Source organism: Lampris incognitus, chromosome 6 (assembly GCF_029633865.1).
Source record: "Lampris incognitus isolate fLamInc1 chromosome 6, fLamInc1.hap2, whole genome shotgun sequence".
Taxonomy (NCBI): domain Eukaryota; kingdom Metazoa; phylum Chordata; class Actinopteri; order Lampriformes; family Lampridae; genus Lampris; species Lampris incognitus.
Genome location: NC_079216.1, coordinates 21,328,298 through 21,616,655, shown reverse-complemented (window position 1 = coordinate 21,616,655; position 288,358 = coordinate 21,328,298). Strand labels below are relative to the sequence as shown.

Sequence of the window (288,358 nt, the reverse complement as noted above, 5' to 3'; positions counted from 1 at the left end):
AGAGACCGAGGAGTTCCCTGTCAAAAGTACTATACTTGCGCTCTCGGGGTGTAAGCTGGCGACTGAAAAAGGCCAAAGGCTGCCAAGCCCCCCCCACCCACTGTTCGTGAACCGCACCAACAGCATAGTCCGATGCATCCGTGGTTATGGAAATAGGCGCTGTAGGTGAAGGATGCGCTAGCAGGGTAGCCTGGGAGAGCGCAGCTTTAGTCTCGGTGAACGCACGGTCCCGCTCTGCTGTCCAGTCGACCGCCTGGTTGGGGGACATGCCTTTCAGCGCCTCGTACAGTGGCCGGATGATAAAGGCGGCTCGGGGAATGAAGCGGTGGTAGAATGTCACCATCCCAATGAACTCCCTGAGCGCACGAGCTGTTTGGGGGCGCGGAAAGGCCGCCACCGCTTCCACCTTTGAGGGCAGGGGGACTGCCCCGTCCCCAGTGATGCGATGCCCGAGGAAATCAATGGCTGTCAGCCCGAACCGGCACTTCGCTGGGTTGACGATCAGCCCATGCTGGCTGAGGCGTGTGAAGAGGGCATGAAGATGGGACAGGTGTTCTTCCTTGGAGGCGCTGGCGATGAGTATGTCGTCCAAATAGACGAAGAGGAAAGGAAGGCCACGGAGCACTGAATCCATCAGCCGCTGAAAGGACTGGGCCGCGTTTTTGAGTCCAAATGGCATTCGTAGGAATTCAAATAGGCCGAATGGGGTAGTCACCGCTGTCTTGGGGATGTCTGAGGGGTGCACGGGAACTTGATGATAACCACGGACCAGGTCGACTTTTGAGAAGACGCATTTGCCAGACAGGTTTGCAGAAAAGTCCTGGATATGCGGGACAGGATAGCGGTCGGGCGTGGTGGCGTCATTTAGTCGGCGGTAGTCCCCGCATGGGCGCCAACCTCCATCAGGCTTAGCGACGATGTGGAGTGGGGACGCCCACGGGCTGTCAGAGCGGCGGATGATCCCCATGCGTTCCAGGTGCTCGAACTCAGACTTGGCAATGGCGAGTTTGGCGGGGTCGAGACGCCTGGCTCTGGCGTAGACCGGGGGCCCCTTCGTAGCAATGTGATGCTCCACCCCATGCTTAGCGGTGGGTGCAGAGAAGGTAGGCTGGGTGAGGTCAGGGAACTCAGCGAGGAGGCGGGTGAACTTGTCTGCCTCTGAGAGAGAGTTGGCTAGACCTGCATAGGCCGCTTCCCTCCGCGTACATGCGAAGGAGGAGAAGGTTAAGGCATCGACCAGACGGCTGTTCTGAATGTCCACTAGCAAACCGTAAGCGCACAAAAAATCAGCTCCGAGGAGGGGAAGCGTTACATTGGCCATGACGAACTCCCACGTGAAACGTTGTCCACCAAAACACAGTTCTACAGACCGCACGCCGTAGGTGTGGATAGGGCTGCCGTCAGCCGTCGCCAACTGGGGGCCCCGCTCCCCGCCCATGATGTCGACGTCAGTAGCAGGGAGCACGCTTCTCTGTGCGCCCGTGTCACAAAGAAATCGCCGACCGGAGATGGTGTCGAGGATGAAGAGTAGCCTGCTCGTATCGCCAACACTCATGGCCACTACTGAGTGTTGGCCCTCTCGTTTCCCGTCGGCCTGTAGTTGCAGGGGGAACGGCACCGTTTAGCTTTCGCACCAAATCGAGCGTGGTACATACAGAGTCCAGAGGGCTTGTAGCGGTCTGATGCTGTGGCGCCACCGTCGGGCCACGCCCGCGATGTCGGCGGGGGGCCAGTGAAGGTAGGAGCCAGCACCCCGGCATGGGAGGAACGTTGTGTAGCGACGAAGAATCGGTCAGCCTCCTTTGCCAGCTCACGGGGATCAGTGATGGTGGAGTTAGCGAGCGCAGTCTGGACGTGGGGCGGCATGTTGCGCAGAAACAGCTCCATAAACAGGAAACATGGCTTTTCTTGACCCAGTAGGTTTAACATCCTGCTCATTAGCTCCGATGGTTTGCCATCTCCCAAGCCCTGAATTGCGAAGAGGCGACGTGCTCTCTCCGTTGTTGACAGTTCAAAAGTTTCAAGGAGGAGATGTTTAAGTGCGGCGTATTTACCATCGGCCGGTGGGTTGGTTATGAAACCGCTTATCCTGGAAGCCGTAGCGCACCCCAGCGCTGCCAATACGTAGTAGTACCTGGTCTCGTCTGCTGTTATGTCTCTGAGCGCGAACTGTGCCTCAGCCTGCGCGAACCATGTAGCCGCGGAAGACTCCCAAAACTCCGGCAGTTTAATTGCAACGGCGTTCGTAGCCATAATGTGTGTGGTTTCAGAAAACTTATCCGAAAACCGACGTCGGGGTCACCAGTGTAGAGCCGAAGGAACGGAGAAGACCGTAGGTTCACACTTTAGCCGTGTAGGCAACTTTCTTTAATCCACGGTAAATCAGAGAGCAACCAAACCACAGCTCGACTGAGCGGAGGTGGCAAGAATAATCAGAAAACTGGCTGGACAACCATAACTTAACCCTGCGTTAACCTGCCAGGGCAACCATGACTTAACCCTTAGTTCCTGGGTTGAATTCTGTCCCCAATACGTGTCCACCACAATGGCATTCGGTAGAGACTAGAATTCAATCGTTGATGTCAAATGCCAATTCTATTAACAGTTCCTTACACTTTAGCTTAAAGCATTAATTTTTCACTGGAAACGAATGGGTCAGTCATTTTTAGTTGTAGAATACTAAAAATTTATTTAAATTCAGTACCAGCTGCTACATAAACGTGGCTACCAAAAGGCACGCCCTGAAACTTTAATGGGACAGATTGCTACATTATCACAGGGATCTGCGGTGTTGAATGTGAGATAATGGTGGCAAACGAAAAAGTCTGACATTGATTTGAAGCGTCTCACTAAGAAAATGGCTGAATGAATCCTTCCACTTTTTTGGTATGTGGAAAGTTATGGGCATACGAGTTTATGTGCCAAGCAGCTTGAAAGCCGGTGCTAAACTGGCAGAGAATGAGACCGGGGAAATGGATTTTTAACATGGAAGGACTGATCAAAACATGTTGCGCATCCCTAATGGCTTTTAGTCACTGTAATCATTGTAGAAACCTTGGGGGTCGTCCCGGGTCGTCCTCTGTGTGGAGTTTGCATGTTCTCCCCATGTCTCCGTGGGTTTCCTTCGGGTGCTTCGGTTTCCTCCCGCAGTCCTAAGACATGTATCACTCGTACTAAATTGTCCCTAGGGGGTGGGTGGGTGTGTGTGTGTTGTGTAGTGGGGGCGAGGCGGACCCCCTAGTCGAGATATGGGTTCGCGTCCTGGCTGCGGCAGTTCCTGTGGTTGCCCCCCGAGTTCGCTACATTGGTGTCAGAAGTGGGATGGGCGCAGACGCGCTTCCCGAAGGAGGGGGGTAGTGTAACGTGCATGGAGAAGTGTCGCACCTTTTAGTCGAGTGGTTAGCGATGTCTCCTGGGGTGTGGGAGATACGGGTTCGAAGGTGTATTTCTGAACACCCCGGCTGCGGCGGTTCCTGTTGCCTCCCCCCCCTCCCCCGAATTCGCTACAATATTGCGTTGATGGAAGTATGCAGACCGAGTAACATTGTTGATGTGAACTTCAAAAGATATTTTGCTGTCAAGGATGACACCCAGACTCTTAACCTAAGGCGATGGGGGAACTATAGAATGTCAATAGTCAGAGAAAAACTATCAGGTTTGGCCACATAAGTCAACATACAAAATACATATTTCAAAACGTGAACTTTTCAGTTGAAACGGCACTGTTTATGTAAGGAGTCGTCCATGTGAACAGTTAATGCAACAGTGCATAAAACCTGCTGTCAAACATGGTGGGGGCAACAGGTTTGGGGCTGTTTGGTCCACCCAGGAGACACTGATTTGCACAGGATCAACAACACACTGACCAAAGAGAATTCCTACTCTATTCTACAGAGACATGACATGTCTTCTGGGTTTAAGATGTATGGAAGAAGATTTATTTTCTAGTAAATTACTGAACTGAAGCACACATAAAAGCTTTGCCAAGACTATCTGAAGTCAAAACAGGAGCTGGAAGTATTAACTTGTATGGCTTTCCCTCCACAGTAACCAAACCTTAACCCCATGCAACCCCTACAGGAACATATATGAAACACACTCTGACGTCACAGCACCGCGACCTCTGAAATGCTGCGAGAGAATGTTGAAATAATGTGGATTACAGATCACAGTCAATGCCAGAAAGACTGCGAGCTTCAATTAAGGCAGTTTGGGACATACCAACTATTAGGAGATTTCGACTTTCTCTTATAAGTAAGTGCTTTTAATTTGCGCTATCAAAAATGTAATCTTGCTTCAGATATATCTACTACATCTATATATCTATATCTATATCTACTATATCTATAAAGTTTGTTTTTGAAGAATTTTAAAAACAAACAGATCATGTATATGAGGATACGTTTTCGTCAGTGGTTAATAAATTAATATCTACAGAAGAGGGTAGAAGTTACCATTATGTAATACATTCTCTCTCTCTCTCGCTCTCTCTCTGTCTCTGTCTCTCTCTCTCGCGCGCTCCTTCTTTCTTTCTCCCACCCACTTTCACCTCTCCTCTTACGGTGATGTGATTGCGCGACGCTTCTCTCTACTGCATATGAAGCAATGTGTGTCATGATGAACTCTCTCATTACTGGTTTCCTGTACCTTCCGTTACCTTTCCCCCAGCTGCAAGCCCCTCCCCGAGCTGCAAGCCCCGCCCCCATTACGTCCTTTTTGCGTGTGTGTTTGTGTGCGTGCGTGCGTGTTTGTGTGTGTCCACACAAATGAGTGTATGTGAGAGAGCCCAAAGTTCAATGAAACTTGAACTGTGCTTGGTCTTTTTACCAGTGGCGGGGAAAGAGAGACACTAAACTACTAAAGCTATGGATCAGAATTCGGTAGGAATTATTTTTTGCTGTCACCTTTCAATCTATTTGAACTTATTTATAGATTTAAAGGTTCTTCCATCCCTAAAGATGTAAACCTTTAAAACCTACTTTGAAGGCCATAAAATGTTCTCCTGCAGGGGACTCTGTTTAACTGTGCATGACTTTTCTGATATCTTGAATATATTCAATTATACTATTCTACTGACAACCCAGCCACTGAGGATGCACAAGCCAGTGCATTCTTAGTGCCGGTCCCAAGCCCGGACAAATGGGGAGGGTTGCGTCAGGAAGGGCATCCGGCGTAAAACCTTTGCCAAATCAAATATGCGGATCATAAATAAAATTTCCATACCGGATTGGTCGAGGCCCAGGTTACCAACAACTGCCACCAGTACTGTTAACGAGCAGGGTGCCAGTGGAAACTATGCTACTGTTGAGCAAAGGAGAAGGAGAGGGGGAAGGCATATCCAGAGGCAGCTAGAGAGGAGGAAAGGTAGGCGTGTGGAGGCGAGAGTCGGAACTTTGAATGTTGGAACTATGACTGGTAAAGGGAGCGAGCTGGCTGATATGATGGAAAGAAGAAAGGTAGGCTTACTGTGTGTGCAAGAGACCAGGTGGAAGGGGAGTAAGGCCAGGAGTATCGGAGGTGGGCTCAAACTCTTCTACCATGGTGCGAATGGGAGGAGAAATGTCAAGAGCGTGCTGGAGGTGAAGAGAGTGTCAGACAGAGTGATGAGTATGAAGCTGGAAATCGAAGGTGTATTTCTGAATGTTATCAGCGCATATGTCCCGCAAGTTGGGTGTGAGATGGATGAGAAAGAAGAATTCTGTAGTGAGTTGGACGACGTGGTGGAGAGGGTACCCAAGGAGGAGAGAGTGGTGATTAGAGCGGACTTCAATGGACATGTTGGTGAAGGGAACAGAGGAGATGAGGAGGTGATGGGAAGGTATGGAGTCAAGGAGAGAAATGTGGAAGGACAGATGGTGGTCGATTTTGTGAAAAGGATGGAAATGGCTGTGGTGAATACATATTTCAAGAATAGGGTGGAACGCAGGGTGACGTATAAGAGTGGAGGAAAGTGCACACAGGTGGACTATATCTAATGTAGAAGGCGCAATCTAAAAGGGATTGGAGACTGCAAGGTGGTGACAGAAGCAACATTGCTAGCTAGGCAACATTGGATGGTGGTCTGTAGGATGATTTTGGAGACCAAGAAGAGGAAGCGAGTGAAGACACAGCCGAAGATCAAATGGTGGAAGTTGAAGAAGGAAGACTGTTGTGTGGAGTTCAGGCAGGAGTTAAGACAGGCACTGGGTGGTAGTGAAAAGTTGCCAGATGGCTGGAAAACCACTGCAGAAATAGTGAGGGAGACAGCTAGGAAGCTACTTGGTGTGTCATCAGGGCAGAGGAAGGAAGACAAGGAGACTTGGTGGTGGAATGAGGAAGTACAGCAGAGTATACAGAGGAAGAGGCTGGCAAAAAAGAAGTGGGATCGTCAGAGAGATGAAGAAAGTAGACTGGAGTACAAGGAGATGCAGCGTAAAGTGAAGAGAGAGGTGACAAAGGAAAAGGAAAAGGCGTATGGTGAGTTGTATGACAGGTTAGACAGGGAAGGAGAAAAGGACTTGTACCAATTGGCTAGACAGAGGGACCGAGCTGCGAAGGATGTGCAGCAGGTTAGGGTGATCAAGGATAGAGATGGAAATGTGCTGACAAGCGAGGAGAGTGTACTGAGAAGGTGGAAGGAGTACTTTGAGGGGCTGATGAATGAAGAAGATGAGAGAGAGAGAGAGAGAGAGAGAGAGAGAGAGAGAGAGAGAGAGAGAGAGAGAGAGAGAGAGAGAGAGAGAGAGAGAGAGAGAGAGAGAGAAGGTTGGATGATGTGGGGATAGTGAATCAGGAAGTTCAGTGGATTAGCAAGGAGGAAGTGAGGGCAGCTATGAAGAGGATGAAGAGTGGAAAGGCAGTTGGTCCTGATGACATACATGTGGAGGCATGGACATGTTTAGGAGAAATGGCAGTGGAATTTTTAACTAGATTGTTTAACACAATCTTGGAAAGTGAGAGGATGCCTGAGGAGTGAGGAAGAAACATACTGGTACCGATTTTCAAGAACAAGGGCGATATGCAGAACTGTAACAACTACAGAGGTATAAAGTTGATCAGCCACAGCATGAAGATATGGGAAAGAGTAATAGAAGCTAGGTACAGAGGAGAAGTGACGATTAGCGAGCAGTAGTATGGTTTCATGCCATGAAAGAGCACTACAGATGTGATGTTTGCTTTGAGAATGTTGATTGAGAAGTATAGAGAAGGCCAGAAAGAGTTGCATTGTGTCTTTGTAGATTTAGAGAAAGCATATGACAGGGTGCCGAAAGAGAAGGTGTGGTATTGTATGAGGAAGTCGGGAGTTGCAGAGAAGTATGTAGGAGTGGTGCAGGATATGTATGAGGGAAGTGTGACAATGGTGAGGTGTGCGGTTGGGATGACAAATGGGTTCAAGGTGGAGGTGGGATTACATCAAGGATCGGCTCTTAGCCCTTTCTTGTTTGCAATGGTGATGGACAGGTTGACGGACAAGATCAGGCAGGAGTCTCCATGGACGATGATGTTCGCGGATGACATTGTGATCTGTAGTGAGAGTAGGGTGCAGGTTGAGGAGAGCCTGGAGAGGTGGAGGTATGCACTAGAGAGAAGAGGAATGAAAGTCAGTAGGAGCAAGACGGAATACCTATGCGTGAATGAGAGAGAGGACAGTGGAATGGTCAGGATGCAAGGAGTGGAGGTGACAAAGGCATTGGAGTTTAAATACTTGGGGTCAACTGTCCAAAGTAACGGGGAGTGCAGTAGAGAGGTGAAAAAGAGAGTGCAGGCAGGTTGGAGTGGGTGGAGAAGTGTGTCAGGAGTGATTTGTGACAGAAGGGTACCAGCAAGAGTTAAAGGGAAGGTTTACAGGATGGTTGTGAGACCAGCTATGTTATATGGTTTGGAGACAATGGCACTGACGAAAAGACAGGAGGTGGAGCTGGAGGTGGCAGAGTTGAAGATGCTAAGATTTTCCCTGGGAGTAACGAAGAAGGACAGGATTAGGTATGATTATATTAGAGGGACAGCTCAGGTTGGACGGTTTGGAGACAAAACAGGCAAGATTGAGATGGCTTGGACATGTGTGGAGGAGAGATGCTGGGTATATTGGGAGAAGGATGGTGAATATGGAGCTGTCAGGAAAGAGGAAAAGAAGAAGGCCGAAGAGGAGGTTTATGGATGTGGTGAGGGAAGACAGTGGTGTGACAGAGGAAGACGCAGAAGACAGGAAGAAATGGAAACGGATGATCCACTGTGGCGACCCCTAACAGGAGCCGCTGAAAGTAGTAGTAGATAATATCCTACTGACCTGCTCACTGACTTAATGTATATGTGCATACTGGTCATACTGTAACATGTTGTCCTGAATAAACTCACAATCACAAGTTTTGCATTTTTAGATTTTGCAATTTAATTTAAAATGGATATAGACTTTAATGTCTACGAAATGTTTCATGACTCTGGTAACAAATCAGACCATTGTTAAAAACTGCAAAAAATGGCAAAATCATATGACAAAAAGGTTCTGTGCTACCTCCTGAGCCGTAGAGTGGGTCGTCTATTAATCAGAAGGTTGCTGGTTCGATATCCGGCTTCTCCAGGGAGCGCGTCGAAGTGTTCTTGAGCAAGACACTGAACCCCCAGTTGCTGCTGATGTGCAAGTTGCCGCCTTGCATGGCAGCCTCCTCCATCAGTGTGTGAATGTGTATGTGAATGGTGGTATGTGAGGCATACAGTGTAAAGCGCTCTCAGTGGTCGGTTGTCTAGAAAAGCTTTCCACGGGTTCACGTCCCGTCTGTGGCGGTTCCCGGGCTGCTCCTCGAATTCGCTACACCATTTGTCAACGAGCTGGCTTTCTCACATTAGATGTTTTTACAACACTCTTGTGCTTTGCTGTAAGTGCTCATACAGTGTGTGTTGTGGTCATGCAGATCGCCCCTCTGGCAGTTGCTTTTTCTTTGGTGGTGGCGTCACTGCTGTACTTCCTCCTCCTCCGAGGAGAGAAGAAGAAGAAACTGCCTTACACTCTGCAGGATCCTACAATCAAATATCCTCTTCGCCTGATAAAAAAACAGGTAGGCAATCACACACACACACACACACACACACACACACACACACACACACACACACACACACACACACACACACACACACACACACACACACTTAAGGGTCATAAAGTTGAAAAAAAAAATCTCTCGCTTCAATCAAAATATTTTTCTAGTCAAGGAAATCATCATCAATCCTTGGACAAATCTTAGGCGTTAAGTATTTCAACTTCTGTGGACACAGACATTTAAACATCAGGAACATTATCGTTTCCCCCAGCCCAAAGCAGTGCAACACAAAGACAAAAACACACCCAAGCTACAAGAACACATATATCCAAACTACAAAAATGAAAAAACTACAAAGACTACAAAAACACACATATCCAACATATCAAAAGAAAAAGAATATTCACTGTCCAAGAGAGTGAACGCCAGGATGACTGTCTGCATGGGCTAGCAGTTAGCTTAGCCTGTCCCGCTTCCGCGTTCTGTCAGCCCGCCTCGGTGTTTCCTCTTTGCGCGCAGCTCCAAGCAGGGCCGTAGTCCCTGTGCCCACAGGATGCAGGAGACCAAGCTCTCCAAGCCGATCCAGCGCCAGCTCTCCCAGCCATCAAATGAAGACACAAACCTAGACGCAGACGTGGACACAGACACTGTATGGACGGTACTGGGCGAGGCCGCCGCAAACGCAAGTTCGCGCTGCCATCTTCCCACACCGGCACTGGGCGAGGCCGTCGCAAACGCGAATTCACGCCGCCATCCTCCCACGCCGGAAGTGGACAAACCTAGCAATAAACTAATCAAATGGACAAACCTTTGATTTGCTCCTTCGGATAATGCAATCTGACAAAAGTAAGAATTGATGGTTTAAAAAACACTGCACGCCATATGACTATTTTAGGCTCAATTATTTTTGAGAAGTATGCTACTGTTAAGTTGTGCAAACCTTGAAAATTCCCTGAAATACACCAAAGCTCTCCTTGTTTCTGTCTGTGTCCCTGTGCAGGAAATCAGCCATGATACCAAGAGGTTTCGGTTTGGCCTTCCGTCTCAAGCTCACATCCTCGGACTGCCCATTGGTACTGAGTCACTGCTCTACTCTTCTTATCTGAAATGACAGAAATAGAAACAACATCAACTAACGATTGGTTGCAAGAGAAATTACACACTGAGTCAAGAAATTCTTTATCAGAGAACTGCCCTTACTTAAAGTATAGAAGATGCATTATTATGAAACTAGTTACATCCCTCTAGACGGGTACTAAAATAATCTAACACAAACATAGTAGTACTGGGCGTCCGGGTAGTGTAGCGGTCTATTCTGTTGTCTACCAACACGGGATCGTCGGTTCGAATCCCAGTGTTACCTCTGACTTGATCGAGCGTCCCTACAGACACAGTTAACCGTTTCTGCGGATGGGAAGACGGATGTGGGTATGTGTCCTGGTCGCTGCATTGGCGCCCCCTCTGGTCGGTGGGGGCACCTGTTCGGGGGGGGGGGCAATAGCGTGATCCTCCCATGCGCTATGTCCCCCTGGCGAAATCAGAATACTTTATTCATCCCCGAGGGAAAATTAGGAAACTCCTCACTATCAGGTGAAAAGAAGCGGCTGGCGACGCCACATGTATCGGAGGAGGCATGTGGTAGTCTGCAGTCCTCCCCGGATCGGCAGAGGGTGGAGTAGCGACCGGGATTGCTCGGAAGAGTGTTGTAATTGGCCGGATACAATTTGGGAGAAAAGGAGGGGGGGTAATCCCCCCCCCAAAAAAACGTAATAGTAGTTACTTCATCGCCTATTCTTTTGCAGTAATACTCCAGTTACTAAAATCATATATAAGATGACCAAGGCTCAGCGTTTTCGGTTTTTACTGATTTTCACCGAAAAATATCCGGATTTTTTTAAAAGGAGCAGATCGGTTTAAACTGATTTTCACCCGGATTTTAAGTTTCCACGGATCCAAAAGTTGTTCCTATTCGTGTGAGGCTATGTAATAGTGTCCTCTTGTGGCGAATTCGGCATGCTGGATGACTTTGAAAAATAAAAACCGAAAACGCTGAGCCTTGAAGATGACCCAAGGTGATGTTTGGTCGAAGTAAGTAAATAACGTGGAGCTCTGTACCCACTGAATGGAGTGATAACTAAGCCTTTCTAATAGTTCAAATGTAATTCCAGTAATAGTTTAATGCCTAGTGTGATGGAGTGTGGCGAGGACCAGCCGTCCTGAGTTAGTCTAATTAAATCAGGACAGTTTGGTAAAGTCCACAGCCCAAATGAAGACACATCCGAGGCTGGGAGAGAGCAAGACATGACAAGCTGTCTCCCTCAGCTAAAGATCATAGACATCTCTGTTTGTAACAATTTCCATCTCTGATTGTTTTTAATCTCTGTGTACTTAAATAAATGGGTTGTTGTGCCCTCGTTTACATCATTGCCTGTGGTCTCGGACTTGCCACAAGCTGTATAACACATAAGGCTTCAGAATCAAAGTGAAATTAGATGAGGAACTGGCAAGTAAAATTGTAAGGGTAAATACTACAACCTGCTGCCCACCAGTTGCTTGTCACTGTCTGTATTATTTCTATCATGATGAGTCAGGTATTTTATGATCGATCTGATGGTATGATGGACCTATAAACATCTAGTGCGATCCTTTTTGCCTCCCTCAATCTCACAACAGAACAATTAGCCCTCCCTCCCACCTTATATCCTCATTCCAACTCAATCAGTCCTCTGAATCTCCACCCTCACTCATACCCTCTACCTAATCCAACATTTTACCATTTCCCCCCGCTCTATCATCTCCCTTTCACTTACCCCCTTTCTACTGCCCCGCAAATCAACCCACCCCCAATCTCTGTCCTCGCTCCACCCCGTCTCTCTGGTCTCTGCTGTAGGGCAGCACGTATATGTGTCAGCCAAGGTGAAGGGCAGTCTGGTGGTGAGAGCCTACACTCCAGTCTCCAGTGACCAGGACCAGGGATATGTTGACCTGGTAGTTAAGGTATGTAGCATCACTGAAATAAGCAGAAACAAACATGCAAAATACTTACGCAAACGCTTTAACTAGGGACCCCAAGTTAAATCCTCCGTATGAGCATACTTTAAATAATATTCGAGCAAGATCCCTAACTCTCAACTTTCCAAACAACATGGAACAAGCTGGCTGATGCTGCACCCAAGCCATATGGCAGGGGGGGGGGAAAAAAGAATTGGGGTATTTTTAATGTAAACAAAATGTGAAAAGTCAAATGAACAAGTATGGATAAATGTAGTTAGGGAATACTGAGATGTCGTCACTATGGCTCCACAGATTTAACGTCATATCATCAATTCAGAGTTTATTATAAATCAATCGATGTGTGTCATCAAATGCTTTTGGCATGGCACTCACACTTTCAGTTCCGGTCTCACGCTCTCACACTAACCACTCAAATCTGATGCCAAGATGCTCATTTGAAAAAAAACAAACACATACTGCATGCTATAAACTGCTTGTTTTTTTTTTGTTTTTTGTTTTTTTGTTTTTTGTTTTTAAAATGTTCCCCTTTTTTCTGCAAATTGTACTTGACCAATTACCCCACTCTTCTGAGCTGTCCTGGTCGCTGCTGCACCCCTCTGCTGATCCAGGGAGGGCTGCAGACTACCACATGCCTCCTCTGATACATGTGGAGTCGCGAGCCGCTTCTTTTCACCTGACAGTGAGGAGTTTCACCAGGGGGATGTAGTATGTGGGAGGATCACGCTATTCCCTCCAGTTCTCCCTCCCCCCAACAGGCACCCCGACCGACCAGAGGAGGCGCTAGTGCAGCGACCAGGACACATGCCCACATCCGGCTTCCCACCTGCAGACACAGCCAATTGTGTCTGTAGGGACACCCGACCAAGCTGGATGTAACACGGGGATCCGAACCAGAGATCCCTGTGTTGTAGGCAACAGAATAGACCGCTACGCTACCCGGACGACCTAATTGCTTGTTTTTTTATGTAAACTTCTGGATGGTGAGATGATGTGGAGGTATCATAGTACAGAAAGATGGTGGATTGGCATTATATGGCACAGCACCACCTGCTCGGTGTTGCTCAGGTCACGCATGATGCTTTCTGCTTTCAGAAGTTCCTAAGAGGTTATAAGAGGCGTCACAAGATGTTGAAGTAAATGTTGAAGATAATTGTTGGGATATCTATTTGATTATTTTGTGACAATAGCTCGCTATGCTGAAGTACTGACTGAAGAGGAAGGAGGGCAGAGCAGAGAGAAAGAGTAGAACATGAGAAGAGAAGAGGCCTAAAGAAGCAAAGTTAAATAGGGAGATGAGGTCGGAGGAAAGGATACTAACATTAACACAAAGAGATGAAACAAAAAGAGAGAGATGGAGAGAGGAGGGAGCAGAGAAGAACAAGCATGTGATGCATCACATCGTATATATTAACACCTGTGAGCTGTGGTTCACAGTATTGTTGAGGCTGTTTAAGCAGCCCAGCAGCTGATGTGAACATGTCTCCTTCCACCTATAAAAAATTGAGAAGCTTACTCCAGCTTGCTGACTAAAGCTGGCTACCCTGTATTTTCCAAGACGGGGCAAGTTTTTCTTAGAATTCGGTGTTTTCTGATATAGGCCCCAGACCAAAAAGAGCCATCTGAATATCATGGCAAGACCACGACCATGCTACTTCGTTCAGTTTGACGGGACGTTTTCCTGAAGGTGATGCGTTGACATTTTATTTGTTGGGTTGCATATCTTTCTTTACCCTACCACAGGTTTTCCTCAAAAGAGAGAGGACATCCACTTCCAGTTCTCCTACGAGCAGTTAGTTCGTGTTACACTCCTGCATGAAGCAGACATTTCTAGTAAATATTCTCGTGCACATGATGATGTGCCATAGAGATATGAATTGTATTTTGAACGAAAACAGCAGGCATGAATTGAAAATGCTAGAAAAACCATTGTAAATTGTTCTGTAGGTGTACTACAAGAACTGCCACCCTGCCTTCCCAGATGGAGGGAAAATGTCTCAGTACCTGGACACCATGGCTATCGGGGACTCCATTGACTTCAGAGGACCCAATGGATTGCTGGTATACAATGGCAATGGTAGGGCTATGTGTCTATAATACAGAGTGACAGGAGAGAGAGCACTAGATGTGTTTGTTTGCATGCCTCTATTATTACCTCAGGTGAGGTACTGAGCTGTAGCTAAACCGTAGTACAGTAGATGTCATACCATATTATGGCCACAAGATGGCAAAGTTGTTTAAGATTGCGTAAAATCACCCCTACACACTGTAACGCTAATTGTTATTGATATTGAGACGACTCCTTTTCAGGTAAATTTTCAATCCGACTCGACAAGAAGTCTGAAGCAAAGGTTAAGAAGTTTAGACACATTGGAATGATTGCTGGTGGAACAGGTTAGTTTACGTTACTCTGAGTCAATAGATAATCCTAATCCATATTTTGGCCCTGTTTACATCTGGCATTAACATGCGCTTTGGGTGATCCGATCACAAGCGGACAACTCTAAATACGTCAGTTCGCACCTGGTATAAAGCTTTTCAACAGCTGCTGTAACCATGACAACCATGGACACACTCGGCTGAAAGTCACCTGAACACAGTCAAATGTTACACGCTTTATTTCACATGTTATGACAGATCCGTTAGTGCCAAAGGGTCAGCGCAGGCCAGACATTTGGCTCTCGCTGGCCGGACCTGGCCTGCAGGCCGCTTATTGGGGTTCAGGGCCCTAGACCTAGAGTGTACTCCATCCACAACAACTCATTTTGCCTGTTTTGGCTTCGTCTCCTTGTTTACCGCTTTAATATGACGCCGTTGGCGTGCAAACAAGTACGTAGATCCGCTTACACAGAGGACGTCAGTTGAGTAGGCAGCCCTTCAGTGTGACCGAGGACACATTCGCGTGCACATTGCTAAAAGAGTGTGGCCCAGACCACCTCTAAATGTGGTCAGAGCGGTCGGATCTCAATGCATCCTCATTGCATCTTGGGTTCATTCACAGCTGTCCACTTGTGATCAGATCACAGAAGACCTATGTTAATGCCAGGTGTAAACAGGGCCTGTTATTCACTTGAATATCAATGATGCTATACAGACCAAGTCACTATGTTAATGTAATAAATAATAGGCTCCTCTTCATCAAACACCTGCTGTATAGCTAACTGCATAGTACCGTACCGTGATTCTGTGAAGATCAAGATAGCTTGCTGTGTGTGCGAAACTTAAGAAAAAGGAGAATTTTTTGCAAGTATTGGGATTTCCCTCTCTCCAATAATAGTCCTGGGGTACAGGTATTGCATTTCTTGACATTTTCTCCTTATACTGTGAATGAAATTTGATGATATTCGGCTTTGTTTGTGCAAATAAATGCATCTCTATCAGTTCACAACATTATTTTGAAATGATCAAACCCACCATCCCTTTGGCTCGGTAAATAAAAAAAAGACAAAAGTAACTATATGTTTTTGTTTTTACAGGTATTACTCCAATGTTGCAGCTTGTTCGTAGCATCACAGCAGACCCTACTGACAACACCAAGTGCTCGCTCATATTTGCAAATCAGGTCAGTTCTTCAAATCAAGTGATGAGAACATTTCTAGTTGCTGTTGTCTTTAAAACATGTTAAACACTTGACAATACACAGGAAATTATTTACTGTAACATCTAGAGTTCCAAGTTCATCTGGGCCTTTATAAGACATTCACAGTTACATGTTCCTAAAGAACAGTTTGAAATAGAAGAAGTATTGTCTATTTTGTTTGGGGGGGGGGGCGTTGGACACCTTGCTATGTGTGATTTTTAAGGTTGTTTTTTTTAAAACTAAAATGGTGATAGAAAATGCTTTGGAGAGACAACCTTTCTCTTTCCCTCAGACTGAGAAGGACATCCTGCTGAGGGAGGAACTGGAGGAGCTGAAGAAAAGTCACCCTGATAAATTTAAGCTTTGCTTAACATTAGACAAACCGCCACAGGGTAAGGAAGTGTTTCGTTACTCATGAAGTAAGACCCAACATGGGTGTCTGCCGGGTCCTTACACATACTACACACACTTTCTGATTCTGATCGCCATATATATATATATAAACACTGAAGAGGACAGAGTAGGAACATTACTTTGAACATTACTGTTTGTTCTGCACAACTACACAACAGAAAATACTACAAAATACAAAGCATAATTAAAAACAGAAATACAGAGCTGTTGTCCAGGTATTTGCTTTCAATTTACTTTTATATTTTGGGGCCCAGGCTATGCAGACACAGGAATGCTGTTATTAGTATCATCATTATCGTTATCATTATTTTGTTTTTTCATTAATATACACTAGAAAGTATCTGGAACACCAGAAACTATACATTTGAGAGCTGTATAAATGGAGGGTTGTTTCACACAGGCCCTCGCTACTCAGGCAATGACAGTCAGTCATATTTGCCACATGATGGCGCTGTAATTTACAAATTTAGGATTGTTCTAATTGGCATGCATGTTGCACTTTCTTTCTCTTATGAAAAAAGTAGAAAGAGTAGAATTCAGACTTTCTAATATCCTTTTTTTTTTTTTGGAAAGAGCTCCCCCTAGTCCGGCTTCTCTTCCCCAATTTTTTTTCCTACTGATACTCGTGGTTTCTTCAGATACTCTTTTACATACAGCCTATTGTGCTTGTCAATCAATGGTCAGTTCACGAATGTCAGTGAGGAACAGTCCACTCCTTCATGTTGCAGTCACACCAAACGCCACGTCGTTGGTTCATCAGAGCTATGAAGCTAGTACTACCAAGTAACTTGCCAGTTTCATACCAACAAGTTCGTTTGTCACAAAAAAAAAACTTCCATAAAAAAATAATTTACTGGAACATTTTTACTCTGCCTTTACTGTTAAAAGATACATATATTACATGCTGGCCATTCAAATAAATAACAAGTCACCCCGGAGAGGGACAGGCCTCTCCCTAAACTCCCACCAACAATTGGCCCCGGCAACAGTGCACCACTCTTTAGAACCATAAAACATCTCCTAACTAAACGGTGCACATCTGATACACCATGGTGAACTGGAACATGCTACACTACTCCCCCTTATTAAAGTATCATCCACAATTATGAGGATGAGTATCCTCATCCTCATAATTGTGGACGTAACTTGATATGTACAACTTGAAACTTTCCACCCGTTTGCTGGTAGGTGCAGGTGAAAGTTTGTCGACAGTTCTGTGCAGGTCGTTGGCATTTATCAAGCGTCGCGAAAAATATGCCGTTGTCAATAGCGCGCGCCAACAAACAGGAAACTGGTATGACCGCTGCAGCAGAAATCGGAAGTCAGTGGGCTACAGCTATGCACAGAGTCGATTGGCCGAACAGGGAGGAGGAAAAAAAGATTTCTCCTTCTGCTTCTACCCATTTAACTTCTTCCCTATTGCCTACTCAGCAGGATGAATATGGAGGCAGCGTGTAAGCTCCGCTGTCCTCGATAAAAACTCGCGTGCAAAGGACACACAGAGAGATAACAAACACTGGCTTCCGTTCCAAAATCACTTACTTGTTGGTCTCAAACACTATTAGATCTTTTCATTACTCTGTCTGAATAAAGGGAAACTTGCAACCGATTGTTTCACATCACGGTATAAAAAATTATCTGTTGAGATTGTAGAGAAAAATGATTCCAGCTGGTACAGCATGAAAGAAGGCACAGATGCTTCTTGAGCTCTTGCTTTAATGTGAAGATAGTCATCTCTTCCTCCAGGGAAAACAAACGATCACTATGCTAACAATTAGCATTTGCACTTCTGATGAATAACAATGAAGCTATCATGTATTCCCCTTTTGTGAGGAAATAATGGATGTGCATCTGCTGTGTTCAAAGCCTTGATAACAAGAGTTATATAACAGCATTATGATCATCAAGTTAAGTCTGCTTCATGGTTGATGTAAAAAGAGCCAAGAGTCTTACAAAACTACTGTATGACTGTTAATGATTTTTTTTAGATACTTTATTGATCCCTGTAGGGAAATTAATCCTAACTGTGAAGCTAGGATGACTTACACCCACAATTATGACTCGATATGTACAACTTGAAACTTTCACCCATTTGCTGGTAGGTGCAGGTGAAAGTTTGTCGACAATTCTGTGCATGTCGTTGACATTTATCCATGGTAAATCTTGCAGGCATCGCGAAAAATATGCCGTTGTCAATAGCACACGCCAACAAACAGGAAACTGGTATGACCACTGCAGTTGAAACCGGAAGAGTGGGGTCTTACAGTTATGCGCAGAGCCGAGTACCCCACTCTTCCGAGCGGTCCCGATCGCTGCCCCACCCCCTCTGCCGATCCCGGGAGGGCTGCACACCACCACATGCCTCCTCCGATACATGTGGTGTCGCGAGCCGCTTCTTTTCACCTGACAGTGAGGAGTTTCACCAGGGGATTTAGCGCGTGGGCGGATCACGCTATTCCCCCCCCTCCCCAGTTCCCCTTCCCCTTCCCCACGAACAGGCGCCCCCTACCGACCAGAGGAGGAGTTAGTGCAGCGACCAGGACACATACCCACTTCCGGCTTCCCACCCGCAAACTCGGAGGTAACGCGGGGATTCGAACCGCCGATCCCCGTGTTGGTAGGCAACAGAATAGACCGCCACGCCATCCGGACGCCCAGAAGAGTTTTTTGATGTTGTTGTTTTGTTTGTTTTTTTAGATGAAGGAAATGTATTAAAAGGTGACAAAATTAAAGGGGGCTGGGCCATACTTTACTGTTGTAACCATGTGTTAGTCCTACTTCTTCAGCGTTCATAGCATAGGTACTGCGCTATTGCACCACCCTCAGGAGGAAGTGTTTATGGAACCCAGCACTAGGCAAGGTTACAGAACACACGCCAAGGAGGGCTGCTATGGCACATTTACTTTTGGGAGAGCCATCTTTAAAAAAAATCCACACACACACACACACATATGTATATATATATATGTATGTAAAGAGAATTCGAAATCTGATTTTGCAGCATCAGGGTTATCCATCCCTTGTCTATCTCAGTAAGAAGAAATACCATTGTACTTTGTGTTTTCCATTCTGTTTTATTTGGCATAAAAGGATCAGAGCCATTAATGGCTAAAGATCAGGCTCTCTGACATGAAAGTTGACGATGGCTCTCTCTCTCTCTCTCTCTCTCTCTCTCTCTCTCTCTCTCTCTCTCTCTCTCTCTCTCTCTCTCTCTCTCTCTCTCTCTCTCTCCCTCGCTCTCTCTCTCCCTCCCTCCATTTATTCTTTCTTTCTCTAATCTTGTCTTCCTCCAGGATGGAGCTATAGTTCGGGGTTTGTGACTCATGACATGATCAGGGACTACCTTCCTCCTCCCTCCAATGATGTCCTCATTGTTCTGTGTGGTCCACCGCCCATGATCCAGAATGCCTGTCTGCCGAATCTGGACAAGCTGGGACACAGAGCAGAAAACATCTTTGCATACTAACATACCAATATACCGCTCCTCACACAAAAATTCTAGAAGAAAAAACGAGTGGCACGTTAATGTACCTACACACATGCATCAACAAAGAACTCCAGCCTTACCTCGATTCACCTTTATGATAAATGATATTAGATTTTGTTAAGTGCTGTTTAAAAGTGATTTGTTTGAAAAACATTTTAATTTGCATTCACTTTACAGATATGAGTGGAATATTAATGGGCTTTAGGGCGACATGGTGGCCCAGTGGTTAGCACTGTTGCCTCACAGCAAGAAGGTCCTGGGTTCAAACCCTAGGCCATCCCAGGTCCTTTACGTGTGAAGTTTGCATGTTCTCCCCGTGTCTGTGTGTGTTTCCTCCGGGTGCTCTGGTTTCCTCCCACCATCAAAAAGACGTTCATGTTAGGGTTAATACTCCTGCCTGTGCCCCTGAGCAAGGCAATGGAAAGAAGAAATGGAGTTGGTCCCTGGGCGCTGCAGCTGCCCACTGCTCCTATACAGTAGAATGGGTTGATGGGTTAAATACAGAGAAGAAATTCGTCGTGAGAATAAAATTCTTTGTAAGAATACAATGCCAAAATAAAGTGGCTTTCTTTCTTTAATTTAGAGTGTTTGTGTAATCTTAATCCAATATTTAAGAATGAATTATGAAGGTCCTTAAATATACATCGATATTGATCTTTTTAACCATCATGGCCCATCTGTGGCTGTGTCTTATTTGTGAGAATTTTATCAAGTCAATAGAATTTTGATAAACCCACACCTGCAGCTAACGTCTATAAAGTATCTCCCAAGCGAGTGTTGGGACACTTACCATTTTCGTGAATTTGCTGACATCTACAGGTAAAAACTATGTAAAGAAACATGACAGGCTGATCTTGGTACTCTGTGATGTTAGCGTATCCCATGTGAATAGTACACATTGCCATTGAAACTCTAGTTAATGCTCATGGCAACTCGGTCGTTATGCCACTATTGTTTATAAGGGTGGGGATACCACCTGCAGTCAGTTGAGAGTGAAGAGGTCACTTAGATGAGTGATGAAACATTTCTCTCTCAATAAATGTTGTGTCCAGATGAACTGATTCAACTTTCTGTGATTTCCTAAGCATGCATAAAGACATAGTATCTATATGCACCTTTTCAATCGGCTTTCAGGGACTGTCACTCCACTGAGACTGCTCAGACTAGAGTGGTGAATAATCTACTAGCTATGGGCTCTGATTCCACCTCTGTGCTTCTACTACTGGACCTCAGTGCAGCCTTTGACACCACTGGTTACTGTATACCATTAGAATAAATTGTAATTTTGGTGTTTCTGGCTTAGCTCTCTCTTAAGTCCTATGTATATGGAAGAACTTCTTGTGAGAGATCCTTCCTCCTCCTCTAAGGTTTTTTCCTATTTTTCCTCCCTGTTAATGTTTTTTTTTTGAGTTGTTCCTTATCCAATGAGAGGGTCTAAGGGCCGGATGTTGTATTGCTGTAAAGTGTACTGAGGCAAATTTATAATTTCTGTTAATGGGCTTTACAAATAAAATTGACTTGACGTGCTTTCTCTTGATGGATACGGTTAGCAGTAGGAGCAAGCAGCTGTTGTTCAAGCTGAGCTCGAGGAGGCCAGTGTTGCTGGTTGTGGCACCAGCGATATTTTAGTGTCAAGAGAGGTGGAGAGCTCACAGGCTGGTAGCAGCTCTGATGGCACGGCGAGCTAGGATGCAGATGTGTTGGTTGAGATGGGTTTTTTTTCAATATAATTTTTGTCGTCCATTTTGTTGGCCCGATTGTGATCATGTCAGTGAAGTGGTGTTCTGGCCTTCTTCCATTCCTACACTGTTAGCTAATTCCACCTGCCAAATTAATTCAAAACTCCAGTCAAGTGATGAGATGCTGTGACAGGTCAGAAATGACATCAATCACAAATTGCTTCATCTTCCATATAACTTTCAATCTCTTTAGATTTACCAGCAAGCCGGTGTCAGCACCATACGGGTAGACCTATTACATATGACCAGGTGACTTGCCACAAGGCAGGCCGGATGGTCAATAACAAGGGAAAGGGAGTATTTAGGACCAAGCCCTTCTCCTACCTGTTGAAAATGTGGCATTTATAGTTGTTCCTCTAGAGCAACCTTGCTAGAGTCATTTAGTCATGCCTGGGAAAATCTGGGTATTAGAATAGGTAAGAGTGGACTGGTAATGTGAAATTACATTGAGAGCTAGTTCAAATCCCCCCCCCCCCCCAAGAGCTGGAGCTGAATTCAGAACTCCTTGGAGAGGCTACCATTAATTGTAATAACTATAAACAACAGTAACTAAAGAAACAACAGCACGGTAATCCGGGAGGGGGCTGGTGTAGTGCTGCTAGTGATAACCACAGACTCTCATTTGAAGTCGCTAAGGCTTCTGCTACAACAAAATGTAAATGTAAAAAGACAGACAGACGGACAGACAGTCAGAGACAGACAGACAGACAGACAGACAGACACACAGACAGACAGATAGACAGACGGACAGTTCGAGACAGACAGACTGACAGACAGACAGGGAGACAGACAGACAGACAGACAGAGACAGACAGACAGAGAGACAGACAGACAGTTGGAGACAGAGACAGCGAGACAGACATACAGCTAGAGACAGACAGACAGACAGACAGACAGACAGACAGACAGACAGACAGACAGCTAGAGAAAGACAGACAGATAGACAGACAGTTAGAGACAGACAGACAGACAGACAGACAGACAGTTATAGACAGACAGGCAGTTAGAGACAGTCAGAGACAGACAGACAGACAGGCAGAGAGACAGACAGGTGTGTATGAAATATATGCAGTTTATGTCTGAATGGTGTGGCCCGTGCGTGACTTGAATGAAAACAACAGACAGCAGAATACATCACTAAAGTCATTGTCATATTGGAAGTTGGAAGACACGGAGATTTCAGATGACTTTTGAACAGTTTAGGGTTAACATGTCAAACCAAAGCCATATGCCTCAGTATGACCCCACAATCACGCCACGGAGCTCATGTTTGTGTAACTGACACGTCTTATCATAAGGTGTATTATCATAAGCCTATTTTCAGATCTATATAATGTTTGAACAGCATGGGGGGAGGACGTTAAGCCAGAGACATGAGATCCAGTCTGTGGCCAGTGCTTATGTCACAGAGCTTGTTATGTGAACTAGTTATGTCTGCAGGCTTAACATATAAAGGGTTTAGATCCTATCCCATCTATGGCATTTGGGACATGACTGTAGCATGATATTGAATCACATGGGTCAGATTTGACATCACTACCTCGTGCATTCAGTAGTCGTACAGATATGAATGTATAGAGAAAATAAGCCTATGATACGAAACATTGTGACACGAACAAGTGATACGACAGTTGAGCAGAATAAGCTCCGTGACATGAATGTGGGGGCAGACTAAATCACATGGCTTTGGTTTCATATCATTAGGTTCAAAAGTTGTAAGACTTGAAATCAGAATACGACGCCAGTTCCAGTGTGAGCGGGGCTCCGCGGCGTGCGCGTGATGGACAGCCCACTAACCAGCGTCCGCTGCTTCACTTCCGCACTCGCCCGGATCACGCTAACATGTCCGGAAACAGGTCCCTAAACTTGTCGTAGGAAGTTTCTTTTAAAGTTGACCCCAGATTTCTACTAGTAAACTATCGCTGGAATATGATTTGCAAACGTGGTGGCAACTTATTCAGACCGATCACGAGTGTTTCGCTGTACAGGCTGATAGTTTTGTTTGCATTCACATGGCCAGACGACGTTTGTGAGTCTGCAGGAATCAGTCCGGAGAGATGTCACGTCTGGGGTCCAGGACTCCTGTCCGATGCTACTCTGCCGGTCCGATTCTTCTTCATTCAAGCAGTTGACTCTAAAGGAGGAAACTTGACCATCTCGCCAGGTAAACCGCCAACAAACAAAAGCATACAAACCACCTTATTGTCCGAGGCAAGTTTGACCACCGTCGTAGCAGTTCTTAAAATGCACGTCTTGGAGCATGCTCAGTGATCCATCCAGGTGAGGAAATCACAGAAAGTTACATCAGTTCAGCCTGTGAATCTTCTCATTCATCCAGGTCATGATTATCCAAAGGAGTTGAATCAAGTGCAGCTGGACTTGGTATATATCCGTGAAGACGTTTCGCCTCTCATGATGAAGCCTATTGGATGAGAGGCGAAACGTCTTCAGGGATATATAACCAAGTCCAGTTGCACTTGATTCAGCGCCTTTGGATCAGTTCAGCCATTCAACGTCAACAAACCTTGTGACCAGATGAGCTGATTCAACTTTCTCTGATCTTAAAATCTACATTTCTGGGATCTGCATCATCAAGTACTGTAATCAAAACGAATAATGTGGTAGATCAACTAATATTTAATGTTTTTAAGGCTATTTCATCAAACCAAATTTCATTCAGTCATGCACTGGCATTTAAAACGGAACAAGGTTCCAGTTTATACCACACACCTTCTTGCCCAACGTGTTTGTCCTTATCAGATGTTGTGCTGACAGCCATAATAGCCCCACCACACACTCTTTAACATCAACCACGACGTCGTGGAGAAGTAATTAAAACGATATTTCTAGTTTTTCATTGTATTTATTCCTATATATTAGGTAACCATGACTTTAAAGTGAAGATAACCTCACTGACTCAGGAGTATGTCCGTATCCACGTCCCACCACCCCTTGACCGAGGAGATGGCTCCTTCCTGGTGAGGTATCGACTCTACGGCACTTCACTGGCTGGGCTGAAGGTTGAAGTATTCCACCAAGGTGCAGCTGTTGCCAAGTCACCGTATATCCTCCAAGGTATACTGGAATTCTTTTGGCACGCCTTGCTCTGAAAACATAGTTTAGCAAAACTTTCCAAGAACTGTTAAAACTTGCACCACTGATACACAGAATAACCGAATATGCGTAAAAAGAAAAGATCAACTTGGAATTTCTCGTTTTGTAAAAAGATGGACAGTAGGAAGTAAGTACAAATGGGAAAGTAAGTACAAATGTCCTTTTTCACAAAAGGTATGATGAACAGTTGGCGGTGCCATTAGTTGTAGAATCTGCCCTGATGTGAGAAAGCCTTGGAACAAGTCCCTTGCTGAGTCATACCAAAGAAACTTACTCCCCCTCAATTTCACTCACTGTGTTAAAAGACTGATTTGGGGTGTCTAGGTAGCATAGTGGTCTGTTCTGTTGCCTACCAACACGGGGATCGCTGGTTCGAATCCCCATGTTACCTCCGGCTTGGTCGAGCATCCCTACAGACACAATTGGCTGTCTGCGGCTTGGAAGCCAGGTGTGGGTATGTGTCCTGGTCGCTGCAGTAGTGCCTCTTCTGGTCGGTCGGGGCGCCTGTTCAGCGGGAGGGAGAACTGGGGGGAATAGCGCGATCCTCCCACACGCTAGATCCCCTTGGTGAAACTCCTCACTGTCAGGTGAAAAGAAGCAGCCGGTGACTCCACATGTATCGGAGGAGATATGTGGTAGTCTGCAGCCCTCCCTGGATTGGCAGAGGGGCTGGAGCAGCGACCGGGACGGCTCAGAAGAGTGGGGTGATTGGACGGGTACAATTGGGGAGAAAAAGGGGAGAATTTAAAAAAAAAAGTATTAAAAGAAGACTGATTTGTGCTGAGCATGTGCAATAGAGAGATATTTGTACATCAGAGAGACTCTCCTCCATAGAGGCAGGCTAGCCAGTGTTTCTTAGGCAGAGTAATTAAGTAAATAAGGCACACTAATTGTTATTTTCGATCCTCAGGTCCAGTCTATCATGAATACTGTGACTGCCCACAACCTGATGCTTCAATCTGGGAAAGTGTCATGCGTTGCCCCACTGAAGAGCCTCAAATTCTAGAGGACTTCAGTGTTTTTACCACAATTGACTTGCAGCGCCTCCGACAGGAGGTTCCTCATAGATTTTCCAACAGAGGAGGTCTCATTCACTATGCTGTCATAAACAACCAAGTGTATCGACGCTCACTGGGAAAATACACAGACTTCAAGATGTTCTCAGATGAAATGCTGCTCTCTCTAACCAGAAAGGTAAAGAGGTGTGCGTGTACACAGTGTGTATGTAGTATCTAGTACTATGTTTGTCTAGTTATGTTATTGCTGCATTGGGTTAAAGTGGGACAAAATAGTTTCTGAACTGTCAGCATCAATTTATTCAGTCAACAATTTATTCAGTCATTGTCATTAAACATCTGGCATTTAGGTTAGTGCAGTACCTAGCACACACACACACACACACACTGCACCTAATAGATCTCTTACACATATTCCTTTCTTATTTCTGCCACTTTCCATGAATGGATCTGGGATCACCATGGCACGGTAATGCAGTTTAATCCTCTCATATGATCTTGAAGGTGAAGTTGCCTGATTTGGAATTTTACATTAACGTGGGAGACTGGCCGGTGGAGACGAGAAAGGCAGATGCCAATCCCGGACCTGTTCCAATCTTGTCCTGGTGTGGCTCAACAGACACGAGAGATATTGTTCTACCCACCTACGACATCACTCACTCCACCATGGAGACCATGAGAGGTGTGACGAATGACCTGCTGTCTGTCCAAGGCAATACAGGTAATGCTCAATACATTAATTAATTAATTAATTAATTCATTCATTCATTCATCATCAACTGCTTCTCTGGGGTCGGGTCGCGGTGGCAGCAAGCCAAGTAGGTCACTCCAGACGTCCCTCTCCCCAGCAACGCCCTCCAGCTCCTCGTGGGGGATCCCAAGGCGTTTCCAGGCCAGATTGGACATGTAGTCCCTCCAGCAAGTTCTGGGTCTACCCCGGGGTCTCCTCCCAGTTGGCCATGCCCGGTAAACCTCCAAAGGAAGGTGCCCAGGAGGCATCCTAATCAGATGCCTGAACCACCTCAACTGGCTGCTTTCGATGCGAAGGAGCAGTGGCTCTACTCCAAGCTCCCTCTGGGTGTCTGAGCTCCTCTTATCTCTAAGGCTGAGCCCAGACACCCTTCGGAGGAAACTCATTTCAGCCGCTTTTATCCACGATCTCACCCTTTCGGTCACTACCCAAAACTCATGACCATAGGTGAGGGTTGGAACGAAGATTGACTGGTACATTGAGAGCTTTGCCTTCCAGCTCAGCTCCCTCTTCACCACAACAGTCCAGTACAACGTCTACATTACTACTGATGCTGCACCAATCCGGCTGTCAATCTCCCGCTCCATCCTACCCTCACTCGTGAACAAGACCCCGAGATACTTGAACTCCTTCACTTCGGCAACAACTCATCCCCAACCTGGAGGGAGCAATCCCCCTTTTCTGTTAGAGAACCATGGCCTCAATACAGGTAATGCTCAATACAGGTAATGCTCAGGGGGCAGTAGTGGAGTGGCATGTTGGAGCACTGTAGGCACGCCTTTACACTTTGAACTGAAGTTGAGTCTGCCTCCTCCAGACACAGGCCACACAATGGAAAATAAGCTTCTACATTTACTAACAGATGGCCATTCTGACGTTTCAATTGGAAAAATCAAATGTTTTCAAATATTTGATGCAAGTTTGTGGAGCACTTTGTGTAACTGCTGAGAGGTATTTGTGAGGAAGTGCTATATTAGATAGATAGATAGACAGACAAGAAGACATACCTATAGATGCATGGTATCTGTTTTTTTTATTGTGGTGTTTTTATTGGGCGGGGGGGGCAGTGGGGATGTGGTTCTTATTTGAAGAAAATGTGACTCATGAAACATTTGAAATAGACACCCATTCATATAAGCTGAGAAAGGGTGACACATTCTGAGAATGTGCACATATTCATTCTCAACAATTATAGAACATAAACAGCATAAAAACAATAAGCAGTGTACACCAATCAGCCAAAACATTAAAACCACTGACATTGATTATCTCGTTACAATGGCATCTGTCAAGGGGTGGATATGTTAGGCAGCAAGTGAACAGTCAGTTCTTGAAGTTGATGTGTTGGAAGCAGGAAAAATGGGCCAGCTTTAAGGACCTGAGAGACTTTGACAAGGGTCAAATTGTGATGGCTGAAGGACTGGGTCAGAGCATCTCCAAAACGGCAAGTCTTGTGGGGTGTTTCTGGTATGCAGTGGTCAGCACCTACCAAAAGTGGTCCAGGGAAGGACAGCCAGTGTACTGGCGATAGGGTCATGGGTGCCCAAGGTTCACTGATGGGTGTGGGGAGTGAAGGCTTGCCCGTCTGGTTCGATTCCACATTAGAGCTACTGCAGCTCAAATTGCTGAAAAAGTTAATGCTGGCTATGACAGACAGGTGTCAGAACACACAGTGCATCACAGCTTGCTGCGTATGGGGCTGTGTAGCTTCAGACTGGTCAGAGTGTCCATGATGACCCCTGTCCACTGCCAAAAGTGTCTATAATGTGCACCTGAGTGTCAGAACTGGACCATGGAGCAATAGAAGAAGGAGGGCTGGTCTGATGAATCATGTTTATTTTAAATTATGTGGACGGTCGGGTGCGTGTGCATCATTTACCTGGGTAAGAGATGGCACCAGGATGCACTATGGGAAGAAGGCAAGCCGGCAGAGGCAGTGTGATGCTCTGGGCAATGTTCCGCTGGGAAACTTTGGGTCCTGGTATTCATGTGGATGTTACCTTGACATGTGCCACCTACCTAAACACTGTTGCAGACCAGGTTCACCCCTTCATGGTAAGGGTATTCCCTGATGGCAGTGGCCTCTTCCAGCAGGATAATGCACCCTGCCACACTGCACACATTGTTCAAGAATGGTTTAAGGAACATGACAAAGAGTTCAAGGTGTTGCGTTGGCCTCCAGTTTCCCCAGATCGCAGTCTGATCAGGTATCTGTGGGATGTGCTGGAAAAGCAATTCTGATCCATGGAGGCCCCACCTCGCAACTTACAAGACTTAAAGGATCTGCTGCTAATGTGTTGTTGCCAGATACTGGTGGCACGAGGAGGACCTACACAATATTAGGCAGGTGGTTTTAATGTTTTGGCTGATCGGTGTACACACTATGTTCATTCTTATTGAATGAATCAGTGGAAGCCATCTCTTTATTTACCCCTCAGACAATGTGGACACAGTTTAGGCATTTGAACCCTCACTAAACGTACATTACAATGGGGAATATTTTTTATTTTATCTACCTAAGAGGTTGCAATAAGGCTCTCAAGACATTATCAAACATTTTTAAATGCTCCCTGATCCTTTTCTCACACATCTTTATTATCTCTCCAGGTCTTAGTTGCACACACTGACAGACTAAAGCCTCCAACTGGGCTAGCCTTTCCTAGTCAGACCAGCCCGACGTACTGTAAAACAGGCAGTTAAATTGAAGCAAAGATTCATTTATAAACTAATAAGTGTAACTCCCTTATCCCAGGCTGGAACTCCTTGCAGTTGTATAGAGATGGGAAGCCTACCAAACATGGCTACAACCTTTCATATCTATTTTGATCATGTTAGCGACAACACTTATAAAAAGGAGATGGTGATGGACTTGAGGTGGCCTAGGACCACAGCATCTCCTGTCTTCATCCATGGGGTGGAGGTGGTATGTCCTACGAACACCAGGGGGTGTACCCAAGGTTATTATAGTTAAGTAAAACTAAACTGAAAACTAAAACTAGGTGTAAAAAAACATTTTAGTTAACTGAAATAAAAATAAGAACTTGACTTAAGAAAAACAAAACAAAAACTATCTAAAATGATATTACTTACAAAACTAACCAAGATAAAATAAAAAATATACAGAAAATGTCTTTAGTTTTAGTCTTTGTCAGTTTGGTCAAACAAGCACCTGGTAGAGTGGTACCACATAAGGCTGAGAGTCCTTACCGCAGAGGCCTGGGTTCGAATCCGGCCCGGTCCCTTTGCTGCATGTCATCCCCTCTCCCCTGCCTTTCCTGTCTCTCTACTATCACTATCTAATCTACTATTACTTTCGGCTGCTCCCATTAGGGGTCGCCAAAACGGATCATCCGTTTACATCTCTTCCTGTCCTCTGCATCTTCCTCTGTCACACCAGCCACCTGCATGTCCTCCCTCACCACATCCATAAACCTCCTCTTTGGCCTTCCTCTTTTCCTCTTCCCTGGCAGCTCCATATTCAGCATCCTTCTCCCAATATACCCAGCATCTCTCCTCCACACATGTCCAAACCATCTCAACCTCGCCTCTCTTGCTTTGTCTCCAAACCAGCCAACCTGAGCTGTCCCTCTCATATACTCGTTCCTAATCCTGTCCTTCTTCGTCACTCCCAGGGGAAATCATAGCATCTTCAACTCTGCCACCTCCAGCTCCACCTCCTGTCTTTTCATCAGTACCACTGTCTCCAAACCGTACAACATAGCTGGTCTCACAACCATTGTGTAAACCTTCCCTTTAACTCTTGCTGGTACCCTTCTGTCGCAAGTCACTCCTGACACTCTCCTCCACCCCCTCCAACCTGCCTGCACTCTCTTCTCCACCTCTCTTCCCCACTCCCTGTTACTTTGGACAGTCGACCCCAAGTATTTAAACTTCATCACCTCTACTCCTTGCACCCTCACCATTCCGCTGTCCTCCCTCTCATTCATGCATATGTATTCCATCTTGCTCCTACTGACTTTAATTCCTCTTCTCTCCAGTGCATACCTCCACCTCTCCAGCCTCTTCTCAACCTGCACCCTACTCTCACTACAGATCACAATGTCATCCACAGACATCATAGTCAAGGCTCTGCGTTTTCGGTTTTTACCGATTTTCACCAAAAAATACCCAAATTTTTAAACTGATTTTTCACCTGGATTTTATGTTTCCACGGATCCAAAATTTGTTCCTGTTCATATGAGGTTATGTAACAGTGTCTTCTTGTGGTGAAATTCGGCATGCTGGATGGTCACACACTCATCAGCTGTCAATGTGTTTAAAAAAATTATATATATATATATATATATATATATATTATTATTATTATTATTATATATATTTGTTTTTTTCATCATGTGTACATCTTTTGTATTTCTCATATCAGTGCACTGTATACTATAGTGACTATTGTGTTTGTCCTGTGCTTGCATACTGTATATACTTGTATTTACTATATGCTGCATATATTGCCCAAGTGTTTTTGCTGTTGTTTTTTTAACATTTTCATAATTGCTTGATCTTTTATTCATCATCTGTGTGCATGATGTAACAATGTGGCAGTTAAGAAAACAATAGTTTCCTTTATGATTTTAGAATATAACTAGCCAGTTTCAAGGAAGATTTGTTTGCCAGTTAGGCAGCCTAAATTGACCTTCTTATCCCTTCCTTTAGGAGAAATTAAGTAGCAGTCTTGGGCAAAGACCTTTCCATACATCAATTTGTTATTAACCAAACATACCATTATGTTGAGTCAAATATCTTATTCAGAAGGGGGAAAAGTACTTCCCTTTTAAAAGACTCTTCCCAACAAGTCATTATTATGAACATTGAAATCTGTTTGTTTTTATATGTATATCATCATCTTCTAGGACCTCCATGGGTAAATAAAACAGAAAAGGCATTTTTCCGTGGCCGTGACAGTCAGGAGAGAAGACTCTACCTGGTCGCTCTGTCCAAGAAACATCCGGAGTTGTTGGATGCAGGGATCACAGGATGGTTCTTTTTCAGGGACAGGGAAAAAGATGTGGGAAAAGCTCCGCTTGTTGGATTCTTTGATTTCTTCAAGGTGAGGAAACATCTGATTTTTTTTTCTTCCTTTTTCACCCCCCCCCCATAACTCTGTGTATACCTGCTCCACTGTGTGAATGTTCAAAGTTGAAATTGACAGATGCAGTTTATAGCACTGATGCTTTTATGTCAACTTTTCTTCCACTTCTTTTTAGTACAAGTACCAAGTGAACATGGATGGAACAGTGGCAGCATATAGGTTTCCTTACTTAATGCTGGGAAACAGTCTGGTCCTGAAGCAGAACTCTCAATATTATGAGCATTTCTACAACCATCTAAAACCAGGAACACATTACATTACTGTGGGGAGAAACCTGTCTGACCTCATAACCAAAATCGAGTGGGCTAAAAAGAACGATGCTGAGGCACAGGAGACAGCAAAAGCAGGCCAGGCGATAGCCAGAGAACTGCTGCAACCAAACAGACTGTACTGTTACTTCTACAAGGTGTTGGAGATGTACTCGGAGAGGCAGTCAGACCAGCCCACACGGCATGCAGACATGGAGCTCGTACCTCAGCCGGATGACCAAACTTCAGCTTGCACATGCCATCATGGAAAGGAGAAAAATGAACCCACTTTGACGAAGGAGGAACTATGATTGACGCCGTTTTCTTGAGTTATGCTACCCAAATAGTGGTCAAGTCAAGTCAATTTTATTTGTATAGCCCAATATCACAAATTATAAATTTGCCTCAAGGGGCATTACAGCAACACAACGTCCTAAACATGTCAAAACAATATATATTGCTTACAAGAAAATGTGACTATCGCACCTAAAATCAGTAGCCCCCCTGATCAGGTTATAACGTTAATGTTGAATGATGGGAGTTTTTCTATTTTTCCATTTAGTCTTGAGTGGGAAGATGGCAGCGCAAATTCACGTTTACAGCGGCCTAACCCAGTACCGTCCATGCAGTTTCTTTATCCACGTCTGCGTCTAAGTTTGTCTTCGTTTGATGGCTGAGAGAGCTGGCGCCGGATCAGCTGGGAGAGCTTGGTCTGCTGCATCCTGTGGGCCCAAGGGACCACGGCCCTGCCTGGAGCTGTGCCCGAAGAGGTAACACCGAGGGCGGTCTGGCGGTGGCCTCACCTAGCCTTGACTGTGATTTTAGTGTCGTCGTGTGGAGTGCAGGGAGGTGTGTCGAAGGTGTCTAGCTGGGAGAGCTGGCGTTGGATCAGCTGAGGGAGCTTGGTCTGCCACGTCTTGTGGGCCCAAGGACCACAGCCCTGACCAGAGCTGTACCTGAAGAGGAAACACCGTGGGCGGTCTGACAGGACGTGGAAGCGGAGCAGGCTAAGCTAAGCTAACTGCTAGCCCATGCAGACCGGCAGTTCCAACAGTCATCCTGGCTGGTGTTTGTTCTCCTGGACAGTGATTTTTTTGTGTTGTTTAGTTTAGATATTAGTTTGGATATATGTGTTCTTGTAGTTTTTGGATCTGTGTTTTTGTCTTTGTGTTGCATTGCTGTGGGCTGGGGGGAAATGTTATGTTTCGTTTCATTTCATGTGGGCTGGCGCATGAAATGAAATGACAAAGTCTTTCTGGTTTCTGATTCCATGCCGGGAAAAGATCGAGATTCTTCTGGGCTGCATCAAGGACTTCATCCCCTGTATTACAACTTGAAATTGACCAGTAGATTGAAACCTACATGGGATCATGCCATAAATATAGATTCACTGTTTTTATGCCGTTTCTTTTTCTTGCGTTCTTTATACTGTGGTAGTAAGGTGGGGAAAAAACTGCCAACATGAAGAAATGGCTCACAACTATTTGTTTTGTCATTGTGTATGTGAGTTTGTCTGGTCAATGTTAAGTTTGTATTTTTTATACTGAAGTTGACTTTACTGTGAGACAACTGTAAAATGTACAAAAGCTGTCTGTGGTTACATTAGTATAATTTTTTTTTAAAGTTTGTAGGGTAAATATAACTTAACACACCAATCTTCTTCATTGACATTGTGGTTCTTGGCAACTTAACACAAAAGATAAGATAATGCCCCCCCCCCACACACACACACATATACACATATTCAATGACTTCCAAAAAGTATTCAGACCCCTTCACTTTTTGCACACCTTGTGGTGATTTAATTTTAAAATGGATGAAATTACCGTCTTTGCCCATCATTCTACACTCTAGCCCAGAATGACAAAATTGAAAATATGGCTTTAGACATTTTTGCAAATTTACTACTCCAGCATCCCCGCGACCCTGAGAGCAGGATAAGCAGTTTGGATAATGGATGGATGGATGGATGAAATCTGTCATTTACATAAGTATTCAGACCCTTAATTCAGTAATTTGTCGAAGCCCCTTTGGCAGCAATTACAGCGTCGAGTCTTCTCGGGTAAGTCTACAAGCTTTACACATCTGGGTTTGCGCAATTTATCCAGTTTTTACCGGCAGATCTTTTCAAGCTCCTGTCAGATTGGATGGGAAGCATGGGTGAACTGCCATCTTCAGGTCTCTCCACAGATGTGAGGGGTCTGGGATTTGGCCACTTAAGGACAGTCAGAGACGTGTCCCCGAAGCCACTGCAGCGTTGTCTTGGCTGTATGCTTCGCGTCATCGTCGTGCTGAAAGGTGAACAGTCGTCCCAGTCGGAGGTCGCGTGCACTCTTGTTTTCTTCAAGGGCCTCTCTGTATTTGGCTGCATTCATCCTCCCCTCATTTCTGACCAGTCTCCCTGTCCCTACCACTGAGAGGCACTCCCATTGCATGACGCTGCCACCACCATGCTTCACTGTAGGGGTGGTGTTAGCCAGGTGATGAGCGGTGCCCGGTGCTCCGCCCAGAGAGTTAAATGTTTTCTCAGCAGACCAGGGAATCTTTTTCCTCACGCCCCGAGTCCTTTAAATACAATTTGGCAAGCTAAGTGGGCTGTTGTATGTCTTTCACTCAAGAGTGGCTTCCGTCTCGCCACTCTACCATAAAGGCCTGAGTGATGGACTCCTGCTGTGATGGTCGTGTAACCGAGCATATTTCCGCCCCCTGCGGGATTCGCTCTGGATTCTACTGCACCACGACGCGTCATCGCTAACCGCTCTACTAAAGGGGGCCGAGTCAGACCCCCTGGTGATCGGCCAGTGAGTATTTTGGGTTTTTTTGTAGGTTACAGTAGTCACTCTCCCGCGCTCTGAAGACACTTCTCGGGATCTGCACGCTTCCGGATCCAACCGCTGCCACCAGTGTAACGGAGCATATTCCGCCCGCCGTGGGATTCGATCCTGAATTGTATTGCACCACGAGGCAACATCGCTAACCGCTCGACTAAATGGGGCCGATCCCCTGGTGAGTGGCCAGTAGTGTTTTTTTGTAGGTGACAGTCGTCCTCCCGGCAGGTCCTTCCATCTCTGCAGAGGACTTCCGACGCTCTGAATGAGTGTTGGGTTCTTGGTCACCTCCCTGACCAAGGACCCTCTTGCTGAGTTACTCAGTTTGGAAGGACGGCAAACTCTTCCGAACTTATCCATCCAGTGCCACAGTTATTGGGGCCACTGTGCTCCTGATCCTGGGAACACTCAACGCTTTAGAAATGGTTTTATACCCTTGCCCTAATCTATGACTTGCCACAATTTTATCGCCGAGGTCTACGGCGAGTTCCTTGGAATTCATAGCTCGGTTTTTGGCCCGACATGCAGTGTGTATCGTGGGACCTTATATACACAGGTGGGTGCCTTGCTAAATTATGTCCAATCGATTAAATTTGCCATAGGTGGACTCCAATCAAGTTGTAGACATGTCTCTAGGATATACAGGAAGCCCCTGGCCACCATTTGAAGTGCCACAGCAAAGGGTCTGAATATGGAGGCGCTACGAGAAGTCGTGGACGTCAGAGACCAGAATCTATTGGGACTAATCCCGTGCACTCACAGTTGGACACGTCACATACACATAGACAAACACATATCTAGCATGTGCCTCGCACACTCCCTGGAACACTGTCTGGATTACATCCTTCTTCTTAGTCCTATCCCCCCCTCTTTTTTCCTTCTCTTTGCCTTTATTGCTGCTATCCTAAACAGATATTGATAAGATTGATTAAATTATGGTTTGTCAAATATATCAGCATCTGTTTCTATGTCTCTGGTCTTATCAGATACGTGTTGTCATGTTGTTTCACTGGTGATTGTCTCCCTCTTGGAGAAGTGATGACTGGTGTTTAGCTGATCAAACATGCTGAAGAGGGGGACCGGTGGGGCAGTAAATATCGAACAAAAACCCTGAGCCGTTGTCCTCCTACAGATCATCCATCGGATGGAGTTGTGGCAAGCGGTTCTGGATCATTTATAAAGATTCTTCTGCAAACATTTATTCTGGGACAGAAAACTTTTAATACCCATATTTGATCCCTGCATAAATCAATAATCATTCAGTAAACAAATGATCAGTGATTGTAAAAAAACAAAAAACAAAACAAAAAAAACGGCAGAGGGTCAAAATCTGACTTTTCTTTATGACAAATGTCATTCACAACAGTCATCCCAACAACAGAGCTGATCTGATCATTTGTCTCAAGGTTTTTCAAACATTTCAAGGTGAACGATTTATTATAGTTAATATAATCATACATTTATAATTAATTTGCACACCACCCTACCACTTTATGTGATCAAGCTTCATGAAAATAAAAATTTTAATGATCACATATTCAATAAGGGTTATATAAATACGTGTTTGACCTTAAAGCCAGTGCCCATGGGAATGTTCTTGCATTTACAAAAACCTTAAAGCAACAAACCTGAAGATGGTTGTTTTTGTTTTTCTTACTGGCACCTGTGGTGATACTAATGAACGCCTTGGTGTTCGACCACTCCGCATCCATGGGAACCATTTGAAATGAACCAGTTGTCAGAGCTATAGAGTCCAAACCTCAACACACTGGTGAACTCGGGGTTTAGCTATTGATGTACTAGTATCTCTTGAGAGCATCTGTTTGTTAACCACAACAATGATGTTGTTTTTTAAAACTTGCCATTACTCGCCTTATTCTTTCACGGTTTGCTGAGGCTATGAAGACTAAAGCAAATTGCAGTGTATAATTTTTCTCAGGTTCAAGTTCAACCCAATATTAACCTTTCAAATTATAAAAGAATAAAGCATTTATGATTTGGAGCGTCATAGATTTGCTACTGTCTTTAATAGGCTAGCAATAAAAAAGTAAAATAAAAGCCATTTTCTTTGTATGTCAGTCTTTAGGATTGTGGTTTTAAAAAAAGGCTTACTGGTAATTGTCCTTAGAAATGTCCTCAAGGCAAAAAATTAGTTTAATTTATTTTACTAACATTTTACATAACAAGACTTTGGAGACATCCCTTTAAATTCTGGGAAAATAAATATAATTGTAGATCATAAATATTCTAGGTGGTGGTTATAACGTTGCCAATCAAATGCTATGGGTGTCTACAACATGTGATAAATGACCTCAAACATTAGTTACAATGGTGAGGTTGTGTAGTCGTGACAGTCGTGTTGTGTTGTGTTGTGTTGTGTTAGCTTTTCAATGCATTCACTTCATTATTATGTTCCAAAAGACAACAGCAATAGCTATACAATGCTGTATGCTAAATCATATTTGTTAAGGAAAATCATTTTCACAAGTAAGGGTCCAAAGGACATATATTACAGCTGAGGGTCCCTTGAGACGGACAAACTTGAGGACACCTTACTTAATAAGATTGAACCTCTCAGATGGAAGTTTCCTTTCAAAAGAGTGATAACTAACTCTTCTCTGTCACATAAAATCATTAATTCTTGTTTGTCTGAATTACATATATTATGTTTCCAGTTAAAATTGTTCAGCTGAACTTAATCAGTAATGTAAGAGGATCTCCTTCCTTCTTGGTGACGATTGCCTGCAGCATCCCTGTTGGAGTATAGAGATACCTTGTTCCTTTAAAGAAATTCTCGATTAAACCCCTGTCAATCTTGTCGCATTTCCCAATGGCGGCATGGAAGTTGTTGCTCAGGACACCATAGATATTACCCTTGTCGTTTTTCTTTCCAAAGAACAAGAAAAGAGCATAACAGTCTTTGCCAATGGAAGCACAGAAGTCCACCATCCTCTCACACATAGTCTTGTTGCTGGACTCCAGCTGTGCAATCTGCATTGCTTCCGTGCAAGCTTCTGGGGGATAACAGTCCTCCACAGCGTCCCCTCTCTCTGGGTGGTGTATTACCTGAACTGCAATCTGTATACGGGGGTTTTTGGTTGGTTTCTCCAGCACTGCCCAAACCCAGTCACTCCCCAGAAGAATACGTTGCTCTGGCGTCATGGCTGTGCAGTTGAAGCTGTCTGTTATGTTGAGGTTGATGCTCTGGGAGATATAGGTCATGAGGAAGATCTGCAGAATGTCAAAAACAAATACAGCTAAGAAAACCCACAGGGCATTCTAGATAATGTCAAAGAAAATGCAATGTGCACGCTATTTTACTTTTAGGAAAGATCCCAAAACAGGAATGTTTTCAAAACTGCCCCAAGATAATCAGGTTTTCTACCTGAGTTAGCACTTCAGGGCTAGGGTGGAACTTTTCTTCTGGGTCTTTGAAGACCAGGTACTCCTGGGCTCTGGAGGATGCAGTTGAGATGCAGTCACTAAAGAGAGGGATGAAGTCATTTGGGTTGGTGACATTTGGCTGCCAGAGTGTGGCGAAGATGCTTGGTCGGAAGGCTGAGCCATTATCATAGGAAGTAGAATTGGGGCGATTACGGGATTTAAAAGTGGAGAAGAAGTTAGTTCCTAAGGCTGGGGTAGGAGAGGGTTTGCTGTTGCTCTGGCCCATGATGACGGAGAATCAGAGAGTGGTCTCCCTTATACACTGGAAAGGATATGAACATCATTATGTTATTGAAACTGTGTAATCTCATTTGAATAAATAGCTGCATTTAAACTAGTCATTAAATATATTCCAATATTGTAGCACAAATGATACAGAAAAGTACAATGTCATGAGTTTAAATTGTTGCATTTTCAAGTTATGAAGAAAATAAGAATCTATAAAAGTATTGTTCCACATATGGAACCCTCAAACAAAGCTCTTAAATCGGGACATTAATTTTTGACAATGAAATAACTTACCAGAATAGGTCTGAGTTTGGGAGTTTCTGGAGTTCTGGGTAGACTTCCAACAGCTCTACTCGTCTCTTCTTTCCCCTAGTAAGATACACAGTGTGTGTACTGATGTGCCGGATAATGGCTGGTCCACTGAGTTACGCAGAAGAATTACTGCAACCAAGCCAATTGAGATAGCATGTAGCTTTTGAAGTTAGGCTCCTATTCTGGTGACAGCGTTAGCAATGGCGTGGTGTTAGAAACTTGTAGACATTTAAGTAAGTCAACAAATGAGTCATCTTACCAGTTATATGGGAGAAACAACTTCTAGAAAAGGATTAGCCTGGAGGCTTTAATGGGTAAACAAACCACATAGCCATCTCTTCTCAAAAGAAAGTTCAGGAGGTCAAGCCCTGACCTTAAGTTCAGCTCACTATCATAACATCACATTTGGTGATGATGAGAGGCGATGTTTAACTCCAGTTTAAGCAAGAGGAGAAATTTAACAAGAGTATAAACACTGAAATATAGACCTGAAGATTTTGTCTTTTGTGTCTCATTACAGCATGACAGATTAACATGTCAGTTTTTAACTTTAAACGTGTTGATTCTGTCTTGTTGTAGGAGACAAGTCTTTTCATACTACTCTGCTACAGCTGACTGGAGCTTCTGAGTGTTGAGCAATTACTGTTTTAAATCTTGATCTAAATAGGGAAGGTGACCATTTTTGTATGTATTAGGTAGATAATACAAATTATAGTCTTTTCTCTTATACGTGGAGCATCTGCATGTGAGAGGATAGCTAATTAAAAACAAAAAAAATCCATGTCACAAACTGAGCAGAGTAAAGGCTCAAATATACCCCCGAGCGGACACTACGGACGCGTGGTAGTTTTGTATATATGTAGCCGGGTGGTAAAGAACCGATCTTTCTTCCTGCAGTGAAATGTAATTCTGTACTGCCCCTTTAAGAGATTAAGCTCGACTCAGGCTTATAACGTCACACGCGCGACGCCTAGTGTCAGTCAGAGCAAGGACGGGGGGAAGTATGGTGGACAAAGATGCATAGCAGTCTGCATCGGGACAGTTTTGTTGTAGCTGTTCTTGGCCAGCCACGCTGAGGAGGCCATCTTGAAACGTGGCTGCAAAAGCCCACTACTATATTTCATTTGTATATTTTTCATTTGGGTACATTTTTGTATTTTATTTTCATGCGATCGGGATTTTATTTTGAACTTAGCTGATATTTCAGTTAATGTTGAACAGTGTTGTAACTCAGCGAAAGAGCCATTACTAATGCAATTCATTGTGAATATCTGTATGGCTTGGAATGTTATAAACAGCATAAGTGAATCCTTCTATTCTCCTATCGACCGCTGTCCTCCTATTGAAGTGAGGCAGCATTCTGAATCAAAACCCCAAAATAGAATTTTGTGTTGTCCGGTGAGTTCATTAACCTAAGGACCCATTGTGGAGTTAGAAAACAACGAGACAGGAGACGTGAGAGTAGACGTAGACGAGGTAGTTTACTAGCTCCAACTTAGCATGTCATACATTCGACAACGACACTGAACTCAACTCTCAACCGGAAGCGGAAGTGCATTATCTGACCTCTCGCCTCTTCCCTTAAAGGTACACCGTCCTCTTAGGTGAATGTCTCTCGTTATATAGATGTGGGTCACCACACAGGCCCCCCCAGAATTCACCTACACAAAACAATGCAAAACAGCAAAAGTGCAAGTCATGAACATAAAAATAGACTCTACAACAGAACAGTCAATGAAATAGTGCAAAGTCACGGGGAAAACAGGTGACGAGTCGGGGGGCGGACCCTGCGGCCATAACGGCTGCGCTTCACAGGAGGGGAAACAGATGGGGCCGAAACCCGGGCCATAGGCGGGGCCGAAGCAGGAACAGAGGCAGGTGCCTGGGCCGACCTAGGAGGGCGCCCCCGCCGCGGGGGTAGGGCCAATTGCATTGGCTCCCCAATGTCCAAGTGAGCGGGCTTGAGACGGTCTATAGCGACCCGCTCCGGCCTGCCCCCCATGTCCACCACAAAGTTCTTATCCCCCGCCTCCAGGACGCGGAAGGGCCCGTCGTATGGGGGTTGCAGCGGGGACCGATGGCTGTCGTGCCTAATGAAGACGTACCTCGTCGATGGCAGATCCTTGGGGACGTAGGACTGGGGGAGGCAGTGTTGAGACATCGGAACGGGAACGAAGGCACCGGCAGCGCTCCGGGACGCACTGAGGTGAGAGGCGGCCGACCAGGGAGCCGTAGCATCTGGAAGAAACTCCCCCGGAACCCGCAGGGGCTGGCCATACACCAGCTCAGCGGAGGAGGTCTGGAGGTCTTCCTTCGGGGCCGAACGCAGGCCGAGCATGACCCACGGGAGCCGGTCCATCCAGTCGCAGCCAGTGAGGCTTGCCCGCAGAGTGGCTTTCATGTCCCGATGGAACAGCTCACAAAGTCCGTTGCTCTGCGGGTTGTACGCCGTAGTGCGGTGGATCTTCACCCCCAGGTGCTCAGCGACCGCCGTCCAGAGCTCTGAGGTAAACTGGGAGCCCCGGTCGCTCGTGATGTCACCAGGCGTGCCGAAACGGGCCACCCAGCAGCCGATGAACGCCCGTGCTACCTCTGCTGCCGTCGTGGAGGACAAGGGAATAGCCTCTGGCCACCTGGTGGCCCTGTCCACAATAGTGAGGAGGAACGTATAATCACGGGAGGGGGGCAGGGGACCCACCAGGTCAACATTGACGTGGTCAAACCGCCTCTCTGGAACCACAAACGGCGCCAAAGGGGCCTTGGTATGGCGGTGCACCTTGGCGCGTTGGCACTCCACACACGAGCCGGCCCAGGCTCTAACATCCTTACGGAGCCCAGGCCAAACGAACTTGACGCTCACCAGCTTGGTCGAGGCCTTCACTCCCGGGTGGGAAAGGCCGTGGACGGTGTCGAAAACTCGGCGCCGCCAGGAAGTAGGCACCAGGGGGCGCGGTTGACCGGTGGAGATGTCACAGAGGAGGGTGGTATTGGCCACGTCGAATGTCACGTCCTCCAGCCGTAGCGCCGTAGGGGTCGACCGGTAGTCTTGAACGGTCGCGTCCTTGGCTTGGTCCGCTGCCATAGCGGCGTAGTCGAGTCCCAAGTGAACGGCGTTAACAACTGCCCGTGAAAGGCAGTCGGCGACGAAGTTATCCTTGCCCGACACGTGTTGTATGTCCGTGGTAAACTCGGAAACCGCCGCGAGATGGCGCTGCTGACGCCCAGACCACGGTTCTGAGGTTTTGGCCATACAGAACGTCAGCGGTTTGTGGTCCACGAAAGCGGTGAACTGTCGGCCCTCCAATAGGAACCTAAAGTGTCTGGTTGCGAGGAAGAGACCCAGTAGTTCCCTATCAAAGGTGCTGTATTTGCGCTCGCTCTCACGGAGTTGTTTATTGAAGAACGCCAACGGCTGCCAACTCCCCCCCCCACTGCGCACACACGGCCCCCACGGCGTAGTCGGAGGCATCCGTTGTAAGGGCTATGGGGGCGGCAGGCGACGGGTGAGCTAGCAGCGCAGCGTTGGCCAGCGCGGTCTTGGCGGCCACAAAAGACTCGTCCATCCCCGAAGACCAGTCCAGCTCGTCCTTAGACTTCTTACCCCGCAGGGCCTCATACATGGGACGCATGATGTGGGTGGCACGGGGCAGGAAATGGTTATAAAAGTTCACCATGCCCAGGAATTCCTGCAGCGACTGTACAGTGCGGGGGCGGGGGAACATGGTGACAGCCTCAACCCTGGCAGGGAGGGGAACGGCCCCCTGTGGAGTGATGTGGTGCCCGAGGAAGGTGATGGACGACTCCCCGAACTGACACTTAGCTGGGTTGATGATGAGGCTGTGTTCGCTGAGCCTGTCGAACAGCTGTCTGAGGTGCGTCATGTGTTCCTCCGCCGACGCGCTGGCCACGAGGATGTCGTCTAAGTACACAAACAAAAATGGCATGTCGCGGAGCACAGAATCCATAAGGCGCTGAAACGTCTGCGCCGCCCCTTTAAGGCCGAAAGGCATACGTAAGAACTCAAAGAGCCCAAAGGGTGTGATGACAGCCGTTTTTGGGACATCCAGTGGGTGGACCGGCCCTTGGTGATACCCCCGCACTAAGTCGATTTTGGAATAGATGGCAGCGCCCGCCATATGGGTAGAGAAATCTTGTATGTGCGGTATGGGGTACCGGTCGGGGGTCGTGGCATTGTTTAGGCGACGGTAGTCCCCGCACGGGCGCCAACCCCCGTCGGCCTTAGTAACCATGTGAAGAGGGGAAGCCCACGGGCTGTCAGAACGGCGGACAATGCCGAGGCGCTCCATAGTCGAAAACTCCTCCCTGGCTATTGCGAGCTTGGCCGAGTCGAGGCGTCGGGCCCGGGCGTAAACTGGGGGGCCCATTGTGGTGATATGATGTTCCACGCCGTGCTTGGCCACCGCCGAGGAGAAGGTGGGTGTGGTGAGCTCGGGGAAATTGGCGAGCAGGCGTTGGTATGGATCCCCGGTGGAGAGTGTGTTAGCGAGGCACAGCGCTCCAGCCCCCCCAAGCGTGCAGGGGTATGAGACGGCATCAATCACGCGACAGTTTTTAACATCCACCAGCAGGTTGAAAGCACAGAGGAAATCCGCACCTAGGAGCGGGGTGGATACAGCAGCCATCACAAAGTCCCAGCCGAAACGTCGGCCGCCAAAACACACGTCCACATGTCTGATACCGTACGTCCGAATGGACGTGCCGTTGGCGGCGTCCATCTGGGGGCCGTGACTGTCGGTCATCGTGTCCACAGCTTGTGCTGATAGTATGCTGCGTTGAGCGCCAGAGTCAACCAGCAGCCGCCGGCCCGACAAGGAGTCTCTGATGAACAACAGCTTGCAGTCACGGCCGGCGCCCATAGCCGTTAACGAGCGCCGGCCTTGGCGTTTCCCTGAACCCTGTAACTGCAGGGTTTGCGACACTGTTTTGCTTTTGCCCCAAACCTGGCACGGTAATAACAGAGCCCGTCGTCAGGTTGGCGGCGTTCTGTCACCGCAGCCGCGGTGTCCATATAGTCGTACAAAGGTGGTGGTGGGGCGGTCTGGTGGGGTAGCAGGGCATGCACAAACTGTTGCCGGTTGGCCAGGAAAACCCTGTCTGCTTCAGCAGCCAGAGAACGGTAGTCCTTGGAGGCGGCGAGAGGAGAACTGGCCAGTGCTGTGCGTACAGGTGCGGGGAGCTGCCTCAGAAAAATGTGTGTGAAAAGAAAGGCCGGATCAGCCGATCCCAGCACAGACAGCATTTTTTCCATTAACTCAGACGGTTTGCCGTCGCCGAGGCCATTCGGGGACAGTAAACGGTCTGCCTTCTCCGGCTCCGACAGTTCAAATAGTTTCAGGAGGAATGTCTTTATAGCATCGTACTTGCCAGCAGCTGGCGGAGCTTCCAACAGTGTCATTGCTCGCGCCGTTGTCGATGCGTCTAACGCTGCCACTACGTGGAAGTACTGCGTTGCATCCTGCGTTATCCCTCTCAGCTGGAACTGGGCTTCTACATGTTGAAACCACGGTCGTGGATTATGCTGCCAAAAGTCGGGTAGCTTCACAGTAGCGGCGTAAATGCTAGCGTTAGCAATAGCCATGTTGTTAGCACCGGCGTCGGGAGCGGGTACCGCGGCAGCATTATTCCCGGCGTCTTCGTTGTCAGACATACTCGTATTAGTAGTTCGATCACGTCGGAGTCACCAATGTGGAGTTAGAAAACAACGAGACAGGAAACGTGAGAGTAGACGTAGTCGAGGTAGTTTACTAGCTCCAACTTAGCATGTCATACATTCGACAACGACACTGAACTCAACTCTCAACCGGAAGCGGAAGTGCATTATCTGACCCCTCGCCTCTTCCCTTAAAGGTACACCGTCCTCTTAGGTGAATGTCTCTCGTTATATAGATGTGGGTCACCACACCATCACATTTATTACTTTCTGGGGTCCACTTGGAGGACACGTTCCACACGTGCGCAGTAGATTGGGATCTGACTGCAGCGTCTGACGTGTTTCCGTGCGCACATTACGAATCAATTAAAAGTGGCCACATACATGGAAGAAGAGCTGCCTTTTCTGTTGTACTTAGCGCAGGTACATACAAAAAGCAAGCATGGAAAGTACAGTACACATTTGATTGTCTTTGTGTTGTTTTAAAGACGACTTGTAGAGGTGCAGGTAGCGATGGACCTCTTCACACAGCCTCTCTTCAAATCTAGCGGCCATTTTGGTTTCAAGCGCATGCACAGTTGGTGCCCTGACCTGCACACAGACAGCTGGGTGCAGACATCCGCGGACTTGGGTAGTGACGAAATTTGTGTCATGTGGACTCTAGCGGACCTTCGCGTACTCGCAGACGCGGAAAGTTTTTTTTTAAAACCTTTTTTTTATTGTCAATATTATACAATCAACAAGGCACATCATGTTCAAGAGAATATCTTTTACAACAAACAAAAGAAACTGAGTGAGCATAATCGTAACAAAAAATAAATTACAAAAAAAATACAAATAAAACACAAGTGGTCAATCAGGAATTAAGGTACATAGATACCGATAAAGACGGTTTTTTGAGTTTTACAACATTTTACATATTTTATATAGTATTATCTCATTTTGATATGCAGCAAACATTGGAATAATTTTTAAAAAGCGACATTTGTTATGAAAAATCTAGCCAAAATAATTAAATGATTATTCCCAAATTCTGTTTTCTTGTCCTCCAATTGTAAACCAAATTTTATATTTTCATATGTTAAAATCTGAGTAATTTGATCATTGTAGGTTATCCAATTTTGAAAAGCATCCCAAAAGGCCCTAATTAAGCTACACGAAAAAAAAGATGTTCTATTGTTTCAATGTCTGCGTTACAGAAAGGGCAATTATTTAAATCTAAATTAAACCTTTGGTATAAGAAGTCATTGCACGGGTAGATCTCGTTCAACATTTTAAAGTGAGCTTCTTTAGCCTTGGGTGGGATTGGAAAGGAAAGGTAACTGGTTCTTATCTTAATTATACAATTTCTGGTGTATTCCTTGAACAAAAATTTCCTCTTCAAGGGTGAAGAGAAACAAATTGAGGTGAGATAAGTCCTTAATAATTTATTATTGCATTTTTTATCTAAAAAACTACATCCATCTATGACTAAAGTAGGCATTGGTGGAATAACCACAGAATAAGTCAGCATGCCTTTGATTAAAATAATCATTGCTTGTGGAATTGCCTTGATTTCTACGTTGTATTGTTTATTAGTACAAACCAGATTGTATTTTCCCATGAAAGCATCATATTGTAGCGAATTCGGGGGGGGGGGCAGCCCGGGAACCGCCACAGCCGGGACGCGAACCCGTGTTTTTCACTCCACAAGCGACAACGTTAACCAGTCGACTAAAGGGTCCGACCCGTTAGTTAAGGATCAACGTGTCTACATGCACGTTACACTACCCCGCTCCTTCGGGAAGCGCCTCTCCGCGCTTCAGCATTTCAGCTCCCTCACGCCTCTGGGCGCACGCGCTTCCGATGGCCTTACCGTCCCACCATTCCACTTCTGACACCAATGTAGCGAATTCGGGGGGCAGCCTGGGAACCGCCACAACCGGGACGCGAACCCGTGTTTCCCACTCTGCAAGCGACAACGTTAACCAGTCGACTAAAGGGTCTTTAGTCAAGGACCAACGTGTCTACTTATCCATGCACGTTACAATATGTTGAAACATTTCCACGACTATCCAATAGATGCAAAATGGACCAGATACCTTTCCCCATCCAGTCTTTGTAATAGAAAGATTTTCTCTTGATTAATATGCATCTATTATTCCATACTGGGACTGTGTGTAGGGTAAAGTTATCAATTTCCAATAACGGAGGACTTGTTGATGAAAAGCAGATAGCTTATCAGGTAGTTTATCGCAGACGCGGAAAGTATAACGCTGTAGTGGTTATAGGGATACATAATTACCCTTATTGAGCTAGTAGGAACGTTTGTTTACATCTGCTGTTTTCTCAGTTCGTGTTTACTGTGACACACTTCCACTGCGCGGGTTTTTGTGGTTGTTGATATGGTGAAGGAATAAATGGTGCACGTTGTGTAGCCGAAAGAGAAAGTTGTCAGGACTCCTGATTGAGCTCCTCTACAACGCCGGTTTAAGGGAGATGGTATCCCTTAGGGTGACTATATTTTGGTGCTCAAAAAAATAGGACACTGGGAACAGGTGCGGCAGGAGGCAGGTAGACACCCGAAGTTGGTGGAAGGCTGGTCCTAAAACCCGGAAATGAATTAGGATTTTTGCACTTCCGGCTCCCTCGTCTTGAACTCGGTGGGTTTTTTGAATGGGTTTTTTTGTTGGATGCTTCAAATAAGGTCTGTGGTTAAGACAAGTTTAAGATATTTTCATGTTTTCTTTTTCTACGAAATAAAATACGTCAGCAAATAACCCACTCGTGAATTTTGAAGCTTTGAGGTGTCTTAAAAAAGGCGGGGTTGCTAACAAGTGGCTAAATGAGACTACAGAGGTTGTCGGGGACATTATACATCACGGTGAACACAGAGAGACTCTGGGTTTGCGCCATAAGGTCAGCTCACATGGCAATGATGTCCATGTCAACACCACACTTATAGACCGGCAGCCAAGAGCATTTTGGTCAAACGAACGAGGTACCAACATCTGAACACAGGAATATTTATGGTGTGTAGTGATATAACGCCATGTATATCCACTGGAACTACACTAGGTGTTATGTACTACCCGGACTGTTATTATGGTTACACCACTACCATGTATGGTTATTACGTCTGCCTACTGAGCCACGATTAAACCTGAGTTCTATAACCTGGTGTGGTCATTGATCCTCGACCAATACTACCCCAAGTATTACTTCATGGTGGCAGCGGTAAAGTACTCTCTATGAAGAATGAAGATAGACTGCTAAAATTGTCCGTGGATAATTTCTGTCATTATTCAAGCAAGAGTGCGCCGGAGCTGAGCTAGCCGCAAAGCTAACTAGCTAGCTAGTAACAGGAGACGTCATGGCATCGCATCTACCGACGATGAATTGGTCCGACCCGGACCTGGGTGAGGCAATTTCACTGTATAAACAGAAAATGACTCTGTATTTAGAAGATGAAGAAATAAATGGCGCAGCTAAACAAGCTAGGAAAATATGTCGTGGAATCGGAGATGAAGGATTAAAAAGACTGAACGCCAGTGGTCTCACTGATGATGAAAAGAAAAGGCCTGCCAAACTATGGGACTTCTTTGAAAAACAGCTAAAGTTGAACGTAAATTTCAGAATCCGTAGACTGCAACTGATGCAACACAGACAGAAACCAGATGAGAATATTGATGATTTTGTGACCAGAGCCAGAACACTAGCACAGAAATGTCAGTTTTCAGACGAAGAGCTTAACGAGCGTATGATTGAGCTTATTATTGCGAGCACTCCCCATGATGCCCTGAGGAATGATCTATACAGCAAACCAAAAGGATATTCCTTAGCAGAGGTTCTGGCCGAGGGACGAAAATATGAAGCCCTGACAGCAGGCAATGAACAGTTAGACAAACTTAGCCTGTCACACAATGAGAGAATCCACGCTGTGGACAGGGACCGCATATGTCGTAACTGTGGGAGAAGCCACAAACCACGTCGATGTCCTGCATATGATGATGAATGCAATGCGTGTGGTGCAAAAGGTCACTGGGAGCGGTGCTGCAGGAAGGCCAAACGAGAGTGCCAGGAACACTCCAGCCAGAGCAGGAGCGGGGGAAGTCCCACACACCACAAGACAAACAGCACAAGCGCAAAACCTATATAGACAAAAAGCAACAGAGCAGGACTCGCATACATGCTGTAGAGAGTAGCAGTGAAACAGACAGTGAGAACGAAAGTACTTACCAGAAACAGTTCCACTCCATAACTATCAGTGAAAAGTGCATGCATAGCATAGACAGCAAGCCGGCCAGAGAGGAGGCGTACACAGTCCTGAAGGTGACACCACCTGACCTACCTGGTCGTGGATACACACTACGTCTGAAGATAGACACAGGTGCGTCAGGCAACACACTCCCATTGTGTACCTTCAAGCAGATGTACGGTGAAAATGCATGCACCCAGAAACGACTGAAAAAAACCAACAGGAGGCTATCTGCATACAGTGCTCACGCCATCCCCTGCCTAGGCACCATTGACATTCCATGCCAGTACAAAGAATCCAAATGGATCAATGCAAAGTTCTATGTTGTAGACGTACCAGGGCCAGCCATAGTTGGGCTGCCAACATGTGAACTGTTAAACCTAGTGACTGTCAATATAGATGCAGTGACCGAGAAAGGACATGCAAACCAGAAAAAAGTCAACACAAGACAGACAAAACCCAAAATGACCATATCTAACAGTGCAGACCTAAAGAGAGCATACCCAGACCAGTTTGACAAAATTGGCAACTTCAGTGGAAAGGCCAAGCTCTTCCTGAAAAAGGATGCTGAACCATTCATAGACCCACCACGTAAGTGCAGCATTCACATCAAAGACAAACTGAAAGATGAACTGAATAACCTAGTCGAACAAGATGTGTTAAGAAAAGTAGAACAGCACACAGACTGGTGCTCGAGTCTGGCATACAGCACAAAGAAAGACGGTTCCCTTCGCATATGCTTAGACCCCCAAAAGCTTAATGCCAGCCTTAGGAGATGCCCACACAAGATTCCTACTGTGGAGGAACTGAACCCGAAGTTTGCAAATGCAAAAATATTCAGCAAACTTGACGCAAAAGCTGGATATTGGTCAATACACCTAGAGGAAGAGTCACAACTGCTAACCACATTCCGAACTCCATTTGGTAGATACTGCTGGAAACGTTTGCCATTTGGTCTCAGTGTCTCTCAAGATCTCTTCCAGGCAAAGATGGACCAAATCCTGGAGGGGCTCGACGGTGTCGTCAGCATAGCCGATGATATCGCAGTCTACGGAGCAAGCGAAGAGGAGCATGACAGGAACCTGACCAACCTGATGGAGAGAGCAGCCAAGACAGGTATTGTGTTCAACAGTGACAAGTGCACAATCAAACAGACAAGCATCTCATTCTTTGGCAACCTGTACACAGACAAAGGTATCAAACCTGACCCAGCCAAAATCAGGGACATCCAGAAAATGCCGACACCCCAGAACAAAGATGAACTGAGCAGATTCTTGGGGATGCTGACCTACCTGTCACCCTACATCCCAAAGTTTGCAGACAAAGCACACACACTGAGGGTGCTGCTGAAAAGTGACGTGCCTTGGACATGGGACACTGACCACCAAAAGAGCTTTGAGGACCTGAATCAGTTATCAACGAACATGACTGCCTGAAGTACTATGATCCAAGCACACCTCTGACACTTGAGGTCGATGCATCACAGAAAGGACTGGGCATGGCATTAGTGCAGAACAAAAGACCCATAGCTTTTGGCTCAAAGACACTGGACGACTGCCAATCCAGGTACAGCAACATAGAGCGAGAAATGCTGGCCATAGTCTATGGAATGCAGCGATACCATACCTACCTGTATGGGAAGTCATTCATTGTAGTTACAGACCACAAACCCCTCGTTACCATATGCACAAAGCCACTGCATGCCGCCCTGCCACGGCTTCAGCGAATGCTGATAAAAACACAAGGATACAACTACGAGGTCACGTATCGACGAGGAAACCAGATGGTCCTGGCAGACACACTCAGCCGACTACCCAACCCTGAGAACAACAGCAACATCGAGCTGGACGAGCGCATTGACGGAATAGAGGCAGAAGTCGAGGATCCAGAGATGCTCACTGTTGCAATGATAAACTTCTCTCCCGAGAAACAGGGCGCACTCCGCACGGAAACCACCAGCGACCCCAGACTCAATGCACTGAAAGAGCTGATCCACCAGGGATGGCCAGACAACATCAAAGCTCTACCAAGACAACTACGTGAGTACTGGTCATTCAGAGATGAGCTCGCAGTTGAAGCAGGAGTCATATTTCTCTACCGGAAAATGGTGGATTGCTCCCTCCGGGTCAGGGATGAGTTGTTGCCTCAAGTGAAGGAGTTCAAGTATCTCAGGGTGTTGTTCACGAGTGAGGGTAGGATGGAGCGGAAGATTGACAGGCGGATTGGTGTAGCATCAGCAGTAATGTGACGTACCGGACCGTTGTGGTGAAGAAGGAGCTGAGCCGGAGGGTAAAGCTCTCAAATTACCAGTTAATCTTCGTTCCAACCCTCACCTATGGTCATGAGCTTTGGGTAGTGACCGAAAGGGTGAGATTGCGGATACAAGCGGCTGGAATGAGTTTCCTCCATAGGGTGTCTGGGCTCAGTCTTAGAGATAGGGTGAGGACCTCGGACATCCGGAGGGAGCTTGGAGTAGAGCCGCTGCTCCTTCGCATCGAAAGGAGCCAGTTGAGATGGTCCGGGCATCTGATTAGGATGCCTCCTGGGCGCCTTCCTTTGGAGGTTTACCGGGCACGGCCAACTGGGGGAAGACCCCGGGGTAGACCTAGAACTCGCTGGAGGGACTACATGTCCAATCTGGCCTAGGAATGTCTTGGGATCTCCCAGGAGGAGCTGGAGGGCGTTGCTAGGGGAGGGGGACGTCTGGAGTGCCCTACCTAGCTTGCTGCCATTGCAACCCGACCCCGGAAAAGCGTCTGAAGATGAGATGAGATGAGGTAGGTCCCACAGAGTACAGAATGGCCCCTGCCAGACAAATATTCTGCTGCAAAGGGCCCAGCAGACGCCTCTAATGTCATCCCTATGTCCATTACTTTAATGCTTGCATATTGTTCTTCCTAGATTTCTAGCTCGAACCAGAACCGCTCCACGTAGGAACTTCGTTCAAACTTTGTCATGTAGGTCTTGTAAATGACACTTCAGCTATGATATTTTCATTTTTGTGCACTTTTTACTTTTTTCTGAAATAGTTAAGATAATGGCGTAAAAAATTCCTATTTAAATACATGGTGGAATCTTGGTGACTTTAACATTCTATAGCTGTCAATTGTCTACATTCACTGCTGCAGTCTCTGCAGCTCTCTCTCTCTCTCTCTCTCTCTCTCTCTCTCTCTCTCTCTCTCTCTCTCTCTCTCTCTCTCTCTCTCTCTCTCTCTCTCTCTCTCTCTCTATCTGTTTGTCTGGCTGTCTATCTATCTGTTTGTCTGTTTGTCTGTCTGTCTGTCTGTCTACATAATTTCTTTCAGGACAAATGTGGTCCCTATGTCTTAGAATCTTAGAGGGAACCTAGAGTAAATATTGAAAGCACCGTTTGAAACAGATTTTGAATAATCAATCAACATTTTTTAATTAACTTTGGCTTTTTTAGATGGATGCTCATATTTCTAGTTCACTTTCTGAGTCATCGCTGCAGGGTAGTTCAGAACTTGAATCATCAGCATCCATACGGTCATCCTCTAGTTCCCCTTCCTGGAAAAGATTGTCTGGGACAGCAGATCCCAAGAACCAGTCAGGAGCATAGTATCCATTCTTGTGCTTCCACCCAACTTGTATATGGAGGAAGTGAAAATGAGGGCTCTGATGTCCTATCCAGGGACACTACCTAGCCATTGGTTCAGATTTGTGGACGACGCCTGGGTTAAAATTAAATCTCAGGACATAATACTAACCACATTAATTCTGTGGACAACTACATCAAGTTCACCAGGGAGGGTGTGAAAAATAACAGATTAGCCTTCTTGGACAGTGAAATTGCAATTAGTGATGGGGGTACATTTGATTGTTGATGTTTACAGTAAACCAGCACATGCTGATCAGTACTTAAGGTTTGATCATCCACTGGAGCACAAACTAGGAGTCATCAGGATGATGTACCACTGAGCTGACAACGTCCACACTGACACAGCAGCTGGGGAAGGGGAGAAATCCCACATTAAACAGGCCCTGGTCAAGTGTGGTTTTCCTAACTGGGCGTTTTTCAAAGCCAGGAAGATGCTCAAACAGTGTACCAGTCGATCGAAGAGAGAGGGAGGACAACAATGGCCTAAGTGTAAACCAGTGGTGATTTCATATGTGATGGGAGTGTTGAAATAGTTGAGATGCATATTTTCTAAACACTGCATCTCGTTTGCTTTCAAACCCCAAAACACGCTGCACCAAATATTTGTCCATCACAAGGATCGGGTCCCCTAGCACAAATGGCAATATAGTGTACATTGTTACGGAGATCCCATCTCCCATCTACAGGAGAGTACACTCTTTCAAGGATGAGGACGTGCACATACATCCTTGGTGGGGAGAAACGCTGGTTTGAATGGGGAGTCAAAGAGGCCATCTATGTGAAGAGGGAACGACCATCCCTGAACCGAAGGGAGGGGGCCTAAGAGTACATGTCACCATCTTACAATGCTGTGATTTCAACTATTCCCTAATCCTCTGTGAATAGTACACATGGCCATTGTAACTGTAGTTAAAGGTCACAGCAATTTGCATATGAAACCGATCCCTGTTTTTGGTCGTTATGCCACTGTGTTGTTTATAAGGGTGGGATACCTGCAGTCAGTTGAGACTGAAGAGGTCACTTAGATGAATGATGAAACATTTCTCTCAATAAACGTTGTGTCCAGATGAACTGATTCAGCTTTCTGTGACTAGACACTAGTGTTTGACCAATGTTTGCGTGAATGTAAGTAGTTTGAACAATGTTTGCATGAAGGGTGTGTATATGACAGACCAATGGTGGTATGCAATAATGTGTGACCTAAAGAGAAAGGTCAAAGCAATGCAAAAATACACACAACAAATGACAACTGTAGAAAGCAAAAGCCAAATCTCGGACATTTTTGGCGATTTAGAAATATCGGCTTGATGCATATTTTAGGTCCCCAAAAGAGGACATATCCAGGAAAAAGAGGAGGTATGGTCACCCTAGTATCCCTTCCTCTAATGGAATTATATGCACCCAGGTAACCCCTCATGCTTAGTGCAGCTCTTTGGAGAGAGGATTCAGTTATACATAGAGGGGGAAGCACACAAGGATGTTTTGGCATAGCTCACCCCAAGAGCGGTGAAGAGTGACCAGCCATATTTTTCAAATACAGTCAATACAGGAGACACTGCAAGGGCTTGTGACGGACACTCTGTGCCCCCCCCCCCCCGCTCCTAGACCCTTGTGAACCAGTGGTTAAGTAACCTCTTTGTCATTCTGAGGAACTGGCTTTGACAGCATCAGACAATTTGGAGTGATTATCGGATCCACAAGAGTCTGACCTGATGGTTAGGTCCACTGAGTATGCTGATCTGCCCTCTCCAGCCTCTGTGCCTATGCCCTTTGTCTATGACTGAGGCTCCCATAATTGAGTTGCCATTGCTATGTGACTTAATGGCTCAATTGTAGTCATTGTAAAAAGTAACTTCTCTTCTGCTCTACGCAGGGACTCAAATGGCCAGTCTGCCTGATGCTTTCTCTCACTTTTTCAGCTTGTCATAATTGTGCTTCATCTGGCTAAACCACTAAGCCTTAAATGATTATGTAAATGTTTTTAACTGCTCCCTTTTATTGTTGTAAACTGTGTTTAAACATTTTATGTTATACACTTTAAATACATGGTGACTTAAATTTGGGGGATAGATTCCCATAGAACACCAGTAGCCTCAAAGCCTGCAATATGCCGCCCCTCCTTTTTCCTCTCTTGTCCACTGTTTTAGTGAGGGTAAGAGTGCTGAAAGTGGAGTCCTACTGGTTGTTCTGGACTGGTCCCACAAGGCTTTGATGGCAGACCTGATGGAGTTGCTGGTGCGTGCCCTGTGGTTTCTCCCAGTCAGAGCAGATATGCTGTTGCATGTGGGCTCAGGGGCAGCACTGGCACTCAAACCCAGGGTTTTTAATCACCAGAGTTTCTTTCACCTTCCACCAGTAGCTCATGTGCTTGAAATTCATATGAGCTCTGAACTCTGAGATGCACATTGAGCTCTGACAGCATTCAGAACTCTGTTCGGAGTGCTCTTAATGAGCCTCCGTTTGAGACATTGGCCAGTCTGAATTTTAAGCTTCTCTCATTCAAGGCAGCCTTCTTACTTTCTTAGCCTCTGCAAAGTATGTAGAACTGTGCACACTGTTCATTAGACTCCTCATGCATGAGGTCGGAAGGAGGGGATTCTGAGGTCTATCTTCTTCATAAGCCTGCTTAGGTCTTCTCTCCATCTCTCACCTGTTCGTTTTACAAACTTTTCATCCTCTCCCTCATTAACTTTCTGGAAGATGCCAGGCTGCAACAACCTATGCTGTATCAGCTATGCTGCATCACCCATACTAGCACCAGTCGATGATTTTTATATCTGTTATCGAAACATGGTTGCAGGGCCAGGCTTTAACCAGCTAGTATCTTTCTCATTGGCAGACTCTGTGGTCTGGCTTACAGCAATGCAGACATGGCTACTCTTAACAGGGTGGTTGTCCTGTCCACTAGAAATGTAACTACCTCTTAGGCTTTATATTTGCAGGGCTTCACTGAAGGACATCTGCAGCTCGCTAGACTTTACCTCTGACTTTGGCCAGGTTTTATTGGTTGAATGAGGAATCTTCTTCAGTGGCACCCTCTGTCCATGGGGCAGAAGAGCAACCATGATGCCCTTGGTAAGTTTTCTATCTATAAAGACGTGTGTTGACCAAGATGAAACAAAGTTAGGCTATGGTGGCAAGTTGGTTCTATGACTGAAGGTCAGCACGTCACTCAGATTCTGTGGTCACCCTTTTTACCAGTCTTTTGAGAGATGCATTATGCAGTCTCGAAACACAGAAATACATTGATGTGCTTTGCATCTAATCGTGTCTTAGCACTTAAAGGGAGCAAAATGCAAACGCTACGCAGATGTCCTTTAGAAGTCTGGATTAGACTGCATGTTTGTAGTTCAACATTGAAATTCAAATTAAACCATCACATCTGTGATTTAGCATCATAACTGTGCATATATGCTGGGAAACAATCATATTTTTGATGGTGTCAGTTTCATTTTGTATATGCACAAATTTTTGCTGACGTAAATATTGTAACGTGCATGGATAAGTAGACACGTTGGCCCTTGGCTAATGGGTCGGACCCTTTATTCGACTGATAAACGTTATCGCTTGCGGAGTGGGAGACACGGGTTCGCGTCCCGGCTGTAGCGACGGTCTCCCAGACTACACCCCGAATTCGCTACATTGGTATCAGAAGTGGGATGGGGAGACCGTGAGACCATCGGAAGCGCGTGCTCTCAGAGGCGTGAGATAGCTGGTATGCTGACGCGCTTCCCGAAGGAGGGGGGTAGTGGAACGACTAGACTTGCTAGCCCTTGGTTAACGGGTCGGACGCTTTAGTCTACTGGTCACCGTAGTCGCCTGTGGTGCAGCAGACCTGGGTTCGCGTCCCGGCTGCGGCGGTTCCCGGCTGCCCACCCGAATTCGCTACAAAATGTTGTCATGTAGTGCAACCACAAGCTTCACTTACCCAAAGGAATTGAATCAAGTGCAACTAGACTTGGTATATATCCGTGAAGACGTTTTTGCCTCTCATCCAAGAGGCTTCATCAGTTCGTGCCTTTCTGACTAGACCAAGCTAGTCTCAAGCTAGTCATAGCTTCCCGAAGGAGGGGGGAAGCATATCAGCTCCTTCACGCCTCTGGGCGCATACGCTTCCGATGACCTCACGATCTGACCATCCCACTTCTGACACCAATGTAGCGAATTCAGGGGGCAGCTCGGGACGCCGCATCCGGGACGCGAACCCATGGCTCCCTCACCACAAGCGACTACGTTAACCAGTCGACTAAAGGGTCCGACCCGTTAGTCAAGGGCCAACGTGTCTACTCATTCGGGCACGTTACAATATAAACTGTCACTTTTTGTCAAAGCAAGTAAGAGTCAGAGGAGAAAGACTTCATTGTTATAAACAAGTTGACCCTTTACCATTATCATCAACAATCAGTGTTGTCCTTTATGGATGTCATTTCTAAGATCATTTATATCTTCAGTATGAATGCAATGCAGTAATTTGATGTAGGGATGCACCGGTATCATTTTTTTTTCACTGTAGATACTGATTCGGACAACACATTTCGAGCCATTTTGCCTTTATTTGTTAAATGTTAATTCATGGCCTTTGGTATTGGATTTTATTCTTAGGTAAAACCAGCAATAACGATGTTCCATAGTAGCCTGGTATCAGCTGATAACCAGTGCCGGTATCTGTGTCGGTGCATCCCTAGTTTGATGTATTATATGAGTTAGCAGAAGCAGACGTAGCTGAAACCAAAGTGCAGGGTTAGGTTGTGGCCTTTAGGGTCCAGTGTGAGATTGGTTATCATTGGCCTCTGAGTTGATTGACATCAATAGTGAGCCAACGTCGTGTCAGTCCCGTCAAACAAATGCCGTCTGATTTCGCCTCATCTCCTTCACGAGCTCGTCTTGACTCATCAGGTACTGGAAGTAAAGCGTTGTGAGTGGCAATGCGTTAGAAAGCACGTCAGCAGTAAGTTAAAGTTGTCTTTCATCACCTGGGGTCGGGTTTTGGAATTTTCCTATTCCTTGTTAAGGATTGTTACGAGGTTAAAATGGCTATCAGTGATTTTAATTAATTTAAAACACTTTTTATAATATTTGGCCAAACTCTTTCTACATCTCAACAACTGTCAAGTAGATGCACGGAGAATTATATCCGATCTCTGGCCGCCTTAGACGTTGTAAACAGAGACCGACCGTTTTCTCTGCCCCCCCCCCCAACTCTGCATCAGCCAATCAGGAGGGTTCTTTGCAAGCCGGCATCTCCATTGGTCTCAACAGTCAATCAGTGTGTGCGTTCACAAGGGGGTGGATTCTTTGACAGTTTGCTTTTAGGCTACAGCTCAATCGTTCAAACGTAGTTCAAGTATTCAGATTTTCTCAAAAGGACGTTATTTTAGACACAGAAATCCTTATTTGAAAAGGTACTGTTATAAAATAGTAAATACTCACTTTGAAATCATTGTATATATATATTTGAGAACAACGCAGCGAATGACAAGCATGAGTCGCCTCTGCGGCACATGCAGCTCATGGCTCTGCTGCCATGAGCACGAGCAGGTTTTACAGGTTTGGTATCAAAAGCTTGTTGCGACTTCAGCAAACATAAGAGGAACAGAATTGTAAAATAATTAAGTGACAAAAGTAACATGCTTGTTTTTGTGTCATTTTTTTTGTCATTCCCATCAAATTTTACTGTTTTGCGTGTTGGATGAACGCCAGGATTTTCCAACTTTGTCTCCCAAAAAACTTGCAAATAGCTCAACTTCAGAAAACGGCGCGCGCATGTGTGTGTGTGTCTGTAGATGTGTGTGTGTAAGGGTACTTACTGTGAAGTTGTTGATGCCCTCAGCCAGAGGCTCTGTTTCCAGGATGTAAGCCTCTGTGATCACCATCTAACAGCACACACACAGACAGGCACAGTTCTCATCAAGCCACTACATCTGATGATGCGAAAATATGAATGAAACAAACCCAATTACACACGTTGGGAACTGAGGGTTGTTACCACCCAGATAGCAAAATTGCTGTGGCTCGGACCCGTCCCACACTGACACTTTCATCTGGCCCACATACCGCTTGGAATGATGGCACTTGGGTGGTCCGCTCGTTTGCCAGATCTGGGCCAGAACAAAGCTGCATGTACCACATATTTGCCAAAGGTGGCCCACATTTTTGTGATATTTGGGCCATATTCACCATTTACCACATGAGCCACATCCAGATAACATGTTACCGAGAGCACCGCATCTTTGCCAGAAAAGGCCCACATTTGATTTGGCATATTTGGGCCATATTTGTTTTTTTCATGTGGGCTCACATCCATTTTGTCAGGGCCATCAGTGCCGCATCATTGCCTGAAGTGGCCCACATCCGGATGCTATCTGGGCAGCCATTATCGGGGTTATGTGCCTAATGTTAATAAGCAATACATGAAATTTCTGTCATTTGAATATGCAGAAATGCATGCCTCCTCATCACAGGCTTTTAGAGGACATTTCAGAATGTACCTGAGTGAGAAGCCCAGGAAGGTGCACGCTTGCACAGGCATATTCAAACAAGCACACATGGACGACATAATGCTGCTATGACGAGAAGCCGTCTTGGTTTAAATGGATCAGTACACGGAGGCCGGGTCAGCTGCTGTAGTGAGTGGCCATGACCACCACCACGATGGTAAGGATGATGATGAAAGGAGATTAGTGGGTTGATGCAGGTTACAAAGACAATGGACTTGGGTCGGGGTCTGGAATGTAGCACATTGCATTTATTTAAACTAGTCCCTTATTTTTATTGTTCTTTAAAACTAAACGAACTCTTAAGCAGAAATTTCAGGCCAAATGGTTCGCTCAGTCAGATCTAAAATGAATCCTGCATCACGAGACCAGTCATCTGAGAAAAATGGCCAGCTTTCACTTTTACTGTTTGTCTATCTCTAGTTCTTTTTAACTGTAAGACCACAAAACAAAACAAAGAAAACAGCATTGCACACTTTTTTTTTATTAAATGATTTGAATCTGTTTACTTTTACATGGCCACAAAGAGGCTTTCATTAATGAAGCAGTGTTTCTTCACTATAAAAATACAGTCAAATATGAAAATATTACAAAATGATGATCTCAGCTTCAAACATGACATGTAATTTCATTGGCCATGTTATTTCATTGACTTGACATAAATATTAAATAAAATCCCTCTGCAAGATTTTGCAAATATTGCACAAGATCACCTCATCAAATCATCTGACTGAACAGTATCTTCATGAATGGTTAAGTTTAAATGACAGACACAGCGGACTCAAACACATTAATCATGGCGTAATGTTGGTGTGCAAATGGTTACAACAGTGGTTCAGTCCACATAGGTAATACAAGAGTGTGGTACACAAAATGATGTAAATCCAGAGAGAGGCTCTTTTCTGTCATTTTCAGTCAGATCATGGCACAGACCGGAGAGGTAAGGGGCCGTGGGATTGAGGCCGGGTCAGATAAGCACTTAACTAGAAGTCATAAAATGTGTGTGTGTGTGTGTGTGTGTTTTTTTTTTTAATTTAATTTTCCAATACTTGAGGTTTGCTAGTTTAACGATGACACCATAAAATCCTTTGTGACGAGCAGCTATTTCTTCAAAATAGCCCTGAAAGCTTAAGTCTCGCCCCTGATAGATCCCAAATGATAAGGCGCAGGACGAGGTCAGGCGCCGCGTTCAACGGACCATGACAGGGTTAGCAGAGGTATTATGGGCTGCAAGCAAAGAAAGCAGAGTAGTAGTAGTAGTAGTACTAGTAGTACAAGTAGTAGTAGTGGTAACAGCTAACGGGAAGCGTGACAACACAGTTGCCATGGTGTTGTCACAGTGTCATCTTGGCTGTCATCATGGTGTTGCCATGGAGACTGATCAGCTGACGTCAAGCCCCACCTGCTCCCTGGCATAGTCGGCCTCTCTGTCCAGGATGGGGCTCAGACCCCTGAAGCCGGCGTAGGGCCGCGTTTGCAGCCCGTTCAGCACAGACTGGCACGGGGACAACTGCGGTGGGGACAGAGACGACTCCATGGGGCAAATGTAGTCTGTTGAGTCATCTGAGCGCTTCCTCCTGAGGTGGGTTAAGTTAGAAAAGCCCAGCTTCTTCGGCTGCAGTAAAATAAATAAAAGGAAGTAATGGGGTAAGTGTCAGATAACCACAGCAATCTAACTACAGTAATATTTGACAGAGTAATGGCAGCGATGGCTCGAATATAAGTGTCACTCTCTTTTTGGCAGCAGGATCTGTTATTATTTACACTTCCATCAATACCTCCTCATAGTTAACATGCCTAGCTTCTGCAGTATGTTTCCTTTTGTTCTTGCTGACAAATTTTGACATTACACATATGCTACTTCAATGCAAGCCTAAACAGACGTGTAAAACAGGAAACCAGTACCATATATGCTTTTTCGTGATATCTGAGGCCACAAAGACTACCTTCTAATCTGTCCACCAGGGGCTCCCCATTTAAAAACTTGATCGTGAGCGTGTGTATTTACTGCCAATGGACTCGCTGAAGAGAGAGAGCCTCTTAAACTCTTATTATCAAATCAAGAAATAAATATTTAAGGTCATGGACGGCAGTTTTCTTCGAGGGGGTCTTCTGATTTTAAGAGCAGGGCATCTCATCAGGCGAGGCTGTTCCACTGGTTGTTGAGTTAAGCTGCGGGGTGGCGGAGCACCGCTCTCGCTCTCCGCTTTACTCAGGTCTCAACGGCTTAAACTGACATCAGAGCTCAGTGTTTGCCGAGCTGACACGCAGACATTTCGCCACAGATTAAATTAAGGTGCTTTCCCTGGGAGACGCAGGGAGAGAACGAGGTCTGAGTGTACATTTGTCTGTGTGCAAGTGTGTATCTGCATATACGTATGTGTTGTCTCATGTTGATTGGTATGTATCTCGTCACATCTCTGACCATGCTGAGTATTAAAGCCTAACCCACGTGATACTGCAGCGCTGCAACCCCATTACAAAGCTCGACTCACCCGGACTTTAGCTGTGATGCTGAGTGGAGTGTAGCCAGCGGCCTCCGTGTACTCCCGCTTCTCCTGCTTTGCCTGTGCTCCCACCAGGCAGCTGAAGTTGGTGGCCAGGTGGCGTCTTAGCAGGGTCTTCTGAGGGGGGATGTTCAGCAGCATGGCTAGTGTGTCTGAGTTAAACCGAGGCTCCAGAATCTGCGGGAGAAAAAATACATCAACTGTATGTGTGTGTGTGTGTGTGTGTGTGTGTGTGTGTGTGTGTGTGTGTGTGTGTGTGTACACACACAGATAGTGTCTGTGTGTCTCAGCGCCACAGCATTTTTTTAAAAGTGTACCCTGTGTCTTTTCTTTCATTTTATGGGGAAAAAGCCAGGACAAAAGCAATTTTGTCTTCTTGTCTTGTCAACTTCCGCTTCCGGTGTGGGGAGATGGTCACATGAATTCACGTGTGTAGCGGCCTCACCCAGTACCTGTGTGGGAAGATGGCGGTGTGAATCCACATTTGCGGCGGCCTCACCCAGTACCATCCATACAGTGTCTTTGTCCACATCTAAGTTTGTCTTCGTTTGATGGCTGGGAGAGCTTGGTCTGTTGCGCCCTGGGCCCACGGCCCTGCCTGGAGCTGTTCCCAAAGAGGAAACACAGAGGGTGGTCTGACAGGACGCAGGCTAAGCTAACTGCTAGCCCATGCAGACCGGCAGTTCCGATAACACTGAGGGCGGTCTGGCAGCAGTCTCACCTGGCGGTGACTGTGGTGTTTTAGTGTCATCGTGAGGAGTGTGGGGAGGTGTGTCAAGGGTGTCTGGCTGGAAGAGCTCGGTCTGCTTCATCCGGTGGGCCCAGGGACCATAGCCCTGCCTGGAGTTTTGCCAGAGGAGGAAACACTGAGGGCGGTCTGACAAGATGCGGAAGCGGGGCAGGCTAAACTAACCGCTAGCCCATGCAGACCAGCAGTTCTGACAGTCATCCTGGCTGGCATTCATTCCCTTGGACAGTGATTTTTTTTGTTTAGTTTGGATATGTGTGTTCTTGTGGTTCTTGTAGTTTTTGGATGAGTTTTTGTGTTTGTGTTGCACTGTTGTGGGCTGGGGGAAACGATGTTTCATTTCATTTCATGTGCACAAGTGCATGAAATGAAATGACAAATTAAGTGTTCCTGATTACCGAATGCCCCCATTTGCACCCTAATGCTCTCTTTTCGGTTACCTCGCTCTCATCACTCCCCAACATCCCTTTAATGTCCACTGTGGAGTGGTACTACCACATCCACCCAACCATTATCTAAACCGCTTATCCTGCTCTCAGGGTCGTGGGGATGCTGGACCCTATCACAGCAGTCATTGGGCGGCAGGCGGGGAGACATCCTGGACAGGCCGCCAGGCCACCACACAGGGCGGAGGTAAATTTAACTAGTTAAATTTACTTAAATGTTGCAATGTGACACATTTGGTTTACACATTTCTTCATTCTAGTAGAGACTGAGGAACTACTCCACATGCACGTGTACTTACTATCAGCCCCCCGTGCACGCCACTGCCCCTCAGGTTAGGAGCATACTCTGCCAGGTCCACAGACCTCAGCCACTCCATGACGCGATGGTTAGACCACTGAACCACCTCACTGGGAGTACATTGGTTCTGTAAAACACACACACACACACACACACACACATACAGAACAGAGTATTCAAAGCTCAAATTTAAAGATTTTACACATTAGCATCATATACACACACAAGCATGCAGACAGACACACAGACACAGCTACGCCTCACCTCATTGCTTGGCCTGCGTTTCAGGCAGTTGGGGTTGAACTTGTTGACGTGCAGCACGTGGATGGCACACTTCAGACTGAGGTGGTGCAGCTGGCTGGTCACCTTCAGGAACAGCAACTCGTTCTGCAGGTGAGAGGGTGGAGGACAGAGAAAAGTCAGACGGGCCTACAGCATATGAGAACCATGTCATCGCTTTCCATTAGAAAGTCAGTCTTGATGACATCAACAATCAGTCAGTCCTTGTAACGAGAGTGGACACAGTCTGCCCTGTTAGACATGTATGTGGATTAGACTCGTAGTTGCCCCTGCCGGGCCACTCACCACGGTGAGGTACTGCAGCATGTGACCATCCACTCTGGCTTCATTAAACTGGTCTTTATACTGGGGCAGACCGATGTCATCCAGCCATCCTGAGCACATCAAGCACAGCAGTATCAACTTAATGTCACATTAACACTTCAGCTTGTTGTTTTATTTGTCAAATGCACAACAACACAACATGAAATGCATCAGTCCAACCTCAAACAAGCTCAAGAATATGGCATAACAGATTAAGTTGAAACTAAATAAAATGTAACTTTTAGCAAAAAATATATATAATATTATAGAATAAAATGACAGTATTTACAGTCCAGCCTGTGAAATTAAAAGGAACTAAAAACAGACTACAAGCAAGCTGTAACTCACAGTCACACAAAGTTGAATCAGTTCATCTGGATGCAGCGTTTACTGAGAGAAAAGTTCCATCACTCATCTACTGCCCCTTTTCCATTGCATGGTACCAGCTCAACTCAACTCAACTCAACGCAACTCAACTCTACTTGCTTTTTTTTTGGTTTTCCATAGGGCAAAAGTCAGGGATAGTACCCGGTACCAGGTACTTTTTTTGGTACCACCTCTGTCGAGGTTCCAAGTGAGCTGAGCCGATACTAAAAGGTGACATGAAAATACCACTATAAATAAATACATTAAATAAAATAAATAAAATATAAATAAAATCTCAAGAAAAAAAAACCTAGTCAGCATCCCATAAATGACCAGCGGGGCTTCGCCATGAGGGGATACTATCTGCAGTGGAAAACAAAATCCCAAAAAGTAAAGTGAGTAGAGTCGAATAGAGTTGAGTGGAGCCAGTACCATGTAGTATGTAGTGGAAAAGGGGCATAAGTGACCTCTTCAGGCCAACTGACTGCAGGTATCCCCACCCTTATACCCAATACAGTGGCATAATCACCCAAACCAACGATCACTTTCATATACAGATTACCGTGACCATTAACTAGAGTTACAATGGCCATGTGTACTATTCACAGAGGGTTGGGGAACAGTTGCAACCACATCATTGTAAGATGGTGACAGATGTACTCTTAGCCCCCCCTGGTTCAGGTATGTTCCCTCTTCACACAGATGGCGGACAACCACCATGATCATGAGGGAATGACCATACCTGAACCGAGGGTTTCAATCGTTACGCCACTGTCTTGATTATAAGGGTGGGGACACCTGCAGTCAGTTGAGACTGAAGAGGTCACTTAGATGAGTGATGAAACGTTTCTCTCAATAAACGTTGTATCCAGATGAACTGATTCAACTTTCTGTGGTTTTCTTACCTGGATTACTGAGCATGCATCAAGATAAAATTCACAGTGTATACAGGCCCAAGTCAAAGAAGGATAAACTTTAAACTCAAACTGAAGTCACACATTAAATCTAAAAACAACAGTAGGCATGTAAATGTAACAGTATATATAAAGGTATATAATATTATTACTACATACAATGGTATGTAGTAATAATACATATGTTCAATGAGAAATATTAACAGATGTAGTGATTGGAATGTCTGTATGTGTGTGCTGGCTTTCATGTACATTTGTGTATAGATACATGTATGTGCGTTGCAAGGACCTACGTGTCACCCAGATGTGATCCAGCTCAGTGGACTTCTCTGCCTGCTTGGTATTAAATGTCTTGATAGCTAGCTGGAGTTTCTTCCTGTGGAGGGGATTCTTCACACCAATATACTGGAGAGAGAAAACACAGCAACAAATCATTCCGACCACTCTTCTCAAATTATGTTAATCTGATCTTTAATCTCACTCTGAGTGTAGGACATTTTCATGAGAATTGCAAAAATAGACTGATGGTGAATCCGACCCTCATAGTTTGAGGGATATGCATTACCAGTCCCATAGGAAAGTTACTTTGCTCAGCTCCTGGATTATCACATTTTTACTCAACCTTAATATCCTAAACATCAGAGTCAGATTGGATTCCTGCCCAACTATCAAACATCAGACCACATTTTCACCTGTTCCTCTCTAACAGTCATGTGCGCCAAAAGACAGGTGGAACTTACTCACACTTTATTAATGGACCTTTGACTCTGTTTGGCACACAGGAATTTTCTATGAACTCTTGGGGAGTGGTATGGGGAAGAGTATGTGACTCCCCGTTCAAACCAGTGTTCCTCCCTATCAAGGATGTGCACATCCTCATCCTTGAAAGAGTGGCCACTGGCCTGTAGACGGTGTGGACTGTGGAGTCCTGGCCTGCCATGTTAGCACTCCTGTGTGGTGCCATCCTCTGGGCCAGCGTCTGTTTGGTTTCCCCGATGTACAAGTCATGGCAATCCTCCTGGCACTTAAGAGTGTACACTATATTACTCCGTTTGTGCCGGGGGACCCGATCCTTGGGGTGGACCAACTTCTGGCACAGCGTGTTTTGGGGTTTGAAAGCAACTGTTCCGACACTCCCGCCACAAACAGAATCACCATTGGTTTACTCTTAGACAGCTGTTGTCCTCTCTTTGATTGGCTGGTGCACTGTTTGGGTGTCTCCCTGACTTTGACAAACGCCCAGTTAGGATAACAAATTGGGCATTCATCAGATGAACTGATTCAACTTTCTGGGATTTCTACATCTGGATTACAAAGCATGCATCAAGACAGCTAGGCTAACAAGTAAAACATATTAACAATCGGCTTCTGAGGGGTATTTCCATTCTTTTGAGAGGAGCTGCTAATAATCCCATTAGACATCCAGTGATTGAGCTAAACTAGCTTAAACTCGCTGTTCAACGTACCTTCAAACTGCATGCACAGACATATAGAAGGTAGTTTGTTTGACTCTATGTAAGAAAAATACACAGGACAAAGCCTGAAATCCAAACTATCCCTTTAAATTCAAACCTGGACATACAGAAATTCAGCACCATTTGATAATTCCACAGGGAATTTGAACACGGCTGTGAACAAAATGAAAGAAAAAGAAGTTGGACTTCCTACTCCATCTCATCATCAGTCACTTCTCCAGGGTTGGGTCGCGGTGGCAGCAAGCTAAGTAGGGCACTCCAGACGTCCTTCTCCCCAGCAACGCCCTCCAGCTTCTCCTGGGGGATCCCAAGACGTTTCCAGGCCAGAGTGGACATGTAGTTCCACCAGCGAGTTCTGGGTCTACCCCGGGGTCTCCTCCCAGTTGGACGTGCCCAGAAAACCTCCAAAGGAAGGCACCCAGGAGGCATCCTAATCAGACGCCCGAACCACCTCAACTGGCTCCTTTCGACATGAAGGAGCAGCGGCTCTACTCCAAGCTGCCTCCAGATGTCCGAGCTCCTCACCCTATCTCTAAGGCTGAGCCCAGATACCCTACAGAGGAAACTCATTTCAGCTACTTGTACCTGTGAGCTCACCCTTTCGGTCACCACCCAAAGCTCATGACCATAGGTGAGTGTTGGAACGAAGATTGACTAGTAATTTGAGAGCTTTGCCTTCTGGCTCAGCTCCCTCTTCACCACAATGGTCTGGTACAACTTCTACTTAACGCACTAAGTAGGACTTGGCTTAAAATCCTAAATTGCACAACTGATCCAATAACACTACAGGGCACAGAAGAGTAGGTTCCACTAACTGACCAAAACTTCCCATATTGCCAAAAGTACCTCATAAGAACCATGCATGAAGAGAAGTGCAAAAACATCTCCAGAGTTCATGAAAACCCAGGCAGCAATGCACGCAGGGCAGAACTGGGCCAATATCCACTTGTGTTAAAAAATGCCATCAAACTCTACCACCATTTGAAATCCAGTAACCTCCATCCGTACCACTCTACAGCCTTGTAGTGCCAAGAGTTGAACAAACACAATCTATCACACAGATCTGCTGATTATGAATTATTTTGCTCTGCTGTTTTGGAGAATGCTGGCTGTAAGCCCCTGTAATATGCTAGCAAACAAGGAATCCAGCGATAAGCTGTGAACCTTTGCAGCTACAGTACACACTCATGAGACAAAGACAGAGATAACGAGAGACAGAGCATGCTCGCACAACAATGACTCATCTAGTGAACATGAGAAGGAAGGAATGGGGGTAGGCAAGCGATGGGTGTAAGGTAGACAGCATGAGAGCTGAAACAAGGTGACAAGGCGAAACTACACAGCAGGCTGAAAAGGCAAGACAGGCGTTCCTAAATGTTGATTGGACAGGCAGACAAGAACAGTGATTAGACAGGTAGAACTAACAAATTATTTGATGGACTGAATGGAAGATTATTCTGTCAGCTGTACAAACATGTGTGTGTGTACCTTCTCAATCTCTTGCGGGGTGGCTGACAGTAATATGTGACCGCTGGTGACCCAGTGGCGAGCTTGGAGTCCATACTGGCCAAGTCCTATCTCCTCTAGCCAGTCACACACCTGCTCTGCTGTCCACTTAGAGAAGGGTGTCTTCAAGTTGCTGTAGAAGTAAGCAAAGTTAGAATAAATAGGGGAGAGAGAAATATACGTTTTCTCTCTGTTTTTAAATAAGTATTCTGCCTCTGTGACCTTGGGTTCACCTCACACCCAACTACAGAACATCTGAGTATGATTACATGTATCTCTGAAGAGTGGGAAGATACAGTGTATACATGTTCATCCATCGCTTATCCTGCCCTCAGAGTCATGGGATGCTGGAGCCTATCCCAGCAGTCATTGGGCAGCAGGCGAGGAGACACCTTGGACAGGCCGCCAGGCCATTACAGGGCCGACACACACGCAACACACGCGCCACACGCGCCACACACACACACACACACACACACACACACACACACACACACACTCACTCACTCACTCTCTTTTTCTCTCTCCCTCTCTCTCTCTCACACACACACACACACACACACACACACTAGGGACAATGTAGTATGGCCGATTCACCTGACTTACAAGTCATTGGACTGTGGGAGGAAACCCACGCAGAAACGGGGAGAACATGCAAACTCCACACAGAGGACGACCCCCGAGGTTGGACAATCCCGGGGCTAGAACCCAGGACCTTCTTGCCTGGAGGCGACCGTGCTAACCACTGTGGCACCATGCCGCCCGTGTCTCTCTATTTGTCTGTCTATCTACAGTGCATCTGGAAAGTATTCACACCCCTTCACTTTCCCCACATTTTGTTATGTTACAGCCTTATTCCAAAATGGATTAAATTCCTTTTTTTCTCATCAATCTACACACAATACCCCATAATGACAAAGTGAAAAAAGTTTTTTAGAAATTTTTGCAAATTTATTAAAAATAAAAAACGGAAATATTGCATGTACATACGTAAGTATTCACAACCTTTGCTATGACACTCAGAATTGAGCTCAGGTTCATCCTGTTTCCACTGATCATCCTTGAGATGTTTCTACATCTTGATTGAAGTCCACCCGTAGTAAATTCAATGGATTGGACATGATTTGGAAAGGCACACACCTGTCTATATAAGGTCCCACTATTGACAGTGCATGTCAGAGCAGAAACCAAGCCATGAAGTCAAAGGAAATGTCTGTGGACCTCCGAGACAGGATTGTATCGAGGCACAGATCTGGGGAAGGGTACAAAAAAATTTCTACAGCTTTGAAGGTCCTGAAGAGCCCAGTGGTCTCCATCATTTGTAAATGGAAGAAGTTTGGATCCACCAGGACTCTTCCTAGAGCTGGCCGCCCAGCCAAACTAAGCAATCGGGGGAGAAGGGCTTTGGTCAGGGAGGTGACCAAGAACCCAATGGTCACTCTGACAGAGCTCCAGCGTTCCTCTGTGGAGATGGGAGAACCTTTCAGAAGGACAACCACCTCTGCAGCACTCCACCAATCAGGTCTTTATGGTAGAGTGGCCAGATGGAAGCCGCTGCTCGGTAAAAGGCACATGACAGCCCACTTGGAGTTTGCCAGAAAGCACCTAAAGGACTCTCAGACCATGAGAAACAAGATTCTCTGGTCTGATGAAACCAAGACTGAACTCTTTCACCTGAATGCCAAACGTCACGTCTGGAAGAAACCAGGCACCTCTCATCACCTTGCTAATACCATCCCTACAGTGAAGCATGGTGGTGGCAGCATCATGCTGTGGGGATGTTTTTCAGTGGCTGGAACTGGGAGACAAGTCAGGATCAAGGGAAAGATGAATGGAGCAAAGTACAGAGAGATCCTTGATGAAAACCTGCTCCAGAGCGCTCAGGACCTCAGACTGAGGCGAAGGTTTACCTTTCAACACGACAACGACCCTAAGCACACAGCCAAGACAATGAAGGAGTGGCTTCGGGACAAGTCTGTGAACGTCCTTGAGTGGCCCAGCCAGAGCCCAGACTTGAACCCTATTGAACATCTCTGGAAAGACCTGAAAATAGCTGTGCAGCGATGCTCCCCATTTAACCTTACAGAGCTCGAGAGGATCTTCAGAGAAGAATGGGAGAAATACCCCAAATATAGCTGTGCCAAGCTTGTAGCTTCATACCCAAGAAAACTTGAGGCTGTAATCGCTGCCAAGGGTGCCTCAACCAAGTACTGAGTAAAAGGTGTGAATACTTATGTACATGCAATATTTCAGTTTTTTATTTTTAATACATTTGCAAAAACTTCTACAAAACCTTTTCGCTTTGTCATTATGGGGTATTGTGTGTAGATTGATGAGAAAAAAAAGGAATTTAATCCATTTTGGAATAAGGCTGTAACATATCAAAATGTGGGGAAAGTGAAGGGGTGTGAATACTTTCCGGATGCACTGTATGTGAAATTCAGATAGACGCACACCTGTGCATGAATATGTGCGTGTTTATCTACCGTATGTTCCCAGTGCAGGACAGACGTGGTCCTGCAGTGGCTCTGAAGCCTCCCCTTCTGAACTCTCCCAGGTCTGGATCGTCACATTGGACCGGACTGCCTGACTGACTACGACGGATCCTGCGGAAAAGAGGTACCTTAGTGGTGTGTGTGAATGTGTGTGTGTGTGTGTGTGTGTGTGTGTGTGTGTGTGTGTGTGTGTGTGTGTGTGTGTGTGTGTGTGTGTGTGTGTGTGTGCTGACTGTACTTACTTCCCCCATAGTTTTTTAATGCCCCTGTGACTCTTCCTGTTTTCAGGTGAGACGGGGGACTGCTGTCCAGAGTCTACTGCAGAGGACAGGTCAGACATTACCGACGCCTCCAGCTTCTCTGGACGCCCTATAAAGGCAAAATTAGGAGCACCACAAAGTAAATCAGACGACTATCTGGTTCAGTATGAACAGAGTACACCTTGGAGAGCCAGAATAAAACTTTTTTTCACCTTGACATCAACCTTAAACATCTGCACAAGGGTGCGTTCAAGGACAAAGACAGCCGTTTCACTGCACTCCGAGAACAGGACCCATTCATAATTCATATGTATGATTTATCTTTCCCTTCTTGTTATAGACCATTCTAACATTACTACCCATCCATCCATTATCCAACCGCTTATCCTACTCTAAGGGTTGCGAGGATGCTGGAGCCTATCCCAGCAGTCACTGGGCGGCAGGTGGGGAGACACCCTGGACAGGCCGCCAGGCCATCACAGGGCACACACACACACACACACACACACACACACACACCTAGGGACAATTTAGTATGGCTGTATCACCTGACCTACATGTCTTTGGACTGGGGGAGGAAACTGGAGCACCCGGAGGAAACCCACTAAGACACAGGGAGAACATGCAAACTCCACACAGAGGACGACCTGGGACGATCCCCATGGTTGGACTACCCCGGGGCTCGAACCCAGGACCTTCTTTCTGTGAGGCGACCGCACTAACCACTGCACCACCGTGCCGCCATTACCATTCTAACATTACTAGCAGAGACAAAAAGAGAAACTGCAGATTTACTGTGATAAATATTCAAGAACATTTACCATTCATTATTGCAGTACCTTCACTGAAGAAGTGAGAACGGCTAAGATATACAACAACTTCCTGCCGAACACCACCGGGTCATGAATACCATCATGCTTTGCTCTGCTGTCACAACATTCCCCACAGACACTTTTGCCACGTGATACAATGTTGGCTTAACTTGATGGAGTACAAGTGCAATCTACAGTTAAGAGGACACACAGGTGTGCAGCTGGGCATGACAGTAGAACATCAGGGTTGTGTTGCAGTACCCACCAGCATGATAGAGGTCATGCCTTCCAGGAGATCCTGAGGCACAGAGGGTTAGCACAGTATTGAGAAAGCAGGAAGCAGAAGCATCGATTAGTTACAAATCCAACTCAAACAACACGTGTTTATACAACTTCCACTAGCCATGCATAGCAGCAGCACAGGAGTCTGCAAAGTTGAGGAAGACTGACAGGCATTCTCCAATAACACCACACCAACCACACCAAGTCTGCACACTACTCTGCTTTTACTTAGATCAACTTACTCTAGAGACAAAAGTGACATTTTAAAGTACAGCTTGTGCTTCACTGGAACTTCAGTTAGAAGTTCATTAGTGAAGTGGGCATTTCGAAGGTCGCTTCTGATGCTGAAATTAATCCACTGCCGCGGCAGAGTCAGAATCTATCGAAGCTTATTCTATCTGTTCATGTCTTTATAATCTCGAATGACATCTTTGAAAAGAAAAGACACTTTTTTGCTCTCTTGGCAAAAGGCAGCTGCTTTTTTATATGTTAGAAAAAATTATTTTTTGTTACTACTGCATGACGAGGGTAGGTAGACTGAGCAGCACATCCTCGTCCAGACTCACTGACAGTGTAATGTGAGAGGGGAGGAGGCAGGGAGGCACGATGTCAGGTTGCATCCTTCTTTGTTTGCTGTGCATGTCTAAGATAGCTGAACCATGCATATGCCTGAGGAGGAACTGTTTGCCTTTCACACTTTGAGTACTCTCCTGCTTTAAGCATTATGTACAGTACGTGTGTGTTTGTGTGTGTGTGCGCATGCACACGTGTACAAGTCTGTGTCAGCCTGCATGTGTATTAACCTGCAGGTGTACGCCACTATGTGTGTGGGTTGTGTTTGTGTCTACAGAACATGCTGATTTGAGAGAGGCAAGCCTTATCTCAGGCAGCTCTCCAAGTTATTCAAGGAGTCCTTATAATCCAGGCTGGCGAGCTGTTTGAGCCTTCGTAAAAGCAGTTGTTCAGCTCGGGCCTTATCATCAACTCTTCCCCTATTAGCTCACCAGTCCAAACAGACCTTCACTCCATCCAATGGGAAGGATAAGTTCTTACCAAAGAGGTTCTGATGGACACAAACTTGTTCTGTTCAGGAGATAACTGATTCAGGAGATAACTGATACTATCTTCACATGCTAAAGGTGGCTTGTCTGTGCAGAGGAATGAGTACAGGGCACGGAATCCAATTCCCCTGAATGTATGTGTGTTTTTTTCCCCTTCAGAATCTAATGTTTGCATTGTCTGCGTGGAAATACAGTACCTAACACTGGAGCACTGGCACTCCTGCAGCGAACTTCAGCAAAAACAGAGAGAAAGAGAAGCAAAGCAGAGAAGAGAGACAGGAAGAGGGCGCATAAAGTGAAGCATTTAGAGTAAGGTTAGTATAGAGTGAGTCAACATCAACATCTCATCGTGTTCTGTTTTAGTCCATGTTGAAGACAACATTAAAGCTGTCGCCCGACAAAAATGAGCACGCAAGCAGCAGAGTCAGTTCACTGTCAGCTCATTTACTTCAGCATAAAGCGAATAAGCTAACCCGTAGCCTGGTCAATAGCATTAGTTAGCAGGCTAACAACATTTCCTTATATTTATTCTTATTACTTTTCTCAATAGGTATTGTTAGGGAAAATGCTGTTGCGACTATGACTAACTGACTCAGTGTTAAAATATTTCCCTTTAGTTGGCGCTATAGAAACTCACTCAGACTGTCGTCCTTGTCATGGCTGTGGACAGGAGAGAGTTGCACAGGAGAGGAATACTCCTCATTTCTCTCTTCATCTCCACTGGGCTCTGCTCGCAGCTCTCCTCCTTTAATCAGCTTCCCCGGCAGAGTCTGGTACTTGTTCACTTCCATGTGACGATGCTGCAGGAGCAAAACCCTTAGTTTTTAGCCTTAAAACAAAATGGCATGAAGTTTCAGTAACACAAAGGAGGGTTTATTCTTAGTTATTTTCATTTTTTTCCCCTCCAATATAATTCTGAGGACATCAAAACGATTTAATACTTTCTGAAACCGAAGTATTTTTAACCACTGAATATGTACAGTGCTCTTCACAAAAAACCCTGTACCTAACAAAATACTTTTGAATCCAACATTACTCTCTTCAATATTAAAATAAATAAGTCTCGCATATAAAACAAAGGTTGTTTTTTTTAAAGCCACCGTTTTTGTGATTTTTTCCCCCAGTATACAATGCTTAATATGTATTTTAATACAGCCTGCTCTTGTTCAAATATCCTTCAGGAGTCTTGTCTGGGTCATGAGGTGGGCCATCATTTCTTTCAATCCTTTGCTCTGTTGCATAACTAAGTCTAAGAATAGGCTGATGTCATGTCCTTTGAAGGGTGAATCTCTGATGTTCTCAGTATTTGTCCTGGCATGGGAGTCACCCGGGCTCTGAAAGGACTAACAGGCAAAAGGCCAGTGCAGAGGAATGGCTGGGAGGCAGCTGTGATGCCTAGTACTACTGACAACCATCTCAGGTCAGGCACGGCTGTCTGCAAGTGTGTTTATGTGCATGCTTGTGTGTGTGTGTATGCACTCATGCATTTGTATGCGAGTATGTGTTGGAGTGTGTACATAAAGATATATGTGAGTGTAAATATAGGCCCATGTGTGTACGTAGTATGTCTAGGCAAGGGGTGTGATTGTGTGAGTGTACCATATGGGTGTCATGTCACTCAGTGGTGTATGAAGTTGTGCGCGTATTCATATGTAATTGTGCAGATTTGTGTGTATGAATTAATTCATGCATAATACATGTAGGCTACATGGGGATAATAGGTACATACTATACACATTCAGGTAAGGCATTTCAGACAGTGGAATTTCTTTGTAATGTGACGACTGAAAATATGTCAGTGTGGCCAAGAGTTTGGATCCACTTCCAAGTTCTGTTTGTTATAAGTTGACTTGGTTAGCATGGGCTAAAAGATAGCAAAATTTCATTGCTAAAGGCTGGAATTATGGCTAGGATTACGTTAGATGTGATGGGCACTCCAGATAGCCTTAGCCCCGGGCCAGACAGCACTAGCTCAGCCTCATCGGCAGATGCGGCAGAGTTTGTCTCTGTTCACCAGCGTGGGAAGGCTCGCAAGAGCAAACCACCGGTCATGTGGCCTGGTCTGCAGTCACCTCTCTGCAAACTGGTTCTTGCCTCTCACCAGCCCTGTTGATAGTCCTACTGGCCAGAGTGCTTCTCCCGCTCCTGTCGACTGAGTAAAGCAACGCACACTAGTGATAGGAGACTCCATTACCTGCAATATCAGATTAGCTTCACCAGCCTTGGTCACTGTTTACCCGGGGCCAGAGTCTCCAACATAGAGGATAACCTTAGGGTGCTGGCATCACGGAGGGAGAGAACCCAGGCACACAACACCACTCCTTTCAGCAACATTGTTATTCATGTCGGCACCAATAATGCTAGGACAGGGGTGGCTAAACATGTGCCATGGAGAGCCATGAGTATGCAGGTTTTCATTCCAGCAGGACTCCACACCAGGTGATTTCACTGATTAGCAACCCTTTAACCAAAGAGGAAAAATGTATCAGGGAAATCACCTGGTGTGGAGTCCGGCTGGAATGAAAACCTGCATACACATGGCTCTCCATGGCACATAGTTAGCCACTGCTGCGCTAGGATGAAGCAATCAGAGATCACAAAAGCCAGTCTAGTCAGGACGCTTGAGTTGGCCAGAAAGATGTGTCAGGCTCACCTCAATGAACCACTGGCTGGCTCATTACTGTAATGAGCAGGTATTCGGTTTTGTTGATAACTGGCCTTCTTTCTGGAGCTGCCCTTACCTGCTGAAAGCGGACAGCATTCACCCTATTGGGAACGGCGCCACTCTTTTGTCTACATTACATTACAGTCATTTAGCTGACGCTTTTATCCAAAGCGACTTACAATAAGTGCATTTAATGTAGGAAATCAGGAGAACTACTAGTCATCAGAGGTCATAAGTGCATCTTCTCTAAACAAGCATCTAAAAGCAAAACCAGTGTTAAAGTAAAAGCGCGAGAAAGAGATTGTTTTTTTAAATGAGTGAATACAATACGTGCTATGAGCAAGTAACAGGGTAGTAGTTCTTGAAGAGGTGAGTTTTCAACCTGCGCCGAAAGATGGACAGCGACTCTGCTGTCCTGACATCAGTGGGGAGTTCATTCCACCACTGTGGGGCCAGGATAGAAAAGAGCCGTGACTGGGTCGATCAGCAGCAGGGGCCTCTGAGCGACGGGGCAACCAGGCGTCCCAAGGGGTGTAGGGCTTGACCATGGCCTGGAGATAGGAAGGAGCTGTTCCTTTCACTGCCCTGTAGGCTAGCACCAGAGTCTTAAACTGGATGCGAGCAGCTACTGGGAGCCAGTGTAGGGACATGAAAAGGGGAGCTGTGTGGGGGAACTTAGGGAGCAGCAGCTTTCTGAACAAGCTTCAGAGGTCTGATGGCTGACGCTGGGGCGCCAGCAAGGAGGGAGTTGCTGCAGTCCAGCTGGGAGATGACCAGAACTATCTATATTGTCTAGCAATATAGATAGCTGTCTACGTTTAGTTTGACACAAGGGACCTATCATTAGGCAGGTTGCTGGTGATTAGAGAGCCTGCTAAGTTTAAACCTAGTGTGGATGTGGAGTCAACTAGTTTGGTTACTGACAGCTTGGTCTATAACATTGAAACCATCTCCCTACCTGCTGTATTGCTCCCAAGCTCTCCTCTCCTAAATGTGTGAATCACAATAATCTAATAATCATTCCTACCACTGGTGGTGGTGAAATATGCAATGAAGCACCTAATAATCTACAGAACCAAACATCTTATGTTATCAAAAGTGTGACCACACATTGTGCAAAGCGAAGGTCTTCAAAATTGTCAACTAATAATACCCTGATTTTCAGGGTTCACCAGTCAATTTTATTGTTTCTGTCAGTACCATGTGAGGGCACAGCACCAATGGCAGCTGACGTTAATTTGGGCCTCGACCGATCTGTTATGGCAGTGTTACTCTTTACGCGGCGCGTGAGCCGCCTGCAGCTCCTGAGACTTTGTTTTGCACCTCATATAGATCCACTGATAACAATAAGAACATCGCTATAACTTACTTCTATAGGTTCTGTTTGTGTCCTGTTTTAGCACATTGAAATGAATTATCCAGCAGATGGCAGCATACTGAAGATACGTCAAAGAACGTAGGCTACGTAACAGCGTGGGATCATGGGTAGACATATAGCCTGTGTGTAGCTTTGTATTTGCGAAACATTTTTTTTCACGTTGATAATGCTTATGTATAATTGCATACGTACATGCATACATAAGATGGGTTCAACTCCCAGCCTTACAAACTCACAAACAAGTATTATATATTTTAATAATGCAGTGTAATTATTAATTGAGAATAAAAAGAGATGTAAGGATGGAAAGCTTGGTACTATATTTTTTTAAACATACACAAAGATGGTAAATATCTTGAGAGTGATGATAAAAAAAAACAAACACCCGAGTTATATCTGCAATCTCTGTGGCTCTTTGAGGAATGGTCTTACTCATAAGTGGCTCTCCTTAGAAAATTAGGGAGTACCACTGCAGTATGGTCTTGTCAATCTGTATACTGATTTGGCAAAATTTTACATTGGATGTCCTTCCTGACACAACCACTAACCCTGTGGACGGGGGCACGGGTAAAGCGCTGGATTCCATCCCAGTATTCATGGACTTAGGCCCATGCCTGTAGCCTTTAATAATACAAGGTGTCTAATCCCAGTTAATATTTCATCTATTGGTAGCTCTAAAGTTCTGCCCACTACTGATCACTTCAACAAGAGGTTTAAATTTTGTTATCAGATCACTCTCTACCAAAGCCTTACTAATAAATGATCTGATTCTTGAACATAGTTTCTTTATAATTGGGTTATGTGAAACATGGCTGAAACCAAATGTTTTCCTTCTCTTAAATGAAGCATCCCCACCTCACTATACTTATGCCCACGTAGCTCAGGAAAATAAACAAAGTGGGGGTGTCACCTTAATATTTAAGTCTATTTTCAATTTAACTTCTAAACTTGAATCTAAATTCCAATCTTTTGAGGCTCTATTTCTAAGTCCATCTCTCTCAGCCACGAACAGACTTTGCTCAGTCCACATTGTGATACTCTATCGACCTCCTGGCCTTTACTCACTATTTCTTGAAGGACTTGTCTCAGGTCTTATTAATTGTGACAAGCATGGGCACAAGTCCATGAATACTGGGATGGCATCCAGCACTTTACCTGTGCCTCTGTATATAACGTTAGTGGCTGTCATAGGAAGGGCATCTGACATAACTTTTTGCCAAATCCTTATGTGGACTGAGTAGATCACATCGGATCAGTTGAGGCTCACTACTGGATCAGTCGAGGCCCGGGTTAACAACGACCCCCATTGGTGATGTGCCCTCACAGGGTACCAATAAAAACGATAAAATCCGCTGTGGCGACCCCTGAGAAACAGGGAATAAGCTGAAAGAAGAAGTCTCAGTCTCATGAATAAGAAGTCTCATGAATGTTACTCATTCTGATGAGATTCTAATTCTTGGCGATTTCAATATTCATCTGAATAAGTCTGGTGATCCTCTAAGTAAAGCCTCCCTGGTACTTGTTGATACTTTTGGGTTCACTCAGTTTGTTCAAGGTCGACTCACTGCAGTGGTGGCACTCTTGGTTTGGTTTTATTTAAAGGGATAGCTGTTTCTGATCTGTCTTGCCAACCACATCTGCTGTGACAGATAATTTTCTCATTAAATTTGAAGCATCATTGGCCTGTCCTGTTAATGTCGGCACAGAAGTAATTGCCACTTGCCACACTGGCCCATCCACTGTAGCTGTATTTGGCCAGCAGCTGCCTGAAGTCTTGGCTCCTTTCACTGTAGAGACTGATTCTGTTGAAAATCTCACTAGTAACTTTAATAATAATGATAATAATAATAATAATGGACTACGTTTATATAGCGCTTTATCCAAGACACCCAAACCACTTCACAGAAAAGAGGGAACCTCACTTCAACCACCACCAATGTGTAGCACCCACCTGGGTGATACATTGCAGCCAGTTTGCACCAGAATGCTCACCACACATCAGTTTGAGGTGGAGAGGGAGGAATCGTTGAGCAAATTACATGGGGGATGATTAGGTGGCCAGATGGAGAGAGCCAGGTTGGGAATTTTGCCAGGACACCGGGGAAATGCCTTACTCTTTGCGATAAGTGTCATGGGGTCTTTAATGGCCACAGTGAATCAGGACCTCAGTTTAACATCTCTTCTGAAGAACAGCATCTCCTACAGCACAGTGTCCCTGACACTGCACTGGGCCATTGGGATTTTTTAAAACAATTTTTTTTATTAGGACCAGAGGGAAGACTGCCCCCCTACTGGCCAAAATACACCACATTCAGAAGCAACTCATTTTCCCATGAGGTCTCCCATCTAAGTATTAGCCAAGCCCATACCTGCTTAGCTTCTGTCATTCGGAAGAGCCAGGGTACATGTTGGTATGGCTGCCTGCAAATGAAGCCCTCTCTAGTCTCCTTGATTCAGTTGCACCTCTCACTACCAGAGCTATGCCACTAAAGACACCTACACCCTGGTTTAATGATGTGACATGGGCTCTTAAGTGGGCCTGCAGGAGACTGGGACGTAAATGGTGAAAATCGAAATTGGAAGTTTTTTTTTTACCCATCTTGGGATGAGTCTTTATTGAAATACAAGCGTGCTTTAGCTGCTGTGAAAGCAGCGCATCTCTCTCACTTAATCGATATTAATAAACATAACCCCAGATTTTTCTTTGACACTGTAGCTAAACTTACTAAAAAGCAGCCGTCCATTGGCTGCTCACCATTCACAGTCCATGAGTTTCTAGACTTTTTCTGCAATAAGGTTAATGAGATCGTTAACAAAATTAGTTCTTCAACTCCAGCTACTCCTGCTGATCCTGTCTTACCAAATTCATATCTATACAATGAGTCACTGATAGTCCCTGTTATTACAGCTTTAGAGACTATCTCTCTTGATACTTGACTAAGCTCGTGTCAGCTTCTAACCCAACTACTTGCCTACTTGACCCCTCACCAGCAAAACTTTTTAAAGACCTTTGGCTTTCCTGGGGCCTACAATGCTGGACATTGTTAATTGATCACTTACTACTGACACTGTCCCCAGCAGTTTTAAGACAGCTGTGGTCAAACCTCAACTTAAGAAATGTTGTTATCCTGTTTCAATGTTATATCCTTCTCTCACTCCGAGATGTGACTAATTAGTTTTCTTGTCTCTTTTCCTGTGTACATGAATGGTGTGATGTGAGTCTCCCCTGTGTGCATGTGTAGTCTGTCCTCCTGTCAGCTCTACATAGTGATGGTAGTCATGTGGCTCAGGTCCTAGGCTGTTCCAGTGGCATCTGGACACTGCTTGGCATCCTCCTCATAATTTTCTTCGTATATTTTATAATTCCATTATAATTCTGTCATCCTCTTTCAATGTTCTACTAATATTACTACTACTGCTACTACTACTACTACTACTACTACTTTCAGCTGCTCCCATCAGGGGTTGCCACAGTGGATCATCCGTTTCCTTTTCGTCCTGTCCTCTGCATCTTCCTCTGTCACACCAGCCACCTGCATGTCCTCCCTCATCACATCCATAAACCTCCTCAAACATACTCTTTCAATGTTGTAGTCTGTAAATTGTCTTTTATTCTGTACACACAACATCCATAGCACGTCTGTCCGTTTTTGGAGATAAATCTCTCCTCTGTTGCTCTCCCTGAGGTTTCTTCCTATTTTTCCTTCCTGTTAAAGGGATTTTTTTTTAGGGAGTTGTTCCTTATGCGATGCGAGGGTCAAAGGACAGGATGTCATATTTCTGTAAAGCCCCCTGAGGCAAATTTGTAATTTGTGATATTGATATAATAGACTTGACTTGACTAGTCATGGCAGGGCTTATGTAAGGAGTCGTCCATGTGAACAGTTAATGCAACAATGCATAAAACCTGCTGTCAAACATGGTGGGGGCAACAGGTTTGGGGCTGTTTGGTCTACCCAGGAGACACTGATTTGCACAGGATCAGCAACACACTTACCAAAGAGAATTCCTACTCTATTCTACAGAGCCATGACATCTCTTCTGGGTTTAAGACGTATGGAAGAAGGTTTATTTTCTAGTAAGTCAATGAACTGAAGCACACATAAAAGCTTTGCCAGGACTATCTGAAGTCAAAGCAGGAGTTAGGAGTATTAACTTGTATGGTTTTCCCTCCAGAGTTACCAAACCTTAACCCCATGCAACCCTTACGAGAACATTCACAGCACAACCTCAGAAATGCTCCTAGGGAGCGGTGGAATAATGTTGATTTTTAAATTCAGCACTATCTTTGAGGGCAAATTCCAGATGGGATACAAGGTTAATTAAGGCAACATTCCGTTTCAGCCAAATGTTCTGAATTATGTTAGCAAAAAAATGATGTAACTGGTCTGTCAGACTGCCAGATAGTGAAGTGTGAGTCATCACTCCAGAGAACATGTTTCCACTACTCTAGAATCCAATGCCGCTGTGCTTTACACCACTCTTGCCAAAGCTTGGCACTGCACATCGGGATCTTAGGCTTGTGTGCGGCTGCTCGGCAATGGAAACCCATTTCATGAAGCTCCTGATGAACAGTTCTTGTGCTGATGTTGCTTCCAGAGGCAGTTTGGAAACTCAGTAAGTGTTGCAACCGAGGACAGACAATTTTTACACGCTATGCGGTCCGGTTCTGTGAGCTTGTGTGGCCTACTGCTTTGTGGTTGAGCTGTTGTTGCTCTTGGACATTGCCACTTCACAATACAGACTAAAAGTTGACCAGGGCAGAAATTTGACCAACTGACTTGTTGGAAAGGTGGCATCCTATAACAGATTCACGTTGAAATTCACTGAGCTCTTCAATACAAACCATTCTACTGCCAATGTTGTCCTATGGAAATTATATGGGGGTATGCTTGATTTTATGCACCTACCAGCAATCGATGTGGCTGAAATAGCCAAATCTACTTATTAGAAGGGGTGTTCACATACCTTTGCCCATTTTGTATATCAGTTGAATTGGTGTTTGTTTCTGATGAATGATATAAGCAAACCGATCTTTGGATCCCAATGAGAGTGTGTGTATGAATATATAAACATATGTGGTAATGTTTTATAAATATATATACACATACACTCACTGAGCACTTTATTAGAGATACCCAAGGCTCAGCGTTTTCGGTTTTTACCGATTTTCACCGAAAAATACCCAGATTTTTTTAAAAGGAGCACCCGGATTTTATGTTTCCACGGATCCAAAAGTTGTTCCTGTTTGTGTGAGGTTATGTAACAGTGTCCTCTTGTGGCGAAATTCGGCATGCTGAATGGCTTTGAAAAGTTAAATTGACAACGCTGAGCCTTGGGGATACTATACTAACAGTGGGTAGGGCCCCCCTTTGCACTCAAAACAGCCTCAATTCTTCATGGCATGGATTCCACAAGATGTTGGAAACATTTCTTTAAGAATCTGGTCCATATTGACATGACTGCATCACACAATTTATGCAGATTTGTCAGCTGCACATTCATGCTGGGCATCTTCCATTTTACCACATCCCAAAGGTGCTCCACTGGATTCAGATCCGGTGACTGGGAAGGACACTGAAGAACAATGAGCTCGTTGTTAAGTTCATGAAACCAGTTTAAGATGACTTTTGCATTGCGACATGGTGCATTATCATGCTGGAAGTAACCATTACAAGATGGCTAAGTTGTGGCCACAAAGAATGCACATGGTCAGCAACAATACTCAAACAGGCTGTGGCATTCAAGAGATGATTGATTGGTATTAACAGGCCCAAAATATGCCAAGAAAACATTCCCCACACCATTACACCACTGCCACTAACCTGGACTGTTGACACAATGCAGGTTGGGTCCATGGTTTCATGCTGTTGGTGCCAAATTCTGACCCTACTATCTGTGTACCGCAGCAGAAATCCAAGATTCATCAGACCAAGCTACATTTTTCCGGTCTTCAACTGTCCGGTTTTAGTGAGCCTGTGCCCACTGCAGCCTCAGCTTTCTGTTCTTTGCTGACAGAAGCGGAACCCAACATGGTCTTCTGATTTTGGAGCCTATCTGCCTCAAGTTTCCACATGTTGTACATTCTGAGATTTTCATTCTGATTTTCTGCTCACTACAATTGTGGTAAGCAAGAAAAAAAATATAAAAGTGGCGAGGGAGGACATACACTTGGCTGGTGTGACAGAGGAAGATGCAGAGGACAGGAAGAAATGGAAACGGATGATCTGCTGTGGCGACCCCTAATGGGAGCAGCCGAAAGTAGTAGTAGTAGATATACAAGTGCTTTCGACAGTGGACATGGGTCATCATGGGCACTCTGATCGGTCTACGGCCACGCAGTCCCATACACAGCAAGTAACCTGTGATGCACTTTGTGTTCTGACACCTGTCTATCATAGCCAATATTAACTTTTTCAGCAATTTGAGCTACAGTAGCTCTTCTGTGTGATCGGGTTAGCCTTCACGCCAAACACCCATCAATGATCCTTGGGCGCCCATGACCCTGTCACCAGTTGTCTCTCCTTCGACCACTTTTGGTAGAAACTGACCACTGCATACTGGGAACACCCCAAAAGACCTGTCATTTTGGAGACGCTCTGATCCAGTTGTCTAGCCATCACAATTTGGCCCTTGTCAAAGTCTCTGAGATCCTTACGTTGCCCATTTTTCCTGCTTCCAACACATCAACTTCAAGAACTGATTGTTCCCTTGCTGCCTAATATATCCCATCTCTTGACAGGTGCCATTGTAATGAGATAATCAATCAAGTTATTCACTTACCTGTCAGTGGTTTTAATGTTTTGGCTGATCGGTATGTGTATATTTATGCATTAGGTTAGGTTGGGTTAGGGTGTGTTATGTCATGCTGCACAAAAGTACCTCTGCCCCTATGTCTGACTCAGGCTCAAGTGAATGGACCTCTACAGCGAATAGCAAGCACACAGGCAGGCAGGCAGGCAGGCAGGCACACACGCACACACACACACACTTTGTTAGCTGTCACAAAATCAGCTTAAAGTAAACTGATGTTGGTTTTGGTTAGAGATTATTATGTTAGTGTGAGCTTGCTACCACTCAGGTAGGTACTGTAAACTAGTACCAGGCACAGAAGTTCGGCTCAGTTAAACTACAGATGAAGCCAAGTCCGACAGCAGCGCTACTTTTTCTGAGACAGTTAAGATGGCTGTTGTACCAACCTTTTGCAAGGATCCACTCTGCAACTCTTCAAGGCTACTGGACAGCATCCTACCCCGACTCCTGGACCGAAAACAAACCCCAGAATGTGAAAGGATGGACGGATCTTTTTCTGTTGCATCAGGGCAATCCTATTTAGCATGTCTATGGTGGTCGCAGGGAATTTTAATGGTGGTGACTGGCTTTCACTGATGGTATTGCTTTCAAAGCATTACCAAATATTGTGTGGTAGTTATTTGACTACAAGCCAAATTCTCATTCAAATGATGTTCCTTAAACAAGGAATTTCTGGGGTGTCCAGGTAGCGTAGCAGTCTATTCAGTTGCCTACCAACAAGGGGATCTGAGGTTCGAATCCCCGTGTTACCTCCGGCTTGGTCGGGCGCCCCTACAGACACAATTGTCCGTGTCTGCGGGTGGGAAGCCGGATGTGGGTATGTGTCCTGGTCGCTGCTTTAGCGCCTCCTCTGGTTGGTCAGTCGGGGTGCCCATTCCGTGGGGGGGGGGTGCTGCTGGGGGGAATAGCATGATCCTCCCACACGCTACGCCCCCCTGGTGAAACTCCTCACTGTCAGGTGAAAAGAAGCAGCTGGCAACTCCACATGTATTTGAGGAAACATGTGGTAGTCTGCAGCCCTCACCGGATCGACAGAGGGGGTGGAGCAGCGACTGGGACGGCTCAGAAGAGTGGGGTAATTGGCCGGATACAATTGGGGAGAAAAGGGGGGGGATCCCCCTCCCAAAAACAAGGACTTTCACTTTCATCTATTTAGGTGTTGTACAATTAACTGACCTGAATCATAACTCATTCTAAGTTGTATGCATACACAAACACACAAACAGTTTGACATTACATAGGATTCTACTTGCCATGCTCCATTAAGGAGACTTGCATCTCCAGCGGAAACCAGCGATGTCTCCATGGAGTTCTGAACACTACGAACACTGACACATACAAAAGAAGATAAACAGTATGTGTGTATATATGTATATATATATATATATATATATATATATATAAATATAGGTGTGTGTGTGTACCTGGAGTCTAGTTCTCTCTGAAAGGGGGACGAAGACATTAGCAGTGGTGAAGATGCCCTTGATGACATCTACACCGAAAAAAAAAACCCCAGATAAGCTCATTCAGTCCATGTAAAGTGGTTTATCAGGCCATCTCTTTTGACAACAAAGACGTCTGACATTTTTCTTCGTCTATTTGTGAAACAAAGTGCATAGTAATGAATGCTGATGATCAGAATATTGACAAGCCCTTTGACTGCCACTCATTGTGCTAATTAACTATGGCAGTTTATAAAAATGGCTGCCCTTAACCAGTCAATGCATGTGTGGTGTCTTACCTCTGATCTGAGGATATCAGAGTTTGCCTTGTGTGTGAGTGCTCTGAGCTTTAGACTGCCACTCAGCTCCTCCTCGCTACTCCCTGGTAGGCACAATACATGGCACAAAGCATCATTAACCATTAGCATCATTAGCACAGTATCATCAGAATACAGGGAGAGAAGGAAGAGAGGAAAAGGAGAAAAGAGGAGAGACAAGTTAAGAGATAGAATCGAGCAATTAATAGTTAATAAATTCACAGAGCAACCACATTAGCGAATACAAAAAGGTTGGAAAAGAATATTTAAAGAAACACAGCAGATGATGTCCACCTTGTGTGAGTGCCATGACTTCCTTCATCTTCTTGCACTGCCCCAGCAGAATGGTCAGCTCCTCTATGTGACGATCCTGTAATCCAGCAAGACTCCAAGTATTTAGTCTTAATACGGGATATTTTTTTAAAACCTCTAGAGTAAAGTAGTGATCTTTCTTTTGGGATCCAGTTTCATTTAATCATACAGTATTGTAACTCCTGACATGTGGGGGATACCCCAGAAGTTAAGATGGGGGCACATTTGAACAAAATGAGCTGTAACTCTATCAATAGTGTATTCAGTAAGATAAAGAACTGAAGAAGAACTTGTTTACCTTTTCATCACATGAGGCCAACAAGGACTCCATCCCTGTCTTCAGCCTTTGCAACTCTTGGTCTGAGAAGCAGGAAAAATATGGCATTAGACGATAGTTCATAGCCACTCATCTGTGCATCTTGGCATGTCAGTGATGTGATGTGTTTGAGACAGACACAGCAGCCATGCGTACAGAGATGACCAGCAGAACAAACACACACTAACAACACAAGCAGCCGTACACCGTTACCATGACGACCACCACACCCGTTAAAAACTGCCTCTAACTGTTGTTGTTTACGTTTAGTAACTATGGCAGCTGTGAGAAATAAGGGCATTCTCCTTATTTCACAAAGCGTAACTTCATAGAAGTTATGTTTTCACCTGACAACAATGAACGACAGCATGCGACCCACACAAAAACACACCTGGGCTCTTTCAACATCCTTTCAAGCAGTGCGGCTGTGTTCTGGCTTGTTGCAGTGAGGCAGCAGAAGACTTAAGGCCCCCATACACTGGGGGTTTTTGGCCGTCTTAGCGCTGCCTCAGACAAATTGTTCAAATCGATGACACACGGGTTGTTGTGAAGGATGGTCAGCTCTTTCAGTGTGACGGGTTAAGGACAGACAACAGAGACAATCTGGGCCGTGATCATGTAGTCTGACAGGATATGACTGTTATGACAACATCCACGAGTGAACAATAGGAGCACGGCAGGAAATGATGATATTTTAGCAACTGTAATTAATAGAGTATCAAGCTATTTTTAACAAAAGGAAGTCACTACTCAGTATTCTTTCTCTTTCTGTGTATTTGTGTGTGTATTGCTGTCAGGGAATCAATCAACATCATCCTAGTCTAAAATACCTGTTTCCTTACAAATGACTGGAGATATGTTACCTCAGCCTCACTTTTGGAGAATATCCAGCCCAAGGCAAAATAAAATAGCCTTCATTGGGGCATCCAGGTAGCATAGCCGTCTATTCTGTTGCCTACTAACACGGAGATCGCCAGTTCGAATCCCCGTTACCTCCGGCTTGGTTGGGCATCCCTACAGACAACAATTGGCCGTGTTCTATGGCTGGGAACCCAGATGTGGGTATGTGTCCTGGTCGCTGCACTAGTACCTCCTCTGGTCAGTCGGGGCGCCTGTTCGGGGGGGAGGGGGACCTGGGGGGAATAGCGTGATCCTCCCACGCGCTACATCCCCCTGATGAAACTCCTCACTGTCAGGTGAAAAGAAGCGGCTGGCGACGCCACATGTATCGGAGGAGACATGTGGTAGTCTGCAACCCTCCCCAGATCAGCAGAGGAGCTGGAGCAGTGACTGGGACGACTCAGAAGAGTGGGGTAATTGGCCAAGTACAATTGGGGGAGAAAAAAAGGGAAAAATCCACCCCCCCCCCCAAAAAAATGCCTGCATTAATACAACTATATTTAGTTCAGTGAGACCATTTTGAATGTTCTCGGGACCAAGTCGCCCTTTTGTGGTGGGCACGGCCGACGATGTCGGCTGCCTTTCACACAACACGATGGCACTCCCATCTCAACCTACAGTCTGACAAGAGGGACGTATCAAGATTTTACTTCTTCCCCGTCATAAAGCGTGACACACAATAAATGTGCAAGACCGCCAAAATCGCACAGTGTGTGGGAGTCTTCAATACAATTTCTAGAGACTTTGTCCACTAGTCACCCAAGAAAAGCTGAAACAACAGGTCATCATGTGCAATGTAAAGCGCATCGGGCAGACCGCTACACATGTAGATGAAGATGTGGTGTTTTCCATGCCTGTTGCAATGCTGCTTTACTGTTGCTGAGCCATGAACAATGCTATGAAAACCCACCAGCAAACAGGCCTGTATGAAACTGAGCTGGGGGACTTTAACAATGGCTACTGCTGTGTCCAGCTATATGCATGAGTAAAATGCTCATAGAGAGCCTAATGTTTGTCAGCCATGCAACATTTGAAAGGATGTGATGCATTACTGAGTTTATCCTAGTCGAGCCGGAATAATTACTACAACAACACAGAACTCGAGCAGTGGACCGATCTCAAACCAAACGCCCAGCCACTTCAACCGTCATCAGCCTTTAACATTCTCATGTGGCCACTCAACCCAAGACTTTGGTGTTTCACATTAAAATTGAGCCAATATTTTGACTTTAAACAGCCAAGAGTGACACAAAATTAAATAGGACTCTCTCTCCACAACAACCTTCAAACATGCAGTATGAGTGACATTACAATACTATTGCTAGCAACCGCTCTGATGGACCATTATCCAAGAGACCGGTGGTCTTCAAAAAGTGTGCCATTGACGGCCATCTTTATACAGACTTTTTTATCCAACCAAACTCAAGACCACCTGATTTCACCAAGTAGTATACGTGCAACCAGAGGGAGCGATGGTAATTCAGCCAGCAGTTTTTGATTGGAATGAAAAAGTGCACAGTCTTGGGTTTTGATGTCACATTATTGCAGACTATTGAGAAAGACAACTACTGTGCCAGAGAGTCAGTGAATACCATCCGAAATGCAACTGGAATCGAACATCCAGTGACACAAATGCTAAAGTTAATTGTCAAGTGACTGAACTGGTAGGGGAGTTTGGTTGGAAATCGGACAAACACGTCATTGCCACGCCTTACATTTGTCAATCAGCTGCTTGATATGCACCTCCTCTACAGCAGAGAGCAGCAGAGTGAAGAATATGTCAGTTAAGAGTCGTAAGAGGAGGGATGTGTTGATTAGATGTTAATTGGAAAAGCAATAACTTATAGCTCTCTCTCACACACACACACACACACACACACACACTGACTGAGACACATGTGTACATAGGATGACTGTACCGCTCTCTGCATTGTTGGCAGCCATGCTGCCTTGGGCTTGCAGTTGCTTCTGTAGACATTCTATCTCTGCATCTTTGGAGGCCAGGAGCTCCTGAAGCTCTGAGATCTCTGCCTACGAATTGAGATGGAATAGACGGCAAAGTGAATAACATCTCAGATGAATGAGTGCTGGTTAATGAATGGATTAGAAAAATAGTGACTGAAATATGCAGTAAATTATACCTAGTGAGATATGGCTTAAATTTCTGGCTTAATTTATTGACTTAAGTGTGATAAATGATTTTGGTGTAGCGACACAACTGCAAAACGCTACTGACAGATTTAAGCCAACTATGCTAATGTGTTCGTGTGTGTATAAAAGAGAGACAGGGATCAATAATCTGTCAGTGGAACACCCATTAAGCACTTTACTGTGACACTTCTTGACCAAGAAAAATGAGGCATGAAATCAAGGAAAACATATAAAACCCAGGGAAATTGAGAACACTGATGACAACATAATTTCAGTGCCTGTACAGCAAAATAAATAAATAAATAAAAAAATCAGAACAAACAATTCAGTCACATACTTCATCAATGTCCTTTCTCTGTCAACTAATCAATATGTTGAAACAAGGGAGAAAGTCAAGAAAGTTAAGTTTATTTGCCACAGATGCAAAAGAAATTATCTTACCGTTTTGATAGTTATTGCACTAATTTCAAATAATAATATTACCTTTCGACCAAATATGAGATTAATCATCTTGTCAAGATGAATATGTTTTTGCAGTGTGGGTAAAAGACATGGGAGGACTTCAGGAAAGAGAAGAAACTAACACAAAGAATGCTTTTTCAAATATGAAACAGTGGAGACACATAGCTGGAAAACAGACTACTGAAGAACACACAATGACGTTAAAGGAAGTCTCCTCTTCTAATCAGCCCGACAATGACGAGGCTACACTGGTATCTAGGGGAGTCAAGAACTCCATGGTTAAAAGAGGCTTCCTACAGAACATCAAACAGAACATCCTACAGAACATCTGTCAAATGGACAGGAGAACCTGGATAACATCTTAAATGACAACGCTGGTGTAATTTTATGGTTTTCCCAGTGTCAGAAAAAGCTATGAAGAGACCAAATTCCTTCATGCACTTGACATACTTTTTTTCTATCTAACACTTAGCTCTCATCTGGGACGCCATGGGATCCCATTGTGTTCAACAAAGCATTCAACAGGGGTCACACACAAAGTCACACTGCTGGTGCCTTGGCCTCTATAATGCATCATTGTGAACAACGTGTGCTTTTTAGTTTTTCCTGAAAAGACTTTATAAGGTAACAATTTATTTTCAGTTCTATAGAAAGTAGTATAGTTTCTGGCAGACTTGAGAGTGAAGAGATCACTGAGCATACTCACGACTTCTCATTGGATGAACTGTTGGATCGTCAACCATGCTGGGTTGTTTACTACAGCATCTCACATTATACTGTCTTGTGATTGGCTGTTTCAGCTTGTCGTTAAATGTTATAGTTTCTGACTGGCTGTCCTACGATGGCAACAGTGGGATTGGTAGTGTCTGGTTTCTGTCTCCTGCCACACCGGAAGTAAATACAAATGCACAGCATTGAAATAATGAAAATACTTCCTATTAAAATAATAAATAATAGAATATTTCCTAACACGTCCTCAGTGGAGGAGGTAGCGCCTGAAGACTCGGCGGAAGCCCCACCCATATCCCTGGCAGAGGTCTCTGAGGTAGTTAAGAAGCTCCTCAGTGGCAAGGCACCGGCATGGATGAGATTGGCCCTGAGATGCTGAAGGCTCTGGACATTGTTGGGCTGTCTTGGCTAACACGCCTCTTCAGTGTCACGTGGAGGTCACAGACAGTACCTGTGGAGTGGCAAACTGGGGTGGTGGTTCCCATATTTAAAAAAAGGGGACCGGAGGGTGTGATCCAATTATCGGGGAATCACACTGCTCAGCCTCTCTAGGAAAGTCTACTCTAGGATGCTGGAAAGGAGGCACCAACCAATTGTCGAACCTCGGATCCAGAAGGAACAATGCAGATTTCATCCTGGCCGTGGAACAATGGACCAATTCTTCACCCTTGCACATGTGCTGACGGAGGCATGGGAGTTTGACCAAGCCAGTCTACATGTGTTTTGTGGACCTGGAGGGTTGACGACCGTGTACCCCAGGGCACTCTGTGGGGGGTACTGTGGGAGTATCGGGTACTGGGGCAGTTGCTACAAGCCATCCGGTCCTTGCATAACCAAAGTGAGAGCTGTGTCCGTATTCTCGGCACAAATTCAAACATGATTTCGGTGGGTGTTGGACTCCGCCAAGGTTTTCTCTTGTCTCCGATTCTGTTTGTGATATTTATGGACAGGAGTTCAAGGCGCAGCCAAAGTGAGGAGTGTGTCAATTTTGGGAACCTCAGAATTGCATCCCTGCTCTTTGCAGATTATGTGGTTTTGTTGCCTTCATCAGAATGCGACCACCAGTACGCACTGGGGCGGCTTACAGCCCAGTGTGAAATGGGTGGGATGAGAGTCAGCACCTCCAAGTCTGAGGCCAGGTTGTACTGGACCGTTGTGGTGAAGAGGGAGCTGAACTGGAAGGCAAAGCTCTCAATTTACCAGTCAGTCTTCGTTCCAACCCTCACCTATAGTCATGAGCGTTGGGTAGTGACCGAAATGGTGAGATCGGGGATAGAGGCAGCTGAAATGACTTTCCTCCATAGGGTGCCTGGGCTCAGCCTTAGAGATAGGGTGAGCAGCTCAGATATCCGGAGGGAGCTCGGAGTAGAGCCGTTGCTCCTTCGCGTCGAAAGGAGCCAGTTGAGGTGGTTCAGGCATCTGATTAGAATGCCTACTGGGCACCTTCCTTTGGAGGTTTTCCGGGCACGTCCAACTGGGAGGAGACCCCGAGGTAGATCCAGAACTCGCTGAAGGGACTACATGTCCAATCTGGCCTGGGAACAGCTTGGGATCCCCCAGGAGGAGCTGAAGGGCGTTTCTGGGGAGAGGGATGTCTGGAGTGCCCTACTTAGCTTGCTTCCACCGCGACCCGACCCCGGAGAAGTGGCTGATGATGAGATGAGATGAGATCAGACTTCCTATTAAATGGAACAGTTGGCTGTGTTTTGAAATCACCTTTGGAAAAAGTGGAACACAGTATTTCATAATAATGAATTACACCATGTAAGTCTGAAGCTTTGTTTCTTTTTTTAATGGGATCCCACTGCTGTAGGCTTGGGAGCCAAGTCTGGCATTGGCTAGATGGAAAAGACTTAAATATGGGGGAATTTAGTCTTTTCATAGCATTTGTCAACAATGACAATAACATAAAATCACACCAGCGTTATCCTTTAACATAAGGAAATCTACCCAAAACTTAAAATACTGGCAGTCCAAAGCTGTGATTCACAGTTTCATGGCTGTGTACCATACAAAGGTGTTTCACTTAGGAGATGGTGAATTTGTTCAAATATATAAAATGGCTGGGTTAGTTTTTTTCCCATCATAACAGTGCTATGAGAGTGTTACACCACACTTTTTAGATGAGAATCACCTCTTGAAACTTGCTTTAAACGCAGTCACTCAAACTGACATTCAGTTTCACTTTCAGCGGTACCTTCTGTGTATCTGACTGGATGCTCTGTTTGACTCATGCAAAAGCATCTATTTCATAATGTTAATGTTGTGACCTGTTGAGATATGATGTAAATAATCTTATCCCACGACCTTAGCTAATAAACATATATGTAGCCTTAGCTACTCTACTAGGCTTACCTCCAATTACTGTTCTAGTCACAAAAAGGTGATATAACCACTGTTTAGGATTGTTTTAGGTGAGTGTGTATGTGTGTGTTTTGCGTACACGTATGAGACAACAGGTGGCGAATGCACTGACAAGCTCTAAAAAACTACAAGTCTTTAATAACAGAACATACATGAGATCATTAAGACATTTGTAAAAAGAGCTGTGCTCTGCATCCATGACACTCAATGTACTTGTTTGGTTTAGAAAATGTGTTTGTTCAGCTAATGGGTTTATCCATGTAGACTTATAAAATGAGGATAAATGACTTAAGGTTTTTGACAAAGATGGGTGGGGGGTTGCAGGGATCAGTAAACATACTAGGGCTGCACAATTAATTGCGATCACTATTTTGGCTTCCCACAATTAAATTAACATGATCGACTGCGATATTGACATTTAAAATGCGTGCTCCGCTCATGGAACGTGCCGCTGTATATCAAATCAAGCACTTCCTAAACTAACTACCTGACCAATCACAGCTGTTCCCTAGATCAAAGGGAACAGTTTGCCAACCCTGCAGTGGCAGCCTGTGCAAACATTTTCTGGTTGTTGCGGCTGCAGTCCAGAGTAGACGAGTAAGGGCAAAATGAACATCAAATGTCTGGAGCAGAAGGTGAAGAGCTAGTTCCTCGAAACAGATCCTCATCCCTTGTTTGGAAATATTTTGGATTTAGGGCAAGTGATGTCATATGCAAGTCATATGCAAAGAGTGCTGTAGAATTGTGTGCGCGCCACAAAGCAACACAACTAATCTTTTCAACCACCTGAAAAAAAACACCACAAACTGCAGTACGATGAATGCATGAAGGCCAAGGAGAATAACGTTAGCTCACTGAATCCCCATCCTTGTCAAACGTCAACTCAGACATCCATAACAGCAACCCTGTACAGCACGTCACCGTATCCATCCAGCTCCCAAAAACAGACTGAAATAACCAATGCAATCGCACTCCATTTGGCCACATATGTGATCCCCTCATGCAATTATTTTTCCAAAGTGGCATTACCTGCGCTGTATGCAAAACGTTGCGGGGGAAATAGACAGGGATGTCCCAGCTGTCGAGTACTTTGCGACTACCACTGACCTATGGTCAAGCAGAACAGTGGAGCTGTACTTGAGCCTGACAATTCCGTTTCATCGATGGTCATTTTAAAATGAATAGTTGATGCTTTCAAACATCATTTTCCCCACAAGACCACACAGAATTATTTTAAAAGAAAGTATATGTCCGTAAAATCAATGAATAATCGTGATAAAAAACCGTGATCTATCATTTTGGCCATAATCGTGCAGCCCTAAAACATGCACTAACCTAAATTAAATCCTTGGTAGGCCAAGTGAACACGTTTTAGGCTCTATTGCTTCTGGCTTACGGACAAGACTCCCTGTTCCCTTCACCATACGAACAAACATGAAACACACACATGGAAACATGCAAGGAGCTCTTCCTCTATGGATGCTCATGACATTCAGTAATATTCACATCACTCATGGAACCTTTCAGTCACAAAAAAAAAATGTTTGGCTTGATCCATGAATGGATTTCCCGTTTATTTCAGTTTTCTTAGTCTGATAGATACAAGGCAGATACAGCTTACTGCTTGCTCTGCCAGATCCAGATCCCTATTCTACAGAGAATTTCAAATGTACAGGTGCAACCAGCTGAATCCTAATGGTCCCCATTACCCCAGTTAGTTGACAAGAGAAACAATCAGCTGTCTGATTAAAGTCATCTCAAATTTATTTTGTTCTGTTTTTCTGCCCATTTTCTCTCTCTAACTCCATCTCTCTCCTACTGCCTCATACTTCAACCTTGATAATGAACAATCACAAAAAAAAAAAAAAATACAAGGCAGCTCAGGATAAGGAGGAATTAAGAAACTGCAAGTGCAAAAACAGGAGACTGGGGAAGAAGAGGAGGAAGTAAAAGCGCAGAATGTGAGAAACAAAACAGAGGAGGAGCATCAGGAAGGCAAAATACTAGCAGGTGCACAAACTCAAAAACAAGACTGAGTAACAAGCAGAGAAAAGCAAAGAATACAGAACAGAAAGATGCGAAAAAGCAGAGGGAGGAAGAGGAGGGGGAGGAGAGGAAAGCACCTGTGCGCTGCGCCAGCGCTCCTCCCAATGCTGCTTCTCCAGCTGTGTGTGCTCCACAGTCAGCTTGAGGCTGGACAGCTGGGCCATGAGCGACTGGTAACACACATGGAGAGAGTAAGAGCTAGAGAGCTAGAGAGCAAGAGAGAGAGAGAGAGAGAGAGAGAGAGAGAGAGAGAGAGAGAGAGAGAGAGAGAGAGAGAGAGAGAGAGAGAGAGAGAGAGAGAGAGAAAGAGAGAGAGAGAGAGGGAGGGAGAGAGAGACAGAGAGAGGGAGGGAGACAGAGAGGGAGGGAGGGACAGAGAGAGAGAGAGATGGGGACAGAGGAGGGATGGAAAGAAGAGGAGGGTCATCTTAGGGAAGAAGGGTTTGGCCCAGTGAAACAGAGAGATGTAGAGAGAAGGGGAATGGTGAAAACAAAAAACAGGCGAAAGGAAGCCATAGTGCAAAGAAAAAAAGAAACAGGCAGTGAAAGAGAGAGAGAGAGAGAGAGAGAGAGAGAGAGAGAGAGAGAGAGAGAGAGAGAGAGAGAAAGAGGGAGGCATTTTAAGCAGAATTAAATGATCATTTAAGGTTCCTTGATTTATCCTTCAACAAACAACCAGAGAAAGAGGGATGTCTATTATTAGAGAAAAAATTAGTCATAGCATGCAGGACGGAAAAGAATTGCTCTACTTCGTGACAGTGAAAGCAGCGGAGTATTCTGACACAAGTGTCAGTTACTAAAACTGACAGTAGAGGAGTGTTATGATCATAAAAACAGCTATCTTATATGAAATAAACACTACCAGAGAGCACATGAAACACACACACCATAACTGTATGTCATGGTTACCACTTTAATATCTGCAGTCCTACAGTATGTGGCACCAGAGACCAGAGTAACCAAAGCCTACGATTTGAGTAGGTCATGTTTGGTTACGAAGAAACTTACCATAGAAATGTATGTCAAGTTGAAGTAACGTAAATTAAAGTACAGTACAGAGTACCTTAGTGGCTCGGAGTTTCCTCTCATACTGGCTCTTCTCTCCCACGAGCGCCTCCACTTTGCTCTTTAGCTGCTTCACTTCTTGAGTTAAGTCCTAGAGACAACATAAAACCAAAACCCACAAAACTTTTAACTCATGCAGCACTAAAGCAATCATTGGATGTCAAACTGGAAGAAAAAAAAAACACTAAACAGTTGAGATATTTTGAACTCCAATTACTCTGGAACTCTTGAGAACTAAAAATATCTTAACAAAATGCACGCATTTTCCCATATTTTCCCATAATTTCAACATCAGCAGAAATCTTGTCAAGATCACCAGACAGCGGGAAACAACAGATAAGGGAAGGGGCATTCCAACACAGAACAACATTCAGGGCACTAACGGGGAAGGTCTCCCAGGCTGAAGAGTTAATATGGAGATACAGACGAATGCAGTGGAATTAGGATCCTCCTGAAACAAACACCATGGCGTGCAGTTATCAACGCAGGAAAAGGCCGAACATGGGAACCCAAACCAACGAATGAAACACATCCAATTTGTACTGGAACAAGAGATCCACCAACAATCAGTGAAGCCATTGACCAAAAGCATCCATTTATCGCCAGTGCTTTGCACAAACCTTGCATAGTTTCACCTAAAAGACAACTTTCCAGGGAGGGGGACCATTCAATTGGCATTTTCATTTTAGTTTTGTTTGGCCCAGGATAACTGATAGTAGATTATAAAATACTTTTTCTGCATCCACCATCAAAAAATGGCAATATGCACTGCTTCATATTGCATTTAATTACAAATATAGGGGCTATCATATGGCTATTGGCACCCTAGTAAGGGTTGGGACACACTGACCAATGTGAACCTTGGTTAGTAGGGAAGAACCATTGTCATGCAAACACATTAAAAAACAGCTGGACATAGGATACAACAGATTAAAGGTCTTATCAAGAACAAATCCAGAGCTGAGTTTAAACTGTTTTTGCAGATACTTACAACACCTGAGGAGCATGGAAAGTGAATATCATTTCTCTGGTGGTTTATCTTGACTAGGATAGTTTCCTTTTATTTCCTAGATCCTTCTGGAGCACCCACCAGCTAGCTGATAAGGAGAGTTCCGTTTCTGTACAGACCAAATTTCCCTCCAGAAAGTGAAAACTCAACCATGGCCTTACCATAGTTTCTGAACTTATCAGTTTTGTAGATTTTGCATACTTTTTGCATTTGCATTGCATTTTTTAGATACAGCGCTCCATCCCTGTTTGGTAGGTTACTGTATTGTTTCAGATTCAGTCTCATTTGCACCTCAAGTATATAGAAGTATTTGGCAAACAGATTGAAGAGGTCAAAGTCCCGATGAGCCAGAGTCTAGTGTGCCCCCCCCCCCATTTACTGCAGTACACATAGATACTCTGCAGAAACACTACAAAAGAGGTTGTTAGTATGTTTCTCTGAAAACTTCCAGATAACAGCAGGTGTACGGTATGGTTAGAAGTGAAGAGGAAGGAAGGAGAGAGGAACTGAGGGGAAGTGGTGGGGAAAGATGAGTTCATCCATCAAGTCTTCCTACATGTACATTCTGTCCTCCATTGTGTACCCGGCATTCACCCGGGTCAGAGTCAGACAGGCACAGATTTGAGCCAGCCAAGCCCATCTTGAGACTCTGGTCATGGGCTTGGTGGTGTGTGGCCCCCCCCTCAAGGGCCTCCCTCTCCTCCAGGGCCCGTTTCTCCTGGATGCGAGTGTTGATCTCCTGCTGAAACCTGCACATCTGCTCCTGGAGTTCACTGATGAGATTAACCACACACTGGGAGGATGAAGAGTGGGGGGCAGGGGGTGGAGGAGAGACAGTGTGAGAGAGAGAGAGAGCGAGAGCAGGTTGAGTGTGAATGGTGTGAAATGAACAGTGGTGATGGTAGAGAAAGTGAAGGAAAAGTAGTTGTACAGAGGAGAGGAGACAGAGACATGAGCTTATTTATCAATGAAATGAGTCAAAGTATTTGGATATGTTAGCTGCTGGTCAGCCAACACTTTTTATAACAAAAAAATCCCCAAAACAGAACAAACTAGAAGAGTACACTCAGTAGAGTGCAAATCCTCGCCAGATGTATCTCCCCTTCTGGTGATACTTGGTGACAAACCACCCCTTTTTTAACCTACCGGGAGAAGGGAAAATACGAAGGCACTGCCTGCGTACCTCCCCTTCTCTGGTGCTCGGACTTGGGGAAAAAAAAAACAGCTGAGGAGTTAGCACTCAATTGCGGCATAAAACAGGTTTTTAAAAGGCTTTGAATCACCACAGCCACGAGAAGTCCTTGATCATACAGTCATAACTGTGCAAAAAACTCATTAGGCTGACAGGTCCAGTAGTATGTGAGATTAGCAGTGGACAGATACATGCACACACGGACAGAAAAAGTGTTTTTCTGCCATTATAAGACTTTTGTGCAGTGCCCAAGTCAACTGAACGGGAAACATGGAAAAAAAAGCTTTTTAATAGACAGCGCTAAAGCTAAAAAAAAAAAAACCTAATAAAAACGTATTGCCTGTCAGTCTGGATGTGCAGCCTCCTAGGTGGACCCTCGCACAAATGCCACCATATGAACTTGTACTTTCCAAAAAGAAAAGGTTTGCTATGTGACCATTTTAGTCTAACCCTAACCCTGTCTTTATTTTCATAATTTAATAAAACTGGGTTAACTGTTTACACTTACACATGCACGACTCACCTGAAGTTGACTCAGATCAGGCAGCAAATGGAATATGCACCGCTTCCTGTTTTGATTGCAACCTAGAGGAAGTTGTTCCTTTATAACTTGCACGTTTTTTGGATTATTAAAATTCTTTTAATAACTTTTGATCATATCGCTGCCCAATCCGAATCAACAACAACTGCAAGTCGCACAACGCACCGTTGACTTAGATCAGGCAGCGAGAGAGAGCAGCATTTGGTCGAGTGAGCTAGAGAGTGAATGATGATAGCAAAAACAAAAATTTTTCAAAGGTTTTTACCACAACCACAAGAGGTTCTTCATCATACAGTGATACCTGTACACAAATAAATTTAGGCTGATGGGTCCAGTATCCAAAGGAATTGAATCAAGTGCAACTGGACTTGGTATATATGCGTGAAGACGTTTCGCCTCTCATCCAAGAGGCTTCCTCAGTTTGTGCCTTTCTAACTAGACCAAGCCAGTAGGCAAAACGTCTTCACGGATATATACCAAGTCCAGTTGCACTTGATTCAACTCCTTTGGATAACCATGACCTGGATGAATGAGAACATTCACAGACATGGGTCCAGTAGTTTGCGAGATTAGCCACAGACACACACAGACACAGACACAGACACAGACACAGACACAGACACAGACACACACACACACACACACACACACACACACACACGACCAAATGCATAATAGCCCTCCGGGCTATCCACCTGGCAGGGATGATAAATGATTAATACAAAACTACCTGTGCAGCAAAGTGAAAGTGAACATCAAAAACATACAAAGTGACTTAAAAAAAAGGTACAACAATTCAATAACAAATATGACTTGCTCAACTTCTTGTGTTCTATTGTAACAGGTGCCTGAAATTCAGATTTGACCAGAAATGTAAAGCGCTTTGAGTGGCTGTTGCAGCTAGAAAAGGGCTATATAAAATGCAACTTGATTGACTGATCGACTGATTGAACTTGAGGGAAAAACAGTTGGAAATATCCTGAAAGTAGGGGTGTACTGGAAAAGAAATTCAGCCTTGGATTTATCCACTGGGACAGGCCCCCGGGCGGGGGGTTGATTACATAAGTACAGTATACAACAGTGAGTTACGGGGGGGGGGTTAATGTAATTAAAGGACAAAACCCACTAGAGTTAGCGTCCTAGTCCTTTCTGAACTAGGGTGCTAATGATAATGCCTTTTATTGTTGACAGGTGATTCTGAAAGTATTCAAAGGCTTTTGCAAGGAAAAGTAGCATATGTCTACTCCAGGACATATTTCAGTAGGCACAGACTTATATTGTAAAACGCCATCAGCATGGCTTAGTGGGGTCGTCTTGTAACCACAAGTTACAGCAGTTTCAAGTGAACACATAGCCTAGCCTACAAATGTCCATCTTACGGCTTCAGTCTGCTCCTCTTACATATCGTTGCTGGCCACTTGAGGATGTTGATGCCCAAACACTATGTCGATTTTCCCCCCCACGGCACATGTGCAACTGTCGCCAGGGGCTATGCATCAGCAAAGACCTGAGAGGGACGTTTAAGTAGGACATGCTCGCAACTGATGTATGGACACACATAGGACAACACGTTACAGAGGTAAGGACATGCCAAAGCTAGCTAGCTATATAGTTCACCTAGTTTTACTCAGGACACTTTCAGGATATGACTAATCCCTGGAACATAATCGCTACTTGCTGCTCTCCCATCTTTCTCATTGAACATTGCCTTGCTCCACCTACATGCGCAGCACAGGTGCGCTTTGGATTTGGACAGTTTCATGCTTCTTTACATCTGGAAGGCTGTGCCTCTAATGCCTGCTTACTTATTTCACTATTTTTTTGGCCCCTCCTTTAGTTTTTGACATTTTCTTGTCCATGGCTTTGGTTGGCCATCTCACTGCTGCGCACTACTTTTTTTGTCTAGGCTATTAATGCACATTAACTAACTTGGTTGTGATTGGCCACTGAGCCCAGTCCCGGAACACACGCAGAACTCTCCCATGCCCACCCTGACTAACAGGTACATGAGGCCTGTCATGGATTTTTTGACTGTCCACTGGCCCACTGGTGTGGTGGCCTACCGAGATTTGTCCCAGTATGCCGAAAGGCTAGAACACCACTGCCTGAAAAAGGTTATTGTATTATCAAAAACACTAATAACTCATGAGACACTATTGTGCATTGTATCAGTCACCACTATACTCTGCAAACACACTGTGTCCATACTGCAGAGTCATCGTTCAAAATCCAACACAAACACTTTTGTCATCAGAGGTAACAAAATAGGTATAATTATGTATCACAATTGTATTACATAAGCCATTATTTGGATGGTGAGTGTAGCACCACAGACAGCCTCAGGGCAGACAAACACATCATCATCATCGGCAGTCACTCGGATCAAGTATGACCTGTATCTACTGTGACCTGTACCTATCTAGTATCTATTGGGGTCATCACTTGTGGATCCTCAGGTGGCTGTAGAGGCCAATTCTTGATCCACACATTTTGGTGCAGTATGGACAGGGGTGAGTAGTGATGGTTGAGCCTTTTACCTCTCTTTTCCGTTGTGCTGCTTTGTCTCTGTGGCATGGTGAAGTTTGAGTTCATGCTGTGCAGCTCCCGCCTGTATGCATTTTTCACAGGATTGTCTGTCCAGTGCAGTGTATTCCCAATCACTGTGTTATACAGAACTTCTTGAGTCAGTCCCAGGAAGAATGCACCGATACCACTTTTTTTCAGACCAAGTACAAGTACAAGTACTTACATTTCAGAACTTGCCGATACCGAGTACCGATATGAGTACTTAATAATGCTATTACACTTCTTACAATTACTTTGAAAATGTGTTTTATCTTCATCAGACATTGTTCATTCTCTGACTGTAACAAACTGTCGTTACTGACAATTGAACATTCAGCTATAAGTTTTTCTTGAAGATGGTGTTGCCACACATTTCACTATAATATAACCACACTTAAGTTTAACAAAATTGTCATACTGACATTTCAACATTCAGTACTTTTCTTAAGCATGGCATTGCCACACATTTCACTAAAAATATAACCACACATTTTAGTGTTTGTGAATGTTCTCATTCATCTAGGTCATGGTTATCCAAAGGAATTGAATCGAGTGCAACTGGACTTGGTATATATCCGTGAAGACATTTTGCCTCTCATCCAAGAGGCTTCATCAGTTCGTGCCTTTCTGACTAGACTAGACCAAGCTAGTCTGACTGGCTGGTGATGAAACTCAGATATTTATCCTCTTGGGGTCGTTATCAGAGCTAATGATGTCCATGGCGTTTTGTGTTCCGATGTTTAGCAACGCCCGTCGTTATCAGAGGTATTGATGTGCATGGCTCTTTGTGATCCGATGTTAAGCAGCGACGGTCGTTGGGGGTGTTAGTTTTGACTTCGTTAGTGCTCCATTCAGTGGTCATGAGTCGTTGGAGCCGTTGAGTCTCCTGGGTAGAGATGAAAGGATGGCATTGTAAGTGGGAGATAGGTGGTGTCGCAGACCTCCTCCTCTGTTGAGGGATGGTTTTTCCAGTTTCGCACAGATGGCTTCCTTCACCCCTCTTTCAAACCATCTATCTTCCCAGTCCAATTGTGTACGTTGCTGTCCTCGAAGGAGTGTGTCTTCTCCTTTAGGTGTAGATAAACTGCTGAGTCTTGTCCTGAGGAGTTTGGCCTTCTGTGTTGGGCCATCCGTTTGTGTAGTGGTTGTTTGGTTTCTCCTATGTATAGGTCAGTGCAACCCTCATTGCATTGTACAGCATACACCAGATTGCTTTTTTGAGTGTGTGGTACATGGTTTTTGGGATGAACCAGTCTTTGTCGGAATGTGTTGCTGGGTTTGAAGTTTCTCGGAGACCCCAGAAACATACGGGGATGACTATGTTATTCCTTCTGTTCCCTTTCTCCTCATCATTCACCCGGTTGGTCTTTTTGGAATGTCTTGCAGTTTTCACAAAGGTCCAACTGGGGTAGCCGTAGGTTTTTAAAGCTCCCTTCAGGTGTTTGTGTTCTGTGTTGCAGAGTTCTGATGACGCTCAGTTTGTGTTCCAGAGGGTGGTGTGAGTCGAAAAGTAGATATTGGTCTGTGTGTGTAGGTTTCCTGTAGCCTCCACATTGGGGTTTACAGGAAACCTACAGGAACCTGTTAAGGGCTAAGACCAGGGCTCTGTATGCCTTGGCAAATGCATTCAGAATGCCCTGGAGGTCTGCAGCAGAGTGTGCCATGGTGGCGATTTCATCTGCATATTGGAGCTCAAAGGTAATGGTGTCGCTGACTTTGCTCTTGGCCTCCACGGTGGATGCTCTTGACTAATGAGGTGGAGTATGGTAGCAACAAAGATGATGAACAGGCTGGGCGCAATGATGCAGCCCTGTTTGACCCGTCTCCACTGTGAAGGGCTCAGACTCAGAGCCGCTGTTATTAGAGCACAGTGGCTGACACGCCATTGTTTAGAAGCCTCAGTATTTGGGTATACTTATCAGGGCAGCTGTGCCTTGATAGTATGCTCCACAGAGCCTGGCTGTCTACCATGTCAAAAGCCTTAGATCTATGAAGGCCACGTACAGAGGCTGCTTTTGTTCATGGCACTTTTCCTGGAGTTGGCGTGCTATGAAGAGCATGTCTGCTGTACCTCTGGATGGGTTGAGGCTGCACTGTGATTCTGGAAGTACTTCCTGGAACAGTGGTAGCAGTTGGTTTGTGAGGACACGTGCAAGCACTTTGCCAGTTGTTGACAGGAGCAAGATGTCCCTGTAGTTTCCACATTCAGCCTTGTCCCCTTTCTTGAATAAGGTACAATCTGAGCATTCCTGAGCTCTGGGGTAGTTGTTCCCTTTCCCCACACACTAAGGATAGGGCATGGATGTGGTACAGGAGCTCTGATCCACCTTCTTTCATGACCTCAGCTTGGATCCCATCTAGATCAGCAGCTTTATTGTTCTTGAGGATCCTGATGGCATCTTATATCTCTGTCACAGTGGGAAGTTCCCCCATGTCTTCTCTGATAGGACTCAGTGGGATGTAGCTGGTGCTGTCAGGTTCGGTTGTGCCATCACGGTTGAGGAGTTCCTGAACGTACTCCTTCCATTGGGCGTTAATGGACTTGTCCTTCAGCAGACCTGCTCATCCTCTAGCACAGTCGGTTAAGGCCACAATAGCTTGGACCATAGACGGCCTTGGTAGCACTAAAAAAGCCTCTGGTGTCACCTGAGTCTGCCAGTCTCTGGATTTCCAGAGCTTTTTCAGTCCACCAAGAGCTCTTAAGCCCCCTCACCTTGCACTGGACGTCAGTCTTGGCTCTGGAGTGGGCCAGCCTTTTAGTCTTCCAGGTGATGTCGCACTGCCAGGTACAAAAGGCTTTCCTCTTCTTAGAGATGAGATGCTCTATTTTTATGTCGTTCTCATCAAACTAGTCCTGGTGTTTTCTGGTCATGTATCCAAGGGCGGTTTTGCAGGTATTGAGGATGGTTGGCTTGAGCAGGCTAATGTCATCAGGATATTCCTGTTGGTGCCTCCAAGATGCCTTGGGTTTGTTTTTCTGGCAGAAAAAAAGTGTTGGTGATGGTGAGGTCATACTGAGCACACTTGCTGAGAAGGAGAACTCCATTAGAGTTGATATTCCCAATGTTTCTCATCCAGGCAGGCATAGAATGTCTTTTTAACTTCGTGTTCAGAGTCTAAAGTAGGAGCATAAGCACTCACAGCTGTTGTCACCTGGTTGTTGATGAGCACCAGACGGATGGTCATAAGACATTCACTGATCCCCACAGGAAATTCGGAGAGGTGGCTGTTCAGCTGGTTCCTGATTGCAAATCCAACACCGTGGGGATCCTTGGCTCATCAGCTGCTTTTCCTTTCCAGAAGAAATTATATCCAACCTTCTACTCCTTCAGCTGTCCTTCGTCTGCCTGGTGGGTTTCGGAAAGGGCAACTAGGTCAATCCACCATCTCCTCAGGTCTCTGGTAATGACAGTGGTTCTTCTCTCTGGCTGTTCACTGCTTGCACTGTCCATCAGGTGGCACACATTCCAGGCTAAAAAAAAATAAATAATAATAATAATAATTTTCTTGTATTGCATGTGGTGATTCCTCTGGATGCAGTAACCCAGTCGGGAGGTTTAAGGGTGGCTATTTTTAGGACACCTTTTCTAGCCCCTTCTCCAGGTGGGTGAGCAGAGTGGATCCTGAAGAGGGCTGCTCAGTCATGGGCGCAGCTGCTGAAGGGCTCTTACTGCCTTGGTCCAAGAGCCCAGTGACTGAAACAAACACTCAACGCCTGATGTCTCAGCTCCTGAATATGGACTTCCAGACTTCACAATCCTCTCCCCATCGCCACTAGTCAGTTGCCAAAAGATTTAATCCGGGATATTAGGGTGGATTCCCTTTATGGAGGACACCTGTGTGTGACTTTGCTTAGCTTGGGGAGGCTGGTGCAAGAACAGCCACCACACAGTGCTTGACAGAGCTGGGTCAGCATCCAGTGGCATGGAGTCCAAAATGACTTGGGGCCTTTCTCTGCTGCAGCCTTCATCCACCTTCCCAGTGGTTGTGATGCTTCCCCTAAAGTCCGCCTACTCCACCACTGAAGTGTTTTTTGGATTGTGCTTTGCCTTAACCTTATCGCCATTGGTGCCCCTACCAGGAGCATAGCTCCGAACGGCATCACTCTTGGGATCTCAGGGATATACAAGTTTCTCCAGCAAGACAAGGTGACAATCAATGGAGAAGACACACACACACACACACACACACACACACACACACACACACACACACACACACACACACACACACACACACACACACACACACACACACACACACACAGACACACACACCATTGTGCCATACTGCCTCACATTGTTGGAATAGTGTGAAGAACAGATACAAGCTAAAGTATGCACACACCCATTACCCATGAACACAGATATATTAACCCCCCCACCCCACCCCACACACACAGACACAGTATCACACTTTCTGCCCCACTTCCAACTTGGTGCTGATATGAATTCTGACTCTGACAAGAGATGAATTAGTTTACTCTAAGTTATTCTGGTCTCAGTGGAGACTCAAGACAGTCCAACACAGCTTGAAAAATAAGGAAGAGTAGGCAAACACTGCTGTAGTACACGCACAAAAATAGCGGAAGTCAGTTTTGCAACATTCCTTTTTATTTTTTAGACTTTTTAGAAGATGTGTCATTTACAGTAATTAATGAGTGTAGTTTTCGATGTAAATCTTATGTAATTTTTCAACATAGTTCATGTTTCAAGTGTGTAACTTGCAAATCATTGCATGTTGTTCACATTTGCCCTATCAGAAAGTAATACAGGATTATCAGTGTCTCAACCTCGAACCATTGATGTGATCCATCAGAGTTAATATTTATTCAAGCTAAACTGAATACTTTTAGTCTCGCTCCAGCCACACACTCACGGTGTCATGTTTGTAGTCTGCCTAGATAAGTACACACACATCCATGACAGAGTCTAGGCGAGCAGACTCACGCCTAAGATACACAGATGCATATAAAAACAGACAGGTAAGGGCGTCCAGGTAGCGTGGCGGTGTATTCCATTGCCCACCAACACGGGGATCGCCGGTTCAAATCCCCACGTTACCTCCGGCTTGGTGGGGTGTCCCTAGACACAATTGGTCGCATCTGTGGGTGGGAAGCCGGATGTGGGTGTGTGTCCTGGTTGATGCACTGCTCCTCTGGTTGGTCGGGGCGTCTGTTCGGGGGGGGGGGGACTGGGGGAATAGTGTGATCCTCCCACGCGCTACGTCCCCCTGGTGAAACTCCTCAATATCAGGTGAAAAGAAGCAGCTGGTGACTCCACATGTATCGGAGGAGGCATGTGGTAGTCTGCTGCCCTCCCTGGATTGGCAGAGGGGGTGGAGCAGCGACCGGGATGGCTCGAAGGAGTGGGGTAATTGGCCAGATACAATTGGAAGAAAAAAAAAACAAAAACAGATTGGTACACAGACAAAGAAACACAGGCGGACAATAGAAATGTGTGTGTGTGTGTGTGTGTGTGTGTGTGTGTGTGTGTGTGTGTGTGTGTGTGTGTGTGTGCGTGGGTGGCAGTGGTGTAGTTTCTGGAGGTGAAAGTGTTTGGTCTTTTGGAATGCTCATAGTGGATGTCTGCCATACCTCCTGCCAACCCACTGGAGCCTAGCAGCTGCTGCTAACCCACACACACGCACACCACTCATACAAAACACACATACACACTGTTGACAAAAAAAAGCAAACCAGTATTGGTTACCACCATGACATGACCACAGCAATCTTGTGCTGCACTTGGTCAGAGATGTTAGATTAATGGCTGCACAGCAGACGTGTGTGTGTGTGTGTGTGTGTGTGTGTGTGTGTGTGTGTGTGTGTGTGTGTGTGTGTGCAGGATCTCAGTCTGCCAGTAAAAACCAGTGTTAGAGAAGAGAGAGCAGGAAGAGAGCAGGAAGGAGAGAAGAAAGGAGAAGTGTGACAGTGATATACTATATTAGTGAGTATGCATGTGCGAGAGAGAAGGGAGGAGTGAGACAGAGAGGGGAGGAGTGAGACAGAGAGGGGGGAGATGGAGAAACTGAAGTGTATCCAGTATAAATAATGACATTCTTAACTTCTACAATTCCTGTTCTCCAGTACACACATCACATCACATCACACACAGTATACACATCACATCACACACAGCATATTGCTGCTACACTAACCCACCCAGCACACAGCTGTCACTGTTGAATACTGTGTCAGTACTGCGGCCACAAGATGAACTACAGTGTGTGTGTGTGTGTGTGTGTGTGTGTGTGTGTGTGTGTGTGTGTGACAGAGAGAGTGTGACAGAGAGCAAGAGATAGAGAGCGAGAGAGAGACAGTCAGACAGACAGACAGACAGACAGACAGACAGACAGACAGACAGACAGACAGACAGACAGAGAGACAGACAGACAGAGAGAGACAGACAAACAGAGAGGAGAGAGACAGACATACAGACAGACAGACAGACAGAAAGGACACAGAGAGAGAGGAGAGACAGATAGACAGAGAGAGACAGACAGACAGACAGACAGACAGACAGACAGACAGACAGATAGACAGACAGACAGATAGACAGACAGACAGAGAGAGGTTAAAATGTGGGGCACAGAAATGTGTCCTGCAACAGAACAAACCTCCCTCTCAGCCTCTCAGACATCACTGCCCAGCTATGTCAACGCTGGGGCAGGAACAGTCTGCTCACATTATTGCTCATTTATTCCGGGCACTATTGGATGTACAGGCCTGATGGATGCTTGGGTGGCGTAGCCTTGAATCACAGAGGAAGCCAGAACAGACGGAGAAGTGACCTAGTGCCACTCCTGACTCTCTCATCAATCCCTGCTGGGGTGTCTTGTGATCAGTGTGGGCAACCCGCTGTGGTTTGACTGAATGCATACATGTATATTACATTATGTAAAACAGTACAATATCCAGAAAGCAGCAGATGCTAGAATAATGGTTCAAGCAAAATCTGGTGTTTCCTATATGCCACAGTAACTTTTCAGGCTCTTGCAAAGCGAGACTCATAAGAGACCAAACTTTGCATCAGGGGACAAATCCAAGTTTGATTTTAGCACAGCAACACAACATATGCAGTCACATCATATTGCATTGGTTGTGTGAGCTTCTTGTGCGTCCATGCATTGTTTTGTGCAGGTGTATTGGGGGTCTCTCAGTGTGCCTTGCAGGGCAGACAACATTTTCACATGACGTCATGTTTCATTTCCCCGGCTGTCCGTCACGCTCTGTCTTCCTTCTTTATCCTCCTTTTCTGCTCACCCGCCTCCTCTTCTCTTCATCCACCTTTCCCTCCATCGCTTGTTCTGCGCTGTCCTCAACACCGCTCTGCATCTCAGCCCATTTCTGCCGATGCCTACCACACTCCAGGTGTGCGTGTGTGTGTGTGTGTGTGTGTGTGTGTGTGTGTGTGTGTGTGTGTGTGTGTGTGTGTGTGTTGTTTTGCTGAGTTAACAAGGCTTCCTTGTGCTTATTCAATCAAAGCACAGCCCTGTGTATGTGTTGTATGCTGGGATATATTTTCTCATGCACAAACACATGTCCCCCCCCCCCACACACACACACACACTGGTGTATGACAGAACCACTAGAGCCACCCCAGTGTCTCGCGGTGCCATTGCGGAGCAGCTGGGTGTCACAATGAACAACGTTCACACAAAAGACCACTGAAGAAGACAGCAGAGACTGCTCAATTGGACTAGTGTGTGTGTGGGTCTGCATGTGTGTGAGTCAGAGAGAAAGATAATGAATTGCAACAGCTATTGTGCGCCTGTCCTTGCTTAAAAACAAGCGTATCCAGAACTTCTCCCAGCTGAAACACTGAGTCAGTTTTGCAAATCCCATATCAAGGTTGTAAAGCTGAAAGCCGCTTCCACGTTTCTCTAACGTTCTCCAGAAGGTAACAATGGAACATCTGCTTAAATCTGAAGAACAGAGCTACCACATACTTACCCTACTTCTGCTTGATCAAACAATACTAGAGCAAAAGCACAAGGTCAACCCGAGAAATGTACATAGTCTTGAAATCCTATTTTTTGAGCTTAGATGAGGAAAACTGTGCCAAGGGACCATTTCATTCATGTCCATGAATGATTTAAATCTCAACAAAACAGCCAGTTTAGACAGAACGGGGCCTCATCTGAGATTTAAAAAATGCCAGAATCTGGGGAGTATGTTGGGATGGGCTCCAGGCATCAAACCACCGCCTGCAGTTTGTTTTTACCTTTGGGAAAAGCCCAGTCTACTCTGGACAATGAATCAGTGCATGGTCCATAATCCAAGTAAGGAAACCACAGAAAGTTGAATCAGCTCATCTGGACGCAACGTTTATTGAGAGAAATGTTTCATCAGTCATCTAAGTGACCTCTTCAGTCTAAACTGACTGCAGGTATCCCCACCCTCATAAACAATACAGTGGGATAACAACCGAAACCAACTATTGGTTTCATATGTAAATTGCATGACTATTAACTAGAGTTTCAATGGTCATGTGAACTATTCACAGAGGATTGGGGACTAGTAGTTGCAATCACAGCATTGTAAAATGGCGACGGATGTACTCTTAGTCCCCCCCCCCCCAGTTCAGGGAGGGTCGTCCCCTCTTCACATAGATGGCCTCTTTGACTCCCCGTTCAAACCAGCGTTTCTCCCTATCAAGGATGTGCACATCCTCATCCCTGAAAGAGTGGCCACTGGCCTGTAGATGGGTGTAGACTGTGGAGTCCTGGCCTGGCGTGTTAGCGCTTCTGTGTTGTGCCATCCTCTTGGCCAGCATCTGTTTGGCTTTCCTGATGTACAAGTCACAGCAATCCTCCGGGCACTTAACAACATACACTATATTGCTCTGTTTGTGCTGGGGACCTGATCCCTGGGGTGGACCAACTTCTGGTGCAGCATGTTTTGGGGTTTGAAAGCAACTAAGGTGTAAAGTTTGGAAAATACACGTCTCAATGGTTCCGACACTCCCGCCACATACAGAATCACCACTGGTTTATGCTTAGACAGCTGTTGTCCTTCTCCTTTCTTTGATTGGCTGGTGCACTGTTTGGGCGTCTTCCTGGCTTTGACAAATGCCCAGTTAGGATAACCACACTTAACCAGGACCTGTTTAATGTGGGATTTCTCCCCTTCCCCGGCCGCTGTGTCAGTGGGGACGTTGTCAGCTCAGCTCGGTGGTACAGTGTCCTGATGACTCCTAGTTTGTGCTCCAGTGGATGATGATTTTTTTTGTTTTTTTGATTTTGTTACACTATATTAATCCCCATGGGGAAATTCTTCTCTGCATTTAACCCATCCTAGCTGTGTAGCTAGGAGCAGAGGTCAGCCGCCGTGCAGCGTCTGGGAACCAACTCCAGTTTGTCTTGCCATGCCTTGGTCAGGGGCACAGACAGGAATATTAACCCTAACATGCATTTCGTTTTGATGGTGGGGGAAACCGGAGCACCCAGAGGAAACCCACCACAGACATGGGGAGAACATGCAAACTCCACACAGAAGACGACCTGGGATGACCCCCAAGGATGGACAACCCCGGGGTTCGCACCTAGAACTTTCTTGCTGTGAGGCAACAGCGCTAACCACTGGGCCACCATGCCGCCAAGAGAGTCAAACCTTAAGTACTGATCAGTATGTGTTGGTTTATGGTAAACATCAACAATCAAATGTCCCCCATCACCAACTGCAATTTCACAGCCTTAAGAAGGCTAATCTGTGGCCGCTGTCAAAATGACAGTGGCCACTCTTTCATGGATGTGCACATCCTTGATAGGGAGGAACGCTGGTTTGAATGGGATGTCAAAGAGGCCATCTGTGTGAAGGGGGAACGACAATCCCTGACCTGAGGGGGGGGGGGCTAAGAGTACATTGTCACCATCTTACAATGCTGTGATTGCAAAAATCCTCTGTCAATAGTACACATAGCCATCAAAACTCTAGTTAATAGTCACACCCACATTTGCACATGAAACTGGTCATTGGTTTTGGTCATTATGCCACTGTATTGTTTATAAGGGTGGGGATACCTGCAGTCAGTTGAGGCTGAAGAGGTCACTTAGATGAGTGATGAAACGTATCTGTCAATAAATGTTGTATCCAGATGAACTGATTCAACCTTCTTTGATTTTCTTAACTGGATTATTGAGCATGCATCAAGACAAGTTGTAGTGTTGTGTAGACCTTTAAGAGAATTAAAAAGTGCACTGTTAAATAAAATTATCTGACATCACTCGAAGATATTTTTTCTCATTTAAAAAGGAAGGTCAATTTACGACATCAAATTTAGGATTGGACACCGTACTGAATGACTAATTATGATGGATTTTTTTTTTTTTGCAGTTTGCACTTCATGGGTTGTTTCAGCTGTCTGTCTGGCCATTTGAAACGGTCTTGTTTTGGATGTCTGGAGAGACTTTTTGATCTCAATTTGCTTGTTTCAGCCCTAGGACAAAATAGCCTGGAATTAATCCCAAGAAATGTCAATGTTCCACCTCCAAGTGCTCTTCTTGGTTTAGTTTTTATGTATGCCAACAATAACATCGATTTCCATTGTTAACATCGATTTCCATAAAAAATAAGACTTCCATCACCTTTCCTCAGAAACAGGTCTGTATTTCCAAAATAATTCTTGCTAACTAATTGTTCCTCAGATTTTGCTGAATGAATTTAGGATTATTTCCAACTTTATATTGACATAGCTGGGCCTAGCATCCTCTCCATTATCAACAGCTCTCTGGCCACTGGTACTGTTCCAACCTGTTTCAAGCACGCAGTGGTCCAGCCCCTCCTGAAAAAAACAACTCAGACCCTATTTACCTAGTAACTACAGACCTATTTCTAAACTTCCATTCCTGTCAAAGATTCTCAAAAAGGTCATTCTCAGTCAATTGCTTCCCCACCTACACCAAAACAACACCTTGGAAAGATTTCAATCACGTTTTAAGGCTTATTATAGCAGAGTCTGCCTTGCTGAAAGTGTACAATGACCTGCTCTTCTCTACCATCTCCAGTGACTGTGCCATTCTAATAATTCTTGACCTCAGCACAGCATTCGATACTGTGAATCATGACATTTTAATATACAGTCTCCAGCATGAGATTGGTGTTGATGGCTCTGCCTTGAAATGGTTCATATCCTACCTCAAAAATACTAGAAGCTTCTCCATTAACATAGGCCATTTTTCCTCTCCCCCAGCTAGTCTGTCCTGCGGGATCCGACAAGGTTCTATCCTAGGCCCCCCATTATTTCTCTATTTACATGCTTCCCCTTAGTCAAATCATTCAAAAATACATTTCCTTCCACTATTATGCTGACGACACTCAGCTTTATCTCTCCCCTGAAACCAAACAATCAGTCCAATCTAGTCAGCCTCTTGAACTACACTGAGGACATAAAGTGCTAGATGGCACATTTTATTCCACCTTCAAGTTTGACAAGCAAGTTAATGTAGTAGTGAAAGCTAGCTTTTTCCAGCTTCACGCTATTGACAAAATCAAACCATTTCTCGCTTTTAAAGATCTTGAGAAAGTCATCCACACTTTGATATCCTCCAGTTTGGACTACTGCAACCCCATGTATATTGGGATTAGTCAGTTGTCCCTGTCCTGCCTGTACCTGGCCCAAAACACTGCAGCTAGGCTACTGACAGATAACCGGAAGAGAGACCATATTACCCATATACTGGCCTCTCTCCACTGGCTGTTTGTGTGGTTCAGAATTGATTTTAAGGTTCTCCTGTTTGTTTATAAAGCCCTAAATGGGCTGCCCCCCTCCTATATCGCAGACCTTTTAACACTCTATTCCACCTCCAGGTCCCTCAGGTCAGCTGGCTTGGGACTCCTGGCTGTCCCACAATCTAAAATTAAGCTCAGGGGTGACTGTGCTTTTGCAGTTGCAGCCCCTAACTGTAGAACAGCATTCCCTTCCCTATAAGATCTGCCCCCTCCATCTACTCTTAAGTCCCGGCGCAAAACTTACTTTTATTCTCTAGCATTTGAATCCTCCTGATGTGGCTGATTTCTGGCTTGTGCCTATGTCCATGTGTTGTTTATTCATGCCTATGAGCTATGTGCCTTGTTGTCTATGTCAGCGTTTCTTGTATTTGTGTTTTGTGTTTGTATTTGTGTTCTGGTCTGTACAGCACTTTAGTCAACATGGGTTGTTTTTAAATGTGCTTTATAAATAAATTTGACTTGACCATATTTAAAAGTGTGTGGCTCTAAGTCTACTCTGTCAGATCTGTGAAAGTGAAACCAAGCAGATAAAACATGAACTGACTGACAGCATGTACAGTAAACATGCTCAAAGTGAATCATGCACATGTCTGTTTTTCTTACAATAAATTATACCGCTTCATTTAGATCAACAGATATTACTGAACTGAATTCATGGGAACTATGTGAAACTTATATATATATATATATATATATATATATATATATATATATATAAGAGATGGAAATAATGGGAAATTGACTGCTGGAGTAGGTTCCAGCATCCCCACGACCCTGAGAGCAGGAGAAGCAGTTTGGATAACCCTGGTCAACACAATTTTTCTTGCATGGGGTTTTTCAACAGATTCTAGCTAACTTTTGGGTGCTGAATCCAAATCTGGCATTAGTTTTTGCCTATCACATCAGCATTTTGAACTATGAAAAATCATTATTTTTGAGAAAACAGCAATTTTACACTCGAAGTTAAAAAAACACTTGCATTAGACGATCTATTGATGCAAAAATGATTACAATGAATAAATAAACACTCAGCCTAGCATGAAATTACTTGGGAAATGAATAGGGGTAATTTTTATCCCCACCAAGATTGCCAGACTAGATGGTCAACTTTTGTAAAATCCTGAATAAGGAGCATACAGATGGCACAAAAACTTGATGTGATAGAGCAAATCTGAGCTCAGATTTGGATTCAGCAGCCCAAAATTAACCAAAAACAGTTTCCAAAGTCCATGCAAGAAAAAAAAACGATATTTTTGTAGACCAGTGTAATGGAATGGAATGGAACAATAATTAATACTATTATGCCATGTTAACTGCATGTGTGGAAAATGTTAATACTTAATATTTATTGAGAAAATGTGCTCATTGCTTTGTGTGTATTACACACTTGTTGCTAGTGTGCATTACAAGGTTTCAGACACAGCAGATGCCAGCGGCTGACAGCTGAATTAGCTGTCAACTCTTCTACACTGACCTGCTGACAAAGTTGAAGCTGTTCATAAGCTCTGAGAACGGCCCTGGCTAACATCAACACACCCTCCCACGATCACATTCCTTTCTAATGGAATCCGCCCTAGTGCCTTAGGGCAACAGGTGATACCATTCTGTCAATATGCAAAGAAAAAGATTTCCTCCACTCATTTTCATCAGTTATACATTATATGACATAAATCACAAATCAATATATCCCAGATATTCGTTCACTTCTCTACTAACTTGTATGTCTCAAAGATGGGACAAAACACTGAAATACAAAAACAGCTATTAGACTTACATCTGCCAATTTCAACAGTGTGCCCAATGTCCCTTAATATATCCCTTTTCCAGTGATTTTCATTTTGGCTCATAAGAGAGTGAAAACGGAGACAAAACACAGACACGGTCCATTACTTACAATTAGGGATGGGTACAGAAACCTGGTCTTAAATGAGCACAAGTGCTAAATTGTCAAAGACTGTAGTATTGATAAGCTCCAATGTTATGTTAACAGTTCTGCTATTGGTATTGGAGAAATTAAGAATATAAATTTCCCATTTGTTTAGGCTACATAACGTTATCTTGCACCCCCCCCCCCCCAATTGTACTTGGCCAATTACCCCACTCTTCCGAGCCATCCTGGTCTCTGCTCCACCCCCTCTGCCGATTCTGGGAGGGCTGCAGACTACCACATACCTCCTCCAATACATGTGGAGTCACCAGCCGCTTCTTTTCACCTGACAGTGAAGAGTTTCACCAGGGGGACATAGGGCGTAGGAGGATCATGCTCTTCCCCCCAGTTCCCACTCCCCCCCAAACAGGCGCCCTGACCGACCAAAGGAGGTGCTAGTGCAGCAACCAGGACACATACCCACATCCAGCTTCCCACCCACAGACATGGCCAACTGTGTCTGTAGGAATGCCCGACTAAGCCGGAGGTAACAAGGGGATTTGAACCGGCGATCCCCGTGTTGATAGGCAAGATGCCCTATCTTACACCTTTTATCTCACCAGCTCCATTTCTAGATTGCAATAAGATTAAGACATTTGTCTATTATGCCTTTTCACTATTCCCAACCCAGAAGAGATCTCTCTCGCAGCCTGTCGGATGTGTGAGCCGAGAGGCGGAGCCAGCTCTCTGCCTCTCTGTCTCTGATGTAAACACACACACACACACACACACCTCTTAGTGACTGTGGTGGAGAGAGAATTAAATGCTCAACATTCTGGTTATACGTCACTAGAGTCGATGCTGACAAGACTCATTGCCACAAGTACAACAAGTCTTTTGCATGTAAGGGTGGAAACACAAGCAATCTTTCGAAACCTCTAGTGAAAGTGCATCAAATACAGGCGGAGAAATGCAGTTTCCCACTGCCGAGCTTGTAGTTTATCTGTCGCTGGCCCATCTGCCTCAGGTATGTTATGTATGCTAGCAGCCTACAGCCCACACGCAGTGAAGTAAATTATACACACATGGGTTAATGATGAAAAGTAACGCTCTGTCCAGACATGAGAAAATAAAGCAATGTTAATTCTGTTCTTAATTTATTTTGTTTTTTTTGCTTAAAAAGTAACAAATAGAACCAATGAGAGAACAGTTAAAAGTACCGGATCGATAAGCATTATTGGTCAGAGTACTAGTACAGTGAAAATCTTAACGATACCCATCTGTACTTACAATTCTATGCCTGGTTTATGTGTCCTTATACATATTTCATAAAGTTTAAAAAAAATATTAAACACATGCGGGGGGGGTGGGGGTGGGGGCATTAACCTCCACGTTAGTCTTAGGATTCATGTGGAATCAGTCGATCGCTTCTTTTCCCCTGCAAGTTTCTCCGGGAGAATGAAATTCATGAGGAGACTCGTGACATCTCCCCCAGAGCCACCTACAGCTGCACAGGCACCTCAACACCTGTAGGAGTCACTAGTCACAATGGTGGGACACATTATCCCTACTGGTTCCCCCACCCAGGAGCACTGCCAACAGTGCTCCCTGTGACGTCTGGCTGAGCCAGACAGAGACAGCACCAGGGTTCAAACTGTGAACCCCAACATTAGGGATGCTAGCATAGTAGTACGTTGCAACACCTGAGCACCCAATAACGACACGGTAACACTCAGCAATGTGCAGTGCAAAACCATGAGCGCATGCATTTTTTCACAGGGGTGGCCCCGGTGAGAACTGAAAACCCTTACCTGACAGTGAACCCTACAAGAACTCATGCTGTGTGTGAGTGAGTTTCATCGAGCTGAAGTTAATGATCACAGCCTCAGCCATTAATAGTCCCTAGTGGGAAAATTGTGTTTTTGCACAAGTTGAAGTTAAAACCTCACTGGAGCTTGGTAACCTTTGGAGCAAAGACACAGCTCTTTGCTTGTCTCAGACATGGAAACAAAAGCAGTAGAGATGTATACCCAATGGGAAAACACTTCTGTACCTCCGCTTTGTTTTGCTTGGTGTCTGGGGTGTCCTGAGGGTGCGTGTTGGTGCGTGTCTCTTCCATGCTGACCAGTCTCAGTTTAAGGCACGACACCTCGTCCATCAGATCCAGCTTTTGAGTCTCCAGAGATGTTCTACTCAACAGCTCCTGGAAAACATTCACCAAGAAACACACACACACACACACACACACACACACACACACACACACACACACACACACACACACACACACCAAAGATCAGATATACAAATAAACATACACACACAGGCAAAAACCATAACCTGTTTACCCTAAAACATAAGTATGCACTCATGCTCACACACACGCTAAACACACACACACGCTAAACACACATGGTTGTTACCAGAGAAATGAGCAGTGAGACGTCAGCATGCTGCTCCACTGGCTACAATGTTCTTCCCACACTAACAGACCAGGCCAGACTGGGGGCCCAGACCCCGCATGCCTAAATATACACACACAAGCCAGCTAGGGACTCTATTAATACATCCCTCACACGCTCCATGGCATGGGAGACAGAAAACGAGGGAAAGACAGAGAAAGAGAGAGAGAGAGAGACAGACCCAGGACAGCGACAGAGAGAGAGAGACAGACCCAGACAGACAGAGAGAGAGAAAGAAAGAAAGAGAAACAGACAGACAGACCCAGACAGCGAGAGAGACAGACCCAGACAGACAGAGAGAAAGAAAGAGAGAGAGAGAGAGAGAGAGAGAGAGAGAGAGAGAGAGAGAGAGAGAGAGAGAGAGAGAGAGAGAGAGAGAGAGAGAGAGGGAGAGAGAGAGAGAGAGAGAGAGAGAGAAAGACTGAGAGGTGATGACTTGCAAGGCACAGAGCACAGAAAAGGAAATGTGTGTGTGTGTGTGTGTGTGTGTGTGTACGTGCACTCTCTGACCCACACACTGGATGCACATGCAATAACTGTTTCCCAACTGTGTGCACATCTGACTGTTAATTTCGTTTCCTCATCCAAAACAACTAATCCCATTTCCTCGTTTAGAAGCCCAGCTTTTAGCTGCCTTGGACGCAACAGTCACTGAAACCTCCCTGCTTAAACAAAAACCACATGCCCCCCCCGACAGCTTATCTGTTCGCTTCTCTTCTCCGCAAGAAAGGCACAGTCACAACGTTTATCACAACGTGTTGCTAAGAAGCCAAAGGAGGCTTTGCTTTGGGACATCAGGGTCCTGAATGTGAAGATATTAAGATACCGCTGTATTTACAAAGTCTCTATTCTGCAGTTTAGCTCATAAGACAACTCCATCAGACAACAGTAGGACACAACACAGAAAAATAGAAACGTAGTATACGGTAGAAAAGACAGCATCAACACCACAGCAACAGACAGACATCTTAAACCAGGGCTAGTCAACTACTTTCTTATGAGGGCCAACATATTCAAATGTAAATGGTAAGGGGGCCAACAACACTAAATACCCTTTATAATGTGTATCAAAAGTGTTTATTAACAATGTGTTTATGTAACATACAAAATAGGGCAGTTATTTAATACATTTATCCATTTATATAGGCTACGTTTATTTTATCTAATGACTCACTTCTCACCATCACCAATACTGATGATCAAAAGGCCAGTTAAAGATACATTCAAACAAGTTACATTACATTGGCAGATGAAAAAAAAACAGTGAATAACTTGTTAAAATATTATAATCATCTCGCACGTTCTCACCAAAATGCATTATAACTTTTAAAAATTAGAAATTGATCAAAGGGCCAGAAAAAAATAATCCTCGGGCCGGATTTGGCCCGTGGGCCGCCAGTTGACTAGGCCTGTCTTATACCATCACTCCATTTGCAAGCATATCAACACACACACACACACACACACACACACACACACACACACACACACACACACACACACACACACACACACACACACTCTCTACTTAATTAGCACAAGGCAGTTGCGCGCCAGTGTGTAATGTAACACCAGTGTCGCGTCCAGTGGGATAAGCGCCGGCGTTTAGAGGTAATTTGTCCGTCTCGCTGGTCACCGCCCGAGAGGATTTCAACAAGCAACAATTTGCTTTCATTTTATGAGAAGTGGCAGGTGACAGATTATTGTCGTCTCCATTTAGTTTATAGCTCTTTGAAAAGGGGCTGCGTTCTTGTCCGAGGCCACCAGTTGTACAGCGTCACACACAAGATGACACCGTAGGGTTTTATTCTGAAGTAAGACATAAACATGTAAAAAAAAGCTATATCCACTAAAACAAAACAAGTGATAGCAAAAAATTAAATTGTGTTATGAGGATTTAAAGGACGAAAAAGATGACTCAGAAGCTTAACTAGATTGTACTATATGATAGTATATGACTATACTAAATGCCTACAGGCCCATTGCCCTCATGTCTGTGGTCACGAAATCCTCCGAGAGATTAGTGTTGTCTCACCTGAAGGAAATCACAGGCCCCCTGCTTGACCCCTTGCAGTTTGCCTACCGAGCAAACAGGTCAGCGGAGGATGAAGTCAACATGGGACTGCACTACATCTTCCAACACCTCGACTCCTCAGGGACATACGCAAGGGTCTTGTTTGTGGACTTCAGCTCAGCATTCAACACCATCGTCCCAGATATCCTCCACTCCAAACTCACCCCAGTCACTGTACCAGCCCCCATCTGCCAATGGATTAAAAACTTCCTGACAGGGGCGTCCGGGTAGCGTGGTGGTCTATCCCGTTGCCTACCAACATGGGGATCGCCGATTCAAATTCCCGTGTTACCTCCGGCCTGATCGGGCATCCCTAGAGAAGCAATTAGTCCATGGGCCAGACGATATTTCGGTACACTCAAGGTGGCAAAACTTACTTATAATTTTTGAAAGGATCCATGTCTGTAGATGATATTTTGGTATGATAACCATTCCTGAGTGGCAGCTGTATCACAGTTATCAGCTCATGAAGTTAACCACCCGCTAAACTAAATTGCATTTTAGACGCTGGTGCATATCCTGGTTTAGCCTCATGGTCAGGACATTTTTCAATGTTCTATAATATTGTCTTTGGTATCATTTTAAAGGGGACCTTCTTAGCTTTCATTCAAGCCCTGTTGTGGATATTTCTCACAAATATAGAGGTCACTTGAGCTCTTCAACCCGTCAATAACACACATCTTTCTGCAATTTTCGCCTAAACTATATACTTTCTTTTAGCCCTGTGGCATCTAGGAATATCAGGGACACAAAACACAAAAACTGGAATACTCACAGGACTGTAAAGATTCAGAAAATGTATAATATACCCATACTATTTCATTGTGTGAGGTGATTGTGAGCCTTAAATGAGAACTAGACCAAAGCCAGTTAGGTCACAAACTGGTCTCTATACATTTGTTTAAATACACAATCAAAATACATGATAAAAAGGAATACCATAGTGAGGTAATAAACTATTTTAATATTTTAAACAACTTTGACATTTACATATACTTAGTCAATGATACATGTAATCCCATATCATTAGTGGGCATATGTAATGGTAATGGGTAGGGTAATGGGTATATGTGAATATGGTTACATTATTGTTATCAAGCTCTGGGTAACCAAGTCCAGAATCAACATCCTGTGCATCAATAGACTACTACCACAGTAATACCATCAGAATCATCACACTGTCATTCATCAAACTGCTCGTTTCTCTCATCATCTGACTCCCCAAGTTCAAAGTCCAGTTCTGGACCATCCTGCTGTTTTTGGTTACTGCAGGTCTGTAACCTGCACATGTCTGTGCATGGAAGTCCATTTGACAGGCACATGCAGCTTGGCATTTTGCATGAATGCACACACTTGCATGTTAGCATTTCCAAGACCACATCTGGTGTAGGTGGGGAGCGCATCCAGTAAATGGCCAGCTTGCCTTCATCGTCTGTCCATCCATACTCAGTAGGGCTTGGCACCACAGGGTTAGCCTGCAGACAGCACTTCCATATTGCTGCCCGATAGTTGGCTCGTTGAACATGCATAAAGAGACAGTCTCTACATGGTGGCAGCTGGCTGGACTCAACCTCTCCCCTTTTGGTGCAGAAGAGCTGGTAACGCAGTTTGTTCACCTCAGCAGTGCTGCTATTAGCAACATACATCCGACAGGTGAACTGCTCAATTTTCTGGAACAGCTCATCACTCACATTCCATGTCTGTCCCAGTTGACTAAAAGTCTCTTGGCAGGAAGTGTGCTTTCTCACTATCTTCAGGGCATTCAGCTTCCCTCGACCAGCGAATGCACTGACAGTGTCGCAGCCTGTGAAGGCATGTAAGCCAATTAGGCTGTCACAGATGCTGTCTCCAAGTGAACTTGCCAGTTTGGTGATGTCGACAAACCGTGTGCGGTTCTGAGTCCCACACTTCTGGTAGATGGGACAGGTGATGTCCTTCTGGAAGCCAAGACAAAGCACCCTGACATCAGTGTCCTCAGCTGTGATGATAACTGACTTTGAGCCCGCATTTGCTGCATGCAATGCATGCAGGAGCAGACGGGTGTCAGCTTCTTCATGTGTGGAGTGCAGTTCTGCTGCTTCCTCACACCCATCTTCTGTCAACTTGTAGCAGGTTTCCTCACAGGTCATGTACAACACCTTGCCATGCAGCATAGCTCTGTATCGTGGGAGTTTCCACTCTTCCACCAGAAACTTGATGAGACTGGTCTTGTTGGAGGAACTGCACAGAAATTTTCTCCACTGCTGGACGTGGTGTCCCCCTGCAAGATTCTTGTACTGGAGAGTGATGTCTCCACCCCGGTTCAGTCGTTCAGCATCTTTGATCGAAGTCTGGTGATAGACATCAAAAACAACATCAATCCTCCCACTCTGTGCTCCCTCATGGAGGACCTGGGTCAAGGCTGACTCTGCCACCTGTGCAAAGGTTTTGTTGTTGCCATTCATTTTTTGGACCAGGCTCATCCCATCAATGATGGAAGTAGATGGGATTGGGATGTCTTCTGCAGGAGATACATTCTTTTCAAGCTCTCTGGCAAGTGCAGCCTTGTTTGTTTTTCGTAAGGACCCATCAGCATTTGCCAGTGCCCATGGTAGTGGGCCCAATGGGTAGGCAAGGACATCTTTCAGATTCACCTTCCTGCTTTCAGCCACCAGGATCATGTGACTGAAAAGGTTTCTATCTGCCTTCAGAACCACATCCTGTGCTTTCTTTCCATGAGCTTGTTTTGTGCTGACATTGGAGAATGTTTTCAGACTTTGCTTGGTCATCTTGTCGTGGAATTTCACAGGTGGTGGGTCTGCATCTAACCTTGTTTGCTGGAATGCTTGGTAGGCCTCTTCTCCTTTCTCAAGAGCTCTCAAGAGATCTATGGTCACATCAGGTGGAGCCATGTTGCCAGTGGAGAGGCTAACCAAATCAATCTCATCAGGGGACATAGGATTGAGCCAGTTATTCTCCATAAGGTCCATGAGAGACTGGACATCTGCTTCATCTCTCTTGATCCTTGGACTCTGCAGATCTGGATGAGACCATTTGCACCTGCCTTGACCTGTCAGGTCTCTCAGCTGTCTGAGGTACATGCTTCTATACTCAGCTGTGAGATAATATTTGGTCACAGCTCCTGGCTTCAAGCTGAATCCCTTTGTCCCTCCAGCTGTTTGGGTGTCTTTGTTCACCGTTTCTTCTATAGCTTGGTCAACAGGGATTCGGCCAAAGGGATTGGTGGAGCCCAGTTGGACTGAGAAGCCTCCTTCCATGAATTCTGTGTACACATCTGGGTGTGTGATGGGCAGCTCAGACATCTGGGCATAGTAGTAGGGGAGGTAGCGTGCATAATTCATCCTGTCATAAGCAAAGCACCATGGGATCATTGCTCGAATGCTAGCCAAGTGTAGCATCCAGTCTCCCTCTCTGGATGCTCGGATGAGCCCCAACAAGATTTCAACCATGTCCAAATAGGACATCCAGAAGTTCGAGAGGCTGCCGTTTCCACCTCTAAGGAACTCACGGTAGACTTCAAATAGATCCATGATGCGTGTACAAGAGCTGTTCTCGAGGACCTCCTTCAAAGCATGTTGTGAGACTTCTTTCCCAAGGCTGTCAATGGTCTTCAGTGTCTCATTCAGGTGAACCATGTCATTCCTGTGAGTTTCTTCCAACCAGGACAGGAAACCATTCAAGGTCAGTCGCATGAGAGCCTCATACAGGAGCTTGTGTAGTCACACTGCCCTGTTGTACTTGCGGCCATCCATAACACCAGCAATTGAGCCTTCTGCAATCATGCCAGACTCAATGCAGAGGTCTTTGAGTCCAGCATCTTGGAAACGCTTTCCTATTATTGCCAGCAGTGTGCAGATGGTGTGGAATACCTCAAGCCTAACGATGATATCATGGAACTTGTCATGGTGTTTCCATGTGATCTCGACAGCCTTCGCATACAGGGCTTGGTCAAAGACACAGACAATCTTCCTCAGGCCTAAGCACTGCATGATGCTCAGTGACTGGTTAAGCACCTCGTTGACAGTAGACATTTGTGTCGCTGGAGCATTGATGGTAGGCAGATAGCCTATATTGTCGGGGATGACCGTCATCTCTCCTCGAGTCAGGATGTTGAAGCCTGTCCAGCTGCTGACTGACTGTTCTTCTTGTTGTGACATGCGTGCTAGGACCCAAAGAAGGTTTTTCTCTCTGGCAAGCTTAGTATTGGCTGCAGTATCGGCATCTGACTTTTTGCTTTGTGGTGGCCCTACACGTTGTCCAGCATTGTAAGTTGGTAACATTGGTGGGGGTCCATCAATGCTTCTCTTCTTTGTTTTGGGAACAGTGGGCATGGGTTGGACAGGAAGTGGGTTGACTGGCTTTGCTTGCACAGCAATCCCATTGACTCTGTGAGATGTTCCCTCACCACTGACAGTTTCTTCAAGACGGTCGATATTGTCCCAGGCTAAAGTTGTGAATATGCCAGGATGGATGTTAGCTGGAAGGGCAATGCCACTCCCTGATGATGAGAGTTTCTGGAGACACAGGGCAGTGTTGATCTCTTCCATCTGTGAATAGGACACACTGTGACCAAGTCGGTTGAGGATGTGTATCAACTCTACATTTCCTGTCAACGATTTGACACTGAATGGCAGAACAATGTGCTTGGAAGGCTTGGTATTTCCACATGTCACTGCATATACTATGTCATGGCCAAATGACTGCAGAAGGCACTGCACTCTCTGGGATGCATGATCAGGATCATTTGAGCCTGTGAGTAGAGAGTACAGGAAGATAATGAGCGACTCTGGAATGGTAGGACATTCTGCTTCTGGTTTGACTTCAGGCGGCCAGGTTTGAGGAACATCTTGACTTTTAATGTCTGCTCTCAATTTGATGGCTGCTTTGGCTATAACATCTTGTGCACTGACACTTTTCAGGGTCTGCAGCTCCCTTTTGAGAGACTGATTTTCTTTGGCAAGTTCCCTCATGGACAAGTTATCGGGATAGAGGAGGAATTTTCCTTTCTCATCAGGGAATATCTGCAAGGCTCCAGCAAACTCACTCTCCAGGTTTCGCCTTATGTGCTTCTTGGTTGATTCCTTGACTTGGGCAATGCCTTGGGAGTTCATTGAAGCTACCAGTCTAGAAGAGAGATCAGGCATTGTCATCACTTGAGGATTGCCAAAAAGCTCCATCCTGATGAAGAGGAACAGCTCATTGTATGCCTTATTCACAGCAGCTTCATACTGGGCTGCAGCATCATCATCTTCATTGCTGGCAACCTCTCCTTTGGAAACCTCTTCTTTGGTGTAAAGTCTATAGCATGACCTGTGGTAGTGCCCTTCAGCTGCTACAAGGTCTCTACTCACAATGGCAAGGATTCTGCTGTCCCTTTTCTTTGTGGCTGCACTCCTGATCTTTGCATCAGCTCGCAGTTCTCGACACTGCACCAGTACTTCTCTCGTATTCTGTCTCTTGGAATATTTGCTGTTTTTCTGACAAAATATGCACTCTGCATCATAAGTCCTAGATGTACTTGGAGCATGTCGAGCTACTCTCTTAGATTGTTTCTCTTCAGCAGAGACACAACTTTTCTTTTCTTTTGCAAGGAGGCCATCAAGAATATGCTTCATAGTGAAGATACTGCGACACTTTCTGTGGTAGTAGATTGCTGGAATCTGTCCCTCAGGAATGTCTTTTGCCAGTTTCAAAACTGGTGCATGATTTCGTATCTGAGCTGCCCTGAGCAGCGTTCTCCATGAGTCGACACTTTGTAGTGAAACCAGCTTATCTGTATCATCAGAACAGTGGATAATGCACTCCACCCGTGGGCGCTTTGGTATTGGGTAAAAACTTGCTTGTTCACCAATGGCCATATTCAGTCAGTTTTCACCTGCCACATACAAACAAATACATGTAACTTAGGTGTATGAACACTACTAAAACAAAGTTTACTTTGCTTCACCAGCGTCATATTACCATTATTTATCTTACATAGCCACAAATAGATACATTACCTAGTTGCTATGCAACAGCTGTATTTTGTCCACACGAGGCCGCTAAAATCAACACAAGATGAAAGTTCCTCGTAGCCACTTTAACTAATCATATTAACATATACATTAAAAGAACATGCTAACATTATGGGAAATTAGCTTACAATCTTCTCCAGAGTGAGACAAGAAGATAGATACCAGTTTCCTCTATATGTGTTTAGTAGAAAGCTATCTGGCTGCACGTTAGCCTAGCTTAGCACAATGAATGGAAGTACACAGTACTGGTTATCCTTGGTTGTTGGCCAACTAAGAACTGTCCCAGAGTTTAAGCTAGGCTAATCAGTACCAGGGGTGTTGAAAGGCTATATTTGTAAAAATCTGGGCAAATACACAATCGTGAGAGGCACAGAAACAGGTTTCCTGAAAGAAAAATGAAATAGCTGCTCATTTGGAAAGGTTATCATGTATTATTTTACTTCTGTTAGTGTACCAAATAAAATGGCACCAGTGAAGTTGTGTCACCTTGGGTGATATCGATATCTGGTCTGACCCATGGACTAACTGGCTTTGGTCTAGTTAGTTTCTTAGTAATAATGCCCTTCTAATTTAAGGTTCACAGTCACCTCACACAATGAAATAGTATGGGTACATTATACATTTCCTGAATCTTTACAGTCCTGTGAGTATTCCAGTTTTTGTGTTTGTGTCCCTGATATTCCTAGATGCCACAGGGCTAAAAGAAAGTATATAGTTTAGGCGAACATTGCAGAAAGATGTGTGTTATTGACGGGTTGAAGAGCTCAAGTGACCTCTATATTTGTGAGAAATACACAACAGGGCTTGAATGAAAGCTAAGAAGGTCCCCTTTAAAATGATACCAAAGACAATATTATAGAACATTGAAAAATGTCCTGACCATGAGGCTAAACCAGGATATGCACCAGCGTCTAAAATGCAATTTACTTTAGGGGGTGGTTAACTTCATGAGCTGATAACTGTGATACAGCTGCCACTCAGGAATGGTTATCATGCCAAAATATCATCTACAGACATGGATCCTTTCAAAAATTATAAGTAAGTTTTGCCACCTTGAGTGTACCGAAATAGGAAATTTTGGGCTCTGGCCCATGGACTAATATGTGTGTCCCATCTATGGCACCAGCGCACTGAGGGTAACCACGCTCTTGAAATCCTGTGATGGTATCGTCAAGGCGCTGTCCAGTCGGAAGGGAATGAAACGCTGATACAACGTATCCACCAATGCTTTTGTGACTTCACGCACCAGCTTGCACACAGTTGCTATTCCAACCCCCCCCCCCCAAAAAAAAAACACAAGAAATCGTGCGGTATTCTCCCGGGGTTGCGAACCACCAGAGAACAATGGCGAGCATCCGACGTGGTTCCATAGGACTCCGAAAGTTTGTCGTTTGCTGTGTTATAGCTGGGGCAAGGAGTTCGACCAAACAGTCACATGTTGCCCGTGACATTCCAAAGTGGGCTTTCCATTGATCGCCGTGGTCAAAACGTTTTATAGTTGGCCGAAAACTCTGCGCTCGATCTCGGATCCCCATACGAGGGGTCGGGGCCCCACTGCCATGCCAACAATAGCTATCATGGAGGCAATGAAGGCTTGTCGCCTCCGTCGGTAACTTCTGCGACTCCAAGTCATCTCAGCCACAAATTCCGTCCGTCTCCGTGCAAGCAGCGCTCGAACATCGTTCCAAATGAGTCGGCACCGAGTTTGAAAGCGAGACTGAAAAAGTAACAGATATAAAAAAAAGAAGTAACCACCGTAACATTTTCACTGTCCTCCATGGTGCTTTCTACTGTTTACTTCCCAATCACACTCAAATAAGTAAATAAACAAGCAAATAAATAAATAAATAAATTAACATCTTCTTCTTCTGAGTAACGACATCTGCTCAGCAGGACGCATTTGGAGACGCATGATCGACACAGGTGTAAGCGGCGATGTGTCTCGCTGTCCACTTGTGATCCGACCACTCACAACGCATGTTAAGACCAATTGTAAACAGGGTCTTAGTTGTAGTTCTTAGAGCATGCAGCACTTAAGAGCTCTAACACGAGGTTTGAAATGAATGGTTAAGTCTCCTTCTCTCTCTAATGCACAATTTAATCTAGCAGCAAAAACATAAACACACACACAAACAAAATAAAATATCCCTCTCACCCCATGAGTGTGGTGGTGTGTGTCTTCCTCAAACTCGGGTCTTCTACCAGAAGCCTGGGAGTTTGAGGGTTCTGCACAGTATCGTAACTGTTCCTAGGACTGAACTCTTCTGGCCAGACCTCAGATGTTGTTCCTGGAATCTGCTGGAGCCACTCTCCCAGTTTGGGGGTCACAACCCCTAGTGCTCCTATTACCACTGGGACTACTGTGGATTTCCCTTTCCACATCCCATTTAGTTCTTCCTTCAGCCCTTGGTATTTCTCTAGCTTCTCATGCTCTTTCCTTCTGCTGTTGCCCTCGCTCGGGGTTGTTGCATCAACCACTACTGCGGTCTTCTGTTCCTTGTGGACCACCACCATGTCTGGTTGGTTAGCCAGCACCTGCTTGTCAGTCTGGAACCGGAAGAACTGGAACTGCTAACAAACATACTGCACAGAACCCTCAAACTCCCAGGCCTCTGGTAGAGGACCCGAGTATGAGGAAGACACACATCCACCCGAAAAAAGGGTGAGAGGGGGATTTTTATATGTATGTGAAGAAAAACCCAGGGCTCAGGCAAATGTTATCTTTCTCCACACTCCATTTTGCTCATAATTGTTAGGGAACTCTCAGCAAACATTGACCCAAAAATGAATTTTCTTGCTTTTCACATCTTCATCAAACCTATTCAAGAACGGATTATTTTTTCATAGATAAACACATCCTCCCCTAATTAGAAAATGTGGAATATTCTGCCATCGTGGAATCGTATCATGCGCCCCTCATCCTTTTTTTGGGGGGGGGGATTTCCCCCTTTTTTTCTCCCCAAGTGTACTTGGCCAATCACCCCACTGTTCCGATCCATCCTGGTCGCTGCTCTACCCCCTCTGCTGATCCGGGGAGGGCTGCAGATTACCACATGCCTCCTCCCATACATGTTGAGTCTCCAGCCGCTTCTTCTCACCTGACAGTGAGGAGTTTCACCAGGGGGACGCAGCGCGTGAGAGGATCATGCTATTCCACCCAGTCCCCCCCCCCCGAACAGGTGCCCCGACTGACCAGAGGAGGCGCTAGTGCAGCAACCAGGACACATACCCACATCCAGCTTTGCACCCGCAGATACGGCCAATTGCGTCTGTAGGGATGTCCAACTAAGCTGGAAGTAACACGAGGATTTGAACCACCGATCCCCATGTTTGTAGGCGACGGAATAGACTGCCACGCCGCCCGGACGCCCCCTGCGCCCCTCATCCTCTATATAAGCTTCTCACTCAATTGCCTACCCTGATCTGCCTGGAGGCCGAACTCAGCTTTAGCTTCTGATGTAAACTTTTGCCATTTCATTACAAATGCAATAAACAACTTTCTTTTAATCAACCAGTCTGACTCTGTATCCCCTTCCATGTAGTGGGAAACATTAAAAGTTGTAATAAGGGGACAAACAATATAATAATAATAATAATAATAATAATAATAATAATGGTAATAATCATAATCATAATGATAATAATATCATATTCCACTTCGCAGAACAAATCAAGGAAACAGGCACAGGAAAAGCTTCTTGATTCTATATTAAAAATTGATCACCAATATTCAATGACTCCAACATCTGAGGAGCTATTTAAGGAAAAATTGACTCTTCAAGCACAATATGATTTATTATCGACAGGAAAGAAACTGAGCGGGACCTGTTGCGGTCATGAGCTTTTCTATGTACACTACCGTTCAAAAGTTTGGGATCACCCAAACAATTTCGTGTTTTCCATGAAAATTCACACTTATTCACCACCATATGTTGTGAAATGAATAGAAAATAGAGTCAAGACATTGACAAGGTTAGAAATAATGATTTGTATTTGAAATAAGATTTTTTTTACATCAAACTTTGCTTTCGTCAAAGAATCCTCCATTTGCAGCAATTACAGCATTGCAGACCTTTGGCATTCTAGCTGTTAATTTGTTGAGGTAATCTGGAGAAATTGCCCCCCCACGCTTCCAGAAGCAGCTCCCACAAGTTGGATTGGTTGGATGGGCACTTCTTTGAGCAGATTGAGTTTCTGGAGCATCACATTTGTGGGGTCAATTAAACGCTCAAAATGGCCAGAAAAAGAGAACTTTCATCTGAAACTCGACAGTCTATTCTTGTTCTTAGAAATGAAGGCTATTCCATGCGAGAAATTGCTAAGAAATTGAAGATTTCCTACACCGGTGTGTACTACTCCCTTCAGAGGACAGCACAAACAGGCTCTAACAGGTACTATTTAATGAAGATGCCAGTTGGGGACCTGTGAGGCGTCTGTTTCTCAAACTAGAGACTCTAATGTACTTATCTTCTTGCTCAGTTGTGCAACGCGGCCTCCCACTTCTTTTTCTACTCTGGTTAGAGCCTGTTTGTGCTGTCCTCTGAAGGGAGTAGTACACACCGGTGTAGGAAATCTTCAATTTCTTAGCAATTTCTCGCATGGAATAGCCTTCATTTCTAAGAACAAGAATAGACTGTCGAGTTTCAGATGAAAGTTCTCTTTTTCTGGCCATTTTGAGCGTTTAATTGACCCCACAAATGTGATGCTCCAGAAACTCAATCTGCTCAAAGAAGTGCCCATCCAACCAATCCAACTTGTGGGAGCTGCTTCTGGAAGCGTGGGGGGGCAATTTCTCCAGATTACCTCAACAAATTAACAGCTAGAATGCCAAAGGTCTGCAATGCTGTAATTGCTGCAAATGGAGGATTCTTTGACGAAAGCAAAGTTTGATGTAAAAAAAATCTTATTTCAAATACAAATCATTATTTCTAACCTTGTCAATGTCTTGACTCTATTTTCTATTCATTTCACAACATATGGTGGTGAATAAGTGTGACTTTTCATGGAAAACACAAAATTGTTTGGGTGATCCCAAACTTTTGAACGGTAGTGTACATGGTGAGAAGGCGGGGCAACTACTAGCCCATCAGCGGGTCAATAAATCTACATCTCGTCTCATACCAAAGATGAGACAAACATCTCAAGGACTAACGATAGACCCCCCCCCCAAAAAAAGAAGATATTTTTGTGTATATATTGGACAATTTTTGTTTTTACCCATTAATGTTCTTGTTTACCTTTTGTGTCCCTTAATAAAGATACTCGTTAAACAAAAACACAGTCACATATTTAGATGACTAAATGTGTGGGGGGAATCCCTCTAACACGAAAACATGAATCTGTGTGTGTGTGTGTGTGTGTCAAATTCTATATTAGACCCCGTTTACACTTGGTTTTAAAATGCGTTTTTTTTGCGATCGGATCACAAGTGGACAGCATTAAATACAAGTGTAAACGACCACCAAAACGTTTTGTGAACCGGTTACTAAACCAATTGCCGAGGTGGTCTGGGGCGCATTTGACCACACATCTTTTGTAGTGTAAACGTTAACGCGTCCTGATGCGTCCCCAACAAGGACGTAACAGGAAATCTTCTTCTTCTTCTTCTTCTCCTTCTCCTTCTTCTTCTTCTTCTTCTTCTTCTGCTTCTTCTTCTTCTTCTTCTTCTTCTTTTTCGGAGTAACGAAATCTGATCACAAGTGGTCAGCAGGACGCATTTGGAGACGCATGATAAACACAGGTGTAAGCGGCGATGTGTCTCGCTGTCCACTTGTGATCCGATCACCCAAAATGCATGTTAAGACCAAGTGTAAACAGGGTCTTAGTTGTCGTTCTTAGAGCATGCAGCAATTAAGAGCTCTAACACGAGGTGTGAAATGAATGGTTAAGTCTCCTTCTCTCTCTAGTGCACAATATAATCTAGCAGCAAAAATATAAACACACAAACAAACAAAATAAAATATCCCTCTCACCCCATGTTCGGGTGGTGTGTGTCTTCCTCAAACTCGGGTCTTCTACCAGAAGCCTGGGAGTTTGAGGATTCTGCACAGTATCGTAACTGTTCCTAGGACTGAACTCTTCTGGCCAGACCTCAGATGTTGTTCCTGGAATCTGCTGGAGCCACTCTCCCAGTTTGGGGGTCACAGCCCCTAGTGCTCCTATTACCACTGGGACTACTGTGGATTTCCCCTTCCACATCCCATCTAGTTCTTCCTTCAGCCCTTGGTATTTCTCTAGCTTCTTGTGCGCTTTCTTTCTGCTGTTGCCCTTGCTCAGGGTTGCTGCATCAACCACTACTGCGGTCTTCTGTTCCTTGTGGACCACCACCATGTCTGGTTGGTTAGCCAGCACCTGCTTGTCAGTCTGGAACCGGAAGAACTGGAACTGCTAACAAACATACTGCACAGAACCCTCAAACTCCCAGGCCTCTGGTAGAGGACCCGAGTATGAGGAAGACACACATCCACCCGAAAAAAGGGTGAGAGGGGGATTTTTATATGTATGTGAAGAAAAACCCAGGGCTCAGGCAAATATTATCTCTCTCCACACTCCATTTTGCTCATCATTGTTAGAGAACTCTCAGCAAACATTGACCCATCCCATATCACATTTGTTGTTTGACCAGCACTCATTAACTGTGAAATGGGGCCATGTTACACAAAAACTGACGCGCACACACACACACACACACACACACACACACACACACACACACACACACACACACACACACACACACACACACACACACACACACACACACACACACACACACAAAGCTGTGGACAAGACAAGACAAGTCCAGCTAAATCAAATAAAACCTACAAACCACACTTTACAAGGCATGTAGCATTGTAAAAGGTATCAGGAAACAGAGACAGAAGGAGAGTGTCTGGGACAGACAAAATGAGACAGACCATGAAAACAACTGCTTAAGGTACAAGGTGATACGAGTCGTGGTTTCATCCAACTTTCAAACAAATTTCAAGGAAATAATGAAACATCAGAAAAAAAAATCTTGCAGATTAAGATGTTTCCGTCAGATCTGTTAAAGTGAAAAGCCTGAATGTAGGCCTACATGTCCAACATCATATGTCCATATGATATGATATCATATGATATCATATGATATCATATGTTCATGCCTCCACACTCACAAGAAAGACGGACGGTCTATAAAGAACCCATTCATACTGGACATATTTTTATTGCTCTTTTATTCAGCCTCATCTATCCATCGATCCATTATCTGAACTGCTTATCCTGCTCTCAGGGTCCCGGTGATGTTGGAGCCTATCCCAGATGTTATTGGACGGCAGGAGGGGAGACACCCTGGACAGGCCGCCCATACCTAGGGACAATTTAGTACGGGCGATTCACCTGATCTACATGTCTTTGGACTGTGGAAGGAAACCGGAGCCCCCGGACGACACGGGGAGAACATGCAAACTCCACACAGAGGACAACCTAGGACGACCCCCAAGGTTGGACTACCCCGGAGCTCGAACCCAGGACCTTCTTGCTGTGAGGCGACCGCGCTAACCACTGCGCCACCGTGCCGCCCAGCCTCATCTAATGGTGTCTAAAGAAGCAACATGTACTGAGCATGTTACAGCACTTCATGAATCACCATCTACTTCTGGATAAATTTAGCTAGATGGATGCATTATGCTGCTGTTTCCCATCTAATATTTGTGCTAGTGGGAAAAATGATTTGAGTGCAGAATTGTGTTACCACGTTGTGATGATTTTAATATCACCACAGCCTGGATGACCATTCACCATTAACCACACTGAAGTTAAGGCTAATCATGCACTTAAATTGGATTCAAGTTTATTTTTTTATTCTGTAAATGTTATTCCATTGCAATTTGTTGCATTTCGTTTTAGGTGGATAAAAGTTTTTTCCACCTCAAGCGTGCATAAAAAGTTTTAAGCAAATTTTGGAACTTTTATCCAAAATATTGAAATTTGCTTTTGCCATCAAGTCTATTATATTCAAAGCGACAAAATTTGCATAAAAACACTTAGTTGGAAAGTTGGTTAAAGAAACAACGGAACAATGGTTCTGACCCAACATAAGAGAATACAAGGAAAGTACCCTGATGTGATTTAGGGCATTTAGTTTTTATTTAGTTTACTTTGAAGAGGCCATCCGCAGACATTTTGAACACACGAATTCTGTTCTCCTTTCCAAATCAGTAGTGATGGCTTGTATTAACTGAACCAGAAATCTGACTGAAAACATCAAAGCCCCACTGGGGTATTTGTTCTGGGCCTCTGGCCTTTTACACTTGGATGTGGCAACAAAGAGGACAAAGATGCTGTTGAAAAGTTGTGATGTCCTGTTAGGCTTTGCCGATTTTTTCTCTCACCCTTTTTCTCCCCAGTTGTATTCGGCCAATTACCCCACTCTTCTGAGCCGTCCCGGTCATTGCTCCACCCCCTCTGCCGATCCAGGGAGGGCTGCAGACTACCACATTCCTCCTCTGATACATGTGGGGTCGCCAGCCGCTTCTTTTCACCTGACAGTGAGGAATTTCACCAGGGGCACGTAGCATGTGGGAGGATCACGCTATTCCTCCAGTTCCCCCTCCCCCCGAATAGGTGCCCTGACTGACCAGAGGAGGCGGTAGTGCATTGACCAGGACATCTTTTAAACAGTGTCCGTTTGAGCTGTAAATCCTTCTGTGTTTGTCCCATTGCGCAAAAGCACAGCTGAGAAATCAGAGGAGGTCTTAAGTATACAGTTATTACATTGGAATTTTATGATAATTGCCGCTCCTTTATTTACTCATTGTACTCCTCCCCTATCCCAGTCCAGTGCTCCTTTCTAGTGTCTACAACAACAGCTACAACAATACACAATAATAGTCAGAGTGCTAGGGCACACCAGTGTGGCAGCATGGGCTCAGAGGTGTTGTGATATTATGACGATCTCAAACCAAGAAGTGCATCGGCCAAATTTATGGTTATACTAAACTATTTATGATCATGTTTTTGTGCTAGCTAATACTGTTTTTGTGCTAGCTAATACTGTTTGTAGGCTTTGCCCAGCAGTTTTTAGTGTTTCCATGCATGTGCATGTCTGTTTGTCTTTGTGTACACACCTACAGGAGAAAGATAGTGCTATTGCATGTACATTTTACACATGCATGCATCTGTTTGTGTGCATATGCATGTAAATTGTTGTGTATGTGTGTGTGTGTGTGCATGCACATGTTTCCTACCTGCTGCAGCATCTCCTCAGTGGAGACTAGTTTCTGGTGGTGTTCCTCTAGTGAATTTTCTAGATCTCTGATCTTCTCTCCCTGGGCCTCCACCTGGTCTGTCAAAACGCTCACCTAAAGGGTGAAGTGCATACACATTGTTAGGCTACACAGTTATATTGACTTCATGTGCACATGTTGAAATAAATAGAACCACACAAACTTATTGTCTGTATGCATGCTCAATATTCCAGGTAAGGAAATCACAGAAAGGGGAATCAATTCATCTGGGCACAGTGTTTAGTGGGAAAATGTCTCATCACTCATCCAAGTCACTTCGTCAGTCTGATCGGTGCTTAAGGGTTGACTCTCATCATCCACCGGAGCACAAACTAGGAGTCATCAGGACGCTGTACCACTGAACTGACAATGTCCCCACTGACACAGCGGCCGGGGAAGGGGAGAAATCCCACATCAAACAGGTCCTGGTTAAGTGTGGTTATCCTAACTAGGCGTTTGTCAAAGTCAGGAGGATGCCCAAACAGTGCACCAGCCGATAGAAGAGAGAAGGACAACAGCTGTCTAAGCGTAAACCAGTGGTGATTCTGCATGTGGCGGGAGTGTCAGGACAGCTGAGATGTGTATTTTCTAAACACCATGTCTCAGTTGCTTTCAAACCCCATAACAGAGCAGAGCTAACACGTCAGGCCAGGACTTTACAGTCTACACCCTTCTACAGGACAGTGGCGGCCACTCTTTCAAGATGAGGATGTGCACATCCTTGATAGGGAGGGACGCTGGTTTGAACGGGGAGTCAAAGAGGCCATCTATGTGAAGAGGGAACGATGTAGCCGAGGGGGGTATTTTGAGTTTAACCCCCCCCCGAAATATTTTCTGACAATTCCAAACTACTTATTCACGGACATAAGTTTAGTGCAGCACAGCTATATCAAATAACACTGGTTTTGCGCAGTCTCTGTGCTGAATGATTCCCGTGAGTTTATCATAAACTGTTATGTATTGTCCAACCACCTTGCCAATCCCAGATATCTCTGCTTGTTGTCTCATGTAACTGCACGTTCACCTACTGTCATCCATTCACATAATATAAAACACACATTCGCCACTCCTAAAGGGCTGCTATAATCTGTTACACGTTGATGTTTAGTATATTTTCTCAACCTCCCCCCGAAATGGATTCCTAGCTACGCCACTGGTCCCCATCTTACAATGATGTGATGCAAACATTCCCCAATCCTCTGTGAACAGTACACATGGCCATTGTAACTCTAGTTAATGGTCACACCCATTTGCATATGAAACTGATCGTTATGTCACTGTATTGTTCATAAGGGTGGGGATACCTGCAGTCAGTTGAGCCTGAAGAGGTCACTTAGATGAGTGATGAAACGTTTCTCCCAGTAAACGTTGTGTCCAGATGAACTGATTCACTTTTATTTTTTTGGGGGGGGTGATTTCCCCCCCTTTTTCTCCCCAATTGTATCCAACCAATTACCCCACTCTTCCGAGCCGTCCTGTTCGCTGCTCCACCCCCTCTGCTGATCCGGAGAGGGCTGCAGACTACCACATGTTTCCTCCGATACATGTGGAGTTGCCACCTGCTTCTTTTCACCTGACAGTGAGGAGTTTCATCAGAGGGACGTAGTGCATGGATCACACTATTCCCCCAAGTTCCCCCTCACCCCCTGAACACTTGCCCTGACTGACCAGAGGAGGCGCTAATGCAGCGACCAGGACATATAACCACATCTGGCTTCCCACCCACAGACACAGCAAATTGTGTCTGTAGGGACACCTAACCAAGCCGGAGGTGACACGGGGATTCAAACCGGTGATCCCTGTGTTGGTAGGCAACGGAATAGACCGCCACACCACCCGGATTGTGATTCTCCTTTCTGTGACATAAACTTATCATGGCAGGATAATAACGCATGCATAAGTTATGTCACAGATGTAAACACCCATACACACACACGTACAGATAAGACCTCACACAAAGACACACTTGTGAGCATCTTTATTTCTCTATTCTTATTCTGTTATAGACTGTGTTACACACACGCTGACCGACATTGTCTGACAAACACAGACAATGTCTGTGGGTGATGGCTCAGTCAGGAATGTAGAGCACATGTAAGCGCATCTCCTCCTCACTTACTTGGTCTGTCAACAGAACATTCACTCATACACTCATACACACATACACAAACAAAGGATTCTTCTCCAAAGCAATGCAAGTTCGTCTGACAGCAGCTGATTGCCCGTCAGCCCTTGCTTCATCGCTGAGAAAGGAATTCACCCCCAAGGCCAGATCCCATCTGACCGTGTCCAGGAAAGCACAGAATATGCAGTTCACTCAAACTCTGGTGTCGCCTGATTTCAAAATCCTCAAGATTTACAATTTACATTATGAAGAAAAACGACGGTGAAAACGAAGAACGTTTTCAACAATCCATGATGTGATTTTAGTGGCTGAACTGAATACTGTGTAGCTGAGTATGAAGCGCAGCACTATTATCTTCTGACACAATCTGTTTTTAGCAAACATTATCAAGTTATAGAGCGCTGACCAGTCGTCCAATCAAGGAAGCTTATTTCAAAAGTAGTAAAAGCCATAGTTTTAGACCCCTAGTATTTCTAAGCACGAGCTCTTAAATATTAGGCAGCAACTAATTTGGACATGTTGCCAATCTAAAATGCACACTGTTCATGTAACATACTGCACAAACCCAACATCAACAGGAATTCTAACCTATAGGTGCCATCAGATGACAGTAAGTATTGCTGTAGTGTAACAAAGCAGTTAGAAAAGAAGGCGTGACTTTGATGTGCAGGTATTCACAACCTTCACCTGCTGAGGAGAGTGAGGGGAATGTTACAAAGTTACCTCTTACCTCTGCCATGTTCCTGTCCTGAGCTCAGCACACACACTGAAGGAGGGGAAAGTTCTCCGAGACACAACAAAGTCAGTTGAGCATGTGTATGCTAATGCACTCATGCAAGCCAGATCACACACATTCCCACTCACACACACACACACACACACACACACACACACACACACACACACACACACCGACACAAGCAGAGCACCTCACACACACACACACACACACACACACACACACACACACACACACACACACACACACACACACACACACACACACACACACGGACAGCCTTGAAGGTGAAGCAGGTAAAGAGAAAGTAAAGCAGAGCACCATGGGAGAACCTGTCAGCCAGTTACATTCTCAGTCAGAAGCCATGGGCCAGGTCACCGTAGCTATCCACCAATCACGGAAGAGAATGAGGCCTGAGGAATGTGTGACAAGTAGGTGTTTTAAGCATTGCCAGGGGGCAGGCGCTGGGTACAAGAAAGAAACATGGGTTTCGCAACATCTTTATACACCACAGTTGAGGGTTTGAATAACTCGTGTGAAATGAATCATACATTCCATGGTTAATAACTAACACATGTACGGAGCGACAAAAATCAGCACAGAACGTTTGCACCTCATCCCACCGAGAAGGAGTCTTATCACCTCATCCCACTGAGAAGGAGTCTTATCAGCAAGCCAATAATAAGAGTGCAGAGAACCTGCGGCACCCAGTGTGACTACACTAAACAAACACTGGCTCTTGACTCCCAACCCAGGGAGGTGCGGCTTCAGGAAGCATGACCCCGCTTCCACAACACCACACAAGCGGAACAAGAAGCTAGAAGACAAAAGGCCGAAGCCCACCCCAGTGCACGTCAAGCAGACTAAGTGCAGTTCAAGTCGACTCACTGCAGTTCGAGAGTATCCTCAGACAACACTGGCACACTGGGCCTCATGCAACACCTACACACACATCTGTGTGTAGTTGTTGCATACATACCATTGAGCCCTTCTGTTGTCTGTGGGTCAAACAATGACCCGTAACAGTGTCTAACAGCAGAGAAAAGACTCTAAATGATATTCTTTCAACCTGACATTTGATGACTTTTCCCAGAGTGACCCTCAACATTACAAAAAGTGAAACACTGTTTTTGTTCATATTTCCATGAAAGCTATACACCATTAGGATACTGGGATTGTCTTAGGGTCATGTTTGACCCGGGAGGTAAAATCAGGTTTATAAACAGGTTTTCCAGTATTGTTATTGTCAATTGTTATTGTTCCCATTCAATAAATGCAGTCAAAACTACCTTCTGCACATTTCTGTTAATTTCGTAGAATATAAAAGTGCCATCTCTTGCTAAAAAGTTATTTTTTACACCTATGCAGTACATTAAGCAATAATAATAATAATAGTAATAATGGTGGGCTGTCCAGGGTGTCTCCCTGCCTGCCGCCCAATGACTGCTGGGATAGGCTCCAGCATCCCCGTGACCCTGAGAGCAGGATAAGCGGTTTGGATAATGGATGGATGAATAATAAAAATAATAATAATAATAAACCTCTACTTTAGTAAAGAAAACTAATACGATGAACAAGTGGTGTCCACTGATTAAATTCAGTCTTTCTTTTTTTGTTGTTTTTTTGGACCCCCTTTCCCCCCTATTGAATCCACCCAATTACCCCACTCTTCCGAGTCGTCCTGGTCACTGCTCCATCCCCTCCCCCTCTGCCAATCTGGGGAGGGCTGCAGACTACCATATGCCTCCTCCGATACATGCGGAGTCAACAGCTGCTTCTTTTCACCTGACAGTGAGGAGTTTCACCAGGGGGACGTAGCACGTGGGAGGATCACGCTACTCCCCCCTCCCCCCCAAACAGGTGCCCTGACCAACCAGAGGAGGCGCTAGTGCAGTGACCAGGACACATACCCACATCCGGCTTCCCACCCACAGACACGGCCAATTGACCTTTCGCAAAGTACCGCTCCAGAACGGTTCTTGTCCAATCCTACCTTAGCAACGGTCCGTCAAGCTTTCAAACACACAGCAAAATGCTGAAACGGTGTGCCTATGGGATCTGCAAATCGGATACTAGATATCTGAAAAGTTTGGAGGAGGTGTAATTTTCTTTCTCTTCCCGAAACCCAGAATGCAAGAAGCGCAATGTCGGCAATAGATTTGGCAGTATAGCAAACCCCATGGCCAGCTTAATCCATCCAAAATCAACAAAAATACCTGTCTGCTCCAAGCTAAGCTTGCTACTAGCTATTATTGATAGCTAATACAGCTAACGTATTATTACTGTTATTTTTACCCACACAATGCGCTGATTTCTTCCTTCATGTTTTGGTGTTTTCCGGCTACTTCCTGGATAGTTCTGAAATGCTTGACGGGCAGTAACTAAGGGGGGCGGGACTTTGCGAAAAGTCAATTGTGTCTGTAGGGATGCCTGACTGAGCTGGAGGTAACACGGGGATTCGAACTGGTGATCTCCATGTTGGTAGGCAACGGAATAGACCTCCACGCTACCCGGACGCTAATACAGTCTTTCTGCACTGTGAAGAGGGAAAACCCAGAATAGTCACAACGTTTGTGATGAATGACAGGTTGTATCTTTGAGCAAAATAGATTTAGGGTTTAAGATTAAATTAACTCACTTTAATTTAGAGGTTTAATGAAGGCGGATCATGAATGACCCTTAAGACAAGGGCAGTATACACAATGTGTGGACAACACAAGGGTTAGGTCATTTTGTGGCTTTCACCATTTTTCTCTTGTTTTGGATTTGTTTGTTGGTACAACTAAATTGTAAGTGCGGCACACACCTGTGAGTACACACAACAGTCCTGCTGGTCAGTCACGCCTTTCAAGGAGGGAGGAGTACTTACAGCATGTGTACTGCACAACAAGGCTAGCTCTACTGTGTGTGTGTGTGTGTGTGTGTGTGTGTGTGTGTGTGTGTGTGTGTACACTGACATACACTGGTATATGTAATTATATATGTATAGATATATATTTGAGGCAGGCATGCTTTTCTGCCAGTTCACACAGATGAATTTAAACCAAGAAGAACAACTATATAGATCATTATTTTTGTTTTTGTAAATTCTTACAAACGACTTTGAATGCCTATCAATTTTCAGTGCAGATACAAATAGCAGGAGTAGGGGTAAAGTACAAATTTCTAATACAGATAAAACTCACTTACTGTGCTTCCGCATAATAAAAACTGGGAAGACTTTGTTAACTTTCTGGTGTAAAATATCTCTGTAAGGTTTTTATTACCTTAAAGCTTAAAACTGCAATTTTTTTCTACACCAAAAAACCCCCCAAAAAAACCCATTAATTCTGTCCATCTGGATCACAGAATGAGGGTCCATAATCCTACCAGTTATCATCTCCATGGTTGGACACACTCGTCAGTCTCCATATACCGCTTTTGAAATGTTTTGAGTGGGTAGGATGAACACTGCTGCAGTAACAAACATGATGTGTTGGCAACAACTTCGTCAGGAGAAAAGATGCCGATCTGGCCATGACAATCAATACAATCAATCAATACAATCAATATTACTACAAAACAGTGTTCCAGTCATCCAAAGGAATTGAATCGAGTGCAGCTGGACTTGGTATATATCCGTGAAGACGTTTCGCCTCTCATCCAAGAGGCTTCATCAGTTCGTGCCTTTCTGACTAGACCAAGCTAGTCTGACTGGCTGGTGATGAGACTCAGAATGTATCCTCTTTGGAGTCGTTATCAGAATAGAAACCACTTGTGTTTCAATCTGAGATGCAGACAACACAGGCTCATATCCACTAGCCTGTGCCTGTGTACCACAATGAAAGGACGTAGAGCAGACAGAATCATAGAGAAAGCACAGAATCAACTCCTGAATGAAAGAGTGAGACAGGTCCATTTCACTATTGAAGGGCTGAAGGAGAAATCTGACCAACTACTCCAGCAACTAACATCCCACTTGCCTGGTGCAGTCTTGGAGAGGATCACTGATTTCACCAAGAAAGCCCAACTATCTCAACACCACAAAACCAAAGAAAGGCAGACAAGGAAGTTTAAAAACTTACAGTGATGAACCAACAACACTAGCCAGGCAGATATACTTACCTGGAGACAAAAGACAGAACATCCCACACAAAACGGAACGCAGAACAGAGGGATCAAGAATCTGTCGGACAAAGTACTTTCCCAATCAGAGAAGGAGGTCTTAGCCAAAGGACTGAACTTCGCCATGACACCCAAACAACTACCTATAGTTGACCTCATCACATCAACAGAATCAGCTATAAGGAAAAACAATCTAACGGAAACCGAGGCGGAGCAGCTTAGGTTAAAGGTATCACCAGCTCTGTCCAATGCACAACTGCCTCCTTCCAACCTAACCATGGAGGAAAGGAAAGCCATGACAGCCCTGAGCATGGATGAAAACATCACTATCCTTCCCGCAGATAAGGGGAGATGCACCGTTATCCTCAACACAACAGACTACCACGCCAAGATCACGTCATTACTCAGCGACACCGACACCTATGAACCTCTGAGATGCGATCCAACTAGGGGTTACAAGAGGAGAATAATAGAATACCTACAGAAACTACAGAAAAGAGGAACCAGTGATCAGATACAATACCACCGTCTCTACCCACAAGATAACATCCCATGCATATATGGACTCCCTAAGAGCCATAAAGATGGAACCCCCCTCAGGCCCATCGTCAGCAGCATAAACTCGGTCACGTACAACTTTGCCAAACATATAGCCAACATCTTGACCCCTTTAGTGGGCGAAACACCTCACCATATCCAAAACGCCATTGACTTTGTGAACAAGGTCCAAGGCGTAAAACTGGAACCGAATGAAACCATGGTATCCTACGATGTGACCTCGTTATTCACCTGCATCCCAACCATGGAGGCTTTGGAAATTGTGAGGCAACGTTTGCTACGGGACGACACCCTCCACGATAAGACCAACCTCAGCCCAGACCAGATTTGCCAACTACTGGACCTTTGCCTGAACACTACATATTTCCAATTCAGGGGCCAGTTTTACAGACAGAAACACGGCTGTGCAATGGGCTCACCAGTATCTCCCATTGTGGCCAACTTATGTATGGAAGAGGTAGAACACAGAGCCCTGAACTCCTTCAGAGGAACACCTCCGAGCCACTGGTTCAGATATGTGGATGACACATGGGTCAAAATCCAAACACAAGAGGTGCAAGCGTTTACCAAACACACCAACTCAGTGGACAAGAACATTAAGCTTACAAGGGAAGACGTAAAGAACAACAGTTTACCCTTCTTGGACTGTGATGTCCACATTGGGAAAGACAGGAGCCTCCACATTGGGGTTTACAGGAAACCTACACACACAGACCAATATCTACTTTTCGACTCACAACACCCTCTGGAACACAAACTGGGCGTCATCAGAACTCTGCAACACAGAGCTGAAAATGTGCCCAGCAGCACTCAGGCCCAACCAGAAGAACACAAACACCTGAGGGGAGCTTTAAAAACCTGCGGCTACCCCAGTTGGACCTTTGTGAAAACTGCAACACGTTCCAAAAAAGACCAACCAGGTGAGCGACAAGGAGAAAAGGAACAGAAGGAATAGCACAGTCATCCCGTATGTTTCTGGGGTCTCCGAGAAACTCAGGAGAATTTTTAACAAACACCACATCCTGGTATACTTCAAACCCAGCAACACACTCCGACAAAGACTGGTTCATCCCAAAGACTGTGTACCACACACCCGGAAAAGCAATCTGGTGTATGCTGTACAATGCAATGAGGATTGCACTGACCTATACATAGGAGAAACCAAACAACCACTACACAAACGGATGGCCCAACACAGAAGGCCAAACTCCTCAGGACAAGACTCAGCAGTTTATCTACACCTAAAGGAGAAGACACACTCCTTCGAGGACAGCAGCATACACATTTTGGACAGGGAAGATAGATGGTTTGAAAGAGGGGTGAAACTGGAAAAACCATCCCTCAACAGAGGAGGAGGTCTGCGTCACCACCTATCTCCCACTTACATCTCATCTCTACCCAGGAGACTCAAGAAGTTTAGCCTCCAAGAACAACAGTCGGTCACTAACGGCTCCAACGACTCATGACCCCTGAACGGAGCACTAACGAAGTCAAAACTAACACCCCCAACGACCGTCGCTGCTTAACATCGGATCACAAAGAGCCACGCATATCAATAGCTCTGATAACGACGGGCGTGGCTAAACATCGGAACACAAAGAGCCATGGACATCATTAGCTCTGATAACGACTCCAAAGAGGATAAATATCTGAGTCTCATCACCAGCCAGTCAGACTAGCTTGGTCTAGTCAGAAAGGCACGAACTGATGAAGCCTCTTGGATGAGAGGCGAAACGTTTTCACGGATATATACCAAGTCCAGTTGCACTTGATTCAACTCCTTTGGATAACCATAACCTGGATGAATGAGAACATTCACAGACACAGTGTTCCAGTCATACTGTGTCAGAAACAATCCCTTGCAATACACCTGTAACACTGAGCATCAACTGCACCAACAAATACTAAATTATATATATATTGTAGCGAATTCGGGGTGCAGTCCAGGAACCGTCACAGCCGGGACGCGAACCCGTTTCTCCCACACCGCAAGCGACAACTTTAACCAGTCGACTAAAGAGTCCAACCCGTTAGTCAAAACCCAACGTGTCTACTTATCCATGCACGTTACAATATATATATAAAACGTTTTTTTCTGAAACCGTCAGTGGTGCTATGAGTGCTCAACTAATGAGGAGCAGAATATCAACATAGATACAGGAAAAAAGATTTTAATACATTGCAGTACAGGCCTGTTTCGTGCGTCTCGCACTCATCAGCTGCTAATGTGTTTTCACAAAGAATCATACAGTTTGCGTTGCCCAGTGTCACGCCCCTAATTTTGGTTGGACAGTGACCAATCAGATGGGAAACATTCAAACTATAATAACAAATGGGGTATTAAAATCTTTTTTCCTGTATCCGTGTTGATATATATATATATATATATCCTGTTTAACACAGTTTGAACATAATATTGTCGAAATTAAATCTATGCATGCTGTATATGTATACATGCATATTCTGTCATGTCCACCTACCTCATGTATATAAAGTAACCTGTTAAAATATATATTTATTCCAGCATCTTTGCAATCTGCACCATTACACTATTGTCTTCCTGTTACAATGTCATTGTTTTGTTCTTTTTTATGAAAAACTTTTTATAAACATATATATCTGTACATAATATTTAAATGTTTATGTTTACACTGTTGTTTTAGCTGTATTACTATTCTGTATCAGTACATTGAGAGCAATGGAGGAACCGGAGTCAAATTCCTTGTATGTGTAGGCTTACACACACTTGGCCAAATAAAACTGATTCTGATTCTGATATAGTTTGGTGTAATTAGTAATACATTAGTCTGTGTTAGCTTTGGTCCCAGGATCAATTTTTACAAGGGTGGGAATTGTTTACTGCTGATCTGATGGCACACCAGCCACAATGGCTGCTACACCTGGTTTGTAGTCCTGCTAGCCACACCTGGTTTGTAGTCCTGCTAGCTACACCCGGTTTGTAGTCCTGCTCGCTACACCTTGTTTGTATTCCTGCTACACCTGGTTTGTAGTCATGCTACACCTGGTTTGTATCCTTGCTACACCTTGTTGTAGTCCTGCTACACCTTGTTTGTAGTCATGCTACACCTGGTTTGTAGTCATGCTACACCTGGTTTGTAGTCCTGCTACACCTGGTTTGTAGTCCCAGAGTGTCAGCAGTTGTCTTTCTCCCTGCCTCCTGCTATATCACAACACTGTTCTACTGGACTCGTCTGTCCAAAAGAATTGCCTCATTTTCATCACATTTCAAATGGATAAAACAGCAAATTAAAACTAAAGAGTTCTGCTTTAAGTCAGTTTAGACAGTTGCACTTTGATTTGTTAATCTGGAATGTTGTTTTTCTTTTTTGGTTCTTTTTGTGTCTGTATGTTTCAATGTACTGATCAGCTGTTCTGTTCACCTAATCTTTTGCAGGAGTTAACTATACTAACTGCTCGCTGGCATGCAAAATATATTTCTGAATTTTTGTGCCATTCAGTATTCGATGCACAGGAGGAAGAACAAATTTGAATAATGAAGAACATTTCATAAATCTGACATTGACTTGCAATTCTCATGACAAATCTGAGAGAAATGTTATGGAAAGCCAAGCAAAGTTTATCAAATGAAGCCCATTGTCTACACAGATCTCAACTTTACCACATATTCTGGCCACAGAATGTAGTCATGTCTGATTTAACCCCTGTACAACTTTACACCTTTTTATATGACATCCAAGATGGCAATCACAGATGGGGGGGGGGTGTGCACCCTATGCCATTTTTAATGCAAGAAAATGCACATCCCACCGCTGAAAGTCATTCAGATCAAGAGTATCATGCAAATTCAAGTCAATTTTATTTGTATAGCCCAATATCACAAACTGCAAATTTACCTCAGGGGGCTTTACAGCAACACAACATCCTGCCCTTAGACTCTCGCATCAGATAAGGAACTATTAATAGAGCTACTACTTTCGGCTGCTCCCGTTAGGGGTTGCTACAGAGGATCATCCGTTTCCATTTTTTCCCGTCTTCTGCGTCTTCCTCTGTCACACCAGCCACTTGCATGTCTTCCCTCACCACATCCATAAACCTCCTCTTTGGCCTTCCTCTTTTCCTCTTCCCTGGCAGCTCCATATTCAGCATCCTTCTCCCAATATACCCAGCATCTCTCCTCCACACATGTCCAAGCCATCTCAATCTTGCCTCTCTTGTTTTGTCTCCAAACCGTCTGACTTGAGCTGTCCCTCTAACATAATCGTCCCTAATCCCGTCCTTCTTCATCACTCCCAGTGAAAATCTTAGCATCTTCAACTCTGCCACCTCCAGCTCCATCTCCTGTCTTTTCATCAGTGCCACTTTCTCCAAACCATATAACATAGCTGGTCTCACAACCATCTTGTAAACCTTCCCTTTAACCCTTGCTGGTACCCTTCTGTTGCAAATCACTCCTGACACACTTCTCCACCCACTCCACCCTGCCTGCACTCTCTTCTTCACCTCTCTCCTGCACTCCCCGTTACTTTGGACAGTTGACCCCAAGTGTTTAAACTCATATGCCTTCATCACCTCCACTCCTTGCATCCTCACCATTCCACTGTCCTCCCTCTCATTCACGCATAGGTATTCCGTCTTGCTCCTATTGACTTTCATTCCTCTTCTCTCCAGTGCATACCTCTCCTCAACCTGCACCCTACTCTCACTACCGATCACAATGTCATCTGCAAATATCATCATCCATGGAGACTCCTGCCTGATCTTGTCCGTCAACCTGTCCATCACCATTGCAAACAAGAAAGGGCTCAGAGCCAATCCTTGATGTAATCCCACCTCCACCTTGAACCCATCTGTCATTCCAACCGCACACCTCACCATTGTCACACTTCCCTCATACATATCCTGCACTATTCCTGTTGAGCTGATGGCATCGGATAAGGAACAATTCCCTAAAAAAAAACCTTTAACACCTGGGCTGCCCAAAGTGGGGCCCGTGGGCCCAAAGTTGGCCCGCCAGATGTTTCCAGCAAAACAAAACAATGATAATGATAAAGATTAAAAAGAAAATACCTTGTCAAAGATTAGAAAAGAAATCACTGTTTTTGCCATTTTATTTTTGTGAGTTTAATAGGTAAATATATGTTTAATATGTTGGGTCCCTAGTTATTAATCCATCCATCCATCCATTATCCGAACCGCTTATCCTGCTCTCAGGGTCACAGGGATGCTGGGGCCTATCCCAGCAGTCACTGGGGTGGCAGGGGGGGAGACACCCTGGACATGCCGCCAGACTATCACACAGGGCCCACACACACACACACACACACACACACACACACACACACACACAGGGCCCACACACACACACACAGGGCCCAATGACGTAAGGGTTTCTTCCCCTGCCTTATTGCCCAGCATCCATCTCAATGTGTCTACATAACTCTACAGCTGAACTACAGTTACCAGCGACTCAGAACTGTCTGTAATTTCACGACAACGACAGCCATGAAAGGATCTTTAACACGCGTTGTGATGATCACAGCTTTTCAAACTAGCTATTAAGTTATCTGAGAGTAAGGAGAAAATACATTGCTGCATCTTAATGTCATAGTGCATGGGGACACACGATGTAAAACTCTGCTGTTTACTGTACAAGTCGGCAGTAACCAAGAGCTTAGTCAGAGGTACTGTGTCTGGACATGTTGGCAGGGGAATAACACGGACAACAACAAGCACGAGGATGAGCCACCGTAAAATAACTTTTTACCAGGGGAGCATCATTGCACCAAAATATATGGCACTGTTCATGAATAGAGTTATTGTGTTTCTATTAACTACAGATACGGAGATATATAAATGAAATCATGTTATTTTATTGTCCATGCAAAACCTTTTCAAGTCAGCCTTGAAAAAAAGGCCATTTTTGGCTGCTGTCCCCCCAAAAACCCTTTTGCAGACCTCCAATAACCCTTGGTTGTAGGTCCTGTTAGTTGGATTTTATCCATTTTGAGGAAGTAGGGACTCTTGACAGTTTACTTTGCCCTATATCTCACACCAGTGCCTTGTTTCGTCTGGACATGGTGCAATAATCACTGGAGTAATCCAGTCTGTCCTCTGCACATCCATCACTGTCTGGTTTGGATCAGCCACCAAACAGGATAGGGACAGACCACAACCTGCCAACCTGCCCTCCTTTCAGGACTTATACACCTGCAGACTCAGGAAATGGGCAAGTAACATCACTGCAGACCCATCACACCCTGGTCACAACCTGTTCCAACTCCTCCCCTCTGGTAGGCGCTACAGAGCACTGTACCCCAAAACAACCAGATATAAGAATAGTTTCTTTCCGCAGGCTGTCATTCAAATGAACGCTTAACACTGCCAAATAAATCCAACCATGTTGTATATACTATATTGTACATTGTACGTATACTGGTACACATACATGTCCATCTACCTCAGGCATGTATGTAAGTACCCTGCTAACATCTATTTCAGCATCTCTGATATATTCTCTGCACCACTGCACTTTATCACCTCTTATTTCACCTGTATATAGTCAATCCTTGTGTATATATCTGAAGATTGTTGTGTTGTCGTGTTGTTATTCTATGGTAAGTACACTGAGAGAGCCACAAAACCGGAGTCAAACTCCATGTACGTGCAAACCTTACATGGCCAATAAACATGATTCTGATTCTGAAACAAGGACACCCTAAAAAAGCCAGTTCAGCTCGACCATAAATATTACCTGCAAGTTGAATAAGGCTTATCAGATGCCAGTAGTAGTAGCAGTAGTAGTAGTAGTAGTAGTAGTAGTAGTAGCAGTAGTAGTAGTAGCAGTAGCAGATGAAAGTTCAAGTAACTTTTTCACCTCATTTCTGTACTGTTTTACCATTGCAATTACTCTATTTGAGCACTAGCTGTTAGATGCTGCGAGACAGAGCTGTTTAACCCAACACATGGGTACAAGACAAGTCATGTGACCTATTCTTACGCCATGTGTAATGTTGTCCCTGGTCTGCACACTCCTTATCTCCTGCATGCTCTCTCTCTCTCTCTAATATGCAGACACAAACTCAAGGAGACTAATACACCCCCCCCACACACACACACATGCTCTGGTACGAATACTCGTAAATACATATTAAATACCCATACACACACACACACACACACACACACACACACACACACACACACACACACACACACACACACAGTCGTGTTTCACTATCCTTGTGCGGACCCCTAATTGACTCCATTCATTTCCTAGCCCTTAACCCTAACCTTACTCACGCAAACTACATGCCTAACCCTAACCCTTACTCTAACCTTAACCTTAACCTAAGCCTAAGCCTAACCTTAACCCCAAAACCAAGTCCTAACCCTAAAATAGACCCTTTTCCTTGTGAGGACCTCTGAAAGGTCCGCACAAGGTATGTCCTGTCAGGTTTCCACACAAGGATAGCTAAACATGCACACACACACACACACACACACACACACACACACACACACACACACACACACACACACACACACATACACACACACGTGTTAAAAGCTCTGACCTGTAGCACCAGAGACTCTTTGTCTCCCTCCAGGCGGATCAGTCTTTCTTGATAAGTTTCATTGTTGACTGAGGAACACAGGTTCACCTGGACAACACACACAAAGAAAGAGAGACAAGTTGGGTCTCGGTTAACCATCTCACATGTTGTATCGGGGTTATGTTTCTACTGTTGGGCGGTAATTTATTAATTAGCCTCCTGGCATTTTGGCTGAGGAGAACAGTCATATATTGGCGTATCTGAAATTTTCACATTTCGGGCATTCTGTTTCTACTCAATCATGCTACAAGTTGCTGTTCATTTTGAGGTCATGCATTGTGTAGTGCCCACCTCCCTTTTGCCCCCCACTCTTCCGAGCCATCCCGGTCGCTGCTCCACCCCCTCTGCCGATCCGGGGAGGGCTGCAGACTACCACATGCCTCCTCCGATACATGTGGAGTCGCCAGCCGCTTCTTTTCACCTTACAGTGAGGCGTTTCACCAGGGGGACGTATAACATGGGACGATCATGCTACTCCCCCCAGCCCCCCCCAGAACAGGCGCCCCGACCGACCAGAGGAGGCGCTAGTGCAACGACCAGGACACACACCCACATCCGGTTTCCCACCAACAGACAAGGCCAATTGTGTCTGTGGGGATGCCCGACCAAGTTGGAGGTAATACGAGGATTTGAACTGGCGATCCTGTGTTGGTAGGCAACAGAATAGACCGCCATGCTACCCGGATGCCCGATGTATTGTGTATTGTGATTCTTCTCTGAAACAAACACACTAGAGGTAAGAGGGGTTTGTGGTTTCAGGAGACAGGACAATGTTGGAAATCTTCAAGCTTCATCATTCACATTGTTGGATGGAGAAAGGTGGTCTGCAACCAGTTTTACCCACGACCAGCAGTTTACCAAATACTGTCCTTACCAATACTGTCCAAGACTTACATGAAGACCAGAGGAACAGTATTACCACCACACATACACTGTGTTTATAGGTAAATTTCAGAAATGTGCTGAGTGTCAACATTTAGGCAAGAAACAAAACATATTGAGCCATAAAGCCCTGAACAGCCATGCCAGCCTTTCTGTCTTCATCCTGCTCCCTGCAGCACAAAACTGCTCTCACTATGTTTCTATGGGCTCTGACAGGGAATGAACTCCAGTTGTGTCTAGCATCTGCCTGAAAGGTGTGGATGGAGATTAACGTCTTGGAGGACTTAAGTCTCCCAGTCTTCCATTAGTCTTATCCTCTCTTGGATAAAGTATATTACAATTTAGTTTAAAATTTCCAGTTTCATTTGGCAGAAGCTTTTATCCAAAGCGACGTACATCTGAGCGTTAATACAGCACAAGCAAAGATCTAGTCAGGAGGTGACAATGCAAGTGTAAAAAAAAAAACTTAGTTCAAGTCCGATTGAACATAGGTGTCAACAGATAGTGCATAAATGCGAAGGTGCATAGAAGCGATTTTTTAAAATACCATCAGGTGTAGAGGTGATCGAGAAAGAGTGGGGTCTTTAGCTTCTTCTTAAAGATGGAGACGGATTCAATGGATCGAATGCACCACGTTCCATAGTTGGCAACTCATTCCATTAGTGCATTAATACAACACAGAACACCATTACTTCCCCCAATATTTACAAAGAAGAGAATTTTCTTTTACTAGGATGAATAGTCAGAAACACAGTAATTGGTGGAAGGTGACTGATAGCACATGCCCTTTGTGATTAGTGAATTCAGGGGGCAGCCGCGAACCTCCACAGCTGGGACACGAACCCGGGTCTCCTGCACCATGGGCAACTACGTTAACCAGTCGACTAAAGGGTCTGACCGTTAGCCAAGGGCTAGCGAGTCTACACATCTGTGGTCGTTACACTACCCGCCTCCTTCAGGAAGCACGTCCCTGTGCTTCAGCATACCAGCTCCCTCATGCCACTTCCAATGGCCTCACCATCCCACTTCTGACACCAATGTTGTGAATTCAGGGGGCAGCCGGGAATCACCGCAGCCGGGACACGAACCCTAGTCTCCAGCACCATGGGCAACGACGTTAACCAGTTGACTAAAGGTCCAACCCATTAGCCAAGGGCTAGCGAGTCTACACATCCGTGGTTGTTACTCTATATTATTCTGGATCTCTGTCCTGTTATTGAGGAAGAAGATGGATCCTCACTGGCAGAGCCAGTAGTTACTGCCACAGGAGCTCAGAAAAGAGGCCGGAAGTCTCAGCCTGTATTGTACCAAGCTGTAAGGCCCATAGGAGGAAAAGACATGCTCGAGTCAGCTATATTACTGTTTTCCAGTGAAGGATGTTGAGTGTTGCAAACTGTGGCGCAAAACCATAAACAACACAAAACATGACAAAAACACATTGGTTGAAAAATCTTCGAGTTTGCATCTTGCATTTCAACTCAGAGGACTTTGAATGTCATTTGGTTCATTCAATAAAAGGAGATGATGGGGGGAAATACTGAGATCTAACGCTGTTCCTTCACTAAATTTGGAAACAAGGAATGAACCATAACCAGCGAGCTCTCCTTAACACCCAAATGCAACAAGAAGTAAAAAGGTAAGAAAAAAGTTCGATGAATTTGTTGTTTTAATTGGCTAAAATCACAAGTGCAAGCTAGCCAAATAGATATTTGGAAAATGCCAACTGGGTGCATGAATTGGTTTTGCTTCCTCTGTGGAGTTTGCGAACTCTTTCAAAAGAAACTCTGCACGGTGAAATTTGTGACAACAAAGCGATTCCCTTTCTGTGTCCACTGGTAAACAACTCCTACACAGATACCACCAGTCACACCTGGCGTGAGGCTGTTCCGTTGGGTTGTCTTCACCGGCAAGCAGTGCTGTTCTCTGGGCTGCAGCTACCACAGCAGCCGCAGACTCCTCCTCATCGCTATGCTTTATTTCCTCTGTGCTGTATTCAGGATCGAATAAGTAACCCCGAATATCTGCTTCTGAGGCGTCTAGGTGGCGTAGCAGTCTATTCTGTTGCCTACCAACATGGGGATTGCTGGTTCGAATCCCCATGTTACCTCCAGCTTGGTCGGGCAACCCAACAGACACAGTTGGCCGTGTCTGCGGGTGGGAAGCCGGATGTGGGCATATGTCCTGGTTGCTGCACTAGCGCCTCTTATGGTCGGTTGGGACACCTGTTCGGGGAGGGGGGGTGACTGGGGGGAATAGCATGATCCTCCCACGCGCTACTTCTGGCGAAACTCCCCATTGTCAGATGAAAAGAAGTGGCTGGCGACTCCACATGTATCGGAGGAGGCATGTGGTAGTCCGCAGCCCTCCCCGGATCAGCAGAGGAGGTGGAGCAGTGACCGGGATGGCTCAGAAGAGTGGGGTAATTGGCCAAGTATAATTGGGGAGAAAAAGGGGGAAAAAAGAATATCTGATTCCATCATCCCCGCATAAAAGTCATTTTCATTTCCACTGGCCAATCACTATCAGCTATTATCTTTGAACTATGTTAGCTTCTCTCGTCAGCAGATGGGAATTCTGCTGCTGGACTTAAAGACGTGATCCATGCCAACTGCCATGCCACAGGGCAGGTCTATTTAAATTGAGGAAATACGGCCTGTACTCTGAACAAGATCTCTGTTGGCCACCGGATGACATAATCCAGCAGCCAATTTCCAAAAGAGATTTTGTGGGATGGCGTACCCAAAGTTAAAAAGAAGCTAGCTGGTGGCAGGGCCTTTTCCTATCGGACCCCGTTCTTGTGGAATAACCTGCCTGCTGCCATCAGACAATCAGAGTCTGTTGAGTCCTTTAAATCCAAACTTAAAACTTATCTTTTTGCCTTAACCTACAATTAGTTGTCTTTAATTTGAGTGCTTCACAACCTGTACTGCACGGCGGGTCGGTTTCTGTCACAATGAATTTACCGATCACTGTTCTGCCGACGAGATTATAGCGTATAGATTATGACTAATTGATGACTTAATTGATTATGACTAATGACTATTGCAAAATGTTCTCTTCTTTCACGTCTTTTCTCTCTCTCTCTCTGAATGATGTCTTCTCCTTTATCTTTTTCTGTGTGTAAATGGTGTTATGTGAGTCTTCCCTGTGTGAACGTGCAGTCGGTCCTCCTCCCAGGTCTCCATGGTGACGGTGGTTGCCACCTGGACGCTACTTGGCATCCCTCTCATTATATTTTCTTTTTATATATCTTATAAATCCATATAATTTCGTTACACTGTTTCAATGTTATATCATTCTCTCACTCAGATGTGAGACTCTTTTTTGTTTTTGTTTTTTTACATGGTGATGCTGGTCATGTGGCTCAGGTCCTGGCACATTGTCCTGGTGTTGTCCTGGTCCTGGCATCTGGACACTGCTTGGCATCCTGCACACCATATTCTTCATAAATTTTATAATTCCATTATAATTCTGTTGTCCTCTTTCAATGTTGTATTGTGTAAATTATGTAAACACAACAGCCATTGCACGTTGCCCATCTTGTGAGAGACATCCCTCCTCTGTTGCTCTCCCTGAGGTTTCTTCCTATTTTTTCTCCCTGTTAAAGGGTTTTATTTTAGGGAGTTTTCCTTATCCGATGCGAGGGTCTACGGACAGGATGTTGTGTTGCTGTAAAGCCCACTGAGTCAAATCTGTAATTTGTGATATTGGGCTACACAAATAAAACTGACTTGACTTGAGATTTGAAGACAGAAAAGGTAGAGGGGATTTTTATGGTAGTGTTTCATGTAGGCTAGCAGTCTGCAGCAGACCAGTGTTGGCTAGCTTGCTAGTATTTGCTGGCGTTAGTGATAGTTTGCTAGTGGAATTCAATGAGTTTGACGTAGCTCAACATAATCATTGTTTTTGTTATGCAAGATAGGTGGAAATACACAAAAGGAAAAGGCAGAAGAAAACTGACTCCTTTCTTAAGTCAAGTGGTCATGTCAGTGGTGTTATAGTGACATGGGCTTGCTAGCTATTTGTTCGGGAAGTAAACAGAAAGCTAGCTTGCAATCTATGATTGCAATCATTCAATTTTATGGTAGGCCGTTAATTTTGTTCTCGTGTTAATGCTATGTAGGTGTTCACTTATGTAACTTAAAGCTATTTGTTTGAACTTAAACCCCATTTTAAAAAATAATTCCTACATCGACTCATCCCTGTTACTGCTGTATTGTGCTTGTTTAGGACAGACAGTCACATCAGGCATCAACCTCAGTGAGAGAGGATGAAGTGTAACATTGCGCAGGTGAGCAGTCAGAAATCAGGAGCAAGTCCTGTTCACTGGAGAGGTACATGAAGTTGTGCAGAAGCACCCAGAGGTCAATCCAGAATGTCTGGAGACACTACTAGCAATGTTCACAACCAAGTATAAGTTCCAGTCCAGCAGTGACAGTGTTGGTGTTCTCCAAGAGATGTGTCCAGAGGTCCGTGGCCTCTTTGGTCAAGTTAAAACACTTGTGAGATTGCTTATTGTTGTCCCGGTGTCATCAGCTGAAGTGGAGAGAGGGTTCAGTGGGCTCCGGAGGTTGAAGACATGGCTCCGGAACATATGACACAAGCATGCCTGGACAGTGTGGCTGCATCCCATTTTCACAAGGACAAGCTTGACATGTTGAATAGGAAGGCAACTGCCAAAGAATCTGTTTCTCGCAGAGAAAAAAGAAGGAGCACCTTTGGGTGTTTTGAGCAGATGTAGGCAATTTGGGCAATTTTTGCCTTTGCTTAATAAAAAATTCAGGGGGCATGTTCATACTTGGACACCACAACTGTGTTTTAAGGGGCAACAATACTAGGCAAAAAGGACAGTTTTCCATTTGTTATCTCTGACACTGGTTTTGAGTAATGGGTATGGTTGAGCTGGACAATGTCGCTCAGTTTTCACCTTGTTGTATATCATGGATTTGTGAAAAGCATATTTTTTAACAGACACTAAAAAGTCTAAAGTCATTGCTTAATACTATGTGAATGCTGGTGAATATAGTTTCTTGGGGTGAAGGGGGTGGTGCTATAATGTCCATATTGAACTCAATATTATTTGCATATGGTGGTGAAGAAAATGTAGAAATGCATGGCATTCATTTTGACTTGGCATATTGTGGAGACTGGAACAGGGGCCTAAGGCGGGGGAGGGGGGGTTGCAGTACTCATGTCCCACCCATAGAACACCCACACATTTAAAATCGCTGCTCCGCCCCTGCACACCCACCAAGACCGCTGGATCCCAGGGTCTTCTTAAGAAGCTGAAACTTAAAATTTGTACGGAAGTTGATACCGCTAATGTGTGTCTCCGGGTGAGTAAAATGACAATCAACTGAATGTGTTTTTAATGGTAACAATGATTTATGTTCGATTTCTACAACATTCAACGCCTGCAATGTTTTTTCATGCTGATCGTGATATGAAGAATGAATATTATTATCTACTGCACGCACAGACGGTTAGTACTACATTGCTCTCTCAGAGAAGTGTTGAAGTACGCCGAGGGCCGGCACAGAGGCCCTGCCTATTATGCTGTGGCAGCGCTGCAATTAAAGAGACAGTACACCTATTTATCACATCAGGTGTGCTGTGGGTCTAGATGGTTTCGTGCTCGTTTTCTCCACAACCATCTGGCGACCCCCGGAAATTATCTCGCAAACCCCCTTGGGTGGGGGGGGGTTCCGACCCCCAGGTTGAGAACCAACGCGTTAAGACGCCTGCTCCTGAGTCATGAAGGTGACGTTGTTTTCCCCTCGAGCACACCGACAGGAGGCTGGCGTCCTATACGGCTGCTATTTTATGTAGCTATTACAGGAAGAAGCATGAGCACTGGTATATATATTAACTGTCCTGTTGTTGCACATAAGTCGTAAAGAGAGCAATGGATCTCCCCCCCGGTCCTCTGCCAGTATGTTGGCCATTATGAACCAAATACGTGAACAGGCATTGTGAAGGACGACTTCTAGTTTCAGAATGCGGTCTGCACACATTTTTAAGTAGCATGTTAATATTTCTTGCATACTACACACCACAGTGCAGTTATCAGCTGCATTAGGGACATGACCGAACACTTTGTGTAGGTAGGATGTCATCATGACAAAGCTGTTGACATATCGCCAACTCCAGTTGTCTTTTAGGGGACACATTTAACAGCCCCATTGCTGTGACCTAAAACTGTACTTCCAGCCAAATACGATGGGCGAAACTGCTCTAAAGTCACGAGTCTGACCTAAACAGCAAGACTGGACCAATCTGTCCAGCTTGTCTCACACCTACACTTGGGACGACTTTGACAACATACAAAACAGTTGACACCAGCTTTTCTAAAGTTGCATGGACATGAATTAGAATATGTGAAAACCTACTTACAGGTTGTGGCCACATTGCTCTGAGTCAAAATACTTCTTTTTCATGTTTTTCCCCCTATTCTGTGTACAGTACAATGTGTGCAGTATGTTGGGTTGAAAATGGGACAAAACCAGAGTCTCATGCTCCAACTCGCTGGTTTCTACAGTATCAGTGGATGCTTTGTCAACAGCAGTGGGCTGATGGATAATGCCGCTAATCTGATAACCTAGCTCCTGTTATGCAAGGAAGAAAAAAACGTGCACACTCGTGCACGCACACACACAAACAGAGCAGACCACACAAAATGCAGGAACATGCACAGATGCACAAAAAACACAACAGTTCTGATAAGACACATGCTTGCATGCTCAAAGGCACCCCCCCCCCCCGTCTCTCTCTTTCTGGCTCTGGTTCTAACAATCACCTAGAGCCCTGTTCCTAAACGAAAGGAAGTTACATCGGAAAACACGGCACACCAGGAAATCATACTCACTGACTGGGAACAGCAAGGACCTCACAGAGGATCTTCTCCTTTCTCTATAGAATCAACCGCTCTTCCGTGTTGAAACTCTCTCTCTCTCTCTCCCTCTCTCTCTCTCTCTCTCTCTGTTTCTCTCTCTCTCACACACACACACACCAGCCCATACTGTACATGCTGGTCTACTTTGTAAACAGAGCAGAAATATGAACTTCCTGAAGTCATCCCTCTAGGGAAAAGAATGTGTTGTGTTGAGTAGAAGCAAAAATAAAAAAAAGGGATGGAAACTGAAAAAAAATGACAACATGCACACCAGGCGGCTGCAACTCACCTTTTTAAGCCAGGAGAAGTGCTTGTACAAGTCCATAGGAGAATCCATGCTCCTGGCCCATTGCTGCCCTGCCTAGTTCCTTTTTATGATCGAGTGTCCGTGTGTGTGTCCGTGTGTGTGTGTGTGTGTGTGTGTGTGTGTGTGTGTGTGTGTGTGTGTGTGCGCACACACTGGAATGGTTTCACATTGTGTTTGCTAGAATGTAAGAGTACTTTGTAGCATGTGAGTGATGTGCAAATTTCTGTGTGTGTGTGTGTGTGTGTGTGTGTGTGTGTGTGTGTGTGTGTGTGTGTGTGAGCTGTTGTCAGCTGCGGGGCGGGCGTTGTTTTATGACCCAGGATCCTTGCCTTCTGACTGAGGAAACTCCCGTTCCCAGTCGCTCTCCTTCTCCTGCTCTCCCTCGTTTCTCCCCCTCTCTCCCTGTTTCTCTTCTGTCCGCTTCTCGGTCTTCTCCCTCCTCACTCTTCTTCTGCTGCTTTCTTTTCCCTTCTGTCAGTGAGCGGCCTCTGCTTTTTCGACCTCTCTTCCCCCGTTCTGTTCTTAGTTGTTCCACTTTGTTGTGTTACTCCTCTTTTTTCACCTACAAAGTCACTCCTTCTCTGCGTCCCTTGTTAATAGTCTCGCTCCCCTCTTAGCTCGCTTTCCCCCGTCACCAACTCTCTTCTGACTGTCCATGTGACTGGGAGAGTCCTGCCAAATGGCCAAGCCCTCCCCTGGCTAGCAGCACAGGGAGTGTGTGTGTGTGTGTGTGTGTGTGTGTGTGTGTGTGTGTGTGTGTGTGTGTGTGTGTGTGTGTGTGTGTGTGTGTGTGTGTGTGTGTTTGTTTGGTTGGTGGGGGGCAGCTTGCAGCTTTTTGTCTTTCTTGTTTTGTCATCTGTTTGTGTCTGAGCCCTGGTCCTTATTTATGCTCTCTCTCTCTCTCTCTCTCTCTCTCTCTCTCTCTCTCTCTCTCTCTCTCTCTCTCTCTCTCTCTCTCTCTCTCTCTCTCTCTCTCTCTCTCTCTCTCTCTTGCTGTCTCTGTCTGTCTGTCTCTCTTGCTCTCTCTCTCTCTCCCTCTTGTTCTCTCTGTCTGTCTGTCTCTCTTGCTCTCTCTGTCTGTCTGTCTCTCTTGCTCTCTCTGTCTGTCTCTCTCTCGCTCTTGCTCTCTCACTTTCTCTCTGTCTGTCTCTCTCTCTCTGTCTCTGTCTCTCTCAATGAGAATCGGTGTGCTCAAAGACCCAGAAAGAAAAGAAAAAGACTGTCTGTCCAGGAAAGAGTTACAGAAGAGCCTGGTCTTGTGTGTCTCGTAGAAAGTTTGGAAGTCCTTACTTAAAGACTGCACTTCCTGTGCTCCACAGGACCCTCCTCCATCGCAACATGAAACATCTGTCTCACTCGGACAGCTTCACATCTGCATGCACACAAGCACACCAGCATACGCACGCACAAACATACCTTTCACATCACCACATGGAACAAACACGCACAAGCGAACAAAAATGTACACATGACCTTCTAACCAGCACACACAGGTCCTCACACCAGAAGACCTCCAGCGTCCCACACCAGATCTTACTCTGCAACATGTCCATTCGCAGCACATGCTGTGTGCCTCTTTGCCCCCCACTCCAGTCTGGTTTTCTTTGCTGTCTGTTGCCAGATTTTTAAGGTTCTTATCCAAACAGCGAGTCTATCAAAGAAAAATTATACCCAAAGACGAGAAGAAAATGCTATTTAGTACACTGTTAAAGCCTCCCCATGCCCCTGCTGTGATGAGAACGGCACAACACACAGTTAGAATTACTTAGCTACTACTACTACTACTACTACTACTACTACTACTACTACTACTACTATTACTTTCAACTGCTGCCGTTAGGGGGCGCCACAGCGGATTATCCGTTTCCATCTCTTCCTGTCCTCAGCATCTTCCTCTGTCATGCCAGCCACCTGCATGTCCTCCCTCGCCACATCCATAAACCTCCTCTTTGGCCTTCCTCTTTCCCTCCTCCCTGGCAGCTCCATATTCAGCATCCTTCTCCCAATATACCCAGCATCTCGCCTCCACACATGTCCAAACCGTCTCAATCTTGTCTCTCTTGCTTAGTCTCCAAACCGTCCAACCTGAGCTGTCCCTCTAATATAGTCCTTCCTAATCCTGTCCCTCTTCATCACTCCCAATGAAAATCTTAGCATCTTCAACTCTGCCACCTCCAGCTCCACCTCCTGTCTTTTTGTCAGCGCCACTGTCTCCAAACCATATAACATATAGCTGGTCTCACAACCATCATGTAAACCTTCCCTTTAACTCGTATGTCACAAATCACTCCTCCACAGTTAGCCTTACTGATAATGCCCTAACACATATTTGAGTGTGCGTCGAGGGAAACCATATGGACAACATGGCTTGCCTGACAAAAGGTCACGCCATCTGGTAGTAGCTGTCAGCTTTACACTCCAGTCACGACAAATAATATGAACGCTTATAAGTATTTGCAGAAAATTTGATTTGGCAACTAGAACCCAACGGAGATAACCTGATCCCGTTTCATGCAAGTGTGAGACTGTGAGAAGGCCTCAGGAGCATCCTGCACGGTGCACACAGGGTCACTGTGCACCGCAGCCTCTCATCCTGGACCCATGTCTTCTTTACATTCACACAGGATCTGTGAAGGCATTAAATTCCTGAAGTAAAAACCTCGCCCCAGTAAAAGAGCAAGTTCAGAAATCCTCTACTTAACAGGAAGGTTTGGCAGTTTTACAGTCTAGTCCATACTGGCCCGCTCCGAGGACGTTCCAGAATACTTCCCGCCAGAAGTTTGGTTTCTACTGAAATGGCAGCAGCCTCAGTTGTTAGCCATGCTAATCCAAGTTATTTCTTTTAAACCAGACAAAGTGTAAAGATAGTTTTCATTTCAACTGGAGAAACACTGGAGGGAGTCTGATGCTTTGAAACGTACTGAAAAGAGCAAGTAAATTCTACTTAGTCTAGCTGATCCTACTCTGTAAGATGGTTTACTGTGTAAGGTGGTTTATTCTGTATGGTGGTGTATTGTGTATGGTGGTGTATTGTGTATGGTTAGCCAAGCTCATGAGAAAGCGTCATCTGTGTCAAATGATCACGTTTTACATGCAAATTATTTTTGTCCTAATAAAGCAGCAACTAATGCAGAAATAGAGTGTAGAGCTGGCTAATACTCCCATTCAAGACCAATGACATAGAAAGTGGTAACTATCTCCTGCCCTATCTACCCCCCCCCCCCCGCACCTTTCTAGCATGCGTGCTCTACAGACAAGAGACTGCCTCTGATGCTGTCCTGACACTGTCTCACACACACACACACACACACACACACACACACACACACACACACACACACACACACACACACACACACACACACACACACACACACACACACACATCTTTCTCTGTTATGTTGAGCAATCTTTAAATCTTTGTTTGTAGCTCAAACACAGGCAGATACGGAGACACACCAAGACACAACACTCCCGGGTCAACGCTGAGCAGCCGTCTCGGGGTCTCCAAACTTCCTGCCAAGAAAACATTTATCAGGTTTCCTGTGTGTGTGTGTGTGTGTGTGTGTGTGTGTGTGTGTGTGTGTGTGTGTGTGTGTGTGTGTGTGTGTGTGTGTGTGTGTAAAACCCTCCTTGGAGAATAGCCTAGAGGGTGTCGCCTAATTGCGGAGCGTGTGTGTCTTTGATGCCGTTGGTCTGGGTCGGCGGGGCGGAGCAGGAAGGAAGACAAGGTGAACGGCTGCCTCAGTCATCTAAACACACTGATCCTGATTCACAAATCTGCTCCCTCTCATGTTATCACTGATCTTAGTGGGAGGTGTGCTCTTGTTTTATAACCCCGTCATTCTTGCTAATACATACGGCCCCAGCTGGGGCAATAACAGTTATTTCCAGCTAGTGTTCTTCAAATGACCTAACATGTCCACACACTTCCTGATTCTGGTGAGGACTTCAGCTGTTGACTTAACCCCGTGTCGGATTTCCCATCCAGTAAAACTGGCGTGCCTTCCAAGTCTTCCAGGAATATTCTAGCCTTTATGGACGAGTTTGCTGTTTCTGACTCCTGGTGTTTCCTCGACCCATCAGGGGGAGTATACTCCTTCTCTTCTCACATTCACCACACTTTCACCCATAGTGACTACTTTCTTATAGATAACCGCTTCCTTCCTGCAGTCCAGTTGTACTCTTATAATGCTATTTTCATATTTGATCATGCTCCAATCATATTAGAATTGCACATAAAGGGGCATGATAACACGCACACGCACACACCCCCCCCCGGCATCTTAACATACAATAAGGCTTGTCAAACAATGCTGCTGCTTGCTTGCCTCGGTCAAAGACCTTTGGTGACAAGGCATTAATATAGCCCACCAGCACACACTTTTCCATCGGATAAAAACTGATAAAAACTGGCGTCAGCGCATCAGTGATGACATTCAGACTGAACTCTTTGTCCCTGCTCTCCATTGGCCAATAATACAAAACTTTTATTGGGAAGCCGACATGACTGAGTGTGTCTCTGACAATGTGTGTGTCGCTGTCGTGTCATGCTATGTGATGAGTCTCTGGGTGGTGTCCTGGATAGGGTTCTGCCTGCGGTCTCGATAGTTCTGCTGGGGAACTTCAACACTCATGTGGGCAATGATGGAGAAACCTGGAAGGGCGTGATTGGGAGGAACGGCTTCCCCGATCTGAACCCGAGTGGTACTTTGTTATTGGACTTCTGTGCGAGTCATGGATTGGCTATAACAAACACCATGTTCGAACATAAGGCAGTTCATAAGTGTACTTGGTACCAGAACACCTTAGGCCGAAGATCGATGATAGACTTTGTGGTCATATCATCAGATCTGTGGCCATATGTTTTGGACACTCGGGTGAAGAGAGGAGCAGAGCTGTCAACTGATCACCACCTGGTGGTGAGTTGGATCAGATGGCAGGTAAAGCTGTCAGACAGACCTGGCAAACCCAAATGTGTAGTGACGGTGAACTGGGAACATCTGGCAGAGGCCCCTGTCTGTGAGGTCTTCAACTCCCACCTCCAGAAGAAATTCTCATGTATTCCAAGGGAGACTGGGGACATGGAGTCTGAGTGGGCCATCTTCAAAGCCTCTATTGCAGATGCGGCAGGTAGGATCTGTGGTCAACCTAAGAACCTGCTGGTGGACACTGGCAGTGAGGGAAGCCATCAGGCTGAAGAAGGAGGCCTTTCGGGTTTGATTGGCCCAGGGGTCTCCTGAAGCAGCAGACAGGTACCGGGAGGCCAGAAGGGCTGTGGCTTCGATGGTCACAGAAGCAAAAACTTGGATGTTGGAGGAGTTTGGTGAGGCTATGGAGGAGGACTTTCGGTTGGCCTCAAGGAAGTTCTGGCAAACCATCCAGTGATTCAGGAAGGAGAAGCAGGGCTTGACTCGGGCTGTGTTCAGCCGGGGAGGGGAACTGCTGACCCGGACTGGGGATATTGTCGGGTGGTGGAAAGACACTTTGAGGAGCTCCTGAACCTGGTTAACACATCCTCAGTGGAGGAGGTAGAGTCCGATGACTAGGCGGAAGCCTCACCCATATCCCTGGCAGAGGTCTCTGAGGTAGTTAAGAAGATGCTCGGTGGCAAGGCGCCGGGTGTGGATGAGATTCGCCCTGAGATGCTGAAGGCTCTGGACACTGTTGGGCTGCCTTGGCCGACACGCCTCTTCAGTGTCACGTAGAGTTGGGGACAGTACATGTGGAGTAGCAGACTGGGGTGGTGGTTGTAATATTTAAAAAAAGGGGACCGGAGGGTGTGCTCCAATTATCGGGGCATCACATTGCTCAGCCTCTCTGGGAAAGTCTACTCTAGGGTGCTGGAAAGGAGGCTCCGACCGATTGTCGAACCTCGGATCCAGAAGGAACAATGCAAACTCCATCCTGGCTGTGGAACAACGGACCACCTCATAGCTCTTGCAGAAGTGCTGAGGAAGGCATGGGAGTTTGACCAGCCAGTCTACATATGTATGTGGACTTGGAGAAGGCTTACAACCATGTACCCCAGGGTACTCTGTGGGGGGTACAGCGCAAGTATGGGGTACCGGGGCAGTTTCTACAAACCATCCAGTCCTTGTATAAACAAAGTGAGAGCTGTGTCCACATTCTCAGCACAAAGTCAAACACGTTTTCGGCGAGTGTCGGACACCGTCAAGGTTGTCCCTTGTCACCGATTCTATTTGTGATATTCATGGATAGGATCTCAAAGTGCAGCCAAGGTGAGGAGTGTGTCCGTTTTGGGAACCACAGAATTGCATCTCTGCTCTTCGCAGATGATGTTGTTTTGTTGGCTTCAACAGAACATGACCTCCAGCATGCACTGGGGCGGTTTGCAGCTGAGTGTGAAATGGCTGGGATGAGAGTCAGCACTTCCAAATCTGAGGCCATGGTTCTCTACCAGAAAATGGTAGATTGCTCCCTCCAGGTTGCGGATGAGTTGTTGCCTCAAGTGAAGGAGTTCAAGTAGCGTGGGTTCTTGTTAACGAGTGAGGGTAGGATGGAGTGGGAGATTGGCAGGCAGATTGGTGCAGCATCAGCAGCAATGCGGACGTTGTACTGGACTGTTGTGGCGAAGAAGGAGCTGAGCCGGAAGGAAAAACTCTCAATTTACCAGTCATTCCAATCCTCACCTATGATCATGAGCTTTGGGTAGTGACCGAAAGGGTGAGATCGCGGATATAAGTAGCTGAAATGAGTTTCCTCTGTACGGTGTCTGGGCTCAGCCTTAGAGATAGGGCTAGGAACTCGGACAACCGGAGGGAGCTTGGAGTAGAGCCACTGCTCCTTCGTGTCGAAAGGAGCCAGTTGAGATGGTTCAGGCATCTGATTAGGATGCTCCTGGGCCCCTTCCGTTGGAGGTTTACTGGGCACGGCCAACTCCACCACGCAAAAAAGGGAGAACATTCCAGCAGACATGGGTGAATACATATCCTTGGCTTGAGTACAACAAAGAAAGTGGAAAGGCTTTTTGCCAAATTTGCAAACAAGCATACCAGAAGGGACTTATTATTTTTTCAACAAAACTCGAAATGGCATATATTGATAGTGGGTTTGACGCATGGCAACATGCACTGGAAAGGTTCAAAAAACACGCAACAATCAGACTGTCACCGTGAGTCTTCAAGACAAAATTCTAGCACTCAAAACGTCCTTGCAATGATGAGTTCAAGCAAACAGAGCCACATGCAAGTTGCACGTGTCGTCTTGACAAAAGCGTTTACCTCACTTCAACTACCTTGCTCGACAGCAGGGACCAGCTAATCGCGGACACACTGACGAACGGTCAAACTTTTGAAAAGGATCCAGCCTCCGCACTTCTGTACCCAGACCTGTTAACTTTCATTAGACTTTGTCTAACTATACCAGTTACCACATGTACAAGCGAGAGGTCTTTTTCTGGACTCCGACGTCTGAAAACATGCCTGAGGTCAACGATGACTCAGACCAGGCTGAACAGCAGCGTTGCTAGTATCAGCCACATTCACGGCGGGGACGTCCAGGTGGACATTGAAGGATCTGTACACGAATCCATTTCACGGAGTACTGTGCGGACAAACACGTTTGCGATGTCGAAGTTACTTGGTCAGCAATCCCCTTTTATTGTGCCTATGCTAAGGTTGTATTTCGTGTCTGATTGTAAGGACAATGTGCAGGGTCAATTATGTGTGGGTTTTTTTTGTTTTTTGTTTTAGCTGCAGCTAGTATGCCTATAAGCCACTCTGTCGGTCGGTCTGTCGGTCCAAAATAGCTGGTCGCAGCTTATCACGAATTACGTGCTTCTTAAGAAGACATCCGAATTTTTAATATTATTTTTCTTTGTAAATATGGACATTTTGTGCAAGAACTGAAATGAAACCCTGTCACTGTAATTTGTTATGATTAAGATAAAGGCAGGACATTTTCTTCAAAACGAGCACCCCCAGTCATTTTTAAAAGCTGGCGCCTATGGCCCAGGTTAAGATGAACACCCTCTCAAACTGTCCTATTTCTTTCAGTGCATACCCATTTCCCCTAATCTTTATTTTGTAAATTAGATAGTTTAGTCACTGAGTTTATTTGGAATATGAAAGTTCCTCAACGTCAGAGAGCTGTTGCAGATGCCAAGGTCTCTTGGCGGTTTGCCTTTGCCTAATTTCAAATTTTATCATTGGGCTTAGAGTAATTCAGCTTTGGATCTGTTTGGAGAGGTCACCTGCTCCTCCTTCATGGCTGCTTATGGAGGCATTTTGCACTAAACCTGCCTCACTGACAGCCCTTTCTCATTCTCCCCTAAACTTTTCTTCTTGTCCTTATTCTAAAAATACCTTAGTTAAGTCTACTCTGACACCATTTTGTTCTAAAGTCATTTTCTTTCTTTGCTCCTATATCAGCTAATCAGGTTTTTCAGCCCTCTCTGATTGATACAGCGTTCTCCTTGTGGTCCAGCTCGGGCATTGAGGTGTTTGGCGGCCTATATATTGACAATACTTTTGCACCTTTCAGCAGCTCTCTGGGACGTTCCCTTTACATGTACACATTTTTTTTAGGTACCTACATATCCTTAGCTTTTTTCATAACTTAAGCTCCCATTTCCCCATTTTCCCAGAAGCCTCACCTATCGCTTCTTTCTTAACTTAATTTCCTTTCATATAGGGTATGACCTCACATTTGTATGATCTTATCCACTCATTGTGTCCAGCCTCTTTACATAAAATAAGAACTCAATGGGAGAGGGCGTCTGGGTAGTGTAGTGGTCTATTCTATTGCCTACCAACACGGGGATCACCTGTTCAAATCCTCACGTTACCTCCGGCTTGGTCGGGCGTCCCTACACACACAATTGGCCGTGTCTGCTGGTGGGAAGCCGGATGTGGGTATGTGTCCTAGTCGCCGCACTAGCGCCTCCTCTGGTCTGTTGGGGCGCCTGTTCGGGGAGTGGGGGGAACTGGGGGGAACTGGGGGGAATAGCTTGATCCTCCCACGTGCTACGTCCCCCTGGTGAAACTCCTTACTGTCAGGTGAAAAGTGGCTGGCATGTCTTGGAGGAGGCATGTGGTAGTCTGCAGCCCTCCCCGGATCGGCAGAGGGGGTGGAGCAGCGACCAGGACGGCTCGGAAGAGTGGGGTAATTGGCCAAATGCAATTGGGGAGAAAAAAAAGGGGGGGGGGTCCAAAAAGAAAAAAGAACAACTCAATGGGAGGAGGAACTGGGGGAGGAGATCCCAGAGGAGATGTGGGATGTCATTCTGTGTCGAGTTCACTCCTCATCTCTTTGTGCTGGACATGGTCTGACCCAATGCAAAATCCTTCACTGTACACACTTCACCAAAGTCAGGCTTTATAATGATGGTGACCCTATGTGTGAGAGACATCTCCAGGCCCCCGCTACCCACAATCACAAGTTTTGGTCATGCCCTTCCTTACACACCTATTGGCAGGAAATCTTTAGCTCAGTTTCAGATCGTAGTAAGATTTCGATTTGAACCAGCAGCAGTCCCATCAGGGTTTGGGGTTCCACCTCCCACTCCGCTGCTTCAAAAACACCGGGCGGACTTTGCAGCGCTTGCCAGCTCATTAGCCAGACATCTGATTTGACTGTGGTGATCTTCACCTGCACCCCCTCTCACTCCTCAATGAACAAGGACATTTTACACTTCGTTAAAACAGATAAGATTAGGAGTTCTATAAATGGTTTTCCTGCCAAATGTAATAAAATGTGGGGTCCTTTTTTGGCACATGCTGAGGGTTTGGTGTTTGCTGCTACTCCACAGTTAACTGAATGTTTGTAACACTAATGTACCTTTGCTGGGTATGCAATGTTGTTTTTCTATCAAATTGTCTGTTTATCTTTAATTTCATATGGTGACCAACAGGCAAGTTTGTTGTCTGTTTTTGTTTTCTTTTGATGCGAGTTATGTGTTTAACTACTGCACAGTTCAAGTATTTGTACTGTGTTCTGTTTGTACATGTTATGTTTCTCTCGACGCGTGCTATACTTGACACAGTATTGAAAATTGAAAAGTAACCTTTTTTTACAATTGTGTGTGGTTGAAAATTTAATTAATAAATACTTTTGAGAATTAAAATACATGTATTTTGTATTTCAAATACCAGTGTGTTGGAATTTCTCCAAAGGGCACATCTGTAGAGGAAGGGTACTAAAACCCAGTTTGTGTTATGAACAAAGACAAGTTGATAACTGACTGTGTGAAGGGTTTTCCTACAGAATAGAGGCTCACAGCCTGCAGGGCCATCATCCCCGTCAGGTCAGCATGGTAGGGTTTGACAGTTAGACAGTGAATGATGTAGTTTCAGACAACTGAAGAACATGTACAGCTGGATTTTCAGTTAGTCATGCAGTAGAACCCCTTTTGTTGAAGCCAACACACCACAGAAGGCCGGCTGAACACAAACCATGTCAGCATCCACACCAGGCACACCTCCACATCAGCATCCACACCAGACACACCTTCACAGCACAGCATCATGTGATCTTTGTACCATTCTCATCATCACCGTGACTTCAGTGACTTGTCTACAGGTAGAAAGAAGCTCGTCCCTCTTCAGTCTAAATCCTGATCTCTACTGAACAGCATTTGAGTATTTTCAAATAACAAATACTAGTCACAGAAATAGCATATTGCAAATTACATTATTTTTGGGGCATCCAGGTGGCATGGCAGTCTATTCTGTTGCCTGCCAGCACGGGGGTCGTCGGTTTGAATCCCCGTATTACCTCCCGCTTGGTCGGATACAATTGGCCGTGTCTGCGGGTGGGAAGCTGGATGTGGGTATGTGTCCTGGTCGCTGCATTAGAGCCTCCTCTGGTCTGTCGGAGCGCCTGTTCGGGGGGGGGGGACTGGGGGGAATAGCTTGATCCTCCCACGTGCTACGTCCCCCTGGTGAAACTCCTCACTGTCAGGGGAAAAGAAGTGGCTGGCGACTCCACATGTCTTGGAGGAGGCATGTGGTAGTCTGCAGCCCTCCCCGGATCGGCAGAGGGGGTGGAGCAGCGACCTGGATGGCTCGGAAGAGTGGAGTAATTGGCCAGATACAATTGAGGGGAAGAAGGGGGGGAAGCCAAAAAAAATTATATTCTTTTTTTCCCCAACTGATCAGCTACGAACTACAAAATACTCAACAGTCATTAAAATATGCATTTCAAATACTTTTAATTGAAATAGTGCCCATCTCTGAGTACCAGGACTGACGATAAAAGACTGCATACATGTTGCCATGGTATTCTATTCTTCTTTTATTTCTCTGGTCATGTTTCGTTCTACTTTGCTTTGTTTTATTTCATAACAAGTTCATGAAATTTCGTCATTTTATTTCAAGAACAATTTCATAAAGCTTTAAGGGTTAACAGATAAAAACCTTGTATCACTTTGATTATGCCAAAAACAGGCCAGAAACAGTAACATCAAGAGAACAATTAGGAGTATGATGGAGGCAGTTCGCTAAGAAAGAGGGGGAGAGCAGAAAGAGAGAGTACGGGGAAGAGAGAGAAATACACAAGGAAAGTAAAGAGAGAGGACTAGATGGATGTCAGCTGTGTGCGTCATGTGAGTCCTCGGCTGCTGGAACAGTTCATGAGCTCACAAAGCTGAAAAACTGATCCCCGATCCAACATTCACTTCCCTCGCTTCAGTCTCAAACTATTTACGATAACACACTCAACTGAATTAGTGTGTAAAACTCAAAACTGACTCCTGACAAGACAGCCGCAACCACTAAGAGAGGAAAATCAAAGCCTTTCTCCTTCTCATTAAACCCCACAAACAGGCTGTCAGAGGAACCACAGCAAAATCCCACACAAAGGGGAATGGCAGTGAAGGGCAGCTTTGTGTTTGAAATCCAACACATCACAAACCTGTCATTCTCACAAACAAGGAAAAAGACTATCGACACGCTGCATATTATGTACTAAAACTAGCTAACTGATGTCAGTTATGACACATAAAAAGAAATACCTACAACTGTGGCTGAAGTTACCTTAGTGCTCTTGGGCAACTCAACAGCTTCTCGATAGCTGGAGTTGACTGACCCCAACACCTCATGAACTAACTGTTCCATAAAACAGAGAAATGCAGAGATATGAGGTAGACGGCAAAGAAGGGCGGAGTGAAAAAATATACAGAGAGGGTGGAGAACAGCTTTGAGGAAGTATGAAAGACCAAGAAGGAGAGGAGGAGGACTGTAAGGGAGAGAGTTTCTTTAAGTACAGGAAGTCGATGTGATTTGTAACAGCCTCTCAGAGGAACACTTGCTGGACCACGTTCTATTTCTCTCCACTGGTCCCCTTGTCTCCTGCTTCCTACAGTTGCTACAGTGTGCTCTTATACTCGCATCCATGTAATGGACTGCCTCATTTCACGTGAAGGTTCCATTCTGCCACACTAAAACTGCCAAATGTAAGAGGCAAACATATGGTCGCCCATGTTAACCACACAGCCATTTACAGAGAGAAAGAGAAAAAGAGAAACCATATTGACCGGTGAATAGAAGGGCCTAGGAAGGACCTGGTCTTAGATGGAGAGGGAGACTCAACAAGCCCGGGCTGAACATTACAGCAGCATGTCAGGTCCACACAGCTCCAGGAATAGCTGCTCTGAAGAAGCCAAGCTAAATTCCTCCTCTGTTCTCCAGACACCCATCTCTTCTCATTTACATCTAGCCTTCCTAGGAAATGAACGCTAGATGATCCCACTGTCTGTTTCCGTTCCAATTATTTTCACTTAAATGCAAATTTTCACTTCGCTTTTCTTTCTATTTGATTAATTTGACTTTGTCCCCATTCACTTTCAATTGAGTACTTATTTCTATCTAATTTGTTAAGTTTTGTTGCTATGGTATCAGAATGAATTGGCTAATGGAACAAAAAAAAACAAACAAAGATTTTTGTGTAGGACTGATATCCCATAATACCACTAGTCAGACACAAATGTAGGCTGGTATCCACAAAAAATGGATTAGAGGTCCCATTCTAGAATGACCAAGGCCCCAGTACACATGTTGTCCCATATACACTGCTCAAAAAATAAAGGGAACACCTAAAAACACAATATAGACCTCGATGAATGAAATATTTCAGCTGAAAATCTTTATTTATTAGACAGAGGAATGTGTTTAGAGCAAAATAACCTAAGAATGATCAATGGAAATCAAAATCATTAGCCCATTAAGGTCTGGATTCAGAATCATACTCAAAATCAAAGTGGAAAACGAGAACATAGGCTGATCCAACTTCTGTGGAAATTCTTCAAGACGATTCAAAATGAGGCTCAGTAGTGTGTGTGGCCTCCACGTGCCTGTATGCACTCCCTACAACGTCTGGGCATGCTCCTGATGAGACGACGAATGGTCTCCTGAGGGATCTCCTCCCAGACCTGGATCAGGGCATCGGTCAACTCCTGGACAGTCTGTGGTGCGACATCGCGTTGGCGGATGGTACGAGACATGATGTCCCAGAGGTGCTCGATTGGATTCAGGTCTGGGGAACGTGCAGGCTAGTCCATAGCATCAGTGCCCTCGACATACAGGAACTGCTGACACACTCTGGCCACATGAGGACGAGCATTGTCATGCATGAGCAGGAACCCAGGGCCCACTGCACCAGCATATGGTCTGACAATGGGTCTGAGGATCTCATCCCGGTACCTAACGGCAGTCATGGTACCTCTAGCTAGCACGTAGAGGTCTGTGCGGCCCTCCAAGGATATGCCTCCCCAGACCATCACTGACCCACCGCCAAACCGGTCATGCTGGAGGATGTTGCAGGCAGCAGAACGTTCTCCACAGCGTCTCCAGACTCTCTCACATCTGTCACATGTGTTCAGTGTGAACCTGCTCTCATCTGTGAAGAGCACAGGGCGCCAATGGCGAATCTGCCAACCAAGATGTTCTCTGGCAAAGGTCAATCGGGCTGCACGGTGTTGGGCTGTGAGCACAGGCCCCAATTGTGGACGTCGGGCCCTCATACCATCCTCATGCATTCTGTTTCTCACTGTTTGAGCAGAAACCTGCACATTAGTGGCCTGTTGAAGGTCGTTTTGTAGGGCTCCGGCAGTGCTCCTCCTGTTCCTCCTTGCACAAAGGACCAGATAGCGGTCCTGCTGCGGGGTTGTTGTCCTCCTGCGGCCCCCTCCACGTCTCCTGGTGTACTGGCCTGGTGTACTGGCCTGCCTGGTACCTTCTCCATGCTCTGGACACTGTGCTGGGAGACACATCAAATCTTCTTGCCACAGCACGCATTGATGTGCCATCCTGGATGAGCTGCACTACCTGAGCAACTTCTGTAGGTTGCAGATACCGCCTCATGCCATCTCTAGTGGTGAGGGCACTAGCAAAATGAAAAACTAACCAAAGATCGGCCAGAAAAGATGAGGACAGGCAAATGGTCTGTGGCCACCACCTGCAAATCCATTCCTTTTATAGGGATTGTCTTGCAAATTGTCTAATTTCCACCTGGTGGAAATTAGACAATTTACCAACAGGTGGAATTGATTCACAAATCAGTGTTGCTTCCTAACTGGACAGGTTGATATCTCAAAAGTGTGATTGACTTGAAGCTACATTGCATTGCTTATGTGTTCCCTTTATTTTTTTGAGCAGTGTACATACAATACATCCATCCATCCATTATCCAAACCGCTTATCTTGCTCTCAGGGTCACGCAATGCTGGAGCCTATCCCAGCAGTCATTGGGCGGCAGGCAGGGAGACACCCTGGACAGGCCGCCAGGCCATCACAGAGCCATATAATACATATAATACATGTAATAATGTTCATTTCTGGACCCACTGATGCAGTCTAAAACTACTGGCTTACAGTGTGGAGACGCATCATCTGCTCAAGTTTCCATCAAAAGTATTATATCTAAGGAATTATGCTTGACAAAAGGAGAACAAATGTTTAATGTTTTAGGACTTTCACTGACCATAACACTTGAACTTATGAAATAGCACAAAGGAGTGCTGATATGAATCTTTCCTTTACTTTTTTTTTTCTTCCCATAACCGAGTCGGCTGACTCTGACTGCTCAGTACCTCACATACAGACTAAGAAAAGAAAAGAACAAACAACCAGATGGAAGCTGCTTCTGTGGTAGACTGAAGTTCATCCCTATGCCAGTTCAATAAATCCATGTTAAAAAGTCTTGTTAATTTTTGGACTAAATGGTACAGTTTTAAAAACGTTAGAAACAAATACGGACAAGTTGTAATGTAACCACATATGAGCCACAGGTGCGAATCCCTACATGAGCAGAGAAAATTGTGGCGATACGGAGACATTTTAGAGTATGTAATATGATTAGTCACTAGGACAGGTGTCATGCTGGGTATCCAGAGGCACAGGGGGAATCTCAGTGTGCCCGTGCAGGCCACACTGAGATTAGAAATACTAGAAATAAATATGTACGCTAGTTGAGCTGTGAATGTATACCGGAACGGTGTTATAGAATGTTTATGGAAATTTACTGCTTTAACCTGTGGGTTGCTACCAAAACTGTTCCTCAAAAGAGGTATTTATTTTATCTATGTTGGGACTAAGGTATTACACAAAAATGTTATTTAACACTTAAGACTTACTGTTCACAAACGCACATTTGGTGTATAAAGGATCCTGATGGACCTGTATGGACTGGAATGATTTATGTTGGACTGCAACTGAAGTGGCATGTAATAGACAATTCGTGTGAAAATGATTATCGCTGTATTGTCAATAAGTTTTCTTTTTCACAAAAGTTGGATTCTCCATAAAGATGCCAGAAAGTGAGGACCATGGGCCATATGTATCTTTATCGATTCTTTCCAGGGTATAACACTTCCAGGATTCTGGCTGATGGAGGACTCCAGGCAGGGCCATGGAGGACAATAACACGGTCAAAGAGAATTAGGTTACCGATCATTATCAACCACTTCCACACTTTCACTCTCATCTCGCACTCTTCAAAACTGCTGAACTAATGGATGAAAGGCCATCTATCCACTATCCAATTCATCAGTAATAACTTCGATCCTGAATAATGGAGGGAAAATAAAGTATACCATAAGTATATAAGAGCAGTATTTCTGCCTTCGGTGTGGGAAGATGGTAGTGCAAATTCAAGTTTGCAGCGGCCTCACTCAGTACCGTCCATGCAGTGTCTTTGTCCACGCCTGCATCTAAGTTTGTGCCTTTATTTGATGGCTGGGAGAGCTGGCGCTGGATCGGCTGGGAGAACTTGGTTTGCTGCGTCCTGTGGGAACAGGGACCACGGCCCTGCTTGGAGCTGCACCCGAAGAGGAAACACTGAGGGTGGTCTGACAGGACGCGGAAGCGGGGCAGGCTAAGCTAACCGCTAGTCCATGCAGACTGGCAGTTCCGATCGTCATCCTGGCTGGCATTCGCTCTCTTGGACAGTAAATGTTTTTTTAATATGTTGGATACATGTGTTTTCGTTGTTTTTGTAGTTTGGATATGTATTTTTGTCTTTGTGTTGCACTGCTGTGGGCTGGGGGAAACGATATCTCATTTCACTTTACATACCCAAGTACACGAAATGAAATGACAGTGTTTCTGATTTCTGAGTCCATGCCAGCAAAAGATTGAGATTCTTTTGAGCTGCGTCAAGGACCTCTTCCCCAGTATTACAACTTGAAACTGACAAGTAGATTAAGACCTGCATGGGATCATGTCATAAAAACAGACTCACTGTCTTTATCTGATTCCTGATACTCTAAATAATAAGCCTGTTTTTTGAAGGGTCCTCTGACTGTGAACAGCTGTTCCTCTTTGTTAGCACGGTACATGTCTGCCTGCATTCCTCAAAGCATTTATTCATTTCAAAAACATCAGAAGTAAAATAATATGAATTGTGCATTGCCAGGCAATCCATCCCATCCTGAGCATCAGTGAGAACAGCTTTTATCTAAAGTGACACGTACAGGTACACCTACTAGAGCATATGGTAGGTAAGATAGCTGCGTAATCCCTCATGGCAGCAAGTATCCTCTGCAATGTTCAGATGTCAGAAGCAATGGTTTCAAACGTCCCTGTGGTCCACAGAGTCTCTGGCTACTTACACAATGTGTTTTTTGAGTCTGTGGGACTGCATGCTGGGTCTGCTATGGAGCCTGTATTTAGCTTTTCAATCAAATTAACATGTTAATTTTCCCACCACACTATGACACTTTCCAGTGCTGTTCATGTGAGCAGTTTTGCTGTAAATTCATCTCTTCCATATTTGATTTACAGCCGCCCATGGCTTCTCCAGCGAGAAGTTGTGGGGCTACATCTGTAAAGTGACACAGATGTGGCATGTGTGACTCTGGAGCCGGGTCTCTGATGGAGAGGGTAAAGTTATTATTTGTGTCCTGGGCCAAAGTTGTTGAGGAAGCCTAGCTGTGTTACCTGGCAGAGTGCCTGGGCTTTGTGTTCAATTACACGATCACAGAGTCAGTCTCTTTCCTCCATGCTCCGCCACCTTATGGATGTACCTATCTAAACAAGTCAGTCTTCTTCTTTCGGCTTGTTCCCTCATTTCTCAGGGGTCACCACAGTGGATTTTACAGTTTCCATTGGTACCATGTGACAGCACAGCACCAATGGCGGCCGTTGTTATCCCGGGCCTTGACCGATCTGGTATGGTGTTGTCAATCCGCATGATGATTTAGAAAAGTTTTACGTCAGATGTCTTTCCTGACCCTAAACAAGTCAATAAGTGTGGTAAAGTATCTTTACATGGGTAAAAAAATTTGCCAGTAGAGATAGGATCTTTTTTTATATTCCTGAATAACTTGACTCAAGAACTTTCCTTATGTAGCATAGCGGTCTATTCCATTGCCTACCGACATGGGGATCACCGGTTCGAATCCCTGTGTTACCTCTGGCTTGGTCAGGCGTCCCTACAGACACAATTGGACATGTCTGCGGGTGGGAAGCAAGATGTGGATATGTGTCCTGGTCGCTGCACTAACGCCTCCTCTGATCAGTCGGGGCGCCTGTTCAGGGGAGAGGGGGAACTGTCCCCCTGGTGAAACTTCTAACTGCCAGGTGAAAAGACTCCACATGTCTCGGAAGAGACATGTGGTAGTCTGCAGCCCTCCCCAGATTGGCAGACAGGGTGGAGCAGCGACCGGGACGGCTCGGAAGAGTGGGGTAATTGGCCAAGTACAATTGGGGAGAAAAAGGGGGGAAACCCCCCCCCTCCAAAAAAAAGATATCAGTGTGCCTTATTCAAGTCAAATCGGGGTTCTTATACACGCCCACAGTGAATAGAGGGAGTTACAGTAAATAACACCCCCTGACCCGAGACCCTTGAGTCAGACCCTCATTCTGACACGTTTTCAGAGTATTGAGGTGTCTCTCAATACTTTGAAATTTTGGAAAGAAATTGCTGAAAAACGTAAAATACTTAAATAACTGGAACCAAGAGTATATTTTTAACCTTCTGTAAGGGAGAAAAAATAAGATTTTAAAGACTAAAATAAAAACAAAGCATGGACATTAACTGAATGTAAGACTAAACAGTTTGTTGACATTGACTTGTTTTTGCGTTGTGGCACACATGTAATGTACTTACAGTTCCACACTGCAGCCAGTCTATGAGGGCATGTGCTGTCTCGGTAGACAACTGGGCTCGGAGGCCGTTTCTCTCTTCCTGGCTTGTTTGGAGCTCCAGAGCCAGTTTCAGGTCCTCAGCCAGCTGAACCACCTGCAGTGGACCTGCACTGATGGGAGAGCTCAGCTCAAACAGGCCGTTAGAGAACTCTGTCGTTGCTGCTTTTGAACCTGCAGAGAGAGAGAGAGAGAGACAGACAGACAGACAGACAGACAGACAGACAGACAGACAGACAGACAGACAGACAGACAGACAGACAGACAGAGAGAGAGAGAGACAGAGATACAAAGAGAGAATGACAGAGAGAGAGTGAGAGAGAGAGAGGCAGATAGTGAGAGAGAGAGGCAGATAGTGAGAGAGAGAGAGAGAGAGAGAGAGAGAGAGAGAGAGAGAGAGAGAGAGAGAGAGAGAGAGAGAGAGAGAGAGAGAGAGAGGGAGAGAGAGAAAGGAAATATAGGCGAAACAAGGGAAAGTTTGAAAAGGCAGGGCAGAGAAAAAGAAAAGGAAACGTGAGAAGATGAAAATAAGAAACAGGTGTTTATCTGAGATATATACTGATAAAAGGAACACATCGAATATCAAAATCAATAAACTGTTATGCCTGTTAATGGAAATGTTCAAATTTGTACCAGGCTCCATTCCCCATTAATCTGAAACGCAAATAAGTTATCAAAGTCGAGTGTAATGTGAGACAGTGGCGCAGCATGGATTGCATCATCCAGTGAGTAGGTCAGTAACGCAAAGCAGAATTAATGAGAGCCATACTCCCTGCTTCCCCACTGTCCATGTGTCACATGGAGTTTCTCAGACACACACACACACACACACACACACACACACACACACACACACACACACACACACACACACACACACACACACACACACAGCTGTATGCACTTAATCATTGCAGCCTCCACACATGAGGTCAATAATTAATAAACGGTGTGTGATGAAAACCTGTTGTTATATCCCATTTAAATTCTCATTGTTAGAAGCAAGTTTTATGCAACAAAACCTGAAAGCTTTAGTAAAGCCCAGGAACAAATAGAGCTTGTGGGGGGGAAAGGTCCACATAAAATCAAGCCAAAATAACTACAAAAATCTAGCACCCAGTGTAGGGCATCCTGTTTATCATGTGTATTATATGGGAAATTGTAATCTTTCCTCCTGTTTTAACTCTCAGAAGATTGTTTAAAAAAAAACAACACTATGGAGTATTTAGTCGTCAAACTACAGAGGGAATGAATGATTTAGAATATCGGTTAGTTTCAAAAGCAGGTAAAACATAAAGATGAGAGCTTCATTTTGATGAATAATTTAGAGTTCATCTGCATATAGTATATGCAGATGAATGGCTATGGAAAAGGGAGAGTTGTATATATATTCTTATCTGTACTGCATCATCCATTCAAGTAGGCCTCGGGGCCTGAGGGCCTTGTGGAAGAATGCACAGAAGAAGGCATTATCCACACACTACCAAACAAATGTTCACTACAGCCTCACCCGGCATGAGGACAAAACCTTCTTCTCAGCTTGTCCATTTAAAAACCTGTTAAAACTTTTGGTAAAACAATATTAATGTGACATTTTTTCCACTTGCTCCGCTTCACAGACAGTTCAGACAGTCAGTCATCTGCAGAAAAGCACCTCTGGAGCTGGATGGGATTCAGTTCTGCTCAGTTATGCTTGCCAACAACATGTTAGACGTTTCCACTGAAGAATCATCTCAACTTGCTGCCATCCCAGTTCCAGCTCAAATTCAGCAAATTCACTTTAGAGGGAAAGTTAAGTCGAATATTAACAACCCACAACGAGCTGAATATATAACAATTGTACATAAAATGTGGAACTTTTTTCCCCCATCTCTAGAGATTACTGGTCCTACACAACATTTTACACCAACATAGAACCGTCACTGTTCTTACCCGCACGTTCCAAAAGGGACCAGTAGATGGCAGTCCTCTTACAAACATAACACAAACAGCAAATTTAAACCAAATCCATTCAAGGGTTGTCACTGTCATTCAAGTAAAATATTTAACCCAGGGGCGTGTCTAAAGGGGTGGCATGCGGTGCCCCCCCTCAAGCCATTGGGCTACATTACTGACAATCTGACAATGCCCAATGCCATTGGATCAGAGCGCTGTCACAGCTATTTGATTTGCGATGCTGAATCACAATACCACGTTTTTCACAACTGTCAAACAGGAGGGACACGACCCAAATTAACAACACCACATCTCTGTTCATATGGACACACTCAGTTATTTACTGTAGCGATTGGGGAAGACGGCCGCTGGACTCATGACTGTGCACTGGGAAAGCGCAGGGGATTCTGGGACTGTTGACGTTCGTGGTCAGGTTATTGTCTTAGTGCTGTTTTGATTATTGTATTGTTTGTTTGAGGGTCCGCGGTGGTGTAGCGGTCTAAGCATCGGCTTTGTGTCGATGCAGTTGCCCACTGGGGACTGGTCTCGTCAGATCCGACTATGGCCGCACGCCATGAAGCAGCAATAATTGGCAACGCTGTCTTCGGGAGGGGGGCGGATTCGACTTGTTTCGTCACGTGAATGCGTCTCTGTGTGTGTCGGGAAAAGCAGTGGTTCGGCCTGGATTCGCCTTGTCACGAAAGTGGGGAGGCGTCTCCTTCGAGACTGCCGGCCGGAGATGCAGAACACATGTAGTACGAGGATGGGTATTTGAACTAAAAATAGGGATCGATTGGCCACTAAATTGGGAGAAAAGGGGAAAAATCAGAAATAAATTTAGAAAAAAAAGATGTATTGTTTGTTTGGGGTTGACTCGGACTGGGTAGACGACTATGTTACTGACTGACTGACTGACTGTAGGACCGTGACTGAGATTTACTGTGTTCAATAACGACCTTGTCAGGGGAAACCGTTGTTCGGCAGCCACTGGGGAGAGGGGGCAGAGTGAAGGAGTACTCCTGGGGTCATGAAGTGTATGGGACGCAGGAGCCGTCATAACTGAATCTCTTGCCTCTCCTTTCCCGTCAGCTCCATTCGGTTCTGATGGAGTGTTAACACTCAACAGCACCCTCGGAGTCGTGCGGTGTGTGGGACACGAGAGTTGAGAAAAAGAGATCTCTATCTCTCCATTCATCGACGCCGGCTCGCCACACTGGTGACGGCAGCAGGATTGAGTGAAAGAATAGAGAGGGAAATTCAGAGATTGAAGCGTGACATCGAGCAGACCCTTTGGCGCTTGGAAAACCTGGCGTGGCAAAAATGACCGGAGGTTTTCCAGGCAAAGCTGATGGCTCCAGTGCCCCACCACTCCCTGGAGGACAGGGGGACCAGTACCGGGGAACGCATGTTGCCTGCCTGCCGATCGCCCCTTGGAGGCCAAGAGGACCAGTACTGGAGAGCAACTTCCCGCCACCATCGATCGCCCGGCAAGCCAATCGCCAAGCAACTGCTGCTTAGCAGGCTCAGAGCCTCGGCGGGGCCATATGACACCGATGATTGGCAGCCGTCTAGACCACCAGCAATGAGGAGAGGTCGTCCCCATTGACTATGCAGCAGCAGGAGGCAGACGTGGCCCTTGCGCTGGTGAAGGGTTAGCTGGAGATAGGGCGGTGGAAATCGCTGGGGCCCAAGGTGGGGGCCTACCACTCGCAGTGCGGTAACTTTGAGCCCTACGACGAGTTAGTGTACCGGAGGTGGCAGGCTCCCTGATGAGGGAGTGGCCTCTTGCAGCTATTGATGCCTGGCGTGCTCCGTCCTCAAGTTCTCCAGATGGTCCATGGTTCAGTGGGGGCAAGGTACCACGGGAACGCTAGACCCTCCACTGCCTCCGCGGGATGGTTCTATTGGCCTGGCTGTCGACACAAAGTAGGACTGCACGTGCACTGCTGCGACTCCTGCACCCGCTGGGCTAGGGCCGACTCTGGAGTGCAGCGCAAGGGCTGACTCTGGAGTGCAGTGGAAGAGGGCCTATGGCACATGGTGCTTTGAGTGGCTTGTTCACCAGTGACGGCCCCCTGGACATCTAAGGGACTGTGTCTTGGGTTATGGGGTTGTCGAGGTGGGGGCTATGTAGCGATCGGGGAAGACGGTCGCTGGACTGATGGCTGTGCACTGGGGAAGCACATGGGATTCTAGGACTGTTGACGTTCGTGTTCAAATTATTATTTTAGTGATGTTAAGTTCATGGTTTGATTATTGTGTTTGTTTGGGGGTTGACTCGGACTGGGTGTCTAGATGACTGTTATTGACTGACTGACTGTAGGACCATGATCAGGTGGGATGGCCACCCTCGCAGGCAGCCACACACATTTGTAGTTCATTTTGCTCAAATTTAGTTTACTTTATTTTAGGCACATCACATTTCATATCACACACAAATGACATGACACAGGTTTTCTTTCGTACATCATACTTTATTTAGCGGTTTTGACAGTAGATTGGCTCTATTTTCGTAGCGCACACATTTAGTTAACTTTTGTACAGTCAGCACTAGTTGTCTTTTGTTTCTAGAGTTACCAGTGCTGGGGATACTGCTGCTGGTTGCCATTGTTGGAGGACATCTTGCCAGGCCTGAGCAAAAGATGCGTTGTTGCTGTTGTTGTCCTTGTTCTTCTTCTTCTTCTGCTGCTGCTGCTTCTTCTTTTTCTTCATCTTCTTCTTCCGCTTTTCTTCTTCTTCTTCTCTCGGTTTACTGGCGGATCGCAAACAACTTTACGGTGCATACCGCCACCTACTGTACAAGAATGTGTAACATCAATAGAGCAGAGCTGTTAAATAGAGGGTGGCCAGTTGGGCTCTACCAAGTACCTGCCACGTCACAGCGGGGGGGGGATGTTATTCTTAATTTAGCTTTTTGTTTGTTTCTTAAGTTGGGGTAATTGGATCAATAAATTATCTCACAAAAGAAGAAGAAAATAGGTTAAGTTTTTGAAGAATTGTACTGCTTTTGTTATTTTTAGTTTAGTTGGTAGAGTGTTGTTTGTGTGTTACCCCTTTTGTTTCAAAGTGGTCTGATCAGCCAGTATATACATTTCAGTTTGTTAGGTCAGTTTGGTATGTTGCGTTTGTTATGTTCACTTTCTTAATTTGGCATAATAAGTTAAGTTCTGTTTAGTTGACCTATTTTATGGGCCCAGAGCTTTTTGTTATCACTGGGGAATTGTTTTGGGTAAATAGAAACTTCTTTTTTGAAAAAACTACATGTGATCCTCTGGCCTACCAGCCCGGTCCCCTTGCACCAAGATTACTGTGTTCAGTAATGACCTTGTTGGGGGAAGCCATTGTTCGGCAACCAATGGGGAGGGGCAGAATAAAGGAGCACTCCTGGGGTCGTGAGGTGGATGGGACACAGGTGCTGCCACTAACTGAATGTCTTTCCTCTCCTTTCCCATCAGTTCCATTCAGTTCTGACGGGGTGTTAAAATTACACAGCGCTCTCGGGGTCGTGCGGTGTATGGGACACAAGAGTTGCGAATATCACCATTCTGCTACGCCAGCTCGCCACATTATTCTGAAATATGTGGACTGGAGCATTGTCATTCTCTCCTGCAATAATATGCATAGCTGAACTCCAGACAACAGCAACAGCAGTGAGTGATGGTAACAGCAGGAGGCTACTGAAGCCTCAATTGCCCTAGTAAAAATGACATTTGCAGGCATAACGGCTTCATCATCTCATCTCATCTCTTCTCATCTCATCTTCAGCCGCTTTTCCGGGGTCAGGTCACGGTGGCAGCAAGCTAAGTAGGGCACTCCAGACGTCCCCCTCCCCAGCAACAACCTCCAGCTCCTCCTGGGGGACCCCAAGGCGTTCCCAGGCCAGATTGGACATGTAGTCCCTCCAGCGAGTTCTGGATCTACACCGGGGTCTCCTCCCAGTTGGCCATGCCCAACAAACCTCCAAAGGAAGGGGCCCAGGAGGCATCCTAATCAGATGCCCAAACCATCTCAACTGGCTCCTTTCGATGTGAAGGAGCAGTGGCTCTACTCCAAGCTCCCTCCGGATGTCAGAGCTCCTCACTCTGTCTCTAAGGCTGAGCCCAGACACCCTATAGAAGAAACTCATTTCAGCAACTTGTATCCGCGATCTCACCCTTTCGGTCACTACCCAAAGCTCATGACCATAGGTGAGGATTGAAACGAAGATTGACTGGTAAATTAAGAGCTTTGCCTCCCAGCTCAGCTCCTTCTTCGCCACAACAGTCCGGTACAATGTCCGCATTACTGCTGATGCTGCACTGAGCCGTCTGTCAATCTCCCGCTCCATCCTACCCTCACACGTGAACAAGACCCCGAGTTACTTGAACTCCTTCACTTGGAGCAGCAACTCATCCCTAACCCGGAGGGAGCAATCCACCATTTTCCGGTAGAGAACCATGGCCTCAGACTTGGAGGTGCTGACTCTCATCCTGGCCATTTCACACTCAGCTGCAAACCACCCCAGTGCGCGCCGGAGGTCGCGTTCTGATGAAGCCAACAAAACCACATCATCTGCGAAGAGCAGAGATGCAATTCTGAGGTTCCCAAAACGGACACACTCCTCACCTTGGCTGCGCCTTGAGATCCTGTCCATGAATATCACAAACAGAATTGGAGACAAGGGACAACCTTGGCAGAGAAAATGTGTTTGACTTTGTGCCAAGAATGTGGACATAGCTCTCACTTTGGTTATACAAGGACCGGATGGCTTGTAGCAACTGGCTTGTAACAACTGGCTTCAAACCCAGATAGCAAAATTGCTGCGGCCTGGACCCATCCCACACCCGCCTTTCATCTTTCTTTCATCCAGCCCACATACCGCGTGGAATGATGGCACTTGGGCGATCCGCTCCCGTTTGCCAGATCTGGGCCAGAACACTGCCATAGCAATGCCGCATGTGCCACATATTTGCGAAATGTAGCCCATATTTGTTTTGTGATATTGGGGCCATACTCACCATTTACCACACGGGACAATTCAGGGTCACATCCAGATTATATGTTGCTGAGAGCACCACATCTTTGCCAAAAAAGGACCACATTTGATTTGGTATATTTGGGTTATATTTGCTATTATACATGTGGGCCACTTCAGACTCACATCCATTTTGTCAGGGCCAGAAGAAGGCCATCAGTGCCGCATCATTGCCTGAAGTGGCCCACATCCGGATGCTATCTGGGAAAGCTCCCAGGCGTCCCGTTATAATATTGCCTAGCTAGTTAGTTAGCGTAACTTCGACAGACGAGTGAATAGCTGCAATCTATGATTATGACTTTCCCATGACATTCAGCAGCGGTGCAACACCTCATAAATAGAAACTAGATAAATATCACTTTATCAGTTCTCCCTGTTGTTTTAAATGTTAAAGGCACAATCAGTTTCCCCAAATAGGCTACAATAAGGTGGTAAACACTGAAATGTGGAGTTTGAGAATGTTAACTTAGCAATCTGATTCAATAATGGGAATTTTAAGCTGTAGAAGGGTATACACTTACATTTGCACTGGTACAAAACAATGGTTTTTTGGGGTAATTACGATGTTCAGGCTGTTGTGCAGTTCCAGTTTCATGTAATGCCACCTGTACTAGTGCTAGTACAGGGTACTGCACAAGAGCCTGAAAATCCTACCCAATGTTTTGTTAGCCAATTTTCAATGCTGTATTTATTTCTGATATAATTTTCTGATTTCCCATGCCCCCCCCCCCGTGCCACCTTATTTTTAAAAAATCCTGGAATCGCCCCTGACTTAAAAAAGAAAAAAAATCCCGATTGCGGAACGATATCTTACCAAAATATCAAAACACTGAGTAAATGGGTCTAATTTCCTTTTTGGTGATTGGCTGATCACATCACCAGTGGGATTTTAAACACCACTCTATTTGTGGTTGTTGAGACATGGTCAACTCATTGAACTCGATGAGTTCATGTTCTTTCATGTTAAATGCACAAGTATCAACTAACTGATGTCAGAGGGGGTAGCTATGCGTGCTGACTATCCAGTTGTACTGTACACAATGCCAGAAAGACCTGAACATCAAATGAAGAGTGAACAGTTCACTCAATGATGAGTAATTCCATGCAGAGATCGAACTGTGTGAACACAACATCCATTGCATGCTGTCCGTCTTGGGAGAGAGATCCCTCCTCTGTTGCTCTCCCTGAGGTTTCTTCCTATTTTTTCTCCCTGTTAAAGGGTTTTTTTAGGGAGTTTTTCCTTATCCGATGAGAGGGTCTAAGGACAGGATGTTGTGTTGCTGTTAAGCCCACTGAGGCAAATTTGTAATTTGTGATATTGGGCTATACAAATAAAATTGATTTGATTTGATTTTGATTTGAACTGTACAACCCTGCTTTCGTTTTCAATACAAATAATTTAATTTGGTGATTTTACTGGAGTGGAACTTGGATTCCATACAATGACAACATGTAAGATCACAAATTCAAGTACAATTATTAAAGAACGACAAAAACAAATAATAAATTAGTTATCCATCCATTATCTGAACCACTTATCCTGCTCTCAGGGTTGCGGGGATGCTGGAGCCTATTCCAGCAGTCACTGGGTGGCAGGCGGGGAGACACCCTGGACAGGCCGCCAGGCCATCACACAGGGCCACACACACACACACACACACACACACACACACACACACACACACACACACACACACACACACACACACATTCATACCTAGGACAATTTAGTATGGCCAATTCACCTGACCTACATGTATTTGGACTGTGGGAGGAAACCGGAGCCCCCGGAGGAAACCCACACAGACACAGGGAGAACATGTAAACTCCACACAGAGGGCGACCCGGGATGACCCACCAAGGTTGGACAACCCCGGGGCTTGAACCCAGCACCTTTCTTGCTGTGAGGCAACCGCGCTAACCACTGCGCCACTGTGCCGCCATAAATCAGTTATTATTATTATTATTATTTCTTTCATGTTTCCTGTTTTTCATCCTGTAGAGCCGGGTCCAAACTATGGACCTGAGGCAATATAGGGCAGATGTCACTTGATTGACAGTACTCGTCGTAATATGTGGGCTGTTCCGAGTAGGGCAATCTTCTGGACTGCACAGATGTGGAGTTGCCTGGGATACAATTATTATTATTATTATTATTATTAATCAATTCTTCTCTTAATTCAGTATTGTTGACCAGTCGCCTCAACATGAGGCAGCAATCAAAAGTTTCCAGCAAAAATTGCACTCCAACACTTCTCGCCACATATCCACGGGATTATGTGACAGTCGGGGAGATTTTTACACTCTGCCATATTTATATTGATAAAGCCCGTGTCTTTTATTTCTTCACAGCACTCACAGTGTCATAAGATTTGAAATTTTGTTTCAAATTCCCTCTAATGACAAAATGAGGACAGACTGGCCCCCCTGTCTGTAACGGCTCTGTCTGTAATAGCTCCCTTCAATGAGAGTTGTGACCAAATAATGTAAACACTGTCAGTGTTTGTTTTTTTCTGTTTTCTACCAGTGTTCAGATTAGCGTATCTCTTCCTCTATCATTCCACATTGTGATTAGAATAACCATGCTGTGCTCATTTGCTCAATAATTAACCTCTCTGCACGCGTGCGTGCACACAGACACAGACAAAAACACACAAACATTACCCCATTTAGGTTAATCATGTTGGCAGTGCTGACCTGCCTGCCGGAACAAGACGGACATGTATGTCTGGGTACATAAACTCAAAAAACTCACACACTCGACCAGATCCCTCTGACCCGTACGTGAGGTGATCTCAGAGTTTTGCCTCTGTCACATTTAATCCCTCAGCCATGACTACAGTTGCTGATAAATTGCCGCATGTCTCGGGCCCCGCCTCCTTTCACTGAGTGAAACCGGCTCTGTTGTTTCACCAGTAACCTACATGAAGCTCTTTTACATCGACTTGGCTCAGTTGTGTCACTTACAGCAAGACCTCGGGGTTCCAAGAAACCAACTTTTGTGCTGGAACACATTCTCTTAAACAGTCTTGCAGAAAACCTAAGCATAAATGGTGTGTAAATCCAAAATTTAAGTTTTTCATCCTGCAAAGCTCGGACAGCCTCATTTCTAAGTGAGCATTATCAGTGGCTTAAGCGTTTATATTTGTGTCCACTAATTAACAACACAATATATAAATATCCATCCACCCATCCATTGTCTGAACTGCTTATCCCACTGTCAGGGTCGTGGGGATGCTGGAGCTTATTCCAGCATTCATTGGGTGGCAGGCAGGGAGACACCAATATATACAGTATAAATACATATGATGAAAGGATTTTACACCCTCTCAAAGAATTACATGTCGTTTGGGAGGAAGAGGTCATTTGGTATGTCCTTAGCCAAGGTTTTACTCTGGCAGTTTGTTTCTCACTTATAGCATTGTCAAAGATGCTGAGAGCTGCTAAACCCTAACCCCCCAGCCTATCTGACCTTGTCCCAAGCCAAACTCATTCAAAAAAAAAGTATTCATATCTTACAATGTGTCCCTAGTGCTGCTAAACTGCCATGCTTTACCACTATTAAAATAATACTAAACAGCTACAGACTAGCAAAAACTGACTAAAAACCTTAAAGCTTTTATATCCAGTTATTTTTTTATCCATTTCAACCCAACCACTGAGGATGCACAAGCCAGCGCATTCTTAGTGCAGGTCCCAAGCCTGGATAAATGGGGGGGGGGGTTATGTCAGGAAGGGCATCCAGTGTAAAGCCTTTGCCAAATCAAATGTTCATTCATTCATTCATCATTCATTATCCAAACCACTTATCCTTACTCAGGGTCGTGGGGATGCTCAAGCCTATCCCAGATCATAAATCAGATTTTCCATACTGGATTGGTCAAGGCCTGGGTTACCAACGACTGCCACCGGTACCGTTGGCCAACAGGGTGCCGGTGGAAACTATGCTACTGTTGGGCAAAGGAGAAGGAAAGGGGGAAGACATGTCCAGAGGCAAGAGAAGAGGAAGGGTAGGAGTGTGGAGGTGAGAGTCAGAACTTTGAATGGTGGCACTATGACTGGTAAAGAGAGAGAGCTGGCTGATATGATGGAGAGAAAGAAGGTAGATATACTGTGTGTCCAAGAGACCAGGTGGAAGGGGTGTAAAGCCAGGAGCATATGAGGTGGGTTCAACCTCTTCTACCATGGTGTGGATGGGAGTAGAAATGGGGTAGGGGTAATTCTGAAGGAGAGTAGTTCAAGATTGTGTTGGAGGTGAAGACAGTGTTGGACAGAGTGATGAGTATGAAGCTGGATATCAAAGGTGTGATGATGAATGTTATCAACACATATGCCTCGCAAGTTGGGTGTGAAAGGAAGTTGGGAAGAGATAGAAGAATTCTGGAGTGAGTTGAATGACATAGTGGAGAGTGTACTCAAGGAGGAGAGCATGGTGATTGGAGCAGACTTCAATGGGTATGTTGGTGAAGGGAACAGAGGTGATGAGGAAGTGATGGGCAGGTATAGTGTCAAGGAGAGACATGTGGAAGGACAGATGGTGGTGGATTTTGCAATAAGGATGGGCATGGCTTGGTGAATACATATTTCAAGAAGAGGGAGGAACACAGGGCGACATATGAGTGGAGGAAGATGCACAGAGGTGGACTATATCTTGTTCAGGAGGTGCAATCTGAAAGGGATTAGAGACTGCAAGGTGGTGACAGGGAAGAACGTAGCTAGGCAGCCTCGGATGGTGGTCTGTAGCATGACTTTCGAGACCAAGAAGAGGAAGCGAGTGAAGACAGAGCCACACAGATCAAATGGTGGAAGCTGAAGAAGGAATATTATTGTGTGGCGTTCAGGGAGGAGTTAAGACAGGCACTGGGTGGTAGTGGAGAGTTATCGGATGGCTGGGCAACGACTGCAGAAATAGTGAGGGAGACAGCTAGGAAAGTATTTGGTGTGTCATCAGGACAGAGGAAGGAAGACAAGGAGACTTGGTGGTGGAATGAGGAAGTACAGCAAAGTATTCAGAGGAAGAGGTTGGTGAAGAAGTGGGATAGTCAGAGAGATGAAGAAAGTAGACAGGAGTACAAGAGATGCAGCGTAAAGCAAAGAGAGAGGTGGCAAAGGCAAAGGAAAAGGCATATAGTGAGTTGTATGACAGGTTAGGCACTAAGGAAGGAGAAAAGGACTTGTACTGATTGGCTAGACAGAGGGACCAAGCTGCGAAAGATGTGCAGCAAGTTAGGGCGATCAAGGATAGAGATGGAAATGTGCTGACAAGTGAGGAGAGTGTGTTGAGAAGGTGGAAGGAGTACTTTGAGGGGCTGATGAATGAAGAAAATGAGAGAGAGAAAAGGTGGGATGATGTGGGGATAATGAATCAGGAAGTTCAGCGGATTAGCAAGGAGGAAGTGAGGGCAGCTATGAAGAGGATGAAGAGTGGAAAGGCAGTTGGTCCAGATGACATACCTGTGGAGGCATGGAGATGTTTAGGAGAGATGGCAGTGGGGTTTTTAACTAGATTGTTTAACACACTCTTGGAAAGTGAGAGGATGCCTGAGGAGTGGAGAAGAAGCATACTGGTACCAATTTGCAAGAACAAGGGCGATGTGCAGAACTGTAGCAACTACAGAGGTATAAAGTTGATCAGCCACAGTATGAAGATATGGGAAAGAGTAATAGAAGCTAGGTTAAGAAGAGAGGTGATGATTAACGAGCAGCAGTATGGTTTCATGCCACGAAAGAGCACCACAGATGTGATGTTTGCTTTGAGAATGTTGATGGAGAAGTATAGCGAAGGCCAGAAGGAGTTACACTGTGTCTTTGTGGATTTAGAGAAAGCATATGACAGGGTGCCAAGAGAGGAGGTGTGGTATTGTATGAGGAAGTTGGGAGTTGCAGAGAAGCATGTAGGAGTGGTGCAGGATATGTATGAAGGCAGTGTGACAGTGGTGAGGTGTGCAGTAGGAATGACAGATGGGTTCAAGGTGGAGGTGGGATTAAATCAAGGATCGGCTCTGAGCCCTTTCTTGTTTGCAATGGTGATGGACAGGTTGACGAACTAGATCAGGCAGGACTCTCCATGGAGTATGATGTTCACAGATGACATTGTGATCTGTAGTGAGAGTAGGGTGCAGGTTGAGGAGAGCCTGGAGAGGTGGAGGTATGCACTGGAAAGAAGAGGAATGAAAGTTAGTAGGTGCAAGATTGAATACATACATATGTGTGAATGAGAGGGGAGGACAGCAGAATGGTGAGGATGCAAGGAGTAGAAGTGATGAAGGTGGATCAGTTTAAATACTTGGGGTCAACTGTCGACTGTTCAAAGTAAAAGAGTGCAGCGAGGGTGGAGTGGGTGGAGAAGAGTGTCAGGAGTGAAATGTGACATAAGGGTACCAGCAAGCGTTAAAGGGAAGGTTTACAAGATGGTAGTGAGAGCAGCAGCACGGTAGTCCAGTGGTTAGCACTGTCGGCTCACAGCAAGAAGATCCTGGGTTTGAACCCCAGGCGTCTCAAGTCTTTTCTGTGTGGAGTTTGCATGTTCCCCCTCTGTCTGCATGGGTTTTCTCCGGGTGCTCCGGTTTCCTCCCACCATCAAAAAGAAATGCATGTTCAGGTTAATATTCTTGTTTGTGCCCCTGAGCAAGGCAACGGAAAGAAAAACTGGAGTTGGTCCCCGGGTGCTGCAGCTGCCCACTGCTCCTATACAATGGGATGGGTTAAATGCAGAGATCAAATTCATTGTAAGAATACAATTCGTTGTAAGATTACAGTCACAAAATAAAGTGGCTTTCTTCTTCTTTCTTCTATGTTATATGGTTTGGAGACAGTGGCACTGATGAAAAGACAGGAGGCAGAGCTGGAGGTGGCAGAGTTGAAGATGCTAAGATTTAACTGGGAGTGACGAAGAAGGACAGGATTATGAATGAGTATATTAGAGGCACAGCTCAGGTTGGACGGTTTGGAGACAAAGCAAGAGAGGCAAGATTGAGATGGCTTGGACATGTATGGAGGAGAGATGCTGGGTATATTGGGAGGAGGATGCTGAATATGGAGCTGCCAGGGTCTCCCTCCAATGCAAAACTCCAGCAAAACTCCCCCCAATACAGTACTCCAGCAAAACGCCCTCCACGACAAAACTCCAGCAAAACTCCCAGCTGAGTTGGTGGAAGTGTACAGTACACATCTTCCTTGAATTCTGATTCCTCCTCCCATTTTAGTTTTATATTATTTGTCAAATGAGTTTTAGTATATTGTATATTTGAATATAATTATAAGACAAGTATTCTATTGTCTTTAATTTTATACTGTTGCAGTTTCTAGGAGTATGGTACCGCGCACATTGCAGTTGATGGTTGAAAGTTCGAAGTCTCAAAGTTTGCTTTTATGAAATGTGTCCCTGTCTCTGATATGTGCTACCCTGCAATTCAAAGGGTTAGTCATTGGAAGTTGTTTTGTGTGGTATTTTTAATAAAATTGGTTTACTCGTGAAACTTTATTCTTTGTTGTACTTGTGAATTTTTGAGTGATAAAAGACAGAGTACAGAGTAAAGCTGAGTGATTGTGTAAAACCTGAGAACAAAGAATGAAAAACAAAGTGAGAAATGACCGGGAGACTGGCGATGCAGTTCCTGAAAATCAGAATGTTTGATAAACTGAACACAATGTTCAATCCCGAGGCCATTTGGTTGAGAGGAGTTTTACCGTACCTGCAATGATGTCATCCATCTGCTCCAGGGCCGCTTCCAGCATATGACTGGCCTCGGTTTCCATGACAACGGATGGAAGCATCAGACTCCAGCTCTTCTGAGGTCCTGCGAAGAGAAAGAGAAGAGTATTTGATGCAAGAGACACTTAATGATTTTGAAAACACTAAAAACAGATTGTGGTTGTGGTTGTAACCGCAGATGCACTTTGTGCTTTATTTTTGGTAAAATATACATTTTTACCCTCAGTGTTAAAAGATATATCATGATCAGTTATGTTGTAACATTCAGCAAGTCAAGTCAATTTTATTTGTATAGGCCAATAGCACTAATTACGAATTTGCCTCAGGGGGCTTTACAGCAACACAACATCCTGTCCTTAGACCCTCACATCAGATAAGAAACAACTCCCTAAAAAAAATTAAAAAAAAACAACCTTTAAGGAGTAAAAAATAGGAAGAAACCTCAGGGAGAGCAAAAATGAAAAATAAAAATAAACTAGCATCCATGCTAGTTGCCAGAATGAATTTGGCCATGACATGGAGGAAAACTGTAATTATCTGAGGTAATGACACTGGTTTTTAAGGAACATTAAAATTAATGTTGGACTAAGCTGACGACAGAGGCACCTTACTCCAAGTCCTGCTGGGAGGCAAGAGATGAAGATGAGGCAGATGAGTAGAATCTCAACATTAATCTGATAATGATGGTGCATATTGCTGGCCTGGCATCTCTCTGAGAGCTCTCTCTCCAGTCACAAACCAAGACACAAATGGACACACCAAACATCTGATTTCTTTTTTTCTTTTTTTTTTTTATCTCTGTAGGGGAGAGTGCAAGAGCCCCGTTTTATAGCACAACTTTCCCATAGGAAACAAGACATGCAGGCGTAAATTCATGTTCAGAAGTGCTGCAGCAGATATTTGGTTTCAAAATGGAAAGAAAAAAAGTCAGGGATGGAGGAAGTGTGTAAGTGATCCATAATGTAATAACCTCTGCAGTGAGAACAAGGTAAGAATCTAGGATTATGATGAAAAGATGGAGTGTTATTTGGTTTTGGGTCACATGGGAGGTGCATCAGGAGAACCTGGCAGAGGAGAAACCCTGTCAAAGTACAAAACCCTGGAAGAAAAAGAAAACCCTTATTAACGGTCCTGTACTTATTGGGCATTATGGTATGTTTCTGATAAAATATCTACATCCAAGATTGTACTGCACCTACCCTGCTGGACATTTGACTCTTACTTTTAAAAAACAACCCAGTGACCTGAACTGCCTTGGATTTTCATTTGGAACTAATTTATATAATCATTAAGCCTTTAATGTAAAAACAAAGAAGTAGGTATCAAAAGAAGTGACAGGGATAAAATGGCATAATTTGAATAATAAGCCATAATATGCCAATAAGCATAGTGGGGTTTTTTTTCTTCAGGATAGGAGATCAGTAGATTTTTCTTTATCTTAATTTTTACTTTTATTTTGTTTATGTGTTTGTTTTTCTTATCTTTTATTTATTTATTCTGCATTTTTATTTATTTTTTTGTCATGATTAAAATTTACTGATATGCTGAGGCTTCATTATAAGCCCTCCTCTGGCTTCTTACATCCTTTTTCTCTCCTTCCTTGTGAAAGATGTATTTATGTACTTGATTATTGTATTTTTGTGCAAACCAATAGAAGAAAAACAATCAAAATAGAAGTTTTGAGGACTTGGAGTTTATGTACAGTAAAAATAAGCCCATATAAAACAATATACAGAATAGTGTAGTGTGAATATAGCCAAGGACCATTACACATATACATAATGTATACAAAACCACACAGGCTCACACACACACACACACACACACACACACACACACACACACACACACACACACACACACAGTAATCATTCCTCAGAGCTTCATCATCTTTCATGTGTCATCTCTTCCTCAAATATTTCTCTCAAGTCTTTTCCTCCTTCCTGCCTTACTGGCTCCCCTGCTTCTGGCAACCCTTCTAGTATCTCCAGCCTTCCCTTCCTTCAGCTTCTCACCCCCTCCTCCTGTCATCCCCTCATCCAGGCACTCATCCTTTTTCTGTCATTTCTGCTTCAAGGCACTGATCTCTCTGTCATGCTGACATTCGGATTTAGAGAGAAACAGACACCCAGGCACCAAAATTAGGTTCCACCTCCAACCTCATTATAAAGTTTGCTGATGATACCACAGTGGTAGGTCTCATCAGCAACAGCGATTAATCATCATACAGAGCGGAGGTGGCTCAACTGGTGACGAGGTGCAAAAACAACAACCTCTTCCTAAACATTGACTTTAGAAAGACCAACGCCCACCATACCCCTCTGACCATCAATGGTATGGACGTGGAGAGTCAGCAGTGTTAAGTTCCTGGGAGTTCACATCACAGAGGACCTCTCCTGGTCCTCACATGTCACTGTGCTCTCCAAGAAGACCCTGCGGTGTCTTCACTTCCTGCGGTGTCTGAAGAAGGCACGTCTCCCCTCACCCATCCTCATTACATTCTACAGAGGCACCATAGACAGCATCCTGACCAGCTGTATCACTGTCTGGCATGGGAACTGCAAGGCCTCCGACCACAAATCCCTACAGCGGATAGTGAAGACAGCTGGAAAGATCATAGGAACTGCTCTCCCATCCATCCAGGCCATCTATTATGCACGGTGCACCCGGAAGGCTCTCAGCATCGTGAAGGACCCCACCCACTCTTCCCACATCCACTTCACCCTCCTACCCTCTGGCAGAAAGTACCGGAGCATCCACGCTGCCTCCACCAGACTATGCAATAGTTTCATTCCTCAGGCTGTGAGGTTCCTCAACAGCCTGAACACTTAGACCTTCCACATAATGACTTTTTGACCATCTTTCTCACTGTCTGTGTCAGGTGTGCTTGTGATGTTTAGGTCTGTGAAGTATTTTTTGCTTTCAATGCACTTTTTGTTTTTAATATTTATTGTGTGTTATTTGCTTTTATGTGACACTGTGGTCCTTGTGAAACATAATTTCGTTCCCTTGTATGCATGACATGCATATGAGGCAATGACAATGAAAGTAGTCTAAATCTAAGTCCAATTCTAAAATGTAAACGAAAGACAACAATCACTGCTGCCCTGGAATCAACCAGCTACACACACAGACTGATGTAGCAGCAGCAGCCTGATGCATCACAGCCTGATGCACCGCAGCCAACTGCACAGAAACATTAGCACTAATTTACAACAACTGATCATTAAGACTGACACAGACAATTTGCACAGAACAAGGAAAAAGTCAAATACCTGTACTGAAATTGGTACTCCAACTCTGATGCTATAAAACTTTTTAAATTTTTGTTCATTTTATTTGACAGAGACAGTGCAATTCAAAATAGTTACAGTTCATTTTCCAGAACAGTAAACTGCTGCACATAAAGGTTACAGCAAGTTTTAAGCTATTGTCATTAGAATAAGTAGTTTATGTTATTTTGTAGTAATTAGATAAAAATGACCCATTACATTTTAAAGAAAAATAAAATTCACAACAAAAAACACATTTCATGAAATAGTCACTCCGTTAAAGTGGTCCTGCAGCTATCATTATAATCTTCAGCTTATCACATGCTCCTATCCACTCTCAGTCCATAACATAAGTCAAATTTACTAGCACAAGGTGATTAAACTCTGATTTACTTTTAACCAACACTTGCCTTTTGTAATAAAGCATTTCAAGGTAGTAGTAGTAGTAAGTTTTATTTGCCTGCAGCCATACCATAATGTGCCCTGGCTCTGGTGCATGACGGAAGCTAAGCAGGTGTGAGCTTGGCTAGTTCTTGGATGGAAGACCTCCCGGGAAAACTGTGTGGCTGCTGGAAGTGGTGTTGGTGGTAGGGGGCAGTCTTCCCTCTGGTCCTAATAAAAACAAAAAATTCCCAGTGCAGTGATGGGGACACTGTGCTGTAGGAGACGCTGTCCTTCAGATGAGACGTTAAACCGAGGTCCTAACTCACTGTGGTCATTAAAGACCCCATGGCACTTCCAGTTGCAAAGAGTAGGGGGTTCCCCGGTGTCCTGGCAAAATTCTCAACCTGGCTCTCTCCATCTGGACACCTAATCATACCCCATGTAATTAGCTCAATGATTCCTCCCTCTCCACCTCAAGCTGATGGTGGTGAGCGTTCTGGTGCAAAATGGCTGTCGTGCATCCCCCAGGTGGTGCTACACATTGGTGGTGGTTGAAGTAAGTTACCCCCTTCAATGTGAAGCGCTTTGGGTGTCTACAAAAGCCCTATATAATACATATAATCCATCATCAAGCCATCATCATTACTTCATTTGGCAAAACATTCCAGAGTCAAGGGTCATGCATTCATTTGCGCGTCTACAGTTGTGTGTCTTTCAAAATAAGAGTCTTGCATTTACAATATTTGTCAGTGGGCCCATATTTGTCTTGCAGAGACAGAAGGTGATGGCACCTTTCACACACTGACAGACTGACTCTGTCCCACAAAACCGAGACAGCAACTGACCACAGCAAGACAACAAAGCTTTTGTGTGTCTTTCTATGAGAGTTATTGTGTGAGAGAAAAGAAAGAGAGAACATGAGTGTGTGTGTTTGTTGGTGTGTAGAACTGCATGATTGTGTGAGCGCCTGTGAGGGAAAACCAGACAGAAGGCGGGAAAACTAACGTGACCCTGCATGTTTGTGTGTCTGCGTGTCTAAGACCCCGATTAACAGATTACCGTCTTGTTGTTACAGCAAGCAGGACTACGAAACAGGGACAACCTCACCAACCTGATCATACACCGCCCACTTACTCCAGCCTCTGTACAGATCTGCACAGAATGTGTGTTTAATTGTGTGTGTTTATTAGTGTATAGAAGCCTGCACCATCTGCAGCTCTACTACTGATACAACCTTTAACAAACTGATGAACCAGTCGGACCTGACATTAAATACACTGTCCGAGGCCACCAAGTCCACTGAGGGAGGGACAAACTAACAGGGCTACATACTGTCTAATGTGTTGTCTAATCTTATTCAATACACTTGATGTCTTTAACATTTATTTTACATAACTACATTTATTATTTCTGCTGTGGGGACATGGCGGCATGAATTCACCTTGGCAGCGGCCTCACCCAGTACCAGTGTGGGAAGATGGGGGTGCGAACGTTTGCAGCGGCCTCACCAAGTACTACCCATGCAGTGTCTTTGTCCATGTCTGCATCTAAGTATGTTTTGTCTTCGTTTGACGGTTTGGAGAGCTGGCGCTGGATCGGCTTGGGGAGCCTGGTCTGATGTGTGCAGTGGGCACAGGGACCACGGCCCTGACTGGAGCTGCACCCGAAGAGGTAACACCAAGGGTAGTCTGCCAGGATGCGGAGGCGGGGCAGGCTAAGCTAAGTGCTAGCCCATGCAGACCGGCAGTTCCAGCAGTCATCCTGGCTGGCGTTCGTTCTCCTGGACAGTGGAATTTTGGACTGTGTTGCACTGAGTGGACTGTGTAGTTAACTGTGTGGTTTTTTTTTTTTTTTTTTGCTTTGTTCTCTCTGTTTTTGTGTGTTTGGTGGTGTAGTTTTTGGGGAATTTGGGATGTGTTTTTGTCTTTTGTGTCGCAGTGCTGTGGGCTGGGGGAAACAGAATTTTGTGTCTTGTGCACATGAGTACATGAAAGAAATGATGATGAATTGTTCCTGATTCCCTATTTTTTTTAAAATATTTTACCCAACAATAATTTTTTTGATTGGTTTAAAAGTAATATCATTTAAATTACACGCACCATTAAAATTTCCACAGCATTGTTAAATAAAAAGCGAGATAAGATGAACGTATATAAGATATGTCCATCAAACAACTCAGGTTGTTTCAGACAGACGAACTGTGGGAATATTTCTGAAAGTCAAACCACACCTACTTCCTCCTCCTCCTCCTTCCTCCACACATCCTTCATGTGTTAGAGACACCTTTTCCCAGGCAGCGGAGCGACGTCCAGAAAAACGAGTTTGTCACCATGACAAAACGTAACTCGCTACACCCACTTCACCTCACCCACATTTTCTCACGGGCCTATAAGGACGACTGGCATGCGTATTCTAACAACGACCAGGTTTGCAGAGACTGAAAAAACATGTTATCGTAAAAACATAGCACATTTGGATGGATACCAGAATGGCAAAACTTTCATGTTTCTTTATATTTCCCTTTAGACGGGCACTTGAATTTCCCACTAATGTTGGCTTGCAACTTGCCAGTGAATTTAAGGAATTCCCAAGCAGAGGAGCTTCACTGATGAGCATTATCAGAACTTCCATGTTTTTGCTCTTTGCAGTCCTAAATGGTGCTGGTGGTTATTGGTCCTTGTCAATCATTTGGTCACTTAAAATCAAGTTGCATGCTTTAAAAAAAACTGGCCAATGAGAATTTATCCAGAACCAATGGGATTTGCCACTCAGGGCACTCTTGGTTGTCATCCAGTTATGATCCATTTCCTGGTTGACAGAGCTGTTTACTGTCTGCCAGCGTCAACACTGTAAGAGTCAGCGCCTTCTGTGCAGGAAGAAGACCGACCTGGCCACCCTCTTACAACAGAGACAGAAAGAGAAAGAGAGAGATAGAGAGAGAGAGAGAGAGAGAGAGAGAGAGAGAGAGAGAGAGAGAGAGAGAGAGAGAGAGAGAGAGAGAGAGAGAGAGAGAGAGATCTGCTACCCCCAGCAGTGAGTGGGATAAGCTCCAAAGTAAAACCCCTTTAAATCCAGCAACATGCAACCGAAGCACTCTTTTCAGAAATACTTCAACACATTGGTAGTTTCTAGAACGCCTCGTTGTTAGAAAGAAGGAAACAGCAGGTTTCAGAACAATGTTGTTAAGACAGCCCCCCCCAAGAAACAAACACACACACACACACACACACACACACACGCCTGTGGTTCCACACTCAAATGCTGCTGCTGCTACTACTACTATTACTACTACTATATTTGGCTGCTCCCGCTAGGGGTCGCCACAACGGACCATCCGTTTCCATCTCTTCCTGTCCTCTGCATCTTCCTCTGTCACACCAGCCACCTGCATGTCCTCTCTCACCACATCCATAAACCTCCTCTTTGGCCTTCCTTTTTTCCTCTTCCCTGGCAGCTCCATATTCAGCATCCTTCTCCACACATGTCCAAGCCATCTCAATCTTGCCTCTCTTGCTTTGTCTCCAAACCGTCCAACCTGAGCTGTCCCTCTAATATAATCGTTCCTAATCCTGTCCTGCTTTGTCACTCCCAGTGAAAATCTTAGGATCTTCAACTCTGCCACCTCCAGCTCCACATCCGCTCTTTTCGTCAGTGCCACTGTCTCCAAACCATATAACATAGCTGATCTCACAACCATCTTGTAAACCTTCCCTTTAACTCTTGCTGGTACCCTTCTGTCACAAACCACTCCTGACACTCCTTCCACCCACTCCATTTTGATGCGGTAGCATTTAAATATTTCCACATTCAAATGCTACCGCATCAAAATACCGCAAAAGCAAGACTGTCCATCGTCTCATGTTGGACCTACAGTCAGATGTCTGCTTTTATTGGCTATTTTAGTGTTGAGGGCAAAAAACCTACAAAGAAAAGGTTAAAAACAAACCTGTGAGTTAGTAAAAAGCAAAGTGCCACCACAAGGCTCCATCGCATTTGTAATGAAAAAATGACAGTTTTGACAAGAATGACCCAAAATGAGCTAAAATTAGGTACTGGAAAGATTCGCTTTACAGACAATATAAATAAACATAATATAAATAAACATACTCTGTACAGAGCTACCGACTGTTCCTTATACCCCTGCCTAGAGACACCACATGTTATTGTTACCATTAGCAAGGCCTTCGTGACTTTAATGCAAATAATCATATCAAAATAACTTCCCCTGCACCTGAATGTCAGAACAGATTAGTAACAAACAAACCAGTATGTCCACCGGTTCACCCCCACCTCGCTACGCCTACTCTCTCCAGCCTCGTCCAAAAACCTCTGAGATAAAACAGATTAAGACAGGCAGAGACAGAGAGAGTCATAGAGAGTCAGACATGTAGACAGTTGGGGTGTGTGTAAAGTAGTACAATGGGAAGAGTATCACATAAAGGTGAATCAGTTCATCTGGACACAACGTTTAGTGGGAGAAACGTTTCATCCCTCGTCCAAGTGACTTCGTCAGTCTCAACTGACTGCAGGTATCCCTCAAATTTATAAACAGCACAGTGGCATAACGACTGAAACCAACGATTGGATTCATATGCAAATTGCCTTGACCATTAACTAGAGTTTCAATGGCCATGTGTACTATTCACAGAGGATTAGGGAATAGTTGCAATCACAACATTGTAAAATGGTGACAGATGTACTCTTAACCCCCCCCCCAGTTCAGAGATGGTCATTCCCTCTTCACATAGATGGCCTCTTTGACTCTCCGTTCAAACCAGCGTTCCTCCCTATCAAGGATGTGCACATCCTCATCCGTGAAAGAGTGGCCACTGGCCTGTAGATGGTGTAGACTGTAGACTGAGTCCTGGCTGGCCTGACGTGTTAGCTCTCCTGTGTTGTGCCATCCTCTTGGCCAGCACCTGTTTGGTTTCCTTGATGTACAAGTCACGGTAATCCTCCTGGCACTTAACAGCGTACACTATATTGCTCTGTTTGTGCGGGGGGACCTGATCCTTGGGGTGGACTAATTTCTGGTGCAACAAGGTTTGGGGTTTGAAATCAACTGAGACACGGTGTTTGGAAAATACGCATCTCAACTTTTCCGACACTCCTGCCACACACAGAATCACCACTGGTTTACTCTTAGGCAGCTGTTGTCCTCCTCCTCTCTTCGATCGGCTGGTGCACTGTTTGGGTGTCTTCCTGACTTTGTCAAACACCCAGTTAGGATAACCACACAACCAGGGCCTGTTTAATGTGGGATTTCTCTCCTTCCCCAGCTGCTGCATTGGTGGGGACGTTGTCAGCTTGGTGTTACAGTGTCCTGATGACTCCTAGTTTGTGCTCCAGTGGATGATGTGAGTCAAACCTTAAGTACTGGTCAGTATGTGTTGGTTTATGGTAAACATCAACAGTCAAATGCCCCCATTAACTGCAATTTCACAGTCTAATAAGGCTAACATGTCATTTTTCACATCCTCCCTGGTGAATTTGATGTGGTTGTCCACAGAGTTAATGTGGTCGGTGAAATGTGGTACGCCCTGAGATTTAATGTTAACCCAGGTGTCATCCACAAATCTGAACCAATGGCTAGGTGGTGTCCCTGAATAGAACATCAGAGCCATCTTTTCCACTTCCTCAATATACAAGTTGGCCACTACAGGTGAAACTGGGGAACCCATAGCACACCCATGCCTCTGCCTACAGTACTGCCCCCTGTATGTGAAATATATGGACTGAAGACACAGCTTCAGGAGCAGACACACTTGATCAGTGTTAAGGGTGGTCCTGTTGCTAAGGGTGGGGTCGTTTTGTAATTTCATACAGACTACCTCCACTACTTCATCAACAGGAACCCATGTGAAGAGAGACTTAACATCATAAGAGACCATCGTTTCATCCCCCTCCATAATGATGTCCCTCACCTTATTGACAAAATCCATAGAGTTCTGAATGTGATGTTCATCACTGCCTACCAACGGGTTAAGAATAGATGCCAGAAACGTAAAGATGTTATATCTCACTGAGTTAGTCATACAAACAATAAGCCACAATGGCACATCCTGTTTATGTATCTAAGGTAAACCATACAGACTAGGTGTAGCTTTTCCTGGGTATAATTTATGGTACAAAAGTCTGTCAATAACATTGTCCTGTTCTAACTGCTTCACAGCTGCCTAAGCTGTGGTGATTCTGTATAGGGTGGGAATGTTGGAATAGTTGAGATGTGTATTTTCCAAACACCACATCTCAGTTGCTTTCAAACCCCAAAACGCATTGTGCCAGAAATTGGCCCACCGCAAGAATTGCGTCCCCCTGCACAAAAAGAGCAATATAGTGCACGCTGTTAAGTACTGGGAGGATTGCCGTGACTTGTACATCGGGTAAACCAAACAGGTGCTGGCCAAGAGGATGGCACAACACAGGAGAGCTAATGCATCAGGCCAGGACTCTGCAGTCTACATCCATCTATAGGCCAGGGCCACTCTTTCAAGGATGAGGATGTGCACATCCTTGATAGGGAGGAACGCTGGTTTGAATGGGGAGTCAAAGAGGTCATCTATGAGAAGAAGGAACAACCATCTCTGAACCAAGGGGGGTGGGGGGGGCACAAGTACATCTCTCACCATCTTACAATGCTGTGATTGCAACTATTCCCCAATCCTCCTTGAATAGTACACATGGCCATTGTAACTCTAGTTTATGGTCATGGTAATTTGCATATGAAGCTGATAGTTGGTTTTGGTCATTATGCCACTGTGCTGTTTATAAGGGTGGGGATACCTGCAGTCAGTTAAGACCGAAGTAGTCACTTAGATGAGTGATGAAACGTTTCCCTCAATAAACGTTATGTCCAGATGAATTGATTCAATTTTCTGTGATTTCCTTACCTGGATTTTTGAGCATGCATACAGACAATCTGAAATTAGATTTTTTTAAACAAAGTTTAGTTTCAATTTTCAAACACAAACCAATCAAACAATGGACCCGAAACTACAACACCCCCCCCCCCCACTGCCCACTGACCCCCACAGACCCATACAAATCTCCCACCAAACTCCAACCCCGCTTGACATGCCACCCGAAACAACATGAATTAAATTAAACCATAACAAAAACTAACAAAGTAAACAAGTAAAACCATAAATTAAATGAACAAAGGAAAAGGGGGAAAATCAACTAAAAAAAATAAGCAAATAAATAAGCAAAAGGGAAAGAGAGAATAAAAGAGAGAAGGTTGAGATTTAGATTGTAAGCTCACCAACCCCAGCCACCAACCAAGCATCTAACTCCTCCACAAATTCTAAAAAAGGCTTCCATGTCGAGTAGAATTTGGGTATAGATCTCATGGTATATCTGATCTTTTCTAATTTCAATGACTGCATAACATCTGTAATTCAATGTGTGAAAATAGGAGGGGAAGCCTCCTTCCATTTGGACAGTATCAATCTCCTAGCTAATAGAGTGGTTTAGGCCAACATGTTTGCCTGAGTAACATTTAAATGTGCACCAGCTGGAACGACCCCAAAGATGGCACTCAGAGGAGAAGATTCAAGTGGGAAACGTAAAAAAACAGCCAAAGCCTCAAAGAGGGAATGCCAGAACTGATTTGGTTTCGGGCAGGACCAGAACATATGTAAGTGACTGACAGTGGCTTATTTGCACCTGCACATGTTGGGTCTAAATCTGGGTTAATTTTAGCCAATTTCTCTTTGCACTAATGAAGGTAGTACACTACTTTGAACTGGATTATGCCATGTCTTGTGCATATAGAGTAGGAGTCCATGCTCTTAATTACTAGATCCCACGTTTCCTCTGAACTGGACATTTCCATATCATTCCCCCATCGATTTTTTTAGGGGTTCAAGTGATATTTGGCCAACAGTATTAATTGCATAATAAAATTTACTGATATACCCTTTTTCAGCAGGATTAATTTCAAGAATGTGGTCCAATTGGGTCTTTGGAGGCAAAACTGGGAAACAATTACATTTAGATCAAGTAAAATCACGAATCTGCAAATATCTAAAACAATGACTTTGAGACAAATTAAACTTCTCAAGACAGCTGATCGAAAGATGCAAAAGCATCATCTATAAATAGGTCCTTCAAAGTGAATATTCCATTAAGTCTAAAAAGCTCAAATGGTCCATCAGAAATAGATGAGACAAAAGACCGATTTTTTGTAATAGGCGTTCCAATAGGGATATCTTTAAATTTGAAAGCCTGTCTAAATTGTTTCCAAATCTTAACAGACTCATATATGACTGAGTTATTAGTAAATTTGGATATAGGGTGAGCCCAAGGGAGTGCTGAGTAGGGAAGTGATACATGACAAAGATAAATGAGAGACAGATGACATCTAAAAGGCTAACCAATATGGAATTTCGGTGCCTGTGAACTTAGACTGCCAAAAGGACAGTGCTCTTACATTACAGGACCATTAATATGGCTGAAAACTTGGTAAGGCTATTCCACCAAATTCACTCAATTTCTGAAGGACCGCTTTTCTGAAGGACCGCTTTGTGACCGCTTTGTGGAAAAAAATTATCTAGCAAAGCGAAGAATGTCTTTTTAATATATACTGGCTTAGATTGAGAGAGGTATAAAATTTTGGGCAAGATATTAATTTTGACTGCACAACCTGCAAGATAAATAAGGAGCCCAGACCACCGTTCCAGATCAAGTTCAGTATGGCGTAGAGGAGTTAGAAAGTTACATTATTTAAAAAGATCATATATATATAAAAACGTAGCACGAAAAGTAAGGAAATTTGTGTTTGGTAGATTATTTCTTTGTTGTAACAATGCTTCTTGGCAATAAATCTTATATCAGGCACGTGATTGTCAGCACCTGGAGTACCAGAAGCTCAAAACACGAGTCAATAGCAACAGCAAAATAAGCTGTTTGGCACTGGCAAAGAAGATTTGGCAAATTTTTCATGGGCGCAACCCACATACTCAGCTCTGCTGCTCATCCCACAAATGCATGTTCCTTACAACTGTGGCACCATTTAAAAGAGAAATAAACAGGCTTTTCAACGGTATAAGATTTATTGCCAAGAAGCATTGTTACAACAAAGAAATAATCCACCAAACACAAATTTCCTTACTTTTTGTGCTAAGTATATATATATATATATATATACACACACACACACACACACACACACACACACACACACACACACACACACACACACACACACACACACACACACACATTCATATCCGTGTTACAACAATCTTGAAAGGAATGAAGCTAAGTGGACATTTATCTGCCACGGAGTTCATTCGGATTAGTTCACTTTTATGTAAAGTTTCGTTTATTTCCAGGGGAAAAAAAAATCCAAAATCCTTCAGTACTGTCAAGATTTTAGAGATGCAGATTAAGGGGTCAGATACCAAAATCAACAGGTCATCGGCAAAAAGTGATACCTTATGTTCCTTGTCTCTATGAATACCACGGATGTTGTGGTCGCTACACAGGGATAAGGCCAGAGTTTCTATTGCTATTGCAAAGAGCAGAGGGGCTTAATGGGCACCCCTGTCCAGTTCCTCTGCGTAACTGGAAAGAGTAAGATATTTTTTTCATTTGTAGCATTGAGGCCTTCGGGGACGAGAACAATAATCTGACACAGGATATAAAATTATCACCAAAGCCAAATGTTTGCAAAGTTAATAAAAGGTAGTCCCACTCCACCCAGTCGAAAGCATTTTTTCACATCAAATGATACCACCACCTTTGGGGTCTGAGAGGGCTTAGAATAAAGAATGTTATAAAGATGACAAAGATTTTTTTTTAAAAACAGGAAGAATAGTGCCTGTTTTTGACAAATCCTGTCTGCTCTGTGGAAATTATGAAGCAGTGTCACTAAACGGTGAGCTAAGGCTTTAGCCAGTATCTTCACATCAGTATTAAGTAGCAAGATAGGTCGGTAAGATGCACACTAAAGGGGGTTCTTACCCTTCTTAAGCAATATAGAAATTGAGGCCTCACATAATGACGGAGTGAAAGAGTGAGCACTGAATGATTCACCAACTATTTTAGCCAACAGTGGGGAAAGAAATTTCTTATAAAATTCGGTTGGGAAAACATCTGGCCCCGGAGACCTGCCACTCTGCATTGTTCCAATTGCTTGCATTATTTCAATTTCAGAGATGGGCTCCTGAAGTCTATCTCTAACATTCACCTCAATGGAGGGGATGTCACGTTTTTGGAAAAAAAGAACCCATTAATGACGGATCTTCAGGGGGGCAGAGAAATAAAATTTTGAATGAAAATTATGAAATGTATCATTTATTTCATCATGGTCAGTAGTGACTAGACCCGAGGGAGTACAAATGTCTACTACAGTTTGACAAGCCAATGCTTGGTGAAGCTGATGTGCAATAGTTCTGGATTTATCCCCCTGTTCATAATTATCGGAGTGTGATTTCAAAAGGAGGTGCTCTGCATGTCCAGTTGACAAAACGTCAACTTCGGTTTGTCGTGAAAGACAATTTTTTAATAGGTCAGACGATGGGGAAGTGGCATAAATTCTGTCAAATTCCAGGATTTCATCCTGTAAGGCTGGGGTGCCCAACCAGTCGATGCGGGCTGATTGCCAGTCGATCGCGAGATGATTTCGAAGAATTGAGTTAGATTTAAAAAAAAAAAAATCGGCAGTCCCTTGTGGTCACATCTTGATTGACATCGAATCTGACCAACCATGAAGAGGCAAGGTCAGCACTGGTCCTGTATTAGTCAGATTCAACATCAATCAAGATATTATTGGTCTCTCACTCGCGAGCTCTGACGTAACTCAGCGTCAAAGTGGAGAGACGAGAGCCGCGGCTAACGGTAACAAGACCGACTTCTCTTTAACTTTGTTGTGTGTGTTCAGCGATAAACAACAAAAGTGGCAGAAGCCAAAGATCGAAACCTTATCATTTCCACAGTGAATGGGAGGAAGCTTATTTTTTCGTTTACTCAAACGCAAAATCCATCTGTCTGATCTGCGCCGCGATTCTGTAACCCAACCAGCTACAAAGAACTGGTAAAGCATCCAGACTTTGTGTGCTTTTAGGTCAGCACCTGTGTGTGGGGACACTCCGTTGGTAACGTAGTGGTACAGATCGTGTGGATTGAACTCGGGCAGACTGGACGGTTTTGCTAGATCCGTGAACACATCGGTAGGAAGAAGGTACGGGTCGCTAGCTAACCCTGCTATCGCTAGCTTCTCCACATATCGCTCTTTGTGCCGTCCTACAAGGTGACTCACTTCACAGGGCAACTCCACAACATTACTCTGACTATTGGTAGCCATCACTTAAATTTAAACTATAATAGCTACTCATCCGTCGCAATATTTTGTTTTTTTTTTGTTGTTCGCTTTTGAATTTCCCGGTCTATCACTTCCCGCCGTCCGTCATGGCGTTCATATTCCCCGCGAGTGGGACGTAACGTCACGTGCAAAGGGTCAATACCGAAGAAGGGTCATTGGGAGCGCCATTTTAAAACGGTGCCCAAAAGCCGTGATACAGATTTCCCAGTGAAAACAGCTCTACCAACCAGAAACTGCAGGAGTTGAAGTCTCAGCTAGCAACGCAGCAGTCCATTTTTACGAGACCCAGCGCCAAGGGTGAGGCTGCAACGACAGCGTCGCATCGCGTCAGTCATGTTCTTGCTAAACTGTGGAAGAGGCGTTTTCTGTGGCTGCGGCTGCACTCTTCGGTGATTTCAAGAATAAAACGGACATTGTGAATGCCGTTAAAGACGTTCAACTACCCCGGAATACTGTCAAACGGCGCTGTGAGGAAATGATGGCCGGGAGTCTTCATGAGCAACTGAAGAAGGACGTTGAGGCATGTGAGTGTTTTCCCCTCCAGTTCGACGAGTCAACCAATATGGCGGATGTGGCGCAGTTCTGCATTTTCATTAGAATGGCCTTTGACGACATTATGAGCGCAGAAGAAGAGCTGCTCACTATTTTGCCACTTAAAGGACAGACTAGAGGCGAAGATATTTTTCAAGGATCCATGGAATTCGTTAACCAGAATAAACTTACCCCTTTTATACTCATCTGCATTACAACTGATGGCGCACCTGCTATGGTAGGCCGTACTAATGGGTTCGTTGGATTGTGCAAGCAAAGTGACTCTTTCCCCGACTTCCTTAATTATCATTACATAATTCATCATTAAGCGCTGTGTGGGAAGATCTTAAACATGAAAGAAGTAATGGATATTGCTATGAAGATTGAGTTCTCGGCAGAACACACACATCTGTTGCTGCATACGGATGTAAGGTGGCTGAGCAGAGACACATTTTGTGGAGAGATTCAGTGAGTTGTTGCTTGAAATCAGAGATTTTCTCAAGCTCACTAAATATACACAGCTAGAGGACAACAAGTGGCTTTTGGATTTGGCATTCCTAACCGATCTCACCAGCATGTTGAATGAGCTGAATTTAGAACTACAGGGAAAGGATAAACGCGTAATAAACATGATCAGCTCAGTGAACGCGTTTAAAAGCAAGCTCCGACTGCTGTCAAGTAGGCTGCAATGCAGTGACCTGCAAAACTGCTCACATGCAGGCAGAACTTAAACGTCAGGGTAACGACACAGCACAGCTTGGTAATTCACATTATGAGGCGCAAGTTCAGAGCATCTTGTCAGAGATTGATAGGCGCTTTACGGACTTTGCATCCATTGGACCTGTTGCCACCTGTTTGTCGTGTGTATTGAATGGGTATTACAGTAATGTGGTTCCATATTTGGGCTGGTAGATCTCGGCTGGCTGACAAATGTAAAAGTAGATCTTGATTCAAAAACGGTTTGGCACCCCCGCTGTAAGGGATTAATATGTTGCATTTTACATTTTCGGGCGTAGTCAGAGTAAGACATAATTCAACCTCTCATATAAGCTTTTGATGTCACCCATAAAGTTGCCATGCCCATGGATATGTCTGGGGTTCGATTCTTAGAAATTAAATAATTTGATTAGACCGAAATGTGATGAAAGCTTCATCAGAAAGGAGAGAGTAGGGCGTCTGGGTACCTTGGTGGTCTATTCCGTTGCCTACCAACACGGGGATCGCCGTGTTACCTCGGGCTTGGTCGGGCGTCCCTAAAGACACAATTGGTCATGTCTGCGGGTAGGAAGCCGGATGTAGGTATGTGTCTTGGTTGCTGCACTAGTGCCTCCTCTGGTCGATCGGGGCTTCTGTTCGGGGGGAGGGGGAACTGGGGGGAATAGCGTCGTTCTCCCACACGCTACGTCCTCCTGGCGAAACTCCACACTGTCAGGTGAAAAGAAACGGCTGGCAACTCCACATGTAGCGATCGGTGGAGGCATGTGGTAGTCTGCAGCCCTCCCCGGATCGGCAGAGGGGGTGGGGCAGCGACCGGGATGGCTTGGAAGAGTGGGGTAATTAGCCGGGTACAATTGGAAAGAAAATGGGGAAAAAATCCCCCATTTTTACATTTCACATGTCCACATTAAAAAAAAACTTTTTTTTTTAAAAGTAGGAGAGAGTTAAAGCGCCATGGTCAGCAAGATAAGGGTTGGTTTGGTAACGCTTGCTCAAGAGTCAATTGGGTGTGGTCTGAGATTACGACAGTCTGATAACTGCATTTATATTTATTATTATTATTTCCATTTGCGATGAGAACAGTTTATTGTGTAGTAAAATGTAATCAATCTGAGAATCATGTCTGTGAATGTTCTCATTCATCCAGGTCATGGTTATCCAAAGGAGTTGAATGGACAATCCGAGAATCAGTCTTATGAACATGGGGGAAAAAAAGAATAGTCAAAAGTCTTGTATTTCAAATAAGTCTTTCTTTTCAAAATTGACCAGTGTTCCTTCTTTAATTATATTGCATAGAACTGTTATTCCTTTAGCTGCCCAGTCCTTAAATCTAGTATCTAGTTTATTTGGAGTAAAACTGGAGAAATCTTTAATTAAATCTTTGTTGCCAAACTATTAATTCCGTTCCTAATTTTTCTAATTTCCTCTGTATCCTGCGCCAAACTCAGTTTTTTCTAGTTACTTCAGCTTGTTCTGTAATGTTTTTCTCATGTTTTATTCCTTATTTTTTTCTAATATGAAGATATTGCTATGATTGGCCCTCTTAAGACAGCCTTCAGATTATCCCATAGAATGGGAGGTGAAACCTCTCCATTATCATTGCATTCTAAATAAAGACTAATTTCTTTTTTAATTTGGTCCTTAAAATAGGGATCATTGAGTAGACTTGAATTTAGTTGCCATGTAGTATTCTTTGGTCGCAGGTCAAAATCAACAGATAAATATATAGGTGCATGGTCACTTAAATCTATTGTCCCAATTCCACAGGTGTTTATTTTGTCTTTATCTTTTCTAAATGTTATGAAATAGTCTGTTCTTATATATACAGAGTGGGGGGCAGAATAGTAAGTGTAATCCCTTCTGTTCTCTCCATAGTCTCTCCATATGTAGGGACTTTGTTTCACAGGTTTTTCTACTGGAAGAGTCTGACTTTGGTTGTAATTATAAATTTAAATCTCCCGCACATATCAGGAGACCTTCTGTTTCCGTTATTATAATATTAGTTATTTTCTGGAAGAAACTAATATCACTTCCTGGGGGTGCACAGTAACTGGATTCCCATCTATATTCCCCCTTACTAGAATATATCTGCCCTCCTTATCGCTCATTTCAAATACTTTTTCAAAATTTAGCTTGCAACTCCTCTCCTATGTGCTGATTTATATAAAGGGGGAAAAAACAAATTAACGATGCCATTCTCTTTAGTTTTTCATGCTCCTTATCATTTAAATGAGTTTCCTGTAGATATACTACATGGGCTTGTTCTTTCTTCACTTTAGATTGAATTTTACTGCGTTTGGTTGGGTTCGACAGCCCACTGACATTAAAAGAAATGAATTTTACTTTGTCACCATAGCCATGTATATTTATATGTCAGTGTATCATTGAAGTTAGCAAAATAGAACTTAACCGATCTACTCCCTGAACAAGCAAGAACAAAGAAACGGGGGGGAAAAAAACAAAAAAACAAAAATAAAAAGAAGGTAAGGAAGCTGTGACTCCAAGGCTGGGGTCTCTGGTAGATGACTCACTTGTATAAAAGAATGATGTGCGGTTGCTGGGGGGTCATTACTTATGATTGACCGACCCTTTCACATTGGCGATCCAAATCTACTGGTTCAATTAAACCAGTCGAACCACACATCACTAATGTTAGTCTGTGTATCAGATGAGTGCGACGAAGTTTACGAGCATGGCTACAGGAGGAGACGAGAGCGACGTTTTAGCTAGCTTGTTAGCATTACCCTTCTCAAGACGTGCTTTCAGGGAAAAGCAACAAGTGATTGGAAATGGAAGGCCAACTCCCGCTCTTTTCTCGCCTATGCTTCATCACCTCACCTGTCTGGTGTTGACCATCCCCGTATCCACCTCTTCAGTTGAGCGGTCTTTCTCGGCCCTGAAGCACATCAAGACGCACACCAGAAACACAATGGGACAGGATCGACTGGGAGTTTTGGCACTGATGTCCATAGAAAAAGGCCTTCTGATGGAACTTAAATCCAAGGTGTTATATTCTTTGGTAGAATAACCACACGACATATTGCTTAATAAACTTTACTAAAAGAATTGCAAGGCAGACCGTTAGCTTCCAACATGCTCCGACAGGTTCTCAGCAGCAACTAACAACAACATTCCAAGAGTCAACCTAACCTACTGTTACTAGTGACCTAAGAATACAGCGCCCTCTAGCGGTTGGCAGTATAGAACTCTGTAATATAGGGTAACTAGATTACTGAACACAACATCCCCCCTTTATTTAAAGTAATTGCTCGTCTTTGCATAACACTGTATCAATAATAATATCTACTTGTATTATTTCTTTACGCTATCACAATCTATAAGCTTTAACAACAAAAATGCTTATTAGTTTTTTCACAATAACCAGGGGTTTCCAGATGGCAATCACAACTATCTAATAGTGCTCACAATTAACCAAATAATCTCAGTACTTTTTCATTACAAATTTTACCAGATAATCACAATATTTTTCATTCACAGTAAGAACATGTTTTTTTTTCTATGAAGTCTCGTAGTCCTCAAGCCAGGCTGGTGGCTTGTGCTCTCTGACGGGACGGTTACCCGTCCCTTGGGACAGTCCAGGCTCCACAGATGTTCCAGCCCGATACACGACATCATAGGTGAAACAGAGGAGACGCGCAGACCATTGTGCAATGCGCATCCCTGCTCGATCAGCACCTTTTGTAGAGAGGAGTGTAGTGAGGGCCTGATGATCAGTGCGCAGTGTGAACTTCCTGCCCCACAGATATGCCCTCCATTTCTCCACTGCCCAGATGCACGCAAGAGCCTCTTTTTCTACAGTGAAGTATTTCCTCTTTGTTGAAGTCAGTGAACGTGAAGCAAACGCCACTGTGCGTTCTGTGTGGTCTGGATGCATCTGGGTGAACACAGCTCCCAGTCCGTAGTCAGAGGCGTCAGTCGAAATTATGGTTGGGAAGTCCGGATTGAATAGAGCAAGCCCCGGGCTGTCCACCAGCAGCTGTTTCACAGTCAGGAAGCATTTCTGAGCCTCTTCAGTCCACTCAAATGTGCGCTCTTGTCGCAGACAAGCATGGAGAGGCTCTACCTCTGTAGCATAGTTGGGTATAAACTTTGCATACCACGAGAGCATACCTAGGAAGGAGCGGAGGCTGTTCGCATCTTTGGGAGCCGGGGCCTGAGTAATGGCCTGCAAGTGCTCTGTGTCAGGCTCGATGCCTTTTGCTGTCACCAGGTGTCCCAGGAACTTCAGACTGGCTTGGCGGAAGTGGCATTTCTTTTCATTCAGCCGCAGGCCTGCTCCTTCTAGCCGTTGTAGGACAGTTTCCAGAGCTGTGTCATGCTCCTGTGCTGTGCGCTCATAGCAGATGACGTCATCCAGGTAGTTCTGAACATTAGGCACACCCTTCAACACTGTCTCCATCAACTTTTGAAAGGCTGAAGGGGCTGAAGCCAGGCCGTAAGGAACTCTGCAGAACCGAAACAGCCCATCATATGTGATGAAAGCTGTTAAATCCCGACTTTCGGGATGCAGCGGCACTTGGTGATACGCACTCTCCAAATCAATAGTTGAGAACACAGTAGCACCTGTCAGTGTAGAGAGTAGTTCCTCCATGTGAGGAAGGGGGTAGCTATCCACTACAATCCCTTTGTTGGGTTCTCGAAGGTCCACACACATTCGAATCCCTCCTGTTTTCTTCTGTGTGACCACAAGAGGTGAGGTCCATGGCAAAGCATCGATGCGCTCTATCACACCAGCTGAGAGGAGACGATTCAGCTCTTCTGACACATCAGCTCGCACGGAGAAAGGAAGGCGTCTCAGTTTCTGACGCACTGGCACAGCGTCCGGTGACAGTCACTTTATGCATGAAACCTTTTGCACAGCCTACGGTTGCAGGTGAGGCTGGCTGGGTGGTGAGCCATCCCACTGACACTGCAGCGGCGGGCAGAGATGGAGGTGCTGCGGATGGCGGATATACCGCGTTACCTTCGATGTGCAGGCAGAGAGCGGATATGAGGTCTCTCCCCATAAGTGCAGTCCCTGAGTCCACTACATAGAAGCTGGCTAGCCGTTTTATGCCATCCATGTAACGGTCGCTTCCATGCAGCCCAGCACGTTGATAGGGGTCCGTGAGTATGTCACTAGACGGACTGAGGATTGTTGTAGAGGAGCTTCTTTAGGTGCTCCTCGTAGATGCATTGAGGTAAAACAGACACTGAAGCACCCGTATCCACCGTTAGTTTCACTGTCTTCACCACTTTCGCTGTTTGAATGTCCACTGAACACTGTATCTTATCAGGGGTGTCTGTTCCTTCCACAAGCAGGAATGTATATTCAGGCATTTCAACCTCCTTCACTGAATGAGTCTGCTGAGACTGCTTACACACACGGGCAAAATGTCCTATTTTATTGCAACCTCTGCATGTTGCTTTTACAGCTGGACATTCCTGTGAGTTAGCAAGGTGTTTCTCTGAACCACACCAGTAGAAGGTACGTGAGGAGGAGGCTGTAGCAGATTTCTGAGCAGACTTTGCATATGCACCCTTGTGTGGCTTTCCCTGGCCGCGTGCAGTTTTCTGGGTCTGCACAACTTGTACTGGTATTTGCTGCTGACCTGCCATAGACTTAGCTTGTAGGGTAGCTGCTTCACATTGAGTAGCTATGGTAATATCATCGGCTAATGTCAGGCTTGTCTTTAGCAATAACCTCTCTCTAATGCGAGGGTTAGCTACATGCTCCATGAGCTGATCTCAAATCATGTCATCAGTGTTTGGAAATTCACACGTTGTAGCCAGTTCTCTTAATTCAGCAATGTATTGCACTATGGATTCTTGTGCCCCCTGCACTCTTTTTCTGAAAGCATGCCGCTCCACAACTATGTTTACCGTCGGCATAAAATGGCCCTGTAATGCCGTAATGGCGGATGCTAAATCCTGACCTGTATCCGGCAATGTATGGAAGATCCACTGTCCTTCCAAGCCCAAACAATGCAGAAGTAGTGCTCTTTTCCTTGCCTCAGGCCACGCGTTTCCACTTGCATTGATCACGAGAAGGTAATTCTCGAACATGTTCACCCACGTTTTGAAAAGTATCGCCGGTTCTCCTGGGCACGGCAAAAAAGGTCTGGAAACGGTGCATTGGCCATCTTGTCCGTGATAAAGTATGCAGGTCCGTCTCGTCGCCAAGGTGTTATATTCTTTGGTAGAATAACCACACGGCGTATTGCTTAATAACTTTACTAAAAGAATTGCAAGGCAGGCCGTTAGCTTCCAACATGCTCCGACAGGTTCTCAGCAGCAACTAACAACAACATTCCAAGAGTCAACCTAACCTACTGTTACTAGTGACCTAAGAATACAGCGCCCTCTAGCGGTTGGCAGTATAGAACTCAATGTATTATAGGGTAAATAGATTACTGAACACAACACAAGGACAAACTGCATGATGCTGCCATTGCCCACTTCACAAAGAAAGACCGACAGATAGACTTTATATTCAAGTAGCCTAATAAGGTAAGCTGCCTAATTTTATTTTACTCCAAATCAAAGCTGGCGTATTCATTTTACATATTGTGATGGCACTTCAGCCAGTTAATACCACACTTTGCTCATGTAACATTCGGCCTACTATACTCAATATTATGGCGTAAGGTTTGGCATATTTTGCACGATTGTGTAGTAATATATATATATATATATACACACACACACACACTCTGCCAGAACGATTATTTGTTCCTAACTGAACAAAATGGCCGATGTAGATACAAAAGCACCGTTGTTTTATCAGATTATTGAACAACTGGCAGGGAGCTCTAAAAGCCTCCGCTTACTCACTCACCACACCACCGGAAGTTGAAATTTGATCATTTTTGTCTCAGTTACCTTCAAATAAGGTAGGTAATGTGTTAATGAGATCCTTTTTTTCCATCACATTTTCCACCCATTAAGGTAGTACAAGTGTTAGAGCATGCCTGTACTGTTTAATGTTACTTTTGTTTTTATCCAGTACCAGGCAGGTAAATACCAAATAACGGCAGCTTTGTTTGTATATGTTTGATTACAGTAATTGATTTATCCAACATTCAACATGTTGAAATTGCTTGTAAATAATTGTTTACACTCTTCATCTTCTCAAACCTATATGAGGTAAGTTAACTGCACATTGTTTAACTTAGAGCAACAGCCTCAGAAGTAGTTATGGGGAAAGACGTTAACTCCCACAACCATTCACACCTGGAAGCCAACTCGTAATACACATTCCTGTCATGTCAGGCACTGAACAGCTTGAAAAGCTTATCATGGATCTGATGATATGGGATGCTGGGAGGAAATGACATGTGGTCAGGGTAGGCAGGATGATAATTTAATCAAAATAACCATACAACAAATTCATCACAACATATCAAAATCTCACTCTAGTTACAAGTATGCTGTGTTATAACCTATTTTTAATATTTTTCCCTGTCGCTTTTAAGTCCTTAAACTTCTAAGAGCAAAACGCTGTATAATGCACAAGCTCATCTACTTTTTCAATGGGAAGGGTAGGCTCTGCTTTTTCAGGATTGCCTTTAACATTGTGAATTTCGGAGTTTGCGTATGCATATTGCTTCACATAAGATGAAATCAACGGACGAGGAAAGGCACTGCTTATGGCGGAAGTGCGAGCCAATCAGAGCCATCAATGTGCTAAATTGCTACAATGTCATAGATATTTGTGCTATCAATAATCAACAAAGCAAGCTAACTCATTTGGATTTGAGCAGCTTAGCTACACTTCAGAACAAAATCAGTAATGTCGACCATCGTACATCTTCAGTTTTAATGAAATGGATTACCAGCAAAAATTACTTGTCATCAAGCAAGGCAGGCCTACACCAGCTCTCCCTGACCTCCACCAGCATAAAGGGCAGAAAATCCTCCGCTCATTCCAGCCGGAGTGGTACATAAGGAGAGAGTGGCTATGCGGCTGCGGCTCCGATGCTACCACCAAAAGGCTGTACTGTTTCCCTTGTTTGCTGTTTTCCAGAGAGCGGGACAATATATGGGTAGGTGCCCGCTACTGTGACCTGAACAACCTGCCTGCAGAGCTAGTCAAGCACAAGCAGTCCAGTTCACACATTCAACATCAAATAGCATTGAAAACCTTTGGAAACTGCACTCCGATCAACCTAGCTTTAAACAAGGCTAACAAACAGCAAGTGTCCGCGCACAACGCGAAGGTGAGGGAAAATCATGAGATTCTGAAAGACTTGATACGTGCTACTTATGGAAACAAGAATCAGCCTTCAGGGGAAACAAGGAAAGCACTGGCTCATCAAACTGGGGAAACTATGTGGAGCTCTTAAACCTCATTGTGGAGAAAGACCAGCGGTTGACGACGCATCTTGAAGTTTCCTCGATGTTTTCCAGAACATCGAACCATATTCAAAACGACCCTATCTTGGCAATAAGTGACACTCTTCGACAGAACATTCAAGATTAGGTAAATGCAGCCCCTTTCATGTCCGTACAAGTTGTTGAGGCCACTGACACAACCAACAAAGCGCAGCTGTCTGTTGTATTGTGGTATGTCTACCAAAATGGAGTTAAAGAGGCATTTTTGGGATTTAGTGATGTAATACTGTGTAATGCAATGATGTGAGGCAATGGTGTTACTTAGTAACTTCACAGCTATCAAAAACCATATAAAACAAGAAAAAAGTACTTCATACATACTTTGACAATATTTTTGTTTAGGTTTTTATCTGGAGTGCAGTTCAGCCAGGGGGGCACAATGTTCTAGAATTCTGTGGCAGTTGGAAGAATGAAGATGGATCAGACTGTTATAAAACATTAAGAGAGCACAAAAGGATGTAATTTGGATTTGTGAAGGCCCACTGCCTACCCAGCCACTGACCTCACCACACATCACTGCTGGTAGGAGAGACTGACAAAGAAAAAGAACAAACTGTGCAAACACATGAACAGTGCAACACAGATACACACAATGAAGGTGAGGAAACGCGCTATCGTAACGTGACAGACAGATATGGAGGTAAAGAAACAGAACCAGACAGTAAGATACAGGCAGAAACAGAGGCAAAGAGCTTGACTCCAAGAAAGAGTGAGATTCCAGCAAAGAAATGGCAAACAGCTGAGCCCGTATAGACAGACACTAAACGAAATGATGTGAGGGAGGACTTCTTGTCTGCCAACACTTAGTCTCTTGAACCATAACCATAGCTGATTACATTAGGCTGATTTACTGTAAACAGGAGTGGGTGGACGCAAATGGGCCCTCTGTTAAGAAATTTTACGGCAATGTATGTCAAAGGTTGTTACCAAGTAAATATGACTATAATTAAAAGAACCAGATTTGGCTCTTTGAAATAAAGGCAGCTTGTGTGTTATTGCCAGCTTATACACAGCTACAGTTTGAATTTCTCATCGAAAAAGTTCACAAACTCCATTCATTGATAGTGAAGCTCCAGAATGCTTCTCTCAATGACATCACTCGGACAGCTAATCTCCTCCTTCATATGTGTCAAATGTCTAATGGCCCCTGGACAAAAAAAAAAGGAATTGGAAAAAATTGTTCAATATCTGCCTGAAACCATGGTTCTTCCACCCCCTCTGTCGATCTGAGGAGGGCTGCAGACTACCACATGTCTCCCCCGATACATGTGGAGTCACCAGCTGCTTCTGTTCACCTGATAGTGAGGAATTTCACCAGGGGGACTATTCCCCCAGTTCCCTCTCCCCCCTGAACAGGCGTCCCGACCGACCAGAGGAGGCGCTAGTGCGGCGACCAAGACACATACCCACATCCAGCTTCCCGCTCGCAGACACGGCCAATTGTGTCTGTAGGGATGCCCGACCAAGCTGGAAGTAACATGGGGATTCGAACCAGCGATCCCCGGTGTTGGTAGGCAATGGAATAGACCGCTATGCTACCCGGATGCCCTTAAACCTTGCTTTAACTGTCTACGGTCATTGGAACACAATGTGTAAGTACTAATGCCACAATCTCAAGTGCCATTTGTGCAGTTGACTCATTGATTTCTCATCAAAAAAATGTGAGATCACTGTGTCAAGAAGGTTTTATTGATTAGTTATTGGTGAAAAATTTTTTTTGTCCTTTGGGCATCAATAGATTCTCTCATAAATGACAAAAGAACAGATTGGAAGCTTTTACAGGCCTTCACTGTCCTCCATCTTTAAGACGATGTGATGCGATATTGACTTATTTACCATGTTAGCTCATTGCCCAGTCATATTGTGCATCTGTTCAACAACTTATGCCCAGAAAGAAAGAGAAATCACAAAAATACAGTTTTTTTTCTTATTGTATAGGAAAAGCAAAATCATTCTAACTTCATTTGAATCAGCCTAGGTTTTTCTGAGTGGGCGGGCGAGCTCAACAACATCAATCCAAAATTAATGACGGACTTGTTAAAGGGGGGTAGTTCTCCAAGATAGATTGTAGGCTAACGTTAGCATTCAGTTCTCTGTCACAGTAATTCTTTATATTAAGGCACACCCACTTTTTCCAATTCAATTAAATCCCGAAGAATCAAATCACATCCCTGCCTATTGCCCTACCCACGGTCCAACAATAACATCCTGTTTTAATGAAATATGTAACACTATGGAAGCAAGGTACGCTCTGAATGCCATTTAACATTGTCACACCTCTTCATTGGCACCCAGTAAAGTATAGAACAGACTTCAATATACTGCTTATCACACAAAGCCCTACATGGTCTGGCCCCTTTACCCAGTTCTGAACTTTTGCATTCTTACTCCACCTCTAGGCCACTCAGATCTTCTGACCAGGGTCTCTTATCTCTACCCCGCTCCCTCCACAAATCCAAGGGTGACTGTGCTTTTGCCATAAGGGCCCCGTCCCTCTGGAACAGTCTACCCCTCTATTAGATCAGCTAAGTCTGGGAACAGCTTTAAAAAATCTTCTCAAAACCATCTCTACTGACTTGCCTTCTCTTTAATGGGGCTATAATTTATACTTTTCTGCATAGAACTGTACATGTATATGTAGTTTATTTTTCTGCATCTGTGCCTTGTGCAGCACATTGAAGCTTTGTTTTAAAAGGTGCTATATAAATTAACTCTTACTTACTTTACAACTGAACAATTGTTTTCAAAAACGTTAGCCCTTCTGCACTGAGGGAGAGATTGTTTTTGCTTTGTTTGAGTAATACAGTATGATTCACAACTTACAAAGTTTGTACTTCTAGACTCAAGAAGTTCTTGGGAAGGAGCTGAGCTAAAAATAGTTAGAGTTTACATCATTAGAAAAAAAGGTCCCTTTTCACGATGAGACGATGTGTAGATTTTCAGATGTTCACATCTCTTCTCAGGCTTTCGTAACAGTGAAGTTGCTATTCTGACCTAAACCATGTGTTTGATTTTTGGCAAAAGTTCTCATCAAAAATATTTGATCAAGGGGTAAACATTAACATACAAACTGACTGTTAGGGATTCCAGCATGTTGAACAGTGGGTGAAACCACCTCTCAAACATCTATCAGAGCTGTCGCTCTCTTGCGGGGAAGGAATCCTTGACATTTGGAGACTAGCATCACTGAAACTTAGAGACAATTACAGGGACAGGCCTCGGAGAACAGGAAATACCAGAATTCATGTGAACCTGTAACCATTAGATGTAGGGGTTAAACATTTACACGTGAAAATAAACACACACACACACACAAGGCTGTGTGAGTTTACTGTTACCCCTCATTTGGCTTAGCCTGTTTGGATTAGTGTCACCAGCTAGAGGCCAGACCAAAGCCCTCCAGGCCATGCTGTCACATTGGGTAAGTACAAGTGTGTGTGTGTGTGTGTGTGTGTGTGTGTGTGTGTGTGTGTGTGTGTGTGTGTGTGTGTGTGTGTGTGTGTGTGTGGCCAAGCCAACAGGAAACACCGGAATCTCCACAAATTACCATCAACACAATGAGACCAGTGACATTCAAGTGACAAGAAATGGAGACGTCACTTCATCTGACTTTCAGTTCTGCTTGAGAATCTTCAATTTCTCTCCCCGCTGAGACTACATTACATTACATTACATTACAGTCATTTAGCTGACGCTTTTATCCAAAGCGGTTTGTACAATAAGTGCATTTAATGTAGGTGTGGTGTTCCCAACACAGAATATTAACCAGTGTGGGTTGGTTGGTTTTGAATGTGCACATTCAAATGTGATTGGTGCTGAATGAGGTGGAGGTCAGCTATTGGTTGTTCCTGAAGAGTATATAAGGCAGAATCGCCACCAGGGCGTTCTCTTGGTACTCCGCTCTACTCGAGATAGCTAGGTTGTTACAGCGTAAGAATAAATATACTACGTTACTGTCATAAGTCTGCCGTGTGCACTTTCCAGTTATCTACTTAAACAGTTTTAGAACAGTATTAGTGTTTCACACACGACAGTAGGAAATCAGGAGAACTACTAGTCATTAGGGGTCATAAGTGCATCTTCTCTCTAAACAAGCATCTAAGAGCAAAACCAGTGCTAAAGTGAAAATTCAAGAAAGAGATTTTTTTTTTATGAGTGAATACAATAAGTGCTAAGAGCAAGTAACAGGGTAATAGTTCTTGAAGAGGTGAGTTTTCAACCTGCGCTGAAAGATGGGCAACTGTCCTGACATCAGTGGGGAGTTCATTCTGCCCCTGTGGGGCCAGGACAGAAAAGAGCCGTGACCGGGTCGATCGGCAGCAGGGGTCTCTGAGCGACGGGGCAACCAGGCATCCCGAGGCAGCAGAGCAAAGTGGTTGGGTGGCGGTGTAGGGCTTGACCATGGCCTGGAGATAGGAAGGAGCTGTTCCTTTCACTGCCCTGTAGGCTAGCACCAGAGTCTTAAACTGGATGCGAGCAGCTTCTGGGAACCAGTGTAGGGACATGAGAAGGGGAGTTGTGTGGGAGAACTTAGGACGGTTGAACACCAGACGAGCTGCAGCTTTCTGAACAAGCTCCAGGGGTCTGATGGCCGACGCCGGGGTGCCAGCAAGGAGGGAGTTGCCGTAGTCCAGCCGGGAGATGACCAGAGCCTGGATGAGCAGCTGTGCCATCTCGTCGGTGAGGAATGGGCGAATCCTCCTGATGATGCAAATCCTGAGATCAAAACCCTCTCAACCTGTCCATAAGCAGCAAATGATTTTTGAGCCTTTTGTTTTTTCCTTACATACGTATGAGGGAAGTGTGACAATGGTGAGGTGTGCGGTTGGAATGACAGATGGGTTCAAGGTGGAGGTGGGATTACATCAAGGATCGGCTCTTAGCCCTTTCTTGTTTGCAATGGTGATGGACAGGTTGACGGACAAGATCAGGCAGGAGTCTCCATGGACGATGATGTTCGCAGATGACATTGTGATCTGTAGCGAGAGTAGGGTGCAGGTTGAGGAGAGCCTGGAGAGGTGGAGGTATGCACTGGAGAGAAGAGGAATGAAAGTCAGTAGGAGCAAGACGGAATACCTATGTGTGAATGAGAGAGAGGACAGTGGAATGGTCAGGATGGAAGGAGTGGAGGTGACAAAGACATCTGAGTTTAAATACTTGGGGTCAACTGTCCAAAGTAACGGGGAGTGCAGTAGAGAGGTGAAAAAGAGAGTGCAGGCAGGTTGGAGTGGGTGGAGAAGTGTGTCAGGAGTGATTTGTGACAGAAGGGTATCAGCAAGAGTTAAAGGGAAAGTTTACAAGATGGTTGTGAGACCAGCTATGTTATATGGTTTGGAGACAGTGGCACTGACGAAAAGACAGGAGGCGGAGCTGGAGGTGGCAGAGTTGAAGATGCTAAGATTTTCACTGGGAGTAACGAAGAAGGACAGGATTAGGAGCGATTATATTAGAGGGACCGCTCAGGTTGGACGGTTTGGGGACAAAGCAAGAGAGGCAAGATTGAGATGGCTTGGACATGTGTGGAGGAGAGATGCCGAGTATATTGGGAGAAGGATGCTGAATATGGAGCTGCCAGGGAAGAGGAGAAGAGGAAGGCCAAAGAGGAGGTTTATGGATGTGGCGAGGGAAGACATGCAGGTGGCTGGTGTGACAGAGGAAGACGCAGAAGACAGGAAGAAATGGACACGGATGATCCGCTGTGGCGACCCCTAACGGGAGCAGCCGAAAGTAGTAGTAGTAGTTTTTTCCTTACATCACCACACTTGTATATTGGTAGTCAGGCAACAAGTTTGATCATCAGACAAAATCAAAGGTGAATTATCGTTTGTCTACAACAGCACACTATAATCATAGTGCGTACAATGTCAGCAAGGTGAATGTTATATTGCCCAGGTCTTCAAGAAATGCAGTTTTGCCTCTTTGTACTGTTGACTCTCCCAGCTTGAAATCAGATTCCCTAACTCTGAGTAAGCCAAACGGTTCGCAGGCACCTGGTTCACAGCAAAATTCAGGCAACTTCATCAGGCCAAAGTGGAAGCCTACAGCAGTGAAGATAAGATCCGGTACAACAAAGTCAAGAATACACTCACAAAGGAGATCAGAGTGGCAAAAAGGTGCTACTCTGAAAAGTTGAAAAACAGGTTTTCTGCCAATGACCCATCGTCAGTCTGCAGTGGTTTGAAAGACTATACCAACTACAGGAGACCACTCCCCCCCACACACACACACACCGCAGCGAACCATCAACTGGCTGACAACCTAGTAAATGGGTTTTATTGCAGATTTGAAAAGCTCACTTTCACATCCCTCACCCTAAACAGCCACAACACACAACCAACTGCACTCCCTGCCAGCCACTCTCTCCTCCCCACCAAACCCCCAGCCACACTCAGGATCTGTAATGAGGATGTACGCCAGCTGGCCCCCGTTTTCACACTGATCTTCAACAGATCACTGGATATATCTTATGTAGAAGGCGCAATCTAAAAGGAATTGGAGACTGCAAGGTGGTGACAGGGGAAAATGTAGCTAGGCAGCATCGGATGGTGGTCTGTAGGATGACTTTGGAGACCAAGAAGAGGAAGCGAGTGAAGGCAGAGCCGAAGATCAAATGGTGGAAGTTGAGAAAGGAAGACTGTTGTGTGGAGTTCAGGCAGGAGTTAAGACAGGCACTGGGTAGTAGGGGAGAGTTGTTGGATGGCTGGGCAACCACTGCAAGAATAGTGAGGGAAACAGCTAGGAAAGTATTTGGTGTGTCATCAGGACAGTGGAAGGAAGACAAGGAGACTTGGTGGTGGAATGAGGAAGTACAGCACAATATTCAGAGGAATAGGTTGGTGAAGAAGTGAGATAGTCAGAGAGATGAAGAAAGTAGACAGGAGCACAAGGAGATGCAGCGTAAAGCAAAGAGAGAGGTGGCAAAGGCAAAGGAAAAGGCATATAGTGAGTTGTATGACAGGTTAGACACTAAGGAAGGAGAAAAGGAGTTGTACCGATTGGCTAGACAGAGGGACCGAGTTGCAAAGGATGTGCAGCAAGTTAAGGCAATCAAAGATAGAGATGGAAATGTGCTGACAAGCGAGGAGAGTGTGTTGAGAAGGTGGAAGGAGAACTCTGAGGGGCTGATGAATGAAGAAAATGAGAGAGAGAAAGGGTTGGATGATGTGGGGATAGTGAATCAGGAAGTTCAGCGGATTAGCAAGGAGGAAGTGAGGGCAGCTATGAAGAGGATGAAGAGTGGAAAGGCAGTTGGTCCAGATGACATACCTGTGGAGGCATGGAGATGTTTAGGAGAGATGGCAGTGGGGTTTTTAACTAGATTGTTTAACACAATCTTGGAAAGTGAGAGGATGCCTGAGAAGTGGAGAAGAAGCATACTGGTACCAATTTTCAAGAACAAGGGCGATGTGCAGAACTGTAGCAACTACAGATGTATAAAGTTGATCAGCCACAGTATGAAGATTTGGGAAAGAGTAATAGAAGCTAGGTTAAGAGGAGAGGTGATGATCAGCGAGCAGCAGTATGGTTTCATGCCACGAAAGAGCACCACAGATGTGATGTTTGCTTTGAGAATGTTGGTGGAGAAGTATAGAGAGGACCAGAAGGAGTTACATTGTGTCTTTGTAGATGTAGAGAAAGCATACGACAGGGTGCTGAGAGAGAGGGTGTGGTATTGTATGAGGAAGTCGGGAGTTGCAGAGAAGTATGTAGGAGTGGTGCAGGATATGTATGAGGGAAGTGTGACAATGGTGAGGTGTGTGGTAGGAGTGACAGATGGGTTCAAGGTGAAAGTGGAATTACATCAAGGATCGGCTCTGAGCCCTTTCTTGTTTGCAATGGTGATGGACAGGTTGACGGACAAGATCAGGCAGGAGTCTCCATGGATGATGTTCGCAGATGACATTGTGATCTGTAGCGAGAGTAGGGTGCAGGTTGAGGAGAGCCTGGTTAGGTGGAGGTGTACACTGGAGAGAAGAGGAATGAATACCTATGCGTGAATGAGAGGGAGGACAGTGGAATGGTCAGCCTGCATGGAGTGGAGGTGACGAAGGCATATGAGTTTAAATACTTGGGGTCCAAAGTAACGGGGAGTGCAGGAGAGAGGCAAAGAAGAGAGTGCAGGCAGGGTGGAGTGGGTGGAGAAGAGTGTCAGGAGTGATTTGTGATAGAAGGGTACCAGCAGGAGTTAAAGGGAAGGTTTACAAGATGGTTGTGAGACCAGCTATGTTATACGGTTTGGAGACAGTGGCACTGACGAAAAGACAGGAGGTGGAACTGGAGATGGCAGAGTTGAAGATGCTAAGATTTTCTCTGGGAGTGATGAAGAAGGACGGGATTAGGAATGATTATATTAGAGGGACCGCTCAAGTTGGACGGTTTGGAGACAAAGCAAGAGAGGCAAGATTGAGATGGCTTGGACATGTGTGGAGGAGAGATGTTGGGTATATTGAGAGCAGGATGGTGAATATGGAGCTGCCAGGGAAGAGGAAAAGAGGAAGACCAAAGAGAAGGTTTATGGATGTGGTGAGGGAAGACATGCAGATGGCTGGTGTGACAGAGGAAGATGCAGAAGACAGGAAGAAATGGAAACGGATCATCCGCTGTGGCAACCCCTAATGGGAGCAGCCAAAATTAGTAGTAGTAGCTTCAACAGATCACTGGAGCTGTGTAAAGTCCCCTCCTGCTTCAAGAGCTCCACTAACATCCGGGTCCCAAAGAAACCCCATATCACAGGACTAAATGACTACAGGCCCATTGCCCTAATGTCTGTGGTCATGAACTCCTTCAAGAGACTGGCGTTGGCCCACCTGAAGGAAATTACAGGCCCCCTGCTTGACCCCCTGCAGTTTGCCTACCAAGCAAACAGATCAGTAGATGATTCAGTCAACTTGGAATTGCATTACATCTCCCAATACCCCGACTCCCCAGGGACATACGCAAAGGTCCTGTTTGTGGACTTCATAATCTCCACTCCAAACTCACCCAGCTCACTGTACCAGCCCCTATCTGCCAGTGGAATAAAAACTTCCTGACAGACAGGAGGCAGCTGGTGAGGCTGGCGAAAAATCACATCCAGCACCCGTACAATCAGCACTGGTGCCCCTCAGAGATGTGTGCTCTCCCCTCTACTCTTCTCCCTCTACACAAATGACTGCACCTCAGGTGACTTGTCTGTTAAACGCCTGAAGCTTGCGGATGACACAACCATCATTGGCCTTATCTGGGATGGTGACGAGTCTGCATATAGATGGGCGGTTGAACAGCTGGCCCTCTGGTGCAGCCATAACAACATAGAGCTGAACTGCTCAAAACTGTGGAGATGACAGTGGACTTCAGGAGGAGCCCCCCAATGTTGCTCTCCCCAAACATACTAAACAGCATGGTGTCCATGGTGAAAACCTACAGATTTCTGTGCTCCACAATCTCCCAGGACCGAAGGTGGGCATCCAACATATAGACACAATTATCAAAAAGGCCCAACAGAGGATGTACTTTGTCCACCAGCTCAGGAAGTTCAACCTGCCTCAGGAACTGTTGATTCAGTTCTACACTGCAATAATCCAGTCTGTCCTCTGCACATCCATCGCTGTCTGGTCTGGATCAGCCACCAAACAGGATAGGGACAGACTACAATGGACAGTTAGGTCTGCAGAGAAAATCATTGGTGCCAACCTCCTCTCCATTCAGGACTTATTCACCTCCAGACTCAGGAAATGGGCAGGCACCATCACTGTAGACCCATCACACCCTGGTCACAACCTGTTCCAACTCCTCCCCTCTGGTAGGTGCAACAGAGCATTGTACCCCAAAACAAACAGATATAAAAAACAGTTTCTTTCCGTGGGCTGTCATTCAAATGAACGCTTAGCACTGTCAAATTAATCCAACCATTTTGTGTATACTGTACTGTACATTGTACGTACACTGGTACACTCTGTCAAGTCCATCTACCTCAGTCATGTATGTAAGTGACCTGCTAACATCTATTTCAGCATCACTGATATATTCTCTGCACCAATGCACTTTATCACCTCTTATTTCACCTGTATAAGTCAATCCTTGTGTATATGTTTGAAGATTGTTGTGTTGTTATTCTATGTTAAGTACACTGAGAAAGCTGTGAAACCGGAGTCAGATTACATGTAGTGTAAACCTACATGGACAATAAACATGATTCTGATTCCGCATCATTGGATTGTACTGAGGGGGTGGTGGTAACATTATACTTCACCTTTCTTAAAAGTTAGAACATACAGGGGTTACTATGTGGCTTTTTTTTAATTCACAATCTAAATTAAAAACATGTTGTAACTCCACTCCCCATCATCTAAGTGATAATGGTGTAAGCGTTGAGCTCTTACAAATACAGAAAAGTAAAGTATAACATACTTTACTTTTCTGTATACTTTACTTTTCTGTATGCGTAAAATAGGGTCTGTCTGGCTACATGAATGTTGGGCCTAAAGACAAAATATAACATTGCCTCGTTTAGCTCACAAAAAAGGAATAATAATAACAATTATTATAATTGCATGTTTGAAAGAAACTCCTGCATTTTACTTCTATTTTTTTCCCTTTGTTACTGATGTTAGATGGCTAGTGCATATAGAAGAAAGGAGAAAGCCACTTTATTTTCGTCATTGTACAGTTGTTCAGTTAGAATGAAATTCATCTTCTGCATTTAACCCATCCTATTTTATAGGAGCAGTGGACAGCTGGAGCACCCAGGGACCAACTCCAGTTCTTCTCTCCATTGCCTTGCTCAGGGACACAGGCAGGAGTATTAACCCTAACATGTCTTTTTGATGGTGGGAGGAAATCAGAGCACCCGGGAAAAACCAACGGGGACACAGGAAGAACATGCAAACTCCACACAGAAAGGAATTGGAACAGCCTGGGGTTCGAACCCAGGGCCTTCTTGCTATGAGGCAGCAATGCTAACCACTGGGCCACTGTGCCACTCCATACATGTTTACATCATCTGTCTTATCTCAGTTGGTCACTCCTGACGACAGCAAAGGCATATTTCAATATTAGAATAACGTATTAGTTATTACACAAAAACACATCCACTCGTGAATTAGGGTACTTGGTTTCAATCTCACCTCATCATCAGCCGCTTCTTCGGGGGTGAGTCACAGTGGCAGCAAGGTAAGTAGGGCACTCCAGACACCCCTCTCTCCAGCAATGCCCTCCAGCTCCTCCTAGGGGATCCCAAGGCATTCCCAGGCCAGACTGGACATGTAGACCCTCCAGCAAGTTCTGGGTCTACCCCAGGGTCTCCACCCAGTTGGACGTGTCCAGAAAACCTCAAAAGGATGACACCCAGGAGGCATCCTATTCAGATGCCGAAACCACCTCAACTGGCTCCTTTCCATGCAAAGGAACAGTGGCTCTACTCCAAGCTCCCTCTGGATGTCTGAGCTCCTCACTCTATCTCTAAGGCTGAGCCCAGACACCTTACGGAGGAAACTTATTTCAGCCGCGATCTCACCCTTTCAGTCACTACCCCAAAGCTCATGACCACAAGTGAGGGTTGGAACAAAGATTGACTGGTAAATTGAGAGTTTTCCCTTCCGGCTCAGCTCCCTCTTCACCACAACAGTCCGGTACAACGTCCGTTATACTGCTGACGCTGCATCAATCCGCCTGTCAATCTCCCGCTCCATCCTACCCCGACTCATGAACAAGACCCTGAGATACTTGACCTCCTTCACTTGAAGCAACAATTCATCCCCAACCCAGAGAGAGCAATCCACCGTTTTCTGGTAGAGAACCATGGGCTATATATATATGTATATCCATCCATCCATTATCGAAGCTGCTCATCCAAATCCAGGTCACGGGATGCTGGAGCCCATCCCAGCAGCCATTGGGTGGCAGCGGGGAGACATCCTGGACAGGCCGCCATTCCATCACAGGGCCATATATATATGTGTGTGTGTGTATATATATATATATATATATATATATATATATATATATATAACTTTGTTAAAAGAAACACTCAAAGGTAGGGAAAGTGCTCAACAAATAAGGAGCAAAATAATCCAGTGAGCGGCACGGTGGCGCAGTGGTTAGCATGGTCGCCTCACAGCAACAAGGTCCTGGGTTCAAGCCCCGGGGTAGTCCAGCCTTGGTGGGTCATCCCGGGTCGTCCTCTGTGTGGAGTTTGCATGTTCTCCCCATGTCTGCATGGGTTTCCTCCGAGTGCTCCGGTTTCCTCCCACAGTCTAAAGATATGTAGGTCAGGTGAATTGGCCATGCTAAATTGTCCTCACGTATGAATGTGTGCGTGTGTGTGTTTGTGTGTGTCGGCCCTGTGATGGCTTGGCGGCCTGTCCAGGGTGTCTCCTCGCCTGCCGCCCAATGACTCCCCGCAACCCTGACAGCAGGATAAGCGGTTAAAATAATGGATGGATGGATGGATAATCCAGTGAGTCAAGTAAATTCTGTATGAGACAGTACAAGTCTGTTTCATGCCTTAAGCTCCTGAATTGTTGAGCTCTTTTTTCTACATCAAAGGTTTCATTGCAACATCCTGTAAACACACACATATATATATATATATATATATATATATATATATATATTAGATTTCAGATTTCTCATGGACTAGAATGACGGATCAAAATATACATCAGCTACTGCCAATGGTAAACACCACAGCTAAAATGTGGTTTAAAAGGTTGAAGCAGCTCCTGGTCAGTGTCTATCTGAACTAGAACATAGATAAGAAAGTTTGAATCAGTTCTGCACCCACTTAGTGTCCAGTTTAGCTACCATTCTATGCATAAAATCTGTCCCACGGCTAGGGCTGCACAATATATATATATATATATATATATATATATATATATATATATATATATATATTAATCACGATTTCTGAATTTGCTTCGAAAAGCCAATATCTTCCATAAATGGGTTGTGACCCGGGTCGTTTATTCCTGCTGAGTTTAGCTCACTCTGGTGTGAGCAAAGTGTATCTTTGATTTGAAGATTTGCAAATTTGAATGTTTATTTATACATTTATGAAATACATGTAAATTGATAGTAAGATATTAAATTGCCCCTAGGTGTGAATGTGTCTGTCTGTGTGTCTTCCTTATGATGGACTGGTGACCTGACCAGGGTGTTTCCCCGCCTTCCGCCCTTCCACCCTATGAGCACTGGGATAGCCTCCAGCTCCCTGTCACCCTAATTAGATATGAGGCTTGGAAAATGAATGAATGAAATACATTATGAATGTGAGGGCAGTTTTTTTTTAAATTTTATTATTTAAAACGCTCAATAAAACAAATTGTGTTCCCAAAATGAACAAATAATCATGACAAATAATTGCGAAACGATATTAAGCAAAATAATCGTGATAATTGCTTTAGCCATAATCATGCAGCCCTCTCCGCAGCCACCTCACATACTGTGTAACCCGGCCTAAAGTTGACTGACAGACATACAGATCTTGAGCTAGACAGATAACGTCAAGAATGTTCACACTTTTTTTTTCTTGTTCTTTCCAACACCTAGAACGAAAAGTATTTATATTTTATTTCTCTCCTCCCTTTATGAGGCCCTGCTATTACCCAAGGTTAGAAACCAGCAGTAGGTTCAGACACTAGTATAGCAAGCTAGCACTAAAAAACAAACTAGCATTAAAAACAAGCTAGCACTTAAAAACAAACTAGCGCTAAAAACCAAGCTAGTACTAAAAAAATGTCAACACTGCATTATACATATACATATACATCAAAGACAGTGACAACCCCAACAAATAGCCAATGGAGGGCCTTCTAATTATTGACTTGACTCATTATGAGTCTCAATCAACCACCGATACACATGTTGTTAAAAGTGAAGAGATGACAAAGCATGATGGGGTATGGGGTATGAGATGGGCTGACACATCATTCAGGTGGTCGAGAGGTGTGTTTGGATGCTGTGCATTTCTTTGTGCATAAGTCTCCAAAGTTAAAATTAAAAGTTCTAGAGACAAAATTGAAAAGAAAAAAAGCAGTTCTCTTAAAAAAAATTCATTTCCTGCAGTGACTACAAAACATATATGACAGAACAACATCCACCCTTTGCTGTTGTGCAGCACACACAGCAGAGACAAGCAGCCTTACACAGAACAAACTAGGGTTACACTGAGTCAACGCTCAATGGACAAGCAGACTATCAGACCAGATCACACACAGATCACATTACAGCTACAATTACAACCACCATGAAGGTACAGGCAATGTGACATTGTGTGTGTGTGTGTGTGTGTGTGAGTGTGTGCGTATGTGTGTGTGTGTTAATGTTTTAGTTTAATGTTTTAGGATCCCCAGAGCATATCCATATAAATTTCATCCAGATGCAGATGGAGCCTTTGGTAGTCACACAAAAGCACACTACTGCGTGTGCGGGCGCATGCCTGCGCGCACCATGCGCACGCACACACACACGCACACACACACACACTTCAATTAAGCTAAACCACACAAAATTATAATGATTAAAAAAAAAGTCATGACATTTATCCGGTGTGTGAAGATGGCAGCGGCCTCACCCAGTACCGTCCATGCAGTGTCTTTGTTCATATCTGCATTTAAGCTTTGTCTTCGTTTGATGGCTGGGAGAGCTGGTACTGGATCGGCTGGGACAGCTTGGTCTATGCGTCCTGTGGGCTCAGGGACCACGGCCCTGCCTGGAGCTGTGCCCGATGAGGTAACACCAAGGGCGGTCTGACAGGACACAGAAGTGGGGCAGCTTAAGCTAACTGCTAGCCCATGCAGACCGACAGTTCCGATAACACCGAGGGTGGTTTGGCAGCGACCTCACCTGGCATTGACTGTGGTGTTTTTGGTCTCATTGTGTGGAGTGCCGGGAGGTGTGTCAAGGGTGTCTGGCTGGGATTGGCTGGGGGAGCCTGGTCTGCTGTATCTGGTGGGCCCAAGGACCACAGCCCCTGCCTGGAGCTGCGGCTGAGGAGCAAGTACCGAAGGCAGTCTCATAGGATGTGGAAGCGGGGCAGGCTAAGCTAACTACTGGCCCATGCAGACCGGAAGCTCCGACAGTCATCCTGGCTTGGCGTTCGGTCCCTTGGACAGTGATTTTTATTTATTTATTTTCTTTAGTTTAGATACATGTGTTGGGTAGTATGTGTGTTGTTGAAGTTCTTGTAGTTTTTGGATATGTGTTTTTGTCTTTGTGTTGCACTGTTGTGGGCTGGGGGAAACGATATTTTATTTCATTTCATGTACTCGCATACATGAAATGAAATGACAAATAAAGTGTTGCTGAAAAAGCACTCCATGTGCTTATGGTGAGGATTTCTGCATTGCAAACAGGACTACTTTCATCAAGTGTTGTCACAAGTTGTGAGGTTTTCCAAGTAATTTGGTTTTTCCAAGTACAGGTTGGTTAATTTTTAATTCTCCTACCCAGGAAATCATGAAAATTAAGAAATCTTATTTGGAAAATGGCTGCTGCATTGCTACAGTATCACTGAATCCCCAAGTTAAACAACTTGCAGTGCAGGACTTATGGAGCACATCGACAGAGATGGATTTTTATTAATAATAAAGATCATAATATTAAGATTTCAAAGGTTGACTTGAGCAATCTACATGCCTCAAAGGAATTAGTTTGTACAACTCCTGGTCTTACCGCACCAGGCAGCAAAGTAATGCATACCTGTTACAAAATAATGCATACCTGTTACAAGGTAATGCATACCTGTTACAAAGTAATGCATACCTTTACAAAGTAATGCATATCTGTTACAAAGTAATGCATACTTGTTACAAAGTAATGTATAGCTGTTAGGAATCAGGAACATTTATTTGTCATTTCATTTCATGCACTTGTGTACATGAAATGACATGATATATTGTTTCCCCTAGCCCACAGCAGTGCAACACAAAGACAAAAACACGTCCAAACTACAAGAACTACAAGAAAACTACAAAAACACATATATCCAAAAAGTAAAAAAAAAATGTTTCACTGTCCAAGAGAGCGAACGCCAGGATGACTGTCGGAACTGCCGGTCTGCATGGGCTAGTAGTTAGCTTAGCCTTCCCCACTTCCGCGTCCTGTCAGACTGCCCTTGGTGTTTATTCCTCAGGCGCAGCACCAAGCAGGGCTGTGGTCCCTGGGCCCACTGGATGATCCCGGCCGATTCAATGCCAGTTCTCCCAGCCAAACACCTTCGACACACCTCCCCGCACTCCACATGACGACACCAAAAATAAAGTCAACACTAGGTAAGGCCGCCGTCAAACTGCCCTCTGTGTTATTGGAACTGTCGGTCTGCATGGGCTAGCAGTTAGCTTAGCCTGCCCCGCTTCCGCGTCCTGTCAGACTGCTCTCAGTCGCAGCTCCAGGCAGGGCCGTGGTCCCTGGGCCCACAGAACACAGCAGACCAAGCTCTCCTAGATGCAGACGTGGACAAAGACACTGCATGGACGGTACTGGCTGAGGCCGCCACAAACGTAAGTTCACGCCACCATCTTCCCACACTGGTTACAAAGTAACGCATAGCTGGTGCAAACAGCTGAAGTCAGAGGTGAGAAGCTGTGTGTGTGTGTGTGTGTGTGTGTGTGTGTGTGTGTCTGTGTGTGTGTGTGTGTGTGTGTGTGATCTTTGTAACTACACTGCAAAGGTACAAACAAAAGGAGATAAAGGTGAATACTCGAGTTTTCCCATGAAGCTATTCATGGTGAGCAGTGAGCAGTCAACATGGTGGAATGAAATAGTTTTCTGAAAATTTAACACATAGAAAAGGGTTTCTCAAAGTCCGGACCTCGGTCCGGATCCAGACCAAATGGCAAGTCCATCCGGACCCAGTCCATGCCTCATATTATGAATACAATATAATGCATTATGAAGTATGACGTTTTCTAGTTTGTGTATTGTTGCTGCCGAGTTCACACATTAACGTTACACTAGATAATTTACTTTGAGGGAAGCTTTTATTGTACTTACAACTTACAGTAACGTAACGAGTGTAGTTGTCAACACCAGTAAAGCTGTCGTCACTTCACCTGGTTCACTGTCTCCTCCGCTCTGTGTGTGTGTTTTCTGTGTGTGTGTGTGTGTGTGTGTGTGAGAGAGAGATAGAGAGTGAGTGTGTGTGTGAGTGAGTACGTGAGTGAGTGAGTGAGTGAGTGAGTGAGTGAGTGAGTGAGTGAGTGAGTGAGTGTGGGCGGGGGGGTACTAGACCATAAATGACAGTAACGAGTAGCCTACCGCTATGCGAGCTTTCGTGAGGGTTAGAGGTAATTAGAGGCAGAGTAGGGTGGGTCTTCGCAGATCGCCCATCCTTCCGGACCTCTGACCTTAAATAAAAATCAGATGAGGACCTTTGAGTAATACATTTGAGAAGCCCTGGCATACAATTTGCAAAAACCCTTCTCATCTTGACACCCAAGCACACCTGACCAGGTGCCAAGGAAAGTGGGGAAAGTAGTAGAGTCGGCATTACATTACATTACAGTCATTTAGCCGATGCTTTTATACAAAGCAACTTAAAATAAGTTCATTTAACATAGGAAATCAGGAGAACTACTAGTCATCAGAGGTCATACGTGCATCTAAACAAGCATCTAAGAGCAAAACCAGTGCTAAAGTAAAAGCGCAAGAAAGAGTTTTTGTTTTTTTTGATGAGTGAATACAATAAGTGCTAAGAACAAGTAACAGGGTAGTAGTTCTTGAAGAGGTGAGTTTTCAACCTGCGCCGAAAGATGGACAGCGACTCCGCTGTCCTAACATCAGTGGGGAGTTCATTCCACCACTGTGGGGCCAGGACAGAAAAGGGCCGTGACCGGGTCGATCGGCAGCAGGGGCCTCTGAGTGAAGGGGCAACCTGGCGTCCTGAGGAAGCAGAGTGACGTGGTCAGGTGGGGGTGTAAGGCTTGACCATGGCTTGGAGATAGGAAGGAGCTGTTCCTTTCACTGCCCTGTAGGCTAGCACCAGAGTCTTAAACTGGATGTGAGCAGCTACTGGGAGCCAGTGTAGGGACATGAGAAGGGGAGTTGTGTGGGAGAACTTAGGGCGGTTAAACACCAGACGAGCTGCAACTTTCTGAACAAGCTCCAGAGGTCTGATGGCCGACGCCGGGGTGCCAGCAAGGAAGGAGCTGCCATAGTCCAGCCGGGAGATGACCAGAGCCTGGATGAGCACATGTGCCATCTCGTTGGTGAGGAATGGGTAAATCCTCCTGATGTTATAGAGGGGAAATCTGTAGGTGTGAGTAACTGATGCAACGTTTGCAGCAAACGACAGTTGGTCTTCCAGGATCACACCCAGATTCCTCACAGTCCGAGTTGGCATCACCACGGTGTTGTCAATGGTGATGGTCAGGTCTCGGTGCAGGCAAACTTCCCCCGGGAGGAACATCGGCTCTGTCTTGTCCAGATTGAGCTTCAGGTGGTGTGTCGTCATCCACTCTGAGATGTCAGTCAAGCACGCAGCAATGCGTGTCTCTACTTGTGTGTCAGAGGGAGGAAAGGACAAGATGAGCTGGGTGTCATTGGCATAGCAATGGTAAGAGAAGTCATGCGAGCGAATAACAGAACCCAGGGATGTCGTGTACAGGGAGAAAAGGAGAGGACCCAGAACTGAAACCTGTGGAATGCCTGTAGTCAGTCTGCGAGGCTCCGACATAGATCCCCTTCATGTCACCTGGTGGAGCGACCCGTCAGGTAGGTTGCAAACATTGAGAGTGCAGAGCCCGTGACACCCAGCCCCTCGAGGGTAGAGAGGAGGATCTGGTGATTCACTGTGTCGAACGCAGCTGACAGGTCCAGGAGTATCAGAACAGAGGAGAGAGAGTTTGCTCTCGCAGAGTGCAGCGATTCTGTCACTGCAAGGAGGGTGGTCTCTGTCGAGTGACCCACCCTGAACCCAGACTGGTTGGGGTCCAGGAGGTTGTTCTGGTGGAGGTACAAAGAAAATTGGTTAAAGACAGCACATTCAAAAGTTTTGGATAGAAAGGGCAGAAGGGAAACCGGTCTGTAGTTTCTGACATCAGAGGGGTTAAGTGATGGTTTCTTGAGAAGGGGGGTGACTCTAGCAGTCTTTAAGGCAGATGGAAAGCATCGTGCCTGGAGGGAGGTGTTGATGAGGTGGGTTAGAAAGGGAAGGAGTTCAGGTGCTATAGACTGAAGAAGAGGGGAGGGGACTGGGTCAAGGGAGCATGTGGTGGGACGACTGGATGTGATGAGGTTTATGACCTCGTCGGGGGAGAGGGGAATGAGGTGGGATAGGATGGGACGTGGAGAGGTGAGGGAGGGTGCAGAGGGTGGGATAGTGCAAGCAGCACTAACCGGGTGGTGAGAAAAGGAGGATCTGATGTCGTTTACCTTCTTGTCAAAGAAGTTAGCAAAGTCATCAGGGAGAAGGGAGGAAGAAGGTGGAGGAGGTGGGGGTTGAAGAAGTGTAGAGAAGGTTTCAAAGAGTTTCTTAGGATTAAAGGCAGAGGATATGATTTTAGAACGATAGAAGGCAACAGAAAGGAAGGAGGAGAAAGTGGAAAGAAGAGTTTGGAAGTTGAGAAGGTCCTCTGGGAGTTTGTCTTTTCTCCATTTGCGCTCTGCCACTCTCAAGCTCCCAATGTCAGTATGTACTGAGTCGGTCAGCCAAGGGGCAGGTGCAGTTGGGCATGCAGGCCTGGAGGTGAGGGGACAGAGATTGTCCAGAGAAGAGGAGAGGGTAGAGAGAAGAAGATCAGTAACAGTGTCAGGGGGTAGGAGAGAGAAAGATTCAGGTGTAGGGAGGATAGCGGTAACAGAGGAAGAAAGATCAGTGGTGGAGAGAGCGGAGGTGTCTATGGGTGGAAACCATGTGGGTAGGGGAAGGGGCTGAGGGGAGTGAAGAGAGGGAGAGAAAGTAGGACATGAAATAGTGGTCAGAGAGCTGGAGGAGAATAACAGAGAGATTAGAAATAGGACAGTTTCTAGTAAAGAGAAGGTCCAGCTGGTTGCCGGCCTTGTGGGTAGGAGGAGAGGGTGAAGGTCAAAGGAGGAGAGGAAAGACAGAAGAGGATCTAGCTTGTTAAGTGTGGATGTTGAAGTCACCGAGAAGGATAAGTGCAGAGTCATCAACAGGGAAGTGTGACACAAGTGTGTCAAGTTCTCCAAAAACTCACCAAGGGGGCCTGGTGGGCGGTACACAACCACGATAGTGAGTTTGACTGGATAAGAGACAGTATCAGCATGAAATTCAAAAGAGGGTGGAGAAACTTGTGGAATGGAAACAAGTGAGTATTTCCATTTCAGGGAGATTAGCAGGCCAGTGCCACCACCCTGCCTCCCAGCTCTGGGAGTGTGAGAAAAAGAGTACACATTAGACAGAGCTGCGGGTGTGGTAGTGTTTTTGGGCATGATCCAGGTCTCAGTTAGAGCAAGAAAGTTGAGGGAGAGCAAGGATGCATAGCCTGAGATAAACTCAGCTTTCGGCACCGCAGACTGGCAATTCCAGAGCTCAACGTGAGTGGAATGAGTGGGATAGATGAGATTGGTAGGGTCACAGCGTCTAGGAGTGACCCAACATCTATGCCAGCCCCGGGAAGAGGAAAGGACAGGAATGCGAAGGAAACACATAGTCTATACTAGGTACACAAAATACAGACGACTGACCAACTGACGACTGATCTAAAAAGAGCAGTACTTGCTTGACGAAGTCTTGGCTTGAAAAAGTCACACTTGCCTTTGTTCACTCTAGCCTTCATTCAACCTAGACCTGTTTGCCCTCGGCTTGTTTGCCTGATGCTTGGAAGCAGCAGCAGTGATTTAAAGAACACTGATTGCTAATTGTCTGCCAGGAGTGCAGGCCACACCCTGGCCACTTAACACCCAATTGGCCAAAGAGGTACACTGAAAATAGGCCTATTGCCCAGAAACTGGTCACTTATGTAAAACTCTATCAAACCTCACACAATACTATTAAAACTGCAAACAGCAAGTTACCAAGGAATATATTTATAAGCTAAAAGGATAACTAAGTCAAAACAGCTAGGCCACAAGAAATATTCAAGGACACACTAGGTGAAAAACAGCTACAGATAGAATAAGTAAATAAGACAAGTAAATAGAATAAGACGGCTACAGCTAGAATAAGATCCCACCAGGAACCAGCAGCAGATGTATAGAAAGAAAGACTAATACTCAAGCAGCTGGAATAAGACTAATAACAACTTGTTAAGCAAGAAAGATGATACTTACTCCATTCTAGATGAACCAGCAATTCAGAATCACTCCAGAAGTTAAAATGCACACTCATAAACTTTGGAATGTAAGTTTTGGAAAGTTATATCTTTTTTTTTGTTGCATACTTTCATTCTTCCCAATCCGAAAGTATGACAGGAGCTTTCCAATGCGATCACACATTTTGAACAGCACCTCATCTGAAGTGTGCAGCAGCCCTGAGGTTTACTGCTCTGTCAAAGTGAAACAAAAGACGGGGACGGCGGTCTGTGCTGGGCCATGGCCACAACCCAGGCATCCACATTTGTTAGGGATGCTGGTCTAAACGACAGTGGGGCTTCAGGGATTCCAGTGACATGACATGGTGACAAGTAAGTAATGTGTGCTCTTAAAGCAGCCGGTATGTAATTCAGGTATGTGGTGAGCTGACTTCAAAAGGCCTTATGCCAAACAGCTGGACAGCCATTTGAGCCTAGAGCCTTTGTTGGATTCATTTCATAATTAACTTTTGCCTTAAGCTCTTCTAATTATTTTTGCTTTGTTGACAGTCACCCCCCCCCCCCGATTAGATACACTCTGTGGCCACTTTATTGGGTACACCTATCTAATACAGGGTAGGACCCACCGTTTTCTCCAGAACATATTGAAAACTTTGCGGCATGTATCCCCAAGGCGCTGGAAACATCCCTTAGGGATTTTGGTCTGTGCTGACTTGACAGCATCATTGTGGCCATAAAGGACTGCACATGGTCTGCAGCAATGCTCAGGTAAGCTGTTGCATTCAAATGATGCTCAACTGGAATTAAGGAACTTAATGGATACCAAGAAAACATCCCCTACACAATTACAGCCCCACTGCCAGCCCGGAACATAACATAAGGCAGGGAGGAGTCATGAATTCATGCTTTTTACACCAAATTCAGATTTTGCTACCTGCACGCCGCAGCAGAAATCGACCTTCGTCAGATCAGATAATGTGTTTCCAATTTCCAATCCTTCTCTTAGGTGACAGGAGTGGAAGCCGGCATGGTCCCTTGCTGTTGTTGCCCTGTCACTTCATGGTTTGACATGTTGTATGTACGTTCAGAAATACCAGTGTTAAGAGGGGTTTTTTGAGCATTTGTGGCCTTCTTATCAGTGTAGCCATTTTCCTCGGACCTCCCTCACTAACAAGGTATTTTTGGTGGAGGATTGTATTTTTGCTTACAGAACTGCAGCTCACTGGATGTTCTTGTTTTTCGTACCAGTCTCTATAAACTTGTGAGACTGTAGTACAAGAAAATCCCAGGACGTCAGCGGTTTCTGAGATATGGAACCACCTCATCTGGCACCAAAAATCCTTCCACAGTCAAAGTCTCATAAGTCGTACATCTTCCCCATTCTAATGGTTGGTTGAAGGTTTGTTTGGTTTCAAAGGATAGGTCTATCTCTGCCATCAATCTCTTTATAAAGTCCTTGTCATTGAGCAAATAGAACGAAGACTCCACCTTTGTGATCTAAGTCATGCTTCAGTGATCTTAACAGCCATAAAAACAGGAACACACAGTTTTGTGTGTCAAAATAGCTACAGTGTGTCTGACCCAACCACTCTTTTCAGTTTATTATGACCTTGGGTTATTAATCATCAGACTCAGAATCAGAATCATGTTTATTGGCCATGCAGGTTTGCACAAACATGGAATTTGACTCCAGTTTTGTGGCTCTCTCGGTGTACTTAACATAGAATAACAACACTACCATACAACAATCTTCAGCTATATACACAAGAACGGACTTATACACATGAAATAAGCGGTGATAAAGTCCAGTGGTGCGGAGATTATATCAGAGATGCTGAAATATACTTAGCACAAAAAGTAAGAAAATTTGTGTTTGGTAGATTATTTCTTTGTTGTAACAATGCTTCTTGGCAATAAATAGTATACCGTTGGGAAGCCTGTTTATTTCCCTTTTAAATGGTGCCACATTTGTAAGGAACATGCATTTGTGGGATGAGCAGCAGAGCTGAGTATGTGGGTTGCGCCCATGAAAAATTTGCCAAATCTTCTTTGCCAATGCCAAACAGTTTGTTTTGCTATTGCTATTGACTCTTGTTTTGAGCTTCTGGTACCCCAGATGGTGACAATCAGGTGCCTGATATAAGATTTATTGCCAAGAAGCATTGTTACAACAAAGAAATAATCTACCAAACAAATGTCCTTACTTTTTGTGCGAAGTTTAGATGTTAGCAGGTTACTTACATACATGCCTGAGGTAGAGGGACTTGACAGAGTGTACCAGTATACGTACAATGTACAGTACAGTATATACAAAATGGTTGGATTTATTTGACAGTGTTAAGTGTTCATTTGAATGACAGCCTGCGGGAAGAAACTGTTTTTATATCTAGTTGTTTTGGGGTACAGTGCTCTGTAGTGCCTGCCAGAGGGGAAGAGTTAGGTGGGGTGGTGGTGAAGTTTGCCCCTCTCCTGTTTAATCTATACATGCTGCCTTTAGGCCAAATTCTTCAGAACAACAACATGGATTACCATAGTTATGCAGATGATAATCAGATATATCTGGCTCTCTCGCCTGATGATCTCAGCCCAATAGACTCACTGTATCACTGTTTGGAGCAGATAAATAATTGGTTGAGCCAAAGCTTTATTCAATTAAATAAGGGGAAAAATGAGATTATTGTGTTTGGCTACAAAGAGAAGAGAACTATTATAAATGAACAACTCAAGTCTGGAGCTCTAAAAACCAAAGACCAAGTCTGAAATCTTGGTGTTTTAATAGACTCAGATCTCACATTCACCAGCCATATCAAAGCAATCACTAAAACAGCCTTCCATCATCTTAAAAATATAGCTAGAATCAAGAGTCTGGTGTCCCAAAATGACCAAGAGAAGCTCATCCATGCTTTTATCACTAGTAGAATTGATTACTGTAACAGTCTCTTAACTGGTCTTCCCAAAAAGACCATTAAACAGCTACAGCTTATTCAGAATGCTGCTGCTAGAGTTTTAACCAGGACCAAGAGAACAGAGCACATTACTCCAGTCCTGAAATCTTTAAACTGGCTTCCAGTTAGATACAGAAAAGATTTTAAAGTGCTGCTACTTGTCTACAAATCACTGAATGGTGTAGGCCGAGAATACATCACTGACATGCTCGAAGAGTATAAACTGGGTAGGGCTTTAAGATCCATGGACTCATGCCAGTTAGTTCAGCCCAGAGTGTAAACCAAACATGGTGAAGCAGCATTTAGCTGTTATGCTGCATACAACTGGAACAAATTACCAGAAGATGTGCCCCAAATATAGCAATTTTCAAATCTAGGTTAAAAACATTTCTTTTTTCTTGTGCGTATGATTGAGCATTAAAACTTGCACCTCATTCCAACTGCACTTTGGTAGAAATAGAAGTAGATCTCTAGTCATTCCTGGCGGGGAAGTGACTGTTTTTATTCTTTCTTTTTTTTTACTTTATATTTTCTTTTTATAGTACCTGTCTTTTAATTGCATTACTCTTTATAATTGCTAATTCCAAGTACATTTTATGTACTTTGTACTCTTTTAATTATATTTCATATATGATTGTTCATATTTGTTTTTATTTACTATCTTTTAATTATATTTCATATGGTTGTTCCTTTTCTGTTTTTATTTGTGTAAAGCACATTGAATTGCCCTGAGTATGAAATGTGCTATATAAATAAACTTGCTTGCTTGAAGTTGGTAGTGGATGGTGGTGAAGTCTACCCATTTCAGGGAGGAGAGGATTGTAATCCCAAGGAATTTGAAGTGAGCCACTTTCTCCACCACCTGGTTGTTAATGGCCAGCAGCAGTAGTTCTCCCTGATTGTTACGGAAGTCAACCACAAGTTCTTTAGTTTTGTTGATGTTCAGTCCCAAATTGGTATTGCTACACCACACAACAAAAGAGGAGACCTCCTTTCTTTAAGCTGTGTCATCATCACAAAAAATCCGGCTTTCCTCCCCTGCTTCCTGTGCTGCAGATGTTGGTAGCTGTTGCTAACACTGTCCTTGACTTCATGTCTCCAGTAACAAAGTCACTTGAGGAGTATTCCAACTTTGGCTGAAAGTTACCCATGGACTGTCAAACATGTACCAATTCAAGTCTATTATATTTGATTTGGCAGTCAACACGTTCAATCCGCAAAAACAAAAACAAACAAATGGACAGGTAGAGCAGCACCACGTCATAATAACACAGTGCCGTCTCGATCGATCACTCCTCCCCCCTCCTTCACTCTCTTAATTCCACTTTCCATTTCTCTCTCTCTATCTTTCTGAATATATTTCTTCTTCTACCACCAGCAGATTGTGTCTAGATTAACAAATTTTTCCAACCTGCCTCTTTTTGTCGATCCAAGGATGGCACGGTAGTGTGCTGTCAACTCACAGTAAGAAGGTCCTGGGTTCAAACCCCAGGGTTGTCCAACCTTGGGGGTCATCCCAGGTCATCCTCTGTGTGGAGTTTGCATGTTCCCCTCATGTCTGCGGTGGGCTTTCTCCGGGTGCTCTGGTTTCCCCCACCATCAAAAAGACATGCTAGGGTAAATACTGCTGTCTGTGCCCCTGACCGAGGCAATGGTAAAAGAACTGGAGTTGGTCCCCGGGTGCTGCACAGCGGCTGCCCACTGCTCCTAGCTACACAACTAGGATGGGTTAAATGCAGAGTGTAATTTCCCTACAGTGATCAATAAAGTATCTCAAATAAAAAAGAAAAGCCTCTTCCCCTGTCCTTTAATAATCCCTCTTTTCTTTCTCTTAGGGAGATGGAAGGATTATGGTTCACAAACACATTCCTTTCTGTTGTACTTTTTTGATGTTTTAGGCCAGGCACTGGACAAAAATGCTTTTTTGTTTGTTTGTTTTTACTGAATACTTCCACTGAGTGTGACAATGTGTTCTCGTGTTGTTGTATTAATTCAGCAGGTTAAGGTTCATACTGTATATTTGTGACGTCATTTGTGCGCCTTATATACGTTGATAAAAATCAGCCCCGAAACAACAAATGTGTACAACATTAAGTAAAAATTCTGCTTTACTCTTTCCACCTTTATTTTTCCAACCTCTAGTCTTTCTTTGCCCCTTGCCAGAAGGGACCTAAGGACGATAGCAAAAACAGAGAATGCCACTTCCCTTTTTATCGCTTTCAAAAACACCTCTTGCTTTCTCCATCTTTGCTTTTCCTCCCTCCGTCTTCTCCGAGGCAGATACCAGTGGATTACCACATTTACATTTCCTCATTTAGCAGATGCTTTTATCCACAGCAGCTTACAAGAGAGTAGCAATTAGCAGATATTGTGTGTCAACAACAAGCATTATAGAGCACTAAATAGCAATTATATCATAGCCAAGGGTGCATGTTATGTAGAGTGCATTTAGTGTAACAGTGCCTTAGATCATCAGCAGCAACTAATAGGAGACTCAAATTACAAAGTAGCTGCACAACGCCACGTATCAGTATTTCAGACATATCGTAGCCGAGTGTGTGTCGTGTCACGTGCAGGTAGTAGAGGAGCACAGTAGTAATAGTAGACAACGGTTCCGTAGTAATGAACTCAAATCCCAAGCTAGCTGGGCAATGCTATAATCACTTTTGGAGAAAGGTTTTAAGGCTGTTCTTGAAAGAAGTAATTGAGTCTGCAACTCCGACGGAGGAATGGAGTCAGGCGCGCGGGAAGATGTTTTAAGTAGGGGGGCTGCCAACTAAAACCAAGAGTATTGCGGCGAGCCGGCGTGGGAGAATGAGTCGAGAGCCAGAGATCTCTTTTTAATCGCCACTCCCGTGCCCCCATACACCGCACGACCCCGGGGGTGCTCTTTTCTTCGGCCAGAACGGACCAGAACTGACAACGAGCCCCCCCCCCCATGTCGCAAGTGGCGACATCAGTCCTAGTTCGTCAGTAAACGGTCTCCTACTTAGTCTGAGTCGAACCCCCCGAAAACGACAACACAAGAATAACCACAACATGAACACCACATCATTAAAACACAATTTTAAATCTAACATTAACGCTCCCATCGGCCATTGCACTCCCCCAGCGCAGAAGCGCCTGCCGATAGTCAGAGCAACCGCCTCCCCCGGTCGCTACAGTATGACATCATTGTTTTGTTTGTAAGGCGCGTGTGTAGCATATATGTTTACTCATTTTATTATTCAAAATGTACATTCCACACAACCCTAGCCCACTGTTTAGAATAAAGGTATGTTTTGGGTTTTTTTGTTTTTGTTTTGTTTTGTTTTTTTGCATTTGTATGTTAGGAAAAGTTAGGCATACTGTTGGGTCTAAGATGTTACACAGCCACCTGCCACTACTGGGGGGCTGCACACACCACGAGGGGGAGCTGCAGCCCCCCCCCTTCCCGGGCTAATGAATGGAGTCTGTTCCCCCATTTGGAGGACAGGTGTGAGAAGTACTGGAGCTAGTTGTTTTTGCAGTGATGCTAAGATAGTAGCCTTCCAGAGACAGAGCAGACTATAAACAGACAGCAGCGGGAAGCCAGTGCAGTGGACCAGGAACTAGGTAGCATGTTCTGACAGGTACGATCTCATTTTGTCAGATGTTACACGGAGCAAAGCGGCAAGAATGGGAGACAGCTGTAATGCAGTCAGAAAATGAAAGGCAGTTATTGATCATCACACTGAGGACTCTTGGGGAACCAGAGGGCATGATTGTCCATCTCCATCCATCCATCCATTATCCAAACCGTGTCTCCCTGCCTGCCACCCCGTGACTGTTTGGATAGGCTCCAGCATCCCCGCAACCTCGGCAGCAGGATAAGCGGTTTGGATTGTCAATCTATGAAGCCCAATTGTTATGCACCTGGAGATATGGGGATTGGCGAAGGAGGGCCAATTACTTGATTTTGGACAATGTTTAGACTAGGAATGGGAGCAACAGGACTGTCACATAGTCGCTGTTACCTTAAGTACGATCAGCTGATTGTTACTATCATGATGTCGGCCTTGTCTTATTCTCTTGCATTTGCCTCCATACTTTCTTCTTTTCCTTAGTTCACCTTTCCACCTTTTCTGTTTCCTCTCTTCAAAGAAAAACCACCTGTCATTGACATAACGTATGCTATTAGGTGAACACTTCTCTCCACAGCACCCGTCACCTGCAGCACGGGTGGCCTGACTGGGGGTGGAGTGTGTAACCCTGACGGCAGGCAGGACCATGCTCCACTCACTGAGCTGCAGGTCCAATGAACCACCCTCCTCCTCTCACTTTGCCTGTCCTGTTCTCACACCCTCTTTCTCTCCTGTCTTCTCTCTCCTTTCCCCTTCTATCCTTTGCTTTCCTTCCCGAGGAAGCAGAGGATTACTACTTCTTGTAGATTAGTACGCTGACTTTGCATTCCTCTTCTCCGCCTATTTTTTTCCACTTCCTATCCTATCTTCTGCTTTTTTCTCTCACTCTCCCAGCTTATTCTCCTCTATCTCTCCTCTCCTTCTCCCTCCCTCCCTCCCTCTCTCCCTCTCTCATTCTTCTTGCCTCCGCTCACATTTTCTCTTCTTCTCTGTCAGGGTGTGGGGGATTACCCCCATTCAACCACAGTAGTTGCGTGATTAGCACAATCTCACCAGTGTTAAGATGACAGCGCAATCATCTCAACCTACACTTCATGGCCTTATAGAAATCCGCTGCTGTTGGTGAAATACAGGACTTTGATCAGAGGGGGAAATGCCGTCAGCTGCAGATCCTCTGTGTGTGTGTGTGTGTGTGTGTGTGTGTGTGTGTGTGTGTGTGTGTGTGTGTGTGTGTGGCACTGGTTGGACTGTATGCACATATGTGTCTGTGCTTGTATGTACATAGCATCTCTAACAATGAATGTTTTACATACCTCATAAATAAGTATATAAGTGACGCCGTTTACACTTGGTTTTAAAATGCGTTTTTCTGCGATCGGATCACACGTGCACAGCGCTAAATACTACAAGTGTAAACGACCACCAAAACGTTTTGTGAACCGGTTACTAAACCACTTGCCGAGGTGGACTGGGGCGCATTTGACCACACATCTTTTGTAGTGTAAACGTTAATGCGTCCTGATGCGTCCCCGACAAGGACGTAACAGGAAATCTTCTTCTTCTTCTTCTTCTTCTTCTTCTTCTTCTTCTTCTTCTTCTTCTTCTTCTTCTTCGGAGTAACGAAATCTGATCACAAGTGGTCTGCAGGACGCATTTGGAGACGCGTGATAGACACGGCTGTAAACGGCGATGTGTCTCGCTGTCCACTTGTGATCCGATCACCCACAACGCATTTTAAAGCCAATTGTAAACAGGGTCAGTGTTGAAACAAACTTGTCGGCGCATCAAGCGCCTCTTCTACTCAGCTTAATTCACTCGGCTCCTCTGAATGCTGATATCAACAAAACCGCACATAAAAAGAGTTTCACAAATTCACTCGTGTCAACGGGAATGACGCCTTGCGACTGCCTCCTTTTTAATGACATTTGCAATAGAGAAGCGGCTGAATCAAGTGGTGTCGACGGGGCTGCAGCAACGAAGACTTCATCCTTATTCAAGGCTCTAAAGCAGACTGTGCGTGCGCGCGTCTCTTTGGCGGTAGTTACAGCAGATGCTTCAACCAAGGGGAGCCACGCAATCAGCCGTTATGTGTTATTAGCATATCAGTGTCAAATCAATTCACCTACAGCACCCGCCCCCCCCCCCCGTCAGATAGTGATGATCCGCAATTACGCAGCATGTGTCAGCACGGCTACACACCATCTGTTAGCTCGCGGCTCAACAGTGCACGGCTGAACCAGCGGAGAACCGCCGTGGCTACCACGGTTCCTGTTTGCAAGCCAAGTGTCCGAAAGACGAGCCAACTGAGTTGTTATCCGCCCTCGGGAGGTGTACTGTAAGCCACCGTAACTTTAACAGGTGTGCGTTACTGTACACCTCCAGAAGTACGGCGTGTGGGGCGCAGGTAAGATGCCTGGTGGGCTTCATTCAGCTGTGCCCTCTGTGCACCTGTAGCGCGTGCAGATCCCCCGGTGTGACGCCTGCTTTTCTCCTCCACTAGTTACTCTCTGCTAACTGGCGGTCGACCGTCCAAAGAAACCCACGCTATCAAAGAGTTTGGAAAGCGCGTTTTAAACGACACCCACGGCTTAACTTCAGTTATTCAAGAAACACAATCGGTCTGATGCAATTAGACTACTTACGAAATCCGTCTCCCCTGAAGTTTCGCCGTACCAATCCTTCAGTTCAGTTTCCTTTTCGTAAAAAAAAAAGCAAAAACAAACAAACAAAACGAAAAAAAATGTTAAAAAAAATAAAAAATTGGACAACGCACAAAACACTCACGATACTCGGAGATGGAAACAAGAGCGAGCTGCTGTCGGTGTGTGCGGCTCCAACGTCAAGCGCCGTCGCCCGTATGTGCGTGCGTGCGTGTGTGTCTGTGTTGACTCCCCGCAGCATCGTGGCCATGTGGAAGGCAGCCGCATGGGGGCGCAGCACGGCTCATGTAGACGCAACGCACTCCGGTATGAGAAGGCCAACGGGAACGCATGGCAAAGTCCACAGCGTTATCAATCAATCAATCAATCAATCAATCAATCAATCAAGTTATATAGCGCTTTTCTCGCCGCAACAGCCACTCAAAGCGCTTTACATTTCTGGTCAAATCCGAAATTACTTTCAGACACTTTTCTAAACATTGTACCTGGAATTCGGAGCGCGGCTCTGAACACCTCCAAGAGGCTTTTCGGGTTTTCAAAGGAAAAACTTGATTAAGACGCCTCTCTCGTTAATAAGAGAAGCATCTTATACAACTGACAGAATTGTGCCTACTAATGTGTCAGCTGTCATATACGGGCATAGTAAGAGATGAGTGCGTGGAAATGTGGCGTCATATTTTTCGAACGCTGCCGCGGCGGTTTTAAAACAGCCCGCAAGCGAACAAGAGTACAAAGCAAACAGCGTTGCACGCAACCTTTCACAGCCCTTTAATTTCCAACACGACTCAGCGCTGCCATCTAGTAGCCAATAATGTTAGTAGCAATACAGACTGCGGACAACACCCTTGCGTTGGCCACACATTTTGTACAGGCTACTGCCCTTGTCTTAAGGGTCATTTATGACCCGCCTTCATTAAACTGCTAAATCAAAGCAACTTAATTTAATTTTAAACGACAAATCTATTTTGCAGAACGAAGCAACCTGTCATTCATCACAAACTCTGTGACTATCTGGGTTTTCCCTCTTCACAGCGCAGAAAGACTGCATTTAATCAGTGGACACCGCTCGTTTTTATAGGGTCAAACATCACCCTAAGACAATCTTAGTACCCTAGTGGTGTACAGCTTTCATGGCAATATGAACAAAAACAATGCTTCACTTTTTCTAATGTTGGGGGTCACGCTGGGAAAAGTCGTTAAATTTCAGGTTAAAAAAAGATAATTTAGAGTCTTTTCTCTGCTGTTAAACACCGTTATGGGTCATTTTGACCTGCATGACAACAAAAGGGCTAATAATCCATTACTGTGTCTACTGTGTCTGATACAACACACAGATTTTGTGTATGTTTGTCTGGATATCGCATAAAGGCAGTGCATGTGAAATAAACAAAAACAGCTTGTTCGCATATTTGTAATTTGTGATATTGGGCTATAAAATAAAATGGACTTGACTTGTGTGTGTTTACCATCCGTAGTCAAATTATTGACTGTAAAGACATGAGGGTTTTTCAATATGACGTGCTTCTTTTGCAAGAGAGAAACTGAAACATTATCATGGGAATAATAGTGCTACATTTTAAAAAACTTCCAAATTGTTATCCAAAGGAATTGAATCAAGTGCAACTGGACTTGGTATATATCCGTAGTCTATATACACCAAGTCCAGTTGCACTTGATTCAATTCCTTTGGATAACCATGACCTGGATGAATGAGAACATTCACAGACATGTTCCAAATTGTTCTGCGTAACTGCAACATGTATATTTTTGCACAGTCAAACATTAAGTAGTTTGCAAGGCTTAGTTAGGACACTTTTGTTGTATTCACTGCATCCATAAAACACATGTTTTGCAATCCAAATGTTAGATGGTCTGATAAGCAGATGTTGCTGTGTAGAATCGTCAATGTGTCTAGGACATGTAAAAATGAACAAAACTAATATTAAAACAACAGCAACAACAATAGATAATTTCATTGTTATTAGTTTTATGAATCCAACAACTACCTGCCCCTTCCTTCATTGGCCATACATAAAATATGAGGGCCCAGCAGCACAATATTCAATACATTTTCTTAATGATTTTGTCTACATTTAACAGCAGTCAGTCTCTGGATTGAAATTCTGAAAACAGTTTTTGTTGTATTATTACCCATATTTTAACTGCTAGGTCCAGTAGGCTGTCACGTATAAAAATCATATCTTTTTTTCCATTATTCTTCAGACAGAGAACCTCACACTGCATGTGTGATTATGTATGTGTCCGTCTTACTTTTTAAAAGCAGAGAATAGATTAAGATTTACTTTGGGATTAAAAGAAAATTCTGACCAGCAGGGTGCAGGTATTCACTGTAGTCAGCAAGCATGATATTTCATATGGCTTCCCAAGCAAACTGAGGACTGCGTTCCACCCATGAGAAGATCAATACGAGCACTTACCCCTGCAAAATCACCAGCAGATGTCAAAATCAGTTGTCTTACTCTTTTTGAAAGATTGTACTTATGTTCCTTAAATCTACTTTAGGTACAGACTATAACTTGTATATGTTTAGAGATCAATTTGATTTGGAAACATTTACATTTTCAGAAAACCCAAAGTGTAAATGTAATGCACGCCTGTATAGATGGGTGGATGGATGGATGATTGATTGCTGCTCATATGATGTAAATGTAACACTGAGGAAAGCCATCAAACAGAACGCCATAATCCCTTAGTCACCCGAAAATGACCCTTAAATCTAAGCTAATATCTCGCGCTTCCTTGATAGAGTGACTTGAGTGTTGTAAACTCAGTAAACGATAAATGACGATATGTTGTTGAATTGCACTTTAACACACACACACACACACACACACACACACACACACACACAAACACACACGTGCATGTGTGCTAGATACTCTCGTGCGCGGCACCTATAGCGTCTGCGTTCCGTTCCATCTTGCATTCTATTGGACGACTGGCACGCCCGTCATAGTTTCCCCGCACTGAACTGTTTTCTAATTGGTCAGGAAAGCAACGACGGTGAGCTCCCAAACTTCATTGGTTGGAAAACTAGGTTAGTGGTCCGACAGGCATGACGGGGAAGAGAAACTGGGTCACCGATTGAAATGCATTTATGTCACAGTTTTGAGGTTGCTATAACGTTTTACCAAGCGAGTTTCAATGGCTAGGTATATCCCTTTGGATCTCATGTAAGTACACAACGTAGACAAGTCTGCTAGCGGTGACTGATCATGTAAATCGGTGGGTCGTTTTTGTCCATGATGCCATGCGTCGATGTTTTCCTTGTGCTGTGGTCATGTCAGTCTGATATTCTAGAGCAAGAGGAGGGACATTAGCTCGCTGGCCAAATCCATTTTCTTGACAGCTTACCTTCCAGAGCTAGCGAGCATGCTAACGTTAGCCAGTTGCGCCAAGTGTTGTAATGAATTAAAGCTGCCTAACCGCCGCCGTGTTGCTACGCGGGCTTGGGCACTCGGCATTCAGTACGCGTCGGAGGAATCGTTTGCTTACACAATTCCCGCCGGCTGGTTTGTTAAACGAACGAGGTGCCAACGAATGCTAACTAATGCTAGTGAGCTATGAAGAAAGGCCTGGGTGGCTGGCACAGTTTCTTCGATAGCATCCATCCTCCCACACGGCTACTGCCATACCTCTGTTGTGTATGTTTCGGACACCGTTCCAACATTATGGCAATCGTGAATATAAACGGTGACAAGTTATGTCGAGCACTACCAGTACCAACCACACAGTTTGGCTCATGGTGGGTTATGAAATATGGTGATGTGATTTTTTGGCATTGGCAACCTTTTTCTTTCTGCGTGTGTCTGCAGTGTTTTGTTTAAAGGGTGATCGGAATGGGACATTTGGCTTTTGGGTCTCAAGCAGTCCAGACATGCGATCATAGTCCAGCCTGTGTACAGCAGTACATATTTTTATTTGTCATGTGAAAGATTTTTGTTTTTTGGAAGCCTGTTTAGTAGCGGGATGTTTCACAGTTTTTGGAAAGTGATGTGTCAGTCACTCATTGTTTTCAGCGTGTGCATCCTTCTCATCAGAAGGATAGACACTCTTAACGAGCGCAAGAATTACCGAATGGCATCGTTTATTGCGGAGAATAGAGAGGCTCCGGCTGTTGTTACCGGTCAGTTTGCGGCGTGCCATAAAGGCGGGTTGGAGAGCGAGCAGCTTGTTGTGAGTACGGCAGGTTTGTGATAACATTAAGGTGTTGCTTGTTTTGACTCTCGCTGACGGGTCAAACCTCCCCAGTCTCTAAACAGGGAACCCAAATGAAAGCGGACATTCGAAAGGAATAGTGACTATCTAGAGAGCAAGAAAGACACTAGGAAGAATTTAGTTTTGTCAGGTGAATTTTCCCCCTTGTTTTAAATGGCTTATTTATTTTACCACCCAAATGTAAACCAAAATTGTTTTCAAATAAATAATTCAGTTTTTTCAACAACAAAAAAGAGTGACTAGAGGAGTCAAAGGTGTTGTTCTTCTTTCTTCTGTGCGAGTACTTCCACAAACAGCTTTATCAAAGTTCATTCCAAAAACCTGGCTGGATAATAATACCAGTAGATATCATCTTAACTCTCGACTGGTAACCATCTTTTTTCCTTTCAGTAGGTTTTTGTAGTGCACCTCAACCTCCTGTTGATTAAATGCAGTGGACTCGCACCTGAAAGTTCCAACAGATTAACAGTCTTGACACATCCTCAATTTGTTTTTTTACTTGCAAGAAATAGTCGCGAACATGATAGTACCTTTTACTTAAAAAATGTTTGGACATATTTCTCTTCTTTGGGTAGCTGTGTTAAATAGTCATCAGTGGTCTTTCCAAGTAGCATGAACCAGATTTTTGATAACTCTCCTACCTTGACTCTTCATGAGGCTCACAGTCATCATCCTCATTTATGTACTCAGCAACTTTCTGGTCTGTTCCTTTTTCTTTCTTTTTTTGTGGTATTTTCTTGATGGCCTTTCCGAGATTTGATCAGAATTTGTTTTATCTGCCTTTTCTATAGTGTTTTCCTTTTTGTCTGGCCAAGTAATACCCTGGTCTAAGGTTGGAGACTCCCTATAGAAATAGTTGATCACTGTTACTTTGTGCTTTCATTTGTTAGTAGCAATAATCCCTTCAAGAAGTCTTTAACTGCAGAAATTTGGCAGGCAGGCGAGACATCTGCTGATTTCAAGGGCAAAGCAGAGGAATCATCTTAAAGGGCTCCGAGCGTGATGTTCTTGCTGATGAGAACGTTTGATCTTCGAATGGCCTCCACAATGAAAACAAAAACGAGGCATTTTCATCAGAAGTGGATGGGGGTGAAATGGAACGTTTTATGGTGATGTGGCTGTAGGAGGTGTGGAGCTGGTGCGAGGGAAATGGAACATGGGTTTTACAAGACTACTTGGGTCACTGTTTTTATTGGTCCTCTGGATGGATCTCTGTGGTTTTTAAATAACTTTTTTGTTGACAGTGTTTCACAATAAAACAACCTCCTCCCTTAGTTTATTAGTTCATGAAAGTCTACCTCCCTCACCCTCATTCTGTTCACTCTGGAGTTGCAGCAAAGTGTCTTTAGCCCCTGTTTTTGTTTTTATCTAGCTGGAGAATGTGTGTTAGATGAGGGAGTAGTATTGCAAGTGAAGGGACCACATATTCTCTTATGCAGCCTTGACAAGCTTCAGGGACTGCTCAGATTTTGTGTTGTCCCGTTAGGGCAACTCCTCATCCATTTCCTCTTCGGTCTAGTGGGTTGACATCTGCATTAACACATTCTTTCAATGAACCAGGTCCTCTCTTGTTAATTCCCAGCCGTGTAGAGCAAGCAACAAGGAAAGCAAGATTGAAAAGAAAACTTCATTAAGTTCAGCAGTATGTTATATTTTGTATACCTGGGATGTAGTGCTCTCACGCCTTCTCACACATGGCTGTGCCTTTTATTGTAAGACAGTTGGAAATCTGAGTATCTGCCTTGGGACTGAGTGCACTGAGGGCAATTCCAAATCCTGCCTGCATATCGACCCTAGCTTGCTCTGTAAGTCCCTGTCTGAGTGTCTGTTAGGGGATCCTGATTGGTTTGTCAGTCATGTTACTTTTACTCTTGTCAGGCAGAGATCGTAAAGACCCTGTGGAGCAGAAATGAGAGGAAGCGATGTCTTTGGTCAAAAAGAAGTTAATCGTGTGCTAACAGAGTATGCATCGTATTTCTGACACTGCTTGGCAATATGCTCACTGACAGCTACCTGTTATTTGAGCAGCTGGCAGTAAACCGGAACATGATATACACATTTTAACCTGTCCGTGATCCACCAGTGCCCCATCTCATGTCCAGGAAAGGTCAGAAAACACCAGTGCCAGTCAATGCTTCTCAAGAAGGACGCACCTGTTTTTTGTTTTTTTTCCTATATAAAATTCCCACATCTACCAGATAATTGTTATGTTTAGCCTTAGAAGTGCAGTCAAGGCACAACCATTTCCTACTGAAAATGTGACCATGAAGAGGAGGATATAGGTGTTGTTGCAACAAAATGTTTGTCAATGGGCCAATTGTGAACCTAGTGAGAGAAATGGAAATGATCATACAGACTCATGGCAGTTTACCTAATCTAACCTTTCTAACAAACTGAAAACTGAAATGGCTTCTCAGCTAATTGACTGGCTGGTTGATTTTTTTTATAAGTTCACATAGCGACTGACTCGTTGACTGATTGTTTGGGTGTGAACATTTGTGACATGAGAGATTTTGGTAGGTGGCTGGCTAACAAACCGGACTGCTTTATTGACAATGTATTGATCAACTCCCTTTCTCAGGACATTAAGTAGGCCCTTGAAAGGTATGCTGAGCAGCTCCTTACAGACTGACAGACTGGTTATTGAGTCTAGAATAAAGAAATAAAGGCTGAATTGTTTGCTGATTGCCTGGATGCTTGGTGACGCACAGACAAAGTAAATGTACCCTAAGTGGTGGATGGAAATGTAGTTGGCGGGTTTGAGACTAGAGAGACTGGCTGACCCAGTTTACTCCAGCACCAGTTCCTATCTGTGTTCAATCATGACACAGTGGTTTTCCCCTTGTAGCCCAGAGCTTTGTCCCAGTAAAGCAGCTCGCCGAGCCATTCCTGACCTAATACTCTGCATCACACTACTTCAACAATGGCTGCTAAGCGTAACATTTTTTTATAGATGCTATCTGGTCTCCCTTTTAAGGGGGGTCTCTCTCCATATTAAGGCTTTGGGTAACCTAACAAGTTGTTTTCTTCTAACCCCTTTAAAAATGGTTCAGGGACTCAGAATATGTTTCGAAACCCCTTGACGGCATTTATTTTTTCCATCCAAGTTTGTGGTGAGAGCCCCCCCCCCAAAAAAAAAATCCTCAAACATAATAAAGACTGAGTGGCTCTTGTTTTGAGCAAATGGCTTGCTGCCTGGCTAGCCAACCTGGCAAGGATCAGGACCTCATGATAGGCTACGTATCATACGTGGGTCACGATGTTAATGTATCACCATACATTGCGATACGATACATACTGCAATACATTGCAATACATTACATAATTTACTGAAAATGTTAAAGTGTAGCTGAAAATACAACTTGCTGTGTACCACCTGGATAGTCTAATATCTACATCACATATTTTGATAACTCGATGGACAAGCTGAGTCAAAACTATTTAATTCAGTTTCCATTCACATTCATTAGAATGGTGTTTGCATTACACAGTGCACGCTGTCACTGAAAACACTGAATGGACATGTAGATGCCATATCATATGAAAATAAAGTGTGCATAATAAGTATACTTGTGTCATAGAACACACTGAACTCAACTGCAATGTAGATGCCATGACAACATGAAGTACATATTAAGTGTTGTTATTGTGTCACTGAACACATTGAACGGAAATCCTTTTAAAACATTGTTTTATGTATCGATATGAGGGGCTGGAAAATCAAAGTATCGTGAAAAAAATGCAATATTGAGCTGTAATGATTTTTTTTTTTGGACAGCCCTATCATTTATAATGTCAATAGTTCTAGAACATTCACAAAAACAATCACCCAACCAGTCCGTTAAGGTACTATACAGTCAGCCGTTCGGTAGTCAAGCAATTGGTTTTTGACTTTTGCTTCCCAAACCCCCCCCCGCCCCCCCCCCGTTTTCTCCCCAATTTTATCCAGCCAACTACCCCACTCTTCTGAGCCATCCCGGTTGTGATCCGGGGAGGGCTGCAAACTACCACATGCCTCCTCCAATAAATTGGAGTTGCCAGCCACTTCTTTTCACCTGACTGAGGCGTTTCGCCAGGGGGACGTAGCGCGTGGGAGGATCACGCTATTCCCCCCTAATCCCCCCCCCCCCCAACAGGTGCCCCGACCAAGGCGCTAGTACAGCAACCAGGACACACACCCACATCCGGCTTCCCACCCACAGACACGGCCAATTGTCTGTAGGGATGACCGACCAAGCCAGAAGTAACACGGGGATTTGAACTGGCGATCCCTATGTTGGTAGGCAACGGAATAGACCGCCACACCACCCGGATGCTGCCACCACTGCTTTTTAGCCCAATATTTGGTCAGTAATTTCAGCAGCTCTCCATAGATTCCATGTGTAACATAGGCTTTACTTGACAGGGAATAGTAAAACTCTTCAGCTAAAACACAGACCAATAAAACACATCTTGCCCCCGTGCAAATGAAAGATGTCAGGATGTTTAGATGCTCAGCATGGAATAATGCTTTGTCTGCCATACTGTGTCTATAGGTGCACCATAAATATCTGGTTAATGGCCTAATGTGTTAATACAGCCAACATTTAGTTTGGATATTGATGTGGGTGTTTTTTCTCAGCCACGAAGCAAGTTAAGTCCTCTGAATTTGAAGTGGGGAGGGCAAAATTCATCCTTTATTTGGACCTAGTGTGTGATTATTTTTTCATATTTGGGCAGTCAGCTATTCCGTAATCAGCGTACGACTCTGAAAAGCAGAGTCCAAATGATGGATATTTTCGGGATGCTGTGGCATCAAGTGACATACTGGTGGCGCTACACTGAATCACAGGACAACTTTGCAAACTCGGATGTTTGTACGCTTCTTTAAAAATTCCCAACAGAATGAATTGAATTTCATATTTGTACTTACCACTCTAAGTTCATTTTTTTTCCCATAGATTTTTTCACTTTGATCCGTAATTGTAGTTTCATGTAGCATAAAATGACCTACACCAGGAAGTATGGTTGTTGAGTATTAAGGCTAATTGCATAAATGATTAAGCATTAGCTTTCAAAGGTGGGTCTCATTTTTTTCTCTTATACAAAACAAGTTGAAGGCAACTTTGATACAATCATTCCACGGCTTGCAACCTTGTTCAAAGCATAACGGCTGAATGTAATACTGGATATGGGCCAAGCAGCAACAAAGTTACCCATAACTCCCAGCATTAAAACTGAAATCTACGTTACTTGTATCTCCCGGAGAGTTTCTTTAATGAGGTCAAGGAAAAAGTGCCTGAAAAGAAAGAATGTCTTCACTCTGAAACTCGCAGGGTGAAATAACACCAGGCTATAAAGTTTTCTTAACATTTAGCCCTAATTAGGTTGGCCCTCCCAGACCCGGTGTTACATTTCGTGTTAGTCTCAAGTGTAGTTTTCTCAGATGGCTAGAACAGCAACACTGAGGCCTGGTCCACACCACTTACCTACCTACTCTACTTTATTCCACCTGTGTGTGACGGCTACCTCGCTGAAGTGCTGCAGCTCGCATGCATGTGGTGTCCACGCGCACAGCACTGCTGCTGCAGCGCTCCTACTGCCGGCCATGTTGACGTTCAGTTGGCCTTTGATAGTGGCCATTAGTGATCATTATCTCTCTCTCTCTCTCTCTCTCTCTCTGTTCATTATAAAAATTCATTTATATTTAGCTTACACTAGGGGTGGGAATCACAGAGTAATTCATGATACGGTACTATCATGAGCCGCTGCCCACGATACCAATAGTATCATGATACATTGCCCCGATACAGATAGTATCATGATTCTGCGATACCTAATACATTGCAAGACAGTTGTTTACGATACCTCACGATATCTGTGTAACTGAAGAAGAAAAGATGCCCCTAAAAAGGCAAAAGCAGGAATTATGTATTCACTGCATTGTGGTTTAAGTTTCACAGAATTTGACACCTGAAATGAAATACAACAAAGTGCGTAGTCTTAGCTTAGTGCCTCTTTCACACACACACACACACACACACACACACACACACACACTCTGACTGCAACTTGTCCATGTCCATGTGTGCCATCATTCCAATGAAAAATAGCCATAAACTGGTAACAGGCCTGACTGCTAGAAAGCAGAACAGTTCTGGGGTTAAAATGTTTAAAGGAAGGATAAAACTATGCCTCACAAAATATTTTTAATCTGTGTAAATTAACTTGACAGAAACCTAAAACAATACATTAATACAAAAAATACACATTTCTGTCTCAAAAAAAAATACACATCTTTGCTCTTGTCTCTGCATCCAATGCTGGGATAGCTTTTTCGGTGAAACATTTTCAACTCGGTATGTCGTCTTGGTTCCAGTGTTTGAAGCATTCGGCAAAAACCTTCATTTTTGACTACACTGTATGAGAGAAGGTCCTTGCAAATAAACCCAGCGATAGACTTGGTAGTATTGGTAGCCCTCGGGGATGTAAAAGGAAGCTTTGCTTGAAACATCGTATTTATTGTAGGCTGACTTCCAGTTGTGGTCACGTTAGCCCTCATCTCCAAGACGAGATCAGGGTGATGGTGAACTAGGTGGCCATGCATGTTCACAGTGTTGCCCGTGGACTTAACTTTCACATGTAGTCTTTATCGATTTTGTTTATCCCGTCAGTATTGTAAAAGCGGAAGTGGGCCCAGACTTTCGACTTGAAAGATGGCGGTGCCTCTATGATTTGCTTTCTCCCACTGTCTGCCATTTTCCTCCTGTGGGTTTCTTCTTCCTCACCACAAGTTTACTCTCATTCATTTGATAAGTGCAACCACGAGGAGTCATGAAGCCATGACTGTGACAGGTCAGACTGGTGGAGGAGTCCGTTTAGAGCGCCTGCATATTTTGATAAGAAATGTCGATATTTGGCGCCAGTGTATTGATAAAATATCGCAAGAGGAAGTCATACAATATATTCCCACATCGATATTTTGCCCCACCCCTAGTTTACACACATTTGGCCTCCACTTTCTCCTAACATGATGTTGTTAAAATGGTTAAAAAAAAATTCACTTTTGTAATGTTGGTGGTATCATATCAGTATGGCTATCAACAGATCATTTTCTCTGTATTTTTGCTGAGAACCACACGCCTCATGCAGAGAAAATAGGCTTGACACTGAAACCAGATGATGCGTCGCTGCAGTGCAGCTGGTGCTGCGCCTGAGCCGCGTTGCTCAAGCGGGCCGTGTGGCTGCGCTAACCTGTTAACATGGGCGTTGAAATGATGAAAAGTTATAGGTTCCTGCTCATGTAGGCGGTGTGGACCGGGTGAGAAGCATCTGTGTGTCTTCCAGCCAGTTCACAGTATGCAGCAGCAACTTGGCAGACTTGGGTTATGTGTGGTGGAAGTGGGACTGGAAGGAAAGACTTTGTTCACTGAGAAATTCAGATGTATGCTTTTATAGGTTTATTAAAGCTCTTAAAGATATTGAATCAATGTAAATTCACTTATTCTGTTTTTCAGGTCAGCGGTAATCAAAGTAAGAATAGTTCTCTTTGCCTTTCTGCCCATGCACAGTGTTGTACCCATAGATAGCTCAAACTCTATGCAAACATCAGACCTAAGGACTGCTCTCTTTACAGGTAGACAAGCCAAACAGGTGACTTGGACACCAGATCATAAGAGAGTGGACCGTACCAAAGTGGATGTGACTAGATCATACCGAGTCAAACCAAACTGAGCCCAGACCGGCTCAGACCAGCCTGATTCCAATAGTACCAAGCCCGGACTGGGAGGCTTGTTTCAGTTTCCTAGCCAGGTACTGTATCTTCACTTTCTGAGACCTCGTGAGATCGTTCTTCTCTCATCTTTGTTCTCTTCATTAGGCTTGGGGGATATCAAAATTTAATTACGGTGATATACATTCAATAATAATAATGGTATACGATATCATTGCTATATGAGTGTAGCTGAAAGCATGCTTATACACTGTCTTACTACATGTGGCTTTTACACAACAGGGTCCTATTTAGCAATATTAAAGTAGCTTGCCCTTAATTTGATTTGCAGTAAGTTTGTACCCTTTGTCTGTATCTATTGTGACTAAGTTTCTCCTTAGCCGGGCTGAAATTAAACAACTAAGATACGTTGTGCTTGTTGGGAAAAGAAGGTGATTTTGATTCTGATTGAGTTATTACACAACTCTGCAAAGCACATGCTCTATAACCACATTAGCCTATTACGCTGCTGAACAGTCGACACTAATAAACTGATCAAATTAAATAATTGTACATGATTTTTTTTTCTTCTTGAGAAAATACTATCAATGTGGGTGCAGCCAAGTATCGATTATAGCCTTGTCCTCACTGGACCCAAGTCTTAGGATGACATCTAAAATAAAACTTACATAAATAATAGGCTTAACTATGCCAATAAGACCGATGTTATATGCAAATCTGCCTAAATAACTACAAATCTCAACAATTATGCGTTTTTGGCCATAAAAACGAGTGTATCTGCTTTCTTTAGCGTCATCAAAGTGCCACGAAGCATCAACATTTCCAGCTGGGCTTAAAATGCGGTCCAATGCAGGACTAGCGGTGTACATACAAGATCACATTTGGGAAAGTTTTGACATGATAGAATAAATTTTCCTTTATTTTCATGTAGCATGTACACTAGTATAGTTCATAATAGGGAGCCAATGTACCTTGTAGCACCCCTTGTATAGTTACCACCGTTTTCTGTATAGACGTTTGAATCCCATGTCACTGAGTTGAGAGACGGCTGCTAAGTGGCGTGGGGGAAGCTTTGTGAATGCCACGGTATGGTGGTTCACCAGATGGGGGTGCAGGTTGTTTTTGCATGTAGCTTTTGTTGCAACTTTCTTTTCATGAATTATACATATACCCTCATCCACGTTTGCTGGCCCTCCTTTCTCATTGGGTTTGAAACCAAAGAAATGCCAAATAGATGAAGATTATTTGTATCAAGATTTGCTGTCTCTCCTCCATTATGCACAAAATATGTTCAGACTTGATCGTCATTGTCTTCCCTAAACCTTTTGATACTTTTTTGTGAAAAGGGAAAGGGCTGTGCTGACCTGTTTATCATCTCATAGGGGCAGGCTATAACTTTACTCATGACTTCCCAATGTCATTCTAAACGATAATGTCCCTATATTGCCAAAGCCTACTCTACATAGTTTACCCCTACTTCAGAGACATTGAACGGGATCAAGAAAGGCCTACTGATCTAGTGTCTAGCTTAATTCTACATCCTTTGAAAACCACTGGTTAGTGGAATATATTGAGTTAAAAGCGGTTGGTCCAAGAGAAAGAACTGGTCAGAATGGAGCGTGCAATGTCCGCGCAGTGAAATCCAGTTGTCAAGCCCATAAAAACTATGTAATCCATTCCCATCCTCATTGCGCATGATGCTAGATCTTTATTTCCTTCCAATATTCTCAAGGTTCAGAGCCTCAAAACAATTCACCAAAATACCAACATTTTAGGTTTATATACATGCCTACATATGGTTTATGTTTACATCTGTTCAATTCAAGGAAAATAGTAAACACTTTTATGAAAGGATATTAAAGACTGGGTCAGCTGGGTCTCCATAGAATGTATTATGTGTACTTGTTCACAAATGAAGAGCTAAATTTAACCACATACTACTGTGCTTTCCGTCTTGTGCTCGGGAAGTAACCCAGTTCCAGAACCCACAAAGTAAAGAAAGTAACCAAAGGAAGCCACCTGTTTGGAGAGCTTTTTAAGCAAGCCTAAAGAGTCTTGATTCAGCATGTCTTCAAGTGGTTAGGCTGTGCAAAACTGGGTCAAATTCGCTTGGGAAAATATCATGAGTCAGTTAGAGTACTTGTGTGAATTGAAATAAGTGAACTGGCACATAGACACGAACGCACATAGTCGCTGCCACAGCCACCCACTTGTACTTCTTTTATGAGGAGGATATTGTATGTTGGCCTATATCTATTCACAGAATTGATTTTGAGACAATTCCCTTATGGGTTTGATGAGACAATTATTACTTCACATTTATTCTCCTTCCCGTTCAACTGGTCTGTTAGGAATTTGCTTACACCATGACCTAGATGTCCTGATGTGGTGCACATGATGTCCCGGCTACGGTGTCGCCTCTCAACTTTGTGTTTCCTCTAACCTTTTTCTATTTTTTGACCTCTTGCAAAGCTACAAATAAATCTAATGTAATTTTGAAAAGAGTCCAACCTATTTTAGTCTCTCAAACTGCACAGAATTATTGTAAACATGATGATTTTGTGTGCTCTGTCCACAGTCGAGGGCTCTCGAGTGGATGGAAGGAGATGATTTTAACACAGAGGCTGTGATGAACATCTGCGGTGAGTATGACGTCATGATTATCTGGCCCAGAGCAGAGATACTCGCAGCCTTATTAAAATGTTAGATAATCCAGACAAGCATTTTTGTCTTGGGCCATCACAGGGAAATCTTAAAATGTTTGGGTTCAAGCTCCCATGTGAGTTAACATCTCCCTACACCCCAGGCCATTAGTGCTGTTCTATAGATAACTCTGCATTTTATCTCCTTCACTGGGCAAAAGAAAAAAGTTAATTCCTCCAGGGATCAGTGATGTATCACATTACTCTTCATTCATTATTAGGATTCTGACCCCTACACAACATACTTACTCCCTGACTCCATGCCACTGTGGGCTTTCCCACCCAAGTCAATGCCAGTCGGAAAATGTGGTATTGTGTATACATGTTTATGTATAAGACGGAAGTGTTTGTCTTTGCGTTGTAGATGATCTGATGGCAGACCAAAGGATGGACATCTCGTCTACAATGACAGACTTCATGTCTCCTGGCTCCACTGACCTCATCTCTAGCTCCATCAGCACACCCAGCATGGACTACACCCGCAAGAGGAAAGGGAGCACCACAGACTACCAGTACGGAGCTGCAGATAAAACAAGTTGTACAAAATAGATGGAGAAAGAAAAAGAAGGAAATAATTGGAGAGAAAAATAGATGGAGAGAATAAAAGCAAGAGAAGGGGAAATGGAGAGAGAAAGACTAAATAAAAGAAAAAGGATTCACATGAGGAAAGTGTCTGACTACCATTTGGAACCAATACACTATTATACGTTGTGTTGCTTTAATAAATTCTGTATAGAAATTACAGCTTGTTTTCAGCAACAAATGTTTTACAGCATTTAGAAGTCATTAATTATACTGTTCATTAGAGATGCACGATGACATCGGCACATCATCAGTATTGGCCGATAAAGGATTTAAAATGAAATATAAGCATAGGCCCGAAATGCCGATAAGATGGCGCTTTATTATGTACACGCGGTACCGGAGCGCATAGGCGCCGATTTATATTTTTGCCCAAATTAAGTGAATACCACCAAGGTGATGATTGTCATTAGGGCTGGGTTAAAAAAAAAATCGATACTGGGCTATACAAATAAAATTGACTTGACAGCTCAGTATTGCAATATTTTTTCATGATACATTATCGATTTTCAACCCCCTCGCATTGATACATTAAAAAAATTATTCATGTTTTTCAACTGAATTAAAATGTGATTAAATATCCCGCAGATCCCTGTGATCAAATCGCCTATGACCTGTGCTCCTGTAGATGTGGGCTAGTAGTAGTCTAGTTGCCACCCAGCAACCTGCACTTGCAGCAATCTTTCCGAAGCAAGCATGGCAGAAAATATTAGCAGCGCCTTCGTCTTTCAAAGCCGACCTTGGGGTGCACTTTGGCATTAGACAAAACAGGGAATAGCGATTTATATAAAACTAATGCCATTTGCTGGCTTTGTCATACTAGGATAAAATATTCAGGAATCACAACCAACTTGTGATCTCACTTAAGAAGACACTACGCAGATAAAAAATGTAACCATTTGAAAATTAAAATGTAGCCGTTTAAGACTCAATATCAAAGTATAGTGGACACTTGCAAATAACGAGTTGGATTGCTGTATGTTAATTTTTACAGCGTATTTACAGCACACTGACTTTTAAGTTTTATGAGTTTTGTTTATAAGAATACTTAATATGAACTTTATGATGTTATTGTATCTACATTGCAGTTTGGCATCTTATGTTTCAGTTCAATGCATTTGCACTGTGCAGTGCAAATGCAGTTCTAATAAATTGGAATGGAAATTTTGAATTAAATAATTTGATTCAGTTTGTCCGCTGCACTATCAAAATATAATGTGATGTAAATATTAGACTATCCAGGTGGTATAGAGCAAGTTGTATTTTCAGCTATATTTTTTAAAATTTTCAGTAAATTATATAGAATATTGCAAAGTATCGTGTCACAATGACACAATCGTACCGTGAGAAACTTGCCAATACCCACCAAAATCGCTTATTGCGCTTGCTTTAGTAATTAACGTGACGTAGGCTTACTTGGCTCTTGTCGTCTGTCAGACGTAGACACAAAGCGCAATGAAATGCGACACTACTCTGCAACAGATTATAATAGGTTACACCATACCAACACACAGACATATTTACTTATTCGTTTATTATTTGATCAGCCTTCCCACTGGTTACTCGGCCTTTTTGATGGGTGCTCAAGCACTGGCGCACCCATAGGATCGGCACCTATGGTGGGGCAGAGCGAGGTTGTTTTTTTTTTACCCCTTGTGTTGTGCGTGGTTGTGCTGAGCCAAATTTATTATTTTATTCTATATTTTTATTTTCCCTGATTTTTTTTTATTATTATTATTATTTTTTAATGCGAACTTCCCCAAAATGAGTTCCTACCTGTAAATAGGTTCCATCCTAGTGGTTTTCAACACATACGTTTTGTTCCCCGGGGGTGCTGTTATAGCTTCAGTGAGCACGTTATGCCGGGAGCTGGCAAGTTGTTTTCTAATGCGCTCTCTCTCTCTCTCTCTCTCTCTCTCTCTCTCTCTCCATACCACAAAAAAAAAAACTCACGTGAAACACTCTACAAAACCTCACACCACTTACTAGGGGACGCTGTTAAAATCTAACCATTGCATGCTGCCTATTAACCCACGAGACCAGCGTGTACAAAGCCCCGTTGTAGCTAGCATGAGGTTAATTAAATTAGCCAAAGAAACATGAATAACACGGTCTAAATCAAAATTACAAGTCATTTACACAATGGAGGATAGACCAATACGTTCGTTAGCACCTCACATTACTGTGTGTATCACCATAATATCACTTAAAGGGAAAAAAAATGAAAATATGTAAGCTAATGGAGAGAGCATCAGAAAAGGCTCAGAGTTGTCACACCAGAACAGCACCCCAGGGGAACAAAAGGTATGCGTTTAAAACCGCCAGGGTGGAACCTATTTACAGGTAGGAACTAATTTTGGGGACGTTGACAAAAAAAAAAAATTCTGAGAAATTAAAGAAATAGAATAAAATGAGAAATTTGGCTCGGCTACAGTTTGTCCCAGCCATGTTTTCTGAGATTTCAAGTAGGTAGGCTGCTTTGGAAAATTGGTAAGTTAAGTTGCAAACGCTTTAACTGTTACTGAATTACTAGATCGTTTTAACTACAGGATTATGGATGCACCTTGATTTGATTGATTTATTTTAATGTGCAATGAGAAAAGGCCCATAAGATTGCATTGCCGTGTCGTATTGCCTGTGGTACAGAGTTATTTATTTAAATCATAATCAGATTGTAGTTTTTTTTTTAACACAGTTGTAGTTATTGCCTGTTGGAAGGCTGTGTAGAAAAATAGAGATCAGCAGCAAGATGCCCACGTAGGTGCGCACGGCTTCCATGGTCAGTTCAGTCCACTACAGGAGGGACTTGATGTTCTCTGCAATTAGGTGGGGGTGGGGGTGGCAAAACAAAAGTGCATATATTGGTATCAGCAATCAGCCACAATGAGATGGAAAATATCGGTGTATCGGGAAAAAATACAACATCGTGCATCCCTACTGCTCATGTGACTGTGCAGCATCTGTCATATTCATAAATATATTTGCATTATTGGACATGATAGGAAGTGTTCTTGAGGTTTCATATTAATGCCTTGTTCATCTATAAGTTATCAGCTTGATCAATACCTTGGCTACAAACTAATTGGTGCATTCATTTTTCTTTGCAGGATCGATGGCTTTTCATTTGAGTAAGTTCAATCACGACCTGATGTTCTGTAGCTTGACAGTGAAATACTATGTTTGGTATGAAATTAATAGTAGGGGCCCTTTTCATTGGTCATTTTTGTACCATGGATTAATTAGTATACAGAGCAAAACACTGAGGCCATTTAACTCTTATCATTATTTTCTAAGTTAAAGTTTTTGTTTTTTGTTTTTTTTTGGAAAGTAATACTTAATGTAAGTGTTTGATGATGTTTTTATTGAAACTAATGTCACTCTTTGTTCCTTTTGTCCTCAGTGACATGGACCCAGACAAGGACAAAATGGGAAGGTAAGGTATCATGAGGATGAAAACACTGCATCTATTAATGATCTCTTTATCTTCAATGTCTTTTTATCAACACCCCACTCTTTGCTGAGGAAATTATCTGCTCCTGTCTCCAGTGCTATTGGAGTCGCAGGTCTCTCAGATTTAAATCCTTTGGTAAAGTTTGAGAATAGGGTAAAGCAATAAATACATCTTCTGCACTTTGGTTTGTCCCTGGTTTCATAGCTATTTATACCGTGCAAACCTTGTGAAAGGAAAGACACTGTACATGTGTGGATGAGAACGTAAGAATGTGAGAGTTTACTACAATACTGCAACATGTTACATGTTTCTATTACTTCTGTTGAGACATTGTGTACAGTTGAAAACGTTATCTTTTTTAAACAATGAGTGGTTTATTTAGCAATAGGTCTATGCCACAGAGAACATAGGATGTTCTGTGTTTGGGACCCTTTGTTACATCCTCACTCAACATCAGCCTAAACCTTATTCATTAGAATATATTTTGTTTCATAAATATGCTGCCATATGGCCTTGAACCTGGGACTGTTGTTTTTTCTCTCTCCCCCATTGTACACAAGTGTCCTTTCTAACACATTCCTCTTTTCACCATCTTTCCCTTTTGTTTTTACAGTGACCAGCAAGGCCGAATAAAGAATGCCAGGTAAAATTCTCCTTTTCTTTCTTGCTTTTTTTCTTGCTTTCTTTTCCACTTTCTTGTTTGCTTTTCTTGTTTTGTTTTGTTTTCCTCTTTGTTTTTTCTTGTTTACAGAGCTCCCCCCCCCCCCCCCCATTGCTCTCGCTGAGGTTTCTTCCTATTTTTTTTCCTGTTAAATGGCTTTTTATGGAGTTGTTCCTTATCTGATGTGAGGGTCTAAGGACAGGATGTTGTGTTACTGTAAAGCCCCTTGAGGCAAATTTGTAATTTGTGATATTGGGCTATACAAATAAAATTGACTTGACTTTGCTTTCTTGCTTTCACTCTTCTTACTTTGTTTCTTGCTTTCTCTTTTCTTTCTCTCTCATCCCCTTTCCCATTTGATAATGTATTTTTAAATGTAAATATATAAGATCTGACAGGATACAGTTTTGCTTAGTTGGATATTAAGAAACTATACATTGAAGGGTATAAATCTTAAGTATTACCTGAGATGGGGTGAGTCTGCGGGTGGATTCAACATTTAGAAGGGAATGTAAGAACAACGGCTCGAGGCTGGTTCTCTTTGCATAAAGGACTCTTCGTTGCTGTCGGTTCAGCCAATGTGGAGTGAGTGCAGCTTCACTAACAGTAGGCAGGTTGGATAGACGAAAGGATGTGGTCTTATGTGTCTGAGGGAAGGACTGAACACAATAATAGGCACTCACACTTTCTGAAACATGCCTTTTCCTTGGTTCCTCACTGGCTGGATTATAGAAGTTTTTGCATTATTATTCTAAACATGCTAGAGTTCGAGCAAGATCAGTAATTGCAGGTGTTATTTCTTTGACAAGGATGCCAGTCAAAGGTTAACTTGCTGGAAGTGCTGCCTATAAATAATAATGTGTGCTAAAATAAATCTCTTGTTCTCAGTCTTAGTCTTGTTCTTGGATGGCCTTATCTGTGTATGTCCAGAGCCAGGTGTTTGGTAAAGTTTCGGTGCTTCCTAACCTCTCTGCCACCCTGTTCACAGGGAGGCACACAGCCAGATTGAGAAGCGTCGCCGGGACAAGATGAACAGCTTCATTGATGAGCTGGCGTCATTGGTGCCCACCTGCAACGCCATGTCCCGCAAGCTAGACAAGCTTACCGTCCTGCGCATGGCCGTCCAGCACATGAAGACTCTCAGAGGTTAGATAGAGCTGGTCTGAAGACAGGTCGATGGAAGGATGGCTAGGTGAATTAAGCAATAAGATGAATGCAGCTGAACTGGAAGGACCCTTAAAATTCAGCGATGACAAGCTCTCTAAATGGACAGATTGAATGAGAGCGTGATTAATTTTACTGTGGTGAAAGAGGATCTGCAAGAATGAAGTACAGGTTAATGGACAGTCACACAAAAGCATGGAGTACGACTTAATAAGTACATTAAAATAAATGCACTCATAACTGATCCAGCAAGAGTTTTTTTTTAGGTTTGCTAGTTGGCGGCAGAATGGAGCTGTCACATTAAATGCACGCGAGCGGCTGTAGTCATTCAGAATTCAAATTTTGGTTGAAATTTTGGTTTGTTTTTGCCAGTTTAAGCTTAAACTTGGAAGTTGATAGGCTTGTTGTCTTGGTGTTTGCTTTTAGGTGCAGCCAATCCCTACACAGAGGCCAACTACAAGCCCTCCTTTCTATCAGATGATGAGCTGAAGCATCTGATACTGCGGGTGAGTTCAACGCCTCAAATCAAAAGGCATGATGCGACGTTGGGTGACACTTAGATGAGTTGAGATGAGTCATTTTACTCACCGTTGGGATTAATAATTACTTTTCATCTCTTTCATTACTCAAGCTTGTTTTAGGAAGTTGGCCAGATACAATAAAACCACTTGAACAACATAGTAATATTTATATTGACATCAAAGAAAGTTGGATCAGTGATGATGGCTCAGATTCATGATTCAGAAAGGGCCAGTGTGGGTGCAGGTCTTTGTTGCAACCAAGCAGTTACCCACCTTGAGTCTATTAGTCAACCAATAGTCTTTGCTAAGGATCTTGATTTGTAGACTTAGGTGTGTAACTGCTTGGTTGGAACAAAGACCTGCACCCGCACCCGTGCTTTCTGGATCATGTTGCCCATCCCTGACTGAACACGTTTATTGGCAGAAACGTTTCATCACTCATCTAAGTGACCTCTTCAGTCTCAACAGACTGCAGGTATCCCCGCCCTTTATAAACAGTACAGTGGCATGACGACCGAAAACAATGATCACTTTCATATGCAAATATGGGCGTGACCAGCAACTAGAGTCACAATGGCCATGTGTATTATTCACAGAGGATTGGAGAATGTTTGCATCACGGCATTGTAAGATGGCAACAGATGTACGCTTAGCCCCCCCCCACCCACCTTGGTTCAGGGATGGTCATTCCCTCATCACATAGATGGCCGCTCTATGTCCCTGTACTCTTAGCCCCCCCCCCCCCCCCCCGGTTCAGGGTCGTTCCCTCATCACAAAGATGGCCACTCTGACTCCTTGTACTCTTAGCCCCCCGTTCAGGGTCGTTCCCTCTTCACATAGATGGCCTCTTTGACTCCCCGTTAAAACCAGTGTTCCTCCCATTATTTTATTTCCGCTAGTCAAGCATTTGGTCATAGAACCATAGTTAATTCATTATAAGCATTTAGCATTATTTCATTTTAATAGGAGCTATAATCAAAAGCTGGCAATTATCTTGTCCCATGTCCTTATGATCTGAATTCTGTCTTGGACTGAAGATGAGTGAAAAATGGGGGGAAGAAATTATTTAACAACACCATCACAATGTTGCAGTAAAAGGTGGTGGTGGTGGGGGGGTTGAACAAAATGCACATCAATATTTTCAGACATTTTCACAATTTTTGTTTTGTATCATGTTTTCTTTTAGTTATTGTCGTCAACGCTAGCTTGTGAGTTGCTGGAAGTAACTGCCAGTAACTGCCAGATAACTGCCAGATAATGACACCCACAGTAAAACGGCACAGCATCCATTACCTCTTGGCAGTGTTTGCTGTTCTTTCCACATGAAGTGCACGTCTTAGTTGACTTGGCTGGCGTTGGCTGAGTTGGCCCAGTGTTTCACTCATACAAGATGTCCAGCCATCATATCAACATTAAATCCAATTTTTTTTTTTTTTGGGGGGGGGTGGCCTTCTTTGAATATGATTAAACAGGTTTGTTGTATTGCCATTGAACTTGTCTTTACACATATTATAGATGGAGGTGCTTCGAGTATTGCCTGTTTTAGTGCGTCAGAATAACTTCCAAATCTTGAGGTCATAGTATTCTAACTTGACATCATGCCACCTCTGGCAGTCCACACATTTTCCAGCAGTGCGTAAACAAGGTAAATGACAATTCCGGTAACTGGTTTTGCCTTTTTGAATCACTGAGGAGGTTGGTGTGGAAGCTATGGCATGAACATTTTGTCAAAGCCGTGATTTAATCACATGATGAAAACTGTGGATGGAAATTACCCATGGACACATTGTCCATGATCTCTCAATGAGTGCAAGTCTAAACCAAATTTTAACTGATGATGATCCATCCATCCATCCATCTGTTATCCAAGCCGCTTATCCTGCTCTCAGGGTCGCGGGGATACTGGAGCCTATCTTATCCCAGCAGTTGGGGTTCGAGCCCCGGGGTGGTCTGGCCTTGGGGGTCACCCTGAGTCATCCTCTGTGTGGAGTTTGCATGTTGTCCCCTTGTCTGCCTGGGTTTCCTCCGGGTGCTCCAGTTTTCTACAGTCCAAAGACATGTAGGTCAGGTGAATCGGACTCACTAAATTGCCCCTAGGTGTGAATGTGTCGACCTATGATGAACTGGTGGCCTGTCCAGGGTGTCTCCCGCCTGCCACCCAATGGCTACAGGGAAACGATGATGATTTGAGATCATAATACTATCCTCCAACTTATCACTGTACATAGAACAAAACATTGATTAAACTTGCATAAGCATATTTTATACTCTTGTGTTGATGAATTCAGGCTGCCGATGGGTTCCTGTTTGTGGTTGGCTGTGATCGTGGGAAGATCCTCTTTGTGTCTGAATCCGTTTACAAGATTCTCAACTACAGCCAGGTACGTGAGTAGTGTCCACCACAGCATTGTGGTCACTGTAGGAGAAAGAAAACGATGGTATCCACTTACTGGTCCGAAAGGTTATTAATTATTCATCGATTATTAAATTTTAGGAAGGAATTCCTATGAAATTACAATAAACGACATTTCATATTTTTTAGGGATGTGGGGAGAGGTCAAAATTGACCTCTTCCCACACCCTTTTGCAGAGACCTATTCGCAGGTTTTATAAAAAATATTGTAGTAAAGACCTGTGAATTTGACAAATCAATGACATTTTACTTTAGTAGAGTCAAACAGGAGCACTTATATCTACCAACTGATCATTACAACCTGTTATCAGAGTTAAACAGCTAGTAAAGGCAGGTTGTATGACTCAAAGGGCCCCGCAAAAGAAACTTTCAGTTTCTCACTTGAGAGCTAAGATGCTGAGTGTCCTTCCCTTTGTGTTGATACTGCAGACCAGGCCTCAGACTCCATCCAGAACACTTGAAATGACTTAACACTGTGGTGGAAGTCATGGGCTATCAGACCATAGCTGTACAGTCTGGTAACCTGCTGCCGTGATGTAAATCACGTTAGTTCTGCAGAGCTGATTCATTTGCTAGCTTCTCTCTATTTATGACATTGTTATTTTCCACTTCTTACCCTCTCTCCTGCATTTTCTCTTCACCACTCCCTTGCTCTATCCCGTATCTCTTGTTAATTTTCTCTTTATCCCCCTTGTTTACCTTCCCTCTAGAATGACCTGATAGGCCAGAGTTTGTTTGACTATCTTCACCCCAAGGACATTGCCAAGGTTAAAGAACAGTTGTCCTCTTCTGACACAGCCCCGCGTGAGAGGCTTATTGATGCTAAAAGTAAGCGTCCACACAAATGCAGTCTTTTTATACTTAGGAAATGTGACATTTTCTAATGCAGGTTCATCTTGCAGTTCATATTTTTTCTATACTTACTATGATTTATTGAGAATCAGAGCATGACTTGCATTGGTGTTTTAGCATTCCCACTCCCACAGATCCATTCAAAATGAAAGAGTCACCAGTACTTATAACTTGGGTTCGTTCCTGACTCAAAAAAAAAAAAAAATTGAACGTGAGTTCTGAAATTCTAGGATCAGTTCGTAATGGTCTTCTACCAGTTTGTTCCATCATCTGTTTATTATCCACACCAATTTCTTGTTGAAACTCGCTGTTACGTGCCCCGATCAGCCGCATATGGCTGCCATGCTGAAGATGTAAAACGTTCATTTTTCTTGAGTCCTCCCCCACCGTAACCGTGAAAACGATGTGCAGATTTGGTTTTGTCTCGAATACTCTAGCAATATAAAGTTTTAAAAAGGACATTTGTTTGCATGTAAATCTAAAGATTCATAAAGCAACTTTTGATTGTAATTTGGATTTTGTTGCCAGCAAGAGTTAAGAAAGTCAGCCTTGAATCAGTTCCAGCCTCTGTTTTACTCCTGTATCAGTAATAGTTGCAAACAGGCCAGATATTCTTATAGCAGGAACTTCAGTGTTTTAATATAACAATTTTACGTGTTGTGTATATTTCCAGCTGGTCTGCCAGTAAAGACCGACATCACCCCTGGTCCGTCGAGACTTTGTTCTGGAGCCAGGCGGTCATTCTTTTGCAGGATGAAATGCAACAGGCCCTCTGTCAAGGTAGAGGACAAGGACTTCCCCTCCACCTGCTCCAAGAAAAAAGGTAGTCCCATTGCACTCCTTTTTTAAATTTTTTTGTCTTCTCAAACTCTGCTCTGTTTCCCCTCAAGAAATGTTACCCCACAATCCCCCATCTGTTTCAAGGCTCGCTTCCTCCCTATCTTGATTAGGGATGCATGGTACTGGATTTTTGCCGATATTCAGTATGCCGATAATTTCAAACACACTTTGGCCGATTGCCGATATCAATATATACACACCTTTTTTTTTGTTTCATTCAAGAGATCACCAAGTCTCTCCTGTACTAGAATTAATCTAGTACTCTTATTGTGATGGCCTTCTTGTGGTAGATACAGACATAAAAAATGTCCTTTGAATTTACCCTAAATGTACCCTTTTACAAATGTAGACATTCACTTATGGTTATCGAACTAAAATGGAAGGAATTCTGTCTCGTCTTGTCTCGTCTGTCTGCAACTGGACGAACAGCGCCACCCCGCCATTGCAAACTACATAGTGGTCAGAGGGGGGATTACATCCGAACAGGCACTGCACTAGTCTGGGTGAATGGCTGAGCAATGAATTCAGTGATTTTGCTGTTAAGGGCTTTCTTTCACCTTTGAGTGATCGCTGCTGTGTTTCTTAGCTTTGTCAAATGACTGAAGTAGAGGCTGCTGAAAGGTTTTGCTGGCACTGTTTTTATTGCTTGCTTTTCAGAAACTGGTGTTCAGGATGATGGCACTTAAAATGCACAATTGAATTGGTAGTGTTAAAGTAGTGTGGTTTTACCCCTCCTCGCATCACTGGTGCTTTACAACCATTGCAAATAGCAATATTGTTATCTATCTATTCCAGATACTTTGAAATACATCCATACAGCTGGCATGGTGAAGCTTGTTGCTGGTGTTCATAATAAACATTTAACGTCTTCATGTGCACATAGTTAATGCGTCACGTTATCTGCTATGCACATCTTCAGAAATGTTCATATCTGCCATAATTCATCAACTTCTTAAGTTTTTATCAGGTGATACCGATATCATGTCGATATCATCGTGCATCCCTAAGCTTGATTGCCGTTTGCCTGCTACTGTGCTTTTGAAAGCCTCGCGCTGCCATTTCTCACCTCTCACTCCCAGTCAGGTGTGTGTTTCTGTGTTTCTTCAGTGGAGGTGGGTAGGGGGGTTAAAGGGGTTTTTGTACTAACGACAGGGGAAAGAACAGCGGCCTTTTTTTTCTGGTTTTACTCCATGTGGTCTATTTTTAGGGATCCATCCTTGCCAGACCCGGGAAGCACAGCTCAGTTAGCACAGAAGGCAATCCCCATTACACAACTGAGGAAGTAGGCCTGTTTGGACATTATTACGTATTTATCCTTTATTTAACCAGTCAGGTCAATTAAAATGAAATTCTGTGTTGAAATAATTCAAATAGGCTTTTTAAGCCAGCTGGGTCTACTCATCAGTCACACATTGGCAGAATGCATAAATCATTCATAGACAAATGACAAAGGAAGGACTTGTTTTTCGAATGGTATGTCAGTTCATATATTAAACGTTTGGTACAGGTTTTACAAACTTTAAAAGGCCTTACCTGACTGCTTTACTTTTTTTTTCTGACATTGGGCTTGATTGAAATATGTTTTTAAAGGACAGCATGTCCAAACTGGACTTTATAGCACAACTTCCAAGGTATACTAAAGGAATAGTATCCTTATATTAAGGCATATTTCCCAGGCTAGTCAACTGAAAATAATAGGACAAAAACATTTGCAGAATATTTAAGAGCAGTCACACAATGCAAATCACCAGTGTCACCATTTATGCTGAATAATTCATTGCCAATATGAATATTTTATACTGTAGAACCTTTTGATTCTCCAGGCTGTGCTTTGTGTGTCAGAGGGAAAAAATGGTTGTTTCATTTTGGGAACTGGCCAGCATCTCGGACTCTTCTGGCAATATCGTGACCTGGAATATCACGTTAAAATCATGGTGTAAGGAATATAAATCAATAATCTGGAGAAATTTATGCAGTGAAATGTATAAAAAAAAGATTTTGTGTGCATGAGCTAGGTTACTTCTTACCTCCAATGCCTGCCTGCTATCAAAAGCTCTACAAATATATCAGCAGTAAGCCGGAAGAGGCTGAACTTAACAGGATTTCTTTTAGAATATTTAAACGTGCAGTTCGGAAGTTTTGTCTCCCCCTTCTGGCTTTTTCTAGGTTTTTTTTGGGGGGGGGGGTTTGGGTTGCAACCTATCACAACAAATTGGAAAAACAATCAGAAACATTTTAGGGGAAAAAAGAAACAAAACTTACAATAACCTGGCTGCATAAGTGTGCACGCTCTTTTATGATTTGGGATGTGGCTGTGTTTACAATTAACCGGTCACATAGTAGTTAGTATACACCTGCCATCAGTTAGAGTGACTTTGATTAACCCCAAATACAGTTCAGCTGTTCCTGCTGGATTTTCCTGACATCTTCTTGGTTGCATCAACTGTAAAAGCCATGGTCCACAAACAGCTTACAAATCATGAACGGATCTCGTTGTTGAAAGGGGTAGAAAAGAATTTCCAAGACATTAACTATACCATGGGACACCATGAGGACAATCATCATCAAGTGGAGAAAATATGACACAGCCGTGACATTAGCAAGAACAGGACGATCTCCAAAATGGATGAGAAGGAGAAAACTGGTCAGGGAGGCTGCCAAGAGGTCTACGGCAACATTAAAGGAGCTGCAGGAGTTTCTGGCAAGTACTGGTTGCTCCCTACATGTGACAACAATCTCCCATATTCTTCATATGTCTGGGCTATGGAGCAGGGTGGCAAGACACAAGCCTTTCCACACAAAAAAATAACATCCAAGCCTGGCTAAAATTTACAAAAAGATGCATCCAGTCTCTCAAAACCCTGTGGAAAAATGTGTTATGGTCTGATGAGGACAAGGATTAATGTTTTGGCCATAATTCCAAAAGTTATGTTTGGTGCAAAAACAACACAGCACATCACCTGAAGGCCACCATACCCACGATGAAGCATAGTGGTGGCAGCTTCATGCTTTAGGACTGCTTTTCTTCAGCCAGAAACGAGACTTTAGTTAAGGTGCAGGGAATCATGAATAGCTCCAAATACCAGTTGATTTTTGGCGCAAAACCTCAGGGGGTCAGCTAGGAAGATAAAGGGGAATTTCACCTTTCTTCACCGAAAGAAGATCAACATTTTGGAACGGCACAGCCAAGAACCCAGACCTGAATCCAACTGAAAATCTGTGGGGTGACCTGAAGAGGGCTGTGCACAGGCAATGCCCTCGCAGTTTGATGGATCTAAAACGTTTTTGCAAGGAAGTATGGCCAAGCCAAGGCAAGATGTGCCAAGCTAATAGACTCTTAAAAGGACTCTCAAAAAGACTGTAAAAGTGTAAAAGTTCTGTAGTAAAATCAAAAGGTGCTCCAACACAGTTATTAATTTAGGGGTGTGCACCAGGTTATTCTAGTACGTTTTGTGTATTTTTTCCCTAAAATATTTGTCACTTTATTTTTATATGTTGTCATTTCAAAAAAGTGGGAAAAGTTCTGACATAATTTGTCTTGGTTTCATTTTTTTACTTCACAAAAACCTGCCATTCTGACAGAGGTGTGTAGACTTTTTATGTATGTATGCATGTATTATGTATGTATGTACACACACTCACACACAAACACACGGAGTCCTCAAATGTTACTCATGCTCATTACATTTGCTGCCCCGCCCCCATCCTCCTGCTACAAGAGCCAATTTTCTGCACAGTATGGGTCACTACCCTCCCACTGCTGCTTAAAAACTGTTCCTCTCTCCCTCTTTCTCTGTTTGTCTATCGATTCTTCATCTCCGTAGCGGATCGCAAGAGCTTCTGCACCATCCACAGTACAGGCTACTTAAAGAGCTGGCCTCCCACCAAGATGGGTCTGGACGAGGATAACGAACCAGACAACGAGGGCTGTAACCTGAGCTGCCTGGTGGCTATTGGCAGGCTGCACCCACATATCGTCCCCCAGCCCAGCCTGGCAGACATCAGGGTGAAGCCTACTGAATACGTCTCCCGGCACGCCATTGATGGAAAATTTGTCTTCGTTGATCAGAGGTCAGGAGCAATTGACACTTTGGTCGAGTTAACTTGGGAAATCCGTATATGTGTATGCATAGTTTTGTTTTTTAGGTCATTGCCTTGTGTGTCTCCTGTTCTCTCTCTCTCTCTCTCTCTCTCTCTCTCTCTCTCTCTCTCTCTCTCTCTCTCTCTCTCTCTCTCTCTCTCTCTCTCACTCTCACTCTCACTCTCTCTCTCTCACTCTCCCTTGATCGCTCTTGATCTGTTTTTCCCCCCAATAATCCTTAATCCATCCACCCACTGTATACACCTAATCCGAGTCAGTGTAGCAAGGGGTGGGGGTGGTGGAGTGGAATCTATCCCAGCAGGTATTGGGTGAAAGTTGGGAAGACACCCTGGACTGGTGACCATTCCATCACAGAGCCCACACACACCTATAGGCAATTTAGAGACTCCTGTTCCCCAACATGGATGTCTTTGGACCGTAGGAGGTGAAGATAAAAGTTCCAGCAACACCAGGGTAGGAAAAACAGCCCTGGTGAAGGCTATGCTGAATTGTTTTGGTGTTTTTAAAATAAACACTTAAGTCTTTGCAACCCTAGTGTTGCTTGAATTTTCATCTTCACTTGCCTCATTTTTATTCCATGCACATGGATTAATACCAAGTAGTGCCCGAGTTCCCCTATCACTTTGTGCTCTGGGAGGAAGTCAGACAACCTGGATGAAAAACCGGGAGAACATACAAACTCCTGCAAACAGTGGGGCTGGAACTGAACAACTGACCCTCTGCTGTAAGGTGGCACTAAGTCTTGGTGCAGCCCCTATTCCTAAATCCCCATTCTCATTAATAAGTTTCAAGGTGGACTTTTCCCGAACATCTAGTTCCATCGGTGTTAATGCCATCTTCACTAAATAGAGCCTCTTGTTCCTTCTCTGCAGAGCCACAGCAATCCTAGCCTACCTGCCGCAGGAGCTGCTGGGAACCTCCTTCTATGAGTATTTCCACCAGGATGACATCAGCCACCTGGCAGAGTGCCACAGACAAGGTAGATACAGCTTCATACTGCTGTAGGATGAGGAAACATGAGAAACTGAATTTTCTTCATTTAACTTGGAATTCGTTCCGTGATGTAAATGGAACTTGTCTTTCTTCTACACTTGCCTAGACTGTTTTGTAGTTGTGCGTGGTGGGTCGCTACACGTGTGTCTGTGCTTCGGCCCACAGTGCTTCAGATGAGAGAAAAGATCAACACCAACTGTTACAAGTTTAAGATCAAAGATGGCTCCTTCATCACGCTGAGGAGCAAATGGTTTAGCTTTATGAACCCCTGGACCAAGGAGGTGGAGTACATCGTCTCCACCAATACTGTTGTGTCGTAAGTGATGGAACACACACATGCACACTTCCAAACCTTAAACTGTCTGATTGATAGAAAAACATGGAAGTTTTCCTTTAGTTTTTTTTTTATTCCACCAAATAACATATATGATTTGATTATCATATGCATAATATACAGGCTCTCTAGTGTGCTGTGAAGTATTCCAGGATAAATTGCAGTAGATGTTGTTTCGAAATACCTCTTGTGGGGTGTCCAGGTAACAGGGGATCTGTAGTTCGAATCCCTGTGTTACCTCCAGCTTGGTTGGGCGTCCCTAAAGACACAGTTGGCTGTGTCTGCGGGTGGGAAGCCGGATGTGGGTATGTGTCCCGGTCGCTGCACTAGCGCCTCCTCTGGTTGGTCGGGACGCCCGTTCGGAGGGGAGGGGGAACTTGGGGGGGGGGAACAGCGTGATCCTCCAATGTACTACGTCCCCCTGGTGAAACTCCTCACTGTCAAGTGAAAAGAAGCGGCTGGCGACTCTACATGTATCCGAGGAGGCATGTGGTAGTCTGCAGCCCTCCCCAGATTGGCAGAAGGGGTGGAACAGTGACCAGGTTGGCTCGGAAAAGTGGGGTAATTGTCCAAGTACAATTGGGGGGGGGTGCCTCTTGTATAGGAAATTCTCAGGACATTAGGGCAGTGGTCCCCAACCATCAGGCCACAGACTGGCTCAGGGTCACAAAGCATTTTCAGCAAAAAAAATTAAGAAATATAATAATAGGCTATATAATTATAGGCTATTTGTGTGGTAATTACATTGAACTTGGTGCAGTCTGTCAGTAATGCACCTTTCCTCACCATTCCCTGTCATGCCCACAACAGGATGAGGATGCTGATGTTGAACTTGAGTAATGCGACGCACGAGAGTCCATCAGTCGGTCATCACCCACTTACCTACTGGATGTGCGTGTTGCAGCTAGCTAGTCATGGTGCAGCTAGCTAGCTAGCTACCTATACCTACCATGAGTAGCTAGCTTAGCTACCATGAGTAAAAAACAAACATAGCTTGAAAGAGTTTCTTTGGAAGAGGTGGGGACGGTAAAAGGTCTAACCATGAGGATAACGCAGAGACAGCAGGGGCCAGGACTGCAAAAAAAAAAGCTTCCTTCAAAATGAAATGCGACGAGTCATAACTAAAATATGGCATTATTGCGACCGATGACTCACGTGTATTGACCGTCTTGTTGCAGGGAAACATGATGCTATCGACTTATAAAGTCATTAGCATCATGATTCTGGTCGTGATTACCCCCCCCCCCCCATCTGCAAGAATATTGTCAATATTAAGCCGGTCCGCTGTGCAGAAAAGTTTGGGGACCCCTGCGTTAGGGCACATGACCTGTAATTGTATTTTATTGTGGCTTATCTTGGTGGGTTGCTTCCACAGTTATGTGGTTGTTTAAATAAACATTGTATGTTATTGTTTTGCTCTTCAGGTGCCCCATGATGGAAGGATCAGACTACCCCCAATCTGCTGCTTCTCCTCAGAGTATGGACAGTGTTCTCACCTCAGAGGGTAACGTGACCAACTCAGCCCTGAATCAAGGCCATATCATTGCTCTTAAGCTTTACTAGCTTTGTAAGCAAGGATACCATTTGGTGTCAGCAGAAGGCCCCTCATGAATGATTTGTTGATTTGTTCTTGTGCCAGACCAACCGTTTTTCTGATTCTTCTGCCGGTTTTTCCATTGATTGGTAGGTGGAGGAAGGCGAGCGCTGCAGACAGTGCCTGGTATCCCAGGTGGCACGAGAGCAGGAGCTGGCAAGATTGGCCGCATGATAGCAGAGGAAGTGATGGAGATCCAGAGGTGAGAGCGGACAGAATTCTCATGATCCAGTTCCGCATATCTTGTTCATATCAGTGAGAAACTGGTTTTAGAACGCTGGTTTTGAGATTCACCCTAGACAGATTACTTCCATGAAGTCCTGTGACTCAGTGTTCAGTCAAATTCATGTTGCAAAAGAAAGAACACACACACACACACACACATACACACACACACCCTGCCTCTGCTGCATGACGGAAGCTAAGTAGGTATGGGCTTGGCTAGTACTTGGATGGGAGTCCTCCCGGGAAAACTGAGTTGCCGCCGGAAGTGGTGTTAGCGGGCCAGTAGGGGGCAGTCTTCCCTCAGGTCCTAATAAAAACAACAAATATCAAATGCTAATGCCCCAGTGCAGTGAGAGGGGCACTGTGCTGTAGCAGACCACGTCCTTCAGATGAGATGTTAAACCGAGGTCCTGACTCACTGTGGTCATTAAAGACCCCATGGCACTTATCACAAAGAGCAGGGGGTTCCCCGGTGTCCTGGCAAAATTCCCAACCTGGCTGTCTCCATCTGGACACCTAATCATCCCCCATGTAATTGGCTCGGTGATTCCTCCCTCTCCACCTCAAGCTGATGTGTGGTGAGCATTCTGGTGAAAAATGGCTGCCGTGCATCATCCAGGTGGTGCTGCACATTTGTGGTGGTTTAAGTGAGTTTCCCCCTTCAATGTGAAGCACTTTGGGTGTCTAGAAAAGCCCTATATAAATGTAATGACTATTATTATGATTATATATATATATATATATATATATATATATATATATATATATATATATATATAATATAATAGTACGGTCAGACATCGATACACAGCTGTGTATGCTTGACTAAGTTATCACAGAAAGTTGAATCAGTTATCTGGGCACAACATTTATTGGGAGAAATGTTTCATTACTCATCCAAGTCTTCAGTCTCAACTGACTGCAGGTTATTTACTAATTGACAGGTTATTTATTAACTGACTCCACCTTTATAAACAATACAGTTGCATAACAACCCAAATCAAAGATCAGTTTCATATGCAAATTGCTGTGACCATTAACTAATTACAATGGCCATGTGTACTATTCACAGAGGATTGAGGAATAGTTGCAATCGTGTGTTCCTGTTGATGAAGCAGGGGAGGTAGTCAATTAGAAATTACAGGACGACCCCAACCTTAACAATAGGACCACCAGACCAAGTGTGTCTGCTGCTGAAGCTGTGTCTTCAGTCCACGTTCTTCAAATACAGGGGGCAGTACTATGGGCAGAAGTATGGTTGTGCTATGGGTTCCCCAGTCTCACCTGTAGTGTCCAACTTGTATATGGAGGAAGTGGAAAAGAGGGCTCTGATGTCTTATCCAGGGACACCACCTAGCCTTTGGTTCAGATTTATGGATGACACCTGGGTTAAAATTAAATCATGGGGCACCCCGGTGGCTCACCTGGTAGAGAGCGTACTACATAAGGCTGAGTCCTTACCGCTGCGGCCTGGGTTCGAATCCGACCTGGGCCCTTTGCTGCATGTCATCCCCTCTCTCTCCCCTGCCTTTCTTGTCTGTCTCTCCACTATTGCTACCAAATAAATGCGGAAAATGCCAGGATGTACCTCATTTCACTGACCACGTGAACTCTGTGGACAACCACATCAAGTTCACCAGGGAGGATGTGAGAAATGACAGATTAGCCTTCTTAGACTGAAATCGCAGTTGGTGATGGGGAACATTTGATTGTTGATGTTTACCATAAACCAACACATACTGATCAGTTGTTGTTATTATTCATCCATCGCAGTGACGGGGACCATCTAGTCATCCTTTGATGGATGACTGATGACTTGCGCAAATGATTAAAGTGAGGAAGAGTTGCACATCATCAACCCCACTCTCTCGTCCAAGACCACCTACTACCAGTTGCAAGACTAGCGAGACGACTGGCTGTGGAGACGGATGCAGATTTTTCCTCAGGGGTTCTTCCCAAAGCCTTTCCCGTAGACGAGTATACCCGCAAGGCAGCAGAGGTTTTAAATCAGAGTTTGCCCTCTCCTAGATGAATTGCCTGACAGGCTAACAAGCGTCCTCTACCGGGGTTTGAAATCAGAGTTGTCCTTCTGGATTGGCTGCCAACCAAGGCTAACGAGTCCAATCGACCCACCCGGTTATACCACCGGGAACCCGTTCAGCCCCGCAGCAGACTCAGTGAAAACAGGAGGTACCACGAGAAGGTGCTGCTGCAGACACATTTGCGTAAGAGCAGCCATATGCTAAGGTCCTGATGGACCCGTGGTGATCACTACACCAGCAAGCGAGAGGCCACCGCACCGCTTCGCATTCCTTTCGGCAAGTAGGACATCTGGCCCAATACTCACCACCTCCCTAGCTTAGTACTGATCAGTACTTAAGTCAAACCTTAAGTACTTAATTACTTAAGGTTTGACTCTCATCATCCACTGGAGCACAAACTAGGAGTCATCAGGACGCTGTACCACTGAGCTGACAACGTCCCCACCGACACAGCGGCCGGGGAAGGGGAGAAATCCCACATTAAACAGGCCCTGGTTAAGTGTGGTTATCCTAACTGGGTGTTTGAATGAATGCCTTTATTTGTCATTGCACAGCTGTACAACAAAATTAAGTGCAACTCCCCTGTGGTACAAAATTAAAAAAATAGATAAATAAATGTATGCAAATAGTCAAAATACAAATAGACACATTTGCAGCACAATCAACATATATTCAAGGCTCAATGTTTTCGGTTTTTATTTTTCAAAGCCATCCAGCATACCAAATTTCGCCACAAGTGAGTCAAGTGAGTCTGCTTTCTATGGAGCAGTGATGGAAAGCATACTCACTTATGGCATCTTAGTGTGGTATCTTAGTGTGGTAGGCCAGCTGCACCGTGGCTGATAAGAGAGCTCTGCAGAGAGTAATGAAGTCAGCACAGGAAACCATTGGCACACAGCTACCTTCACCTGAGGACATATATACAGACCCCAGTTTGGAAACCCAAACAGTGCACCAGCCGATCGAAGTGAGGAGAAGGACAACAGCTGTCTAAGCGTAAACCAGTGGTGATTCTGTATGTGGTGGGAGTGTCGGAAAAGTTGAGATGCATATTTTCCAAACACCGCATCTCGGTTGCTTTCAAACCCCAAAACACGCGGCGCCAGAAGTTGGTCCACTCTAGGGATCAGGTCCCCCGGCACAAATAGAGCAATATAGTGTATGCTGCTAAGTGCCAGGAGGATTGCCATGACTTGTACATCGGGGAAACCAAACAGACACTGGCCAAGAGGATGGCACAACACAGAAGAGCTAACACCTCAGACCAGGACTCCACAGTCTACACCATCTACAGGCCAGTGGCCACTCTTTCAAGGATGAGGACGTGCACATCCTTGATAGGGAGGAATGCTGGTTTGAACGGGGAGTCAAAGAGACCATCTATGTGAAGAGGGAACGACCATCCCTGAACTGAGGGGGGATCTAAGAGTACATCTGTCACCATCTTACAATGATGTGATTGCAACTATTCCCCGATCCTCTGTGAATAGTACACATGGCCATTGTAACTCTAGTTAATGGTCACGCCTATTTACATATGAACCCGATCATTGGTTTGGGTCAGCATACCAATGTATTGTTTATAAGGGTGGGGATACCTGCAGTCAGTTTAGACTGAAGAGGTCACTTGGATGATGATAAAACATTTCTCTCTCAATAAAAGTTGTGTCCAGATGAACTGATTCAACCTTCTGTAACTTCCTTACCTGGATTATTGAGCATGCATCAAGACATTTTGACTCGGTTATGTTTCAATTTTTTTGTAAAAAGTAAAATCGGTGCCTAGTCCGCGGTGGTGTAGCGGTCTAAGCATCGGCTTTGTGTCGATGCAGTTGCCCACTGGGGACTGGGGTTCGCGCCCCGGTCTCGTCAGATCCGACTATGGCCGGACTCGATAAAGCAGCAATCATTGGCGATGCTGTCTTCGGGAGGGGGGCGGAGTCGGCTTGTGTTCGTCACGTGAATGCGTCTCTGTGTGTGTCGGAAAAAACAGTGGTTCGGCCTGGAGTCGCCTTGTCACGAAAGTGGGAAGGCGGTCTCTTTCGAGACTGCCAGCCGGAGAGATGCAGTTGGCGAACGCATGCAGTACGAGGGGGGGTGTTTGAATTAAAATAGGGATCAATTGGCCACTAAATTGGGAGAAAAAGGGGAAAAATCAGAAATAAATTTATATTAAAAAAAAAAGTAAAATCAGTGTCAGACAAAAGGTCATTAAAGAAAAGCCTAATTTACCAGAAACTCCTCCAAAATGGTTGTTCTTCTAGAATACTGCAGAGTAAAACTGTGCACTTGCAAAGAGCACATGTTTTTGGATTTCTTTGGTAGCATGAGCAAACATCTTTTCAGATGTACCATAAAACTGCTCAGGGTTTGGATCTGGCAGGTTTTGTCTTCTTCAGTTTACAGTCACATCATCTAAACATCTCAGTAGGCTACAGAGCCTTCTTGAGGGCAGTTCTCTTTTGTACACTGACCAGTATGTTTCTGAGCTAATCTGCTCACAGGTTTGAGACGTTAGAATTATTTTCCTCTTTTTGTATCTGTGATGTACAAAACTTCAATGTTGTGCAAGTGTCAGTAACACTGGAAACATATCTGTCAGGATCCGAGGTTCATCGCCCTCCAGCTGTGGCTCCAGCCCTCTAAACATCACCAGCACCCCTCCTCCCGACACTTGCTCTCCAGGCGGCAAGAAGGTAACGCAGCCCACCCAAACACACCCCGCGCACACTTTTCTCATGTTTCTCAACCACCCCCACTCCCCAGTGTGGGAGATGTTTCTGTCATGTGAAACTGGTGCCCCATCACATGTTGTTCCCATCATGTCAGTGTGCTAGTTTGTGTAATTGTGCTAGTTTGTGTAAGGGTTGGGTCATTGTGTAGTTGAAACCCGATCCACGACTGCCATCCTGGATAGATGAAATGTACCTGAACAAAATATGAGGGTTCCCATTTGTGAATAAGCTGTTCAGATGGTTAGACAGACCGCTGGTTTGATAATGAAAATATTAATTAATTGATATTGGACCAGGTGGCACGGTGACGCAGTGGTTAGCGCGGTCGCCTCACAGTAAGAAGGTCCAGGGTTCGAGCTCTGGGGTAGTCCAACCCTGGGGGGTCGTCCTCTGTGTGAAGTTTGCATGTTCTCCCCATGTCTGCGTGGGTTTCCTCCGGGTGCTCCAGTTTCCTCCCACAGTCCAAAGACATGTAGGTCAGGTGAATCGGCCGTACTAAATTGTCCCTAGGTGTGAATGTGTGTGTGTGTGTGTGTGTCGGCCCTGTGATGGACTGGCGGCCTGTCCAGGGTGTCTCCCCACCTGCCACCCAATGACTGCTAGGATAGGCTCCAGCACCCCGCAACCCTGAGTAAGGACAAGCGGTTTGGATAACGGAGTGGAATGATATTGGACCTCTTTTCATAGATTGATAGCTTTATGCCCATGAGCTCATGGATTACCAACTGAATTACTGACACAATGACTGTCATGTAAATTTAGTGCCCCGGAGTTGCTGCTGTACTATTTGCCTCTTCAAGAATTATTATTCATTTCCCTTCCTAATTATAATAAACTTGATGTAACCAAGTGATGTATTTCTTTATATAAGCAGCAGTTTACCTAATAGGACACGGACTTCTCCCTCCAGTGTACATGTACACAAACTGCCAAAATTCACAGTTCAGAAACTTTTGTTTTACAGAAACAGCAAGGGTATTTGAAGTGGAAAAGAATGTGAACGTGATGTCTGCTGTGTATGTGCTGCCTCTGTGGGTGAAAGCTGATCTAGAGAGTAGGCCTCTGTAGTTGTGCTGAAAGCTTACCTGAGTCCACTGTCTGTAGATCCAGAACGGAGGGACACCAGACCTTCCGACACCAGGCATCATCCCTGGGCCTGACTCTATAGGATATCCCTACTCCAATCAGTCTATTATGAGTGAGTAGGACCCACACACACACACACACACACACACACACATGTGTCATATTAAACCAGGTTCTTATAGAGCATTCTTAACACTTGAACAACCACGGCCACCATTATGACCGTTTTGGATTTTCAAAGTTTAATAACTTTGTGGGGGGAAAAAAGATACAGACCTGCCGCTCCCTGAATTCTCCTAAAATTGCATATATTTGTATTAAAATTAGTTTTAGACCACTTGCACAAAAAAGTTATGATAAAATCTACCTAAAACGACCATGAGCAGTCAACATGACTGTCTCGTAATTTACGCGTCTTCGTGTGTGTGTATGTCACTATTTATGACGTGTGTTGGTCACGTCATTTCCTTCGTGAAGTTAATTGCTCTGTCCTAGAAACACACTAGCATACTCCAGTGCAGAGAAATAGTCTAAACTTGATTTTTTATTATTGCCATGACTGGTTACAGACGCACCCTGACTACCACTGAGGTGTTGCTGTATTTACAGGCAGCGGCCATTTTAAATTGTTTGAAAAATAGTATTAAAAGTTGTTAAATGTTCATTCTGGTGTCAGCTAGTTTGATAACAGACATATTAACATATGTAGTGCATTAATATCTCAATTGGGTATTTATCTTGATAGAATATAGAGTTTAGAAATGCTCATGGTCGTTCTAGTAGTGTCTAAGTTCCCGTCATGTTTGGAACTGTTTTAATATTTATTTTCAGTTCTTTTTTTACATCTCACGTTTTATAGGCCTTGTTAAGTTTGTTTGATTAGCAATATGTGTTTTCCATTTTGTTTTTCAGGTAATGTTTGCACTTTTTCAATTTTGCTATTCAAGTTCGACCATGTGTTTCTGAAGTTTAAATTGTTTAAAAATAGTATTATAGTTGTTAAAATGTTAATTTTGGTGTCACTTAGTTTCTTAACAAACAAACTAACATATGCAATGTATTAATATCTCAATTGGGCATTTATCTTGACAGAATATGGAGTTTAAAAACTGGCGGTCATTCTGACTGCCCATGGTCGTTTTGGGTAGGAGTGAAATCCCGGCCGGTCTGGTGTTAAAACTCTTCTACTTCAACTGAGATTACTCCTACATAGCTGCACTATCATGTTCAAATGGACAAAGCAACAGTTGCCTATAAAAAAAAAAAAAAGTGATGGTTCTCTCAGTGCTGACTCTTCATCATATGTTATTTCGTCCATGCTGTCATGCATGATGAGGAAGTTGGGAACTGACTTAAACGGTATTAAAGGTACTTCCCAGGTTTTAAATTAACCTAATCCGGCCCTGTCCTCTGGCGTTCTCCGCTCTGTGTTCCTCTGCCCTGTCTAGGTGACAACTCCCACCTGAGCATAGACATCATGGATGAGCCCGGCTCCAGCAGCCCCAGCAACGACGAGGCCGCCATGGCAGTCATCATGTCTCTGTTGGAGGCCGACGCTGGCCTGGGAGGCCCCGTTGACTTCAGCGATCTCCCCTGGCCTTTGTGAGGTCTAAAAAGAGACTGCAGCTTAAAAACCAGAGCCATTGACAGAAAGGGTTTAATCAGGTCATATTAGAGGTATCATGTTGCCGTGCTCCGTACACAGAAGAACAGCTGAATCTAACTTTGACAGGCCCCCTGACGTTTCGACACGGTGACATGCACAGCGTCGTCAAACTGGGGAAATGCAGAATCGCTGGTGACGTAGCAGCGGCTGCGGAGGAAGGCTGCGATGTGTAACGTGACTGCCAATTACTGCCGTGACTAAACGCTATCTATTAGTGGCTCTGGCCCCCCACCACGCCCTGTCAGCCAACAACCAGCCCTCAACCGACACCAGGTTCTTAAAGAGTTCGGTTTCGAGAACAGATGTGGAATTCCGTGGCTTAGTCGCTAGATGTTTCCAAGGCAGGAAGTAGGGGTGGAGTGTTTTTTTGGGTGGCGGACCAGATGACCTAATCAGTGCACCATGACCCTTGTAACATCTGTGTCTGTGTGTTAAAGCAACTCCTTGTAGACAACTAAAATCGATTTGATTTAATACAAGCAGGGCATTTGGTACCCTCAAAAAGCCCATATCATCCAAGGTGTGTGTGTGTGTGTGTGTGTGTGTGTGTGTGTGTGTGTGTGTGTGTGTGTGTGTGTGTGTGTGCGCGCGCGCGCACATGTACGAATACTCTGCTTGCATGTGTGGGAAAACCAACACAACAAGGTAATGTTTGGGAGTTTATACTTTTGGAGACCAGCAGGAGGATCTGTGGGGTGACTTGATGAGACCGGCCCCTCTTAAAGCTTTGCAGATCTTCAGCCGTCCTGTTGCAGGCACTTGGCTGAGAACAAAACCACACTTCGTTTTCAACATCGGATCATAATGGTAAAATATTTTGATGCGAGTTGAAATCTGCTGCTATAGCTCCCCACCCGATACCACTTGTAGTATCTTCTGAAGACCTACCCGGTCCAACTGACCAGATGTTCTCTCTAGTCATCAAGTTTTTGTGCGCTCAGGCACATGTTTGTCACTTCAGCGGTTACCGGAGGAGACGTGAGAAGAGACCTGGGTTGTAATGAAGCTCCCGTAGGTGCTGGCACAATTCACTGGGTGATGAGAGAGGATCTGGTCGACTCTATTCAGCAGATGCTGTGTGCGTTTTGTTGTTTTAAATCTGCCCTCTGATGCTGTCAACCACCATAAAAGTGGTGCTTAAGCCACTACAGGAAACATAATTTCGGTTCACAGCTGATGTTGTGCCCTTGTTGTGGGGTACTGCAGTTTAGGCCAGACATGTCGAAAAACCATCACCTTACTCTAAACTTGCAGTCAAAACATTTCTGAATATTTGAATATTTTGAGGTGTGCTCGATTTACTTCAGTTCAGTCCTTTTTTCACGTTTTAATGTAGAATTGTGCTCCGCAGCGATTGAAAGAAGGGCTGTCCCTTCACGTGGAGCATGCACACCACTTCCTGTGGTGAAACAGGGTACGCCAACACCTGCTATGGATGTTTAACTGGTCTTATGGATGTTTATGGATGTGTAACTGGTCTGCTACAACACTCGGTGGTGGAGCTCTGAGCGTGCTGACCACCCTAGCTTTCCACTACGCCGCTGCTTTAGCCCACGTAAAACTCCCGTGTTGACGAACTCAGACCGTGAGGATGGCCCACTCTTACAAAACCCTACCTGGACTGAATTCCACGATCTCCCTGATCTGTCCCTCCATCCTGGCCACGAAAACTACGAACGAGGTGTAGCAATCACTTGTGTGCTGTCAGCACTTAGTCATGTGACATGACTCCATTGTTCAGATGGGTAAATTATAAATTAAATGGCGTAAAATCTCAGATTTCAGCTTTAGCTTGGTTCTAAAAGATCAGGCTCAAAACACATCGCATTAAAACGGTTTCATCCTTACACGCCTTGTCAATGCAGGCTATGCACCACAAAAAGGTTGCATTGCCTTTGGGAAACATGGCGCAAGGCTGCGTTACAGAAACTCTCACCGCCCCGTTCTGCTGACTGCTGGAGGAAGCTTTGGAAAGCCCTCTGACAGATAATCCTGTTTTTATTGGTTATTAAAAAAATGTTTTGTGTGACTAAAAAAAAAAAATCCCCCCCGTAAAAGACAACTCTGGGGGTTTGCAATGAAATGAGTTTTTAAGCTGCCTGTGATTTACGGCTTCGCTCCGCTGGATCTGGAAGTTTTTAAGAACCTCTATGATTAGACCCATCTGTCAATACAAACCACTTTTTTTTTTTTTTTTTTAGCTGAGCAGTTTCTTTGGGATCTTTGCTGAAAGTCGATGTGCTGGAGACGAGTAGAGCGGCAGTCAGACATGATGCTTAGAAATAAAGGCAACGTTTAATAATCCGGAATAACAGGAGTGTGTCATTAGGGAGAGGAGTTGTGCGGTTGCTGGAGCTGTGTTCTCTGAGAACGCAGGGCCAAGCGTGTCATCTGAGAGCTTCTGAGCGGAGCTCTTGGGTTCAGTGTCGCTTTTCTTACATTGTCGATTAATCTCCTCAACATGGCCTGTCTGTTTAACCTTACCAGCCATCTTGATTTTAGGAACTTTTTGCTAAAGACCACAATTTTTTAATGAGATGATATTTAAAGGCAAATCCATTGGTCACACTGGGAAGAAAATTACATTTCTTTATTTTCAGATATCACACCCCTCTGCAAATATTGAGGTGGTCATCGGGCATCCCTGCCGGTAAAAGGTATATTGAACTGAAGTTGGATGCCAATTTCCAAATGGAAACTCGGGGCACCTCATTTGATGCACAAGCTCAGTCTTTTTTAGCGGAGCAAATAATTCATGTTAGCATAGTAAATGGCAGGAAACCCATGCTACAAAAACTTCAGGGTGGGAGAATTGGTATGCAACATGCTGACTTTAATTCTGAAGTGCTTTGAGAAATGGCTGCAAACATTCTTATGCAGTGAAAGTGTTTGTTCTGTGCTGAACTGTGTGCACTGAAGGTTGTCACTCAACTGGCATGCTTGGATCTCCTCAGATGAACTTATTTCGCCAGTAAGAATCTCCTTATCTCCACCCCCTCCACCCCCCCAAAAGCGTGCAGGTTTCTCACTAACGTTGAAAATGCCACAGGTGAAAGGAACACAAAAGGGGACCTTTTACAACAGTCCTTTTTAAATCACTGATGTTTTACCCATTTCATTGAACATATGTTAATCCAAAAAAAATCAAAAAACAAACAAAAAAACTTGTACTCTACAC

General features: G+C 44.5%; 5 protein-coding genes across 6 annotated transcripts; 3 read left to right on the top strand and 2 right to left on the bottom strand.

Annotated features, from left to right (window-relative positions):
• Positions 1 to 4,813: 4,813 nt before the first annotated feature.
• Positions 4,814 to 20,088, top strand: LOC130114155 (NADH-cytochrome b5 reductase 2). The gene is made up of 9 exons (XM_056281940.1): positions 4,814 to 4,880; positions 8,889 to 9,032; positions 10,018 to 10,090; positions 11,908 to 12,014; positions 13,977 to 14,106; positions 14,340 to 14,423; positions 15,506 to 15,591; positions 15,902 to 16,001; positions 19,317 to 20,088. Exons 1-9 carry the CDS (start codon positions 4,866 to 4,868, stop codon positions 19,487 to 19,489), a joined length of 912 nt encoding a protein of 303 aa, XP_056137915.1. The 5' UTR covers positions 4,814 to 4,865; the 3' UTR covers positions 19,490 to 20,088.
• A 5,783-nt stretch (positions 20,089 to 25,871) lies between these two features.
• On the top strand, positions 25,872 to 33,127 carry poglut3 (protein O-glucosyltransferase 3). The gene is made up of 3 exons (XM_056282152.1): positions 25,872 to 26,100; positions 30,999 to 31,195; positions 31,353 to 33,127. The coding sequence occupies exons 1-3, from the start codon at positions 25,872 to 25,874 to the stop codon at positions 31,794 to 31,796; spliced, it is 870 nt and encodes a 289-aa protein (XP_056138127.1). The 3' UTR covers positions 31,797 to 33,127.
• A 3,783-nt stretch (positions 33,128 to 36,910) lies between these two features.
• On the bottom strand, positions 36,911 to 37,983 carry rep15 (RAB15 effector protein). Its single transcript, XM_056282367.1, has 2 exons — positions 37,699 to 37,983; positions 36,911 to 37,544 (listed from the first exon to the last, which is right to left on the bottom strand). The coding sequence occupies exons 1-2, from the start codon at positions 37,981 to 37,983 to the stop codon at positions 36,999 to 37,001; spliced, it is 831 nt and encodes a 276-aa protein (XP_056138342.1). The 3' UTR covers positions 36,911 to 36,998.
• Positions 37,984 to 58,786: 20,803 nt separating this feature from the next.
• Positions 58,787 to 245,433, bottom strand: ppfibp2b (PPFIA binding protein 2b). 2 transcript variants are annotated; one of them, XM_056282718.1, is made up of 24 exons: positions 245,250 to 245,433; positions 190,223 to 190,327; positions 175,545 to 175,753; positions 148,858 to 148,944; positions 133,737 to 133,850; positions 116,010 to 116,159; positions 95,050 to 95,142; positions 88,154 to 88,265; positions 85,317 to 85,378; positions 85,001 to 85,076; positions 84,689 to 84,771; positions 84,372 to 84,439; positions 84,201 to 84,275; positions 83,334 to 83,394; positions 72,729 to 72,891; positions 69,919 to 70,045; positions 69,668 to 69,787; positions 67,164 to 67,314; positions 64,494 to 64,605; positions 62,903 to 62,991; positions 62,582 to 62,704; positions 62,319 to 62,444; positions 60,814 to 61,002; positions 58,787 to 59,933 (listed from the first exon to the last, which is right to left on the bottom strand). In XM_056282718.1, exons 2-24 carry the CDS (start codon positions 190,302 to 190,304, stop codon positions 59,700 to 59,702), a joined length of 2,706 nt encoding a protein of 901 aa, XP_056138693.1. In that variant the 5' UTR covers positions 190,305 to 190,327; positions 245,250 to 245,433; the 3' UTR covers positions 58,787 to 59,699. The 2 variants fall into 2 exon arrangements, with proteins under 2 accessions (XP_056138693.1, XP_056138694.1); XM_056282719.1 differs by lacking the exons at positions 175,545 to 175,753; positions 190,223 to 190,327; positions 245,250 to 245,433 and adding an exon at positions 156,960 to 157,599.
• A 2,899-nt stretch (positions 245,434 to 248,332) lies between these two features.
• bmal1a (basic helix-loop-helix ARNT like 1a) lies at positions 248,333 to 285,705 on the top strand. Its single transcript, XM_056281377.1, has 20 exons — positions 248,333 to 248,461; positions 257,122 to 257,297; positions 259,796 to 259,859; positions 260,284 to 260,431; positions 263,609 to 263,629; positions 263,902 to 263,934; positions 264,566 to 264,595; positions 265,602 to 265,759; positions 266,204 to 266,283; positions 268,587 to 268,679; positions 269,422 to 269,539; positions 270,237 to 270,386; positions 274,228 to 274,474; positions 275,378 to 275,484; positions 275,664 to 275,814; positions 277,257 to 277,336; positions 277,520 to 277,628; positions 282,296 to 282,389; positions 283,533 to 283,626; positions 284,963 to 285,705. Exons 3-20 carry the CDS (start codon positions 259,814 to 259,816, stop codon positions 285,118 to 285,120), a joined length of 1,917 nt encoding a protein of 638 aa, XP_056137352.1. The 5' UTR covers positions 248,333 to 248,461; positions 257,122 to 257,297; positions 259,796 to 259,813; the 3' UTR covers positions 285,121 to 285,705.
• The last annotated feature ends 2,653 nt before the right edge of the window (positions 285,706 to 288,358 follow it).

What these genes read in the sequence shown, in the direction of transcription:
- ppfibp2b (XM_056282718.1), bottom strand. Translation starts at nt 190,304, where the DNA reads ATGCTTCCATCCGTTGTCATGGAAACCGAGGCCAGTCATATGCTGGAA. An exon ending in GGAAACTCCGAGCCACTAAG is followed by an intron (nt 88,266 to 95,049) that starts GTACTCTGTACT and finishes CTCAATTCGTAG; the next exon opens with GCAGAGATCTCAGAGCTTCA. An exon ending in GCGTGCACGGGGGGCTGATA is followed by an intron (nt 61,003 to 62,318) that starts GTAAGTACACGT and finishes TTTCTCCCGCAG; the next exon opens with ATTCTGGAGCCTCGGTTTAA.
- bmal1a (XM_056281377.1), top strand. Translation starts at nt 259,814, where the DNA reads ATGGAAGGAGATGATTTTAACACAGAGGCTGTGATGAACATCTGCG. An exon ending in GGCCGAATAAAGAATGCCAG is followed by an intron (nt 264,596 to 265,601) that starts GTAAAATTCTCC and finishes CCCTGTTCACAG; the next exon opens with GGAGGCACACAGCCAGATTG. An exon ending in TGAAGCATCTGATACTGCGG is followed by an intron (nt 266,284 to 268,586) that starts GTGAGTTCAACG and finishes TGATGAATTCAG; the next exon opens with GCTGCCGATGGGTTCCTGTT.
- poglut3 (XM_056282152.1), top strand. Translation starts at nt 25,872, where the DNA reads ATGATCTTGAAGGTGAAGTTGCCTGATTTGGAATTTTACATTAACGTG. An exon ending in GTCTGTCCAAGGCAATACAG is followed by an intron (nt 26,101 to 30,998) that starts GTAATGCTCAAT and finishes ATCATCTTCTAG; the next exon opens with GACCTCCATGGGTAAATAAA. An exon ending in GATTCTTTGATTTCTTCAAG is followed by an intron (nt 31,196 to 31,352) that starts GTGAGGAAACAT and finishes ACTTCTTTTTAG; the next exon opens with TACAAGTACCAAGTGAACAT.
- LOC130114155 (XM_056281940.1), top strand. An exon ending in CATCCTCGGACTGCCCATTG is followed by an intron (nt 10,091 to 11,907) that starts GTACTGAGTCAC and finishes TCTCTGCTGTAG; the next exon opens with GGCAGCACGTATATGTGTCA. An exon ending in ATGTTGACCTGGTAGTTAAG is followed by an intron (nt 12,015 to 13,976) that starts GTATGTAGCATC and finishes ATTGTTCTGTAG; the next exon opens with GTGTACTACAAGAACTGCCA.
- rep15 (XM_056282367.1), bottom strand. Translation starts at nt 37,983, where the DNA reads ATGGGCCAGAGCAACAGCAAACCCTCTCCTACCCCAGCCTTAGGAACT. An exon ending in GCCCTGAAGTGCTAACTCAG is followed by an intron (nt 37,545 to 37,698) that starts GTAGAAAACCTG and finishes GACATTCTGCAG; the next exon opens with ATCTTCCTCATGACCTATAT.